This window comes from Solea senegalensis, unplaced genomic scaffold (genome assembly GCF_019176455.1).
Source record: "Solea senegalensis isolate Sse05_10M unplaced genomic scaffold, IFAPA_SoseM_1 scf7180000017240, whole genome shotgun sequence".
NCBI lineage: Eukaryota > Metazoa > Chordata > Actinopteri > Pleuronectiformes > Soleidae > Solea > Solea senegalensis.
This window is the reverse complement of record NW_025322299.1, coordinates 4,332-292,689: the sequence shown is the minus strand read 5'-3', so window position 1 is coordinate 292,689 and position 288,358 is coordinate 4,332. Positions and strand designations below refer to the sequence as shown.

The 288,358-nt window shown below is 41.1% G+C and overlaps 6 protein-coding genes and 2 non-coding genes across 10 annotated transcripts in view; 5 read left to right on the top strand and 3 right to left on the bottom strand.

Annotated features, from left to right (window-relative positions):
• elmo1 (engulfment and cell motility 1 (ced-12 homolog, C. elegans)) overlaps positions 1-22,015 on the bottom strand; it is a gene marked incomplete at its 3' end in the record, with an annotated part of 52,261 nt that extends 30,246 nt beyond the window's left edge. Inside the window, exon 1 of the mRNA XM_044018457.1 lies at positions 21,909-22,015. The remainder of the gene's footprint in view (positions 1-21,908) is intronic.
• A 4,055-nt stretch (positions 22,016-26,070) lies between these two features.
• Positions 26,071-31,959, bottom strand: rp9 (RP9 pre-mRNA splicing factor). The gene is made up of 6 exons (XM_044018456.1): positions 31,637-31,959; positions 31,442-31,472; positions 30,833-30,962; positions 29,331-29,422; positions 28,786-28,847; positions 26,071-26,892 (listed from the first exon to the last, which is right to left on the bottom strand). Exons 1-6 carry the CDS (start codon positions 31,780-31,782, stop codon positions 26,685-26,687), a joined length of 669 nt encoding a protein of 222 aa, XP_043874391.1. The 5' UTR covers positions 31,783-31,959; the 3' UTR covers positions 26,071-26,684.
• Positions 31,960-32,630: 671 nt separating this feature from the next.
• cunh18orf21 (chromosome unknown C18orf21 homolog) lies at positions 32,631-52,153 on the bottom strand. Its single transcript, XM_044018464.1, has 6 exons — positions 52,089-52,153; positions 51,833-51,982; positions 45,621-45,643; positions 44,737-44,951; positions 34,071-34,264; positions 32,631-33,720 (listed from the first exon to the last, which is right to left on the bottom strand). Exons 2-6 carry the CDS (start codon positions 51,925-51,927, stop codon positions 33,558-33,560), a joined length of 690 nt encoding a protein of 229 aa, XP_043874399.1. The 5' UTR covers positions 51,928-51,982; positions 52,089-52,153; the 3' UTR covers positions 32,631-33,557.
• Positions 52,154-75,966: 23,813 nt separating this feature from the next.
• On the top strand, positions 75,967-94,446 carry poc1bl (POC1 centriolar protein homolog B (Chlamydomonas), like). The gene is made up of 11 exons (XM_044018462.1): positions 75,967-76,088; positions 81,228-81,676; positions 83,987-84,156; positions 85,753-85,942; positions 86,695-86,880; positions 86,961-87,078; positions 88,220-88,396; positions 89,578-89,709; positions 90,303-90,413; positions 91,827-91,979; positions 92,918-94,446. Exons 2-11 carry the CDS (start codon positions 81,294-81,296, stop codon positions 93,047-93,049), a joined length of 1,752 nt encoding a protein of 583 aa, XP_043874397.1. The 5' UTR covers positions 75,967-76,088; positions 81,228-81,293; the 3' UTR covers positions 93,050-94,446.
• Positions 94,447-94,818: 372 nt separating this feature from the next.
• On the top strand, positions 94,819-94,890 carry trnag-ucc. Its single transcript has one exon. It is a non-coding gene; the product is annotated as a tRNA-Gly (tRNA).
• A 1,910-nt stretch (positions 94,891-96,800) lies between these two features.
• Positions 96,801-96,872, top strand: trnag-ucc. Its single transcript has one exon. It is a non-coding gene; the product is annotated as a tRNA-Gly (tRNA).
• Positions 96,873-97,698: 826 nt separating this feature from the next.
• Positions 97,699-110,515, top strand: galnt12 (UDP-N-acetyl-alpha-D-galactosamine:polypeptide N-acetylgalactosaminyltransferase 12). Its single transcript, XM_044018463.1, has 10 exons — positions 97,699-98,824; positions 100,145-100,314; positions 100,833-101,022; positions 101,229-101,414; positions 101,789-101,906; positions 102,714-102,890; positions 104,726-104,857; positions 105,049-105,162; positions 105,784-105,939; positions 107,555-110,515. Exons 1-10 carry the CDS (start codon positions 98,436-98,438, stop codon positions 107,693-107,695), a joined length of 1,773 nt encoding a protein of 590 aa, XP_043874398.1. The 5' UTR covers positions 97,699-98,435; the 3' UTR covers positions 107,696-110,515.
• A 16,494-nt stretch (positions 110,516-127,009) lies between these two features.
• gabbr2 (gamma-aminobutyric acid (GABA) B receptor, 2) lies at positions 127,010-285,249 on the top strand. Of its 3 annotated transcripts, none has more exons than XM_044018461.1 (19): positions 127,010-127,130; positions 179,025-179,162; positions 211,741-211,911; positions 218,134-218,235; positions 222,215-222,280; positions 222,717-222,905; positions 223,442-223,684; positions 228,032-228,092; positions 234,263-234,343; positions 235,005-235,155; positions 235,398-235,530; positions 236,950-237,057; positions 239,734-239,856; positions 272,951-273,061; positions 275,608-275,832; positions 276,003-276,185; positions 276,650-276,779; positions 283,115-283,235; positions 284,960-285,249. In XM_044018461.1, the coding sequence occupies exons 2-19, from the start codon at positions 179,088-179,090 to the stop codon at positions 285,123-285,125; spliced, it is 2,439 nt and encodes an 812-aa protein (XP_043874396.1). In that variant the 5' UTR covers positions 127,010-127,130; positions 179,025-179,087; the 3' UTR covers positions 285,126-285,249. The 3 variants fall into 3 exon arrangements, with proteins under 3 accessions (XP_043874396.1, XP_043874395.1, XP_043874394.1); XM_044018460.1 differs by lacking the exon at positions 127,010-127,130 and adding an exon at positions 133,683-134,726 and having other exon boundaries at positions 283,118-283,235; XM_044018459.1 differs by lacking the exon at positions 127,010-127,130 and adding an exon at positions 133,683-134,726.
• The last annotated feature ends 3,109 nt before the right edge of the window (positions 285,250-288,358 follow it).

Here is a 288,358-nt window from a genome sequence, read left to right as displayed (position 1 = left end):
CCGCACCGCAGTTAAAAAGAGCAAAATGTGTCAAGCTGTAGAGAGCAGTAATAAACACGAGAGCACCGAGAGCAACGCCAGTGAAAACAGGACTTGACACTAGTTCAACATATGAGCCTATGTTTTGTGTGGTTTAAATATCTTTGAGAAGGCATGTTGATTCTTCTTTTTATTATACATATTGACTGTAAATGTTACAAACGACTTGTCCACTTCACTGACAGATGCGTCGATCTGCAAAAAACCTACTGGACACAATACATCTGCAGTGTTTCATATGAGAAGGTGACATCATGTGCCGTTTCTTGTGGCTATGATATCTGATATCAATCAGATATCAGGGGAAAAAAAAAAAACATCTGGGTCATCCCTAGTTGAATATATATAATATAATATATAATAAGTGTAATACTCAGAACGTCAAGCCTCTCTTTTAAGTAAACACAATGAAACACAAACTACAACTAACCCGAGGAAAGCACAACAAAGCAGTTAGCCATTTCAAATCCACAGGCCATTAACTAATGATCAGAATTGTGTCTGATGATTTGAATGTTTGCAACACCTGAGACAACCACGGTGACACATTGTTCATCACTGTTCCCCCATGAGATTCAACTCATGATATTTTGGGATATTTAAGTGCTGCCTGTGAAATTAAAATACCCCAGTGTTTATTTATAACCTGTGCACTAACCGTGTATTCAAGAGCATTATGTAAGGCCACTATTACATGTTTTGTTTTTTGCCTCCATCGCCTCGCTCACTGAAAGACAATAGCTGGAGCTTAATGTGCACACACACAATCATTTTTTCTCTCTTTCCATTAAAAATAATAATAAAAAAAAAAATAATAATAATAATCATCATCATCATATCAAGGCCGACAGTAAGGGCTTAAAAGCAGAAAACAGGAGCACAATTAGGTGTTGCACAGTGTGTGTGCACTTGTACTTCCATCTCTGTGGGCTCCAGTTTGAGTTACACTCAAAGTGGGCCTCAAAATGTCCTTAAAGGTTATTTGATTCCAGTAAGAATGGGTGGGTTTGACATTTTTTTTGGTCCTGATTAAGATTTAAGGAGAGTGTTAGGGGGACGCGTCGGGTCCTCACGAACACACTAGTGCAAGTATGAGTGTGCATACGTATGAGAAAAAAGAGCCCACAGGCTCCGTGAGTCACTGACAGTGTGACCTCCTGCTCTCGGGCTCCACAGCTCTGTTACATGCAGCCATTCCAGGTCAGACACCCACTCTTTGTGATGTGTTTATTCTAAACTCACAGATATACAGTGCTTCACAAATGTATTAGACCTCCAGGCAAAGCCACAGCCGCGCTAAATGAACAACACTGGCAATTATCAAAATCAGTTTTGGTGAATACACCAGGATGTAGAAGCTCTTTAACAGAAATGATTATTAAATCACATTATTATTTATTGATTAAGATGTCAAATTCTAGCTATTTACTTGCATTCCTGAACAGAAACATTAGCTTTAGTGGTTGAATGTTATGCTTGATTCATATGCTGTTATTTGCGTTCTCTGCAGTCTACACAGTGGTCTGTCTGGCTGGCAGGCCTGTGGGGTCTTTACTTTTTGGAAACATTTTGGTTTAAATCACTCTCATATCTACATGTTCACTCAATAACATGATGAATCTCATTCATTAAAATCCCCACATTTGAAAAAAAAAAAAGAAATAAGAAACAAGAAAAAAAACAAGAGTTGAGTTGCCAGGCAACCGGTGGAGAGAAGAAAGTAATTGCACCCAAGTCTGAAGTCTGACTCATAACCTTTCATAAAACCAAACCTTGTTGTTTGTACACTTAAGAATAAAAAGTGCTCTAGGGTTGATGAGGGGTAAGACTGCCATTCATAAATCGACAGTTTTGAAATATGCAACTTGTGCTAAAAACAGGGAGGACACTAACTAACTAACTAACTAACTAACTAACTAACATCTGTGTTGTTTCCAAAGATACACCTAAGAAAAAAATCAAAACTGAAACTCTTCAAAAGAGTTCGGGGTTAGCGGTGAATAATGGGTTGCCCAGAGTAACCCCCACACACACACACACACACACACCACTGATCATTTCAAACAATGACTGCAGCTTCTGGGGCAACACATCAAGGCACAAACCATCCTGAAGAACGTCTCCCTCTCTGTCAGTGTCTGCGGGGGTATAAGGCATGGGTACGGACCACACAAAAAACCCTGCCACCATCACGTTAGCGAGGCGGGGATGAATGGTGCTTTTTGGTTAGTTAGAGAGGGAAGTCATGGAAACAGGTCTATGGTCCCATTGTCCAACACGCTGATGCCTGTATGTATGAGTGTGATGGAGGAGGCGGAGGAACCAGCACAGCATTCTTCATTCACAAGCAGAAAAACGCCTCCATCACAATGTGACCTTGACTACTCCAGCAGAGCAGAGAGCACATGTGAGCATCTCTGTCACTCCCCCTCTCTCACAATAGAAGAAGCAAACAACCACACAAACTGCCTAATGTCTATGAAAAAAAACATTTGACGCCATTCAAAAACTGGGCCATCATTTAAAAAAAACAAAAAACAGACATTACATTATAACTCGCTCCCGTTTCCAACATTGTGTAACTAATCAAACCGTTTTACTGCAGGGCAAATCAATAACTCTTCTCCTACACAATGTCATGACAGGCGTGCTTTATCCACCACATGACTGCAATTCTGGCTCATTCCAAAAAAATCCGACTGCTTGTCACTCAGTTGAATAAAGTCCTCCTTTAACAGGTCAGAATCCTGGTTTATTGAGTGTTTTAACTTGATCTAACCACTAAACTATGTTGGGTCACGCTCCAGTGTCGTCCACTATGACACTTTTTTTAAAGGTTTAAAAAAAAAAAAAAAGCACAGCAATCCCACTTCCTCAAAGTGCTAAAATTACACCCCAGACAGCACTTTGGGGGGGGCAGACAAAAGGTTATTATGGAAGAAATGGCACACAACCACAAGCGGATACACAAGCAAAAGACAACAGACATACAAATATAATGGTTCCTTTTATATTCTCCTCTGTGGGGCTTCCCATTCATAAAACACTGACAGTGGTTATCATTTCACAGCTAAATGAATACTGCTCTTGAGGGATCTTTCATCTCTCCACTGGATTATTGCTGCTCATGACGAAGATAGTGCCGGCACGGCCCCAGTGTGCTAATTGAAAAGCAAGCGGCAGGTGCTTTGCAAACACACACACACACACACGCACGCACACGCACACAAACAATGAGAAATGCACTCTGCCAACCAGACACGAGTTGTGTTTAACTCCCAGAACAAAGCAGTGGAGATTATGCAAGGGGGGGAAAAAACTGTAGCTAAAGGCTATGTTTGACTTATTTTGGAGAGAAAAGAGAACTTTTATGCGTGCGAGTGTTGGCACTTTGGCAGAATATGGTAATTACTCGGAGTGTTATGATGCTCAACGCTTGTCTTATTAAACAAGCGTCTCTCCAAAATGAACAGCTGGAGGAAATGTAACAAGGTAGATAATGCCAGTGCAACCTCAATTCCCAATGTCAATGACCTACTTTTTTATGTATTTTTTTTAAATTGAGGCGTTTTTAACCCTCTTATGACCATCATGATAGTCTGGATTTATTGTGATTTTATGGCTGTAGTACTGTCAAAAAATGTTCAGTGAGTGAGTTCTTTCTGAACTGTACTGAACTGAATCTGTACTGAGAAGCTGACATGCTGGTGAATCTCGTCTGTGATTGGACGATTGTTACGCGGAAGTCACGAGGGCTACCGACGGATCACCAGTCCATAGTTTTTGAATTTGATCACAAACTGTCTTTTTTTTTTTTTTACAGTGATGAGAAGTACGCATGCCGAATCCTGTCCTGTTTACTGTGAATGACACTTTAATATGAGGTGTTGACACACAAAGCATGAGTAGGCACTCTTGAATGCAGCATCATCACGCCTCTGTAACCTTATCACAATACTGTGCATGAAAATAAACGACTGACGCACAGTTCAATATACTGTAGGTATTTTAAAAGCTATTACCATCATTCAGTATGAGGTCAAACATTAATGACAGTTATAGTCAGGAACAGACATGATGAAACATTATTTGTATGCTGCATGCTTGCAAGAAGTGTTTTTCTTATCAAACTGCTGAAGGACTAGATTTTTTGAGCAGTACAATTTGTCTCTAAACCTTTTCCTGGGCGATTATTTGTGTTTTCTGTCATACGCCAACCCTACTGCACCAGTCTCACTTTACTAGCACAACGTTTCTGTTGTATAAGATGGTTTTATTACATATGGTCTTCTTACATATCGAGCGACATGAAATCTAGGGATGGCATGATGTGTCCGACATTGATCACAAACTAGAGTACATATTGATACCGATATCAGTATGATATATAGACCTTTCAAACTGTAAAGCTTAACACATTTGTGCTGAAGCCATTTCAAGCTATTTCAAAAACATAATTCTGGCTGGCTGTGTAATAAATATTCTTCTCCAGTAAAGAAGAAATAATGAAGAAAGATATGTAGGACTTTTGAATTGTACCAGATTTTACATTTTTTATCTGTCCCAATATCTGATCCAGTGATTTTGGCCAGTATCGTATCGGCTCATCCCTGATCTTAACACTGCTAAACTGAGAAAGAGTCATGTAGAGCAAGATTAATTGGTGCTATGTGTTCATATTTCAGGATGTCCCGATACAATCCGATTAGATATCAGCACGAATCATACATACTTTAATTACTTATTTTAAAAACTGACCCATTTATTATTAACCAATGGGTTACATAAATTTTAACCTTCAACATAAGAATATTTGATTTTTTGCCATGTTAATTTCATACAGTCTATGGTTAATTTCATCAGGAGGAAAGTACCAAGTGCTAATGGGGGTGTTTTGAGAGCACTCGTGTTTCACAGGTAACAGGGGTTTCAGAGAACACCGTTTTCTATTAGCCCACAGCCCGGGACTGGCCCGCAGACGTACTTTGCTTTGACACATTTAAAACACAGAAAGCTCTTGGCATGGCTGGTTTTTGGGGTATAATTAACAAATGGTGGCTGTTGAAAGTCGACAGGTGGCGCTGGTTTATGAAATAATGCTGTTTTAACAGCTTTCCTCAGGATGGCGTGGTGCTAACGGCTAACTCACTGTGCTCACTGTGCAGCTTCATAGCCTCTGATTTCAGGTTAAAGAAAAATGTTTAACCTCTGAAATAGCAGTGGCACACACACGCTGTTGTTGTGATCATGTGAGCTCTACATGCATCCAACACACACCTGCTCACAACGGGTGCTGAAGTACTGGAGTGGAATAGACTGCTTGTATCGGAGCTCTGATATTGGAGATTTTAGAGCCAGTCCAATATAATCCGATATCAATATCGGATCGGGACATCCCTATTCATATTTACAAGTTACTTTAGGTGAGTAACGAGGACTTGTACTTTAAAATACTTTCAATTTTCTTCCATAATTTGTGTCAAATTCAGTTTCTTCCAGGTAAATGCAAAACTGTATTTTGCAAAAGAGGGTTCTTGGTTTGTTTAGGAAAAACCCCAAATCAAAAAAACATGACGTTAAGTCCCCGATTTGATTGAACCAATATTAGATCAGCAGCAATGTGATTAAACTAATTAGTGTCTAGTAGATGTTAGGGATTCAGTCCACCATGACCTTTTCAAACTCGATACACTTTCATGCAACTGTCCACTACAAAACCATTACAGTTATGAATACAGTCTTTGTGGGGTTTTTAAGCTAAAAGGTTATTGGTACACTGATGACTCAGCTCATCTGCTTTTTCATGCCTGCTTTGTTACATTATAAAAGCTTAACTTGCTGTCCTTACAGCGGTTCACTGAACGTCTATTGCAAATGACTTCTTAGCCACTACGGCCAGGCTTTCAAACACTTAGACAAATGTACACGGCTGAGAATTCTTTCAGACAGTTCAATATCAGGGAGATGTCTGAGGGCAGACTCACAGGGAGAGGAAGTGGACTGTAAATGATGTAAAAACATTAGCATTTTCCCATGAATTTGCATTTCACACTGTGTCTGGGACTTTTGATGCCTTTGGTGACGGTGTGACAGTATAACAGTATTACGAGGATGCTGCTCCATAGCGGTGCATCTGGATTGCCACTTCCAAAACCTACACTGCAACTGGTCTTTTATTCTTAAGTCCAATTTAAGTCGGACTAAGACAATAATGTTATTTTCTTAACGTCATGTAAACACACTAGTCTGACTAAAATCAGGCTAGTCTTAGTCAGTCTAACAGACCTGGATAATGTGATTCATAGTCTGATTACTCAGAAGTAGAAGGAGACGACGTATAAACTGCAGTACTGTTACCAGAAAAGAACAAACAACACGATGGTGTCAGCGAGAGTGAAAGCTACAGAGAAGACCCACTTTTGGACTGATGTACAGCCAGTACGAAACATACAGAACCACAGCGTGATCAATCTCACCGTCATACGTTTTTTCTGTGATGTAGGGTGTCTGATTCAATATGCACTAGCTTATAGAGAGATACAGCGCCACCTACAGAGGTGGACCCATCCTCCACATGTATACTTGGACATGCCAAGTGGTCCGATTGGCTGTCTTAGTCAGACTATGGCCTTAGCTCGATTAAACTGTGCATGTAAACCCTTGATCAAGTTCAGAAAAACCTGGACAAATTTTATTTAATTTCTCTCGCAAACACATTATTTTGACTTTAGTTTCTGACCATTTTGCCTGTGAGATGTTTGTTCTCTGGTGTGACACTGTTTTGCCATTTGCTTTATTAGGGGCACTTGATTTGATGCAACAGAGCTCCCTGCTGGTTTGTAAAGAGCACAAAAACAAGCATGGAACTGCAAAAAAAGGAAAGGAAAAAGGAAAAACAAAAACAAGCCATAACACGAGCAGAATGAGCAGACACTAATGTCTGCTTCTCAGCCAAATGCGGGCAAGACTTTCAGCTCTGTGTGTCGCTGAAGTGAGCTGATGCTGAGATTTGATCCTGCAGGTCATACTGACAAATTAAATAAAATTCAAATTAGAATCCTTGGTATTTGCGAGCATGTTAGCAATTATTAAAAAGTGAGAATAGAATGAGTCAAATTTGTGGACAGTGTTTTATTGTTAAACGTCCAGTGCGTAAAATTAAGCAATATTTATTGATGAAATTAAATGTTTTATCCCTCACCTCACCCTTCCATTCCAAGTGTGTATGTAGCTCATGTTAAAAGCCAAAAGACGTTTCGTTTGTCAATAAAGGCAGCCTCCAGAGAGCTGGCACAAGGGCTCACTCTGGGGTAATAAAAACTACAATTCAGGTAATTGCAAACTTAAGTGATGATAGTGGGATTATTAATTGTACACGCTGGACCTTAAAACCTTTGCACACATTTGAAATTTTGGAGTAAACGTTCCTTAAAACATAATGTGAAGTTGCATGAGCTCTTCACCCTCCCGCTGGTGGAGATACTTTCTTTCTCAGCCCTGCAGGGCTTTGGATTTTGCTGGGTTGCTTAATCGAAAAACAAAAACACATTGTGTGACATTTCCAAGCTATCAACTGTTTGCTCTGCCATAAGCTGCAGCTGTGCTCTACACTTCATATACGTACAGTACATCTCTTAATGGAAACATGGCCCCCACTTAGCTAGATTCAATAGCTCAGAGGATTACCATCTCCGCTGGAGCATGTAATAACCAAAAGGTCATATCATCATCATAACTCAACAACCCATAATCTGCCACTACCTCTTTAATGGCTTTTAAAGTGTGTCAAGGCCCGAATCGCAGCCACCGGTAACATTTTTAATGAACACGTCCTCCTCTACAGTGCCACTCTGCCAGTCATTCTGCCCGGTGTTGAATGCAACGTCACTCTATCCCCTGTTGGGTTGCGCTAGCCTATATCGAGATGTGAAGAGCCTGAGAACATTTGGGATTGATTTGTGGCTATTTTTGTTCGTCCTACTTGAACGAAATGGTTCAGATAGTCAGAGTAAGAAGTCAGACGGAGAAGGCTTATTGAACTCCGAAAAAAATAATTATTGGGAGGCTAAATGGTGGCGGAGGAGTGAATACTTCAGTGTAGAAAAACACCTTGTAGAGAGGGGAAAAGCTACTAAGCACATCCTACACTGACAGGGCTAGGCAGCAACATTTAATCCAATAGTAATTCAGATGTGACCAAAATCTGCCATTGTTTCCTTTTGCCTTGGATGGACTTACAGCTGTGAACCACCCACAGCCGTGTGTTCATACACCTTAGTTAACACTAATATTGATGGAAGTATTAATACCAGCTGATGTTAGGGTTACTATAACCATCTGCCTCTCTGTTAGCTTCTGTTACAATCTGTATTTTATATTTCACCTCTTTTCAACCTCCTTTGTGGCTCTTCCTGACGTTTCCCCTGTACAAGGGTTTTTTGTGGCGTTTTTCCTCACTCGATGTGAGGGTCTAAGGATTGAGGATAACTAGAGAAAGGTTAAGAATAACTCAATGTCCTTACAGCGGGTCTGGGAACATCAGTTGCAACTGACTGCTTCGCCAAGACGACCAGGCTTTCAAACACCACACAGTGGGAATTCTTTCAGACGGTCTAAAGGCGGACTCACAGGAAGAGAATGTGGAAGTGTAGATAATGCAAAATCTTTGGTGTCACTTGCTGCACAGACTGTAAAGCCCTTCGAGGCAAATTGTGTTTGTGAAGTTGGGTTATATAAATAAAATTGACTTGATTTGAATAACTGACAAATCAATTAATATTATTATTGTGATTAGAAAATAAGTTTATGTTATTTATTTACTCAAAAGTATTCAGCAAACGACACTTAAGGAAGTTGTGATTTTGACATTTAAGGAACACTAACCCTTAAACATTGAGCGTATCGCAGACAACACATATGCCCAGGTGCACTTTGCATCACCTTAATTATGCGACGGTTTGTGCTATCGGAAAAACTGTCAGTTTCTGAAAGCTGGCAAGTTGCACGTCAAAGCCAACATGTGTTTATTACTATGTACTGACACCTGTACATATTATCCAATTTTTGTTCATGTACAACTACAGTGTGTTTTTTGTTAAAACTTTTTGTTTTTCTCCATTGTAAATTGTTAATACACTATTTTACCATGCAGTTAACTGTAAATAACTGCCAGATGTTGTAAAAAAGTCCTGATGGTCATTTTGAGGCTTAGGTGTTAAAGAGCTAATCATCATTTTTTACAATTTTCTTCCAATTAATGGAGAGAATGATTGACAATGAAAAAAAATGCTAGTTGCTACACTATATAGTGACAGTTAACATACTGGGAATGATACACGCTCATGTGAACATATGGACAGGTTTAATAAAAGAAAGAGCTAAACGTGGTGTCCAGTGACCTTATATGTTGCTCAACTCTTAACACACTTAAAGCAGCATTTCCTCCAGGGGCCACTCAGCATTGCTGAAGACATATAGTCCAGTGCTGCTCTCCACCAGAGCAAAATTGGCTCCTCTTATTAAACCATAACTCAGGAGAGAACACGGGCCCTCAACAACACTCATTACTGAAGCATATAGTGAAGAGACTACTGTTCAACGTTGCTGGTGCTACAATTATGTTAGCACTGATGACTATCATCACTGGTGTAATAGGTGCTCTACGGGAGCGCTGACATTATGGAAGATGGTTCTGGGCTCTCTCGTGGAAACCTCCTGCTGCCAATGCCAGCTCTCCGTGGTAAAGCGAGAGAGAGGCTGTGGAGAAAGCTAATGTAAAGCTCGACTGTGTATCTGGTCTACGAGCCGTGAAAGGATCTAGTCACTTCACAGATCAGCCGTCCACTCACTACGACTGGCACAAGTGAGTGGGAACAAAGGAGTCACTGTGGCTGTCACACACACTCATCGCTGCACTCACCCTTTGCTCTGCCAGCTGTCTCTCTATCTCCACCCACAGCCTCCCCTCTGCCCCAGCTGTGGCTATACATCAAGTAACCCTTAATACCACACACGCATACTGCAAAGACACCAATCGGCACACATGACTTGGGTGGTTCGATGGCCCAAAGCTTCACCAAAACGCTGTCTTCTTGACTTGAGACACCGTGTTATTCACTAACCACTAAACGGCTCATCAGTGTCACACCGCTACACACAGCCACAACACATGAATCCATGGTTGCTAGGAATTGTAAACTGGGGTTGACTTTCAAAACACTGACCTCTTTTTTTAGCCATAAAGTACTGTCCCACTTGTTATTGTTCTTTTGCTCGTGTGCTCCGAGACGCTTTGCTCAACCTCCACGCTTCATGCACGCCACACCCTTTCACCACAACCTCCTCTCTCTCTCTCTCCTGACAGATGCCCCATGTCCCCCGCTTTCTGCTCTCTGGACTCACCCTTTAATTTGTTAACCTCTCTCCCCGTTGCCCTCCTATTATTTATTTATCCCCGGCGTCTTTTCCTCTCAACCATATGCTACACCCATGCCCTCCCCTCGCCGTTTTTACCCACTGACAGGCCTTAGCCCTGCCTGTCTGGTCAATCATGAGCTAGTGGTGATGCCAGCTCGGCCTCCACACTAGCAATGTGGTGACTGCTGCTGCTGCTTCCACTCTTTCATCCCCAAAAAAAAAAGTGCCCAGCCTGGTCCCTGTGAGGCCATTCATTGGGTTTGTGCTCTTGGCCGCCCTATTACTGTAAAGCTACATTACAACTAAGAGGGAGGGACTTCACTTGTGGATAAAAACAGTGACAATGACAATGAAGTGAGGCTGAAGTTGGGCTATTTATGGACAGGATTGGGCCACAGGAAGGAGTGAAGGAATTTTATTTCTGCCTTTTATGGATTAATTAAATACAACCAGCATTTATGTGAGAGAGAGGAAGAGGGTGGAAGAGGGGAGGGAAGAAAGAAGGAAAGACAAACAACAGTGGAGGGCATTCCTTAGGTCAGGCTTTCATTGCTGTGGGTACGATGTCATTGAAATTATGTAATGGGTGCATAGCAGCCGCCATACATCTGTAAACACTACATGGAAACAGACTTCACACTCGACATGTTTCATGTCAGCCTGCCCTGTAATTGATATTGAAAAACATTCACAACTCACCACATTCATGACATCAAGTCGTGGTGTTGCCCCCGCATTTCTTGCCTTTTCCTGTCACTCGTTCTGTGAACAGGAAACGGATCGATTCACCTGCAGATATTGGCAGTGGCTCAGTTTCCAAGTTCAGCTCAGAAAAAAAAAAAAGCTAAATTTCCCCAGTGAAACCTCTCCTCCTCTGTGTGTGTCACCAACGTGACCACACGTTTACAGACTGTGCTGTATCCAGTAACTTTTCCTTATTGTAAAAATGCCATTGGTATTTCCTGTGCTGTTCTTTTGCAGAACTGTCTGGGCTGAAAAATGTGGTCCAACAAGTCAGGGACACATGCACACATACACAAATACAAACAGTGTTAAGCTTCCCGCCCTCAGACAACAAAAGAATAGACACAGCAACAAGCCCTGAAGGCAACATTAAAACCCAGCTATTCTGCCACTAAATTACCCCTCTTCTCTCAATAGAGTGCAATGCAGAGTCCAACTAAGCTGCACTATCCCACATTTTTCTACAGCTTTTAGGATAGCTGTGGATGAGAGGCTGGGCCGTGCACACTGACAACGTCCAACAGTCACAGGAAATGGAAAAGACTGATGTGTGGCCTGCAGAGACCGACTAGCCAGGGTGACACGAGGTGAGGCAGGTGGTTTACAGATGGGGAATCTGCTCACGCTGCAAAAGGCATCAGAATCAGCAGCTCGACAGAGCGGCTCGACTGGAGTTCGAGAGTTCGAAAAGCACCGGTTGCTCTATATTCGTCCTCAGATGAGAGACACAACTTGGATCTGTAGACACAACAATGTCAGCGACAGGAATGACAGGAAGCATAAGCAGAGATAAGCACAAAACAGGAGGAACAACATTCACACTGGTTGTCCCACGAGCGTCAAGCGCAACCACAGCGCTGCAACTGTTGTTTACAGTGTTATTAATACTGTTTTGACATGAGCAAAGCAATTGGTCGCAATTACCCTATTCGCCGGTTTTGATTATGCGTCGGAATGTGTTCATGTGCATCCATTATGTGCCTCATAAGCCAAACAGCCGGAGAAATGAAGAAAAACTAATTAATGAACTCAAATCTCGTTCCTGCAAACAAACAGCATGCACAGAAAATAGACAATGATTTGACTGAGGGCAAGGGCAAGTTCAAACACCATTCTTTACACACACACTTAATATGCTTAACACGGAGCATTTACGCTGCTTTTTTCCATTACTTAAGAATTACGATAAGAATGTGCAATGATAAGAATGTCTTATATGTGCACCTGAGCAAAAACTACTCAAAATCTTTCAAATCGGATTGAATTAGTGAAATTTGGAAATACGTCACAGCTCAAAAGGTTGCTCGGCTCGTTTTAAGGAACAAAAAGAAAAGAAAAGCTGTCTATTTTGCCACTCTGAGATCCCACTGTTGACTTGTTGTTTTCTGATAGCTAGGCTGAAATATGCCTTCATGATGCAGTGGTTATTTCCCCCGCCGCAGGTCACATTTTCTTGTTGCTATCAGGTGATAAAAGGTGGCATGAGGGTGTGAGGGCAAATATAGTTTGTTTTTACTAGCTGGTTAGAGCCAACAACAACTCACCTCGAGCTGCCACTGAGCATAAAAGTAGCAGCAGGAGACGCGACCACGAGAGCTTTGAGCAAGGCAATCTTTTCCAGATGCCCTGATGAACGCTGTCGCCTCTGCTGCTGCTGCTGCTGCTGCTGGTGCTGGTGGTCGTGTGTGAGCGGCGAGAATCTGGATTACAGATTGGTTGCTCAGGTGAAAATGAAGGATGGAGTAAAGGAAGAAACAGTGATGGAGGACTGAGATGGCAAAAGAAAATGATCGGTAAAGAAAAACGGAAGAATGAAGAAACTAACAGTTGTCACCTAACAGTTGTCCAACCAGAGAGAAGAAGCGAGCTAGTGACCTTGGCAGGTTAAGATAGCCTCGACTATTCTCATGGGAAACTGCAGCATGTCTACGCAGCAGTGCCAGAACACCGTGACAGAACAGCTTTAAATCCTAAATCCTTAATCTCAGCCCATGCGTTCATTTTGCAACATGAGTTCATTTCACCTCTCTCGTCATACGTGCTTTCTTTCTGTGGCCATAAGCAAACCGGCGTGGACACGGCACCAAAGGGAATGACTTCATATCAAGACGTCGACATGTTTTCGCGATGAGGCTTGAGACAACAACACAATTGAAATTTAACAGTCATTTTCTGCCCAACGCATGAATCAAACATAACAAAGACTGTGACACATTCATTGTTGATCAAAACAGACCGTGTGTTAAAAATAAAGTAACAAAGTGAGAATAAGAACGACAGTGACAGTGTCATCCTCCTCCCCTCCCATATACAGCAAAACAAGTGGCTACTTTTATTTCCAGGCCACCTCACTGAACCTCCCGTCACCCATACGTCCTGTCCACTCTCATCATGAGAGGGTGTTGACAAGGACAATGTATTATGCATGTTGCTCTTGAGCTGTTGCTCTGTGTCCTCAACACTATGGCGTTAGTGGTCATTGGAAACAAAGGCCGGAGCATTTGCCGACATTACGCTTAAGTTACACTACACTTTATAACAATTGACCAAACTTGGAACGTTTATTTTTTCATACAGACTTCTATGTATTTGGATTTAGATCAGTTACAAGATAAAAGGTCACATTAATCTGCTGGAGACTGTTATTTCTTTTAGTATGTGACCTTTATCTGTACTCCACTCCACATTGTTACTATATTGTAGGCAAGCAAAGCAGAGCAATAAATCTAATTTCCTAAATCGATTGTTCAGAGCCTCTTTTTGTTTTTACCGGTATATCCTGCAGCAGGCGCGCAGAGGGCCCCAGCTTTTATATTTACCAAAAAAAAAATCATAATTTGTCCTTTCTTTGACATTTATGATTGTTTTTAGAGAGGCAACATCTTAAAGCACAAGTGTTTCAGGACACACGCCGCCTGCCCTTATAAACATATACACCGATCATTACACAACACACAGCACATAAAAAATCCCTCTCCTTTCATGGATCAACATCAAACAGGAAATTCATTACCACATCAGACAAACACTTGAACTAATGCGTCAACGTTCCGGTAAATACAAAGAGTAAAGTGCAGTCTTTAGGGAGACGAGTGCAGGAAACTAGGACACATCGGCAGTAGTGCACTGCTCATCATGTAACACACAGTAAGGGGAATCACACACTGATCCCATCCAATAATTATTGTAATGTAATCCATCATAAGGAGACCACCACTAGATCCTGATTTTTACAGACAAAAGGAAAGAGGTGAATGGATGGATGGAAGATTTGCAATTTGATTTGTGCTGAAACATAAATAAATAAGATGATAAATACTGAACTGAAGCTTGGCATACTTTTTTTAATTTATATTAATTTATTTATGTTAAAAAAAACTAAAGCATTATCACATGAGATTTAATAAAAAAACTTTCAATTTCATTTCATTTATTAAGGGAAAGGGACGATGCATATTGATAAACATTAAAATGTAATTATACCAGGTTGTACCCTGAGGCTAATTTCCGCCTGTAGTGCCTCAGCAGGTTGATGTCACGAGGCATAACCATCAGCAAATGAATCATAAAAAACTTATAGATATGAATTTGTTCAATCACTTGTGAGTTGCTGGGTTTCAGATTGAAATTTGCATTTAAGGTGGATTGTTGATCAGAGGTGGAATGGTGGAAAGACAAAGGGAGATCATGTGAAGACCTACACTATTACATGCCACTAAAAAGGCTGAAAGACACAAACTCAAACAGATATACATGCAAAACTATAGCCTATAGGGATCGTTTTAATTAGGTCAAATCTGGAAGAAGAAAAAAAGCCCAGTGTTTAGCACCTGGGTCATTCTGACGCACCAGTGTGCAGAGACGGTGAAAATGTTGCAGGCGTGCCTTGGAGGAAAATAAAAACTGACGCAGCACCGAAAATCTGCAACTCTCTGCAACACTCGCACATGCTTGCCATAAATCAAACTTTGTGTGATGTTAACGCTCATGACACATTTGCACAATCCTAATACAACAGCTGCACACTGTCAGTGCGCTTACATGACGATTGAGTAAAACTAAATATTGTGTATAACGGACTAAAACAGGGGGTATGAGAGTAATAGTACGGTATGGGTGGAGCTAGACCCATGAAAGTGGCACTTCATGTGACCAGTGTTTCTTCTATGCCCGCAGTTTATTCTCATACAAAGCTCGACAGCCCCAAACCGAGCAGGAAAAACGAGCTGCTGGATGTCCTCCTTTGTTGTCTGTTGTGTCACGTTCAATGTCGCACTGGCACAACTTCACGCTACGTATTTCACTGACACAGAGCACATCCCGTCTACCAAGGTAAAGGTCCTGTTCTCAGTCGAAACGCAAGCCGGACCAGGACTTTACTGCTCCAAACCGTAGCATGCTGCACCATACTGTAACATGAAGGAAACACAGCTATACATTCAGTTTCGGCTCTCATACACTCCTACAGAGCTGGAATTGGGGCTATACTGGGTACATGGAGAGACTAACTGTCACACTGGGTCAGTGAGCTCAGAGGCTCTTAGCGGAGAGATGCAAAATACCACAAACACACAGACTCGCATTAAGCAAGCGAGAAAGCTAACCTGTCAGGACTCAGTGTTTACAGAGCTCTGCAGCAGCACCACAGCTGGAATGCAGCAGGAAGAGTGAGCACACAGAGGGAACCGTATGTTTCTGGGTCATTCAAGGTAGTTTTACTCCACATAACGTCTAGACTTGAACTTGGATGAAAAATATACATGCACATGGATGCTCGCCGCATAAACTGATTTACATTCTGAGAAAGGGTGTGTGTGTGTGTGTGTGTGTGTGTGCGTTTGTCTGAAGAGCTAAACATACACAGTAAGTGCTGGACGAAAGGTCACGATGAATTCATGAGTGTATTCTAGTCATTGTATGCAAGTCTAAGTCAAGTCTCAATTCTCTGTTTGACATAAGAATTGTTTAATTCCATTTGGTCGGTCCCCACCATTGTGTTATTAAAGCAATGCATTCAAAGAATGTGCTGTAGATCCATCATCCATACAGTGCAGGATTAAAATTTAAATTTAACAGTGCGAATGTGCTTCTGTAAACCTGTAGGACATGTTAAGTTAATTTGCTTGTTGCGTATAAAATCCGTAAGATAAAACTAACATTATGTGTATCTTGAATCTCGAGTCCGAGTCAAATCTTTTGAGTTTGAGTCGCAAGTCGAGTTCAAAGTCACAGTTTGTGCGCGTTAAGTGTGACTCTGCAAAGAGATCACAGTTTTGTAATACGACAACTAGTTTTTCTAGAGTATTTATTATTTATTGCATTTTTTCCCACCTTATCAGAGAGCTGCTTGCCTCTCAATTTAGCTTGAGGCAAGAATTTGTAAACTGAAGAGCAGAACTTGACAGCAGTACCTATGAGATCTCTTCCCACTTACCTATGTTTGTCTGGCACCTACCCTTTGCACCTTCAGTACCTACATGCTATTTTAATTAACTTTATACCACAGGGAGCAATTGTGCACGGCAACATTCATCCCATTTGGAACAGCAAATTAATCTAACCTCAAGCTGCAGAGGGACAGACGCTCCAGCGAGGGGTGCAAGCAGGAGTAACAGCGCATTCAAACGGCGAGGTGATACTTCCTATAAGAATTCTCAAGGGTGGAAAAAATGTTAGAGTGATGTTAAACAAAATTTCTGGGATTTTAATGGGGGAAAAAAAAAAAACGGGGAAATTAGTTCATTGAGATGGACAGATATAGCAGGCCGGGCAAACATCAAGGAGAAAACAATTTACATTCCTCCATTTCCCTCAGGGAACAAGAATAGAGAGTGAGAAAATAAATGGGGGTTGTGCACCAATGTGAGAGTGAGCAAATGGGAAGAAAGTCAAATAAATGGTTGAAAAGGGAAAGTAGAAGAGGCAGCGTGACAATGTGTGAAAGCGAGTGTAAGTGAGCAAAGGTAAAAGAAGAGGGGAGGGACTGACAGGCAGGAGGAGAGATGAACACAGTTCAGTATTGGCAAGGTTGCATTTGTGGAGGTGTTGAGTGAATGCCAAACAGTAGGCACCATCTGAGATGTGAAGTAACTCACTCTTGAAAAGGAGGACAGGACCACATCACCTCCCAGCACTGCAGACTTCCTCTCCATCTCTGACTCTTTTTGAAAATATTTACAAAAAAGTTTAACTCCATCAGTTTATTTAGCTCACAGCCTGTGGTGGTAAAATAAGGCTGCCATGCTTTACTTCCTATTTTTTCATTTACTCTTTTGCAGCAATTCTATTTCTTGCTATTGGTTTTTAGGACTCTGCTGGGATATAGAAGCATTCGGTGAAGCCGGTTAACAAGAGAATGAGATTTCCTGTGGCTAATAAAACTTGTTTTTGCATGTGTGCGAGTTCATGTTTGACATATACTGTACAGTGGGTCCCTCAGGTGGCAGTTAAACTCAAATATTATGCTGCTGGCATGCTTCACTTTGAAACTGGACGGCACGTGGCCAGAGCTGAACGCCGAACTCCACATATCAGTTCAATGGCAGAGTGTCTTCAACTTAGTGACTTGTTCCAAAAATACAAAGATGAAAGCTTTTGTTCCCTGACAGTCAAAGCTTTGCCAGACTTCAATCTGAAACCACACATCAATCTCTAACCCACCGTCCACCACAGACTCACAGTGAAGTATTCTGCCGGAGACAGAGGTTTAAGGAGGTTTCCCTGATTGAAACTGGGTTTTAATATTCTACATCCCACAACAAAGAACCACACAATAACAAACATCTTGAGGAGTTTCCATGTTTGAGACATGGCTGAACATATCCCTCTGCTGCTCTATCTAGGTTATGTTCGCCTGTGTTTGTTGTCAAGAAGGCACAACGATTCCGGCATGTGTGCAGCTCCCATCACAACAGTGACATCTCTGGTGGCAAACTGTGCATGTAAATGGGCTCTCAAATGAACAGAAGCTGATGGAGGAAGACAGCGTAAAGCTGGGGACACACTACAAGATTTTTTGCCTGATTTACCCACGATTCACAGTTGGGCAGAGTCTGCACAAGTCAGCACTAGCTGGGGACAGTCGGCATGGCTAGTTGGCACAGAAATCTGAGTGACTGAGGTTGGGTCAGGTCTGTTTCCCTCACACACTCAGTCAATCAAACATTTTTGAATTTCTGGACAAAATCTGTTAGTGTTGACTGATTACTGACCCAACCGCAAACACGCGTTGCCAACAGTCAATGAAAAGGAGTGGGTGGGACACAGGAAATGGTGTCGGAAGACAACAGGAAGTAGCGATAATATCAAAACTATGGTTGGATGATCAGGTTTCAGAATAAAAGTCAAAAGTTGGATGTTTGTTTAAACTGTCGCTCTTGTAGACACGGTCACTCTCGCGAGAGTTTGATGCATTCAGTTGGCTTAAGTTGGTTGGACAAATCATGTAGTCTGTTAATAGGGATGGGAACCGGTATCGGTCTGATACTTGCTAAAATCCCTGGATCGGATATCGGACAGGTAAAAATATTAAATCCGATACAATCCAAAAATCCTACGTGTCGCATTCTTCACTATGCACAGACTGTATAAATGTAAATAACAATCTGCAATACAAAACAATACATGTTACAAAGAGGGAGAACTGCGTCTTTGAAACATGTGTTGTTTACACATTCATAAATACTAGTATCTGTATCGGTAGATACTCGAGTATCAAAAAAAACGGTGTCTTCCCATCCCTATTTGTTAAATATGTGATCCCCAGTCTTACAGTCATCGTAAAAAATCTGCTAAAATAAGTCAGTGTGAAGTGTGAACTCCAAGTATCAAAATGGGTATCGACTGTGAAAGGTGTGTAGTGTGTCCCCAGCTTAACATCCTGGATTGTACCACGACTGACGTGAGGAGAGCTGAGGACAGCAGTGAGACAGAGACGGCTGCCGTGTTGCACCATCGCTGGCCACTGAGTGATCAGTGAGATAATAGAGAGCTGTTAACCAAAGTAGGGTCCACTGACAACCTGAAGCCTTTTAAGTACCACCTTGGGACTGCAGCAACTTTCAGTGTATCATCTACAGCAGACAAACACAAGCTCTTCTGTCCAATGTGCACCCACTGCTGCCGCCCAAATCAGAAAGACTTTCTGAGATTTTCATTCCCAGCTGATAGTTGTAGATAGAAGTCGCGGCTGATAAGAACCAGGAAGTGCGTCATTGGTTCCAAAGGTCTCCATTTTTGCCTGTCCATACTAAAATGCATAAAGAGCATATTTTTTCCCACATCCGTTTGTGCTTGTGGGCTCTAAATGCCAGGGCACAGTGGACGACAGGTGTACCCAGGGCAAGTAGTAGCATGAATGTGGGCTCAAGTTAAGAATAGGAAGGCATCACTGAATTGTTCATCGTTTCATGACAAAGAAAACACAGCACATGACTTACAGTATATAATTTTACATTTCTAAAGCTACCACATGAAATGGCTAAACCGTTGAGCCAAAGTTACTGACTCCGATCGTGTGTTAATGGAAGCACAGACTCAATCTAATATCAGTTTATTTGCCTCAAAAGTATGTAAATATTTCTCTTTTTATTTCATTCAAAGTGTATAGTCATTTAAATTAGCTGCTTTCCATTACTGCAGCAGTAATCCCTTAATGAATATTCTTCTGGCTAGGAATTGCATTATATCATGAATGAATGGACCTCATCTTGTTGCACTGTATCACTGTGTGTGTTGCAATGACAGCAAAGAGCTATTGTATTGCATTGTATTTCTGTCAACAATCTGATAAAAGCTAATGTGTTCAACTCAACCAGGAGGTCAGCACTCAGATAAAGCAGACGGTGAGACCTGTAATGAAAGTTAACTTGCTTGTTTTGAAGGGTCAAACTAATTTAACCCATGATAACTAGATGGTTAGATAAAATACTTTTAAGGGCAGTGGTTTTTCAAATGGCTGTCAGTGGCACACGTTTCCAGATTCAACCCTTAAAGGGATCATATCGGGGTAAAAAAAGATAGTAAATCACTTTAACTAGCAACGCAAATGAATTCAAGTTCATTCACACAAAGAGCTCTTAAGTCTCGTTAACCAAATTCATTCATTTGTGTTACCAGCTGAAGGAGGAGGCTGAAATATTGAACAATTTATTGTCAAATTATTCGAGGGCAATATGTTGGAGCACCACGGATACTCATCCAGTTGCCTCACCCGCAAAAGAAACAAACAAATGAAATGTGTCCTTTAGCTTTATGAGTCTAGTAAAACATTATCGAGTACAGCAGATTATTGGCGAAGATACATGTGACACCGTCTATTAAATACTGTATGTGCTGGTCTACTAAAAAACAGCAGAGGAAAATCAGGGAACACAGGCGGAATCTGCATTACAATACTGCTGATTTGAATGGTAAATCATTCATAATTTATCTACCACATTTCTACATGTATGTTCTTTTGTGCATACTCCAACTATAACTGAAACAGTCGTCTGATGTTGATATTTGGCCTTTCTGTGGCTATTCCATGGGTAAATTCATCAGGGGGCCACCAATAGTTTAAAAGAAAGAAATCTATATTTTTATATACATTTAGATATCTAAATAGCGTTATATGGTTTTATTGTGGAGATTGCTTCATACACATTTGCACATCTGTTCTAATTCATTAAACTGGTTTACTGGTTTAATTCAAGCTCAGTGTCACCGCACTTAAGTGCAAATTAACACTGATTTTACTGCCCTTTAAGGTAAAAAAAAATGGTTTGGTGTAAGTAGCACAAATTTTGTGTTACATTTCTATCAATAATAGTCAAGCACTGGGGGCCCAAAAATCGAATTATGCTTAGGGCGCCATAAAGGTTTGTGCCGGGCCTGCATAACATTACATACATGATATGACTACTTTAGTGTACCAAGTTTTACACCAATGAATGAATTTCATTTCATTCAGGAGCAAAACTATATATATATAAAAAAACTTTGTCGCCATTATTATCTATATCTACTGATATGAAATTAAGATATGAAATGAGCCACACATGACTCTCCTGTCAGAGGAAACATGACTTTCCCATCTTATAAACAAGAGTTAAAGCTGCAACGTGCACGTTTCTCCTAATCACAGGCCCTGAGTGTGAGCAGCAGCTTCAGCGCCGCACACACCAACACAGCAGCAGACCTTTCATCAGCAGCAGGAGCAGCGGGAGCAGCAGGACAGAGGCGCCAGCAGTCAAAGCAACACTTTTTACATCAAACCAACAGCAACATGCAGTGAACAAACAAGCCGGGAAACAACAGCAGCAGCAGCAGTAGCAGAGAACAGCCTCCGCTTCTTCACCGTCAATCTGCTGCATAACTTACAGCTGGAGGACGGCACCAGCTTCACAAACCGACAATGAATTCATGAATGTCCCCAGCAGTTCAAAGTAAACGAGAAGACAGGCAGGGGGACGTGGAGACGTGGAGACAGAGAGACTGACACACGCAGCATTGTGTAGAGCAGAGAGACAACAGGGAAGACAAGAGAGGAGCGAGACAAGCGAGAGAGAGAGAGAGGGAGAGGAGGTTCAGTGAAGCGAAGCACAGCGAGTCCCAAACAACCGTGAATCCACAACATTCCGCGCTAAACGCGGAGGAAGAGACGCCGAAGCTGCGTTCAACAGCCAACATTTCTGTAAGACACACAAAAAAACCACGTTGTGACAAACCTGACGACGAGAGGACACTTCTTCAACCAGAGCGCTGATGTCCGGAGTTTAAGACAGAGTCTCTGTCCCTCTCTGTGTCTGTCCCTCTGCGTGTGTGTGTGTGTGAGAGAGAAAGATAGCGCTGATGTTTCCACTTCCTCTTTTCTTCTGCCGTCTGCTGGCTGCTGCTGTGATGCCACACTGACGGCTGAGCTGCTGCTGCTGCTGCTAGTATGTGGACATCAGGTTTCACAATAAAAGTCAAGAGCTCTCATAAACTCATACGCTAAAAAAAAAATGTTTCATTTCAAATTTCATTGTGGGGGGGGGCAATAAAGAGTAACATTTCCTGCTTACTCTCCGTTTCAATGTTTTATATAATTACATGAATTACTCTTTATTAATCCACATCCTACCTATGGATAGTTTTTGTATGTTCAACCAACACTGGTGGTAATGATACACAATATACAGGGACAGCTCAAACCTTAATGGGGTCCCTAAGCTGAATTGGATTTGGGGGGGCTACTTCAGAGTAGCCAGTGCTTGACACCAATGTAAAAAAAACATAACAAGTAAATAGTAACATAATAAAATAATAAAATGGTAAAACCTAGATAAAAGTGTTGACTATTCTTATCGTGAAGTGAAGGCTAAAGAGAAGAGGTTGGTCTTTAAAAGTGATTTAAAACATTCAATGGCGGGCACAGATTTCATTTAAATGGGTAAATCTTTCCAAAGGTGTGTACTCAATGAGAAATCTTCCACTACAAAATAAACCCCAATATTTAGATATCTTAATATCTGACAATACATGACTTACCATCTGACAATACATGACTTAACAGAATTTCAGAAAATACATCCCAAACTATATCAATCTATTCTTCAAAAAGTAGTAGTCATCTTACAATACTTAGGCTGGAAATGTGCCTTCAGGAACATATTTAAGTCTGTCTGGTTTTCTCAGTGTTACGTCGCGTCAGTAAGCAAAAACAACAACAACAAACAAAAACACAACACTTCACCACAGGGATGGGGCTAATATCACACATTATGATATCAAGCTCTCACAACATGCTGAATGTACTGGATGTCTCTAATGGTGAACGGGGCTAAATGTAGTTAAATGTCACTGGAGTCGCCAACATACACTATAATCCTGCTGATTTATTTTTCCCCACTCATTCCTGAACCTTGTGATCTGTGTTGATCTGATTTAAAAGGTCCAGTGTGTGTTACGAATTAGTGGCGCTTAAAGCTGCGGCGCTCAACTCATGGCGGTAGTCGTCGTCGACGACGTTATTCCGCAACTGTCGTGTGTGTGTATGATCCGTATGTTTCGTCCTTCATCAGAAAACACGACATCTTGTCTACAAATTCTTTGTTTGGACAGTAAACTTCCACCAACTCCGTTTGGGTTGCTATAGGAACATAGCAGTGCAAAATGGCGGCTTCATTAAGCGAAGCCGTTGTCTGAAGTACACACAATAAGAGGCTTAATCAAAGGCTGCTATGAAACTAGATGATTTTATATGATATGTATAACTCAAAGTGTTTAAGTGAGCCATTTTGCCAATTAATGTTCATCAGTGCACATTCACATCCTTAGGTGAGAAGAGAGGCATAATCAAGTAATTATTAAAAGTGAAGCTTTAAATAAGCCCTTTTTATACTGTAACTGTGGTGAATTGTGACATGTAATGTCGATTACTGTATTTTCATATTATTCCATATGAGGAAATGCCTCTCCACTGTCTCAGCAAATATAGATTTGTGAATAAAAAAGGGAATTTGCAATAAATTGAATCTAAAACAAACAGCTTTTCTCTGAAGGCTTTTGCAGGAGGGGAGGGCAAACGGGAACAATGGCTTCAATAATTCATGGTTATTGAGCATGCAAGCGCACACACATTCTCGTAGGGCAGTCGTAATAAGGACTCTCGTTGGAATAATGCATTCCTGAGTCCTTATCCTAACTAATCAACACAGCTAAATGAGAATTAGTCATTTTTGCGCTCACAAGCCGGGCGCAGGAGCAGTGGGGGATTGGGTGCCTTGCTCAGGGGCAAGCAACCATATGAGCCCAATTCCTTTCCTCTTGGCCATGGGCAACCATTGAAAAGCCCTTTGAAGTTGTTAAAGTTAAAGCCAAAATGTCCTCACGTCCTATTACAGTACATGTACACACACATATATAGAATTATGTCTTTCTAATGTTACATGAGCATTTGGGAGCCATTAGGACATACTGTGTGTCCCCCAGCAGTGGTCCAACACAACGTGGTGCTATAACTACACAGGTTTTCATTAATACAGGACAGGACAGACCGAAGGCTTGATCAGCTCTGAGGCTACTTCCCGTCATATTTCTTTTTCCAGCGATCACATACTGTTTCTGATATTAAAGCCAGAGTACGTGCTTTTGAGGAGGAAGACAGCAGACAGTCCCCGCTGTTCATCCATGTCTCTACACAGCAGGAGCAGCAGGAGGAGGATTAACACAGGAGCTCTGCTCGTCCCAATAAAATAATCCGGAGCCACAAAGTCCAAATGGAAATCTTGGTCTGCCTCACTGAGTGTGAAAAGCACAGGATACCAAGCTCTCTAAATTGCTCAATTCATGTATTAATTTGCCTGTCTACGTGGGCTGTGAGGAGACAAAAACAACAAAAAACATTGATTACTTGATCCAGTGTAATAAATAAGTGAAGAAAGACGAGCTCTATGAGGAGGAAACTTTCTGTAAAAGGTTATATTTTGAACATTAATAGACTTGGGTCAAAGTTTTCATTGCTTTCTTTGTGGAAAGGCTTTAACGTACCGGCATGTTTTTACTGTTCTCCTTTTGTTTTTTCGAGAGAATATCTATATTCCTGTTTTAATTCATGTCACTGATTTGTGGTGACTTTCGCGTCACGGGGGTGAGATGACAGGAGACGTAATCCTTTTATCTGAGGCAACAAAGAGAGAGCAGAGTGGTTTTAAGCCAGGCCATATGTAACGATGTGTAGACTCATAATCTAAACAATATATAGCACTGAGTTCAATAATTCAGTCACCTGTGCTTGTTAACTGTTGTACATCATACAAGGTCAACACGTCCTGTTGTTCGCCTTCTTGTGTAACTTGGATTTTTGGCAGATTCTGTTTGTAAAACATCTGGTGCGAAGATGATATCACACAGCCAGGAAAAAAAACAAAAAAACTCTTGCTTACCCTCTCGTCATCATTTACCAAACATGAATTATTTAAAGCTGTGCTCTGGATGGTTTAATTTTTCTGAGAACATGCCGGGCCTCTAATACTATCAGCGACATCAGTCTGGCACTGACTCCGACCTGTCCCTTGTCCAAGAAGACAGAGTGCTTCAATAAAAGACTCTCCACTGAGCAAATTCGCTCTACGTGGCACAGCCTCCCTCTGAGCTCTTGTGTGACTGAACCTCATCTAAGAGATTCATTGTTCTACTCAGGGAGAAGTCGACGTGGAACAGACTGTTTCAATGCAGCTGATTTAGTTTGGGCCAGGATGGACAGAGCTGCCACAGTAAGGAGAGAGAGAGAGAGCGGAGGGGGGAGAATAAATAAAATGATGCTCTAAACTACAGCTATAACACCTCCATAATAATCTCTCACTCTTCGGTGGAACAGAACACATCAACTCCCCACAGCTTTCCGGCGTTGCCGAAAGCCGACGACACAAATCTAAATGAATATCTAGTTTGCTTGTTCCCTGCAGGTCTGCTGTAATTGTCTCTCCATCAGGGTCATTAGGAAGAGGGAATGTTTCGAGTTTCATTTCCGCAGGGACTCCTCAAAATGTGCTGCTACTTCCTCACATGTGACCTTACACTCGCGCACCGAAGTGAAGTGGCGACCACGAGCTGCTAGTCTCTGAGAACTCTGCGGCTATCAGAGCTAAAGATCAAAAGAATCGTGTTATTCTGCAGTTAGAAGGTCACCACAGTCCTGTGCCGTCTACTTTTTTTTTTAAATGACCAAACCTGATTCTCTGTTCTATCCTCCAAAGATCAAAAACACCATCATTTCCATTCAGTCAAGGCCAGAATGATAAACAGCTTTGTTTTTTCGCAGCCTAGATTTGAGTAAACCCTTTAAAAAAAAATGCCTGTGGCTTTTTGAGGGAAAAAAAAGGCAAATCAGCATATTCCAACCTCAGATCATTTCAAATATTTATATCCAGTCACAAGTATTCAAACATTCTTGGTTGAGTGGAAGCAAAATTCTGACTGTCGTCGCTTGGTTTTTCTTTATCCGCACTGCTCTGTGTTTAACATACAGTTGAAAATAATTATTTGATTCCAGTGAAAAAGCAGAAAAATAAAATCTCTTTGCAGACATGCTACTGTATTATATTAAAGCCAACAGAGGTTGTTATTATCATCTTACACAATGGGCTCAATTCACAACAGTTTAGATTCATTACCAACACAGTTGATGCGTTCTGACACACACATATGCACCGAGGTACACGTGCGCGCACACACACGACCGCGCGGTGCAGTCTGATCTAACGTGACACGGAGAGATGTGACTGCGAGTCGTCGCCCTGAAGCGGATGCGACGGCTGGTGAAAGCCATGCGCGGTGGATATGTGCAGCTTTAGAGTTTAAGGCTGCTGAGGAAAGAGTACAGCTCCAAAGGGCAGCTCGCACTCATGCACTCTGCAGAACACACTTCACCCTCTGTGTGTAAAAATGTGCCTCTGCCGCTACTTCACTCACAGTAACATCCCACTTTTGAAGCACGTAATTCACGCGCGCGTTCCACACTCCTAATCTGTATCCGAGCTGCCACTGGCTTTGGACGACTTGTGCTTTCGCTTGCTCTTTCTCTTTTTCTTCTTGGCGTCCTTCTTCTTTTTGTCCTTCCTCCTTTTCTGCTTCTTGCCGCGATGGTGATCGGAGGAGGACGAGGAGGATGAGCTGTCTGTGTCAGAGGAGGAGGTGGTGTCCTGAAGCAGCTGCTGTAGCTGCTTGATCCTAGAGACAAAGAAGAGCACGGAGGAGAGGAGGGTCACATTAGAGAGCGGCGGGGAAACAGAAGTAGTTGGATGCCCCGGTTGGCAAACATATCAAGTGTCCTTGAGGACGCCACTGTCGTCGTCCTAGTACAGATGTTTCCACACTGTGGAGTTCACCACATACTTCAAAAAGTGCCCAAGTACCTGCCACCACTTGAGATAACAAGGTCATCCTGTCACTTAGGAAGCTCAAGTTCAGATGGCTTTGAAAGATTTAGTACAAAGTGTTTGAACAAAGCAGCAGCAGCAACAACAACAACCTAAACAAAGAGGAGACAATTAAAATCATAATTAGAAGTGTGATATTTTTTAAATAACTGAACCTTGAAACTGTTTTTTGTTAAAGTGGTTGATATTTTGTGAATTTGTTTTTTCGAAAATATAAATTTGTCTCAAAAAAAAAATGTTATATTGGTTTGCACTTCCAGGCCACCGCACTCATGACTTCAGTTGATCACCAACTCAATCAAAGAAGCGAATTTACTAAGCTTTGACAGAAAAATAAGGTTTAAGACGAAAGAGTACATCACAAACTGAGTGCTCAAAGACAAAAAGAGATAATGTATGTATAGTATTATAGTGGGAATACTTGCCATCCCACACCAGTGTTGTACCGTTTTTGGAGCTATTAAGCGACCTCTAAGTGTTCAGCCAGCCATGAAAGTACCTCCTCCTGAGGAAAAGCTTGACACACTTCTGTGAAAGCATCAGCCCTTATTACGGTGTTCACACAACCATCATATCAACACTTGGGACAATATGACTCAAAGTGTCCTCAATGTCAACTACATCATGAAAGCCCTCAACTCTCTTTTTTTTTTTAAAAATCTCTTATCAGCTCAAAGACCTTTCCTCAAATGCACTTTTGAAATAAAGGATAAAAACTACATAACAACTACACCGTTGGCATCCATCACACACCAGGCCTCCATCAGGCATCTTCTTACAAAAGCTACAATATTGAATGTAAACACAAGCATCACATCAATAATCATTGGGAAAAAAACTTGGGACACAATTCTAAATATGAGTAATGGAATGAGAATCATAGCTCGTGGTACATCAGTTCAAACATATGTAGTGAAGACCTTGAAGGAATATAATAAATAGTATCAAGTGGATTTAGTCATGTCTCACAAGTAGACTATGGAGTCTTAAGTTAGGGTCAAAAAATGAGTTCACAGTGACTTTGCCTGAGCAGAAAATGACTTGAAGTCACTTTATTATGATATTACTTAAGTAAAAGTCTTAAAGTATATGACATTTACTGTACTTGCTCAGTGGTAGGGCAAGTTGTCTTTCAACTCCTGGCTCTGCTAGTCTATATGTGTCCTTGAGCAAGACACTTAACCCCCATGTTGAAATGTGTGAATGGGTGAAAACTGCGGCGTAAAGCAGTTCATCAAGACAAGAAAAGCTTTATATAAATACAGACCATAATACCAACTCTTCTTCTTCTGATTTTAGTTGGCAGTAACGAGTAAATGTAGTGGGTTCGAAGAAATGTAGTGGTGTGAAAGTGAAAATAACCACATACGAAATAGTGTATGTGCAACTTAAACACAAGCTATGTTTCCCTTACAAAGAAGATGCTAGTATTAATGTAGTGCACACGCACGTACACACAGCTGTAGCCTCAAGGATTGTTATAACCTTTACATGCAAAATAAAACTTAATATGTATGTGAAGCTGCTCTGCATGAACACACACACACACACACAGAGTCAAACATTATATGCAAGACACTGGCACAGAGAACCAGCCATCAGGTGAGAACGTCCATGTACACGACATAAATGGGTTCAAACCCAGGTGCAGTTTATGTGGGTGAAGAAAAACAAACGCACGTACCTGGTTTCTTTTGCATTCCGCTTGTTTTCCCGAATGACGTCATACATTGGGTCTTCATGAGCCTGTAAAAAAAAAAAAAATAACAATCACAACCGGTCAAAAGTGATCTCAAAGGAATAAATGAAATCATTCCGATTGTGAAAAGAGTTAATATTATTTATAATGGATTCAGGATATTACCGTACCACGTGCCAACAACGGCTTTGATTTTAATGTCATGTCAGCACTTTTTAAACTCTCCCTGTGACAACACAAGCGGGGGAAAATATGAAACAGTTGCATTTATGGTAATCACTGCAGAGTTTCTCCGGCAGGAGGAGGTAGGACTGTATATTGTTGCGTTTCAGACACTGTGTGAGGACATCTGCTGCCACTTGTCCCTCAGTGTAAACTAAAGAAGCCCACGCGCTGTCGTTAACCTCCGTCTAGGTCAGGACTTAAGTCTCGGCCACTCGTTGCGATAATTCAGTCTGACCATGATGTGATATGTTCTGTAAATATCTACGGGTGGGCCATTTTCACGAACAGCACACACACACACTTACTACTCGAAACTGTTCCAGTTTCTGGTTGCCTTTGATGAAGAAAGGACACTCCTTGTCTCCTGTCCTGTGGCCGTAACGCTTACATCTCCAGCCTGGAAAAAAAAACCACGTAAACAAACATAAAACACCTCTTTCTGTCTAATGAGGGGTAAAAAGGATGTCAACATGTCAGGTTCACGACTGCAGATTTATGATTGGTTTTTAAATAGACATTGATCCAACTGTGTGCTCTACAGCTTTCAACTGAATCCAAAGCCCTCACTAGCAAAGCTATTAAATCCACGAGTATACAATTATATGACACCTACGACCTACTACTATATACTATACAACCACAGATAATCATAACGCAAGCAACACATAATACTAACTAAAATTCAAGGCTCTGGAAAGCCTCAGTTTTCTGTCCTGTAGTTTCATTGTTTTTAATATCCAAAGAAATATTAATACGAGTAAAGATTAAACTTCTCCCTTCCTCTTAAAAATGTACGTCTTTGAATCCTCTAGTCTACACTTTAACTTAACGGTGGACAAAGTTGAGAACTTGTGAAATGAGACCACACAACTTTGAAGTGTCTCTATTCCTTTAAAATAAATGACAAATCCAAAAACCTTCTATAAAGACTGGGGAGAGCGACTCCAGCTCACATTTTGCAGAATGTGTTGACTCCTCACACAGCATGAAAATGAGTGGGATGGAGGGAAAAAAATGGACACCAAACATAATGACAGTCTTTGACCAAAAGGGACAGAAGGTAATCCTCACAACACCGTTATTAATTTCCAGGCTGAACGAAAATGTTCACAGTATTAAATGTCAAGTTCTGGTGGTTATACACTAATGATAGTGGTTTACTCCCACCTGCAGTAAATCCCACTAGCGTTTGCTGCTGCTTTCACTACAACAACAACAACAACAAATAAGAAACTTAACATACAGCCCAAGACACTTTCAAGATCTTCTCAAAACTGGCTTATGTTCATTTCCAAATGGGCGTGACCTCCCTCACAGTAAGACTAAATTCCATCTATCCTGGCACCATTCAAGCCAATCACTATTAATCTAACAGTGGACAGAGGGGCAACCAATAGGAGCCAGGACAAATCTGCCTCCCTCTTGTTCTATCCCTTGTGTTCCACGAACTGTCCCTCCTTTACAAATCCATGAACCTTCTCTGTGGTCTTCCTCTATTCCTCCTGCTTTTCCAACCTTGCCTCTCTGACTTTATTTCCAAAAGAAAATCAAATATTCATGCCCATCCCTGAAGAAATCTGTAAGAAAAAACACAACAAAAAGGCATTTCCTCACAAATTCCCTCTTCTTTTTTTTCTTTCAAACATGTTTCATTACAAGATAAATTTAAACTGTGGGAATCAGCCCCTTATCTCTACAGCAGTGAGACGTGTCCCCAGGGTTTGTGAGAATCTCTGTGAGCACCTTGGTTCACTCTTTCAGAGCAAAATCCAGATACACTTCTTGAAAAAAGTGTAATTATACTCACACTGCATCACTTTTACTTCTTTCCCCAGAGGCATCCACAACCCCCTAGTGGGGGCATTTGCCAGGAAGGTCCTGGCTTCTTCATTTCCTGGTTCAGCAGGAATGCAGTCCTCTGGTTTTTCGTCACTCTCCTGCAACAGCAAATATCACTTGGTATTGGATGATATAAACATTTTCGGTCACGATTCTCCTGATCTAAAGTAATTGTGTTGTGACCGTGTTGTGCACATTTACTGTCTGTTTATACAGAGGAAAGAGATTCACTAATTTGACTAACATTACAAGTAAAATTCTTAGGTGAAAAACAATTCATGAGGACCTGGAACAGTGGAAAAAGTGGAGAGTTACAGGCTTCCAAAGTAAATAACTAGGACTGTATGTTGACGAGGCTGCATTTTCAAGTCATGACAATTTTCCCTATTCATTATAATCTTAGTAAAAGAAATTCACCACAATTGACTTATTGTGAGAGCTATTTTGGCAATGCACTATAATATTATATATTGTCCCACGAACATCACTGTCACTTATTTGGTTTATGCTGCACCAAAGTCTCGATTCATCATCTCCACATTCACCTGGGGATCTGAAGTGTTTGTGACAGCATTACCTTTATGAGTCCAGGTGGTGGCATTTCATAGCTGCAAGAAGAAAACACGTATATTAAGCCTTCCCCGACAACACTAAAACAAACACATCACGGATACAGCAACTTTTAAAAGAGAGCAAGTATTTGAGGTAGAATTAGCAGGTCATGCACACGTTTACAAGCTTTTACAGATCACCTCTTACTAATCTTACGCACAATGTTTCGACGTGTTTTAGTTTCTGGACTTCTTGGTTGAGTTTAGTCGTTTGTGTTTTGAGTTTCTCCAGATCATGTTTGGATGTCTTGTGTCGCTTGTGGTCTCGTCTGTCCTCCTTCTCACGTCTTCGCTTTTTGTCCGACATTGTCCTGATATCCTTTAACTGTTCCCCTGCAACTACCAACTTATAAATAAAGCAGCATGTATGGTAAAAAAAATATCTATATCTTATTCAATTAGAAATCCAGGGTTACGTGCTAACAGCTGCTAGTTTGCTAATTCTGCTGTGGTGGAGCTGCTGTACTTCCTGTGCGGCAAGGATGGTCCGTTGAAGTCCAGTGCCACCTGCAGGACAAGGCCGGTAATACACACACAGACCCACACTACAGTTAAACTTTGGATTACTAAACAATAAAATTATTGTGTGTATGTATTCATATGTGTGTATATACATATATATATACATACACACATATATATGGTATATACAGGTATATATATTTTAATTATAATTCTATAAAACTTTTGTATATGTTATTTTACATTAATATACATATGTAATATCTTTTTATGTATATATATATATATATATATATTTGATCAGCCCATGGCCAAGTGGAAAGGGAAAGCTTATAACTGGAGGGTTGTCGGTTCAAGTCCCCAGCAGGTCAAAAAGGGGCTGGAGTACCCCTGAGCAAGGTATATATAAATTACAATATATATATATATATATATATATATTTGAAGTTCCTTCTGGATCAAAAATGATCTATCTATATAAAACTTTTGTAAATGTTATTTTACATTGATATGCATATTTAATATCTTTTTGTTGTTTTACAGTATCTTAAACCCAGTTTCTCAATTGCAAAGCTGTCAGGTTGAAGTGAAAGATTCCTTAAAATGTCCCCAATAATTGAAGCTGAATATGTTGGTATGTATATCAGTACAGTTACTGATATATAATATGAGATGTGGAGGACAAGAGAGCAGTTTACCAGACTGAAAATATTTTATTCACAGATTTAAGATGTTGGAATACAAATGTGAGGTATATCAGCATATAAACACACACTGAACAGCCAATGAACAACAGATAAGTAATAAGGCAGTACAAAATTCAGACATTATTTAAATTCTTCCTCTTAAAAAAATGAAGAGTAACCATTCACAAGTACATATTCAAAGAAACAAATAAACAGAATAAAAATTAATCAAAATCAAAAAGTGTATCGTTATTAATTATTTTGTGTTCAGGTTTTAGGCAACTGTGCCTATTAAATGTAAACAACAACTGGTGGATCCCAAATACAAATATCTCCATTGGTGACTTACACAGAATTAACATAATTTGTTAGCGAAATAAATCATATTTAAAAAAAATCTGTCACGTTTAGCCAGTGCTAACAAAATACAAACACACCACTCTTGTGGAGAGTAGAAAAGTAAATACAAGAGGTTTAACATCAAGTCACATGAATACCAAATACAGAGAATAATCATATAAATGACAATTAAAATCTTTAGAAAAAAAGATCCAAAATAAAGAAATATATTGGCATGTGAACCAGCTTGTCATGCCACCAATGCCCTCACAGAGCACAGATTGGTTAACTGTTCTGTTTCAGCCATTACTGGAGGCATGTGCTTAATTAGATCAAAAATGCACTCTCCTCTTACAGGGTCACTGGAGGATGCAGTCCCCTCCATCAGTAGTCAAAATAGCCTTCCCAGTGCTTCCAGTTCCTGCACTGAGGATTCCAGAGGCGCCATTCCAAACAACCCAGCAATAGTTGGTGGACAAACTGTAACTCTTCCCACAACGGCTCAGAAACCAAAGCTATTCTGCTTAGTTCCCTCTCAGCCTTTGGTATAAACAAGTTACAAACTTAGGAGTTCAAAATGAGACACTCAAGACACTCAAAGTGAAGAAAGAAAATCTTTCAAGCCGCCCTTCTTGCTGCCCTTGTTGTCGTCTCGCATGAGAATCTTGCTAAGGCGCTGAACAACCCAGTTTTTAGGTTTAGAGGCAGACTTGGTGGAAGACGATCCTGACCCAGGAGTGTTAGAGGAGCTGGACGACCTGGAGAGAGAGGATAAGAGAGATGAGGAGGGAGGAAAAAAGAGACAGAAAGAGAGCGAGGAAGGACGCACGATGAAGTAACTCAATATTTTGTTGGCTGACTGGAAATAATTAAGTGTACTGTCAACAAGTATATGATCTGGCAAGCATGGATGCCAGCACGTACCACCTGCGCGCCTCGCTGCAGTTCTCTTAATGCTGAATATTTGAAACATAATCATTCAAAGGCGAACATGTCTGACACCTCACATTCTTGGATGATTGGTACACCAACCAAATTTAGTCCTGGAAGGTTATATCTCAGATTTTAGCTGAGGAGACATTAATACAGCTGAACTTAAATAACTTACCTTGGTGTATGAACAGGTGTCTTGTCTTTGCAGGGAGTTTTTGGGGTAGACTTGTTGGATCTGCTGGCCGACCCTGGAGGCTTGTGTTTGACAGCGCTTCCTGGGGTGCTGTGGTTCCTAGCAAGAGTAGTTGTAAAGTCCCTGTTCATTCCCTTGTGTCTGGACGTCTGGTTGCAAGTGTGGCAGGTGGCCATCTGGAATAAAAAAGAGAAAAGGAACTTGTAAAAAGATATTGCATGAGTGGAATCTAAAGTATCTCCCTACTTCATAAGAATATTCATTGTTCTCTAAAAGGTAACTACTTGTAACTGTTGTAAATCAAACAGAGGAAGGTAAATGTTTTGTCACTCACTCATTCATTTCCATCACACACACACACACACACACACACACTTTCTACTACTGCACAGACTCCCAGGCACGTGTAACTCCATCTCACAGTTGAAGAACAGTTCACAATGGAACACAAGACACAGAAGGAACTCATAGTGGAACATGAATCACTTAACAGCTGAGATTCTTCCTAATGGCCTTGCCAAGCATTCCTGAGATTATCTTATCTTCCTGTGTTTGTTAATAACTGGATTGGTTAAAGCAGGAGGGGGAAACTTTGACTTTAGCTTATGAGAGGCCAAGGCAGTGTTGTTGCCATGCAATTTCACCTATTCAGGGTATGGATACTATAAGAGCCACCAGCCAGCATTTGCAGTTCAACTCCCTGAGCCGTTTTTCACAGTTAAGTCATGTTTGGGAGTGTTTACAACACCATCCCAAACAAACAAACAAACAGAAGTTACCGTAACAGTTTGGAAACAGTCACATCATCAAGGTAAGGAGCTGGTTCAGACTATAAAACAAATTCAAAGTTTTGTTCTTGTTTTTTACTCAAGTGAATAATGAAGCTCATGACTTTTTATTCAACTTGTTTTCCATTCGTACCTGAGAGTATTTTGAAAATGACTGTGCAACTGAACCTGTTACAGTGCTGCCGAGAATAATAGTGAATAAAAATGCTCTCCCTGAATAAAAGATTCCTCCCAAGCATCAGCAACATAAGCACCGTCAACAACACAAGCTATAACGAGGTGCACAAGGTTAAAACGGGTCTGAGCAGACCACCACTGCAGGGTTCAGCAGGTCTGAGCCAAGCCGTTGACAGTTGTGAATGCTGATGAGATGGAAGACTCACCGACACGAACGCAGCCATTTCAGATTTTGACAGGTGTATGCTGGAGAGTTGGGTTTCGGTGCAGCAGGAGGACCAAGTTCCTCTTTCTCTCTATGTGAGCATGTGTGAAGTGTTTACTACACGAGCCCCGGCGTCCAGCTATATACTGACGAGCCCAGCAACTGACCCACCCATCTTTGTGGAGGGGCGTGGCTCAACTGAGGACTGACCAATGCACTGACAAAAAGGGTCAAATAATCTATGGGAGAGTCAGCACTCTGCTGTTTCTTAACAGTGACACTCTAACCTACCTACCTACATACTTAATATACTTTCAGGCAGCATGAAAAAACAAACAAAAAGACATTGTGTCCAAATAAACAGAGATGGCTGAGGAGTTATTACACAAAATGTGCTTGATAAATTCAATAAAACACAGAGTTATCATAACAGTGAATAATTGATGAGCTTGGTGCAGCACACATTGAAAACACTGGAGTAAATGTGGTTGGGAGATAATCACTGTTTACTGGTAACAATCTTGACTTGTGTTGTAAGAAGTCATTTCCCCATACTGTAATATAATAATATGATCGGCAGGTCTACAAATTTAATTATCTGGAGCTGAAAGCTACATTCAGTTCAGTTAACCACAAAACTACAATACTGCAATCATTAAACAAAAACACTTTGCACAATAAATGAGATTAAAACACAATAAGGTGTCATCTACTCTGGATTAAGTGTGCAGTTTATCATCATTGTGATAATGCTGTATTATCAAATAATTTACACACAAACATAAATAAACAGGGCTCTGTTTTAGCAGACAAAGTGTCACGCTTAATAGAATATTAAGTGCTAAAAGCCATTTTCTTTTTATTAAATTTGCCATTTCTTAACCTCTTCTAAACACATTACACAATAAGTAATAAGGCAAAAGGCTGGAAAAGCATTAAAATATAAGTTATCTGTAGAATATAAGGTTCTTCACACTAAATATTCAGGAATTAACTCAACTGTCTGCAGGCTTCTCTTTTTGTTATTAGCACTAAAATGCATTAATATAAAGACGCAGTGCACAATACTACACAGGCAATTAATGTTACATACCTTGGTATTAAAGTAAACAAATAACCACAGACTTGTAAAGCAAATCATTGACAAATAATTTCCCTATAGGAACACAAACACACTAAATTGATGCCAGTGATGAACATTTCGAAATTTAACCAATACTCAATACTAAATTGCATTGTTTTTGCTTTATTGTTATTTCGAAGAACTTTTCCATCATTAACTTTGATTATCTCCTACTAAAACTACCCAATTTCCTCCTGCGGATTATTTAAGTCTTACCTTATCAGTTCTTAACAGGATGTGGTTGTCGAACACTCAAACAAAAATATTTGTTCTCAAGTCATTCGTGGTGATATAAACTCAGCTGTAACACGTAATCATATGAACTCAATGACAGAGCAATGATTGCCGAGGTGAAATGACACGGTAGCAAAACAAGAGGTTGGATTGTTGGTGAAGTGGATGAAATACAGACTGACAGACAGCTGGCTGGCTACAGATGGATGTTTACGGAGAGAATAAACTCTTGTCATTACGAGTGTCTCTACTATCAACAGATGGCCTGTGCTTTGGCACCAATGTGACAGACTCTATAAAAAGACAACAAAGTCAACAAAGTGTCACTATCCACTCCTAAACATGTATAGTATGACGGCTATATGGTGTAGAGATCTGATAACCTGAATTGAAATACTATCACGTCTACCTATTTAATTTGCTCTAATCCTCTAACATGTAAGGTATGCACTTGGAGTGAGATTTCATTTTCTCATCTTAAGCTGCTGATCCTTGCACAGCAGTCCGTCAAGCACATGACAAAGGTGACATATCAGAGCTTCAGCATACGAAAAGTATAAACAACCATCGACACGCTCGTGGAATAATAAGGATAAAATTACATTTATGTTTTCGTTCACTTTAAACGGACAGTATATCATTTCTGCCACGAGAGGTCTTTCAGTCAGAACCATAACAGAAGACCTAGTTTGATGATGTCGCCAAGCACGTGGTTCCATGGGAATTGCTGTCCGGGAGAGCTTTGGTGGTGTGAGTAATCATGATCTATTGGTGACAAATAAACACAACAGTTATGTAAAATCTCCAGCGTCATTTCCCAATAGCCGAGATAAAGCGAATGATGTCATTAGAGGGCGACTTAAATTAAACATCATCCATCCATCATCTTGAATACAAGTACAGATTTCCTATGGATCTAAAGAGTGTTAGGAATATTTTAGCTAAAATAAAGGTACCCTAGTGAACAAAATCTTACATATACATATAGGTCAGAGGAGCAAAATGTGACTGCAACGTTACACTGAAATCCACCAAACTGCCTCAAACCTGTGCATATACAGTATTTATCACACTAGCCCATCCTTGACCTTTGATCCTACTCCAGTCCAAACAATTAAGGAAGTTTGTTTTCTGAATTACCACATGCACATGGTCCATATGTACTCTTGGCCATCTTGCACATGCATATGTTGTGTGTCAGGACCTGCTACTTCTCCTTTAAATCATAAAAATAGACACCATGTATTCATTATAAACCCTAGTAACAGCAGCTGTTTATTTTCCCTTTGTGTCATTAAGAAGTTGTAAAAAAAATCTGCTCACAGGGCTCACGTGCACACAGAGAAAATAAACAGTCTGTCATTTGCCACTTTAACATCCAGTGAATCTCACTTTTTAAGAATGTATAGGAACAATAGCACAAGCTTTAATATATAAAAGCACTGTTAGAGACATAGTTCCTGTCGTTTCATGTAAAAATTGTTTTAAGAAATACACAGTTCTACAACCACATTACATGAATTCCTTATATACATTAATGTAACACTGTGTGTAAGAAGTAAAACATGCATTTCATGTCAAAAAAAGGAGTGAAATGACACACAGACACGGAAGCACCAACACAGACAGACCCATGTAAATCAATTTTGCAGATAGACCCTTATGTCTATTATTAGCTGTGGTGCCATAAATACCTCTTCCTGCCTTTCTCTTTCTACTTCCAGAGGTTAGTTTGGGTTGATTAGTCTGACCTTGGCAGTACGATACCACCCAAGAGGAGGAAGATGAGAAGAGAAACGAAGCGACTGACTGCTTTAAGTGCCTGAGAGACACTGTGAAATGAATATACACTTGACAAAGGTGTGTAGGTGCTGAATGTTGACTGAGTTTTCAGTTTGTTTTTGTGTGAGCGTGTTCTCAAAATGATGAAAAATGGCACGTATTTCTTGCCAAAGTCATTTGAGAATATATCGATACAGCACAATAATGCTGAAAGCAGAAGAGCTGTTGGGGGATCAATACAAGCAAACTTTCCTCTAACCATGGCCTTGCACTGTGATGGTGCTGGCAGCCAGTCACCATGTCTGGAGGCAGGTTGTCCAGTAAATACAGAGACACTTACTGATCTGAATGCAAAGCTCAAAGCTGCCCACTGGACACTGTCTTTACAAAAGACGCCCAATCTCTCCTTCTGTCTCTGCTGGTGGTGATACAGACCACATTTTATCTTGCATCACACCAGCAGGTCTGGCACAAACAAATAACAACAACGGCTGTAGGGAAGATAAAGACTCATGTGTGAAGACTTATCAACAAGAATAATGCTTTTTACCCAGATTGAATTTAAGAATAATGTTATCCACTATGGTTTAAAATGTTTGTCATCCGTCCATCCATCCATCTTCTTCCACTTTATCCTCCACATAAGGTTCGCGGAGGGGAGCTGTGCCAATCTCAGCTGACATAGGGCGATAGGCAGTGTACATGCTGGACAGATCGCCAGTCCATCACAGGGACAAATATAGGGACAAACAACCATTAACTCTCACACTCACACCTATGGTCAAATTCACCTAATCCCATGCACAAACGGGGAGAACATGCAAACTCCATGCAGAAACCGGGTCGCAAACCCAGGTTTTCTTGCTGCAAAGGCAAGAGTGCTAACCACTACACCAACTGTGTGGTCCGATATTGCAAACTTGCAACATAAAAAGGTTTGATGAAGTTCTTGCAGAGTCAGTCAGTCATCATCTAACCGCTTTATCCTCCACCAGAGGGTCGCGGGGGGTGCTGTGCCAATCTTAGCTACATCGGGCGATAGGCGGGGTACACCCTGGACAGTTCGCCAGTCCATCGCAGGGCAATTTAGAGTGTCCAATTTACCTATTCCCCACATTGCATGTTTTTGGACTGTGGGAGGAAGCCGGAGTACCCGGAGAGAACCCACGCACACACGGGACATGCAAACTCCATGCAGAAAGGCCCTTGTTCCAACCGGGGCTCGAACCCGGGTCTTCTCGCTGCAAGGCGAGAGTGCTAACCACTATACCACCGTGTGGCCCGTTTTTGCAGAGTATCACAGAAATATGCTGTGATCACAATCACACTATTGCACTGTATTGTTCTTTTTTTGTTCTTTTTTAATCTTATTTTATTATATATTTTTTTATTTTTTTATTCTTATTCTTATTTTTATTCTATTCTCTTTTTTTTCACAACTGAGCTGTGGTGAATGTGTGTTTCCCTCCTGGGGGAGGAATAAAGTCAATTCAATTCAATTCAATTCAATTCAATTCAATTCAATATGTCCACATAATCTTCAATATATCATGTGTGGATGCTTTATCCCAAACACACCATCATGGTTTGGTTTAAAAGTCAACCTTACTTTAATGACATGGAAAATTATAAGAGACCCAAGGGTTAAATCTTTGTCGCTGTTACTATGTCTTTAAGGCAAGCTATAAAAATAAACATACAGATTTGGATTTGAAGATTCTTCTCTGAAGAGGGTAAGTAATGGCACGTGCGTAGCTTTACAGCGGCCTAGTTGTGTTGAGTGACAATAATAAGCACATGTGCTGACAGGATCAGTTAAGGAGTAATGAGCAGTAAATGCCGGAGAACAAGGATACAAGTAGTGCACAGTATTGCTTTTTTAAAGTTTGGCACTCGTGCGGGTTTACAGTTAAATATACAGTAGTGACTGCCATGTTCCAGAATAGAGTTAGAATAGTGCTGAGGAAATAAAATGAAGCAAGGCTAACAACTGGGAGATGACACGCTGTTACATTGCAGCGTGAAGTTCTCTTTATGGGGTTTATTGTGCTTGTGAGTGGGGCTTCAAGCATGACGGCGGGGCGCTGATACCGCATCGGATACTAGCCCAAGGAGTACCGTCTGTGTGTGTGTGTGTGCATAAATGAGGACGACATTTTAGCTTGTCCTCACAATGTTAAAGAGCTGTTTAAGACCTGGTTACGGTTAGAATTAGGTTTATGTTAAGCATTTAGTTGTGATAGTTGAGGTTGAGGGTAAGGGGCTAGGAAATGCATTATGTCTATGAGTGTCCTCACTAAGAATGCTGTAAAAAAATGTGTGTGAATATTCAAGCATTCTGAAAAGGTCTGTTAGATTTCCTCAGTTTTCCTCTGTGCACTGGCTCTTCAAGGTTCCCCGAGGACATTAATGTGCTAATATGTTGGTTAACATGCTCAAAATACTTCAGGACACACTTAGCTCAATCCCTCCACACTACTACACACGTGAGTGTTTCTATATCCGAGTGACTCTACTCTGTTTTGTAGTGTATCGAAAAAGCCCAAGGCCATTGCCACTGTCCCTGAGCCACATTCCACTCTGCCCTCATTCTACCCCCGACACCCTTGAGATGTCAAACCACCTCGTGCAGCTTTTCCTGTTCCCCCAGCGCCAACAGTTAAAGCACCAAACATCACTGTCTCCTCTTTCCTATCATCTCCTCAAGAGGCACATTCCCCAGCAGCATTATTCCAGTACAAACTAAAGTATGACTGAGGGATGTACTGAAGAGAGGCCCATGAAAGGAGGGAGGAGAAAGATGAGGGGAAGAAATAAAGGGGAACAGGGCGGTCGTATAGAGGAGTTAAGGTGGGAAAAAAAAGGCCTTTATTGGAGGAAACAAGTAAAGGATAAGAGGATGAGAAGTGGTAGGTGAGGTCAAGAATAAAAGGTGACATAAATGACAGGCTGGATGCTCTTCTGGGAAAAGGACATTTTTCTTACCACCTATGTTCCATCACTTTACTTTTGTCCTGAAAGCAAATACTATCAGAACAAAAGAACATAAATACACATAACTGTGTACTTCTTTCTTGTAATAAACAAGTCTGCTGGGAAGTAATATTTATCAATTTATTTTTTTTCGAGGAGGGCGAAAGGAAGAATGAAGGAGGAGGAGCAGAGTCTGCTATCCTTCGCTCCATTTAGGGTCACAACCTCTTGCTGGGCTACAATCCAACTTATTTCCATAATGACTGCGAGGGGATCTAACCAGCAAATACCTGATTTATAGCATCTCCACACAGCTTCACAGAAATTAAGGAAAACACATTTCCCTGAGGGCAGTGCAAACATACACCGTAAAAGGAGAGCAACAAGGTGATAATTTGGGATTTACACCCAGGAGTATAAATATTGTACGCCCATGAGTACGAGTGTGTACATCAAAAAGATGCCACATATAAGCAAAGTATTATATGTCACATATAAGCAAATTATATACAGATATGCAATTTGGGCTCAATAAACAGCTTGAAAGTAATCCGGATTGAAAATAAAACAAACCTTGTACAAATAACTGATCTCAGAACAGTTTTACCGCAAGGAAATTCAGCAGAGACACAATCAAACATGGATATCTCAGTTTGCAAATACTCACACGAAAACTGCCACTTCATGTGTTACTGTACTTCACCTGTTAATTATGTGACTAACGGAAGGAAGACGAGCAGATTATTGTGTAAACAGTAATAATAATAAACTGAAACACAGGAAAAACCCTAACTGTGTGAACCACGAACAGAAAACAAGTCAAGGCTGCATGTAACAGGAAGTCAATAGCAACATCTCATTCTGCTAATATCTATTCCAGAACCGTACCATACCAAGAACCACTAAATAGGCCGAGCAGAGTCAGCTACAGACTTTTCACAGGAGGCAGGTCCTGAGCCCAGCTTCCTGGCAGGGCTGCTGTGCTCTGTTCATCAACATGGAGAAATGAAGGAGGCAGCCGAAGGGAAGTGGCTGACATTCCTTCCCTTATCTCTCTACTTCACAACTCTTGCCTTCATTGTCGCCCTGCTGCCTAACACAGGTGCCCTGTCACATACGCGATTTGACTTGTTGCCCCCTTAAATACCGGTATATGACAGATGAGTGACCGAAAACATAGGGTAAATATACCTTCAAGGAAAGGCTCTGTCTTGGTTTACTATGAAGTCACGTGATGAACAAGCAATGACATTCCACATCGGGATCAAAACACAACAGTGTTGACAAGAGAGTGAGTGCAGAGGTGCGCAGTCACAGCCGAACGAGAGGCCTTGCTGTGAGCAACCCACAACATTAGCAATGTGTGAGTCATCACACGAGAAAGACATACATGACTTTAACTGTATGGATTTAAAAAACAGGATTGGGTTGCAGCTGTTATTCAGTCAATTCTTAGTTTCTTAAATCATGAAACTATAGTTCATGATTTACTGAAATCAGTTGAACATGTCAAACTTAAAACTGTACATTTTAACTTTCAAATGTAAATGTCTCTTACATTCAAACCTCAAGCCTACTGGATCCACATGGCTGTCTCTATGTTTCTCAGCATCACATGTTCTGTTTTTGTGTCTGCGGTGATATTCTTGTGGTCAAACAGAATGCCTCATTCTGCAGGCAAGTCAGAAGAAGCACAGAGAGCTAGTAAAGTGAGACAGCTTCACACAGCAGCACCAAGGCTGACAACACAAACAAGGGAAATGTTTCAAAAGATAAAAATAAACTTCACAACAGAGTTCACAATGTTATTTTTTCATCAATGAATGTGAGTACTACTCTTTTACTTCTCTTTGTTGAGTCAGTGGCTACAGAGTGACCGAGGCAATTGTTTCATAAATTCTACCAACATCCGTATGCACTATAAAATGCGTCAAGTTGAGAACTTAATCTCTCAAAACTCTGTGTAGAAATATCTTTTCAGGCTGTTTCTCCAGAGGACTTCTACATAAATGTGTGGGTTTGACCTCCATCATAGTCCACAGAAGGTGAAGAGCAAGGGGCACACTATATATACTATAACTATAGTATATATAGTGTACAAAAAAAATATACAAGATGACAACTTTTTCCTCTTGCAATCCATCACTTAACTTCTCCTGTTCACCTCTCTTATCTACAGGATTTGTTTTCCACTCTCTTGGCTCTTGCTCCATGCTGCTGTGTTACTGTCTATGATCCCTCTCCATCTCTGTCTGTTTCTTCTCCCTCAGAGACGGCTGATGAATTGGACGGTGGCTTCAGAGTGCCTTGTGCTGTGAATACATGCATACTGAACAAACCCAAACTGGTTTTAATGAGCCGGCAGCATTTCCACAAGAGCTGCAGTTCATTAGGCTGATGTCAGATCACCAGAGAGACTCTTATGTGTTTTTTTTCCATCACTGCTCTCTCATGCTACAAGTACCACCAGTGGCCTTATCGTTGATGTGGGCGAGTTCTGTCCAAAATAATAATTTTGTTCTTTGTCCTCAACAGGTGCTCTCCATTAAAAGGACAGTCATAAAGAATTATTATCACAATTTAGGAAGCTAAAGGGAGGAAACGGGGTGAGTGTCTGCAATTGGACCACGGTAAAAGCTGAAATGATGAGTGAAGTACCACAATGAAACCAGACCTTTTCTGTGCAATAAATCCAAATGACTTCATCAATCTTTAGTGCAACAAAGGCAGGAAGCAACACATTAAGAGACAAAAAAGGGCTTGTTAAATTGAAAAAAATGATAATTCAATACATTTTTATTACCACTATTAAACATCTTTGTGTCTGGCCTCCTTTATAGGTTAGAGATCAACACCAGCTACAGGGTATAATTCAAAAGCTTTAACTTCAGGAATATCAAAAATATCACCATTACCAACCAAATGTTAAAGAAAAAAGACACACAACACACTAATTGCTATTGGTAAATTACAAACTATGACATTTTGGCTTTTCAGCAGTTATGTTAATATATTTCTTGTCTGTTTATGTGTCTGTGTTGTGAGCAGCATGCTTAAAAAAGTAAATGATAGATTTGGTTGAAATTATATAAAGATGTAGGTTATGGGACAAGAAATAGAGGATTCATTTTTGGTAGTGACCTGGATACAGATTTAGGATTTATAAAATGGATTCAATCTTGCAAAAGGTATTATACTCTCCAAGTGCTTTCTACATTTCCAAAATAGAAAAGCATAGCATGAGCCCCAAAATAAACCAAAAAACAGCAATGTCCTTCTGTCAATATTTCCCATGTACACCACTAAAAACCACTATGCTGCAGTAAACGTACAGAAAAGTACGATCTGAGCGTTTTGTTTTCTCACCAGTACTGAGGGGGACCTTTTGAAGTTGCGCAGCAGATTCTTCTGCATCAGGGTAAGTCGTTTTCCCTTGGCACTTCTGCGTAGAATCCTCTTCATCTGTGCTGATGGGCGCTGCTTCGGACGCAATCGAATCCGGTGATTGTCAGGCTGCACCCACTGACAGCAGTGTGGACACACCAGGGTGTTCAGTGACAGACGGGAGGATTCCTGCTTCCCTGATATCGAGAGTATGGAGATAATACACATTTATTTTCTGTTCTGATTAAATAGTATCCATGTAATAACAGTGGATAGTATAGATAGAGTATATAAAGAGAACATTTGTTAATTAAAGGTTCTATCCCTTAATAGTATCCCTTAACATAAGCATATTATGCGAAGAGGTGACGAAATATTAATTTGGGACAGTTACATTTAAGGTCAATGTTTGGAACATCATCTTGGCGGCTGTATGCCAATTACTACAACATCCTATCTTCCTTTCTTTCAACAGCCGCAGAGAAAAAGTCATCATTGCAAACATTCTCTTGATTCTCTGAACATCTAGACTTCAGAAGTAAAATTATCATGCTCCTCTGTTAGGAATCTGTTCCTGTGTTATTTGGATGAGAAAAGCCTCAACTGTCAGACTCAAAGGACCCACAATCAACTGATGTGGTCTCAGCTGGCATGTGCCTGAGTTTGTGTGTGTGTGTGTGTATATACTATTTTGATACTAGTTTGATCTCACCAGACCGTCTCCCGCGGACAGCTGGCTGACTCAGTATCTTTGGCTGTGGGCTCAGGGAGGTTTTATCAACCTTCACAAGGTCCTTCCTTCATACTTTTGCTCAATCACACTGTAGGACATCACTGATGAAAACATGCAAGGTATTTTAACTTACCATTTATACTCATGGGCCCTTGCCTATGGAAAGGAAAAAAAGGGACAAGATTAGACACATAAAAACACCACAAGATTATGATAAATTACAACTTTAATAATTATATCACAAATACAGTTTTGGGTTAGTTTGATCTAAAGATTTCAAATAAATTGCCAGCATAGCATTTGTTACATACATTCACACAATACAAAAGCCTAACAGCTCCTCATGACTGTCACTGTGTTTCTCAGTACAGTGGTGTTTAGATCTCACGTTTCCTGACGAAATTTCCGCGCTGCACACAGGAAGTGATTTGTTTTATTTCAAGACAGATGGAGGCGACAGTTACACAGTGCTAATAAGACGGTGGGTGTATGACTGAAAACACAAAGTGCCCATCACATGTTTTTAGAAGTGAATTCTACTGCTCAAACAACCTGATCGTTCTTGGCCCTGCCCACTGCTGCACTGCCTGGGTATATGCACGAAGATGCCCTCAGTCAGAATCTAATCTAATCTAATCTGATAGTATTGCTCAACAGAGCCACGTTCAGATGAAGGCCACAGCAAACAACTAACATCTTATCTATTAACAAAGACTAACAGTGGCAGAATAATGACATCAACAACAACAACAACAACAAAAAACACCAAAAGCTATGCACTCAGCTTTAAAATTATAGGATGAGATAATTATGCGTTTGACAACCATGTAAAAATAAATCTAGCCAAACAAATCCTGAAGACCAATCTGGAAAAAATGCCCCTCCCATTATGCACGCTGGAAAACATGCAACCGGAAAAAAGCCAACGGGTCCCTCACCAAACAATATAGGGCAACTCCAAACTATTTCGGTGGCCTCCCTATGTGCTGCTACAGTGACTGCTAAAATTAGCCACAGGATTAAATCAATGAGGGGAAATGTATTGTCGGCAGCACGTGTGGCAATGTCAGGCAGGGACGGGGCTGGCAGTTTAGGAGGGGGAGGGGTTAATCTGGAGTCGACAAGTTGCTGGCTCCTGCAGTGGATGTTGTCACTTTTCACTTGCACTCTCAACCTCCACATATGCGAGTTATTAATTAGTGAGTGGATTAAACGGTCAGATTATATAGACTCTCTCTCAGATAATGCTGGAAATGAATGGACGCTGTTAGAAGGCTCATGACAAACAGTTGTGTTTATCACTCACAAGTCTTGTTCATTATTCTAAGGTTAGCAGATTGGCAGGTACTGAATAACATTTCCTGAGATGATTGCTGGACCTCTAATGATCATTCCATTCAAAACCAACCACTAAAGCATACAAGTTTATTTGTCTTTGAGATGCAGTACTAAAACAATGTAATCCAGTGACATGAAAAACTATGAACAGACCACTGATGGTTTGAGTGTGGGGAAGTTGAATTCTTGAGGAATGCTGTCACCACGCTTCCCTGATGAGGCCGCTCTCAGAAACCGTACACCGCAAAGACCTCTTCCATTGCATGAATCTTATTAACATACTTGTCATGCATTTCCCTTTAAGTGCACACTTAGTTGTGGTGGTGAATACTAGAGATACTGAGCTCTACAGTGTGGTTACAATCCAAAAAAAAAAACCCAGAGGATGCAAAGGGGTGGAGGGAAGGGAGAGGACATTATGACATTATGTGCTGCCTCCAGTGTGATAATGTCATTTCAGACAGAAGTGCTGGCTGAGGAGAAAAAAGAGAGCACAAAATTCAATCATGGATATTTTGCTGCTACCATCAGGAAAAACAGCAAAACTGCTCCTGATGCTAGAAGCTATAATGGGCATTTAGACACGACAGCCTGGCAATGGCAGTGGTGTGGTGAGTGTCAATCGGCCAACACTTCATACGCTGAATTCCTCTGGAGCATAGAGTGGCAGGGTTCCATTTATCAGCCGAATGTGACAAAGGAAGAGTCCAGCAGGTGCCTCACAGTCTGGGGCGCACTTCTGTGGGCGGAGACACTGGCTACCTCTTGCTGAGAGGAGCCGTAAGATGAGAGATACTGTAGTAGAGGAGATAAAAAAAAAAAGGCGACAAAAACTTGGCAACCAACATAAATCATAAAGGTAAAATTTATGGATGTGTGGTTGTGTATAGAATAGGGCTGAACAATTTAGGGAATATATCCAATTCACATTTTACTGACAGATAATGCAGTTGAAATTTGATTTGCAATATAATATTTGCAGTCAAGGTGCAGTTCAATATTCTGTTAATACGTTTAAAAGTAAAGAAGCACCGCCACATATCCCATTATTTTCCAACGTTTATTTAATTTGCATAGAAGATAGAGTCAAAAATGGAATAATTAATTTGCAACCTCTGAGATTTGCTAATTGCATTGCTTCAAACTGTGTTTTCGATTCGGAAACTATTAATTGTTCAGCTGTAGTACAAGAGGATATCGCATATGTGCATAATTATTATTGTTTATGTGAGTGTTTATCTGCTTCCGGTCCTGCATTGCTCTCTTCAGTGAATCACAGAAAATTATGAATTATGAAACCATTTTGTTTTTGTTTTTTTACTGTTGTCATTAGTGTCAGTATTCTTCTCTTCCCTCTGCTTCATAGGTTTTTCAGTTTCGTATTGTTGCTGTATGTATGTAGGTATATTTCCTTAAATAAAATAAAAAGAATGGCTCAATTAATTGATTATTCATGTCTCATCCAAGAATTGTCATCTTGTCTGAGAGATAATAATTCATTTTATACAAACTAAATAAATGGACAATTATATGATTCACTTCAAGATCATCTCTGCCCTTCATTAAATTCTTAATAAACACATAGACCGTCTCTGATTAAACTGTAATTCTAGTGATTGATTACTGCTGATATCAGAAGAGGAAACAAACCGGACGCAGTATAAAGAAAAAGTCATCATGACAGTGTTTGTCCAGATATCATACTGCATCCTTTTTTTTTTTAAATCAGTTTACTCAGTCAGGCTCTGGTTACTGGACACACAACTATGATTATGAACTTACTGGAAAACAGCTTCACTAGACTGGTAACGTGAGCCACAATAAAGTGACATCATCTTGCAAACAAGGAAGCATGGACAGCTCGTCCACACACACTCACAACCCAAAACTGACCACTGAAATCACTTAAATAAACATTTACGATGATACACACAGACATAGTGCATCAGTGACAGGTCAGAATGTGAAGACAAATATGTGGAGTCGAGTACATGAGTCACGACACGCAACCATGAAACAAAACACTCCGCTGACGCATGAGCCATAACTATGAGAGGACAAGACACCGGAAACCACGAGAAGAACACAGAGGGAGCACCATCCATACTTCAACAGTGCTAAAAACAACATCAACACACACTGACCACGTGTGTTAGGCCATTTGACTGGACACTGACAAGACATTTTCATTTCCACTGCATTATTATTATTCACTGATTGTGGATTCAAGACCTCAATCTGAAAGATTAATTATTAACAGTAATTTCCTTCCAGGCATGCCTGTGTTCCATAATATCACTCTGGCTTCATTAGCTCATCACCCTAAGGGTTAATTTTAGATGTGGCCACTAAATGCGTCTTCTCTGCCTGGCAATTTGGCATGAAACCAATTGGGTCTTACAGCCAGCGGTGAAAACATTCAGATCGGCATGTTGTGTGTTTGACTGAACAGCTAGTCACAGTTCACGCACATGCAACGGGATATATGTTTTGTTGACACAACAATCAACAATTAAAAGGCGGACCTTTCTTTACAATTCCCATCCTATATTTATTAATTATTTTTGTTAATTTTTAACAAAAAAATTAATGCTGATATTTTACCCAAGATTTGTAATTTTTGTAATCCAGTAGGTGGTAATGTTGTATAATAAATGGCTGGGGAAGAAAATACTAAAAATGTATCTAAAGGTGTAGAGGAGCAAAAGACACCCAAAAATAATAAAGCATAAAAAAAACTGTGTTGTCAGTAATCAGTAACATATACCAGGTTGTAATATCCCTCCAAAGTAAATCTCATAATCAGATGGTTTATGGAAGATATTGCATATTTTGTGCTGTGTATGCTAATAATTGTGTAAATGTGTTTGAAAAGCTGCTAAAAAATATATATATATATATTAAATGATCACATTTGAAGATGCTTACAAAAATCTATGAATTGCAAGTGAAAGAATTATAAAATATAATGTTTAATATATGTAATTAATATTTAAAGGTTGCATGAGGATTAAATGTGGTCTGAATCTGTGGAATAGATCTCTATATTAAAAAAGAGAAGGCTGAGCTCAAACAAAATCCATAAAATGACCCTGACATGGGGTTTCATTATTAAAGCCTCTGTTTTTATTTCCATTCATTGCTCTGCCCACAAATTTCCTGGCTCACGTGAAAGAGAAAACATGCGGGAGTGGGAGGACACTCGGACATGGCAGACATCCAACTCAGACATGGTCCACAACAGTCCAAACACATCCATGCATCCATATCATATATTCGCTACACTTTTACACCTACTAGATAATATCCACATTAACATATTTAAAATATGGACAGTTGTCTCTCTAACATACACACACACATACACACACAGACTCCAAGTCTTAAGAGGACTTTTTTCCGGAAATGACTTTCACTTTCCACACAATAAGGCAATCACAACTGTGTGGGACATGCCATATAAGCAAATGGAATAATTGCCCACTTTGGCAGAAGCCACAAAACTGAGGCAGTGAACTGTAAATGACTATGTAAAATTCATTATTATTGTGTTATAATTCGGATAGGAATGAAATGGCTTGACTACAGGAGGCTAATGGGATAAAGACGGTATGTTGGGAAAGCCTTGATACTCTGTACTCCTTTTATCCACCATGCGGAGGATGCAAGCGAGGAGACGAGAAAGACTATCTGGCTCTCCACATAACGTCTTTAACATTTTGTTTTCTTCCTGCTGCTCTCTTTTCAAATCACACCTTATGAGGAGACTCAATGATAGTAATTCATTCACTGTCTGCCACTTGATCCACCACATGAGGGTCATGGGGGACGCTGGAGCCAATCCCAGCTGACATAGGGTGAAAGGTGGGGTACAATCTGGACATGTCACCAGTCCATCTATGCCCTACGGTCAATTTAGAATGTCCATTTAACCTCTGCATGTTTTTGCACACATGGGGAGAACATACAAACTCATGGAGAGAGGACCTTGTTTGGAGTCGTTCGTTCGCAAACCTGGGTTTTTTTGCTGCAAGGCAACAGCGCTAACCACTTATTTACTGTGTAGCCCTGAGTGACTGTCATGTTAGACAGAATTCATCAGTTGCCACAGATGCCACATACCCACACACTCTCGCTCTCTCAACTCAGCACCTAATGCACACGCGACTGGTGTGCCACTGACTTGTGTAGAGCATCAACAGGCCATTCATGCCACAGAAATAACAGCAGTCTATTTCAGCAGATGATACGTGATCGAGTGCACAAATATACAACAAAAATGCAACGATGCAACCACGAGTGAACAACACTAAGGAAACACAATAATAAACCAAGGAGTGGATGTAGACCATTCACTGATGACCAGGGCTGGGTACCAAACTCTGCACTTTTAATGGAATTATTTGGAACCGTTGTGTACCATTTTTCCTTAAGTCGCTCTTTACCAAATTTTGGTATCATAAACTCCAAGTGACAGCGCAGCTGCACCAGATTTAAAGTGTGTGCCACAGTGAATAATAAACGCTTGTCTAATCTTGTTATAATCTCAGATTAGATATCAATTAAAGTTTGTGTTCACTGATATAAATCTGTTGGCATCAAATGATATAATTCAATAGTTAAACAAGATTTTGCTACAGCTTCCAGCCTAAATGAGGCTCACGATTTTATGTGTCTACATAAATGAAATACTATCGTAAATTAATATTTTTAGAAACCCAGCCCAAACTCATTTTCTTTCATTCTTTTTTAATATATTTTTTATAACTGAGTGGTTCTGTCCAAGACACTTGGACCAACATAATAGTACACAATAAAACGTTTTAGTATGAAAACACACACAGTGAGATGTATTTTACTCAGCCAGGAAGTGAACAGTTAACTATGGTCGAGCTCTTCCCTCTAGCGTCCACATGCCGCAATCACAACAACAGAGGACAAACGGTTAAGGGCACACCAGTGTAGTGTAGCGCAATTCATGTAGGCATTTTAAACAAAGTTTCTTACATTAAGAACCGTGACAGCTCCGGACAAGTTTCCTTGTACAGCAGGGACGCGTTGAACAGGAATTCGTCCTTAGTTCCCGAGGGAAGTGGATTCATTTTCAAACCGTTTGCTGCTTCGACGTTTTAACTCTTCTTCCTTCTTTAAAGTGGCCTGTAAGTTTTAAACCAGGGTTAAAATAGCGTGAAAACACACGCCAGTCGAACTACAGCGGTTAAGAAGTGTGTAAAACGTGTTTATTTGAATCTACGTTACTAACCTTTGCAACAGCGACACAGATACCCACGTTTCGTCGCAGGATTGTAACGTTGCTTGTGTCGTGCCGTGATGCATCATGGGAAAATGAGTCATTAAAAATACTGTCGCCGTTTATTTCTCTAATACTTTGACTAGAAATGGTTTAAAACGTTTAAAGAGGGTTGTGTAATATTTGTTTTATGTCACTTTCCAGTGCTGCAGTTTTTTTTAATATAATTGTACTTCTAAAACTGATCTTATAGTATAATAGATAATATATTGACTGACATATTTTTTCTTCTAAATCATTTAATCGTGTTTATGCTCTTTTTAACAACTTGTTATCAATTGTGTTTTTCGACAGATTCGATAGATTTAGTCGTTCCTGGGTCCTTTTTAATGTCACTGTACGACACATTTAATCCACTTCCAGGGTATGAAAAAAAGTGCTTTATAAATAGCACTGCCTTGTCTTTTGGGATCTAGTATCAGGGATTATTACACTGTCAAAGTCAAGGCAAAGTCAAGCTATTAATTTAGTAAAACACTGAATATAGCTGCATAGAGTGTTATTTGATGGTCTCATTCCTTAGATCTGATTAGATAGGTAGGATTAGGTGTAAAATACGGCAGTGGGCATATATTACATCATTATCCTGTGCATATGATAAAAACTATAGGTTTCTGAATGTGATAGCTTTGCCATCCACTGAGTTTGCACCTAATGAGTGTGCAAAAATATCTGCTGGATCGTGTGAAATTATTGCAACTGGAATTGAAATTGGATATTTTGAAGCAGCAGCAGCAGGGGTGGGGAGAGCCTGAGTTCCATTTCCATTTCCTCTCTGGTGTGCTGACAGTCATAAACTGGACACAGTGCGGTGATGGGGTGACGTGAAATGACAAGACAGAAGTAACTAAGAGACTGTGTTCGACACAAGAAGGGGTTTCATTCAGCAGCAGTGACAGACCTCCTTTTCTGCTCCTGTCTGTGTCCGAGCGGATGATCTGACCGGTGTGTTCATCACACATCTTTGTTATCCTGGAGTTCTGCCTTTAACAGTAGGTTTTCATGCATGACTATGCGACTTTCTTTTTTTGATTTTAGACAATTTAGTGATGTACAGCCTGTCATTGTTACTCTTGTTTGCATATGAAGCTAAAACAAATAGGGTATAACCTTTTTGATTAATCACCCACATTATGTCCCTTATGGGACTTTAATTGACATACAAAGCACAGGAGAGTAGAAGGGATAGTTCAGGGAATACCACTATACACTGTAGTGACTGGATTGTCTATAAGTACTAACTCATAGCCAATAATTTTAATCTTTTATGGTTTAGTTATGCATGAATGTAGGGTAAAGTCATCTGGTTTTCTTTATAGGTTATATATTCTCTCTCTTTCCCTCTCTCTCTCTCTCTGTCACATGTTACATGTCTTTAGGAAGCTGTGTGGAACAATTGTGAAGATATTTTGGCAGGCCTACACAACTTTAACTGTCTTTTTCAGGATTAAGACCTGGTTTTAGGTTTAAGGTTAGGCATTTCCATGAGTGTCCACACAAAGAATGCAATACCTCTTAAGAGCATTTCTGACATACACACTGATCTTATCAGGACCAGTATTCCTCATGGAGACCAAAACCTGGTCCTACTGAGTCAGAACCTCATTGCCAGAGGAACTGGTTAAATTTAGGGCTACTTGACTTAGGGTTAGGCATTAAGTGGTTAATCCTAATCTTGGGGGTAATGCTTTATTTCGGCTGTTCAAATGAAAGGGAGTCAATGCAGTGTCCTGAGAAATCTGTGCCAACCTCTGTACATGTTTGTCTATCCTTGTGGGGACCCATACTCTAATGACCTTGTGGCTATGAGCATCTAGTCTGGCCAGTAGGGGGCTGGTTAAGTGAAAAACTTTAAAAGTTTAAAAAAAAAAATAATAAAAAAAAATTCATAGGAGCTTAAATTTATATCACAAAATTCCCCCATGATAACAGACGCAATAACAGATATTTAACAGAATTTCAAAATTAAAGTGTCTGTTGATATGGAACAATATATAGTTCATGATAAAAGTGACACAAAACTAATCGATTATTAAAGAATAAAATAATAAACGTATGGGCTGCAGGGCCGCATGTGGCCCTGGGCCATGAGTTTGAGACCCCTGGTTTACACAGTCACATCACGGAGATTTCCTTATGGGGACAAAAATCAAGTCCCCATGATGTAAATTGTATATTACTACATTTTAGGGTAAGGACAGGGGTCAGGGATAGGATGAGATCAGTAGTAGTTATGGGTAAGGTTAGTGTGTGTGTGTGTGTGTGTGTGTGTGTGTGTGTGTGCGCGCGCCACCAGTCACTGAGGAGGAGATATTAAATCACGGAGCCAGTGCAGAGCTCACCGCAGACACTGATGGAGTGAGTCTAAGTGTGAGGGATCGCTCCTCACTTTGTCCGCGGGTAAATCTTCACTTTATCAGCCGCTGTCAGGAGCTTACACACAGACACACACACAGGATTTACATAGCCAAAGCCGGTGCGTCTCCGCGTAAGTGCAGTCTGCGGATAAATGGATTCCCCCCGCCCCCTCCCCGTTATACTACCAGGACTAAATTGACTCTCGATTCCGAGGGAGAGAGAGAGTCTGACTGCGAGGATGACAGACAGAGTCAACCAGAGAAGAGAGGAGCTCACACCAGGCTCATCCCGTCTTTACTGCGGCTGGAATGGAGAAAAAAAAAGGTAGGATATGATTCATTTTTACTCATTACACAGAGCAACAAGAACGGATGTTGTAACCAATGCGTCTTTAATGATTAATGACTTGAAGAATACTTGTCCCCTCATCTGCACAGACACTTTTATAAATGGACGTCATTTCCTCGCAGGCCACATTAGCAGACGTGTGTGGAGATCAGTCACAAAGGGTGTATTGGATTGTTAGTTGTTCGAGGACATTTATTTTCCCATCTACAGCAACATCTGTAGAAGTTTCACATTTCACAGTATTCGTGCACGTATGTGTTTATGGCTTCAGTGGGAAATGAAAGTTTAAAAGTGTCTGATGATGAGAGCGTTGCTCTGCTGACTCATACATGATGGAACCAGCAGCCCTGAACACAATTAAAGTACCACTCACTCACTCACTGAGCCATATACTGTGTGACCTCACACAGTGAAGACATACACTTCTTTCACCCTTTTTTTTGTGGACCTCACAACAGCAGAGACATACCAGAGTGTCCTGTCCTGTCCTGTCCTGTCAGCATCTGCAGGGAAGAAGCCTAACCCAGCAGCAGCAGTCACTGAGCCAGACTATCACTTCTGAAATGCAACACCAACTCCAATAGTGATGAGGAGGCTCTGGCGAAAAGACACACTGTGCTTGTAGCTGAATGTGTGACGGTGCATCTGCATAACTAGATTCAGGTGTGTGGTTGCACTTATTTGTCCACCTCTGTGATTTACTCCCATTGTTGTGGAGCTGTAAAAACTTTAGGGTCCACACTTGAGTTAGTTTGCTCGTGTTTTATGCGTGAATCTGTCTCGCTGCTTCTTTTTTACCTCCGTCTTTTTCTTCCTTCACCACCCACTTTTCCCCCCCACCCCAACCCTGTGTTTCTTTGCTGATTGGAAGCGTTTTCTCTTTTTGATGCATCATTCAGAGCGTGAGTGCTCTTAAAGCACCCACTGGGCCAGTAATGCATTTATCACAGACATTCTTCAAATCAGAGTGTGAGCGAAGAGACTGATGCAGGAACACAGAGTGAGACAGGACCAAGGTCACGCCAAAGTATCACTTTGTGAAAGAAGAAATAATCATAATAGTCTGTGTGGCAGATTCTTGAAGCACAATCATTAAAATCGGGAGTCTTGCTGTTTCACACAGAAACCTTCATCATCATCATCATCATCATCTCCCTCCTTTGAGATTATTTACAAAGAACTGTCTCTGGAAGCTGCGCATGGACTGGCAATAAGAGACTTTTTCCTCTTGTGCTTTTTGCATTGAAACCTTTGTGCATGCTCTTTACCACATGTGCAAACTTCTTTATTTTCTTTTTTTATATGTGCTGGATTAGAACCTGCTGGCGCGTCATAAATAATCAAATTGAGTAGAACAAAGACGTTTGGTCGACAAACAGGGTTTGTTTGGATCACGACGAACCCGGCATCCAGAGCTGACGAGAACAGTGGCTCATTCACGAGACGCCACACCAGGGTAAAAGGGACCCAGTGGAGGGAATAAGGTCTCTGTAAAAGCCTGTGTATCCCTGGAGAATAACAAGGAGAGGAATTGTGAGCGGAACAGAAAAAAAGCCCACCTCCATTATGTGCTGCTCATAACAAAATGATAGAGCGTTAGTGTTCAAAGGCATGCCCTTAAAGGCAATAAAAGATGTCGTGGCTGTACATTCCTTTAATGGTAAAGTCACTGTTAGTGAGCCTCCCTGCACATTAGGAACAGATGAAGCATTCGGCTCTTGTGTGTTTCATAGACACCACGCAGGTAACCTTGAGTTTATGTTGCCGTGGTTCAGTTAAGGTCATTGGTAGTTGTCAGTTTGCATGACAAGTCTTACAGCCCAGGTATTCTTCCGCATACATGCCGCATGCTCGTCGCATATCGTGGACCCTGGTATACTCGCGCGTCAGGGTCCTGTAGTATCTGACTTCAACATCGGGTGGTGAAGAAGAGAATGAAGAAGAGGACAACGCTATAGCTCCCACGTCTGGTTTGAGCGGCTCATCAGCCGAAAGGTCCGTCGGGCTATCAACTGTTTTGGTCGAGGCTCGGATGACTATCCTTGGCGACTATTTCTTCTGTTGTCAAAATGTTTTTTTTGGGGCTTAATTCTCTTGGGGCGGAAATTCAATTCACAAATCCCGCCATGCGTATGATCCGTGTTGGGTCCACCAAGTATACCAGGGCCTTTAAATGATAAGCATCAGAGGTAGGGTTGGCGATCCTGGAAAAACAGTTTGAGCCGGCTACATTTTGAATTGAAAAAGTCCATGCCCCTTTCTTAAGACTTTCCCGCAAAGCTCCGCCTCCGGAGCACAGGAACGTGAAACGAACACTGTAACTTTCGGTACTTTTTGGGTGATGCTAAGTTTTTTGGACAACGTGATACCGAAAAACAACAAATACAAAAGATCGTAAAGACATAAAGTTAACGTACTCGGCCAGTAGAGCCATCATGTCCTCACTTTGCAGGCCTCTGTGGGCGTTCAGCTGTCGCCACCGTTCAAACACAGCACCAATCTTCACTGTGGTCTTGGATCGCTCTGCGGCAGCCTTTGTCTTGGCAGTAGCTTCCCCAAAAACTCAAAAAGTCTTTTGTTTGCGACCAACCTTTTCTGCCATAACGTTGCTGCAGCCGTCTCGTTGGATTTAGCAAGCTAGCATCAGCTTGATTAGTGCACGAAGAGGAGTTTGTGCATTGGGGGAGGGGAGGGAGGAACAGAATGCAATTTGATCGATGCATCACAATCCGATGAATTTGTTCCATATGACTGGACGGTGTTTTCACGGGCCTGGCCGCTCCACAGCTGACTGACATTTTTCAATTTCAGACTATGCTTTAATTAATTGGTTACAATCGGGGTGTGACGAGGCTTTGAAGTAATACAGTAAAAAAAAGAGCTCCTACCTTAAAGTCAAAGACGATGGTGTGAAATGGTGGCGTATTTAGCTCCCATTTTCCTTGATTAAAATGTGTGGGCACGCAGCCTAACGAACACCCACAGTCAGACAGGACCGCTCTTTTTTCCCCCTGCGTATTGACTGATTTAATGTGTAAACAAACGTTTACTCTTCAATTGCTGTAAGATAATAAATGGAGCTAGTGATGCCTTGTGTCTGATGTGAAGGTAAATATGAGGTTTAATGACACCTGTGTGAGCCTGTAGACGGTCTCATTATGAACTGGTTAATTCAGATGAAGTAGGAGCACAGGCAAACTGTAAATATGAGGATTTTTTTTTTTTTCAACGCAGTCACAGTTGACACAATGCACCGTTGTTAACTGTCTATTGTGTGAATCTTTGAGTATGGGGAGGAACCTTTCTGACGATAAGGTTTTTTAGTGGAGGGATGCACGGCACGTATCCATTATCTAGAGAGTGATCATTGTCCTGATTATGAAGAATAAGTGGGACTTACTACTCAACATCAGCACTTCAATTACAAGACCCATTAATTGCACACCGCCGCTGCGCAAGATTTTCACCTGGCAAAGTCATTTCAGCTGTCAAAACCCATTGTTACCGTGGTAATGAAAGGCAATTCACAAATACAATTAAATGTAGAATCTGGGTGGCCTCCTTCTCGCCACAGCCGTGTTGCCATGGGCTGTTTCCAGTAGTATGCCATCCATTATTAGACTCCTTTTTTTTGTCAAATGTATTAAATGAAGGCTGACGAGCACTGTGACTTAGATTGCAAAAGGTGCTAATGTCTTTTAATACACCAATATAATATTTCCTTGCCTTTAAAGCCTTTAAAGATTTGAATATGAGACCAAAGCAAAACCTGTTTTCAATTTCTTGTTTGTATCACAAGCTTCCTTGAATGAATAGAAATCTGAGCATAGTTAAAAGCCAACATTTTTACAGAGCCGTGATTTGTGCAGTGAAAGGTTATAGAAATAAAGCTAGTAATTATATGTCTCATTTTGTGAAAAATCTACAAATTTCAATAGACAAAGTGCAGTAAAATAAACACCTAAATGTGTATTTCTTCCCACTATAGTCTGAAATATGAAGCAAAAAAAGCCCGAAATCCCTACATATACCAGTGCAGGAATAAACAAAGTTTTTCCATTTTCTGTCTGGCCATTAATTGAATTTGGCCCCTGGCTCTCCACTTCTTTTTCCCCCTGCTTGCTTCATCCTTCAGCTCCTTTCATCTGTCCTCTGAGTTCATATCCCTGCAGTCTCAAACCTTGTTTGGGCCCATTTTTGTCCAAGGAACACAGCAAGAGAAAAACACTCCTGTAATTGCCGGTATCACAAAAGCAGCAAGTCTGGTGTGACCAGAGAGGCTGATGTATGCATCTGAAGATCGAAAGTTTGAACCTGACAGGAATACAACACAGAAACAGAAATTATGAGTAAATGTCACCGGAAAGAAAAAAAAAAGGGGTTGTTGATTATTTTTCTTGTCTCGTCTGATGATGTTCCGTTCGCGGATATGAGAACATGTCTGTGTATAACCGTGACATTTGCAGACCTTTGTTTGTGATACACACGGCTCAGAGTTCACTCAGTTATGACCTTTTAACGCCTGTGACATGGCAAACTGATGTGTGTGTATATATCTATATATATATATATATATTTATATATGTACATACACACATATATATATATATATATATATATATATATATATATATATATATATATATATATATGTTTATATATATATATATACAGCACATCTTTTTCTGTGGACCCGTGACACTATAGTAGTCATTAACCTTTGAGTCAGGCAATTTGGGACAGAGCAGATTTTTCTCTGGATGTGGAACAGAAGGTATGAGATGTGGGAGGGAAAGCCAGCCCCTGCCTCTCACAAGGTGCTAAAGGTTATTTTCATTGGCCAGGTGATAAATGTGATGTCTTTGGAGATACATTGCCCCCGTGGTGCCCTCTCCCTCTCACTCTGATTCACTCTCCATTAGTATTTCCCCTGGTTCTGCGATACCTCGTGTTCATTTTCCCTCTCTGTTCCCGCCACTCGCTATCACGTTCTTCCCTTTTTATTTCCATCCGTCTGCTCCCCTGTGTTTCTCACATAGAATGTATTGTAATTGACTTTATCTCTCTCCCCCTTATTTCCTTCCTCTCTGTCTCCAGTGTCCTCCTCCTCCTCCTCACAGTGGATCAGCTGTTACCGGCCTGAGCTGAAGGTGACCTTTGGGCTGGGCCAAGGGCTGCAACACAGGACATGGGTTCTGCCTCTCATCCCGCTCGTGTCTTGTGTTGCAGCCAGTGGAGCTGCCTGTCTGCGTGCCCTCCACTGATGGACTGAGCTCCCAGAGCAGATGGAACCTGCTGACCCTGCTCCTCACTTTACAACAGGCTTGTATTTTTTTTTTTTTAAGTGTAGTTTTCAAAATGTATCGATGTTCCTCTCGCGTGGGTTATAGGTGATCATTTACGTTTGAGAAAATCTTACTCCTGGAGTGTTTGTAATACTAATATAATAAGGGATTCAAGGATTTTCATAAAAGGATATGCTTAGTTTCCCCTGCTTTATTACCTGCAGAGATCAACACTCTGATGACATTTGCACTCTGACATTTAAAGCGAAGTTCGCGCCGCTGCATTATTATTATGACTGTGTTCAAACATAAGGTGAGCCAAATCGGTTTTTAATGAGCCTTGTCTCGCATTAAATGAAGCAGCACTTGTGACTTTTCCCGGGGAGCAGACGCTATCTCGAGGCAATCGCTTCTGACAAGGTCAGCAGTGATGTACCCCCTGGGTGAGGCGGGCAGGTGCTGGGGGGGAGACATGCACTGGCTGTCTGAAGCCATTTCAATGCTTCATTGTCTCTTGCAAAGAACAGCATAGATGAAGGAGGGAGTCACACGGGGTCGAGCTTCGTCTTTGTTCTCGCATCAGTACCGGGAGGAGAGATGAGGGGATGCAGAGGAGCGGACGGGGATTGAACAGCGCTTCCTGCGACAAGATGCGACTGTGTCACTTTGCGTTGTCCCTCCAGTGACCTGGTCAGAAATCAGTGTGTATGCAGAAGTGCTTGTGGGTCTTTATAATACAGCGACTGTGTGTGTGTGCTGTAGTGAAAAGAAAATGAAGCCATTTTCCTGACAGGGGGCGTCACTTGATTGGAATGTAAATCCATGTGCAGATGTTTGACGATTTCAATCCCCCTCTGCCCAGACTGTTTACTAAAGGGATAGAGAGGAGATAGTGTGCTGAATTTGCTGTGTGTTGATGTTACCTCGTGTTGGTGCAGATGTCTCAGAAACAATATTTAGAATTATGCAGGCCAAATACTTCTGAGACATACTGTGCCTCCGGGAAATGTACCCTGACCCCGACTTGAAGTTAACTAACTCAGAAACAGCATGGATATTATTGGGGAGCATAATTAAATAGTCACATCATTTTCTTCTTCAAACCAAAGACACCGACGTCTACGTAGACGACTATTTCATCAAGACTTTGATAAAAACTAATACAATTCCTTTTCCTGCATATTTTCAATGCATGACACAGTAATAATTAAAAAAAAAAAAATTGAAATAAAACATTCATGAATGTATCTGAATTTGCTGAAACAATTTCTTTTATAACCTTTATGGATGCTTGTGTAATTTCCCCTCCATATCTCGGCAAAAATGTCAAATCCTTCCTTTAATTACTTCCTTGCGATCATCCCTGGATACTGTTTACTCCCCCCGCTCACTCTGTTGTGCATAAAGAAAATAATGCAGACATTAAACGTCCGCGTTAACTAAAATACAACCTTTTAAATCATGTAATTAGCATTTGCATCTTTCTCCCCCCAGAGATGGAAAATGTCAGATCTAACAAATTGTTAGGTCTTAACGAGGATTTGCGGCACTGCGTAATCTTTCCGTGCCACTGCACGTTTGTGTCTGCAATCAGTGGTTACAGACAGACAGACAGACAGACATAGAGATATTCCCTCTTTGCTGCTGTGGATTAAAGTCCCTATAACAACCCAGTAAATATGGAACTGTTTCTGCTACACTATCAAGAATTGATAAAGAGCAGGTGCATTGCAGGGAGGGAGTGAGAGGAGGCCAAGAGCAAAGTCACATGACATGACCTGGGTTTACCGTCACGCCACCGAATTAAAAAAGCCACGTGGTGAAAAACAGTCGGCGCTGTGCTCCGAGTACAAGGAAATAAATTTGGGGGAGAGCGAGTGATGACGTGAGGAAAATATACCACACATGACAGTCCACCGCTGCATTTCCGGGGCAATCAACTGCTGTTTATGTGCAATCGGTCACGCTGAAATACAGCTAGAGACAAAGGAATAAATGATAATCTGGTCGAATGCTCAGCATCAATAGCGGCGCATTAAACCCCGTTGAGAGATGGAGCAGAACACCAAGACCTCATAAAGTCAGGGCTCGCTCACCGTGATAAAGGATTACCAGCAAACATCCAACTCATTTATGAGACGGAGCACGCGTTGGCATCTCAATCAATTCCTCAGCCTATTCCAGTGACTGTGGATCCATTCCCCACTCACAAGGTTATTTGTGATGATGATGCCTATTACATAGTGTGGGATGGCCAAAGGAAGGAGGGTGATGAGGAATGACAGGGTTGGGGGGGGGGCGGGAGAAAGGGGGAGAGGGTTTATGTGAGAGGTCGCCATTAATTATGCCATAATTCTGCCACTTTGCAAAAAAAAAAGTGAGGAAGCCACATGACCAGGATCTTTCCAAGGATTCTGGGCTTTCAGAATTGGCTCAGTACACTACTGCTCCCGGGGGAAATGACTGAGCAACTAAGCAATGATAAAAGGCTCTAAAGAGAGACTAGAGAGTGTGAGGAAGAGAGGGAAGAGGAAGTGGAGTAATAAAATGCGGGAGTTAGAGATGATAGAAGAGGGGTGTGGAGATGCCTCCCAGAGGCAGCTGGGAGAGATAAAGACAGACACGGAGGAAGTAAATGGAAGGCAAAGGAATGACAGAACAGAGATAGTGAGTGGCGAGGAGCGAAAAGCACCAGTCGTAGATAAGTAGTAAAAAGGAATGAAGGTGGAGAGGCAGAGAGGAGAGAGAGAGAGTGGAGAACAGACCGACGGGGGTTGATTTATTAAAACTGATCGAGACAGGTGCCACTTTCCACAAAGTTTCAGACAAGGCACACGGCTTTGACACATGAGGTAATAGAAACAAAAACTTCCCCCTGCACTATTCAGCAAAAAAATACAGCAAAATACCTGCATGGTGGAGGTCAGCGAGGATGTAGATGCCCAGAAAACACCAAGACATCAAAGTATAAATATGCCAGCGGTGGGAAAATAAAAAAGAAAGATGGTATGACTCCCGGTCCCAAAGCACCTTTTCTGTTTTCTTTTTTTTTCCCCTTTTTTTTTTTTACTGATCGTAGAGACAATAGCACAAAAAAAAGAGAAGGAAAACATCCCAGCATATGCAGATACAATCCCAGACAGTCTGAAATGGAATAGTTTGAGTGCAATGCAAACAAAACAACCATTACCAGCATTTCAATGAGCGCCTGCGTCATTTGTGTGGCGCAGACACAAAATAAAAACATGATGGGATTCAACTTGGTGACATTACTGCAATAATACAACAATACAGGTTGTATAAGATTTGACACGCACTGAAGGGAAGAGAAATGATCAATAGTCAATTATTTCTACAAAGAGAAAACATCATAGAAACTATGAACCGAGCATATCGAAAACGACACGTTTCCATTGTTTGGACATTGAGACAAAGACTCAAACAAATGCTATTTTAAATCTGTTTTATACTGCCCAAAGGTCATATTTATCACGCAATGTTATTTCTAAATAAAACATTTAGGTTTTCTTCATTTTCAGTTGTTAATACACAAGTTTAACATGCAGTAAATTCTAAATTAGGGCCCGATATTGAAAGTTATTGTGGAAAAATGGACAAAAGCACTTGCTCGCATGTCATTTTCTGGCCTTTTTATGGTTAAAATAAGCAAAAAAAAAATGATCCCCCCTAATAATTAGTGACATGAGGGATTTACTTGTGTCAAAATGTAAGTCCTTATGCATTGTTTTGTTTTTTCCTATGTGCATGTGTTGTGCTTGTGTTTCAGGGTCAGTTACCACTGCCACATTTACATTTACACCACGTTTATCACATTTTTCCTATTCATGTTATAATCACATACAATGTATGTACATTGTTTGTAATTTTTTGTATTTTATGTATTATTTTATAGAGGGCACATTTTGCTGTGTTTCACATGCTGATGGCAGTTCCTTTTATTTGCCTCATCAGAAATAAACAGCCTCCAAAAGATATTCATCGTATGGCGAATTCTTCACAACACTGTGTGGTTATATGTGCGTGACTCTGTGTGTGTGTGTGTGTGTGTGAATGTGAGTCCTCACACTGGAACATGCCCTTGAAAGGTTCACTGATTTGATGGACGGATCCACATCATAGATTTCCTGTAAAACTCACAGACGCGTGTCGCGGGCAGATGTTTTCCAAACCCCCTTGAAGCACCTACAAGCTGCTTGGACGTGACTTTGATCATGCAAATGTCATCAGACGCTGAGCTTGTCACGATTTCTGTCTCAGTCCAGTTTAACGCCTCACGGCGTCCTCCGCCTGCCCACCAGTGGTCCCTGGACTGTCTTTCTGTTTTCCACTTCCCTGCCTGTGCTTGTACACCTGCTCCTGTTTTCTTGTGGGGTTTTCTATCTCAGCCTCCTTCAACGGTCAAAAACACAGACGTAGACAGAAAAGACCTTTTTTGGGGGGGTTATCTATTTTAAAGCGGCCTCCTAAGGTGTATATTTATAAAAATATAAGAATGTGACAGCAACACGGTTGGTGTAGTGGTTAGCACTTTTGTCTTTGCAGCAAAAAGACACGAAAATATAAGTTTGCATGTTCTCTATGTGTGCGTTGGTTATCTCCAGGTTCTCCGGTTTCCTCCCACAGTCCAAAAACATGGTTCATTGTCTCTTTGTGGATGTGTGATGGACTGGCGACCTGTCAAGGGTAGAAGATGGATGGATGAAAGAAAATGCACACAAAAAGCAAAACACTGAGATGTTACCTTGACTGTAACAATCAGGACCCTGTGACTGCGTCGACTGCCTTTCGCGTTATGGAGATTGGATTACAAAATCAAAGGATTCAAAGTTTCTTTTTGCTTGAATTTATTTCCCCAGGTTGAAGCAATTTATGCAGAGTAAATAAAAATCTAACTTCTTAAGAAAAATGTTTTGGGTTTTTTTTTCTCCTTTGCCTAAATTGGATGGTGTTTCTCTGCTGTGCACCTCTGTGCAAGCTCAAAGGTCGGAGTATTCTTTTTATGTGTGCGTGTATGTGCAGCTACTCAGATAAGGCAGAGAAGGAGACACCAAAGGGAAGGACATTTAATCAGATTAAAATTTAAAAGGGAGCAGAGGGAAAAGAGCTCAACTTACTGAAAGAATTGAGAGTTGCTGTTCAGATGCATGCAGGTAGGTAAAAAAGAAGTAATTAACCCTTAGATGCGCCCTCCAAAAAGTACACAACACACTTAGAACACCAAACTGTGTTCATAAAAAATAAAGCTATAAAAATTGTATAAATGTAAAAAAGAAAGTGGTAAACCAACATCAGTCCTTTTCCCATCAAATTTTAATGGATTTTGAAAGTTTTAAACTATTAAATTGCCAAGTTTTTTTCATGATGCATGATTCATTTTAATTAGGTTATTTAATTATGATTATTTTTGGTTTGATTATTGCAGCCTGGTCTATGTGAAAGATTAGCAGAAACATTTGTTTATATGCATTATTATTTTCATTTTTTGCTATGTCACTTTTCACATTAACAAACTTAGAGCACCAACATGTACTAATTGTATAAATTATTATCATTTTTATTTATTTTTTTACAACAACAACAGTCCTCATCATATATCAAACATTAATGAGTTTAGTATGTTTCTAACCCTTAAATTGCTTAAATTGTTATGACGCATCAGTAGTGATTTGACATTTTTGTCCATAGGTGTGTTAGTGTGAGTATTTTAGTTAACTAAATATAAAAATAAAATAAAAATATATATATATTTTTATATCATACAATATGAATGATCTAGAAATGTGTGCCTAGGTGTGTTAAATAGAAGACATAGATGGAGTGAGGATGTTTCAGCAGGAGAAAATGATGCATAAAAACATGGGCAGTGGGTGAAACTGAAAAGAGGGACACACAGATACAATGTGATGGATTTCCAGTCGACAGCAGATATGGGCCAGCTGTGATACGTGTCTCTCTTTCTATTTCTCAGACGGAATATATTGTAGTGCAGTGCTGAAGCTACTGTATCAGCTGCCAGTCCCAGGCTCAGGTCCGACAGAGACAAGGTGACCTTCCTGTGAGTCAGCCAGTCGGTGTCAGGGAGCTGCAGACCGCTGACAGTGACAGGTGTTCACTTACAGCCCTCAGCTCCCACCGACACACTCTGCATTAAGACTCCTTCATTCTCTCTGAATTAACACCAAACTTTAGAAGGGTAAAGACAACTCCTCCAGGGCATGTCCTGCATAAAAACAGGAATGAAATGTACATTAAATTTGGACAAATCACAGCAGACAGGATGGAAATGTCGACACCCTGTCAGATTCGCTCACAGACGATGTGAGGGTAATTATGAGGGTGTTTCTTTAAAGGGACCAGGCTTTGAAATGACTTAAGAGTGAAGTGATGAACTGCTGCATCCCCTCATTGCCGGAGATAATGTGTTTTCAACTGGGCCTGCTTTTCCTCTGACAGAGATAATGATTGTAATACATCACTGAAATGTGAATTTAATATGGCCAGGTTACAAGAGAGCCGAGGTGAAAGAAACTTTTTTTTCCTCTTTTCACTGTGATTCACGGTGAAGATGCAATTTCCCATTTCATTGCCAAAACACTTTTGATTTGCACCAAGAAAAAAACACAAAACCTCATACTTCCTCTTTTCCAAATTGAGGCGATTGGAACTCATTCACGAGCACAACGTTGGTGCTGAATGCAACTGCTGGTGCTATTTTTTTTTCTTTTCTTTCCAGTGGTGGGAACATTTTTATGAGACCAGCAGCCATGAAAACACCACTTTGCTCTGGACTATTGCTTCGTACCAGGGCTTTTGATTAATGTGAGAGGCAACTGAAGAACAATTCTGATGTTGTTATCGGCAGCAAACAGAGGGAAACAAGGGGCCCCTGAGTGCAACAACAGGAGCCCCATTAACTGAGTTCCCCAGGCCAGCTGAACTGATAATGTCCAGCATCACATATTGTTTCTGTTTACCTGTGTGTGTGTGTGTGTGTACTTGTACTTGTTTCCTCTACAGGACCTTCTCTGGCATAAACACTGCTCTTTTCAGGACCGGTAGTCCTCATGGAGACCAAAACCTCGTTCTAATGAGGCTGAACCTTATTTCTGAGGTGTGTGTGTTCTTGTACGGGAGTCTGTGAGAGGGAAAACGTATAAACCTAAGGGCGTGAGGACATTTTGGGAACATGAGGATATTTTGGCTGGTTCCCATTGTGTCAGCCTTTAAAATGACTTTTTTAAAGGAGCTAAGGCCTAGTTTTTAGGGTTAGGGTTAGAATTGGGTTTAGGTTAGGGTTAGTTTAAGGGTTAGGGTTAGGCACTTAAGCTTAGATGATGTCTATGAGTGTCCTCACTTTGAATGCTGCACAAACATTTGTCGTGCTGTGTAAATGTGTGTTCTTGTATCTTTGTGGGGACACAAAAAACCATATAAACCTTAGAAGAGAAGAAGAATTGGGTTAAGGTAAGGGTTAGGTTAAGGCTGGGGTTATGCACTTTGTTGTGATGGTTAAGGTTAGGATAAGGGGTTAGGAAATGCATGATGTCTATGAGTGTCCTCACTATGAATGCTGCGCAAACATTTGTGTGTGTGTAAATGTGTGTAAATGAGTTTTGTGACTTTTTGTGTGGCGTTTACTCTGTGATTGAAAATCTCTGTTCGGCTGCACTTAACTGCTGATTGCTCTGTCCATTTGTGTTCCCAACAACCCTCATACAAAGAACCTCCATCATGCCACATTTCACAGCCCGTTTTTATTTAAAACACAGTGAACTAATGTAGACAGAGGGCTATTATTTTTATTATTTTTTTGCCAGTGTGGAGTTTGTTTGTGGACTAAGAAATAGCAAATATTTTATGAAGTGTTGAGATGCACTTTTATCTTTGGCACCTCTGTGATGGTTCACTGCCACAAACATTACACTGCGTCCCTACAAATAGGGATACGCCACTATCTCTTGCAGCTGACCATCCTTCAGGTACAGTAAATGGCCCCCAAAAGAAAAAAGGAGCAAGAGGGAAAAAGAGTTTTTCCTCTCTGACCTGAAAGAAACCATCAGCAGCTGTCATTCTCTTTTTTTTTTTTTTTCAAAAAAGGGCAATCTAATTATAGCGTTTTGACAGTTGTGCTCATTTCTTGTTTCAGGAAACCTGCGAGGCTCATGCATCGGCTCATACTCTGAAGTTGACGTTCCTTCCTGGCAAAAGAGGGTTTATTTACATTCAGCAGCCTTCTCTATTGTGTTTTCACTCTCACCATTCTCTCTCTCTCTCTCTCCCTCTCTTGCCACCCTGTTCTCTCCCATTGTGAATTAGATGGGAAACAAACAAGTTGGATGGTCACTGGACTGAATGTGATTCGTTGCCTGGACGACAGAGGGACAGGCTGAGGAGTCTGGATGTGGATGAGAGATTGGAGAAGGCGGCCGTGTGTGTTTTGTGTGTGTGTGTGTGTTTTAGACACTCCCACTGGGCCCCCCTAGCTGGCGAAGGCTGACTATTGAGTGGATTCACTGGCAAATAGACAACACTTGCCGCATCCCGACTACTTCCCCCTCCACTTCACTTGGAGTCTACTTTAATTGCATTAATAAGAGGATTTGTCCCTTTGTTGTGCAACCTTGATATAGCCCAACAAAATACACGACGACAACAACAAGGCACACACACACACACACGCAGACATATTCAGCCTTGGACTGTCACTCAAGAGAACTACATACTTTAATGATTAGATGATATTTTTTTTTCCTCACACACAAAATTATCATGCTACACACACACGCACACACACACAAACACATGCTGAATCACAATAAGGCGTTTCCACCGCAGACATTAACACTGGTTTCATGAACAACACCAGGAGCTTAACTAAATAACAGTGGTGGAAAGAGTACTGGAAGTTAGTTTTTTAAACAAGGTTGTGGTTGTTTCTTGTGTCGTGCAAAAAGGACAAGGGGACACAAATGTCTCACATTTATTGTTGTGAATTAAAGACAAACCATAACAAATTAAAGTGCTGATAAAATAAAATATTTAAACAAAGTCAAAATGGGTCAACGATCACACATGCTTTAACTTCCTCACTCACTCCTTAATTAACACCAATTCACCTGTACTAATCATTCATTCACCTGTTCTCGTCATTCATTCACCTGTCCATATTATTCATTCACCTGTCCTCATCATTCATTCACTTGTCCTTGTCATTGATCTGTCCACATCATTCATTGACCTGTCCTCATCATTCATTAACTTGTCCACATCATTCATTCACCTGCCCTCACCATTCACCTGTCCTCATCATTCACCTGCCCTCATCATTCACCTGTCCACATCATTCATTCCCCTTATCATTTACCTGTCCACATCATTCATTCACCCACCCTCTTCATTCACCTGTCCACATCATTCATTCACCCACCCACATCATTCCCCTGTCCACATCATTCATTCACCTGTTCTCATCATTCACCTGTCCACATCATTTATTCACCTGTCTCATCATTCACCCCTCATCATTCATTCACCCTTCTCATCATTCATCTGTCCACATCATTCATTCCTCTTCATTCACCTGTCCACATCTTTTCACCCACCCACATCATTCACCTGTCATAATTCATTCACCTATTCTCATCATTCACCTGTCCACATCATTCATTCACCTGTTCTCATCATTCACCTGTCCACATCATTCATTCACCTGTTCTCATTCATCCACATCATTCATTCACCTGTCCACATCATACATTCACCTGTTCATCATTCATTCACCTGTCCTCATCATTCACCTGTCCACATCATTCATTCACCTGTCCTCATCATTCATTCACCGCCCTCATCATTCACCTGCCCTCATCATTCACCTGTCCACATCATTCATTCACCACTCATCATTCATCTGTCCACATCATTCATTCACCCTCCCTCTTCATTCACCTGTCCACATCATTCTTTCACCCACCCACATCATTCATTCACCTGTTCTCATCATTCACCTGTCCATCATTCATTCACCTGTTCTCATCATTCACCTGTCCACATCATTCATTCACCTGTTCTCATTCACCTGTCCACATCATTCATTGTCCACATCATACATTCACCTGTTCACATCATTCATTCACCTGTCCTCATCATTCACCTGTCCATCATTCATTCACCTGTCCACATCATTCATTCACCTGTCCTCATCATTCACCTGTCAAGTTTCCGGTGCGTGAATTTATTTATTTATTTTTTAAATTCAGGGCAACTTTTTTTTACTCAGATAAAGTGAAATTACAACTTTAAGAAATTCATTTAAAAAGTGCAAGTACATAAAAAGTAGTAATTCATCACTTTCCACCTCTGCTAAATGGAAGTTATTATAGTGACATATTTCTGTCTGAGCCCCTTGCAGTAGTTTGGGGTGGGCGTGGCTGACATAGTGACATCACTGTTGTGCTGATGTCACATTTGTCTGTCCAATTAGAATTTTGGAACATTAAAATCCTGTGATACAAGCAGAGCTGCTGTCAATCAAATAAACAATACATGGGATGATATTTTAAAAATACATAGAGTGGCTTAAAGTGAACGTTGTTTAATGAACATGTGTCTGTCTCTTGTACGGAATCAAGAGCGGATTACAAATGTCTTATAAGCTGTGAAGAATTCTGCCAAGGCAAGAAAGTGTCCGAAGGTTTCGTTGTCCCTTATCTGTCACGTCTCATGGCCATAAAATTGAATTGTCTTGTTTCCCTCGATTGTTTTTCTTGTCTTTGTCCACGACTTTCTCCGTCTCTGCCCCCCACACGTGTCAGTCCAAACTCACTCACGTATACATCAGTTTCCACGGCAGTCTGCACACACATGCCAACCTCTCAGAGGGACGACATGTGAAATATTAACCAGCACTGTGAGCGTAATGATGCAGCTCTGGCAGATGCACCACCTCCCCACCAGTTGAAGCAGACATATTTCAGTGAGCTGCTTTCACTATGTGTAATAGGCTGCGCACAAGGTTGAAAAGACGGCCTAACCTTCAGTATCAGAATCACTAATTGATGACCGTATTCAGTTTTGATGGCTGAAGGTCATCGTGTCTTCTGCTCTATGGGGAGTTAATATGCTCTGGAAGAGTACGTTCCAGAATCCATCTCCATTAAATTAAAGGAGCCTGGTCCCACAGCGTGACCTCTGTTCACTGATGATTTACTGCACGAACAGATTAAATGAACATGAAACACAACGGACGTCCAGCTAATGAAATCATTAGGCCAAAAGGTAAATCAGTTCCTTTCAAACATAATGTAGGTGTCGTTTTAATAAAGTTGTAGAGACGGAAGAGGTGCAGATAAACAGTCCTCACATAACGAGTGTCTGGAACTTCATTTGCCCACTGACGTCAGTTATTTATTTTTTTAAATCAGAATTGTGAGATTGAAGTGATATTCTGAGAGAAATGTCAGAAATAAGTGAGACTTCTGAGGATTCTGAGATTAAAGTAAGAATTATTTGCAAAGTCATGCAGGAGAGAAACTGTCCTGAAAATGTTGGATTTATGAGGTTTTGTATGGTCGAGTGGCCCCAGTGGAAACCATCACATCACTGCGAGAACAAAAGGTGAGTGCATATAGTGATTTATGTGCTTTTTTTTATTATTTTCTTTCTTGCTTTCAAATGTTTTGTTTTAACCTAATCCTCTTCCACAGTAATGACACCTTTATCTGGGCAGATGAAATGACACTGAGCGATCGTCTACTTAAAAGAAGAGTGAGTGTTTCCCTTACCTTTTTTTTCTTTTTCCTTTTTTAAACTTGTGCACTGGACGAGAGAGGAAGAGCAGAGCGGTGACCTTGGTCAGAGCAGGACACAGGTTTGCAGTTCGACACCAGAGGGATTGAATCATCCAGATATCTAAAGGTTACAGGGGTTTTGGAAACCCCTGTAACCCTGTAAAAGAGCACCACCAATCACTAGGTGGTGCTCTTTACTTAACTGTTTCATCTGATCTTATCGCCTACTACTGCCACATGCAGGTCAAACAATAATCATTAACACTGTATTTCAAATGCACCTGACTAATGTCTCTCAAATCTATAAAGTTAAAGAGCTCTCAGTCATATGTTGTGCAGCTGCTGAGTTGAATCCACATGCAAATCGCAGATCATATATATATATATATATATATATATATATATGTGTGTGTTTGATAAAGTCTTAAATTGGGTTCCCCTTTGGCCGGAACAAAAATAATCATTTTAACTAAACCAGCTACACTTCTTTGTGATAGTGATCCTAATTCTAGATTTTAGAATGACAATGAGTGAGAGCAATCTTTATAGGCCAGGAATCAATGGGCATTCCATTCCTCTGTGCACTTGCACAATAAAAAAAAGTCACTAAACCAAGGACAACACAACCTGAACAAGGAAGTTGAATATTACGTTACGCAATTGTACAGAAAGGGTTAAAAAGGACTCGCGCAGGAGCAGTTGCAAGAGAAAGGTTTGTGATGGTAAATAAATACTGTAGAAATACGAGGTTATATCTATACACACCCCCACATGAGTATTTTTACATTATATAAACACAAATTGTTGGGATATGGTTCCTGGTTGTTTATCAGAGTGTGTGTGTGTGTGTGTGTGTGTGGCCTGTCGGGTAGTTGTTTAAAGGATTATCTATAATCTAAAGGGACAATTCAATTTAAAGATTCATAGAATGCGTAGATGTATTTCAATCTATGGTATGAAATTATGGAACGAGCTAAAGCTGAAAAACATCATCTAGTTTAAAATACAAGGTCACTTTTACAAGGTACAGGAATATGGATAGGTGAAAAATAAATGTGTATTAATGTACATATGTTAATTTACGTACGCGCGTGTATAATAATATAATCTATAATAAGTTATTTATATCAACTGTGAATAGTCCTCTACTATAGACAGCAATGTATCATTATATCAGCTTCTGATTTGTATACAATATAGATTAGGGGTCCAAGAGAGAGTATAATACAAAGTTCAAGTTCTTACTTCTTCCCACCCTCATTTCAAACATGAAATATGTTCGAAAATAAATAAAATAAATAAATAAAGGACCTTGACACAAATTCAGCTGTGAATAATCTGCTGCATGTATATAGAGAAAGTATTTGTAGTTTCAATCAGGGTGAAAGGCTGGATTACAAGACCTACAAGAGCCCTCCTTGTAGCTGTGAAAAGCCCAGACCCTTATCACAGAAATGGGACCTTCTTCAGTTCTGGATGAAAGCACATGAGAGAGAGAGATAGCGAGAGAGAGAGAGAGAGAGAGAGGTGTCAATTGGTTTCAACTGGGGAGAAGAAAAAGAAAGGCACGAAAAGAAAGAAAGGGTGAGATAGAAGACAGTGGCAGGTTGCCAGTTGTTGCAGGTGTTTGTCTGCGTAAAACAGCGTAACTCTACACACTGTGGTCAAGTGAAGTGCAGCCGGATCAGGACCTACAGTTCATAGGAAAGCACACCACGCCTAAGATGGCAAACACACAGAACACACACTCACACTCTCTCATTGTCCATTCATGCAGAAGACGAATAGATCCTTTCATCATCCTCCAGAACATTAAGACACTTTGTGACTTCAGATTTTGTCTGGAATCATTCGTTCCAAATATGTCGTATACTCATATGTTTAAAATCAATTCAAAAAGTGTAAAGTATTTTACCAGAAAAAGTTGATAAGTCACTTTTAATATAATATTACTTAAGTAAAAGTCTTAAAGTATATGACGTTTACTGTACTTAAGTATCATAAGTCCTTTTCTGATATGAAATGTACTTAAGTTTTATGAGTAAAACTATTCAAAAAGTGAGGAGTTAGGATTGAGCCATGGTGGCTCAGTGGTGGAGCGAGTTGTCTTTCAACTGGGAGGGAGGTTGTGGGTTAAATTCTTGGCTCTGCTAGTTTATATGTGTCCTTGAGCAAGACACTTAACCCCATGTTTAAGAATGGCAAAACTGTAGTGTAAAGCAAAACCATTACCAAGTCTTCTTCTAGATTTTATTTGGTAGTGACGAGGAACAAAGATAGTTGCTAGATATAAATATAAATAAATAGTAAAAGTTGCTAGAAATATAAATAACAAAGTACAGATAGGCTACGTGAAAGTATTTGTACTTCATTACATTACAACACTGGGTACAATCATTCAAATTGTATTTAGTTTGTTTACGTATAGAACCAATTTAACATTGCAATTTACTGAACACAGTATTGTTCCAGATACAATGGCGAAACCACACGTCTCCACTGGGCTTGGCAGAGTCACTCATTAAACAGAACAAAGGTCACTTAGTTCACATTGCTCGTACATTTGTTACAGACAAGGAAGTGAGAGTTTAAGGAGCTTTTATATTTTAATTCATTCACATTTTATAGCTTTTCTTCCCCACCACACACACACACACACACACACACACGAGTCACTAAAAGTTTCAATTTAGACTCAGTTCAGGAGTCTGTAGAGAAGTACATATCCTAAATATTTGTTCATTTTAATTAAACTTGACATGAAAGTTCAAAAACACTGTCAATGACGAAACCACTAAAAGCTGCTAAAGTTTTAATCACCGTTTCATACCTAGAGGCGAATTGCAGGAAGACACAGATTACGGCTAATAAACAGGCTAGCGTGGAGTGCTGCGTGAAGTTAACTGGAGCTAGAGTCTCACCGACAAACGGAAGTAAGACAGAATTAAACCTTTCTTTTATTATTTACTTCTTGCATGGAGATGTTTTATTTCACTTGAAGGGCTTTCATCTGCGAAATAAAGGTAAGAATATGATACAGACTTCAAACACGTCCTTTAAATGGTGTATATGAAAGTTTCCAGAAAGTCATTTTTGCAGTCCTGTGACTATAATGTCCATTTTGAAGACAATTTTAAAAGATGAGAAACATTTAGTAAAAGCTGTTGTTTTTGACGGCTTAAATGTCTCAAAATGTTTCATATTTTGTGCATATAATTATTCACCGAGTATTGGAGAAGCTGAAAGAAAAAACATTTATTACATTTTTTATTTAATGATCCTGTCTAAGAAGTTGTGAAGTCTAATGGTGAGATTGCTACAAGGAACTACGGTGGCCTTTGCCTACCAAAAAGGATGGTATTCTTCATTCGTGTATAGGAGCCAGTATTGAGTTAATTTAGTTTAGGTGTAGTTTAAATGATTCAACGCAGGATTACTTGTTACAGCATAACATGTGAACAGTTGAAGCAGCTAACCGTTGGCCTTAAGCCTTTGAGTGAATGTCCATGAAGGAAAAGAACGTGTCTTTGTGGACCTTTGATGTTAGGGTTAGGGTTATGTGTGGATTGAAATGTAATCTGGATGTACAGCGAGTGAAAATAAATGTGTAAACCCTCGTTTGCATGACTCTTTCTCGCCTTCTTTGTCTTTGCCACTTGTTTGCCTGGTTTGCCACGACTGTGTGGTTCTCAAACTTAAATTAAGTACCACCTGAGAATATATTGAGCTAATATTGAGATAATTTGCTCTCTCGTTGTCCTCCTCTTCATCACATATACTTCACACACTGGTATAGTGAGATTAGATTAAGATATTTTGTTAATTGTTTCATTTTCTACACACTCTGGTCAAAATTCCTCAGCTCCACTCTGATCACATACCCTGGCATAGACAGTAGAACAGTATTTCTGTTTTAATATACAAAATACCGTATTGTGTTTTTATTTTGAAAGGTCGTACCGGAAGCTCGTTGGTTCTCACGGCTGCATTAGCGCATATCTGGCGCTTTTTAGTGGTGGAGGAGGAGGAGGAGGAGGATGTGGGTATGCTGACATCTGCAAGTCAAGAGGTTCGAGTGGAGGACAGTCAGTCTGACGAACGACGGCCCCAACAAGCTTTAAAGATAGTCCAAGATATGTAACTCGTGTCTGAAGGTAAATAAATCACCGCATCAATGCTGTCTTTCTCTCTTTTAATCCCGCTTTTTGTAGTGTTGTGTTCGCTGTCGATACGTTCATTTGCATTTTCGACTCTCCTCCTGCATGTTTAAGTGATAGAGTCTTGCAGTGCGACTGATTTGACAGCGAAAAACGACTTTAATCAAGCAAATAAGTTCCAAACTAATTCAGCGACAGTCGTTTTGTCGTAAAAAAAAAAAAAGTTTTTTGTTATTCTTATTAGTTATTGTTTACTAATGTATGCGACGTTCAGACTCTGTTGGACACATTTCGACCCTGACGATGATGTAGTTTGACACATGAGGAGAAACCTGTTGCTCTGTGTGAAGACTCACTCAGTCTCACTTCCTCAGTCTCTTAATCCCCTTTTCCTCTGTAACAAAACCAAACCTGAACATGTCTGTAAGATATAGAGCATCAATGTTAGGGATGTCCACATACCACTTGTGTCCGATACCGATATCTACAACTATCGACCCATACCGATATATTCCGATACAGCCGTTTTAGACCATTTATGAACATATGAAGCTGTTAACAAAAACATTTGTGCTGAGTCATTTCAAAGACTGTGTTACAAATATTGTTCTGCCAAAAAGAAGGAAAAAAACAGTCCAAACATGACTCTGCTAAAATGCTTGTGTTGGTTTTTATTAACATTTTTACCGTCTGTGTTTTATGAAGTAAAGATGTTTGGATTGTATCGGATTCTATATTTTTATCTGTCCGATATTCCTTATCAATATACAGTCACAGCGATGTCACATCGTCATTCTACTGTATCAGTCAGTCATCATCTACCGCGGGGTCAGGCTCAGCTATATCGGGCGATAGGCGGGGTACACCCTGGACAGTTCCATTGCAGGGCCACACACAGCTAGAGACAGACAACCAACACTCTCTCACTCCCTACGGTCAATTTAGAGTGTCCAATTCACCTAATCCCCACATTGCATGTTTTTGGACTGTGGGAGGAAGCCGAAGAACCCGGAGAGAACCCACGCACACACGGGGAGAACATGCAAACTCCATGCAGAAAGGCCCTTGTTCCAACCGGGGCTCGAACCCGGGTCTTCTTGCTGCAAGGCGAGAGTGCTAACCACTACACCACCGTGTGGCCCACTGTATCATGGTGATATACGATATTATCGCACACTGCAAACATCCGTTTGTTGACATATCATTATCCTTCCTCGTGTGATACGATAATGGATGCGAAAATATCAATGTTTTAATCAACAAATTAAGGCACTGCTGTTTTTGCTCGCAGGGCGTCAATTCTTGCGTGTCTCCTTATGGTGGCGCTGCTCAAATGAATGGGGTAAACTTGGGTGGAAGTTACCTGGCTGAAGAAGAGAGAGTTTACAGCGGGATAAGAGTTGCTCCATCCACGGTCAATACATTTATATTTATCCTTATCCTTTATAGACTTTGTTTAAAATATATGTTTGTCTTGCAATATCTTGCAAGACAAACATATATTTTCTTACGCAATATTGAAAGTTATCTTACGCAATATTATTGGTATTGTGGACAATGTATCGCCATGTATCCTGTGATTCCCACCCCTGTTTCTTTTACCCCTTTTTGGTTCCAAAATCTCCCCACTAATTCCAGCACCTCATCATTTATAATTATTTTATATTCCCACTTCAGAATGTTAATTAACAAAGGTAATGTTTTTGTAAGATGTTTTTGGAAATCTACGTCCGTTAGTCACGCCCATTGGAAGTGGGAGGTGATGACACACTTTCCAGACTCAAATGAACTTGACATACACTCTGGTGTTAACCAGGCCACTCTGTCTGTAAACTTTCAGAAAATGCCGCCAAATAAGAGCACATTTCTCAGTTATATAGGACTTTCATGTTCTCAAACTGCTTGATCGGTGAATTATCAGTGTTTTTTTATCAGCGCAGGCCACTTCTGAAAGCTTTAGCGGCGTTTTCCCTCGCCTTCGTCAGTCTTATCAGTCTTGTTGTAAAACCATTAATTTCCTGTGTGCAGTGTGGGAATGTCACTGGCTGACATGAGATTCCAAACACTGTTAAAGTAATAAATCCAGAGATAGTCGCAATGAGCTGATAAAAGTTAAAAGTTGCACAACAGCTTTAAAGCATTTCGCTTTGACAGTTATCTCAATAATATTTTGATTTCATTGATATTGTGTCAGGGAGAAGAGGCGGGTCTTCAAAAGTGATTTTAAAATGTTCAATGGTGGGGGCAGATTTAATTTCAATGGGTAAATCGTTGCAACCTGTTATTAGACCTCAGGGCTCAGGATGGGGTGAGAAGAGGGTGCCAATTAAAATCAATCCTAAAAACGAAGAGGAAGCCAGTTGAGGGAGTGCAACCCAGGTGTGATGTGGTCTCTACGGCTTCACGATTTTGAGTAAATATCCAATCGCAATTATTTCCTCATTTTCATGCAAAAAAAAAACACCTTTAAAATGATTTACTGTGTGATATTTGTGCAGCTCTGCGAGGAGCAAAGATGTTCTCTTCAGTCTGTAGAAAAAGATGTGCCTAGATCAAGACAATAATTCATCTGAAGTGATATTTTGACAAGGGACCACACGGTTGGTGTTGTGAAGACCCCGGTTCATGACCCAGTCGGAACAAGGGCCTTTCTTCTCCGGGTTCTCCAGTTTCCTCCCACAGTTCAAAAACATGCAATATGGGGATTAAGTCAATTGGACACTCTAAATTGACCGTAGGGGTGAGAGTGTGAGTGGATGGTTGTTTGGCACAGCACCCCCCGTGACCCTCATGTGGAGGATAAAGCGGCAGCAAATGGATGGATGGATGTTCAGCCCTAAGCGGTCTGAGTTTTTCTCTTAATTCCCTTTTTGCAAAAGTGAAGCGAGAAAAGAGAACCATCGTTTATCAAGGCTCTCTCGTGTCATTGCACATTTCAAGTCTCTATCTGTCCAGCTTTTATCTGTTGGGCCTAAAACGCCTCCGAGGCTCATTTTACAGCCCTCTCAGAGCTGTTTGTGCTGTGGAGGGGAGCCAGTGATACCTGTTCTACAAGCCTAACAGCAGGATTGCTTTATTTTCTCAGCTGCAGCGTGTGTAACCTCTTCCTCTCGTACTTACTGCATGTTACACATTACAGCTATTTGCTCTTTTCTCTTGACTGGCTGACGAGGAAATGAGCCATGTGTGTAGTACACGCTGTTCATTCCAGGCTAACCATGGAGAGTGGTGGCGTCCTTCCTTCTCCGGGGTCATAGAAATGAACTGTCCTCACCAGTTCCTTCATCGCTATTAAAGAGGTTGGGAAAGGACATGTAATTCTTATCCTTCATTTTTCTTCATTACCTTTTAGTCACGAAGCACGGCTATTGGATTCAGAGACAGAGAGAGAGGGAAGTGTGATGGACAACCAGTAAATGGGGGTTTTGTCTCCAGGCGTCTCCATTTTGTAACCTCAGGACTCCCTAGTCTTCTGGCCCAGGCCCAGACGAGAGTGAAAGGACTGAGCTGCTGCTGCTCTTGCTGCTGCTGCTGCTGCTACAAGAACTCAGTGGAAATTGAGTTCCCCCTGACTTTGTATCACAGCACCCTGATGCAGTTTTTGTTTTCCAGCGCTTTCCCAGCGGCACAATCAAATTGTTACCAGAATTAAGCCCAAAATAAGGAAACAACCATGACTGGGCTCTGATGTGGATAAGAGGAAGGAGTGTGTGTGTGTTTGTTTATCTGGCACTGGCTGGTAGTCCTGTAAACAACACTCTGCACGCTGCTTTAAAATTAATGTAATGTGATTACGTTCAGCTCAGTGTCAATACAGCCAAGTGCTCTTAATTACTGCAATCGTCTTTCATATTCACACACGCTGACTCGATCTGACAGACATGAACGTCTTACTTAAATCTGACACCGATGTCTAGTTTTTTTCCTTTGTGTTTCTGCAAATCCTATTTTTAAGTCCACATAAAAGGGATCTGTCTGTTTGTGCAAATGTTCCACCCAGGTCTCTGGGCAGTCTCAGACAATGGAAGTCCTAAAATTAGGACGCCTTTACAAAAGGCCTGACTTTTAATCTCAACCTGAACAAAAGGCTTGCTGCGGCCCGACTCATTGAGGTTATTTTAAATACGAGTAGGCTTTAATGTAATGTAATGCAGTGTGTTTGCTACATAAACTACTGCAGCACAAAACTGATGAATATGCAAATATGTGTTAGAAAAAGGGGGTGCATTGCTGTAGCTAAAACATTTATGCTGTGTATAAACATCCAGTTTGAGCTTTTGTTGACAAGAACTGGATGAGAGGTAACATATCTCAACACGAGCATGTGCAGTTACCTACAGCTGTTTCCTGAAGGGTTAGGGCAGGGGTGTCAAACTCATTTTTGTTCAGGGGCCACATACAGCACAATATGATCTCAAGGGGGCCGGACCAGCAAAAATAGCAAAATAATAGAATAATAACCTATGAGCAACAAGAACTCCTTTGTTTTTTCTCCTTTGTTTTACATTTAATGAAGGATAATTTTACAAAACATGAAATTTCTTGAGAAATATAAGTGCAATTTCAACAATATCATGCCTAAATTTACTACTTACACAGCACACTGGATCTTTTAACAAATTCATCCTGTGGGCCGGATTGGACCCTCTGGCGGGCCGGTTCTGGCCCCCGGGCCGTATGTTTGACACCCCTGGGTTAGGGTGTCTAACGGTAGATGATGGATGGATGGATACCGGAAAGCAGAGAAATAGATCTTGTGCCCAAATACTTGTCATTATTCACCAGTGCGTCTGTGATGCCAGCTTCTTAGTACCGTAAAACTGCCAGATATTGAAAGTGAAAGTTATCTTAGAGGCAGAAGCACTCACTCATTGACTCAGTTTTTTTGGACAATTCTACAGCATCAATTCTACAAAATCAATATAAATCCAGGTGTCCCGATTATCATGATGGTCACAAGAGGGTTTCATGCCTGACCTTATATTTAAAATGCCAGTGATGATTAGTGGTGCTCTGGTCTATCAGAGTTAAGGCCACTTTTTAAAATGATTTAGTTGATTAAAATGCATTAACACCTGATATGTAAAATAAAATATAATATTTTACAACCATATCGCCTTTCTCTTTTCCCCCCAGAGGTTTGTGTCCTGTCGGGCACCCCGAAGCTCAGCCAGTCACGGTGCCTCCCTGGGGCTGTCCGTCATGAGGGGGCGTTTCTCTCGAAAACTGGGTGTGCTGGCCAAGGCTTGCCTCCTGCTGTGGCTACTGTGGCTGGGCTACCTTCTGCTGGAGCGTGCCTCGTTCCCATCCTCTGTGCAGGAGGAAGATGAGGACCTCAAGCTTCTGGAGAGAGATAAGGTCTTGTCAGAGGAGAGAGGGGCTCAGGGGCTGCTGGCGAAGCCTCTGTACATTAAGCCAGTGCTTGAAGGCAATGCTCCGGGGGAGTGGGGTCGGGCTACGCACCTCACCCTCAGTCCTGAGGAGAAGAAACTGGAGGAGGAAAGCATAGAGAACTATGCCCTCAATATCTATGTCAGTGACAAGATTTCCCTTCATCGGCATATCCAGGACCACAGAATGATTGAGTGAGTAGAATTCAATTCACGGATTCACGGATAATCCGTTGCCTGTTGTTTTCCAGCAAATCACTTTTTTATTTATTTATTTTTATTGCCTGCTGTTTCCTTTGAGGTTCTAGTCAAAACATAAATGCACCTCTGGCCCTGGCCGCTGCATGGAGCAGATAGCTGTGCTGCAGCTGTGTCAGGGAAAAGTGACTCAATAGAGATTAAGTCGAGCTCTTTACTGGAATCAGTTTTCCTGTGACAGTTAGGAACAAAGATGAAGGCTCATGATGCTGCGCTGCAGGGCTTACCAAAGCTGCTATAAGCAGCTCTGTGCCTGAATGGATTTATTCCATCCAGAGTGGTTCTCCACGGCGCAGCCTGTGATGAAACGCAGAGTAACGTGTCTTTTATTAGTAGTTTTTCATCTTGCCCTGGCATACTAATGAAACCCAGATGTGCTGTCTCTCGTTGTGTGTGTCGTATATGCCCTGGAGCACACCAGTGATTCATAGATTCCTTTTAGCACTAGATTTCTTGAATTTTATCTTTGTGTAACATGTATAAATGACTTGTGTTGAACGTGCTGGGATGAAACTGACTTCAAGCTACAGTTGCAAGAAAAAGTACAGTGAGCCCTTTGGAATTATTTAGATTTCTGCACAAATTGTTGGCTTTTGGCCGTTGGCTTTTCTTACTATTTTGTTATTATCAGACCATCGCAAAGAAGCTCTTCCTCCTCTCTTCTTAAGTTCGACGTGGACCGCAATGTTTTTTTTTGAAAGATAAAGACAAGATCAGCATCAATATGAATATTGCGAGTGTCTGAAAATCTCTCTAATTTAGCACATAACTATGGGGGAGACTATGTGGGGGATTTATACAGAAACATCGTTTGTAGATCTAATTGTGATCGGTACTCTGTGCTGCAGATCTCCCGCACAAGCTGGTTGTGTGGGTAATATTGTGGCCAGTTTTACTTAAAAACAAACATTTTGCAGCTGTGATATGAATGGGTGTCATCCAATCTAGGCCGATCAGTCGTTACAGGCCAGTGCAGTGAGATCTGAGGATTACACCCCTCACAGATAACAGTGAATGCTGTTTCTTGTTGTGTGCACTAGCGTTTCTGTTTGGCTTTTTGCGTAGCAACAGTGTGAGCAGTGGTGTGATGTCCTCCCATGCTGATTTATTTTAGGTGGTGTTTGTACACTTTGTTACACTTTTAGTTTCCTTTTTTTGTTGCAGAACAGTCTTTCACAACGCAGCACAGTGAACGCAGTGCTTTTAACTCGTTTCCAAAGACGTAGTTTGGTGATGTCAGTGAGCGGCGTGGGAATTGCTTTGTTGTCTCGTTTGGTTGAACTTCCCGTTTGCGCTGTACAGGGAGAACGTTGGTGGCAGAACTTGCTGCAAACGAAGCAGTTGTGATTCATTAGTGACAAATGCACAATATAAGTTAAAAAAAAAAGACAACACTGCCTAACTTGGAAAAAAAAACAGATTCATTGGTGGTTTCCCCCGGAAGTTACAACTGAGATGGTAAAGCAGATGGTGTTGATCAAAGGGGACCAAAATGAAACGGTCCACTACTTTGAACAGAACAAGATTTCTATGGGTATGCAGAGTGAACCAATTTGGCTAACTCCACCAAATATATACCATCAGTCTTATCATTTTTAGACATTTTAATGTCATACTTCAAACTCAAAGGAAAGGAAAACAGCTGATTTGATTGGTTTTGACTGTTGCGTTATATATTTGTTCCAATCCAAGCAACATTCCAACTTAAGCCTCTGGCTGTAAAATTGGCCTAAAGTCATTCCGCTTGTGTCAGTGGTTACACTTTGTGTTGAACACACGGATGTACAAAGATACAGCTCAAAGAAAGGAAAACAAGAAAAGCCTTTGCTGTTGCTTCATACCTCCGTTTGTACTCAGTCTATCAAATTACTACTTTTTCATTTCTTTGGTTTTATTTTGTTACCAGTTTTTTCCCCCGGCCCATCTGTTCTTCCCTTTATGTCTGTTTGCCCGGGTTTCTGTGGTCTGTCCCAGAGCACTGCCGTGGTATGTTGCTCATTGGTATGATACCCTCTCTACACCCCATCCGTATTTTTTGCAGCTCTTTATTATTTTAATGACTGCCATCTGGATCGAGACCAGACACCTCCTCTGGCTTCAGTAGGTTGCTCTGACCTACGGTATATGCAGGGAATTGTTGTTGAGTCCTGTTAGAGGGCCAATTTGTTCTTTTTTTAATAAATCTGCACCCTAAATGTGTGACCATGTCTCCCCAACACCACCCACACCCACAAAAACACATTTCAGATGCCGAACCAAGACGTTTGACTACCGGCGTTTGCCAACCACCTCTGTGATCATAGCCTTCTACAACGAAGCCTGGTCCACCCTGCTGAGGACTATCCACAGTGTGCTGGAGACCACGCCTGCAATCCTGTTGAGAGAGATCATTCTCATTGATGACTATAGTGACCGAGGTTTGACACTCAACATGAAACAAATGTGTTATTTCCTTCTTTTTTTTTTAACCATTGAGGGCCTGATCAGAAGCCCCCTTTTTATTCATTTGCAGCAATTTTGGACCAGCAACCATACGTGCACATGTAATGTAATGTACTTTATTTTAGAGCTGCAACTAATGATTGTTTTAATAATCGATTATTATTATTTTCTCGATTAATCGTTTAATCGTTCGTCCATAAAATATCAGAAAACCTTAAAAGATGTTGATCTGTGTTCGTCAAACCTGGAAATGATGATGTTCTCAAATGTCTTGTTTTGTCCACAAACCAAAATGATTTCTTTGTTATCCAGAACAAAGAAATGAAGAAAATATTCACATTTAAGAAGATTAAACAATCTGAAATCTTGTTTTAATCATGAAAAAAGCTTCAAACTGATTAATTGATTATCAAAATAGTTGTCGATTCATTTAGTAATCGATTAATGATCAATTAATTGTGTCAGCTCTTCTTTATTTCTATAGCCCTTTACAACTACTCGCAGGGGCTTTACAAAATAAAAGCATGACAGACGCACAGCCTCAAAAACACATGGTATAAAAACAAATCCATGAAACATAAACCAAAGCATGGAAATACAAAAGAATAAAACTGTCACAAGCAATTCAGGACAATGGACAGATGCTATTTGTGGAGCGATAATTAGATAATTGTCTTATATGAACCAACGGAGGAATGAGTCAGGACACATTCTTTTAAAGATGAACTAAAGTGAAATGTGACTGCAATTTCTAGTCATTAAGGATATAAATGATAAGGTCTTAAATGTTGCTGCACAGTGCGTGTTGTATACATTTGAACTTCAGTGCGGACAATTATTCTTGACCTTAAAAGCAAATGTGTGAAAAAAAAAAAGTTCACTCACTTGCTTTTTGTAGTCTTTTTTGATTTGCATCTCATCGTTTCCATTAGTCTGGAGCGACGCTGCTTCGTCTCAGGCTCCAGATATAGCAGAAGCTTGACGTCTGCATTTTCTAATGGAACCAGCTTGTCTAGTCAGTGTGCATTGGGAGACATTTCTCCATAACGATGACTTCAGTGAGCCCTGAACTGCCATGACATCATTTCCTCTCCTCTCACCACCCTGACCAAATGGAATGCCAGAGACGCCACTCCAGAACCAGAATGGTTACTGCAGACAAGACAGGGACGACGGGACTGACAACATACTCTCTCGTGTTTCCGAGCTGGTTGAGTAGGATGTACTGTAGCATCCAGGCCTCAGTTTTCAATCATTTAGCCCCTAAAAGCTCAGTTAACGGTGATAATGGAGTTTAGACAGTTGTGAAATGGACGTCCTTCATCAGCAAAGACACCTCAAATCTTGGCTGGCAGTTATTTCCTCCAAAAAAACTTTGATTTACCACTGCATGCTGCCTGTCTGACCCAAATCAGTGGAAATAGAGTATCTTTGACTCTTAATGTCGCTGCTTTTGCTCTTTGTACTGGATTTAACATCAGAAACTTCTTTTCATATTAATAAGTAAAGCATGTTTTAATGTTTTCTGTCCCCTGGTACACTTAATGCTAATAATGGTTGTTTGTGTATAGTATATCTGAAATCCCAGCTGGCCGAGTACATCAGCAACCTGCAACGCGTGCGGCTCATCAGGACAAACAAAAGAGAGGGTCTGGTCCGTGCTCGTCTCATCGGCGCCACCTTTGCTACGGGCGATGTACTGACGTTTCTCGATTGCCACTGTGAGTGCGTCCCAGGCTGGATTGAGCCTCTGCTGGAAAGGTGAGTTCAATTTGTGCGTAAAGGAATTTGAAACCAAGCCAAACAGCCACCCTGCCCAAGTAAAACAAGAGGGCACTCAAACCGGTTGTAGTATGAATGAGGTTTTTGAAACGCGGCATTCTACTGCTCAATAATCCAGTTGTTCTGCTATTTAACTGGATAAACACTTCGTGCCCGACCCACTCCTGCTCAGTGGCAGTCCTCGCTTGTATGACGCCCTAGTCAGATCACTACCCTGGCAACCTCCCACACACACACACACACAAAACTGTTCATCAAATGTTTGTAACTATTGTACAAAGAACATTTTTTATTATGGATGCATATCAAGACTATGTACAGTCATGAATTTAAAAATCAAAACAAGAATAAGAATAAATCCAACATAGAATATAAATGTGCTTTATTTGTAAGCAATTTGTGTTGTAATTGACTTTTAACCTGAGGACTGAGGCCCAGTGGTGAACTCCCCCCCTTTGTTTGGTTTCTCCCACTTCATGTTAGCAGTGAGGGTGCCGGCGTCCCTGCCTGTAGAGGGCGCCCTTTTGCAACACATAACATTATTAATTAATTACATCATTTGTGTTCACAAAGAGAACAGAGGCCGAATAATAACCTCACCAACAACAGAAATCACCAAACGTCATGCACTGCAGCTTTAGGAAACACCAGTAAGAACACACACATAACACTAAATCATGTGTTGTGTTGTCTTGTCTCCTCCTCCTCTACATTCTGTTTTGGATTTTAAGGATTGGTGAGAATGCCAGCACCATTGTTTGCCCCGTGATCGACACAATTGACTGGAAAACGTTTGAGTTCTATATGCAGACGGATGAGCCAATGATTGGAGGATTCGACTGGAGACTCACCTTTCAGTGGCACTCGGTCCCTGAGGTGGAACGCAAGAGGCGCAAGTCTCGCATTGACCCCATCAGGTGATGGTTGGACACTTTGCAAGATGTACTCGCAGTGAAAAGCACTTTTAGCAAGTTTGTTTTCCTTGATTTTACTCTAGATCCCCTACAATGGCAGGTGGATTGTTTGCCGTGAGCCGGGCTTACTTTGAGTTCCTCGGCACGTATGACATGGGCATGGAGGTGTGGGGAGGAGAAAACCTGGAGCTCTCCTTCAGGGTGAGTTCAGGTTTCCTGCGGTGGAAACCGCAAATCACTTAGACATGTATCAGTTTGCAACCTGTGACTAATCTCACCAAAGGCTTCCCATTATCGCATTTGACCGAGCTTGGGTTTTTCCACTGTGACAAAAAAAGTACACAGAAAGATCAGTGAAATGTTGACATGAATATTTTGTTGATGGTCTTACGCCCCCTGAGAACGCTTGATTCATCCGTTTAACAGCGAACAGTCACTGCTTAACTGACATGACAGAGACACGCGTCAGTGTCAGATCACAGTGGCATCTGAAACTGCTCCCTCTTATTGGCGGCTACCTTGTTGGGACATTGGTGTTGATTTTCACTTGTTTGCGTCAATCAAATTGGCACAGACACAAGGTCACTGTGAGGAAGGTCATGTAAATTGTGTGTGAACTTTGTCCATCTGTGATTGGATTCTGGTTTAAATGGGCTGAGGGGTTGCACTGTATGTGTGGGGATAGGAATGCATCTATGCCAGGGAGCACAAAATGCTTGGTGAATTGAGATGTCGACGCTGTATAGAAACACAGTGGACCCTTTGCACAGCGGCCATTTTGCCATGTTTTAGTAGGAAAACAGGTTTTTCTGATCACATTAATGATGTCTCCGTTCAGTTAATATAAACCAGGCCAGGGTGACAGTGAACTGGCATGCATCCTGAAAGTGAGCAAGCTAAATGGAGCTCAAAATTCATTCACTAATTCAAAACGAGTGAGTGTTGTTTATTCGTTTTTGCTGATTCCACGATAAAGGGGGAAAAAAAAAACCATGTATACAGTGCTAACCAATATTATGAACAAGTTACAGCACACAGCTGTGTTTCTCACGCAGGAAGGATCTGTCACCACAGATACCATTGTTTGTGTGCAAAGACTGGGATGGACTTTAAGCATTTGCAATATATAAAGTATCTACTTGCTCATTTGCAGAGAAGTCAGTCAGTGGCTGAATGAGAGACAACGTCATAAATGTCAGTTCAAACATGTGGCGTATTATTGACAGTGCTGGAGGTTAATGATAAATCCATCTAGAATTGTCATAATGTGTGTATTTTAACATGTTAAAAAAGATAGTACGGAGATATCACAAGGTTGTAATTATCTGATGTGTGCACTCAGGTGTGGCAGTGTGGGGGCAGCCTGGAAATTCACCCGTGCTCTCATGTGGGCCATGTGTTCCCTAAAAAGGCCCCTTATGCACGGCCCAACTTCCTCCAGAACACCGTACGAGCTGCAGAGGTTTGGATGGACTCTTATAAACACCACTTCTACAACAGGAACCCTCCTGCAAAAAAGGTAGGAGCGCTCAGGTCTTTAAACTTTGCTGAACATTTTGCTGTCTGTCAAATTGACCTGTAAATTTAGAGTTGACTTTAAGCTCCTCCTCCTACTTTGGAACACGCTACCCTTTGATATCAGGGAAGCCAGCATAAAACATATCTCTTTACTCTGCACATTTCTGTTTACATATTTTATTTATTCATTCATTCAATAAAATGTATTTGGACTAGAACATGATTAATTAATTACATGTTTACAGTGTTGGCAAACATTGAACAACTGATATATATTTATAATGCATTTTAACATCAAGGATTTAGAGATTTTAAGAGGTATAAAATATATATCAAAAAAATAATTATTTATTTTAATCTTTCTACTTACAGGTCATATTAGCCTATTCACACATCTCTGTCACTCACGCCCGCACAGTTTTCTGGGGGCAGGAAAGGGTTAAGTGTCTTGACCAAGTGCATTCTGACGTTTGGACCCCCAGGATCAAACCACCAACCCTCTAATAGGTGGACAAAGTGTTGATCCACAGTTTTATTTCCATGACTGTGGGTTTTACTGTTTTATAGTTACATGATCTTAGCCGCGGGCAGTGCAAAAAATGCTTCCGACTTGTGGTTTCTTCGTGATGGAGCTCCACCTGTGCAAACACCTATCATGATAACTACAGTACAGTTAGTGCACTAGGTGTGATCAGTCTGAACAGGATCCAGGATGTAAATATTACATTTACTGGTGTGCTTTATTAGGTTTTCCAGAGGATGTAAGCTGAACTAACAGAATGATGATGATAATAATTTATTAAATTGAGACGTTAATTAATTATGATCTGTAATTAATTAATCTCTTTTTTAATCTCACCTAAAAAATGTGTGTGTGAGTGCTCGCGCCCTAATAGAACATCAGGTCCATATAGACCCTTTCATTGTATACAAACATTCCAAGCCTAGTATCCTGTCGACTAGTTCCACTTCTGCTTGTACTAACTTATACTAGTCTAGTACTACTACTTCTACTAGTTCCAGGCCAAGTGTGTTTTCTGACCCCACACATAAAAACGGATTTTATAAAAAAGCAACTTGCATACAGAAACAGTAAAGTCAGAGATTAAAAATTAGATTAACATGATTATAAAACATAACACGCTAAACAAGAGTGTAATTAATTAATTGCTTGTTTTCCAGGAAACCTATGGGGACATCTCAGAACGGCTGCTACTGAGGGACAGGCTGAAGTGCCAGAGTTTTGACTGGTACCTGAAGAACATTTATCCCGAATTGCATGTACCTGAGGACAGGGAGGGCTGGCACGGGGCTGTAAGTGTCTGTTTTTTCCTTTCTTCCCTCTATGATGAGTCCAGACAAGAACACCGCCGTGTTTAAAATCCTGCGGATGGATCGAAGTCTGAACCGAGACCAACAAAGGCTTTAAAACTCATTTGGTCTTAGCTGAAGACAATTTTAGGCCAGACGTCTGGTGGGAGTACTTCACCCACCACAAGATCTTTAACAAAGAAGTTAAATCCCCGCAAGATTTCCTAAGACTTAACCACCCTCTTGCCTTGCTGCCCCTTGTTACACTTTGACAGCTGTGAGGCATTCATTGTCTGAAATGTGTATCATACTGACAACATGGATACACAACGGCACATCTTGAAAATAACGTGTTTTATGTAGAGGTTAAAATGTTGACTTTTGGTGAAAATAAGCACACAAGCACACAAAATGTTTTTGTTTTGAGATGATATTTCAAAAGGCTTTCTGTCATTTAATCCAGCAGCTTCAGGGGTGTTGTTCAGTGCATGGTCTCACAGTCTGACCTGCCGCTACAGGATAAAACCAACCACGTCTTACAGCAATCAATACAGTATTTTAATCATGACTGATATTTATTGCTCTCCTCTTGCCAGGTGCGGAGCTTAGGAATACAGTCAGAGTGTCTGGACTACAACGCGCCAGACCATAATCCTACCGGTGCCCACCTTTCTCTCTTCGGCTGCCATGGCCAGGGAGGCAACCAGGTACATTAAACTTTCTCCCCTCTTGCACGTACGTAGTCTGGGAGGTGTGTTTTAAAATGTCAGCAATTTCTGCCAACACCTAAAACGAGCTGCCGCCATTGATTCATGTCTGAAAAAGAATCTGTGCTAGCCTGACTTGAATGTAATGAAGGGAGACGAATCTGACATCCACATAGACCCCAAACTATCGCACGGTGCCATTTAGTTTTTTTAGGTTTCAGATGAACGCCTGTCAGCTCCAGTGATGGACGGTTGAGCAAGCTGCTGATTATTTCTTTCTGAGGGTGTATATTTAATGTTGGGCAATAGACAGAGCTTTCTTTCTGTTAATCTCCACCCTGCTTGATGTCTCTGATTACCCCACCAGTGCACGCCATTGAGTCATAGAATAGCACAGCGTTAGACTGAAAATCGATGTTTGAATGGCTCTCTGCTGAAACAAAACCTGAGGGCCCTTCACAAACTTCTCCCTGCTCCTTTTTCCCTGGCCCACATAAAAAGCACTTTCCTTTTAAAAGATACATGAGCGTCACTGGCAGAATTAATGGCACAGCCTGGGTAAACACGTTTGAAGCCAGAAACCGGAGCCTCGAGAGAGTCTTTTATTAGAGGCAGCCACCAAGGGCCCCAATGCACCTGAAAGATGTTTGAGAAGTAAAGACAAGGATGGGCAAGTATGAAGATTGATTACCGGACCCTCTGTTTAATGGGTAACTAGGGATTGTTGCATGTTTTGTCCCAGTGGGCCAGGATGTTGAAATGACACCAGTTGGGTTTGTGTTCACGTCTGCTTGACAGGAGCTGCCAAGGCTCCATCTCTCTCTCAGCAGAGGAAGAGAAAAAACATTGTTTTTCATGCCAACCTGCAACATTGTGCTTGTTGAAATCCCTCCTGAACAAATAGAGATGAAGGTAGAGAGAGAGATGTACTGAAAGTAGACGGGGAGGGAAAACAGAATGCTAATCTTATAATCACCAGTGCTTTTTCACTTGGGTTGCGTTTCAAAAACATGTACAATACAACACTATGTGCTGAAGTGCTCCATGGACAGACCTCCATCAGATTGAAGCACTGACCTCAGTGATGGGGACATCAAGTCACCTAGTGTCCTCACAGGTCCGAGGGTTGCTAACATTTACACACCAATATACTTTCTGTCAACCAAGTTCTAACCAGGGATAACTCATTAGCACGTGACATGATAGCAAGCAAATACTGGATGGTAAAAAGACAGTTTAAGCCACTGCTGAGCTTTTGTGTCAATGCAGAGGACAAAACAAAAGTTCAACGCTTTAATCGCTTTTGGGTTGGGTTGCTTTCTAAAACACACTTACAGTAGAATACAATACAATACAGAGATGTGTACAGAGCAGAGAAAACAGCCACACAATCGGGTCTCTCTTCTCCTGCAGTACTTTGAATACACATCGCAGAAAGAGATACGTTTCAACTCGGTGACAGAGCTGTGTGCCGAAGCGCTCGATGGACAGACCTCCATTGTGATGAAGCACTGTCCTCACGACGGGGACATCAAGTCTCCAAGTATCCTCTGGGAATTCAGAGCGGTAAGAGATACTAACATTTACACACCAATACACTGTCTCTCAACCAAGTGCACACCCAAGACAAAAGCCAAACAATTTGTGTGAATATGCAACTGACAGAAGAAAAAATGCATATGTACACAGATCCATCCCAAAACAGAGCTCATTTCACACGTTTAAAGGGACTATATGCAAGAGATGCAACTAGTTTGAACCAATTCTGCACAAACCGAAAGGTGGATCTATAAGGATCTAGCCAGACTTATACCCCTTTTCCATAACATAAACAAAAACAGAAATTTCAATCAGTAAATACAGTTTTAAGCATTTACATGCATAGTTTAGTTCAATCAATGTAAGGCTGTAGTCCGACTAAGACAAGCAATCGGACAACTTTCCAAGCCCAGACTCCAGTCCGACTAAGCGTATACATGCAGGAGTTATCAGACTATGAATCGTATTATCCAGGTATGTTAGCCTGACTAAAACATGCTTGATTTTAGTCGGACTAACATGATTCCATGACATTAAGAAAAGCAAATTATTGTCTTAGTCTGACTTAAATCAGACTTTTAACATGCATGTAAACACACTGAGTGTTTCAATTTGATGCATGCACAGAACATCAAGTCCGACTCCAGTCCGACTTTATACACATTATACAGATATGTTAGTCCGACTAAGACTAGCTCGAATTTACAGTAGTTGGACTAATGTGTTTACATGACATAAAGAGAACCAAATTATTGTCTCAGTCTGACTAAAATCAGGCTTTTAACATGCATGTAGAGTGTTTCGATGTTTTCTTAATCTCTGATGACACATCAAATAATTTTATGACCTAATACTGTAATGTATTGACCCCAAAACCCAACTTAGTATAGCATTCAAGGATTACTAAATTGTACACATTTCTAACCCTACACCTAATCTACATGTCCCCTCTCAAACCCTGTCAGGATGGGACCATCTATCACCCTCAGTCAGGCATGTGTGTGACTGCCTACCGCAAAGCCGACGGACGCACGGACGCGCAGATGAAGCAGTGCACCGCGGGAGACAAAAACCAGCAGTGGAAGTTTGAGAAGTAGAAGGAGAAAGAGTGACCCTCACAGGAAACATCAAGTGACCTTCTTTAACCGTAGTGCAATTACTACAGTGGATGTCCCTGTCCACTTCTCCCAGTCCTCCAGCTCTCCAAGTCTGCACTCTGTCGAATAGGGAAAAGCAAGCAAATGCTGGATAGTATAAAACACACTTTAAGCCACTGCAGAGCTTTTGTGCCCGTGTGAAGTGCAGACTGTGGTGGAGTGGAGGAGGATTCCCAGGTGAGATGTATTGGGTCTTTTTTGAGACTTAAACGTTTGTGTTGCCTTCGTCCAAGTGCCTTTGCAACCAAAATGGAATGCAGTGTCGCGTCAGCAGTAAAAGCTGTTCGACTGTCCAGCTCCCCGAAGAAGTGCCTTTTAGAGTAGTTCGAGACATACATGTGTTCGCCGTCCAGCCTCAATGTGCAATTAATATTGATTTTTATTGTTTAATACTAAATGTTTGTTTCTTACGTCTAAAAAAAATAAAAAATAAAACCAGTGGAAAGATAGGCTGCTCAAAGACATAATGCCAGGAATGTAACATGCTCCGTCATGTGAGAGGAAACCTGGTAGACCGAGGGAGAGATTTGTGGTCACACTAGACTGACACTCAATTCTATACTTTGCATGTGGAGCCAGTTTCATGGTAGAATGCTGGCTGAACAAGACTTGAAGCAGTCCCCCGAGGTTTAGTGTGATGACAGGAGTCTTGTAATCTATTCTTCCCTGTGGTGTAAAAATGAAGGAGACACTCCAAACTCGTCTGTCAGTGTGTGCCTTTGACAGGTTTGTCGTACTCAGAATGTGTTTGTGCCAAAATGAAACGTGCCAGTGGATGTCAAATGTATTGAGAGCCCGAGAAATGCTTAAAACATCTAAAACACTGATTAAATGCACTTGATTTTATGTCACACAAAGGCCTTAGTCTTAGCCTGTTTAACTTAATCTTGGCTGTGCCAGTTTTGACTCCTGTGTGAAAACCTTGTACTTGAAATGGCATCGAAACACTCCTCTGTTTTCTTTTAATTTATAATGAAGATTTTGTCAGAATTTGTACTGTGGGGTGTGAGGACAAAGAGATGCGGTGTAGATGTTGTTGACATTGTAGATGAATAGTGAGTGAGTGTGCTCCGAGTTCACGGATAAAGAGTTACTCAGACATGTCAGTGGATACAGAGTGAAAACATGGGAGGTGGTTCTTGTGTTTGTTTTACCTTTTTATAAATAATGTTTGGAAAAAGGGACCAGAGGGGGGGGCCGCGAAAACTACTGATAATGCAAAAATGATGATTACTTGACATGAAGAACAGGGTGATTGACATGGGATGGATGATTTGAATGAGGTTAAAGCTGTAAGGATGGTGAAAAGAAATAAAAAAAAAAATCTTAACCACAAATGTCCATTTGTCGTATTCTTGCACTCATTTCTTCACACACAGCATCATTTACAATACTGAAAATAGACATTATTTACTTTTACTGTGCTAAGGTTCGAGCCACAAGCTTCATTTCTCACTCCCTGTTCCACTCAAGTGACAATATTTTCAGTTATTTGGCGCCACCTTCTGCTAGGTAAGCGTATAACTGAAGAGTAAGGTGAGAGAAAGGTGGAGGTGATTTCAAAGGATGAGTAACATTTATGCTGTAATGTTATTTAATGTGATTACCTTAATTGCATTGCATGATTTAATTTTATATTCATAAAACAATATAAATAAATATTATTTTAACTTGTGTGTGTGTGTGTGATAAACAGATTCACACACAAGGCGTTGGTGGTATAGTGGTGAGCATAGCTGCCTTCCAAGCAGTTGACCTGGGTTCGATTCCCAGCCAACGCATCCCTTTGGGAAAGTTATTGGGCTTGTAACGTGTCTAACAACAAAATAACATATTGTGAGTATGACTGAAATGGATGGATTCACTGACCAGTATGACCTGTGTGTGTCCCTAACTGTAGAAGATGCATCTCCTAATGTGACCTACTACATTCTGTTCATTCTGTCCATCTCCTCCATTCATTTACTCCTCCTTCCACCAGCACTGCATTGTCTATTGACCCTTTTCACCAGGAATTCTGACTGCGTTGGCCTCGCTGTGTGACATCCACTGTCCTTTAGTGCTGTGCTTGCATCGTTCCTGCTTTACATGCCAATGCCAATGATGGATAGAGTGACTTTCAGCCATGTCGTCCTTTGGTGTGTGCTGTTTTGAGACCAGAAAGGTCCAAGTGAGGCTCACAGTCTTTTTGGCCCCACCATCACACGTGGTAAATAACAAAGGCCATGCAAAGTGACACGAGGCGAGCCACGGAAAGTTAATTTTTTTAAATAAAAAAATTATTTAAATACAGCTACAGATAATTACAGCCCTAAACTGTATTGTGCTTTATCTCCCCATCAACACATTTGCACCAAATAGCTGTTGCATGGAAACTGTTATCCATGAGCCGGTCCTAAATGAAAACGCCCTCATGCATTAACGTTAACATTGTTTCTCTGACAGACACAACATGCCCAGTCAGCCGTGGTATATTACAACACACCCGCTGACTTGTTGTCTTCCCGTGTCTCTTTGTAGTTTTCACAATATGTCGACTCGATCAAACAGCACGACACTCAAATTACCTTCTTGCCTTGAATGGCCGCCTTAATTATTTAGCATTTTAATTTGCTTAAACATACATTTTGCATCCAGTTTCATCTTAGGTGTCAAGAGTTTTGATATCAGTTTCATGTGAGTGACAACGGGCCTCATGTGAAGTAAGCTCACCGAGGTAAATGATCTAAGATTCGGTCCTGGGTTTGTTTTTGTTATTTTTCCCTGAAAAATAATCCCTAATTTCTGTAAACCATTCCTATTATTTTCTGAATAATTTATCAGAAATATCTATCAGAAAATAGGAGTTGTTCAAATGTATCTTATTTATTCATCTTATTATATCTTATGGCTATTATTTTATTATAAATTGCAGTATGTATTAAGGATGCTGTTAGGGTTATTTGTGGTATCTGCTTTAAGATTAACCTGCTGCTTTATTGACATTGAACCTCATCTCCTCAAAGTTAAAAAAAATAGTACATTATATATCTCGTTTAGGTGGCTGTCCTTCAAAATAAAGGCATAAAATCATTGTAAGGTGTTTTAATACCACAGACAGGACACATTTAAATCCAAGCAAAGTTGGCACACCATTTTCTCAGTGTTAGTTTTATTCATATACAATAATATGCCTTTTTTTCCACAGACTATGGAAAAAGATTTGTGTCAAACAACTAACTACTTTACAAACTAACCATTTGGAGTAACAACATTATAGATATAGTACTTAGTTATTGGTAGCCTTAATGTCTTTCAGCCAATAAAGCATCTGTTGAGTGATCAGAGTGTTGACCCAGAGGATGGAGTGGTGGTTTAAGGGATCTGTTGCCCCCTGTCAGACATTAACCCTGCTGTCCTTCAGGGGTTAATAAATCCCATGACATCGACCTTGGATAATCTGCAGCTTTATATTCAGGCACTTGATCTTGTGCAAAGACTATGTTCCTGTAGTTGCAGTCCAGAAATGCATTTTGATTTAATTTTTTGGTATGATGTATGTGTCAATATGTTCAAAAGAAGAGCATGACAACGGAGTGCCAAGTGTTTGGTTGCCCTGGAAGTAATGTTTTTTATCAAACACACATCTTAAACGTTTAGAAATGACATGAACGTGTACACAAAGTAAATTATAAAATCATGCTCATGCAAGGCGTTGGTGGTATAGTGGTGAGCATAGCTGCCTTCCAAGCAGTTGACCTGGGTTCGATTCCCAGCCAATGCATCCTTTTGGGAAGCCCAAGAGGAAAGGTTGTGGGCTTGTAATCCCTGAGCAAGGCACCTAATCCTGGCCACAGATAAAAGCTACCTTGTGTTCAGTAATGGTGAAATGCAGTGGTCAAATTCACAGCTTCTGTGTGCGCAATAATGACAAACTCGTGCATTTTGATTTATTTAATAAGTTCAAAGGAAGAGAGTAACAAAGGAGCGCCATGAACGTGTAAATGTACACAGAAGTGAACTGATTTAGTGTGCAAACAAGGTGTTGGCAAGCCCAAAGGGAAAGGTGTTGGGTATGTAACTGGGAGGAGTCCCTGAGCAAGGCACCCAAGCCTGTCAATATTTTTACAACTTTTCCTTTTATTCCTTACTACATTTCCTCAAACTATCTTTGTTATTACCAAATAAAATCAGAAGAGTATAGTCTGTATTTATATAGAGATTTTCTAGTCTGCTTTACACTACAGTTTTGCCGTTCACCCATTCACATGCTTAAACATGGGGTTATGTGTCTTGCTTTTAAAATGTGTTTTACTTCTAAAATGTAAGTACATTTTATATCAGAAAATTACTTTTAATACTTAAGACAGTAAACGTCATATATACTTTTACTTCAGTAATATCATAAAAAGTGACTTCAACTTACTTGGACTTTTATTCAAGTATCCCTTTTGAGACCACACAGGCAGTTGCCTAGGGCGCCATCTACTGGAGGGGGTTCCACACGACTACAAAGAAAAAAGACAAAACTGCTCTTTTGACGTGTGACGTCACTTACGTCACACTACAGCAGACATGCTCATGATGCTCATTGACTAAAAAGCCCCGAACACATGACACGTTTGTGCCCCAACTGCAAACAACAGAATTCAGGGGAAAAAGAGTTGCTTTATTTTATTTTGTTTGACCCGCACAGATTTTTTACTTTGTTTACTTTATGCACCGGAAACAGAACTGTCCTCCCTCAGTCCAGCTTGACCGTGGACTAAAAAACTTCACCGACTTCTATGTGTCAGGAGGCTGCGCGTGACAGGAAATATTATTACTTAAAAACACACAAACTAAATTTGAAGTCTGTTTCGAGGCCTGTTTTGTGTGTTCTGTGTGCACAGTCTGTATCTTTTGATTTGACCTAGATGTGTTTTGAGTCGAGGGAGGCCACAGGTTTAAACGTAGCAAGCTCATCCGAGGAGATCATTTATAATCCGAGTTTGCTAATCCGTTCACACTTCTCCACGACGTCGCTGAAGAAGAAGAAGAGGAGCAGAAGTAGGAGGAGGAGGAGGAGAAGGAGGAGTGTGCTCCAGTGTTGCTGCTCCAAAGTCTATCGAAATAACATTTTGAAGAACAATTCTCCAACTGACCTGACACTCACCTCAGATCAAAGCCTCGTTAAAAGTGGATTAAAGTGAAAGTAGGCGTGATAACTTTCGAGTCGTTGCCGGCTTCACGAGGACGTGACAAGGCTGTTAAACTGGAAAGGGGACACAAGCAACGGAGGAAGTGAAGCAGTTATTCGTGGCATGAAACCTCGACCCAGCTTTACTCCAAGGCAGGAAGCGACACGATGGCAGCATGCGGAAGGAGGACTCGACCCAGGTTACTTTTCTTCCTCTTTGGTGCCACTTTGCTGGGATATCTGATATTTTTTAGACACAACTCCGAGGACTTGAACGCGGCTAGTCGACGGGGGTCCCCTGAGAGGGAGAGGGAGAGGGAGGTGGACAAGGAGGAGGTGGTGGTGGCGGGGGGGAATGAACTGCTGAAGAAGCCCGTCTACGAGAAGCCCCCCCTGGATTTAAATGCCCTGGGTGAGATGGGGAGAGCGGTCAAACTGCACCTGACGGGCGAGGAGAAAAAGAAAGAGGAGGAAAGCATCGAAAAGCACAAGGTTAACGTGTACGTCAGTGACAAAATCTCGCTTCACCGCAGGGTGCCTGTCATCTGGAACCCACTGTAAGTAACTGGTGGAGTAGGGACGTTGGTAGAAGTTTTGTGGCCCAAAACACACACACACACACACACTAAACTGTATTTATTTGTAGACTTAAAGCTGTGCTGTAGTCTAGGTAGATAAGTATAGCTAGGGCACAAAGGCAACGTTAACTTTCTAAATACTTTCTACTACTATATGCTGCTAAAGAAACTGGAATACTCAGTTGGCAGGCAGTGCATACTTTTGTTAAGTCATCAAACTGAAATAGTTTGAACTGTGAGTTCTGTCTTGTGTGCCCTCTTGGCTTAAGAATACACTTAGTCATTTATGTGTAACTTCTCGTCAGATTTATGGCTGGAGTTAAAACTGCTAATCACACTGACAGATGCTGACACAGATTCAACATGATGAATCAGCTTAACAACTATTGGCAGGGCTCCTGTTGAGGCCAAAAATGTATATGCAACAAGTGCTATGGGTGGCTGTCGACAGGCAGTCAGTCGATGACCGCCAGGACCAAGTGTCTAGAGCTGAAACATTTATTCGATTACTAAATTAATCGACAACTATTTTGATAATCGGTTTGAATATTTTCTTCATTTATTTGCTCTGGTTAACAAAGAAATCATTAAAAGTTATTCATTTTTCATTTGTGGACAAAACAAGACATTTGAGAACATCATCATTTCCAGTTTTGACGAACACCGATCAGCATTTTTTTAAGGTTTTCTGATATTTTTGGACCAATCGATTCATCGAGAAAGTAATTGATGGATTAATCGATTATGAGAATAAGCGTTAGTTGCAGCTCGACAAGTGTCATAGGCTTAATAAACTGAGGAACCGACGGTCTGCCCTTTTCCTCCTCTCCAGCTTTTCTTAAATGATGACATAGCAAATGTATAATTCACTTTATTTCCTTCAAGCACATAACAGCATTAATGTTAGGATTTGATCGCTCTGTGTTTGAAAGCGTACCACTTTACAATCATAATTACGCTCTCTGGAGCCCCGACTCCACCCACACTGCCTTACAACACCCCTGGGTGGAGTGTGTCAACTCTCACACCACAAGTAAATCATCACCCTGAAGTTAAGCTGAGAAGGAATTAACTGTGTGGTCTTATTATCATATTTGTATAACCATTTTTTATGGCAGAACTGAGTTTAAAAATCTCTTCTCCACAAGGATCTTGTCCAAGTCAGGCAGCAGCACAATTAACAGGCTTATAGACACAATAACAAATCATAGTAAAGGTTAGAGCATCTCATTTATCGAATTGAAAAATGCCCCAAAATGTATTTCATTTGTAATTAACAGCTGTAATTATCATCTACAGTTGCAATGACCTGAAGTATGACTACCGCTCTTTACCAACGACCTCCGTTGTCATCGCCTTCTACAACGAGGCATGGTCCACCCTGCTGAGGACTGTGCACAGTGTGCTCGAGACATCGCCTGACATCCTGCTGAAAGAGGTGGTCCTGGTGGACGACTACAGTGATCGAGGTACAGACACGGGGAGACGCATGAGGGAATCCAGCTACAGGAGATCATTTGCATGTTGTAGAATCACAGGGGAATCATCCACAGACTTCACTAGAATGTTTTGTGTCCTCTGTATGTATGCACAGAAATATCCAAACACCATTGTGATAAGGAGTGTCTCCAAAGTATTTTGGTTAAGTGAAGCAACGGCTGCCACTCCCACTGCTATTATATGCTGACACATTTAGGGTGTGCTTGTTGACATGTTATTTTTCTTCATGGTTTTGTGAAACATATTTGCTCAGAGCCTATATGCACTATATACAATAATTATCAATTCACTCCACGGAGTGGGAGTGAAGTATTGTTTTTGGTGGCACTGTCTATCCATCTGACTGACTGTCTGTCTATGCTTCCACCCTTGCACTTGCCAGTATGACCAACAGAGGCTGCCAGAGGCTTGTTGCGTGATTGGGATGAAGTTGGCCATCTCGGATTGCCTTGTTAATTATTTTTTCTACTTGTGTCATTTCCTGAAGAGCACCTAAAGGAGCCATTGGAAAGGTACATCTCAGGTTTGAGGAAGGTGCGCTTGATTCGCACCACCAAGCGGGAGGGGTTGGTGCGGGCCCGGTTGCTTGGGGCATCCATTACCACGGGTGACGTGCTGACTTTCCTGGATTGCCACTGCGAGTGTCATGAGGGTTGGTTAGAGCCGCTGCTCCACAGGTAAGAAAATCCTCAGCAGGAAAGGGAAGAACTGTGTCAAATTGTTGCCTTGTGGTGAGGACAGACTGTCATCGAGTAAATCTGTACAAGCCAGGTGCAGGAGTGACGGAAGACTTGATATACCCTGTACTCAGATAGACACAGACATTTGAGATTTACAAACTGCTTCCACCTTGTCAACAGCTTTTCTCTCCTTCCTTCACCAGGATCAAAGAGGAGCCTTCAGCTGTGGTGTGTCCAGTCATCGATGTGATCGAATGGAACACCCTCCAGTATTTAGGCAACGCGGGTGAACCTCAGATCGGGGGGTTTGATTGGCGGCTGGTCTTCACCTGGCATGTTGTCCCGGAGTATGAGCAGAAACGCCGTCACTCACCCACCGATGTCATCAGGTGTGTAATGTGATTATTTAACTGCATATCAGGTCTCTCTTGAATTGGGATAACCTGCTTTCAAAAAGGTTAAATAATAAAATAAAATCTTTACAATAGATGGATATATAGAGTGAGAGATGGAAACAGACAGACAGACGTTATTTATCCCACTCAAGTTTCTTGCAGGACATGGAAATAGAAAACACAGTAGATGACAAAAGAGATATAAAATGTATAGACATTTTACAGAATATGTCTGATAAAGCAGTAGAAGATGGATGGATGTCTTACCGCTACTAAACCACACACAGATAAATACACCTGTCTTATCCAAATGTGTTCTTTTATGAACGTGAGGGCTAATTACTGTGTGAACATGTTTTTCTCCTCAGGTCTCCTACGATGGCAGGTGGTTTATTTGCTGTAAGCAAGAACTACTTCCATTACCTGGGAACATATGACACCGGGATGGAGGTGTGGGGAGGAGAAAACCTGGAGTTTTCCTTCAGAGTAAGAAATGATGTTCATTTAGTGTATGTAAATGTTCCAACCCTCCAGCTGTGTGACAAAAATACACAAAGCACATACTGCCTCCACATGGACATGAAAGATGTGTGGCTTTAACATGAAGCTACAGTGCACGGCATGGGAAAGGCAGTCGTATCTGGTTTATATTTAATAAATGAGGCTTCCTCATTCGCTGTCAAAAGCTGAACCAGTGAAATAGGCCTTTTGTTGCTGTGAAAAAGTTGAATATAAATTTTCTTTGGGAAGGACTCAAAGGCTAGAGTCTGATTTATGTCTAGTTTTGCCCATTGTATTTGAATCAACAATTACCATCATGGCAAATTTATAAGTGACCAGCCTTGGCAAATGTACTGTATTTGTCAGTTCTGCTTATTGTGATGCCTTAGCATTCTGTAGGTGGTTGCAAAATCTGATTTTTTATATACATCTATATATATATATATATATATATACACACACACACACACATATATACACATTTTGTTACGATTTGCTATTTTCTCATTCATAGGCACTCTCAGTTCACATGGAGTGACTTCTTGTATTAAACTGTATGTGGATAAGACCACATATACCTTCTTCTACCTATAGAATTTATCACGTGTAGGGACGTTGTTGTTTTTGACAGCGCCTTGGTCTTCATAAGTTAAAATGTAATTAGTTGAAAATATTTACACTAGCCCCACCCGACCAACCGTTTTATCGCCACCCCATTCGACTACAAGAGGCCTGCATTGTGTTGCCTGATGAAATGGATGAGTCATAACCAAATCCTCTTGGTGATGTTAGATTTGGCAGTGTGGAGGCAGCCTGGAGGTCCACCCATGCTCCCACGTGGGCCATATTTTCCCCAACAAGGCCCCGTATTCACGGAACAAAGCCCTGGCAAACAGCGTGAGAGCGGCTGAGGTCTGGATGGATGAATACAAAGAGATCTACTACCATAGAAACCCCCACGCACGACTGGTGAGTCTGCAGAGATTCTTTACCAAGTCAATGTTTGAATGACTTGAATGCGTTTTGTATTTATGGAACATCGTGAAACAGTATATTTTCGGTAACTGGCATCATCACATCAGCGATCTGACTGATTGACGGCTTGATTTCACCGGTGACACACATTTGCATTCATGGAGTGAACACAAACTACACAAGCACACGCGGCACTCCCGCTGTGGCGTGAAAGCTCCCCTGATTAGGTGACACTTGGGATACATGAGCGGCAGACACCCGAGGTGGCAGCGCTGTCAGGGCGTTACGGCGTGTGATTACCACCTTTCCATGTCACCTACCTGTCCTGTCCTTGACAAGGTGAGAGTCGTGCCATCCCATAGTTGCCCTGGCTTTGTATGCATGCGTGCCTGCATGTGAGTCAGTGTGTCACATTGTAGTTAAGAGGAGAGGCTCTCTAAACACAGATCAGGTAGCCTTTCCAACATTTCTCTATGTTAAATCTTTTAACTCCAACACAAACTCAGGACACAGAAGCCTCCACAGAGGTGGTGATTAATCTTTAGTCTTTTATAATCTTTGTTTTCAGATACCTAACTTCCATCTAACCTGCGTTGTTGATAGATCATGACATAACTGGTTACACAATAATGTAGTTCTTTTAATCTGGAAATAGCTGTTTATGTGGTTTTACCACTGCCTGGTACTTTACTAATTGAGAATTCTGCCCTTCTATGTACTAGTGATGTTCGATATCACCGATTTCCTTTCCGATCCGTAAAATTCAGGCTGGTATTGGCGATACCGATCCGTTTATTTCTTTTAAACTAGGAAGTAGCCTATATTCAGGTAGCGGCCTATATTGAGGTATCTTTATATCAGTATTGATCCGCACATCACTACATATGTATGCTATATCACATTGGCGTCTAGTTGCTTCCTCAGATTTGTTTTTCAGTGACCGTTACTGGTCACTGAATTAGGCCTGATTAGGCCCCAATTAGAGTTACTGTCATCCACCCTCGACCTGAATCAAAGTGGATCCACTCTCTAGCTCTTTATTTGTTCTGTTGGTGTCTAAAGTGCCCGTGCAAAGGTGTTTTTGCAGTGTACTCACCTTGATCCACAAGTCTTTGAATAGGATTTAGAACTGGTTTACTGTGTGTCAATTGCAATATAATGTCAACAGCACTGTAGGTGGTGCTATTGTATACCATTTCAGCACAATAAGCTCATCATCTGACACTGCAGCGTATGTGTACACATAGCTTTTTATATATATATATATATATATATAGACCCGGGTTTGAGCCCCGGTTGGAACAAGGGCCTTTCTGCATGGAGTTTGCATGTTCTCCCCGTGCGTGGGTTCTCTCCGGGTTCTCCGGCCTCCTCCCACAGTCCAAAAACATGCAATGTGGGGATTAGGTAAATTGGACACTCTAAATTGACCGTAGGAGGAGAGTGTGAGAGTGTATGTATGTATGTATGTGTATATATATATATATATATATATATATATATATATATATATATATATATATATGTATATGTATGTATGTATATGTATATGTATATGTATATGTATATATATATATATATATATATATATATATATATATATATATATATATATATATATGTATATATATATATATATATATTTAGACACTCATTCACTCATTAGTTCCATACATATTACGACCTGGCCAGGGTGTACGCCGACCCTCATGTGGAGGATAAAGCGGTAGAAGATGGATGAATGAATGAATGAATGAATGAATGAATGCGCTCCATATCACATCACTTGCTGCCTTGAAACTATCATTTGTGCTATTTTTGTTTTCTAGGAGGCCTTTGGAGATGTGTCAGAGCGGAGAAAGCTTAGAGAGAAACTAGGCTGTAAGACCTTCAGGTGGTTTCTGGATAATATATACCCTGAAATTAACATTCCATCAGATCGGCCTGGCATGTTCGGAATGGTGAGAATGCCTCACTTTTTTGTCAGATTCAAGTTAAATTATGAATTAATGCTGACTTTGATTTCCTTTCTACCTCACAGTTGTTTGAAAGACTGTGAGCGAGCGCTCGCTCCCTCTCTCTCTCTCTCTCTGTATAAAAAAAACACTCTCTTTTGATATGACTTTGCTTTTTGCTTTGCTCCTTTATATAGCTTAAAAACCGGGGTAAGGTCAACTACTGCTTTGACTACAATCCTGGAGATGAACACATTGTGGTGGGCAAAAAGATCATCCTCTACCCGTGTCACGGCATGGGTCAGAACCAGGTACTGGACTTTGGTCTTTGACATGTAATAGCGGGTGTTTTAAACTGATCACAAAACAGTATACACAACCAGAATAGTGTGCACTTGTATGATGTCTATAGTACATAATAATTAACAATTTCTCATAGCACAATTTTACTTGAACTTTACCTCAAGAATTTAATTCATTAATTAATCAAGTTAAGGATCTTATCTTTGTAGACTAGGCCCACAAAAAAATACTGCATTTTGGCCTTGTTGATTTATCTTTTATCCTTCGTGATTTACAGTAGCTAAGGAAACACTGTGAAAGTTACCACTGTTATTCCTGCAACCGTCTGTGTGAGGTCTCTTGCTGCTTGTCTTATTCCCTCTCAATAACACATACACAAAAGACAAACACTTTTATTTATTATTATGAAAAGATGTGAAGTGGTTTGGATTCGACAGATAAAAGACAAAGGAAAAGTGGTGGATATTGTCTCGATTGTGTCGAACCATTCTAGGAGGAGGAAGAGCACTTACTCACAAATAATACTTCAATAAAAAGGAACATTACATTTTACACGTTACACTAAAAGTCACACAGGTTGCATGAAAAGATGAACACTGAAGCTCAGCCACCGCTGTCTCCTCCCACAGTTCTTTGAATACTCGACCGACGGCGAGATCCGATATAGCACAAGGGAGCCTGGTGGATGTGTTGTGGGGGACAACATCAGCACCTACCTGACTGTCCAGCTGTGCAAGAAACGAAACCAACCCGTACCCGTTGATCAGAAATTTGTCCTCCGAGAGGTAATGCGTCTATTTTCAGTTTAATTTTCTGTGTCCACTCTTAACTAACATAACAGCTAACATAAGACTTTCTGATGCCATCGGGAGGCAGGGGAATCATTTGACCCAATCTAGACCAGGGTGAAATAGTATATACATTATTTCTGAGTGTCTCACTATTAAATAGGCTTGTTGCAGTACATATTATCTATTAATTTGGAAGACACTGTATACACAGGGGAATTATATAATGTAAAATACATACTTTAGGCATGTCTAAAGTCTGGCACGTGGGCTAATCACGTCCCTCGGTGAGATTTTGGACGGCCTGCAGCTTTGGTTTCATAATGTATTATTTATGGCCAAGGAAGTACTTGGACAAAAAAATCGACCTTGGTCACACGGCACCCCCTTTAGCTCAGCTGGTAAGGAGTTTTGAGTCTAGACAGCTATACGCACTCATCTCATAATACTACTATACTTTTTTCATTTTTTCACTCCTGTGTGGCTTAGGTTTGGTTACATTTCCAATTAAAAAATGATAATTGTGACAATGAAAATTAATTTGTTTGTCAATGCTACTGTCTGAAGTGACCATTGGCCCCCGGAAATCTTCACGTTATCAAGTGTGGCCCTTGTGACCCCTAGTTTACTTCAATTCTATAAATATTTGATTGTGAACTGAATCGTGACGTGTCTGCTAGGACCAAAATCTTATTTATACTAACTTGTGAGGCAATATACTGTATGCTCAACATGACTTCATATTACAGAGTCATGTCAGGCACATTTCCTCGCAAGCGCCGAGCTCCAGATGTTGAGGACCAGTGCGGCTAATACTAAACTGTAAATCCCAGAGCAACATCCAGCTGGGTATCCATCACACAGTGCCTGAACTCGCTTAGCATGTGTTCAGCGGAGACACCATCTAAATGTAAATGTAGTCGGTAAAGACTGAATGGACGTAGAAGAGCAGGGGAGCTCAACAATGAAGGGAGGGAGGTGTGGAACTGGAGAGAACTAACGAAAACTGGACGGAATAGAAAATAAAGAGCTACAGTAGCAGCTACTTGTTAACCCTTTAACACCGAGTGTGTCACAGACGACATGCTAGTGCACTTTGCATTACCGTAAGTACATAGCAGTTTGTGCTATGGGGAAAAATTCCAACGCTTTCTGAAAAGCTGAGACGTCAAAGTGGTTATTACGGTAATTTCACTCGCGCTGTTGCAAGAAGCCAGAAAACCAGTGTCTCTGTCACCAGAGTTTCCATTTCATTGGCTGTTTTTGGACATTGAGACAAAAACCTCAAACAAATGTTACTTAAAATATGTTTTATATTGTTCAAATTGAACAATACTACAGTGTTTTGAATAAAACCTTTTGTTTTTCTTCATTTTAAATCGTTAATACAGTATTTTAACATGCAGTAAATCGTAAATAACTGCCAGATATTGAAAGTTATTCTGGAAAAATGGGCAAAAGCACTTACTCACAGGACACTTTCTGTCCCTTTTAATGTTTCAAGTAAGCAAAAAACCATTTTGAGACTTAGGTGTTTAAAGGATTAAGATGTGACTAATATGTTCACATTTTATATTTCTCTGTTCATATTGTCACACCTGGCTGTTTTCAGGACGGGACTCTGTACCATGTGGCGAGCCAGAAGTGTGTTCACGCACTAGACAAGGATAAAGACAGCGGGAGTGGAGCCCCATCGCTCCAGCCGTGCTCTGACAACCTTCGCCAAAAGTGGTTCTTTGAGGAGAAAGCATAAAAGCTTTGACGGCGAATGTATGTACACATGATGTCATTTCAGGACCAACACACTGTGGTGGGATATCAATGAACTGTGTTGTTTTTTTTGCGGAAATGCGTGCCTTGCTCTGAAAAGGAGCCTAAAGGAGGAAAGCGAAAGTGCTCCCTTCCAAACTTCATCTTTTGCACAATCTCCTGCCAGCTGGATTTAACTGATCTATAGGAAAATATAATGTACATGTAGGGAAAAAGAAAATCTTGGTTGCTGTTGCTGGGAGACAGGAACCTGCTGGAATATGAAATGTGTTTCTAATCAAGGGGGTGTTTGAGAATGGGTGATGAGCTACAGAAAGTCCTTTTATTCATCTAATTTACTTTCTTTTCCTTTACTCTCCTGTGCTGGTGAACTCTTGCAGAATGAGACCAACATGGATAAGCTCTGACACATGTGTGCTTTCATTGAAATAACTACTTAATACCTCTCTCATCACATCCAGAGCCTGTTAGGAGTTAGTGGCAGACATGACTGTGATTTCTTCATGACGCCAGTTATTTCCATCTTATCCTGTAGAGGGCGCCAAAGCGCCTTGTTGCATTCTATTTTATTCACCTGTGCTTTTTTTTTGTTTGTCAGGAGAAAAGTAGATCAAAAGGTATTTTGAGAACTTTTTTAGGACATTTGAGTGCATGTTTAGATCACAGGCGTTATGCAAACTATTTGTTATTTAAAAAAAAAAAAAAACATCCAGCATATTGTACTTTGCCATTGCATCTTAGATCTATAGCTACTTTTTTATGGGTTTAATTCATGTTGTGTAAAGTCTCTTTGTTTTAAATTATTTATTTTGCGGACGACACAGAAGGACTGTCATGTCGTAGCGTCGCTCGCCGCCGGTGATGCATCAGTGTGAATGTTCGTTCAACGCTGGCGAGTGCAAATGCATAAACACTGATGTCTGATGTAACACAGATTTGGGTCTTCGCCCTCATCTTCCTCGTCTGCGTGGAACCTATTGGAAGTGCCTAGTGTAAAAAGCCCATGATTCAATCGTATGACATCGCTTCACCGTGACAGAATCACGAGAACTGCTCTTGAAGGGAATATTATTTGTCACAAATGGGGTTTAAGTTGAGATCTACAGTACACACACACACGCATGTGCACCTGCTGAGGAGCGAGGAGGCGTTCCCATGAGTAAACGTATACACTCGGTGGGTTGTACTGATTTGTGCACTCTGACTCTGTTTCCATTCGTCACAATTGGACAAGCATAGATTCCTCTGTCCCCAGCTGTGGTCACTCGTGAGACTGTCCCTCAGGCGATGCGGAGGGACTGTGGGGAAACACGGCGGAGGAAGAGACAGTTGTTGGTGTCTCCAGAGTCCCGGGATGGCAGATGGCTTTCTGATTGATTTTCTGGTTCTCTCCCAATTCTTTATCACCACCTCTGTGATTCTGTCTCGCTCTGTGTTTGAGGTGTGCAGTGGAGGACTTATCTCTTGGACAGTTTCCAGCCAAATCCTCCTCAGAAGAGCACTTTGAGGTTTGAATTATGAACTAAAGTCACCGATTGTACAGTTTTTAACAGTAGAAGGAGATAGTGGAGGCGTGACCTCTGTTTCCATGTTACCATTAACCTTCAGAGGCCATTGACCCACGAGTCTCAAAGGACCGCTGTTGGGAATTGATGTTATGGCGTGGTCGTGCTAAATTAGGTATTACTCACAATACGGCAAATGTGAGATGGAGAAATACCATTGAGAGTGGAATAGGAAGCCCTTACTTTGCCATGTATGATGAATGTACAGTAATGTGAATAACATCAACACCTGATCACTCACAATGAACATGGGTTTACACTTTTATCACAGTGGGAAAGAGCTGCTCTGAGCAGGACGAAGCCATGAAATACATTCCAAGCACGTCGCAGTATGGATTAAATCCTCAGGTCAAAGTTCCACACTGGGCTTTCGCCGGCATTACGTGCAGTTTACGGTTGTGGAGAGAGGAAAGCTTGGTTACAAACAGATGAGAGGGAAGATTATGGTCAGCTTTACATAGGAAGGGGCGTGTGGCATCTGTCTGTAAACCCAAAAAGGGGCCAGGTGGGGACAAAGCTCGATTGTGGCCCTAATAGAAGTAAATAATATGCACTGAGTGTCCGGGAAAGTCCTGATAGTCCCAGGCAATCCTGCAAACTCTTGAACTCTTCATTATCTTTCCATGATTCAGGACTCCGTGTCATCCGTGGAGGCTGAGTTTCAGCAGGAGCAGGTGAAATGGCTGTTTGAATACAGTGCTCATGCTTTATGCATCAAACACTTGTAACTTGAAGTGACAGCTTTTCCATTTTTTTTTTTCTTGCGTCTTAAGCCTGTGAAGGCAGTAAAAATATTCCATCTCATTATACAAAAAGGTTATTTATTGTTCACTGTGACCATCTGTTTTTCCAGACATGTCCTACATACGGGACGGGGGACGGGGGGCATTATATTGTATGCTAATTTGATATTCTACAGGCAGCTGCAATAAAATTCACATTCGCCAGAAGGGGGGTCGTATATCTGGCAGGTTGTAAGGGGCTTTTATGTCTCTCTTTGTCGTAAAGAGCGCTGATATTCTTGGGGTTCTGACAGGACAGAGCGGTGCTGTTTTGTACCTAATTCTGTGTCACAAATCCCAGCGGAAGTTGTTAAAAATGCACAGATATTAATGCTGGAATTCAAGAAAATGTCAGGTGTTGATAACTCTGGTGGTCTGGTATTGTTAGAGGAAAATAAATAATGTAACATAACCTCATTTTTGTATTGGTGGATCCAATAAATGGACTATATCTGATATCGGCATGATCGTTGAAACGCATAAATACTGTTGTAATGTTCAATTGTATGTCCTCACAATGTGCATTTGAATGTGACGGTGATGTGAATCGAGATGCTTTTTGGCGAAATGAGAGTAGAAGAATGGAGAGGTTCCCCGACCATGTCTGATTATTTAGATTCCCAGCTGATGAATGAGGCGGTGGTTAATCTGTGACAATGCTCTGCTCTTTTGTTTTCATAGTAATAGCGCTTCGCTTTCTACCGAAGGCACGGAGATGGCGTACATCGGTTAGGTTGGTACTAAAAAGTTTTTTGTGTACACATGTTCAACTGCATTTTAAAAGCTAATATTTAATTAACCTATTACATATCATATTCTACAAACTGAAGAAAACACCCGTGTTTCCACACAGAACTGCACAAATATCACACATTGGTAATCATTTTAAATACGTTATTCAAATGAATAATAATGAGAATAATTATGATAAAAATGAGCATTCCCTCAGCAATTGCAATTAGATATTTATACAAAATCGTTCGGTGCCGGGTGTTGGTGTCAGAGTTTTTCAGGAAATGCTGATCTATTGAGAGTTTTCACGCACTATAACCTCTAAGGCAGTGTTTCTCAATAGTGGTCCTCGGGGAACCCACTGCCCTGCATGTTGGTTCCCTGCTCCAACACTTAGCAGGTCCAGGGTTTATTGAGATGGTCCAAGGAGTAGAAAAAGCAGTTCTTGGGGCAAAAATCCTTGCTAATGCCAGAGTTAAGAGGCAAACTGGTTCCAAATGATAGAGACACGACAGTCACTTGCCACTACTGTATGAAAAGGATGTTCTCTGACACGTCATCAAACCTTGAAGCAGCAGAAGATGACCACACTGGATTCCATTCATATCCTTTTATGAAGTGTCCTGTGTCCTCCTATTGTTTTTGATACCATTTATATGAACCCTACACGTTTTTTAAAGACCTACAGAAGGTGCAATCCCAGTGTGTGCTTCACTGCCAATAATAACACTGAGGGATATTTTTACCCCGTTGACGTCACTGCATGAGACGAGCTATTCTCCGTCTTGCACAGGATGCTGTGATGGAGACATTTTTGACAGGAATCTGCATAGACGCTGCTCAAAGTGTCTGTACAGATTTTTGGCGAGTAGCAGTGCTGCAGAAGGACTGTGGCGATACTGCTGTCTGCTGCACCCTCAAGCCTTTCACTGCATCCCCCGTGAAAACAGTGCAAAGAAATGTCCCAACGTTCAGCCCATGTGTCCAGTGAAACACAAGAGATGAAACCAGTATTTATGCATCTTTACATGTGGCACACTTCATATGTGTCTGTAATGATGATGCCAAACAAGTCTCTGGAGGTGCTTCGACGTCAGTTGCCAGGGAGTGACGGGAACCATGGGAGCACACGCGTAAGCACCAGCAAAGGGACGCCGTCTCCGCTCTCCGTGTTGGTTTAGTTTGTGTCGTCCCCAATACCCAGCACAGCTTAGGAGACGGAGCTGCTGGCTGCATACATTAGATGACACACTTTCAGGAGGGACTCCAGACGTTGCAGCAAACATGTGAGGCCTAGTTACAGAGGCGGCGCTGCGTTTCCTGTGCGAACCTTTTCCATGCGGTCTCTCTCGGGGTGGCAAATTTGTTTAAACAACCGTAACCAATGATTGCACAGTTCATCAGTCATGTCTGAGCAAATTACTACAGTTTTATTTGTGCGTCATTTCTGTTTGGCAGAGCTCATCAATTTAAAGGTGGGGTGGGTGAGCATTTTGTACTGTATTGCTTAAAATCCTCTTCACAACCCCATTGTAACCAATTCGTTAATGCATTGAAAGGCCTGTAAGAACAACATCCAATCATATTGAACGGCCCGAATGAAATAATTGGATCTCTGTGCACTAATCGCGCATGCTCAGACGATCACACCAGGGCTGATGCTAGCTTGCTAAATCCAACAAAATGGTTGTAGCAATGTTATGACAGAAAAAGGTGCCAACAACAGGTGTCGGTCGGAAAAGAAAGAGTTTTTGGGAAAGCTACTGCCAAGAAAAAGGCTGATGAAGACCACACTCCAAGACCAGAGTGAACAGCGCTGCTGCGTTTGAGCGGTGGTGACAACTGAAAGTCCAGCTGGTGACGTGGTGCACAGGTAAGTTAACTTTATGTCTTTGTGGACTTTTGAGAGTATTTGTTGTTTTTTGGCATCACGTTGTCATTTGAACAATTATCCAAAAAAAAAAGCACCGGAAGTTGCCCGTGAATCTTTTGTTTGTTGCGCGTTCCTGTGATGTGGAGGCGGAGCTTCGGAGGGAAGTCTGAAGCCTGCTCTTCCTGTTTCTCCAGGATCTCCAACCCTACCGCTAATGGAAACCTGTTTTTCCTGGAAACAAAGACAGAAAAAATGTCAGCTGTAAACACAACAGATGTGCAAAATTGTAAACGCAAGCAACTTCTGGTGGGTTTTGTAGCAAAGATGGTCCTAGAAGTATGCTTATTTATTTATCTTTTTAACAGTGGAGCGACACGAATACCACAGAAACACTTGAGAGGAATTATTTGCTTCAAACGATGTCCTCAGAATTCCTCCAAATACTTGAGGGACCGGTTTCCCAGACGAGCCTGGACTTAAACGCTCTTTCAGCTCAAAGCCTTTCGTCAGTGTCGGACCAATCTCGACTAATCCGTGTCTGTGAAAGCAGCCAGTGCCGCATCAAAGGCAGATTGATCGTTGCTGTGTTGCCTTGAGTTGCCCACTGTGTTATGTCAGCCGAGTTGGACCTCGCCACGATCTCATTTGCGGAAACAATGTCGAAATTCTCAAAATATGATTCGGCTTTCAATGATCTGTGTTTTTCTGCGGTGATTTAAATCCAAAATCCTCGCGCAGCAAACACACAACACTCGACGTTCCTCTTATAAAAACCTTAGGATGCCATTTTAAGTGTGAATCATTACTTCAAGTCGATATCTTAAAAGTGGACTGTGGATAATATCTTGCCCTTTGCGATTGCTGCAAATTAGAAGGTCGTAGCTTTGCTAATGACATCGGGGACCATGTCCTTGATAATGAGTCACTTATCACTTTCTGACCATTTGTTGCAGAACGACAAATATGCATGAGGCGACAGGTGGTTTCCGATCCTCCGTCGTGTTTGTGCCGCTTGTGGAATTTGTGAAATTGGAAGACGCAATTACTCCCACAAAAGGCTGTCGCCTCGACGTATTTATTCCCGTAAAAAGTGACTCAAAGGAGATATTTTTAAACAGCAAAGTAGTGGAACTAAATCGCAAGTGGAATAGAATCCGTATATAGTAATAGATTAAATCTATGTATTAAATCCTCTGTTTTTGATTCTTCTATCCTCTGTGCCAATGTCTTTTTTTAAGTTTTGAATTGTGTTAATGTTTGGTAAAACTTTGAATCTATTACACAATGAATATTGACCTAAACCTTGATTTGTGTTTGGCGGGAAAATTGCAATTAGATATTTTCAGCCCCTAAAAGAATAGAATCATTGTGGGCGGAGTGAAAAGCCACTTTGTTGTCCGGTAGTTTCTGCTGTAAAAAGAAAAGATTTCACATCTTAGTCTAGAGAAAGTGTTCTTAATTTAGTGAAACAATTTTGCTCCCATCTTCTCTCATCTCTCGCCGTTGTATCATTTATGGTGACGCCGCCAATTATGGAGTTAATTATGAGGAGCAGAGAAGGAGTCACTGTGCATATCACACTTGTCTGCTAAAAACAGGAGCCTGTCACTCTTTTTTCCTCCCATAGCAAATCGACGTGGCAGAGCCTGGAAATATGTGTCCTCCTGTAATGTGAACGACGTGGACTGGGATATAAATAGGAGTCCAAGGCAACATTTTGTTCCTATGGTGCCTTGTTACGTTGTGGCTCTTCAGATGGATTGATGCACTCTGTGAGGCTGAGTTTTCAGTGTTAAAAAAAAAAAAAGCCTCTCATACAGCAACTCATATTCTGCTTAAGAGAGAACACCAGAGTCACTGTGATTTACACCCTGGCAGGCTGTCATTTTTCACAGGCTCCCCCGGCGTTGCCTGCAGAACAGTCACAGAACACCTCTTTAATGTGTTCCTAAAGAAAATGCTTCCACAGGCAATTAACCACCACCCCACCCCCTCACTCCCGTACATCTCACGTCATCAGATTACATGATTGCTTGCCAAATGGGCTGCCAAACCCCTGGGGAAAACTATAACTGCGTGTGTATATGTATATTTATTTATTTTTTCTTTGGAAAAATTAGATGTGGTTGATTTGTTTTAGACACTTGATCAGCCGTAGTTCCATTCAGTCAAATGTGTACCTCATGCATTCAGTTGGTATTAATTCTTGGTATTTTATTCTCAGGCCTTGATCCGTTTTAGAGTTTCAGGTGGGGAAAATATAAGACTAAATTAAAAAGGAAACCATTCAGGCTTGGCCACAAACTAGATTGTCCACCCCTGCAGAAGATTGCTTAATTTAGGATTCACCTTTCTGAATAAAAGTCACATCTTATACACTTAATATCTATCTACTGCTTTATCCTCCACATGAGGGTCACAGGGAGCTGGAGCCAATCACAGAAGACACGGCGCAAAAGGCGGGGTCACATCCTGGACAGTTCATCACAACATTCACTCTCACATTCATTACTACCATAAAAATGGAGGTCAATCTAGTGTATTCATTGAACTTCTGCGTGTTTTTGGACTTTGGGAAGAAACCGGAGTAACTGGAGAAAACCCATGCACACACAGGGGTAACGCGGGAATGGGAATAACTGATCTTTTACTGGTATAGTGAGATTAGATTAGGATGGAGTGATACCCTGGTATGATTTTCCTCCAAGTACCACCAGAGGAAGCTCACGTACCACTGGTGGGACACCTACCACACATTGAGAATTAACTTCATTACACTTTCTGAGAAGATTCAGTCTCACGTTGGAGAATTTATTTTAGGCTTTAAAGAATGACCGAGTGAGATCTTGCCGTCTGGTGCAGCTTCTTTTTTTTTCTCCATCACTCCCAGGAGATGCACTAAATCCTACACCTTGCATCCTCTGATTTACAGCACTAAGGGCAGCTACACTGCCTCTAATAGTGCACGATTAAATTAAATTCTGCCGTCTCTTGAGGGGCTTTTTCACTTAAGGGGTGTAGCGATTCAGGTCAAACGAACAGATCCCTTTGCTGTCTGGGTGAAGTCATGTGTGCGAATGAAATGCCTCATCACTTTGCGGAGGCAGCGTCTGTCAGCTGTGAAAGTTAATTGTGATGGTCGTCCACGTGAGCACACACACACACGTCTGTCTGTCTGTCTGTCGTGTGTAGCAAATACAACCTGCCGCACGCAGCAGACTCACAAATCTGGGCTTTGTGAGCTTTTTTCCTCAAGTGCTCTTTAAATATTGTTTTTTTTCCTGCCAGGGAATGAATTGCTGCACATTATTAATCTTAGCTAGTGGACGGGAAACAGGGTAGAAGAAGCAGGAAGCAGTCGAGCTCACGCTCATCTGAGAACTGGCCTAATGTTCTTCTTAAAGAGAGGCAGCACTTAGAGTTAGCAGTCACCAAGTCTAGTAAAAGAAAAAGAAAAAAAGGAAAATCCCTGCATTATTCATTACTGATGTGATGATGATGTGCTTGGTCAGACAGACAACCAGCTGCCCTGGCAGTGGAAATTTAACTCAGATTGATGCAGCGTACACATGGTATTAATCATCTAAGTCGTTGAGCTGACGCCTTATTTGGAGTTGATAAAAACATATTCATTAGGGGATGCCTGTCAGTGGTTACCCTCCCCTCCCCTCCCCTCCCTCTTTATTACCTCGAGTAATTTTACTTTCTAAATTAAGTATGTCTCCGAGGTGAATGTGAAGCTACAATCGGCAGCCCATTGGCTTAGCTCAGCGCAAATGCAATGGATTCACGAGAACACTGCTTATTCTCGCACTGACCAAATGTAATGACGAACGTCTCGAAACGATACGCTGCAAGAACTACAGCATGCAAAGTTTAGCTATGGTGCAACGAATCCTTGCAAAATAACAAGCGCTTGGTTGTGAAGTTGCGTCGTATATTTGACAGAGGAAAAACAATACTATTGATTTAACCTCCACCAGGGTTCCTCTGGTCCGATCCTGGTCCCTGAGGACCCACTGGCCTGCATGTTTTAGATGCTTGAAATCATTTTTCATTAGTTTGAGTTTTTATTTAGTTTTGACTTTTTGTGAATGCTTTGAGTGTAATTTTTTATTAGCTTTAGTGTTCGTTTCTTTGTAATATGGAGTATTTGCCAGGTGCAATATTCAAAGGTCAGGTCAAATGAACAACCATTCCTAAGTCAAATATTCTACAAGAAAGTAGACTAACCTGTGAACCAAATCAGCCCAATTAGCTACATAATAAATGTTATGTTTACTTTGCAAAGACTTATGTGTCACATTGTAAACAAAAACAAACAAATAAACGTTTTATTATGAAAGAACTAAGCACATTTTCGCTACAATTTTAGTTTATACAGCCTGATAACGAGCCGTTCATTTGAATCCGGTGTGTTGGAGCAGGGCAACATCTAAAACGAGGCAGTGGCTCCCCAGGACCAGGATTGAGAGTGTGTTGAATCTCAGACAATAGTGATAATAACTTTTGTGCCTCTGTAACATCAGATCTGACTGAAGGAGCAGCACCAGGACGGGTACAGACGACAATGAAACTTTGTGAGTAGTAGAATCCACCTCTGAAACTGTGAGTGAGTGCTTCTTTGTGTTTCCAGTCATAAATCCAACCTGTTGGCAGCTGTCTACTTACTACTACTATTATTACTGCTTTACTAGCACACTGATGTCTTGATATGAGACAAATCATTTCCTGTGTGCAGGCTGCAGCGTGACTACTGATTTAATCAAGTGTGAACTCATTTAACGACACTTAAAGTTATGCACTACTATTTAAAACTAAAGCAGCGTTCAGAAATAAAGGACTACGGTGCCTGGCGATGATTGAAAGGTCCTAGGTTTGTGTTCTTCCTCTTCTGCTGGTGCATGGCGCCGTCCAATTTGGACAATGGATCATTGTGGGTGCAGTGCAACGTGGGGGGTGGGGGGGTGGTTGTGGGTTGGGGATAACCGGCAGCGGGCCAAGTCACTGACCTTTCCAGCATGCCAATCGATAAGGCTCAACGTCGCAGGGCTCCGGAAATCTCTCAGCAGAGAGACAAGAAGCAGAATACTCATGCTGTCAGATGATGTGCTAATTGCTTGTGGTTGCTATAACCTCACCTGCCCCTGCAGGATGAATGTCAGTGGGATGATTTCCTGCTCCCATGTGCTTCTGTCGAGTGTGGACCCTGGAATCACTTGGAGCCATGGGATTAATCACTGTGTGTCTACATTATGTCCATAAAGTCCAATACATCGTACTAAATACTTCTTACATTCTAACCATTGTTAGATGAGTTCACACAATGCTGATTTAAGTCTATCAGCGCCACACGACTCTCTGTGTCTCTCAGTATCGCAGTGTTTATCATTTTTAGAAAAAGACAGCACGAGCAAAGTGAGACGGCTGCAAACAAGTATTACTAAAACCCCAAAGAATCTGCTGTTAAAATGGAGGGAATAAACGCGTCTTGTTCCCACCCAAAGCTGCAGTGCAGGTGCATACACACAAATGCTCCCTCGCTCCAGGTCTTAAGCCTTGTCCAAACAGAAACAGGACTTTCCCTAAATGATCTTTATGCTGATCCTAACGCACATACTAATGAGGTTCAGCATATGCATTTAGCATGAACACTGTGAGCACATTTGTTTTGTTTTTTAAATAAAGCTTTATTTTAATTAATATGCATTACAATGTATACATAACAGAAGGAGGGACATAACGGACCAATCCAGGTCGACTAAGGAAAGAAAATACAAGATATCATAAAGCAAATAGACCGAACAATCTCCAGCAACAGGAGGAAGATATGTGGGACTATGACATCATCGTTTCCCCAAAGTAGTGCACTGTCTATGTTTTGAGATTTCCTCGTTTTTAACAGTTTCACGGACTGTTTCCATGTGGATAAAATGCTGACACAGCATTATTATTGCTAAAAAACACTTTAGCAGATTCACCTACACTAGTTTTTGCGTGGACAGCTCCTTATAGTATTGTTTGACAGAGTAGTTGTTGTTTTTTTTTAAAAAAAGGCACAGCACAAAGACCAAACAGAGGCGACATAGTTTAATCAACAACAACAAAAATCACCAAAAGTTGAGTACTGCAGATTTAAAATATTATACATAATTACTGGGTCAGACAAACCTCATGTAAATCATGTGTCATGTTTGACAAGCTTGATTAAATGTGTGACGTCATGCTATGTTATCAAACAAACCACACCTTCTTTTTGGAGGAGGGGACATCTGCCACTTCCACGATCAAAATGTACATGGCAGCATCTTCCTCACCGCCTCACCAAGCTACGAGAACTACGAGTGTTCACACTGCTACATGTGAAAGAGGCCCCAGTATTTGGAGGGATTGTGCACAAAAAGTGAAAATACTCAGCAGGTAGTGGTATAGAAATAGTACATGCAGGAATACACTCATTGAGCCTGCTTGCTGATAATGAGCCTGCAGACATGTGGAGGAGAGGCAGCGAGCAGGGCCAACTCCTCTTACTGCCTAACTCCGCTTTCATCGGCCTGCTTTCATCAAGCTCAAGTGCCACAGCTATTAGACCTTTGTGCCATGTTGAGGGGGGGAAGCTGAATGTGCCAGCACGGTTGGCTGGGTTACTTCCAAACTGCTTCCCACAGCAGCTCTTTGATTATGCACTCAAACGTATGATTAGCCTTAAGCATTTTGATTTTTAAACATACTGCATGAATACATTTGGTCACTGTTGTTGTTGTTTTGTGGTGTTACTTTGTCTGATAGTAATCCTTCAAATGGGAAGGAAGAGTGACATCCATTTAATAGACTCTTTTCCAGAAATGATGATTTAAATAACATTGGTGTATCTTCTTTCACTCACCACACCTGCAGCCTTAACTACACCTTTGTCTACACTATTGTCCCTTTAACTCCTAAGCCTCAAAATGTCTGTTTGGACCTTTTTTTTTTTTTGTTGCTTATTTTAACCATAAAAGGGCCAGAAAATGTCAGGTAACTAAGTGCTTTTGCCCATTTTTCCAGAATAACTTTCAATATCTGGCAGTTAATTACAATGTACGGCATGTTAAATACTGTTTAATTTGAAGTTTGAGTTTTTGTCTCAATGTCCAAAAACAGGCCAAAAAATGGAAACTATGCACAGGCGTTTTTCCAACTCTCTCCTCTCTAGTGACAAAGACTCTGATTCGCCGGCTTCCTCCAACAGTGCGAGTGAAATTACTGTGATAACCATGTTTTCTTTGACCTGCAACTTCTCAGCTTTCAGAAACCGTTGGAATTTTTCCGATAGCACGAACCGTTGCATAATTACGGTGATGCAAAGTGCACTTGCGCAAACGTGACGTCTGCGAAACACTCAGTGTTAAAGGTTAAAAGCTTTATTTTTTTTGTTGAGAAGTGGAATTCATCATTAGGTAGTAATATATGCACTTTCTTTTTATGAGGAAACATGTTAAAGGTACAGTATGTACAATTGACTTACATCTATTTGTAAATTTGCATATTGCAGCTGAATAAATACCCCTCACCACACAGCAAGTGAAGCTCAGCTTCCTCTAAGACGTTCCTCAAATGTTTTCTGTGTTGTATTTACATTTCAATACTAAACATGCGCTAGAACGCGATTAGAGCGTGTCACTAGTTCATTCAGAATCAGCAGTTTATCACAGATGAGGAATCGTCTTACGTGATTTTCGTATTCCCGTAGCAGCCGCTGCATTGAAACCACTTGAAGAAAAAACTGTCACTTCCACTGAAGCTGGGCTTCCATGAGAGTGGATGGGGGCCGGCCGGGCCTGGACACTGGGCAGAGCCTTTTCTGCCTCAGTTCAGTGTGGATTTTGTGATGGAAGTCTGCAGACACGTATCTGTAAATAAAAACACTAGCATGTCAGTTTGACATCATTATCCCTTGTTCCAGTTGTTCGTTTATGTAAAAATGTACGTAGAAATAACTGGGAAACTGAAATGAGCTTCCCCCTGTTTCAAAAACCAGCAACCGCCACTGCTCTCACCTCACTCTTTGCTTCTAAGCATGAAGGAGAACCTATGGTAGCCTTCAGTTATCATTAAACTGAAAATATGTATAGTTCCCCGTCCATTAAAAATGTCCTAATGCAAATATAAAGCATCCATTATATGCTAATGAAAGCATTACTTTAGATTCCTGCCTGATGGAAATCACTTCACCTCCATCTCACCTTTAACTGTTCATAGAATGTATAGAATGTAAAAGTTAATGTTTTGAATTGCATATTAAAAGGGGATACTTGTTCATATTTCTATTGCATCAGGCTGTATATAGTAGTAATGCTCATAATAGTAATGCATTGAGAACGTGAAAAAGGGTTATTTCATCTTCACCATCCATTAAAAACTGACCGTGTTCTCTCTTTTCATCATGTCTTCCATGGGCCTTCTGACGCTTGAATTTGAACGGCGTGGCTACAGTGCGGTGTTTCTCGCAGGGCCTCAGAGAGCCATCTCTGGAGTCTTGCACATCTTCCACTGCATGTCAGAATATGAGCCTTGGTGGGTGCCAGTGCAGTGGCAGGTACAGTATGTAGTTTTCTCTCTCTGCCCACATACTTTCTTGAAGCAAAACACGCAAGAGATGGAGGAGAAGACACAGAAACACAGTCTATTGAGCGGAGGCCGCCAGAGGCACAGTATGGAACTCCTGCCAGAGAGGAGCCAGTGAGTGAGCGGCAGGTGGCCCGGCCCCAGGGACTCCTAATGAAGAGAGTCTGCCTGCCTGCTTATCGATCCAGCCACATCAGCTGATCTGATGCCTGGCCGACTGGCAGACTAGAGGGAGGCCCCTTAATGGGTACCTGGGCCACACACACACACACACACACACATACACAGGTTTACACTGTTTTGACGTCCATTAAGTTGGACGGCCTGAACAAAACGTTACGCCTAACTTTAACCATAACTGGTTTCAAACTTCACTTAACTTAACCACCCATCCATCCAACTTCTACCACTTTCTCCTCCACATGAGGGACAGTTGACATAGGGCAAAAGGCAGGGTACACACTGGACAGATCGTTAGCCCATCACAGGGCCACATAGAGACTAATAACAATCCACTCTCATGGTCAGTTTAGAGTGTCCAATTCAACTAATCCCCATATTGCATGTTTTTGGACTGTTGGAGGAAACCAGAGAACACCCCGACTGGGTCACGAACTCGGGTCTTCTTGCTGCAAAGGCAAGAGTGCTAACCACTACACCAACTGTGTGGCCCCTGAACTTAACCAGTTCCAGAAGTGAGGTTCATGCCTATTTAGGACCAGGACTACTGGTCCTGACAAGTTCAGTGTTTATGCCAGAAAAGGTCCTACAGATGTAACAAATACAAGTCCACAGTACACACACTAAAGCTTCTTGAGCTGTTGTAGTTCAATGAAAGAATAAGATGAGACAGTGGAACAACAGCTGCCCGTCTGTCACACAGCAATTTTAAGTACAAGTGTGCATAGACGCGTGCACGCACACACACACGCACACACGCACACACACACACACACACTCCTCTGCCAAAATGCTCCTTCAAGCTCCCTCATTATTTCTGGGACTGTCGGCTTATGGCTTGTTGTGTTGCCTGGGTAATGCATCTTAAGCCGAGCTATCAAATATGAATGAAGCGCTGACTTCCTCATCTATCTTTCATGGCTCTCATTTGTTAAGCTGTTTGCCTTAAAAAATATTTTTGGATGTTCCCAGTTACTGTAGTGAATGTGGTGCTAAAGCAGCAGCAGCAGAGGGCCTATTAAAAAAAACAAAAACCCAGAACATTCTGTTCTTGTTTGAGAGAAGCTTATAGTTTTTGAGAAGATAAGTTATAGTTAAAAGCGTTTTATGTGGGTGGAGCCTATAGTCATAAATGCATCTGGAATTTTTCATTTTCATCTTGTGTGTAAATGTATTTATTCATTTTCATTACTATGAATTATTTCATTATTCTTTCCTATCCTTTGAAGTTATGGGCAATATAGAGTCCTCTGTTCTGCATGTTTTTGGATTGTTGGAGAAAACCAGAGGCATGCGGACATTTGGAGGACAGGGAAACTCTACACCACACTGCTCTGCTCTGTTAACCACTATACTGCACTATACTGTGCTGTTGATTCTGTAAACAGTACCTTTATTCTGTTTAAGGTTAGTACAATCTGTATATTTCTACTAACTACAATTATGATTGAGTGTTTCCACGTGCTGGACTGGCAACATATCCAGTCCAGTCTGTGAGCTGAGATTGGCGCCAGCGACCCCCACGACCCTTATAAGGAGAATAAAGCGGTAGAAGATGAGTGAGTGAGTGAGTGATTCCACCTGCATTAAAAGTTTTCCCAAGCACATCACAGAACTATGTTGGCCTTTATACACCAGAAAGAATACCATTCTTCTTCTTTATGTAAAGCTTTCCCCTCCTACCTAAAAATTCTTCTATTTAAATTCTACTAGCTATGTTTTACACATTGGACCTTTAAGAACATATCCCAGGTCTGGCTTCTTGGTGATAACCCAGATTTGAGTGTAGCCCTCTGAGGCCAGACTGTGGGAGAAAGAGATGACTCTTAAGATCAAACACACTGTCCTGGTTTTAAGAGAACACATACACGACCCCTGAGACTGAGCAGGTTTTCTACAAAAGGGCGCATGAACCTGACACCGCTCTCCGCGCTGTCCACATTTCTGAGCCATTAGGATATCAGCATTTCACAAGCAATTACTGATCAATACACACACTGGAGCTCAGAGAGGCTTTACATCTCCTAGTATGTCCATTGGTGCTATCCCAGGTGAAGAGATACAGAGACTTTATCCCCGAGTGCTTTTCATTTGTCCCAAAAGAACCATGGTTATCATGGAGAGCCACAGGAATCAGCTCACACTAACACGTATAAATCATCCAGTGGCTTTTAACCTCTTAAGAATGTGCACCCAGAAAGTGTCTGTGTATAATTAATGCTGTTGCTGGGGTAAGCTGAGGTGGGAGGTTTTGGACGCCGCCGTCCACCCCTTCTATCTCTGAGCTCATGCTCCGTGGCACAGAACACGCACATGCATCAACGTCTGACGTTAATTCGACCCAGAGAAATGCCCGGAGATTCTTTTTCCTGCACTACTCTTTCGTGCGGCTTATTCTTCATGTCTTTATCTAATTCCCCCCCAATTCCCCCAGTGAACCATTTTCTTCCGCTTTTACCCTTTCGCCCCAGCTTGCTTGTACTGTTTTATCACTTTGAGTGAAAGTTTGTGAGGAGGATTTAGTGTGTGTGTGTGTGTGTGTATGTGGAAGAACGGCCGTGCATTGCGACAGAGGGATTTTGGCTGTGTGCATCAGTGCACTTGTGCTTGCTTTTCTGTATATGTATCACCTCATAGCCACTAATTAGAGTGACAGTTTTTATTAATAGTTTGGGGCTGATGTGTGATAGCATGACTCTGGCTTTCCTACTCGCTTATTTATCCTGCACTCTTGCCACCCCCGGCCTTAATTATCGAGCTGAAGATCTGACATCAGAACACTGAAGCAGACATTGACATATTGTCACTTCTGACTTTGGAATGCACCTCTTTCAACCTCAGGTTATACTGTGTTCCATCAACCGGGTCCCTCCTGTTTATCTAAATCTGTGTGGATTGCAGGTTATAAATATACAAATGTTCCACTCTTATTCTGCATTAATCACAGAAAACAACAACAAAGTCATTTTGAAATAAAAAAAATATATTAACACATTAAAAGGATGCTGCTTTCTACCTTTTGAAATTGTCCTTGTGTCTCAAGACACAAATCACTGCATGGATCACACATCCATGTAGCAAATGCATAATATTTTACGCAGTACATAGTAAAAAACATCCATTTCTCTATCTAGGTCTGTGCTACACAGACATTGTTAACATCGACTCTTGTTATATCCCATTATTTTTAACCTACAGGCATGTGGAATTGCTGCTGAAATGATCCGCCCTTGCTGTAGCGCAGTTATGCTCTCGATGACGTTGGAAACCATCATTGTAAGTGTGTGATTATATAAGACACAGTTCTTGCTATTACTAAGACTTGACAGTAATCAAAATAGTGTCCTCCCACAGCTCATCCGCAGCTGAAGCTCTTTTGAAGGCAGTGGCCTACTTTACACCGTCTCTCCTCCATAATCTTGATTCAATTTCAGAATGGAATAAGAAAGAAAAATGCAACAATGTAACGCACTCATTCAAGATTATTTTTCCAGGGTGCAGAGGAGAGGACCCACTTTAAATACAAAAATATGTTGTGTGCTATTTCTGGATATACCGTTTATGCTTATACCTATTTAGCATCTAATGTCTCAAACATTTTAGGAATATAAAGACAACCCCCATACACATGAGTGACAAACGTGACGTCATTACGACAAGTAAAAACAGAACTGCAGATATCTGTGACGTCATTCTGACAAGTCAAACAGAACTGTAGATATCTGTGACGTCATTCTGAGTAGTAAAACAGATTTGTAAATATATGTGACGCCATTCTGACTCGTAAAACAGAATTGTAGAAATCTCTAACTGTAGTTGTGACTTGTAGGGCGTGAGTTTGCGCTTGCCGTATGCGCCTCAACAGCGCACCACCGAAGCAACAAGAGGGACGTCACTTCCGGTGGTTTGTCACGCTGTCGACAGCAACCATGACAGCAACGCGGGGAAAGTTAAACATTCCTGCTGAATGGAGTTGTGGCAGAAGAGCTCGTGGAGTTTCGGGGTTGAAGTTTTAAGCATTAACACACGCATGAACCGAAAAAACAAAATACTATTTTATTTAATCTTCTTAAACAAACAGGTCTGTCTGACCCACAAACACAAGATGGCGGTAATGCACCAAATACGCTGGTTGACAACCGCCGGTAAAGTGGAAAAATGGAAAAAAAACAAGGAGGAGGAGGACTACTACTACTGCTACTACTACCATAAGTAAGTGTTGTTGAATAACGCATATGATTTGTGTATTTGACAGCTTAGAGCTGTTAGGACAGAGTGCTTCATATTATCATGGTAACTAGCATAATCAAGATAACTAGCATCATTTTCCAGGACTAAGCCTCAGTTAAAGTAACTTTAGCACTAGCTAAATTTACCAGGCTGTTAATATGGAATTATGGAACACACACAAACAAAGCTCATTAAAGGTGTGTGAACCACCCAAAACATCACAAGATCAAAATGTCTTGACAATATAGGTTTTCTTTGACAGTTATTTAAGACACAAGCTGTATATAGTCACATTTATTCACTAGCCAATTCATTGTGGAAAGCTGTTCAAATTCTTGCTAAAGACGTAAAGGCATGGTCAAGGACCTGCTGAAGTATAAACCGAGCATCAGAATAGGAGAAATGTGATTTAACCTTTCACTATCTGCTGATCTAGTGAGATTTCCACCTACATCCATCTGTATGGTTTGCAGTGAGCGGTGTGAAAAAGAGAAAATATCCAGTGAACAGCAGTTCTTGTTGATACCAGAAGTTAGAGGAGAATGACCAGCCTGATTTTTGAGAAGTATCAGTCACACTCAATTGTTATGTCTTTGAACCCAAAACTCTGCATGAAGAGTCTTTTTTTTAATTAGGTTTTGTTTTAGAAGATTTTGTAGTTTCGTTATTTTATTGCTTACACGTTTGTAACTCTAAATGGTATAAAATAAAGGTCATCACCAGTTTGTGAAAATGGTTTCTACAAAAGGAGATGGCCCTATTTTTAAATGACATTTCAGGAAAAGCTCAGGTGTGTTCTATAACTTAAATGATGGCTGCAATTGCTCACATTGGTGGTTTTAATTATCTTTGTTAATTAGACCTCCTCTCAGGGCTGAGTATACTTGTATAGACTTGGCTTGATTGACAACCCCTTAACCACATTTTTAGGATGGGACAAGGTAAACACATTTTGACATGTTCCATGAGGCAACAGTACAGCTGTTGTTACCCCACTGCTAAAGCTGCTTCACTTTTAAATGAATATGCATGCTGTCTCACTGTCACAGACTTATTGTAGAGCGTCTCATTAAATGGGGTTTCTGGTGACATCGCTTTCAACCAGAGCCAAATTTAATCATCTAGAATAATAGTAAACACGTGTGGTGGGCCATCAACGTATTATTGAACACCTGAGAAGAGACTGTACACTTTGTCCACTCTCTTTTTTTAAATATATATGGTGAGGTTTGTATTTGGTCTGTATTTGGCCCGGTGACATGCTGCTGACCTGTCCACTGTACCCTGCCTTTCAGCGATTGTCAGCTATGAATGGCTCCAGATCTCCCAGCAACCCTCAAATGATGAGCATTAAAGATGATGGATGGATGGTCCTGCGTTTGCGGACAGCCAGTGGTGATCTGATGGAGACTTTGGTGACTGTGCATCTGTCTTCTTGAACATTTCCAGGTGAATTTCTTGTAGTCAGTTTATTATTGAAGTCCCAGTTTTTTTATGACCTGAATCTAATCTGCTTAGTTAAAAAACAATACGCTCCTAAATATTACCATGATCCCTCATGTACTGCACAGAAATGCCTGAAGTGTTTCTATTTTTACATGTTTTAGAAATGGCAAATGAATCAATTGTCTGCTTACGCAAGTGTGTGTATTTACAGTAGTTCTTCTTTATGCCATAGTGATGATGACCAGCAAAAGCAGTTTTTTTTAGCATATCTCGTTAAAAGACAAAAAAAAAACAACTGAAAAAACTTTGGGTTCCAGTCCACCACCAGAGACCAATGTGAGTAATCCCTCTTCTTTATCTCAAGGGGAAAATTGCCGTCGACATTCTGCAGTGTTTTCAAGTTTTCCAATCTCATAAACATACATTCGCTACCTCCATGCCTGGAACACGCCCTGTTGAAGAATTGCTACCCAACATGTTGGTATGCATGGAATTCACAGGACTGTGACACCAATTATTTAAATAGCCACCACTGTATCTGGCAGGGCAAGTGTGTCGAGAACAAAGGAGAGCGGCATCTCAGAGATTCATAATGAAAATGTTCTCTGCTATGTGGTTGAATTACTTGGCTGCTCCATATCGAGACAACATTGTCCTTGACTGGGAGTTTTCTGATTAGTCATGTGTGGTATGACTCTGAGGTCAGGTGTTTATCTGGCATGAATGGAATTTCTGGCTTTTAACTCTGGTTCAGATGTCTGTGATGTAAGAAAATCGCAGTAAAGCACTTTTTTGTTCAGAGATGTGCGACATGATATCACAACCTAACTCAACATGATGTGACTAAATATTGCATTACAAGGCTGGGTATGTGAGGAAAGTTGAAAATATATCCTCCCCTCCACTCAGATGCTTGAGAAACACGAGTAACAGCAGGGAGTGATATGATAAAATAAACAACAACAACAAAATCTGTGATTTTACATGAACGTGACACGCAGATGAACGAGATGTAAATGGATATTCTCTATATGAGCACAAACATCTGAGCAGTGAAATATGAGAGCATCATAAATATAATTTTTCATTCATCCTTTTCTGAATACCTGGCATTTAAAATTCATAGAGCATGTCGCGGCGCATTGTCAAGAGTTTTAGTGAGTGATGTCCTCAGGCAGCCCCATTAATCTCTTTTAAACAGGGACATGTGACCTATCGGTGTGTGACTCTCTTTGTATGTGTATTGAATGCATCTGTGAGTCTTTTGAGCAATGAATATCAAATGTTGTAATAGTAATATTGCTTATAATGTAGTCTTGAGGTTGTTTTTTTGTTGTTTGATCAGTACCACAAGAGAAAAGAGAAAGAAAGAATTCCCTTTGTTTATTGATCATTTGCTTTAAGGTGGATACATTGGCGATGCAAGTATTTGTAAACGTGTCTAGTGTAGCGGTAAAAACCATTATAAGGACTCAGCCACTTATACAACCTTAACAAATGGTGTGAAGAAGGTGTAAACAAACAGAAAGACCTGATCATCGGGATAAATAATCAGAACGGCTCCTATACTCATTAAAAGAAAGCGGTTGTCCAAGTTGCTACATGAGCATGGTCATCTACAGCCATTTTATATGAAATTTAATCTCTTGATTGCTCAAGTACCAACATCTGCATAATGATTTCCCCGCGTGTGTTTCATACCACACAAGTACGTTCCAATTAGTGGAGATTTATTGGCTCGACATCTAGTTTTGTGAGGAAGGGCAGGTTGCAGAGTCGTGATTGAAAGCATATTGAATGATTCATAATCTGGAATGAAATGAGCATTTTCCTTTGGGTGTCTGGCAACAATCATTAGGACACAGAATATTAAAACAAAAGCGTCAATTTAGAGGTAATTGATTGTACCTGAAAATGTAGGTTGTCTTTTTCAATATTAACCATGTGCTAATTGAGATACACATTTTCAGTGTTTTGCTTGCTCACTTTGCAGTTAAAGATTCCAAAGACACAGTTGCCTACAGCTAAATCCTGAAGAACCTTCACACATATTAAAGGAACAGATCTTAAGATTTAAGATCACCTCACTCGTTGGAGGCTCAATAGAGCTCACCCCGCTTCTGATATAAATACAAAAAAAAAGGCTCCCTCTTGGGTAAAACAACACGTGATTGTACGCCTTTAAGTAGAATTGTACCTATGGTTTTTACACACTGGACCTTTTTGGTTTGCTGTTTGGTACAGTTTTGTACTCCACACTGTTCTAAGCAGGACGGGATATTTGCTTTTGTAAAAGAAACAGATGGGATGACAACTTGACCTACATTTTTTTTATCTGGACCACTCTGAATAGAAAAGAAGGATGGTTATTTTGTGGGGGGGGGGATTGTAGAGCCATGTGATGGTTTATTGTTTGCACGAATACAAAGTGCATAAAAAGAAGTTATTATCTTTCTGATTTGCCTCTCTTTGTATCCATTTTCAGCATTGTGCTGTCCCTGTTACATGTGTCCTGTACATCAGCAAACTGAAAAATGAAAATAAATTAAGACCCAGACGTACACGGGTCAATAAGAAGACCCAACACCACACTATGTTTCTGAAGGAGTCAGGATGTACGATTTGAGAAAAGCTTTCATATAAAGGATGTGCTTGTAAGTGAGAGAGAAGGGAATAGACCTATATTCCAGCAGTCCCCTTTGGCTATGCAGTTCCTTTGTGTGTTGTTATCATGGAGTAATAAATGACCTGTGTTTTAAGAAGTAAGAAGGGTCAGCTCTCCCATATCAACCATGTCATCTTTTATTAAAGCCCTAATGAGAACTGAGGAAATTGGTTGTGTTACTGGAGGAGTTTATGTCATAATAAGGCTGCATTAAGGGCCGTTTTGTGATCTCAAACTTAATTCATTTAGGAAATGTGGCTATTTTATAGTTCATAGTTGTACCTATGTGTACTACTGATATTATCCTTTGTATGTCTTAGTTTTCAGTTTTGCCTCGCATGGCCATATCTTTCCTTGTCTTTAGGGATGCATGATATTGGACTTTTTGCAGATAATGGGAGTGCTAGTAATGTTAACCGATACCAATATACGTCTTTCCTTTTGTCCAACTGCAGAGGTAATTTAGTTTCTTCTTTAATGAAATTGACTAGGGCTGCAACGATTGTTAGATTAGAACTATTGTGATAATCGATTCATTAACACAAATTCTCTGTGGTTTTTTTTATAGGTTGTTTTATGTGAATATTTTCTGGTTTCTTTGCTCCATATTACAAAGAAATCATAACTGAATCATTTTGGTTTGTGGACAAAAACAAGACATTTGAGCAGGTTTGAGCAACATTTTTCACCATTTTCTGACATTTTTACATGACATTTTAAGTATTAAAAGAAAATAATCGTTAGTTGGATATAAAATATCTTTATTGTGAATAAATATAAATATATACGTTTTTAATATATCATTTTTTTAGCAGCTTTTTTTAGCCTACTATTTTAGTCATTAGTCATATGTTTGCAGATGTTGGCAAATGGTGGTATGGTGGACATATGTGTTGTGGTTTTGTCTCATTGTTTTTGTCCCATTGTGACACAGGATGACAGACAAAATATACCCCAACCACAAGCTACTGCCCCACTAGCTCTTTATTAATGCAACATTTTAAAAAGGAAAGAGTAAAGAAAGGGAAAGTTTGAGAGTTGTTACACCCTAATTATCCAGGCACCTTTCATGTAAATGAAGACCTTTAATGTTATTTGTAACAGTGAATGTGATATTCCAGGTCAAACATGCCTTTGTTTTGAAGTGAAGTTGCAGCTGATGGCTTGAAAGGCTTTTATATTTTCCCCCACATGTGGAGAACATTTACCCAGTTGGCAGCATATTCTGTTCACTTCCCACACCTCTTAAACAACGCCATGAATTGTGATGCACACTGTTGAAATAACACTAATCGTCGTACACAGAAACATGAATGAGATGAATATACCCTGCCCTGGGGAAGCACAGGTAATGGACTGATGTACAACAATGTAAATGAATACCCTACCTTCTTAACAAATGCACCTGTAGGTTCTCTGAGATTTAATGATCCAGTGTTGGTGTATCAGTAACCAGAGAAACATTTTTTTTACATGATAAATTACAATGCTATAAAAACCTGAACCCTGAAAAGTTACTAAATAATGTCTGGTGCTGGCATGGGCAATTGATCAGGAGACAACTCTGTTAAACCATCACTTCTTGAATGGGGTAACTGACAAATGTGATACTTAACCAATTGAATTAGTCTGAGACTTAAATGCTGACAGCAATTAAGTCTGAGAATTATTAAGATACAATTCAAGTATTTTGCCTTGTGGGGATATTGGGTTTAAATACGCTCTGTATATAAATAAAATTCTGCTGCGTCTTATGCTGCTGCATCCCAACCAGTTATTAAATACAATATGTTTTTAATACGTTAACCTTTCCATGAAGAGTAAGTGGGTGGATGGGGAAGATGGTTTATTGATGATATGTTCTCTAGACTTTTTAATAACATAACCTTTCAGTTTGGTTAAAGCAGAGGTGTCAAACTGGCGGCCTGTGGTCCACATGTGGCCTCCCAATTGATTACATGCAGCCCACTTCTTAATATCTTGTTATAATGAAAACATGGCCTTTGACCTCCTCTTCATTTAAGCACAGTGAGGTGTTGTTTTTTTAATAGATTCATTTTGCATCATAAATAAATGTTTTTATTGTGAAGTATCAGTTGTTCCATATCAAAACAAGCACTTTTACTTTAAATTACTGAAATTCAGTGAAATATCATGAATATCTTCATTGTGTTATAATTTTAAGGCTACTGAACAGTTGCTTTTTTTTTTTTCCACATTTCACCTTTTTTTTCCTCTCGCCTGACCCATTCTTGACCAGACGAGATGCTCATTGGCCCCCAAGTAGTTTGCATTTAACACCCCTGGGTTAAGGTATTGACTGGGTAACAGGAACATTTAGCTACTCATCAAAATGTGCACCTAATAAAATCCACATCTACTGAAGTCTATGATATCCTCTGGTCTCTCTCTTCTGTCGCGACCTTGCCTCCGTCTTGCTCTTTCTCTCCCCCACCTCTCCTTTGTTCCCCATTTTTCCACCCCAACCGGTCGAGGCAGAATGCCACACATTTTTTAGTCTGGTTCTTCTCTCAGAGATTTTTTCTCTCCACTGATGCCTAGTGTTTGCTCATTGTGTGAACTGTTGGGTTTCTCTTCTTTCCATAATTCCCTTAATATGTACAGTGCCTTTAAGATAATTTACGTTGTGATTTGGTGCTTTACAAATAAATTGAATTGAAATTTATTTGCTGGAAAACTACAGTTTGCAAACCGCCTACTCCCCTCACCAAGGTCCATATTGAAAATCAACTGTTTTTTATCACAACACTCAGGAGTTGATAAGCCAGTGCTGTTTCTGTGTTTCATTTTTTTTTAGATTTACTTGAGTAACACAAACTTTTCCAACAAAGGCAGCAGTAGATCAGCACCTCTTGTGTCACTACAAGACAAAAATGCTGATGTTCTCCCTTTGGTGTGGGAAAGGGGCAGTTTAAAAAGTCTATCTAATAGTGAGATAAAGCAGTAAATACCTAAACAGACATAGATTTTATTTGTTGAGCATTTTGTTAACTCGCTGAAATCATGTTTTTGAATGTGTCCATCTCCCAGGCTGGTTCATGGAAAAACTGACTTATCCCTTTAAGGACACATTGTGTAATGCTTTTAGAGAGTTCAGTTGACAATCCTGTTTCTGAAGTATTTTACAACACTTTGTAAAATACAGTCGACAAAGATAAACCCACGGTGGCTTGTGTTCGTACTCAATCAGTTTCAGACCCGATTTCATTTTTCCCCCCTTCACTCATTTAACAGGGACTTCTGATGATGTCTGAACTGCTGTCTTTTTGGCCCATTTAGTTTAAGTGCTTGCCATATAATACCATTTATTTTAAATAGCCCCAGTCCTTGTGACTGTGTTTATGTCTAATATTGATTTTTTATCTTTATTATTGTTCCTAGTGGGAGTTTCATTCTTTTCATCCTCAGGTTGAGCGTCCAGCTGAGTTCTTTACTGTATTTCTGGTGATACTCCAGGTTAGATGAGGCAGGTGCAACTGTGGGAACAATCTCACTGCTAGCGCATCAGCATTTGTAAGGAGGCCCCTGAATTATAGCTCTAAAAAGTGGGTTTCATTTTTTTTTTTATGTCTAGGTTTTTATGTGAGGTGCAACACATAGTACAGCATGTATGTATACAGCTCTATTTTAACTGGCCCTTTCATGCATGTCTGAAACATGGTCTGCCTCCATCATAAAAGCCCTGTAAATCAGCCCTGGCTGTCAAGCCGCTGATGAGTCTCTGCCCTGTACAAAGCCTGTGCAGCTTTTCCACCAGGCTGTTGTATCCCTCTTCCTCCCTCCCTCCCTCCCTCCCTCCTTGTTTCCTCTCCTCCTCCACATTCAGTGCTCCCTCTTGCGCGCACGGCGAGCATCAGCATCAGCAGCATCAGCAGCAGCAAAGGCTCCAGCGCTTCTCTGATGCATCATCGCGGATGAGCATCCCGGTCCCATAGGCTGTCAGGGTAGACTCTCGACATCTCTCCGTACAGGACCTCTGCGGTCAAGCCTTTCTACCATCAACACACGTGCGTGTTTTTAGTCTTGTTTTTTCGTATCTCTTTTTTTTTTTTTTTGCTGTCTCGAATTCAGTCAGTCTCTGCGTCGCGTTTGGCAGGGATGCCCGCAGTTGACATCTTTTGGCTGGGAATTTACTTCGGAGGTGATTTCGCATCCGCAACATCTGTCAGCGAGTGATTGATTCGTGTCCACTCTGTTGGAGACAATCTCAGTGTTTTTCTGCGCTTTCCCCGGGACATCCTTGTGCTTCTAAGAATAGTGGTTCAAAATAAAGGTGAACAGGAAGAGAGGGCTGGCTGTTTGACTGGACATCGAGTGGATGACGGACACCCAAACCCAGTAGCTCTCCCTCTGCAGCGTCCTTGGAATATTTTCACACAGGAACTGTTAGGGAATAGAAATATTTTCACAGTCTGCAGTCCTCAGCGTAAGAGAAGTTTGCCCATTGCAGGGGGCTGTTGCGGCTGTCGTGTCTGCACTATTTTGCTGTACGATTTCCTCGGCGGACGGGCGTCTGAGAATCCCGGAGGAGCCCGACTTTGCGATGCCAAAACAGTGAGAGTGCGGCGGGCTCTCTTTTGGTCACCCTGCGCGGTAGCATGGCTCCAGCCCGGAGGGACTGCAGTGGCTGGGAGATGCTCCTCCCGACGGGATGCCTGCTCCTCTCTGTTTTGCTGTTTCACCCTGCGCTGGCCAAGGTGTGCAACGACCGCACCAAACACGGACAGGACAACAGCTGGTTCACCAGGGACGGGAAAAACTTGCCCATCATGGTTCTCATGCCCATGAACAAGTCAGCCCCAATGAGCGGCATCAGCCGCGGGATCCAGCCCGCGGTGGAACTGGCCATCCAGCACATAAATGAGTCCGGGAAGTACTCCTTCTCACTCATCACCGAAATCTTCGACACCGAGGTAACAGGCATATTGCAGTAAGCTGGTGCTGACTGGTTCAGGCGTGTTATTAAACAGAGACGGAGTGTGTGCGGCTCGTGTGTGCGTGCGTGCACGTGTCTTTACGCGCGTGCCATTGCCCCGCAGCGCTCCACACTGCGTGTGTGCGTCCAAGGGGAAACGCTGGGGTCCGTGTTCGGCGTCTGCACAGACCGACCGACCGACCAGCTTGTTTCCACTGCAGCAAAAGTAAAGTGCCGTCACCTTTTCCCCCCCTCGAATGACAGCGCGGTCGGTGATAGTGTCTGTTGTTCATGTTTCATCCATTGACGAGCGCTGATCGTTGATGGTGCATTTTAACGCGTCAGAAGTCACTGCATCACTCGGGCAGTTTCCCTTCATTGAAGGCTTTTCAATGGTTACCGCATTCTCAAGATGAAGCGGATTGACCAAGATGTCTGATCATTCAAATGTCACTCATTGTCGTTACCTGGATGGCTTTTCGATTTAAACACTTCACTTAGGTCTTTTTTTTACTTGTCACTTTATAAGGTGTGTGTATGACTGAAGCTGGATTCCTGGTCTGATGATTTTCAGTCACGAATTCAGTGAATCTATTTTTTATTTATTTTTTAAAAAACAGGAGTTGGTTCTCCTGAAGATGGCGGTAATTGGATAGAGGAACTATTGTGACTCCTTACAAGAACTGGATCTCACATCGTTCTTGATTCTCCTGATTTAGATCTGTTGATGTGGTAACAGTTACAATAATTAAAGGCTTTCACTCCTGCTGAAGTTATCCTGAGATCCAGTCATAGTTCAATCTCTGTAAGCTTTGACAATGTGGGGGTGCTCTCCATATTATTACACTTTATTCAGCAGTATGAATTACATGGTGTTGACTTGCACTTACATGGATACATTTAACACTGCAATTATTATCTGTTTAAATGTGTCATGGTAATTCCTGCCCCTTGAGCCTTTAAGTGTAGTCATTATTGTGGTTTGTTCAGTGAAGCAGTCAGAATACTGTACGTGCACAGGTGTGTCGGTGTGAAAGAGCACCCAAATCTCCTATTGACAGAGGTAAGCCCTCACTGGCAGCTTGTGCTCAGACCATGAGATTAATATGGGAACGCATGAGACCAGTGTTGGTAACATTGGTACTTGTTGGTAAAAGGCTAAACACTGTTAAACTCTATTGGCACTGACGATCCCATCGTATTTGATATTTGTTTTGTTTACAGGCCAGCTGATAATTCAAGATGAGATTTTTAAATGTCACAAATGAAATAATTTTGTGGATGCAATAAAGTAAAGCAACAGAATAATACTATGCTATATGTGGAGTATATTACGAAGCAGCCGGAAATGTGATTTCAAGAAATGAGAAACACGCATACACTCACAGCTTCCCTACATGCCAAACGCTTATGTCAGAAAACAATACATGCATCAGTGCGTTCATTGCAGCTAGCAGCAGGCCAAGTGTGTGTCTGTGTGTTGTTTGTATGTGTGTGTATGTGTGGGCACTGGGATTTAGCCTAGCAGATGTAAGTAATCAGTCCCTGAGCAGAGGCTCTTTATCCCTTTATCCCCTGTCGGTGGAGCCATGGGTAGATGGAGCAGGCCCAGTCCAGTCCCTGGTGGTGTCGAGCTCGGTGGTGGTGCTGACGAAGGGGATGGTTAACACTGGAGGGCTGTCCCACTGTAAAAAGGCCCTGGAGCTGACACTGTGCTGCTAAGATGAGGCACTTGGAGGTTAGAGGACTGAAGCAGTGGTTACTGCAAGTAAAACAGTTCTCCTGGTGCGGACTGAGATAATTGCTGAATGCACTTAAGCTCTAAAACCAGAGTATTGCAGGTGGAAAAGAAAAAAAAAAAGGTGGTTTATATCAACTGGAGGGCTTAGTGAAGGAGCCAGAGTTGGTCCTCCATGGCAGCTCTAGATGTGTGAGTGTGGGTTTTAGAGTAGCTGAGCACTGATACTGTAACTCTGCCGGCTTAAAGGATGAAAGCTTTGGAGAGGATGGGAAGCAGTGCAGGAGGATGGACGGGACCGCTTGGGCAGCGAGCACATTTTTGGGCTAAGATATGCAAGAATACAGGTTTACAGGATGTGTGACAGGACTTTGACGGGGGCTACGCCCGAGAACTCAACAGTGGTAGGCTAAGTTTTTGAAATGATTGCCACCTTGTGATAGGGCTAATCAGTAGACATGAATGTAAAGATCATGAATCAATAGTTACCCAACACTGGGACTCTTTCAAAATGTGTTAAATATTGACAGTATAAATGCTGCCATACTGATGGGTGGTTCGTTTAGCATGGCTCACCACCTTTATTTTGCATTAACAAACAGAACAGCACTTTTGTCACACAGTGACAGTGCAGTTTACAGACACCTCTCAGAGAAGGAGGCACAGCCTTTCGCACGTATGTGCTGTGAATTTTGCAATTCGGTAAGAACATCGCGGCTTGAATAATTCATCTCGGCCCGCATTTGAACAGTTGTTTGAACTGTGAATGAAAAGTGACAGCCTGACCACCCATGCATCCTCTGGGATCCAACACCTTTTGTTGTCAGTTGTAGAATGGAGACGTTACTTTTGATGCCATGTGATAACATAAGACATGAGAAAAAAGGAAGGATATGGTGATGTACTGTTTGATGCCCTTTCTCAAGTGTGATCGTTTCAAAATGGGTGAGATTAATAAACACAGGGTATCACCCCACCCCACCCCCTTAAGTGATGGTGTAACTGATAAAATTGTGTTGCTGCATTGGCTCTCGGGGCTTCTTCCTCCTCTCTTTTGTTACTGGCTGGTGAATCTGGGGACCTGTAGGCAAGCACAATCTGGGGTCTGGGTGTATACAAAGGCAGAGGAGCTGCATTTCAAGGTGTTATGGACATTTTGTACTCACACCAAATATTTGTGTATTTTGAGTTATACTGTGTATAGAGTTTGACTGATATGGCTTTTTCTATGGTCGATGCAGCCGATTGACAAAATGTGATTTCAAAATTGATTTTTAGCCGAAATGTTTGGCTGTTTTTTTTCATCTGATAAAATAATAAACAAATAATACACAAAATTGCTTAACTTTAGTAACCATGTGTATTAAATAACACTTAGGGCCTTTCTCTCCAATTCAAGTGGTATGTCTGCACTGTCATGAACTAAATATTAAATGCAGGCAATCAGAGAACTAAACTTTGTAAAATCCAGTTTTGAATGAAAAAAAAGTTTAAGTGACAGCAGCATTTGTAAATTGATTAATTAAGTAATAAATGGCTGATCTAATTAAATGATGATTTAGTTTTTACGAATTTGTGGTTAGAAAGGTGATCATTTTGATACCATATTTCAGCGAATCAATTCGTTATTTGTCATTTTGTTTTGTATTTGTTTGTTTCTTTCGTTTTGGTTGTTCGGTCATAACCTTCGTGGCAGATTTTCTCCTCAGAGGCAACAGGCAATTTGATATCAACTCTTGGAAACTTTCCATCTAAGATCAATTTGACAAGAGAAGTCCTCATTTCTTGGAAGAAACCTCGATTGAATGTATTTTAAGTGACTCTTTGCTATCATGTATCCTGTATTCTTAGCAGTCCGAAGAGCGAACACATGTATTGTAAAGGAAAATCAATACGACCGCAAAGACACAGAGTCTACTGTCCGAGATGTGGATCTTGCCCATGTACAGTGCACCAGATACAGCGTGCAGATGGTATTTATAGTATGTGACTGTGCAACACCATGAACCTCCTGAGACTATGTTAGCAGTGACCTATGTTCAGGTACTGCACATAGAGACATATGTAAAGTGTAAACCGTTTTCCCAGCTGTCTTTAAAGGACTAGATGCAACATGTCACATTTGTGCCATCCTGAAAACCACACATGTTCACCGGGAAAAGAGCTTTCCTCTCTTGAGTGTACGTAAAATATTCTGTCAGTTTGTCAGAAGAAAACGTGAAAATGCATTACTATAATGGAGGTTATGATGCTGTTGAGCATAGGTCCTGAGTTCAGGGGAGCTGGTTCAGCGCTCTTGGCCTTTTTTAGGGTTGATGAGTTGTTTCAGCAATAAATCATATGTCTGCCGTGTAAGTCGTTCACAGATTGGTTCAAATCGAGGGTCATATTACCTGTCGTTTTCTAGGAGACGGTGACTATTCAGGGATAATAGAGAAAAGCAGCCTATGACAGCCTGGGTACTCTAGAGGCATACAGAAAGTGCTGAGTGTGGCCACGTCCACTGACCTGACACAGATAGTGGGGATCAATGTACAGCAGCCCTTCTTGCAGAACGGACAGGATCTCAGGGGAGAATGGGAGAGAGGCAAGTGAGAGAGAGCTAGAGATGTGTAGGGTTATTAGATGGAGATTCCGAAATAGGATTATATCATCCTCTGTGCAGGAAGAGGAAATGGCCAGTCTTTTAATTCTTATTGGATCATAAAGTAATGCCATTTGCGTTGCTTCTCTTTGGCTACAAATTTTAATGGTCATGCGATTACACCATGCACAAAGTATGATCATTAGATCAGTTACAGGCTCCCAAAATGTTAAAAAAAATGTTGTGAAGCTCTGTGTTCATATCATAATCATAATTCTTTTTTTTTTTTGGTCTGATTGACTCCAAATTAAAGGGACATGGGCTATTTAATAAAGCTACTATATGAGCATTAACTGCTGACCTTTTGTCTGAGTCTGGCTTCCAGTGGCCTGGAGGGCTCGAGCACAATAACTAGAAATGTGAACTTTCTTGATAAAAAGACTGTTGTTTGCCCTGAAGCTGACTTTACAACAATAGCCGGACACAAGCACATACACAGTTTAATAGAGCGTCACACGAAACAGAGCATTATCTCCTAACCCTAACCATAACCACTTAATGACTAAGTCTAACTTTAACCTAACCACAAGACAAATCTTCGCCCTGAAGTAAACCAGTTCCTTGGAAATTAGGTTCTGCCTTACAAGGACCAGCATTTGGTCTCTATGAGGACTACTGGTCCTGACAGGTCCAGTAGGTCCTACAGCGGTAACAATTACAAGTACACGCTCACACAAATAGACACAATTAGCGCATGTAGTCATGCACTCCCACATATGGTCAAGGCTTTTTTTCACTTGGATCCCTGCAGCACTGCCTGAGGTCATGACAGTGTTGTCAGCTGAGTACTGAAACACAACGTTGTTCAGCACCAACAAATATAGTCGCTATTTAAAATCTTATCTTTATGAATGACTAAAAAAATGGAGACAGTAGATTTCTCAACATATTCTCACTACTGTCATATTCAAAACTTGTCATTCCTTGTGCCCATGTTTTTCTCACCATGCTCAAAACCCACCGAAGAAAATCTTGACCTGTGTTTTCCGCTGATCCCAGAAGTTTGTCCTGAGAAAACTGAAATAAGTTGGTCTGCTCCACTTGTCTGGTACATTACTGCACGACACAGTAGCATCTCCTTGCTAACATGTTAACCACACAATGCTTTATTTGATCTAATATTGTTATTCCGGGCATAAGGCTCAATAGGCGAGTTCAAGTGTGACAAACACATATTAGCCTATGGCCTCCTCCACACAACAACCTTGCATTTGCCTGCAGTAGATTACAATGTGTTTGACTGAATCTCATTCTTTGTGCAAGTATATTGCTAATTGGACAGAGAGCGAGTGTGTTAGGATTTGTCTCCCGTCTGTGGAGTCGCCCTGCAGGGCCTGATGTACCAGTCAAGTCAAGGACTAATCACATGAGAGAGGCAATGGCTGAATTCACTCTCAAAAGCACCTTTAGCGAGTCCCATTGGTTGCTTGCGAAGCAGTTAAAATATGTGTTTGTCCACAAGTGCTGCTGGAAGTTGAGAAAGGATGAAAAATAGTGTGTACCCTTGATGTGTGAGTGGAGTACTTATGCAAGTATATTAGTCACTGGCTGCTGAATGTGATTCTTCAAGATGGAACCAATCACCCCACAGTGATGTTGTTGAGAATCAGACAATTACTCTGGAGCCTCCTGCTAAAATTCAACTCGGCAGAATAATGACGTTAAGGGTGTCGCTGTCATCACTGTAATTAATCTGTAGCAGTCTAATTAAGCTATTTGTTATTGAACCAAATAACAAACTGTAAGGTGCCCTGTTTCCTAGCCTGCACATATTCCTAATGTGATCCACGGCCTGTACTGTGGTCAACACCATTGTTTAGGTGGTGTTAAATTGTTAAATGAATAACAACCTAGTATGAACACTGTATACTTAAGTGTCAGTAAATGAAAGGGTAGGTAATAGTGATAATAATTGGTTCTTCAAGAATTGAAAGATAAATTGATTTGTAATGAACTATTAAATTCATCAACAGCTATTTTTATAGTTGATTAATCTGTGTTTTTTTGTTTGTTTGAAAAAAAAAAAAAAAATGAAGTAGTTGCATCCCTAATTTTAATGACGGCTTGACGCCATACATTTTAGGAATGACCATCAAGATAATGAGGCTGTCTCGATTTTATGGCCCTTTCTGCTCCTTTTTGCAAAATAACTTTCACTTTTGATATCTGGCAGTTATCCAACTGTTTAGGAATTTTGCCTGTGTTTGGTTGTCGTACCTGGAACGAATAAAGTATAAAATCCTGCATATGTTGCTTAATTACAACCAGACATTGCACTGGTGCATTTAAAGCTGTAATGAATTCAGTTTTGATAATCAAAAAGGGTTCAAATGAATATGTCACTGCATATTTGAATCTTCATTTCTTGGCACTGTCCTATTGTGTTTTCCCAGCAGATACTTAAATGAGAAATCTGTTGGCATGCCACCCCTCCGCACACATCCTTTTCTTTCATTCTTTTCTGTGCTGTTTTTCGAGGACAATGACTCCAGAAGGTGGTGGCCCTGGCATCTGGCCGCTATTAAGATTAAACAAACGGTTACTATCCGATTCACATGACTGTACTGAGGTGCAGAGGAAGGCACAGCCATTGGGAAATCACCCAGGAGATGGAAACAGGGTGGAAGGACGGAAGAAGAGGTGGGGGATGCAGAAAAGTGGTAACTCAAGGCCGACAAGAGATAGCAAAGAGGTGGAAAGATGAGACGTGGAAGGTGAGGCAAAGTAACTGCAGGATGTAAATCACTTAAAATGCAGCTTCAGCTTTTAGGAAATGATAGACAAAATAGGGTTAGCTGGGATGAGGAGGAAAAATCTACCATCTTTATTCACTGCTGCTGAGAATGCTGTCAAGATGGCTGCTACCACATTGAGTGCAAAAATTAAGTCGGTCTGTCTGGCTGCTACTGCTGGTGCTGCTGCTATAAAGCTGCTGCTGATCCACAGCCAAGACATTTGCACAGACAATTAACACAGATAATGTTTATGCACTGCTATAGCTCTGCTTTTCTCATTCTAACTTCAAAATGTGGTTAAAAAGTCTCCCAGGATTGTTGATTTGGCGGGCGAATGGTTTCATAATGATACACAGTATGTGACGTTGTAGTTTGTTTACTGAACTCACCTCTGCAGACACGATACATGAGGATATGTGTTTGTGTGCTTATGGTTACCAACCCCAGGAGAGGTGTCCTGCTGCTGCATGTCTGTAGAATTTCCATCACTGAAAGGCTGCACATACAAAAGCTGTATGAGGGAGAGGCAGGTTGAATGTGTTGCATCTCCTCAAATGTTGTTTGACTTTTAAGACTTAAGCTTAACAGGACCTGACAAGGATGTTAATATTTCACAGGGCTGTTTTAAAGGACGTCTTCTTTGCCTCTCAGTACCTTCTTTGTCAGCCATTATTATTCGTTCAAATTTTCCAATCACTCCATCACTGTCTGCTCCTCTCACTCTACCACACACAAACACCATATTTGCACACACACATTCACAGGCACAGCATTCACCTCTGAGCCTCGCTGTCTCTTTCCCGTGAGTGGACAGGAATGAAAGGATTATTGTGGAGAGGGTGTGGCATTGTCATTAGAGATTGGAAAAATAGTGCATGTTCCTGTCTGGCGCTCTCAAGGGAGCCCAGCACAGAGCAATAAGCAGAGAGAGTCTGTCCTTGTCAGTGCTGTAATTACATTAAAGCTCATGTAATTCTTGGCCAAAAAAAGAGGAGCCAGCCATTGCCTGCTTCTTTAGAAGGTGTGAGTGTGTGTGTGTGTGTGTGTGTCATGGGTTGTGTATAAGTGTGATAACTTATAAAGAGATAATGACTGGTGCTTGCATGGTTCCACACATATTGTACGGTATGTGTTGGACTCGGAGGGTTGGTGACTCAGTGGGTCTGTGTGTGCACTTGTGCATTTGCGTGATAATGGCTGCATGCAATGTGTTTGATGATAGCATGAGTGCACCCAGTGCCCATGGGTGGATGGCAGTTAACATTTGCTCCCAGGGGGCACGTTGGCTGTCATGGCCACAGCTGCATTGTGTGGCGACTCCAGCATGTGCCACGGCTGAATAATGACATTTCCGTCTTTGTCTCCATGACATGTACCTACATGCTCAATCTTGCCACAAAGTGATCAATCTCCAAACTCCAGCCACGTGTAAATTCAATAGCCTGACCCATGTTGCTGTCTGATATTGGATTCTCACAGATTAATTATATATGATTTCTAATATGCTCCAAAATGATTGCTTAGAAAAAAAACCCCCAGAACATAATATGGAAGAAAATTAGAGCTGCCTTTAGAGTCAATGTGCTGTTTACTTAGTGGGTGCTCCTCACTTCTCTCTGTGGCAAAATCATTCTGCTGCTTCAGTCCATCCTCTCCACTCGGTGAAGTTGTGTGTGATGGGTAATTGTAATTTACTAACCGAGCCACTCTCCAGCCAGGTGAAATGTTTTAGCTCGAAACATACCGTAGCAGTAACCAGTCATTAGTGGAGCCACTAATGACTGGTTTTTCCCTCTTCAGAGTAATTAAAGAATACCCTAATTTCTTAGCAATTAGACAAACATTGATCTATCTATAGTTTGGGCCGAGCGACACGGCCGAAAATGTGCATTTCAATTTCAATAATTGTCACAATAAATGTCAGATCATGTCTTTATTGATTAAAAATGTCAGACAACTGGTTAAACAGAAATATTTTATACAAATTTGAGCTAAAACATTCAAGCAAATATGTCTTAATATATATTACATTGCCTACATTGGAATTTATATCTCGATATACCGTATGTTACTGAATTATTTCCAGCCCCATTTATAATGCATTTCAATGATGAAGTGAGAGCCAATTTAATATTTACATGGCAGTTTTGTAATACAGTGATGTGTAAATGATTGACTCACTTTCCTTTTTTTGGGGCTCTACCTTTTGTCTTCCGTGCTTTGATGATTTGCTTTCCTGGCTATCATAGCAGGTCATTGTCGCCGCTGTTCCTCAGGACTGAAGGAGTGCTCACACAGTTTCAGTCGCACTGATAAGGACTTTTATGGAGCACAGCCCCTCTCATTTATTATTTGGTCCAAGTAGGCTGCTGAATTTAATACATTAAAGCTTCTTTGAGCAATAGTCACGCTTTTGTGCTCATCTAGCTGGAGGGAATCAAAGTGTCAGTTCGAGTTTTGCAGGGTGTCTGCCATTCAGAGTTTGTTTTGTCAAACATCTGGTGTGTGTTTTCTACAATTTTCCTGCTTTATCTGACTGCATGTTAAAGGATGATCCGAAAGTGTATCTCCTGCGATTCGTTGCGGGTAGCGTGCCTCGGCTTACATCCATGTGGTATGCTGCAGCTTTTTTGCTACAGCAGTCTCTGGACACATATCAGACCTTTGTCCATTAGTGGCTTCCTCTCCCCCATCAGTGATTGCTGGGGCCTGTTCGCAGAAAGCAGTTGGTGAGCCCATTGTGTGCCAAGAGCGATAAAGGCAGACAGTGGAACCACAGATGTAACCTACACACAAATACACGCGCACACACTCCTTGCTACACTCCCTAAGTGCCCATACACAGTAGTGGTATACACATCTGTCATGCCCATCCAGAGCAGGCAATCATGCCACATGCGAGCACAAAAGCCTGTGCAATGATGATAAGAGATCATTTGCAACCAAGCTCTGTCTGCTGAGGCTGAGTCCTAATCTTTCACGCATGTGTGTGTGTGTGTGTTTTCATAGTTGGATAATGAGATAGCAAAACAGATTAAATTGTGCTTTCTTATGTTGTATCAGGGGAACTATGTTTTGTGAGTGTAAAATAAAACTAAATAGTAACATGCAGGCAAACAGAGCCCATTAAAACACAAAACCTCACAACCTCACACCATTTTTCACAGATGTGGCCGCGTGTGTAAATGTTGCTCTACATGTTGTGATGAAGTCGTTCCTCTTTGGTGAACGTGTCTCTAAACAAGGCTGCAAAGAGTAGTTTGTGTTACAGGAGCATGTGTCAGACTGCTGCTGATAAATGGGGTGGGGTCCTGATTGGACAGACCTGTGGCTGCCTGTCTGACTAATGAACTAGTACTGTAAGGCAGGAGGCTTTTATTGGCTTCTTTATGCGGAAAGGACACTTATGACTTGGCCCAATGTCAAGTCAATTTCTATGTGTATGTACATACTTGGACGTGTATGTAATAAGATACTCACACACAGGGTCTGGGTTTCCTTGAAGAGCTGTTGTGTCTCTTGGTAATTACTCCCAGGTGAACCAGAGGCTGCGTTTTTTCGATGACCAGGCAACAAACTGCTGGATTACACTCAATGGTAAATGGTCTGTTCAAAACGTAGGTAGGTAGGGACAGGATTTGCAGGGGATGGTGTTTGTTGAAGTTTTATTTTCAATTAAATTAACGATCCTGGTTTATCGTGTGTGTGATTGGAAGTTGAGCTGCATTGTCGTTCTCCAAAATCTACAAAATGTTAAGGGAAAAAGTTATGCGTAAGAAAAATGGACAGAAAAGTTGTTGAATTGCTTGAGGTTGGACAGATTTCATATCAGCAAATATAATTTCAACACCAATTCAGGGATCCTGTTTGCGCCAGTTGCAAACCACAGTGATGGTGTGTTCCATTATTTGTACCTTGGCCTTACATTGGCCATCAGTCTGCAGCCATTTCATCGCATTTACATCACATGACATGTGTCGCATCAGGACACGGCCATTAGAAAAATGAACACAGCCCATTAAGATCTGTTTCTGTTGCATTGATTTATAAACAAACCTAACATTTAGAAAACTTTCAATGTAGTTGATATGTTCATCAGTGACTGAGGGGATATATTATAAGTGTAATCTTATAATCCTTATTTCGGTCAACCTTATCTGGTGATAACACTATTTACATGATTAGATGCCCCTTTTTGCATGCTGAGTTCTCGCTTCTGTCCAAATACATGAGTGTTTTCCTGAAAATTGCCCTTCTCGTTATATTACCCCTCTATGTGTGGATTTATTTCATGGATAAAAATGGGCTGAAGAGTTGAATAGTTTATTCTTGCACTTGGGGAACATCCAAGAACAGCTGATGCCACCCCCCCAAAAAATGGAGCTTATTGACAGTATAAATCCAACTGCACCTGTCGGTGATCACTTAGATGTCATGTCAGTTCAAAAATGTAATATTTTGACTGGAATTCATTGACTTTTTACCATAATGTGGCGTTTCATGGGCTCAATGGGAGAATCTGATTACTGGGGGTTTTGACCACTTATGACAAGAGATACTGGTTAACACTTGGTCTGTCAGCTGTCTTTTATTAAACCCTTCCATTATGTTTGAAATTCTATGGTAAAAGATGCTCTAGGGACTGAATGTCACCAGCCCTACTCAGCTGCTTCAACACACCATATGAGACAGATCAAGCAATTAAGTCAACAAGGTAAAGTACACACTATGCTGCGACAAGATGGTGCAGTACAGTTTGTCTTTAAAATGGAAGCCATGTTTATGTGGAAACCCCCATTATACAGTAGGGCACAAATGTCCCATCCGTGTATAATTCCTGATTTGTTTTTTAAACTGTCGTGGTTCTTGAGCTTTTGCAAGCTTTTATTGCCTCAGTTGTCTGTGATTGATGTGCCCAATGAACAGGGAATGCGGGTCGGGCTGATGACACCCCAAGCTGTGAGAAGGAACGATGCCTTTAACGGTAATTCAATAAAAAGCAGTTGGATAGTGAGTGAGATTTCATTATCCCACGTAAAGTAGATAATTCCAAGGGCCATCTGGGTGGATGGAGGACATAACTCCTTAGGCGTGTTCATATCAACCTTTGTATTCACATAGACAGAGCTATCACAACCCTGCACTGATATAATTGTCGACAAGCTGCCTGTTGGCCAGTGTGGTGTTATGGCTAGCTGTTTTTTTCATGGAAAGGACTTTTAAAAGGACTTTTTTTTTTTGATGTTGCTTTGATTGTGAAAACTTTGCAGCCATTAAGCATCTGCCAAACAAAACCAAATGCTAATTTTAAACGTCCTCTCCCTGCCAGGGATTTCAGTTGTATTTGAAAGGCAAAACAAATTCATGTCCACACTGAGCTACAGCCCTTGTTTCACTAATTACTGCCTTTATTATTATTCTAGTGGAACATAAGCAATTAGCATAGTGATTTAAACTATAAGGAATTCCTCTGAGGGAATAACAGGGAAAAACATTAATGAGGCTAAAATGTATGCCATTGTAATATAACTGTTGGTGCAATTGCTTTTACACCTTTCAACCTTGGCTGACAAATGTGTAAAGGGCGCTGTGGAAATAAACTACTGTCTAATGTATGTAAATTGTGGGGAGAGGGGACATAAATTAGAGTTGGCAATGCGCACTCACTGCCTATTTATTCATGAGGTTGGTTAACTTGTTAATTGTTTGCACTGGAGAAATTTGTCACGGATGCTGGTGACTGAATTAACGAAAATGCAACGAATGACAAGGACGCCCATGAATCTGTCCCGCGTAACGTTGTTGGGCGTGCGGGTGCGATCGCACAACCTCTCGCACACGCACACGCACACACACACACACGCAAAGGTATGCGGACATGGATGGATGAGTGTGCTTTCGTGTGTTCATAGGCATCTTGTGATGTTAAAAAAGGCACAACACGCACAGTCGCGGGGTTGAATGCATGAATATTTAAAGGTGGCACACTAAACAATTCTTCGGCACTGACCTGTTGCTGCGTGTAGTCTTATTGAATAAGAGAGTGTGCCTCAGATTTACTAGATCACTGCTTTCAAGATGTATGAATAAGAATTATACATGGTCCCAGGCGGTTGTTGGTAGCCCCCCTCTACATAAATATTATCTGTGTGCTGCTGCTCTCTGCTCTGTTGACTTGCTCTAGCACACAGGGGAGCTTCTATTGATTGCTAGGAAGCCTTCATGTCGGTTTCTTCAACTCTCTGAAATCACATTTTCAGGAATGGGCCTTCCGTCTTTCTCATTGTGTGCAACATCCCATCTTTGCCTGCTCTGAGTGTCTCTTTTAAGAATGGAGCGGTTTGGCTTCCTTGGTGGGTTTTCGTGTTATTGTCTTAAGTCCAGTTAATAATTTATGCATGGAGTGTTATGCAAAGCAGTTAAATTGTGAAAAAAAAAAAACCCCATATAAAATCACTTCGTTATTTAAAATGCCACTGTAATAAATTGTGGCGTGCACTTGCTCCTCTCACCCACTCACACTGTCAGTGGTGTTGCATCAATGGGGGAATCAGCGTTAGCTCAGATTTTCCTCAAGGCAGAAAGTGTGACAACGATGGCAAGGGTACCGCGGGGTTATGACCATTCTCCTCTCTTTGACAGAGGGCAAATATAAATATCAGCAGTGTCTGAAAAAGGAAGGTCTGCTGGTCTGATGTTACACATAATAAGCTGTGGCAGATGGAAAAAAAGGCAGAGCAAGTAACAATTTGTGAAGGCAAAGCGGAGAGGAAGAAAGATGTAATAATACTAGGCGAAAGAGCATGGAAATGACGAATGTGCACAAAGGCTAACAAAATCAGGATTTTAGAATACCAATGTCATGGGTTCAGTAAATATACTCTTGATGAGGTATTTCGACTTGTTACCAGAAAAAGACACAGTGTTCAAGCAGCAGTAAATTCCATGACATTTTGATACAGTACATTTTGCAAACATCTTTTGAGAAAAATCCTGTGGAACTACCCTGATCCCGTGTTGTTGTAACCTTTTGATTTTTAAAAAAAATCTTGATCTGATGCTGATGCTTAATTAGTCACGCTTTGCACCAAATGTCAAATTTCAGATGTAGTGTTGTAAGAAAACGTAAATGAGCGAATCAAGTTCCCAATTTCTCAGAATACTATGGAGCCACTACGCTCCAATCTGGAAAGTATTAGGTAAAGGGTTTTGGCCGCAGAGTCTTGTCAAAGCTTACTCCCGCCATGACAAAAGCAGAACAAGAATGTTGTTAGTTCATATTTAATTCATTTATTCATGATGGTAATTGAAATATTAACGCAGCCGGTTAGACGCTGAAGACCGAGTGTCTTCAGTGATCAAATTGCACTCGGCTCACCAAGGAAATTATGTTTTATTTACACATGGGTTCCATTCGTCACATCATAATCCCCATGTTTAATAGGAGTGTGTCTCGGACAGGTCCCTGGACGGTTTGTTACTTATATGCAAATCATTTGTTTATGATACACATTTGTCCCGTGTGCTAATTACCAACAGACCAAAAGTAAATGGAGTAAGAGGGGGGAGTGGCTCAGGTACAAGTGTAGTAATGAAGTGAGAGTGGTGCAAGGAACAACATTTTTGTACCTGTGATATGTACAGACATAGCTTAGGCCTCCGAGACACGGGACATTATGTTCATGCTCTACACTTGCTGTCTTCATGCCTGTGTCACTATATGAGTCTTAATTGCCCTGATATGCATCTATGTCTGTCGTACGTGTAGGTGTGTGCATGCGTCCCGGATAGTCATTTGGGGTTGCAGACTGGGGAGCGAGAAGGAACATGACAAGTGTGCCGAGCTTGTTGCGGGGAGTCAGTCAGGGGGAGCTAGGAGGCCATGTGCCGCCACTGTCACATGTCACGCTCGGCACGGTAGCAGGGCAAGCGACAGGCGGGCGCGGAAAACACCACCCACCAAGAACCGTGGGGGGTGGAGGGGTGGGGGCAGCAGGATTGCTGCAGTGCTCGCGCTTCTTCCTCGGGCTTTATCAAAGAGAAAAAATGAAACGCAGAGAGATGGATCTGCCACTAACAATCAACACATTCTGTTTGCGCGTGTGCCACGCAGAGAAAGGATACGATAACGTACACGGACAACGGAGTGTTTACTCAAAATGTAATTTAAAAAGTGAATGATTTTATTTTTTGTTGTATTGAATTAGTTATTTAGAGAATCTGATGTATCTGTAGGTATCTCCTCAGATGAAAGTAGTCTGAGGCCATGTGCACTGTTGAACAGGCTTTTGTTGATTACCTCATTGGTATTGGGCCTCATCCATCATTTCCCTCAATCATGACTCACTCGTGAAGAACAGTCACTCACATACCGTGAATGCTGCCTTATCCAGGCTTCATATTTCACTTTAAGGATGGCAAGTTGATATGCAGCATTTGGTTTGTGCCAGATGGATCATTAAGCATTCAAGCCACAGTCCTTTAAGTGCCATTTGGAAAACTGGAGTAGCTTCTCTCCAGCTATTTTACTAAAAAGGTGGGTTAAATGGAGCATGTTTTCTTTCCTCTAGGAGCAGGTTATGCAGAGGAAACCTGGAACTATTACAGTGGTCAATGGATTCTCATGTCCCCTGAGGAATATTTAAGGGACAGCCTGGTGATATTACCATTAGATCCAATGAAAAGATGAAAACAACATTGATTTTACGAACACAATTTGCTTCACATCCCTTTGTTGTTGTCAAAAAACAATTAAAAACACGTCATGAGCCGTGCAGTTGCACTTGGCTTCATGAAATTATAGATTGTTTCATGCCAGTTCCACATACACTGTCTTTCTAATGCAGAGAATTGTCACCAGATGTGTATTAATCTGGCGCTGAATTCAACCTCAGCAAATTGTTTTATTGTTATTGTACTCTTGTTTAAAATTAGAAGAAATACAGTGTTTAACTAAGCTGATCCAAGAGCTACTGAGAAAGATAAATACTTCAGCTCAGTTAAATCTATAATGGACCTTGGTGATAATTCAGCAACCTTTTTCCCCGTTGCAATCATGCAAGGTTGTATTTCAGTATTAAACAATTTGAATTAATATTTTCAAGCACATTTTAATTCTCTACATTGGACTGCAGTTTTATCAGGTTACTCTTTTCACATTATGTATGAAAATAATGTTTTCCTCTTTGGAGAATACTGAAGTGTTGGGGGGCCATTTTGACAGGTGCATGCACTTCTAATTATGTCCAGTCTCATTTAGATCAAGAGACATTTCAAGTATGATCAAAGGAAAACAAATACACAGGCCTCGTGTGTCACAGAAAAGGAGGAATACATTCAGGTTGGAAATGCTTTGCTTTTGCATTTCAGACTCAGTCGGAAATTTTAAGCAACCGAGCATTTGGCAGGGTTGGGGAAAGAACAATTCCGACAGCATAAATCTGTATGTGTCCCAAAAACGTTTGCCTTTTTTTTTTTAAAGACACCGACTTAGCACACAGCTCACATTTCTTTGAAGACCACTGTTAACCCATTAGCCTTCCTGCCTGCTGTTTGATCCTCAAGGCAACCAACTGTCCACACCCCCACACTTGTATTACTGCATCCCTAGTTCCCCCCTTTAAATTTCCCCCCCCTACCCCATCACTTCTTCTCCTCGTCTCCACCATTTGTGATGGATGTCTGCTGTGTGCGGCGTACAGCTGCCTGGAGGAAATATTCTGTCACACATCATCATAATTTGCCCAAGGACGCTGTTGTTTAAGCCCGAGACCCCGGTGCTGTCATGTCCCCAGATTATTGTGTAACAGATTGATTAAACCTCAAGTGGAAGCAACCCTTTATGTCACAGTGGCGGATTTCTACCTTTCTCTGGGGTGTCATTTTGTAAATATTTGTGGCTCCGTCGCTCTGTGTGCATTCAACCTGTTGCGCTATCGATTAACACACCCACAAAATTGATGTCTTAAAAGGTCATGTGTCTTTTATTCACATGTGCCACAGCTAGATGGGGTAACACCATTAGTATGTTTTCTCCAGCTGATGGTTTTATGTGGTGACGAGTGGATTCTGAAGAATCTATGTAAACCGTGCATTACTTATTGAACTATGTATGGAAAACCGTCACAAATCCAAAAGTGATTAATATTTTAAACCATGCACCACATCTTTAGACACACACAATCACACACACACACTGTGAGGGCCTTTGTTGTTGCCTGAAGAAACAACACAACTCCTTTATAAACATAGGTTTAGGTTTATAAAATAACAAAACCTGCCTTCATTGAATTTAACCACGTTTGTGAAAAATATACATACATTTACATGAGTCAAAAATGAGTTAGTCAGTACTGATTATAGATACAATATTTGTTTTAACAGTGAAAAACAATCACATTGCATCTAAAATATTTTAAAATGGGACATTTTAATCATCTTGCAGACACTAAGGATGATTTGTTCCTTGTGTGTTGCGCGCGTGTGTGTGTGGGGGAAAGAGAAACAGATTTCTTGGATTTAATCTGCCTCTGACTTTCTCTGAACACAATATTCAAATGTTTGTCAAAGTCCGAGAGAGAGTCACTCTGTCTAATCTGTTGATTTAGCTTTTGGCAAGATTAAGGGTTATAGTTTAGAGGGAAGGAGGGAGTGAGAGAGAATAGCTGTGGTGAGATGAGAAGACAGAAAGGAGGGAAAGAGATGACAAGGCACAGAGGGGGAGTGGTGGCAAAGCAGAGATGATTAGAAGAGATGGAAAAAGAGAGAATTGAGCAGAAGTGAGAATCTATTCACTGTAAGGAAAATATATTGTTCCGGTTTTGATTGTTTGGTACAATCCCTGAGATCTGTGAGTTTATCTGCAGCTATTTAGGTCAAGGTGTTGGTAGTAGTTTGGAGGTGGTCTTAATATTGTGCCCTCTTACATTGGAGCTGTTGACCTTACACTGTGCTCTCTTTCACACAGCGTAGGTATGACTTCATTCTATAGGCTAAAACTGCTACGTATCATGCCTTAACCAGCAGCTTTGTACATAGAGATGTGCAGAAGTTTGCAGTAAAGGTTAGCAATAGGCGGTGTATATCAATCATGATTTTTTTCTTGTTCTTTCTTTTCTGTTAATTGGACACGTTTTGCCGCAGTCGGGTGGAGGTGGAATCAGAGCCAGTCCCACATGCAAATCTGTTCAAAATTTTGTCGTTCTGAATGATCAGAACAAAAAGAAGGATGAGTCACACTTCCACCCTGTTGTGCCACTCAAGAAGCTAATGTCACGTCCCACTATATGCCGAGGAAAAGCACCTCTGTTTCCATCCTCCTCAGCTACACATTCATCCCCATGTTAGTTATTATGGTGAGCTGTAACTGGTGATGGATTTCACTTTAGTTAGTTATAGTTGTTGATTATAACAATAGGTTTTTCCCCAGTCCATTTCTTATTCTTTTAGTTCAGGAACCTTTTACTGCGTTTACATGTACACAGAGTGATAAACTACTCCATTTTTCATGGCGGTCAGAGGGGCTTTCTTCACACAAACTTGACATTAAAGGATATTCCCAGGGGTTTCTCCCTCTGGGATCTGTAGAGCTATAAGAACCTGCAGTCAAGGGTCCCCCCCCCCACTCCTCACTTACAGGCCTATTTGTCTTGCCTGGTCAAGCCTATTCATTTGGTTCCCAACTGCCACAAGTACAGTAGTGGTACAGTTTATTTATAGCTCCGATTCAAAGCTCAGTCTTCTGCTTGGCCAGCAGTGCTTTTGTGCAGTACAGAGTAAATATAGCATCTCTTCCTTTTCGCCCCCTCGCCTCTTTACATCATTTGCTCTTTCTTTACTGTAATCTTGACTCTGCCTCACAGGTACGCTTGCGCTTGTGTGTTGCATGCACATGTGTACACACTGATATCTAATTGGGCTTTCCTGTTATATTTCCTGTCAAATATAATCGTATAGGCACACAATGTCAGCGGCTCCACGTGCTTTCACTTGACTTCTTTCATCTAAACCTATGTGTGGGTTTAAAGAAACATGCAATGTATGTTCTCTTTGACTGCAGTGTGCTGGATGTGCAAATTGTGTCACACATGAGAACATGAATAATGCAAATCTGTAAGTTTTTCTGCCCTATCTCTCTCTCTCTCCAACATGGCTATTTGAAGTATGGTTAATATGAAGTGTATTAACCTGCAGGGCTGAGACAGAAATGCTCTAATGAGCTTGGATTGCTACTAAAGTGTGTATTTGTGTGTGTCTCTGCAATCAAATCGGTGTGTGTTTGTGTATGGAAGACAGTAGATTTATTTTCTCCCTCAGTGCTTTGGCGTTGCAGTTAGCAGTATGACACAGAAGTGGGTTTCTCCCGTACTTTAGTCCCAAGTTTCATTAACTCAGTCAGTATCCCATAGTTAAGAAGACAAAGAGAGAAACAATGGTGGGGAAAAAAACTAATAGGTTTCCTCAGGAGAATAAAAAGAGTACAAATAAAGATAGAGAGAAAGAGCTTAGAAGCACATGCACCTGAACCCAGCTGGAGGGTCCTTTTTCCTGGCAGCTGAGACTATAGTTAAAGCAAGTATGCACACACACACACACACACACACACACACACACACACAATCACAATCTGCCACAAACACCCTCAAACTCTTAACACCTACACAGTGCCAATGCTACTCAAACCTCTAACAAACCGAGCCCCGTTCCACACCATTGGCTAAAAAGATGGGGAACGCAGCTGACACTTCTGCCGAGGAGATGAAGAGCAAACACAGCCAGCTCCCCCTCCTCCTCCTCTCTGCTTGCAAGTGCTGCTGCTGCTGCTGCTGCTGCAGCTTTTATAGCCCAGGCTCCTTCTGCAAGCCATTTAACATTTCATAGCTGTAATGCTTGGTCCTCTCCTGGGCTGAGAGTCGCAGCACTGGTTTATTCATCAGACCTGACCAACTCGGCTGCAACAGGACAGACAGACAGAGAAAAAGAGATTTTGAGTTTGCAAGGTGTTAGTGATTATCGTAATGACTATTGGAGGCACAAAAGCAGCTTGTTTGTTTTGGTATGAATAGAAAAGAGAGGAAAGCAATCTTGGTTTGTCGTGGTATTAAAAATACTTTTTTTTTTTGTTCTGCAGTCAGACGCTGTGTGGAAGTGCTGCATCTCACGTGCTTTTCCTGCATCACTCATCTGTTTTTAGCTCTTCTTATTTGAATGACAGTGTGTTCCTCTTCCCCATCACCTTCTCAATATGTCTCCCTCTTTTTCACAGCTTTCTTTTTCGGCTCTCTAATTAAGGCTCCCCGGTTCCTCCTCTTCTGCACTAGTTGTTTTTTTTCCCCTCACTGCCTCCTCTGTCTAGAGAAGTATGGGGGACTAGTGTTTTCTCATTAAGTTAGCAGGGGAACTGTAGAGCACAACATTCTAATATCTGCCCAGATGCCCATTAGTCCAGCAGCTTGGCCCAACTGATGGGAACACATATCAGAGGGCAGACAGTACAAGTCCCCACTGGCTCTGCCTGATCAAGCGTCCTGTTGCAGTGTCGTATTGGGGCAGTCAGTTGGTTGTGACGAAGTCACTAAAAGACTGCTCCAGAGGGGGTTACAAAGAGGTGGGAAATGTTTTTCTGTGCAGATTGTTAGCTTTACAGATGGCTGACGGAGCACCCATCTTAAAAAAGTCCTGGCACTCATTAGAGCTGTCTCTAGCATTGAAGACAAAATACATTTAATGGATATCCATTCCTGCAGAACACATTTAGTGTTGTGATTTTCCGTTTTAATTGTTTCAAAAATGTCTTGACATGTATCGAGCGTGCTTTCCTTTCTCCTTCTCGTAATTATGACGTTTATTTTCCGTAGAATTCAATGTGTGCACTTGTGACAGCGGGGAGATGGAGGGCAGGAAGCGAGGGATTGAGAGAGTGGTAGCAAAGATCAGTGGGAGTTGGCAGGGTGAAAGGAAGTCAGCAGGGACCTGCAGAGCTGAGTGATTCACCACCAAAATGAGTAAATCACATTCACATATTCACGTGTCCACACAGACAAGCTACCACACGCACGCAGATGTACCGACCGAGACGGACGCTGGTTACGTTTTGAGTATGTCAGGATGCATCACTGTGAGAAATTTGTCCGTAAGAGTGAGGTCTCATGTTTACTTATAGATGTTGAAAGACGACTGAAAGCAAAAGAGGGGGCAACATCTCCATCTTCAGCCCCTGTGAAATTTCATGCACGTGTGGAGAAAAGCCTTTTTGTTATTAGTCAGTCTGTGTATGTTTCCCATTTTCAAAATCCCAAGGCCATTCTGCCATAATTACAAGACAACATCTGGATTAGAGACCATTCAGTCATTAGTCTGTGCTGTAATCCAGAGTGTTCAGTGTAATGTAAACACTGTTCTCCTACTTCTCATCCACGAGAATGTAGAATTGACATCAGTCACCTGACTTTTAATGACATCTGATGAAAGTAGTCACAACCAAACACACCTGCTACATACTGTAGGTGTAAGGCATGCAGAAGGGGTCACAGAGGCTTCTCCTGTATATATGTATACACGTTTTTTTAAATGGACGTGTTTCTGTGTGTATGCCTGTATGGCCTTGCATAATGAAGCAAGCATCTCGTTGCACTTTCCCCTGACTAAGGTGCAGTCATAACGCCTGACACACAAAACCACACACAGAATGGCTTCTTGCCATTTAGTTAAGCATCCAATACAGTGCTGATGTAATGATTTTCCATCTCAGGTCTGCTCTGCCACCATGATCAGAAGGACAGACGGTAACACTTGTATGCTGCATGTATCCAAATGCACCGTCATCAGTCCCTTTCCAGGCACAATATAGTGTGCGTGTTAGACGGCATCTCCCAGCATTCCCATGTTGTGTGCATGGTGGTGGTTAGGTCAGATATACTGTGCAGAAATGCCTGAGGGTGACTTCACTCTTCATTGAGACCAGTCCTGGTGACACTATTGAACAATGAAGGAGGAAAAAAAAACACAAAGAAAACATCAAAACCTAGTGGACCAGAAATGGAGCTTGTGTGCTGTGTTAGAGGCCCATGTGCATTGTCTGATTGTCTAATAATAATTAAATGAGTCACATTAACATAGAAATTGGAAACACAAATGCACACATAGAGAGAGAGACTCAAAATGTGTGATTACTTAGTTTATACAGTAATACAAAATGGTATCAGGAGAAGCAGTGTCATTCCATTTCTGTATCTTTATGTTTATTTACTATGTAATAGCTAAAGCATTTGTCTGGACTGCATATTGAAACAGTTCACTGTCATTTCTGAAGCAGTCTATTCATGTTTTCTCTACCAGGTCTCAGGTGCCCGATGCTGGACATTGCTGTCCAAGAGCTGCAGCCATTGTTAGGTCATGTGTTGTGTTTATAATCCACCCACTGAGCAGTTCATCTCTGTTGAAAAGTTGTGAGGCAGGTTGGTTGTTGCTATTTTGTCACCACACTGCGGTGCTGCTCAAATGAATGAGGGATACTTGGGCAGAAGTTACCTGGGCGAAGAAGAGGTAGTTTACAGCGGGATAATGGCGGAGAAAGCTACGCTAACAGATGCCTCATCTTTACACTTTTCACTGACATTTTGTTTTCTTCAGTTATATCATGATGTATCGCTACATGATTGTCTTGCAATATATTGATTATCACAGAATCATTGTATCGAGATATTATTGGTATCGTGGACCATGTATCGTGAGGTACCCTTTGATTCCCACCCATACTAGTGACCAAGGTATCGCATGGAAAATTGTGTTCTACTTCTAGCATAATGAGACTGATGATCCCAATGAGGACAAGGGGGTTATAAAGCCAAGTTCTCCGAGTGGCAAATATTACTACTCTGCATTATCAGCATTTTCCAGCACTTATTCCTGCAACAACCACACAGGCGTCAAATGCCAGAATGTATTGTGTTGTGAAGGCATAGTTCTCTGCATTGCTGAAAATGAATCATCGTGTTGTAAGGAAAATTAACTTTGTCAAGTTTGCAAAACGGATTCTTAGGCCTTGGGTCTCCAGTGTGCTTTAAGCATCTTGCTTTTTAATGTGGAGACTCACCATGCAAACAAAGATATGAAGGCCACCGTAGTACCGCGACGCTCTTAGGAAACGAAGGGCTGAGCAGTGAGTTGCCTCTCAACCTTGCTCACTGGACCTTTTGAGATGAGGAATTAGTGTGGACATATTTTATATTGACTTGCATAACACTCCAGCTAAGGTTATGCATATTTCACAGATATCAGGCCTTTGATGATGCCTTTGGAAATGATACCACGATAAACAAAAATACCCATGTAGGCACTGGAGGAGCATCTCTACTGCAGGGTTCAAACGGTTAACTTCACCCTCCTCCTTCTTAGTACATGTGAGTAATTATAGACGTACGCATACAGAGACATGGATTTTCATAAATAAACACTTTAGGATGAAACAAGTCATCGAGTCACCAGCTGTTCCACGTACCGTCGTCTTTGATGCAAATTAGATGTGGATTATGGGTGATTTGTGAGTTATTGTTTTGTTTTTACAGAAGGTAATTTCTAGATTATTGATCCATGTGTCCATCTTTACTGTCTGTGTGTGTGTGTGTGTGTGTGTGTGGCAGGTTTCATAATTACAGTCATGCACCTGATTGCCATTTCTCTGAGCGTTTGGATCCTTCCTGTCTATTTGCAACAAACTCAGTGGGAGACTGTTTGAAGTGCTCAACACAGGCTATGATAAATCGGTCTGTTTAAAAATATATTCACTACCCCTTGTCAGCCTCCTCTTTCTCACACGCACACGAGCAAACATGCGGACAAGAAAAGAAGCGGAAACACGTCAGCACTCGCTGTGTCACTCATACGTAGATGGACACGCTGAAGGCATGCACACAAACATGAACATGTTTTCTGGACTCTGTCCCAATCAAAATCTGCAAATACCCTGACCTGAATACCTATATACCAAACACCAGTGATGCAGTTTACCCCTTCAACAGGTTCTCTGTTGCCATGGCAACGTGCTGCAGGCTGACCGAGCGGGATGAGTGAAGAACTCATTTCCTTGGCGACCAGTGGAGCCATGGGGAGACATCAAATGGTTTGCGTGTGTGTGTGTGTGTGTAGAAAGTGAATGAGCTGATGCGGTGTGTTAATGTAAGGACCTAATAAGATCTCATCTGCCTACTCGCCACCGTGCTCTGTATCTCCTCATTCCCACCAATGATGAAACAGTCTGTAAGTAAGGGGCGGGATTACTTGTAGGTGAATGACATGGCTCTTGAATCACAATTGATTCACACACACACACGTACGCATTCACAAATTCACACAGATACAAGCGTAGTCCTACTTGTTCCCCCTAATGATCGCAGCCATCATTATCTGCTAGCGGTTTGTGGCTGTGTGCAGGAATGTGGAGACATGAAAAGAGAACAGGCTCATACTCGTTCTACATCTCTGTGGATGAGCTGATGTAAGGGAAGAGAGAGAGAGAGAGCGAGTCATGAGCCAGTTCCCTCTGCATTCTTCTCTCCCATGAATGCACCCACGCTCTGCCTTCCACCCACATCATCGCAGCAGTGGTGGAACTTTTCTACCTCCTCCCTGGCTCGTTCTCTCTCTGCTCCTTTTCTCCCTCCTATGCACATGTCCTCTCGGTTATTTTCTATCTGTCATACTCCCTTCTGCAATTTGTGTCTCCCTTTCCTGTGCACTCTTCATTTGTCATTGCCGAACTCTGCCTTCCTCTATCTGCTATTTCTTCTTTATTTATGTCCCCCTGTCTTGTATTTTCTTGAGGGTTTCTCCACTTCTGTATTTATCAGCCAGATGCTGGCACTGCACCAAAACTCTGGAGACCATATGAGGTCTTGGGATTTTCCAATTTCAGAGAGTTGTCCTATCTAGTACAGCACCTGTTAGTAAATTCTTCTTTTTCTTTTTTTCGATCTGAAGAAAAGATGCTTTTTATGGAACTGTATTGTGGTTTCTGGCTGAATTGCACTAAACATAGTATCAGAGTTCAACTGTAGATGGAAAAACTCTCATTTCCAGTAAATCTCTCCCACCGTTTAAGTTTATCATCATGTCCAGGGACAGGTGAATCGGTTTTATCCAATCACAGCCAGCGGAGGTGCCTCATCAAAGGCCTTCTGGCCTGGTTTACTCCCCTGGGGCAATGCTATCCTCCAGGAGACACATGAAACACATGAAAGAGGAACCTCCAGAGGCACACTCCTTTTTTCTCCATCACAGCAGTCCACATTTATCATCATACCTGACCACTTATTCCCTGTGATGCTTTGTGCAAAGGTATACAGAAGCTGCCAATGATTCCTTTGGTATTTATTCATAACATCCCCTTCTCAAACCACGTTTTTGTAGAAAGTAATATTTACAAATGTAGTGTGAGCACTATGTTTTTGAATTTGAACAAATCAAACTGAACTTGAATATTCTTCTTAGCAAGTTTATCAAACATAGGATGTATACCAATATCAAAAAGAATATATTTCACATATTTAGATGTACTAAAACAGATTTGTATATATTTTTCCCAGGCTAACACACCTCTCCATTTTAGTTCTTAGAGCAAATCCTCATGTGCTCCATAACGCATTCTACCATATTCTCACCTGCAGTGTGCTTTCCTATTGTCAGCTGTAGCACACAACACAACTCACAAGGAGGGGGCTGAGATGCAGCCATCTTGGAGTCAGTGGTGCGTGCCAATGTCTGCCTGATGAGTTCACAGAGGAAGGAGTTCATCTTCTTCCATTGTTATTTTATTCATTACTGCCTGTCGGAGAGGAGAACAGATGCACACGCTCACTCTTTCTAATATAGGCACACATACACACAGGCAATTAGGTGGGCTGAAGAATACGTCTTTATGTGGAGCTATGTTCCTTTTTTTTTTTCTTTTAACCTCTTATATTTTGCTCATTATTTTCATTCCATAATGATTACTGTCGTTTAGCTACGTAAATAGTAACTGCTTAAATGGTTTGCCAGCTTTTAATACAGTTGTCCGAGGGTTTTAAACACCTGTCTAAACAGAAGTGCTGAAACCTTCTGAGGATTCATTGGAGATATGAGAGGAACCCTGGCAGCTTGCGTTCATACCCCTCTGCCTTGTATTTGTCTTTGGTTCTTTCAATTTGAGCTGAACTGCTCTGGCCTCCTTGTGTTGGGGGCAGTTAGGAGAGAACCCTTGGGCGTTTGCTATTGAGGATTTCCAGATTCCCTCGCTTGAGTAAACGGCAGTAGATTTCAAATACACACAATGCTCGCACACACTCAAACACAGAGTAAAAGGTAGCATGAAAAAAGGTGCAGCAAAGCACTCGGTTCAGGCCTGGAGGTTGAGTTTTTTTGAATGTTGCTTCTTTGCCTTTGTGTGACACGTTGTGTGTGAAGGGCTGTTGGTTCGCTGGAAAAAAAAGAGAAAAGGGAGCCATTGGGCATGGTAGAGTTAAGAGAGACAGTATGGAGGAGGAGTGTAATGTTCTGTAACTGCCTGGTAGCCTATGCTTACTGCAGTTCAGCAACACTCATTAAGCTCAGCTGCCTGTGCAGTAGAAGTTTTGGAGATTTAAACTGAAAAAGACTCCTATCCCTCCCCCTGCAGGCCAAAACAGCCTCTGAATTACACTACATCTCCCTGGCTTCTTCCTAAGATGGAAATAAGTTCTGATTTGCCTTCAATGTGTTTATGGTTTCTAAGGCACAAGACTAGTCTGAGGCTGTTTTTCAGGAGCATGATCTGCATTGTGCTGAATTGCTGTTGAAGTCAAATGTAAGTAATAACCTGAAACTGAAATACAGTTGAAAAAAGCGTGTTTATACCGATAACTAACTCGTATTTTAAATCTGATCAACTGAAGCATTAGATCATAAATGTCTAAATGTATATCTCAGTTTCGTTTGCTTGATTTCGTTTTTGCTAATAATATTTTTTACTAATATTATATACAGTGACCAAGGATTTCCAAAGTTTCTGTGCATTGTCTCTACAAAATGGAAGCCTATACAGTAGGTGATTATACACACAGCTATTGTTTGCTGAAGACAACATCTGTGAATCCATCACCCTTTTTTTTACCATCAAGAATCTGCACTTGCACTCCCAACTTTGCTTTGATTGACAATGATGCTGGCAGGAAACAAAACAAACAGCTTATATAAACATAAAAGACTGAGTGACTGTACTGTACCATTTTACTCTTTACCCCAATGGAAGGGTGTGGAACGGTCGGGGCTGGTTACTTTGGTACTACTTCTGATGGAAACACCAAAAAATATGTTTGTGGTCTGAGGACAACAACACAATAGAGTTTCTCCCCCAAAATGTTCTCTCTACTTTTATCCTAACTTTTTTCTGCTGAAATTATTGATCTAGTGTACATCAGCCACTCAACTATGCTTTCTTTCAAATATCTTATCAGCTGGCAGAAGCATTTAGGCCTCTACGTGGTCAGACTGAGAAAGAAAGGTGGTTTGAGTGACTTGAACGTGACAGCTTCAGAAACTGCTGATCTGCTGAGATTTCCGTACACGACCGTCTCAAGGGTTTATAGAGGAAACATTCCTGTGAGCTGCAGTTCTCTGGGCAGAAATGCCACGCTGATGCCAGAGATCAGAGGGGAAAGGCCAGACGACAACAACAGCAATAACTCAAATCACCACCTCTTACAACCAAGGTCTGCAAAAGACCTTGGTTGTCAAAGACATATGATACTTAAAGAAGTGGCCACTGAGTGTACACCTGTGTCAAACTGGTTAACCCTGGATAAAGCTTTGATAAACTCAGTTTTGATCAAATAGTTCATAACCATATTCGGTATATATATAAAAAAAGAGATATATTCTTCCAGTTTGCAGGGTGAGTCTAACCAGGAAATAACAATTTATTGATTAGACACCAGGGGGCAATACAGCTGGTTGCAGATAAAACTCAATTTGAATGGAAATCTATGGGAAATAAAGCAAATTCTCCCTTAAATTATTATGTAGGTATGGAGAAAATGCTGATTTTGAAAAAAGATCTAACAATAGATTGGATTCATTGATTTGCACTGAATAATGCTTATTCAGTCCTATGTGGTTAACATGTCATTTAGAATGGGCACTTTGCTCTCTCTTAAATTATTCAGGCATATAACTTCCTACACACACACACACTCACAGGAGCTTTGTGATCGGTGATGCAGTCACACAGCGTCACGGGTAATGACTGTCACTTGTGGTCCCCTGTGTAGCTCAGTGGTCTGAGATTGGGATGTAGCAGAGAAAGACTATTATTGTGATCTGCTCAATTATTTATCAATGGATGAACTCTATACCTCGAGTGGAATAGAATGGCGCGAAGCACAGCTGTCACATGCCCGAAGATGAAAGTCTGTATTTTGACACGGTTCATTCATGAATCCGATTTTTCTTTCGTTAACTGATTCATTCTGTACCATAATGGAGGTATATTATTTGCAATGCATTATATTTTAAAGGTAAAATGTGAACGATGTAGCAGCACTTTGCATGTTGCAGCTGAATATCCCTCATCACCTAACTGTTCCCTTCCAAGAATGTAGAATCTTTGGTAGCCTTCACTTATCAATAAAACACAAAAGGCATCTAGTTTGTCCATTGTGGGCTACAGTTAAAAAATGGTGGTCCAACATGGCAGCCTCCCTCACTGCGATTTAAACATAAAGGACTCATTCTGGCGTAATGAAAGCAACACGTCATACATTCAAGTGATAATATTTATTTAATCTTCCATTCCGTAAATCCTCCACGCTGGACCGTCGTTGGCTGCAACACACCTTTGTAAAGGTCACATTTTCACAGTGTCTTGATTGCTCTTCTGTTGTTAGGAGCAGTGCCAGAGCTTATCAGCTGTGTTCACTTTGTACCTTCTCTGCTGGACTCATTTGACAAAGTGGTGTTTCTTCAGCGATGCAATTGCCAACCGGCCCGAAGCTCTGCTGCTAGGAGCCAAAATGTTCAGTTTGTATTTATTTGACCCAAAATTAGAGGAAATAAGTCATTTGTGTCATATGTACCGCACTCCCCGCTGCCTTATAACTTTAAGAATATTTCTAAATTGAGGAACACTTGCGACTATGACTGCCAGACAGGCCTTTCTATCCCATGTTGTGTTTACGTACTAGCAGAACGACCTTTGATGGGATTAGAATCGCTAAAGATGTGCTTTTTGCCGACATGCGAAGCTGCTTGCTAAGAGAATGTGCAGGGATTTATGCATTTTTGATGCAGCGTGGGGAGGAGTGGAACTCTAAAAAGGCTGCATGACCTACTTAGAGAGCCGTGGAATTCAGATGACTTGTCATGCCGCAAATCTTCCTCTCACTCTCTGTATGTATATGTGTGTGTCAGACGGATGTATGTGAAATGTGCTCCTGTGTATGTTCACACACACACACAAACGGAAGCAAATGAGAGATTTTCAAACATAGGATAAACTACACACACAGGTTTGCACAGCTGATCTTCTTAGAACACTGCATTAACAAAGTGTTATTCCTAACTTTTTATTATAACCAGTCAATGTCTAACAATAACTTTAACCCAACCACAATTCAAATCTTAGCCCTAAACTTAACCAGTTACAGGTTTAACCTCATTAGGACCAGGCTTTGGTCTCCATGAGGACTACTGGTCCTGACAAGGTCAATGTTTATGCCAATTATCAGAGCAGAAAGTTGGACCTGTCTTTTGACTGCAAGCAGACTGGGCCAACTACAGCTAAAGCATTTTACTGTTACATAATGTTTTGTTTAAAACTGATTTAATAAAATTGCTATAATTAAAGTATTATTCAGGAATTTCCCCAACCCTTTACGACACACTGGACTTGTCGGTTCTCCGCCTTGATTTTGGTGTTTGAAAGCCTCTGTTAAGGTTTACCTTAGTGGCACAAACTTACCAATGAGGTAGTTAACTGTACCTATTAATTATGTCAAAACCCAACTCATAAACTAACCTAATTCTGACCTTGAATCTAAATCCAACACCTATGGTACATTTCCATGATACAGTTTGAGCACGACTCGGGTCTACTCTACTCACTTTGGTATCGTTGTTTTCCATTATTATTGTAGTTCCTCAAGGTGGGTGGGGTTTATATATGCGACACAAACTAGTGATGAGCAAAGCAATTGTTTTTGGTGAACTGTATCATTAGAATCAATTAACTAAAAAGATTAGGTTTTCGGTTTGATTCTTTTGTCGGATGTCGCGCTCTTCCAGTGACGACACTCTCTGTCGACGGCACATTTTAGTGTCAGCTCAGCTTGCTTGGAACCTTGCCAGAGCAGGTACTAAAAAAGTACCAGCTACCAAGTACTATTCCTAATGGAAAAGCAAATAAAGAAAAAAGAGTAAAGTCAAGCCTTGTATAGTAGAAAAGTGCCGTATACCTGCAAAAAAGCCTTTAAAGTTGTGGGGACTGACAAAAATCATGCATCTATCTCCATGGGCTTCATTATCATACAGTTTCTGTCTGTTTTCTTTAAAAGAATCTGTGATAAAGAGCTTTCTCACACCCTGCTACACAGCTGGCCACAATCCACTGAGGTGGCATGTGGAAAGCTGTTCACACACACACACACACACACACACACATCCACACAGGCAGTGTGCTAACAACTGCTTCCCCCTCAGTCCCCATCTAAGAGATAAATTCAATTTTCTTTGTGACATGGCCTTGTACACAAATCTTTTAATTTTCCTTTGCAGTCGAGACCCTCCCCTCACACACACACACACACTCCCTCCTCTCTCAATCACCCCCAACAATCTCTCTTTTTATCCGTAACTATGGTAACACAGCGTTGTACATCAGCTTCTCAAAACGAGATGGTATAGTCCTCATTCCTGCTTTGCCATCACTCTGTATGGTGAGAGAAAAAAAGCCGGCGAGGGGGCAGAGAGACTCTTTCTTATTGCTCCGAGGTCTTTCCACTCACCTCAGTGCAGACAGTCAATGAGCGATTCATTAGCAACGACAAGCACCCACAGTCAATGTTCTCAACTGAGGCTGTTGATTTGACCTGGAAATGAGCTATTGTGAGACAAGAGTCGACCACCTGGTTGGATGTTATGTGTATGTGTGTGGTGATTGATGATTGTTTGTGTGGACACTGTTGGCATGGCCCCCAGCCTAGTTAAATATTCACTCATTGATGAATCCCAGGGCGCATAGCGTTAGTGTGCACTTGCACGTGTGACATTGAGAGTGTGTGTGTGTGTGTGTGTGTGTGTGTGCTAGTGGTCTTGGACTTCCCACTCAAATGTGGAGCTGCTCTGTTTAGTCTTTGTGAGCAGAAATGAAGTAATGTTATCTGAATTTTGCATCCTTCATCTAAAAAACAGGCTCTGTCAATACTATACTATCTATCCTGACTGCGTTTGTGTGTATACACTACCAGCGCAGTGGGGACGAGATGTGTTCATCCCGTCAAACTGCAGGTTTTTTGAGCAGTAAAGTTCAACTCTGAAGCTTCTTTGTGTTTTCAGTACAACTCCAACCTGTTTGTTCTGCTTTACTAGCACAATGTTGCTGTTGCCTTGGTCTATAAAAAACAAATCACTTCCTGTGCCCAATGTGGGAATGTCACTAGGTTACACGATATCTAAACACCGCTATACTGAGAAATTCACAACAGTTGCAAACAACCATTCACTTTCACAGCTACAGTCAGTTTACTGTGTCCAATTTATTGTGGGCCATTAATGTGGTTCAAAATAACTAAATTAAATTAAATTAAATTAAATTAAATTAAATTAAATTAAATTAAATTAAATTGAATTGAATTGAATTAATAGTATATTGCTGTACATAGGCATGGGAGGGTAAGATATAAACCGGTAACCAGCTCATGCCCACTTGGGCATCGGGGCTGCTTTTGTTCAGAATAAATCATAGTAACACTCAATCTGCTTTCACGCAGACGTCAACATCCATTTACCTTCAACCGCTAATCTGAATCCTCCTGTGCTGTCCTGTCACTGATTATTTAATCATTTTCCAGCTCATTTTAATAATTGATAAGCACATTTTGCTTGACATGTTATGACAGCCCACTCTTTAAAAGCATTCAAAAATAAAAATAAAAAAATGGTGATGGATGATAAACTAAGAAATTAATTGGATTGAGCCAAAAAAAATCATAACATCCAGAAATGAGTTAATGATGCAACACTTACGCAGTCATGACCCTTTATAACTTTAAACCTCCTGAAGCTGAGAGATCCGAGAAGAGAGAGAGAGTTGAATGAGAGGTTGGAAGTGAAATGTTGGATAGAGGGAGAAAGAGAAAGGTGTGACAGAGAGAAGCAGGAAGTAACTGCGAGACAGAGAGAGCGAGGATGAAAGAATGACAGGGGGAGAAATAACAATGTTCATAATAAAGCGGGGAAAGAAGTAGTTGGCGGGCAGAAAGGTAGAGTGGTTGTGAGAATGAAAGTAGGGTCCTTAATCCAAACAGAGACTGGCCAAGGATTACTGGGAGTGCAGTGTTGTGCTGTAACAAGAGTGATGTGTGTGGACAGAAAAATCTCCAGGCTGCAGAGAGGGACAGCTTGAACTGTGCTCTATCCTTTAAACACACACACACACACACACACACACACACACACACACACACACACACACACACACACACACACATCATGCTGCTTTCTCTGCAGTGGTCTATTTTCCAAGACTCTCTCCTTCACTCGACTACTGCCTTGTCACAAAGTTGTCAATAGACGGTCTCTTAATTTGGAGAAGGATGAGTAATCTGTCAGTGTTTGTCCTCTCAAGACTAAATGTCAATAGCAATATCTGCCTTTTCCCACTCTTTTAAATGACCATATTAGATATCCAATCAGAGGACTTCACCGCATCGCGTAGAAAGGAGACGGCAATGTCACTTGAACACGCACTCGGACGTGACTTGTGTGATGATTGCGGTGGGTAAAGTGCCTTTCCCGATGACAATGTCAAGCTATATCTAAAATAAACCTCCATTATGTGTTACATGGGAGAGATTAATGAAAACAACATGCCAGAGTGACTGACAGGTATGTCGCAGCAAAACAGAATAGGAATTTGGCCGTGACTCTTTCCGTCCTTTAACTTTCAGACAATTCATCTTTACTGTAAAAGTTTGCTTGGCATGTTCTTACTACCTCTGGAAGAGTTTTGTCAAATCTGGGTTGAATACTTTTTGAAAAGTTGGATCTTATATGAAAACACTGTCACCACAAATATCAGAAGACTTATTATCCCTGATTAATATATGTGTTTAATATCAACAATGAGATATGTTTGAGTTTTCACACCTAGTACGATTAGGGACTCAATTGGGGGCTGTAACATTCAGCCAGTCCGAGCTTGCTTTCATACTGCACTAGTGAAACGAACCGAACCTTTTGAATAACGCTAACCCGCCAAAAAACTTGTGATATATTTTCATCTGACCATATTTCTGTCAGAGCTTTTACCTCGTTCTCACTGCGCGTCTGACCACGAGCCATTTCTCCCAGCTATCGTTCCACACACACTTGTGTTTACCCACAATGCCCTGCGTTGTAGTCCGCTTCCTGCATCCGAGGCCTACATTTTTAGGCGGACCAGAGTTCGCCTCTATGATGCACATCAGAGTTTGGTTGCACATTCACCCCTCTACAAACGAACGAAGTAGGGGTCGATTAAGAAGGGAATGCACTCATAGACTGGATACACACACACACACACACACACACACACACACACACCAAGCTCCTGCAAAGTCATCATTCCTATTGGCCAACTGAGGCAGACCATCATGGTCACGGCCATGTCTGTTTACACAATGTAATATAAAATTTGCTCCTAACTTGAATATGATTGATGGGCTCCACTGTTGCAGGCGGCATTATATGAAGTAAACAGCCTGTAAATGGGTTATAAAAAAGTGCAGGCTCTGACTTGTTAATGTGAATTCACAGGAAGCAGTGGTCAGCACTATCCACCAGAACTTGTATACAGTATTTATTTATGCTTGAAAAGTTTTCAAAGGCGAGGGATGGCTGTCAGAGTGGGAAGTGAGGGATCGGGTTGAAACTTTCTCAGTTTTCCATTAATCATTTAATACGCCGATTGACATAAAAATTCACGTGATCCCTTATTATTCCGGTTTTTTTTAGGCGCCTTCAGTCAGAAAAGCTCAAACATAACAAGTATCTTGAAGGGTAACACTTTTTCATTGTGAGTTCATTTGGAGGACATGCTGTCAGTGATGAAACTGAACCAAAAAAATGATATGAAAAGCACCTTGAGTCAAAATGAACTGAGATGCATTTTTTTTGTAGCAGCAGAAGTTATGATTCTACCAATCAAGAAGAATTGCTAACAGACCTGCAGACATGTTTCTGTCTTTCTCTTCTCCGTACAACAACCTTATCTATCTATCACCAAAGTGACTTTCATCCCAAAGCTGGACTCATTTTCTACCCTCCACCTCTTTCTTCCTTTGGAATTTATCTAGTATAAAGGAGAGCTTGGTAGACCTTCAGGGCCAAGAAACAATTAACTTGATAATGGGCTCACTCCCTCTCTTCTCCTACTTTCCACTATCCCCTCTTAGCTGGTCTTTATCATTTACTAGTTAGCAGATACACCAGCTGCAGGCACGTCGATGGCAGCTGAGACCTTTTATTAAAACCTACACAATATTTAATGAACGCGTGTGTTCAGATTCTGTTGCACAGGTATGGAAATTGCTTTCCTCCCGTCATGAGCAATTAATGCCCTTGGCATGACGCCGTAGACGTACGTTGGAATCGAGCAACAGAAGAATACACTGGGCTATTTTTAATGTGGATGAAACTGCCAATTGCTTAACACATTTCGCCCCCACAGAAGCTGCCCACATCTTTTTTTTAAAGTATTTTTTTGGGCTTTTAATGCCTTTAATCGATAGTCAAGTGCAGAGAGACAGGAAATGGGGAGGCAGAGAGAGGGGGAATGACATGCAGGAAAAAACCATCCGGTGCGGGATTTGAACCGGGGTCGCCTGCAGTGAGGACTATAGCATCAACATGGGACGGCAGCTCTACCAAGTGAGCTAATGCCGCCCCAGCTGCCCACATCTTACATTTTGAAATTCAAATAGGTCAAGTTTTCATTTGACTGTTTATTGCAAATTTTCAGCTGAAAATAATTGATGCAGTATTGGTATTGTTGGTCTAGGCAGACTGAATAATGAAGTGAACATACTATTTTTGCTCGACTCAATATAGTATGTTGATTGTTCCTCTCCTCCCTTGTGTGGGACCCATTGGAATGTTTCCGTGGGATTACATTTTGGTTTGTCCCCCTCACTGGTTACCGCAACATGTCCCAGCTGTTGTCAAGCCTTGTCAAAAACACAACAACCTGTAATAGGCTTAACACAGCATCTGCTTCCTGCACAGCACAGATTGCTAATAAACGTGCAACGTGTTTGCTGCAGTATTCATAGCACCCGGCCAATTTGAGCTTATCTCAGATTGGCGAGTGAGCCGATGCATGTTTTTAATGTCCGTGTATTTGTTTATGATCGTGATTTGGCACACACGCCAAATTAAGGATGATCATTTTTCATAGTGTGCATGCATTTGAAAATAAGCATGAGCATGAGAGACTTGACACCACCAAAGAGGCTTCCAGCGTGCCATCATGGTTAGCCTGGTGGCCATCTGAGCCACCAGGCAAGTGTAATAACAGGAGACAGAATGCAGGGGGGTGAAGGGAGACAGGAGGAGATGGAGAGCAAACAGTGGAGAGCTGCCTCGTCAGTCTGTCGCAGTGGATTTTAAATGCTAGTCTCTCCCAAGATAAGTGTTGGGTTCCTCAGCTTTTTTTCTTCCCCTCTGTATTGCGAGCAGAGGGTTTTTGCGAAAGAACAGAGAACAGAATGAGGAAAAACAACTCCATCACTCCTTGCTGCTCTCAATTTTATTTCATCTACTCACACTCAATAAATGTGTACTCTGTTCGGATACTCCCGGGCCCGCTGTCTAAATGTTACGACAGAGAGTCTTGATGCTCGCCGCATACACAAGTCAAGCTTCATCTTCACCTCCTCTTCCTCCCTTTCACTCCGTCTCGTATCTGTTTTCAAAATATCTCACCTAAAACCTCGGCTGTTGCTTTTTGTTCCTTAAGTCTGTAAATTACCTTTCATTCTTGTCTTTGTGGTCATTTTAAAAGAGAAAGAAAAGGCTATTTGGGTGATATGTTACACCCCAGTGGACCTCACAAAAGGCTCGCTGATGGGGAACAAATAGCTCCAGCTTCTGTGTCTCTGTGTATAAGGACAATAGCAAGTGATGTGAGGCTGCCACTGACGTGTGAGAGGTTTAGTTAGCTGTGTGGCGCGCCGACCTTAATTGACAGATGAATGAGCTCAGACAACTCAAGGGTGCCCTCTTAATCAAATTGTTATTGATATACTGTTAGGATAATCAAAGATAATTCTGTTCCATTTCCTCTACACTGAAAAAGTAAAACTTAACAAACTGCCACCAACTGATTCATACACTAAAACCCTGTCTTCTCCTCTTCTGAGAGTAGTTGGTATTGACAGCCATGACAGAGTTGAGAAGATTATTTGGGCTTGCACATGGGGAGGCAGGTAATCTCCCTTAGCTCTGATCTATCGGCCGAACCCTGGCAACTCTGTAGGTAGAGCTGCAACTAACAGTTATTTTCATAATCCATTAATCACGTTTTTGTTTGGTCCATAAAATGTAAAATGTGAAATTTCTTTGTCAAATGGAGCAATGAAACCAGAAAAAAATATTCACATTTAAGAAGCATTTAGTCATCAATTAATAATCAAGTGACTGAATAATCGTTGCAGCTGTATCTGTAGTGTTTCATGTTATGTTTCATCAGCCTGGTGCACATTTTTTAACCTCATTTTGAGGAGTGCATGCAGGAGGCAGATTTTGTTTTAGAAAGTAGCAGCAACTGCACTGCTGCTGCAACATTTGTCACAGAGAAAGTTTGCGGCATCAAACTACAAAACATTTTTTTTTAAGCAAAATGTATATCAATAGCATTCAGATATTTATGCTCAAGCTACTGAAACTGTAGTTTGAAACAGAAGGATGCACTTTACTCTGTGTGTGTCAGCTGAGGGTTAGGTATTGTTATGGTTACAATAAGGGTACGGTGCTAGGGAATGGATTATGTGTCTCCTCACTAATAATTCTGTATAAGTCAGTTTACATGCATTTTAAAAGTCTGATTTAATTGGACTAAGACAATAATTCGAATGTTAGTCCGAATCGAACTAATCTTTGTTAGACTAACATACCCGGATAATGCAATTCATAGTCCCGTTTCTCCTTCATGTCATATGCTTAGTCAGACTGGAGTTGGGCTTGGCGTTCTGTGCATGCACCAAAGTTTCCTCCTCTGCCTTTTACCCGGAAGTAAGGAGACGAACTATAAACTGCAGTACTACAGCAAAAGCTATGGAGAAGACCCCCTTTTGGACTCATGTACAGCAAGTACGAAACACACAGAATCTGCGTATGTTTGCGATCCGTGCTGTGGTTTTCCGTGACATAACGGTCTATAGGAAACTGATTCAATTTCGCACTAGTTTATAAAGATACAGCGCCACCTACGGAGATGGAGTCAAATGTACACAGCCAATAAATAAATAAAAAGTAAATGTACTGTCTGTGTACATGCGGGAGTCTGCATTATCACACTTGGTAAATGTACGTTTTATGTCTATCGTTAGTTACATGGGTAATCAACTGACTAAAGACTGAAAGTAAGACACAAGTGAAGCAAATCCTTTAACTGTTCCTCTATGGAGGTGGAAGGAGGTGAAATCTTTTTCACGACAATGCGTTTCACACCCCTCCTTAACCTGTAAAGACAGATTGTGTGGTGATTCTTGCATTTTTGTCGTCAGTAATCACATGTACTGTTGGCCCCGTCGTGACTAAACACCGATTGCTTATGACATCAGATCGGGCTCTCCTCTCCCTGCTTCTCTGTTATCTCTCACTCTCTCTCTCTCTCTCTCTCTCTCTCTCTCTCCCTCTCTCTCGCTCACTCTCTCATACACACATTGACACGTGTGAGCGTGCGTGTGCAGTGCTGGGCCTCAGGTTGCTGATTTGGGTGCAGTAATTTGCTATTAGACGAGGGACAGGTGCAGCTGCCTCTGTGTGCCGCGCTAACAAGGCATTTCATCATGGTTAGCTACAGCCTGCTGCTCTTATCATCCCTTGTTCTTGTCACAATATCACACCAGACGCACTCACACACACACACACACACACACACACGCACACACTATAGGGTCATTCTGCCTGAAGTGGTGGTGGTGCATGACAAGGCTGTGTTATACTGATCTCGTGTAGAACAGGATCAAATTTATCTTAAAGAATTACTTACAATACACTGTATGTCACCTTGTCCTTGGGTAGTGTGTTGCACTGCATTATGCACAGTGAGGGCTTTTCTGATGAAAAACTTTTACTTAAGCTGTCAAACTTTTAGGAAACTGTCTTAAACTTTTATGAAGACTTGTGAATGTGTACGTTTGTATCATTGTGTGCTTCTTATTTTTCGAAAAACGACAGGCTGCTTGGTGTGTGCTGACCTTTAAAGATAAGCTAGCTGTTTTTAGATATGCCATAGGATGTTGAGTAAAAATATACGGAAGTTATTATATGTGGAACTGTAAAAAAAACAAAAAAAAGAAAAGAAAGAGAGATCCCAGGCAACTGTTGCCTCAGATTTAGTCTAATTGAGTGCGATTCATCTGTAGCAGAATAACAGCAGGCTAATGGCATCAAGTAATGATAAATCAATAAGGATGAATCTCTATTGCTTTGTGTAAAGGTCAGAGAAGGAAATGGAATGCAGGCAATGGATTGAGAAGCATTTGAAATGAACTCCTCCTTGGCCAGCTGTTCCATCAGTAATATCTTCTAAATGGTTAGGATAGTGGTGCAAACTCAGTGTATTTCACCAAATGCAGTGACTTATTCAAAGGAATTCCAGAGTGTTCGGACAGCCAATCATGCTTCGGTAACGTGATGATTTTTTTTTATTTTTTTCCTTTCATGCATACTAATCTTCAGACAGGGTAATATGTCATCTTGGAGTTTGCATCTCCAGGTTCCTCTGCCACCAGCTCCATCAGCCCACACACACACACACACACACACACACACACTTACCCTGGCCGCTTCCCAAGGCGGTCAAACAGATTACCACGGGCGTTAACTCCATCGATCTGCACCAAATGGCCTCCAAATGCCAGGAATTAGATTTCAGACTGCAGAAGAGGGAAATAAAGTGTTGTAGTATTTCTCACTGCTTGAATTGGTAGTTAAGTGCTGCTGCACCTCCCCTCAGAGTAACCGTTTTCTTCAGAACTTGTTTGTTCTAGGCATTATTTCCTCTGAATAAACCTTGTTTAAAACATTTTTTTTTTGTGTCTGGACAAGTGTGAGAGATGTGAGCTCTGTACGCGAACCTCTCAGTGTGACTGCTTGATAATCCTTGAAAAAATACACCAACGTGTCTGTACTGTTGAAAAGGAGTAGGAAAGAAAAAAGAGACAGGTAAACGTGGAGTGGACGAAATACCAACGGCGTGATTGAGAGATCTGAACGATCAAAAATGCACATATTTCATAATTGATGGACTGTAGACAAATCTCGCTGCATGCTGAGCACCATAGAGAGCAGCAGAATCAATCTCATGGTCATGAAGTACTCTATTGTGGGGTGATAATAGAGGGCGGGTTTAGGATACTGGATGACTTGGCTTTATTAGTGTGCAGTTAAGGTCAGCCTAATACCTCTTCACTCTTCATTTCGTCGCTTCCTTCTTTTTAACAGCTTGTTTCTCCCCCCTTTCATCCCACCATCACTTTCACTATCGCCATGTCTTTTTACTCTTTGTGTCCCCGCCTCGCTCTCGCTCGCTCACTCTTCCCCCGCCTATTCTACTTTGTCTATGTAGCATTAAGCTTTTCAGCGTCTCCATTGCTGAATAAGTATTGATTAATGTCTGAGTGGTTGTGCTACCTAATGAGAGGCTAAATATAGCCATTGCTACATTGGTCCTGCTGCGGCCTCCTCCTTCATCTAGCACACGGAGTGTGGATAGTCACACTGTTGGCATGACAACACACCAGTCAAGGCTGTAGGAGAAGACACAACAGATTGTGTGCCTGGTATAAGTAAGAGAGGATAAACCAAGCAAGGGAGGATGAATGTAGAAGCTGAGGAAAATGGCATGTTTGTTTGCATGAATCTGCTTTGCTCTCTTTCTCTTGCTGTGTTCCATCCTCCAGAAAAAAAGTTTGACAGCAACTCCAAGAACTGATAAGCCTGTGAATAGAAGAATATGAAACTATTTTAATTATCATACAATTATTATTTATTAAACATGAATGAAAAGTTTTAAAGTTTATAGAGACCAAACAACCCATAAAATAATTTTTCATAAATCATAATGGAAACATGTCTTAAAGACTGATTTAGCCCGTGTTGCCACAATGAATTCTGACTTGGCTTAAAATAAACGTGTGAACCATCTGTCATCAGCTTTCAAATGTTGCAGCAGCAGTTTTCTTTTCTTAATAACGTAAGGTTGTTGTCATTTTTTTCTTCTTCTTTTTAAAAACACAAACAAACAAACAAAAAAAACAACCTACACTACATTGTTCATAAGTCGACTTAAGCCTGCCATTTTCACAAAGCTCTATTGTACTCGCATTGACAAGTTGACTTGCCCACAGTTTTTCTTTTCTGTTGCATAGTAACCATTTCTAGAGTCACAGTCCTACCAGCCCTCTTATGGCCAGCTGGAGACACATGAATGATAAGAGTATGCAAATTGGATATTTTCTTTAATAGCCTGCTGTTTTATTCAGCTGTGTGGCCAGGATAAGGAATCCCCACTGTGTCTAATCACATCTTCTCACACTCATTTCACCTGAGGCATATCCATAATCTAGTCTCTATTTTTTGACTGGCATTAAAGCATACATTGTTACAGGCATAAATGTATGTGTGTGTTTTAGTTTAATAGTCTGATTGTTTAAATTGTGGCGCGTGATTGAATCGTCCTTGTCAGGATTGAGCATGATGCAGAAGGATGCGGCTAAAGTTCCCTTGTCTCTCAAAAAACGTGAAACAGTAGATGTGAACTTGTTACCCCCCACTCCCGGCATGACACCTTCCATACTCTTTAAGAGAAAAAGAAAAAGAAAAAGAAGAAGTTACCAACCACATTTAATTTTCGTCCTTTCAGTGGGCGCTGTGCAGGGCTGGCTGTTGTTCAGTTGGAAATCTCATCCAGTCGCCAGCTGATGGCTAACAAGGTCAAATAACTCTCCAGATGAGATGGACTGTGTCAGAAGGTGGAAACACACACGCTCACTCACACTCACACACAGGTTTGCTCCGCTAATCTTTTTAGGACACTGCACTGACTTACACACATTTTGGACAAAAAATGTGGTGTGCAACCTGCGGCTCTAGAGCCACATGTGGCTCGTCAGCCCCTCTGCGGTGGGCTCGGCTTGTAGCTCTGCAAAAGTAAACACACATCAAGATGATGAATAAAAGTGAACATTTTGTGCGTCACATCCAACTATGTCATGTCTATGTCAGATACCAACCACAACCCGTTGAAAATTGTGTTTGAAATATGGGAGAAGCCATTTGATGTCCTTGTCCATCTTTGGATCCACATACTTCATCATGAACTACATAAAATATTGCTTTATTTCAAAGTGGGTTACTTTGAATGTCCTTACATTTTCCACAAACAATGGAAGGACTAGGTCTACATTATTCTGAGATTTATTTCAAAGTAGGTTTTTTTTTCTTCACTGGGTATAAACAGCAATGAAATGGTAGCAGTTTTTTTAAGCCCCTTTTCCACCTATGGTCCCAGCTAGCCTCACCTCGCCTCTCCACGGCACCGCTTTGGTTTGTTTTCCACTACAAAGTAGTGGGCGGAGTCATCACTGCACGGCTGCATGAAGCTTCGGTGACATCGTTTTACACGCGACACACACACTCTTTCTTTTACACACATTATATACGATAAACAAACTTTATATGTGCTATTATCTTAATTTTATGGGTCAAATGGGTTTTTGCGGCTCCAGATTAATGTTATCTGGGTGGAGAGGGGACAAAAATGTCTCTTTTCATACTAAAGGTTGCAGACACCTGAACTTAACTAACCCTAACCATACCCAGTTAATGTTTAACCCTTACTTTTTTGTTACCACAATTACAATTTTAGCCCTAAACTTAAGCAGCTCCTCAAAATTAGGTAAGAGATACAAGTTTACGCGCACACACACACCACCTGCCATTCAGTCACTGAGAAATACCCCGTGAAATGAGTGTCAATAACAGGAAACTAATTGGGGAAATTAAAAGTTTTTTTTTTTTTTTTCCTGTTTTCCTGTTTTTGTGTTCCTTTCCCAGAACAAGGTTCTTTCAGGACACAGGATGTTGCTTTATGTCCGTATTGTGAATCCCACTGAGGCAAAATTGTGATTTTGGGCTATGCCGATACAATTGATTTCATTGTGATTTTGAAGTGTTAGTCAGCCAGCACATGTATGTATATAAATCAATGGGCACCTACACCACTCTAAGCTTCCCTCGTCTCTTTTCTCCCTTTCCTTTTCACACACTCTTTTCCTCTGGTTGCTATGGTAACGTGAGATGGCTGCATTCTGCAGCACTGGATTAGAGCGGGGGCCTGCAGCTAGTGAGTTACATAGTTTTACATGATGGTTTTAAACGACATGTATACACACACACACACACAAGGCTGCAATTATATGAGCACGTGCCGCAATGCTTCTAGTATAACAAGTTAAATGTTATTTAAATGTCACATCGTTTTTCATAAATAGTATACATTACTGGAATCTGACACGAGTGAGCATGCGGCTTTTGCTGTGCATCCATCACAGTATGTCAAAGTATAAATGGTCTTGTGAGCACAGTGCCTTTTCTTGTATGGTTGATAATCACTGATTTATTGACTTTTTTGCAGAAAAGCACAAGGTCTCCTTTAACAGGTTCAGGTTCTTCACTTGTGCTACATGTTCGCCTTGAATGCATCCATACTTTCCTATTAGTGTTTTAACAATACTTAAATTATGGCTTTAACACAATACCTACAGTGGCCACAAAAAGGAAATTAAAAGACCAGTAAGTTAATGGAGTATTAAATGCAGCACATATGGCCAAAAATGGGTTCAGATTAGAGCAGATTAAGTTGCTTCTTCTTCTTCTTCTTCGTCATCATAGCAGTTATCACTTCTGTCTTGTAGCCCTTCCCTTTCACTTTTGCTGCTATTTTAACGCTCAAAATGAAACATAATTATTTTGTAAATTGGCCCATTTTGCTTCTTGTGTGCTTTTTTGACAAGCCATGGTCAGAAGGATATTTGTAAACATGCCTTTTATTTAATTTCCACCATAAAAGCTGACAACAGCGAACACTGATGCAACTCAGGCCTCAGCTCTTACTAAAAAAACGTCATTCTTAAAGTACTAACGGCACTTACAGTTCTCATTTCTTGTTTGCTTTTCCATTAGAGATAGTACCTGGTACATGGTGCTTTTTTTAGTACCTGAGCCGATACTTAAATGTGACATCGGTAGATCAGTTAAAAAGACTTAAAAATCCTGAAAACATGCGTTAATCTCCAACATTTAGAGAGGAGCCGAATCACATCCGCCGTATTTTAGTCCAGTGACTGTGTCGGACCGAGTCCGTGCTCCGGTCATGCAGGAAGTACTGAACTAATCTTTGATTCTAATAATTCTATACAGCTCGTCACTGGTTTGTTTGTTTGCGACATGCCTGGTACCAAACCGAGTGGTGCTACGACTGCATAATGGAAAAGTGCCATCATACGTGGTAATGAGCCGTTTAAAAGAGCAGGGTGTACAGTACTGCAGTACTGCTGTCCACCTTTCCTGTTCCCTCCTCTCTGGAGAGCTAATTAAAATGTTGGTTATTTTCTTGTCTTCTTTCTGATGCTTTCTCCTCAGCCGCACTCTGTCCTCCACCTTCACCACCTGTCTTTGTATTTGCAGTGTGACAACGCCAAGGGGCTGAGGGCCTTCTTTGATGCCATATGCTACTATCCCAAACACCTGATGATCTTCGGCGGTGTCTGTCCATCTGTGACCTCCATCATTGCAGAGTCTTTGGAGGGTTGGAATCTGGTGCAGGTAGGAGATGCATTCTGTTACGTGCGCATGTTTGAATGTGGGTGTCGTCTTCAGGGCAGAATGAGATTAAATAGACGTGAATTTTGCATCGTCAAAATTCTGGTTTCCAAGAAACCGGAATTTTCAAAAACACCTTTCTTACAGCTGAAAATATGGTTTCTGTTGGTCTGTTTTTAATTGGTGCGAGATATAATGGTCCTATGCAAGTTAATCAATGTCAATTACCCACTAAATATTTGTAAAATGGATTTTACCATTATTTTTGATAGGCATTTGTTGGTGTTTACTTGGGGAATCTTTGTGATTGCCCACTTTGGGCTCTGGATGCAACTCATCTTTGTGTGACTTATAGTGTAACTCTATGTACTGTCCTTCAGGACCAAAGAGGTGAAATGTCTCCTTCTAAAGAATACATTTCATTTGCTGCAGACGCTAAGGTTATCGGGCACAGATAAGAAAGGAGCAGGCTTGTGCTCGGAAGAGATAACATAAATTCAAGTGGTTGCATTTTGAACTGACTGTCACATCATGTATCATTTTTTTCTTCTTTTCTTTTTTTGCGTCCAATTACTGCAGTTTTTCTCTTTTTTATCCGTGTCCATTTTTGGTTGCATTCTTTTCAGGGTCACTTAAGAGTGAAAAGATCAGCAGGATGAAGGAATGAAAGATGATTATTTTTTTGTATGTCTGTTCTCTTCCTTTTGCTGTTTGCTGAATCTGAAAAAGAAAAAAAGAGGTTCATGTCAGAGTTGAAGTTTAAATTCTCTTAACTAGGTAGTGTGTGTGTGTGTGCGTGTGTGTGGGTGTGCGTGTGTGCGTGTCCCCTCCCCCTTTATTTATTGGCTTGTTTGGCAGTGATTACCTGTGAGAAGTGCAGTACCAATCTTCTGCTGAGCAGAACACACTGCTGGGCACAGTGAGTTCTCCGAAGCACTTAACCAACCAGGCTCTTTTTTCCCTATAAATACAGACCAATACCAACAAATGTATCTGGGCCTGATCCCCAATGTGACGCTGTCTGAATATCAGACGCCAAGCAATCGCTGCTGCCATAAACAATAAAGTACCGTATTTAGATCAGCAATGGTGTAAAAGCTGTTTCTGTTAAGCTGTTGAGCCCACTTTCATTGCGTGTGTGTGTGTATTTATGTCTGAGATGCAGCCCATACAAGTGCTTTTATGATGGACAACTCTCTGCTTTGACAGCACCTGTGATGGGAAGTAGTCAGCGATTGACTGAACCTCCCTGAAACCCAGAGGGAGAGGGAGATGATTGAAAGTGTTGAATCCTGCACCCCACTGTGTTTAGTGAGCCATATCTGCTGGAATCTGGGAATTCTGTCACCCTACACATGTATCACCCAGCCAGAGCATGCCATCTGCAAGAGTTGAGTTGGTAATAAGGAAATAGCGATGGTTATTTTAATTGGCCAGACTCATTTCCACATTAAAACAGCTGGTAGATTCAGTGGAGGTAGAATGGAGAACATCCACTCCTTAAAAATGAATATTCAGTCAGTGCTGGTGCCTAATGAAGTCAGTTTTCTGAAAGACTCAACAAAAATAATCTTCCACTCAAATGTCACTCTCAATGTTTTAGTTGTTTTTGGTACTAGTGCTGTGTTTCTTTATTTGTAGTTGATGCCTCCCACTGGGTTAGACAGCGAGATGTCTCACTCTCGCTCACCGACAATTATCGACAATTATATTTGTTGGCGACCCATCTTAGTATTGATTTTTGTCGACTAATCGCTGCAGCCCTAGTGTACACCTGCTTCAATGACTGCCACTGCACATTAAGATGGGGGCTGCCAGGGCCAGTGGACTGATGACAAGCAGTGGGGTGAGGGTACAATGGAGGAACAGACAGACAGGAGCAGATACAGAGACACGCTATTGACATGAAAATGAAAGTCAGTGAAACCGTGCAAGACCCAGCTGTGTTTGTGAGCTGCCATCACTAACAAATGCCACTGATTGTTGTGCTTTTATTTCCACAAGACAATGGCCCTCATTTGTCAAACTTGTGTAGCAACTGGTGCAGATTCAGGTGTAAATATCACCACATCATGCCAAGTCTCACGTGTGATTCATGAAACAAACCCATCTGCAGCCAAGCCTGATCTGCCTTTGATAAATGCGGCGGCTGAAAAAGATCGTAATTTGAATACCATGCCCCCCAATATATTCATGGTTTTGAGACCTCGTCCCTTAGAGTGTTACGACACAGAGACGCGGAATACGACCCAAGAAGAACAGCCTCTGAAGCTGAAAATAAGCGTCAAAAATAACGAGGTGATTCTGTTTTGTCAGCCTAAAAAGTGGAATCAAAGGAAGTCGGAAAGCAACAGGGTGGAGAGAAATCACTGCTGCGGTCAACCGTAATGGTTTTGACAAGCTGAGCCACCGAAAAGCGTGTTGCTAAGGTACAGCCGGTCACTGACACAGAGTCTGCACCGCCTGAGTCTGAGCCAGGTAATGGCAAATATTGAAATCTGCAGAGTTTGAATATTTTGAATTTGTTATTAACGCAGATCCTACACACACACCATAGACATTTCTTGATTTTTAATCAGACGTGTCGTGTGGTCAGAAACCAGCACAGAGAGCGGTTCATGTCCTTCATCTCCACATCCAAGACCCCTGGATTCTGAGGATTAAAAACAGCCGGGTAATTACCGACATAAGTCGCTCTCTGTTTGCAATAAATGATGCCCTAAAAGGAAAATCTAACAAGAGCATTAAAGAAATAATAGAACATCTATGTAGTGCCGTGAGTTTCTCCTACTGAATTACCTATGTAGCCAAAAATAAATATTTGATACTCCTCCTCTGTGTGGCTCTGAGATGTGGCTCTTTATTTTCTGCTCACGTATTTTACAGAATTTCACAGGCCAAAGTGATGACGTCACATAAAAAATTAAATTAATGCAGATTATTATCATTATTATTATTATTACAGTTATGATATTTTTAACCATAATAATAATAATTCAACATTTTGCATACAGAACATAATTTCACTGTAAATCCACACAGTCACACATTGCACTGCGAGTCCACGGAGATTTCAAACGTGCGTCCACCAGGGCACAGAAGAAGGCGCACGCCAATTTCTACGCAAAGTTTGGGATTTATAAAAAAAATGAAATAAAGATGAAAAAAATATGAATAACCAGAAACTGTTTAAACTGTGTAAAAAAAATACATTAAATTATTACTGTTTACAACAAGATTTTATGTGCACACAGGGGCGAGCCGTATTTTTTAAACCCAAATAAACAAATGTATACAAGATATCCGCTATAACAAAGTACATTTTTAAATAAATTATGTCATTATTAAATACTTTTGTGGTATGAGACGCACCCTCGAGGATAATAAGGTAAATATTATTATTTTTAGGTACTTTATTAATCCCCTTAGGGAAATTATTCTCTGCATTTTAACCCATCCTAGAATTAGGAGCAGTGGGCTGCCACACTGGTGGGGACTTGAACTGGCGACCTTCCGGTTACAAGCCAAGTTCCCTTTCCACTTGGACACAGGCTGCCAGGAGGGCAGATTTGGTTTTTACTGATCTTGGTTCTTCTGACTATATATCATCAAGTATGTGCGTTACCTGAAGCCTGCAGAAGCCGCACCACATTACGAGTTGATTGTGATTTATAAAGAGAAACTCACAAAGGACGTGTCTGGTTTTAAAAATATTTTCTTTGTTGCGTAAGCACATTCTGTGTTGCGTATGTACGGCAACTTTTCAGGCGTATCAACTCACAGTTTTCTAAATGAGGCCCCCTGGTCTGAGCTGGCGTGAGATTTAATCATACACCACGCCACTGTCCGTATTGATAAACCTTGATCTTTGCATGAACAATAATAATACCAGAAAGCATTTTAAAGCATGCACATGTACACTATCTGTACCCAGCCAACATGTTGCTCACTTTACCACGTTCTTGCTTTCAAAAAGTCACTTTCTTTACTGCGGCAGTGGTGTCTGTTGTCTGCAAATGGCTCACTGAGTGCCAGGATATAGACCTCTCCCACCTTTTCATCAGTTGCTGGCCCCTCTCCTCTCCTCTCACCAATTAGTCTTATCAGTGATGGCACTGTTCATTTTCAGCCATGTCGATTGTGTAATGTAAAATGATGCTTCTCGTCATTCAGTCTCTTGTAATTTGGAAAAGAAGAAGACGACAGAAAGAAAGATTATGATTTATATAAGTTGATTTGAATTGTCCCACAAATTTCAGTCTTTAATGACTTTCAAGAAGTTATTGGAGCATTTAGATGCGTCGGAAGTCGACTAGAAAATCAGACACTTGTATTTGTGTCATAGCTTTGATATTTCACTAAAATGTCTCTCGGGCCTTTAGTGTAAAGCTCAATTCATCTTTCAGGGACAATGAATATTGAAGTTATTATTTAGGAGGAGGAAAAAGTGGATGCTGCCCTCAGTATTATTGTCATGACCTGGACATATATTTATCTGTTAACTAAGCCCATTTTTCTTCTTCTTCTTCTTTTCTCGCAGTATTGATTGTCAGTGCTTCGTTACACCGGGCAATTTAGGCACAAGAAATAGCATCTGTGCCACCTTCGAGTGCAGCATTCTCTTCTGCTAAATCCTCCACAATATTTTATGGCCGTCTTTTTTTCTCCCATTTTCTTTTCTCTTACTCTCCCTGAGTGCTACAGTGGCTGCTTCAATAAAACATGCGATGCCGAGCTCTGCAGTATTCGGGCCTCACTTACGTCAAATCCTCCTGTGTTCCGTATCAATATTTCATGACTTCCCAAAGTTTAGGCTAAAATCTCAGAGTGCAAGGGCACGGATGCTTTGAGCATCACAAACAGATCATTATAAATCAACATAATGAGTAAAGTTCAAGTTCACTGTGTCTGTGTGCTGTGAGTGAGTGAGTGAGTGAGTGAGGGCGTGTTGGTTGCGCAACCTGGCAACCGAAAGTTATATAAACTTCTCGAAAGGTTTGAAATCGGAAGCAGTCACGGTACAGCATATTTCTCATGTGTGTTGTTGTGTGAGGCGCAAGGTTCAGTTGTGTGTGTGTGTGTGTGTGTGTGTTTGCTTGTTTCTTTTTCCACGAGTGCAGCACAGCATGGAAGAAAAAACAGGAGGCTTCTAAGATTGGCAATTAGGTCAACATTTCACAGTGTCTCAAAGCTTCTAGACTATTCCTGAAGGAAAGGGGGAAGGGGTTTCCTCATATGTATCTGAACCAGTTCAAAATCTGTTGAAACATTTGGCTTCAGATTTCAAGATCATGCCTCTGGTGGAGTGTATTTTTCTTAACAGGTGTAAGAAAAAAAATTATTATACCAATATTCTTCTTTCTTATGCAGTTTGTCACCATTTATTTCTCTTCTGTTGCAGAAGGGAAAAAAAAGAAGTTGAAAGAGCTGTAGGAAAATATTAATTACACTGAATTATTTAGGCATGAATGTTGCCTGCACTTGTGGAATGCACCAGCATGTACTGTGAAGCTGAGCTCACGCGCACACACACACACACGCACACTGTTGTACCTATTCGAAGTGCCGAATGTACGCCATTTGACAGGAAACACAGTCATTAGCTAATTAGCAACATTTGTTGAATACAACCCGTTAAGTGGTTGCAACTGTTGGTGTCATATATTGAATAAACATGCTGGTTCTGAGGCCCTCGGTTACAACAAGCGCGTCGACGAACCATTTCTGTTTCTGTTCAACAACAAGTGGAAACAGCCTTCTCATTATTTCATTTTTTTTTTTTTTTTACCACTGGCACGTCTTTGACACCAAGGTCTGTGAGACAATTCAGAATGAATACAAGAAGACTATATGCTGAATTCCATCCATGCGTTCAAGCGTTATATCATTCCCGCAGGTTAGTTTTGTGGAGGAGGGTGAAGAGTAAAAAAGAAAAGCAGCGCGTCATCCTCGCTAATGATGACACGGGACCTGCCTGCCACCAGTAGCAAAAAACACATTAGACACGTTGAGCTGGCTTTTGGTGTTTCTTACAGATTTTTATCTTACATGTCTTGTGAAGATATATTTTTTTTTTTCCTGTAGCCCCAAATCCTGGTTTTCTCCTAGTTTGTCTTTTGGGGTTTACAGGCTTTGATATTTCTTATTTAGGTCATGGAGCCCATAACACTTTGAAGAGCTTGCTGGGTGTGTACAATTTTTGATATACAGTTTCAAACAAAGAAACACGCCACTAATAAATGGTATCTAGCTCTACCTAAATGAATTTGCCATCATAAGCACAAGCAACTTACACCCCTTTTAGTTTGCATTTTGGAGGAAGACAAAGTAAAAAAAAAAAATGAAATCATTTTTGACAGAACAAATGTAATCTAAAGCAGGGGTTTCTCAAGTCCTGGCCCTGGGGACCTACTGTTCTACATGTTCTAGACGATTCCCTGCTCCGACATACCGTATTCAAGCGGTCAGCTCAACGACCCATTTATTTGAGTCAGGTGTTTTAGAGCGAGGAAGCCTCTAAAATATGTAGGCCAGTGGGTCCCCAGCACCAGGAATCAGAAACACTGATCCAAGCGACGACAGGAGGCAGCATTTAATAATTGAGAAAGTCAGACAGCACATATCAACTTCGGCCTCTCAGGGATACAATTCATTTGCAAATGCAAATGTGGGGGATTTCTCTCTGATCAGAACTCCACATCACGCTAGATACAGAATAACCGCGCACGAAGCCACGGTACTGGGCGGTTTGGAGCGGCCTGAGAACAGTACCATTACTGGTCATGGTCATGTCATCTGTCTGTGGCTTCTTGTCTCGGGAAGACGTCAAACTTTGCTCGAGAATAGACTGAGAGTAACGCTTTTCTGTCAGCTGACTGTCGTGGTTCTAGCTCAAACCGTACAGTACCATTCCGTTACTCTGGTACCCCAAGAGAAGGGTACTGGAAAAATTGAACGGATTATTATTTTGGTTATATTTCTAATTAAATAAAAAATAATACGTCCCGTACCGAACCCAACCATTCCAAATAGTGTATTTTAGCGTGATTGGATCCACTTGACTACTGTTATGACAACTTTATCTAGAATATTTTTTTTAATAATCAACATTACTTGTAGGAAATTAACAAGAAAATGTGGAAAAGAAGATGTTTTTATGTTTCTGTGATTTTCCAGCCTGATTTGAGACAGTCTTGTATAGTAACTCTGAGTCTCAGTTGTCCATTGATGTAGTTTCACAGTTTGTCTGTGACAAGAAGCTTTTTCCGCTGTATTTAACAAATAAGCTGTGAAGAGCTCCTCAAGTGAGGTTATTCTTCCGTGATTATTTAGATGTTAGTGTTTTGTCACGTCGTGATCCCACCTGAGACAGCGTTGTTTGAGTTTGTTTCAGCTGCTCTATATCACAGCACAGTCTTTCCATCGCCACATTTTAATGTCATCAAAGAGTTGGGTTTCTCGTCAACCTAAAAAAAGAAATTGTGTCGGAACTTGGCTTCTGTGCGGCCAGCCTTAAGAGGATCCTTTGAAAAAACATGGCTGTCAAAAAACAAGGGTGGACTCACTGAGCAGTTGGACCTCAAAGAGGACCCGGCTCCATTACAAGCCATTAAAACCATAACGGCTGTTTGGAAAGACTGAAGCTTAGGATCGATAAAGCGCAGTTTAACTGTCTGACACAGCTCACTAATATCTGAAACATCAACTCCCCTTCATGGAGGGAGAGACAGAGAGAGATCTTGCTAGATGTCTGCCAAGAGGACAGTGGGCGAGAGAGAGGAAATGGAGAGAGAGAGACTCTTGAGTGCTCTCTCTCTCTCTCCTCCTTGTCTTTCTTCTCTCAACACTCCCTGCATAGTGTATATTTACAGTCATGACATATGGTGGTATCGTGAATTAGCCCATAGGTGAATTTAAAGCTAATATATGCACACGTGTAAACACAATGACAGACTCTTTTTCCTATTTTTAAATCTGCTTTTTAGTGGATTTCTTTTTGTTGTTTCACTTTTGAAACAACAAAATGCTTTTAAACAACATTCTGAAGTACCTTCGTTGCCATATTCTTAATGACCTATTTGTGCGCTTCATCTTTTCCCGTGGTTTCTTATGTTTTAGGATTTATTATTTTGCACTTTGAGTTGTATTCCGTGTAGGAAAATTGTGGCATAAATGAAAGTATTATTAGTCTCAAAGTACCAAACGAAAGCTTTGCTCATGACGGCAGTATTTACTTCAACACCACAGACTCGTCTCTCCTCAGTTCACTCAGTGGCTTCCTGTTCAGCGCACTAAATCTTCAAACTGATCAAATTGTTTTGTGTTACAAACAATAAATCCAGGTAGAGAGAGCCCGGGCGACTCCTTCCACCTCCTTACTTGATTAAATTCCGTTTCCTGTGTGTCACTCCATTCTGTCTCTCTTTCCCTCCACACGATCCCCTTTCACTTTATCTGGGAATCAGAATGCGGAAGCGCTAAGCCTCCTTGAGGTTGATACTGAGCTCAATGCTATTTTCACTCCCTGTTGGTGCAGTCATTGAATACCTCTCTTTTCAGTCTGCTGCTGCAAATGGAATCCACTTTGTCTCCAAAGATATAATTGCAGCGTTAAGTTACATAAACACGATAAGAAAATGACAGTTATGTCTCCAACAGGTCTATATATATATAGAGAGAGAGAGATATATATATGCCTGGTGCGTGTGTGTGTGTGTGTATGTATATGTATGTGATTCACTAATTGTCTAATTATTGGTCATAACTTAATTTGACATTAAGTACATTTAAAAAAAAATTTCCAATCAATCTCCACATGTAGAAATTGCATTAAGTCTCACGTACGTAGTATTTCTGAGTTATCACACATTCCTTAGCTCTTTTATCACTTCTTACTGTTTTATCAGAATAAGCCGGCTCTAATGATGCTTTTCCACGATAAAGTTCTAGCACGGCTCTGCACGGCTCGACTCTACCAGGGGTTTTATTTGCTGTTCCATTAGTGATAGTACCTTTTTTTAGTACCTGCTCTGGCGAGGGTCCAAGCGAGCTGAGCCAATGTGACGTCGACAGACTGCGGCCACAGGAATCAGGAACACAGGAACGATGCCGAACTGTAGATCATTTAAAAAAATCCTGAAGGCTTGCGTTGATCTACATTTAGCGAGGAAATCTAAAAAATCTCTGGTGTATTTAGTGACAGCACTGCTGAAAGCCAGCTATCGTGAGCCGAATCACAACCCCGTTCAGCCGTATTTTAGTTCAGTGACTGTGTCAGAACTAATCTTTTTAATTCACCGATTTTAATGAAAACCACTGCTTTGCTCGTCGCCAGTTTGTGTTTGTGTTGAGTATAAAAACTACGTCACGGCAGCTTCCGTGCAGCCTTGCTACGACGACCCTCTAGAACCCTTTTGGTAAGGCATAGTAAGAAAAAGAGAGTGCAATCATATCAATTACTTATTGCGCATGTTATGCGTAATACGTCTAAATGAGATTGTATTTTATTTGGATTTTCATAAAAATAAAAAATTGGACACTTTGATTACAGTGACCCCCAAACATGGAAACAATCAAGTACTATTTAAATTATTTAGCGCAGCTGCTCAATTGACATTATGTGAGTCCTTATCAGTCTAGTTTTACTTTGCCTTTTTTCAAAACTACAGCGATGAAATATGTTAAGTCAAGACTTGTTTTTCTTCTCCAAGATAATTGGAGAACACCTTTTCCTCTGAAATGACAAATCCCACTGCCAGGCGGTGTTCTCTTTGAACAGCTGCACTATTCAGGCTGAGACTCATAGAGACAGTTGTTCATGTTGATAAATGAACACGCCTATACATGCGGCAGATGCAGAGGGCAGGGATGTGTGTGTTTGGTTTGCATGCAGACAGACAGTCATAGCCTTGCACCTGTGCACACGTTTGTCTTCCTCCCTGTCAGGTTTATCTGCCTCTCCTGTATTTTTTTATCTTTACCCATATTTCCTCTTCTCCCAAATCTCACTTCTAATAAAATGGGGATTCCTTCCCAAAGTCCTGTAGAAACCATTGTCGGCACGAACCTGGCGAAGATGTGGTGAAAGGTTGGGCACAAGAAGCTCCCATATTGTAATTGCGCTAACATGGAAACGGTTTCATGAATTGTCGTGCTTTACAGGCTTTGTGCTGCGTTACGATCCGTTTTTACTGCAAAGTTTGTCAGGAGGAGATTTATCGTTTGCTTTGTAGCTGCAGCATCACATTTACATGCAAATCAGTCGCATGATGTGTACTTTGAAAAATGACGGAGCAGTTTCTTTATACGTGGGTGTTTTCAAATGACAGCCCTTTCACTTTTATTTAAGGTTCCTAACTGGTGCCGTCATATTGTTTATACGCCAGACCATTTGTCTAAGGTGCTGTCCTTCACATCGCATGGGGACAGCATACATTAAGTCCTTCATTGCAACGATAAATTTACCAGAGTGTGGCTCATTTACACATGCAGCATGAGTATTGGGGGCATTTGCATCACAGCAGGTGCTCAAAAACACACTTTTGTTTGGTGTGATATTAAAACTGAACATCCAAATAACCGCTACAAACATGTTGGATGACCGTATGGTCCCGGAATATTAAATCTGTTGTGTAGCAGCAGAAACAGGGGTTGGAAAAAATCACTGTCCACACACAGGACTGTATGTCATTCAAACCTCTATCCACTGATGGTGAGGAACTTAAACTTCGTTGTAGACTTAAGATGGTGGCAACTTGAAAGAACAAATGTAAGAACACAGTTTTTCCACCTTAAACAGAGCACAAAACTATATGACTCATGACTAGTTATACGAAGTGTGTTTTCATATATATATATTTACTATATATATATATATATATAAATGTCCTGAGATGCAGGCAGCACTGCTCTGTTTGAAATTTTAATTCAAACCTTTTAGTGGTCTACAAGTAGAAGGGCCTGAGAGACAGCACAGCAGCAGCAGCACAGCTACCTCATTAGTACAGAGTGGATTCAGTCTGTCCTTGGAAAACACACACAGACATACATTGCAGTAGACCAATAAAAATGCACAAGTGAATTTAAGATGCAATCACTTTGTAGAAATTACAAAAAAAGACATGCATTACATGCAAAGTCGATGCTGAGACACAAGTAGATAGGAATCTCTCGTTGGCCGCATCATGGGCAACGCACATCGGCAACACGTGTGAGTAAACAAAAGTGATCCAGTCACGCAAATCACGTGAGTAATGCTTTGTGTGAACGCAGCTTGTAGTCATTTGCACAAAAGACACACAAACAGGTGTAGGTACCACAGTAGAGCAGTAGAGAAATTGGAAAAGTAAGGTTGAATATTTGTCAGCACTGAGCCCAGAGTGTATATATGGTACAACAACATCAGCTCACACAGACACGAGGTAGATGCATTCTCATTATTGAAAGCTAGTGTGTGTTTGACTATCGTCTTCCTTGTGATTCCTTAACTGAGGTTATACATTTTTGAGGAAAACACAGTGTTACAAATGTGTGGACTACTTTAAAATGATTGACAACTCTCTCTCCTTCTACAGTACACTCACCCTCCTACACGGTAAAAGCAAACCAGTTGCCGGGCTGACTTTGTTTCCTGCTGCTTCTGAAACTGGAAAAGCATTAAAACAACGAGAAACAGTAACAGTAAAATGACCGGTAATCTGTAATGACAGCTTGTACAGTTGTAGAATCATACATCATTTATTTATTCAAGTTTTGACATATCCACTAATTACCTGCATTTGTTCTTTTTGAACACTTGCAGCTTTGCATTCAGTGAGTTCACTCTAATATTTAATGCCAACACCTGCAGTTTGAGAGGATGATATTTAAATTGCAGTTCAAAGCCGTCCTGCGGTGCTTTACCTGAACGGCGGCTCTCGTCCTTTTTGCATAAACTGGATGACGGGGCTTTCAAGTCCATTCTGCATGAAAAATTTGATCACAGTGACAACCCGGGATTTATTCATCTTCCTTAAAGCTGTAGTGTGTACATTTTCAAATTCAAATTCAGTTGTACGATGAGTTTGGACGATGTTGATTAAGCCTCTCAGCTCCACACAACTCTCACTCTTTGTCACTGTAGCCGTGGCTTGTTTTTGTGTCCGTGGAGACACCGAGTCATGCATTTTACATCACGACTGATGGAGGGAAGGCGGAAGCAGAGCAGCTATGCTCATGAGACAGCAGTGAACTTTAAGTGAAGGAATTATCTACAGTTCTCTCAAAGATTAGTGAGGTACTGAGATCCTGTAACAAATGTTTGAAAGAGACCGTAAAGAATATGGACCTCGAGTTTTCCTTCAGAAAGCTTGTGGCGTAAGTCTTGGGGGGGGGGGATGCAGGAAGAATATTATTCACACACATCCCCAGCACTTGGCCTTTCAAGCCACTTCTTCATTCTTCATCTCCTTGTTCAAACAGAATCCATCACAGGCGTCGCGTCTTCATTTGCGGTATGACGTACAGCACACACGGAGCTCGAGCTCATACGCGCGCGCACGGGAAATCAATACGGCGCTCCGCGTTCTCACTGGCGCTTAATGGATTTATTTCATTAAATAAAGGCGCTACAGTTGTGTTGGTGCTCGAGGATCACCATAGAAGGTTGTGAAGGAAGAGGAAGCTCATGAGATGTGGAATTTCAATCACCATGTTACCTGATATTTACCGCTCAATAGGTTAACGCCCAGGGGGTCACCGCTTCCTGTGGTGGAACGTTGTGCATTTTTAAAAAGACAGCACAGACTTGGCAGCAGGAAGCCAGCTGCCTCCTGTAGCGTTAGGAAATACACATAAACACACCACCACTAACCTTTAGCTCCAATAAACACCATTAAATATGAATAAGGACATAATTGAAAGTAACCAGTGGTACTTTCTTCTTTCGCACACGAACACACACACACACACACACACACACAGTGCATTTAATCTGGCTTATGACTTGACCAATAATAATCCTGACATTTTCTGCGCCATCATTAGGGCACACTGCAAACACCACACACAGAGTCGAGCCTGCAGTGGGGCCTGGAAATGTAAAAAACTCAGATTCACTCTTAACATGGTTTCTAGCGACCTAAACGCAGCTGATTTGACTCGTCCAGCTTCCTCTCATCCATCCCAGTGTGATATTCACAGCGTGATAAAGAACGTGAGACTTATCACAGACTACTTGAGAGTTTGATAGAGGCTATCAAAAGGCAACAGTGCATCACTGGTGAGTGGGAAATATTTATTTTGTCCATTGATTCATTTCCTGAACAATTCCGCCTCGCCCTCTTCATCCAACCTCCTCCTCTTTTTCAACCTACTTTCATGGATCTGTCAGGCTGAGAAAGGGAAGATGGAGCAGACATGGGCCTAGGTAGATGTTTTATTTGGACTGGATGTTTATCCTGCAGAGGTAAACTTTGCTTTCCTGCTCTGTTGTCGCATTACTTCCTTTCCCCCCACTGGCAGAGAACAGTGGGAGTAATCAGCTTAATTGGTGTAATTATGGGGGTAAGCAGTGAACCTTTGAACACACGCCTCTGCTTGTCTAAACGGATATTTGCAGATTATGGGGCTAAAGTTTTTCCTTATCAGCATTTAGCTGAGTCTCCTTTGTCTGTAAACGGGGTGCTGCAGTCTGCAGAACAAATTCAGCAACGACGATCAAATCCACTGACCAGTTTTTATTAATCGTGATTTTCCAGTCACTGCGGGCAAGAGACCATTGGTGATAGATACACAGGTGTGATTTCTGCCCACTTTCACACATCTCAGAAGTATTTCTAAGATTACACAGGGCAACTAGAAATACTAGTCGCAGGCTGCATCTGGTGGAGGGGACCTGTTGACAGTCAGTCATGGAGTGTGACCGCTCCGTATGAGTCTTGCAAGCTGTGGAGTGTGAATTGCACATCGCTGCCACAACTTTGAAAGTTGTAAATGTGTGCCTGGCTTTAGGTTAACTATTTTTCTTTCTTTTTTTTTACATCATGAAGTGCCTGTGGTCAAGTTGAGGGAAACATCACAGTTTAGGCAAATGTTAATTAACACCCCCTCCATTCCGTGCCTCAAGTCCATTATTTTTCAATATATTGAACCAAAACTCTGCTCTTTTCAGAACCTTAATTAAAGTTGGTGTTAGTGCCTAAACCATTTAAGAAGCCAATCTGGAATACATTACCATGAAACTGTTGCTAATTGTTTTGTTAACCATTATAGTGGCAAATTGATTAACATTTATTTATGTGTCTAGAAAACATAACCAGTTGCTCATATGATTCTTTGCTATGTCGGTGCAATTTTCTAGTTCTTGTTTGATGTATCGCAATTCATTTGTGTTTCAATTCATGTTTTTCATTATTTTAAGAAAATGCTTGAAAATGTACACGGAGCACTCCAATCCAATCCCTCTCTCTTCCTTTCCTAAACCTCTTTAGCACAATGTCATTTTTGCAGAAGTGTAACACTGCCCCGCAGAAAGCAAAAGGTTGGAGTGGTATTCAGTGATTGGTGTTATCATGCTCAGGGGTCCTTCATGTTACTTGATGTCTGAGTGCCAGCCCACCTCAGACCCTGGCCATGTCTCCCTCACGACCCAGGAGATGGAATTTTAAAAATTTACAGTCTTCTTTGAGCCAGCCTTTTGGCCCCTGCAGGTCTCTGAAAATTGAAAAGTCGGAGAGAGTAAAGGAGAGAGCTGGGGAGAGATGGGAGGGAAGGAGGGAGGCCATGAAAAAGACTGAGCGAGGTCTCTCTGTAGCAAACTCTGTATTACTCCACAACAAGATCTCTCTCTCTTTCCCTCTCTCTTTCTCTTGCTCTGATGCCATCACTGAAAAATTCAACCTGTGTTGAGGGCAGTTCATTGGAATGATCTCCACAGCGGCTCCTGTTTTCTCAAACCTCTCTATGGCATATTTCACAGCCGAGGCTGCTTCATTGCCGCCTTTCGAAGAGTAATTGAAAATCCATGGCTGATTGACTCAGACCCTTGGTAATTAATTTTCCTTCAGTTGAAGGCCAGTAAGACCAACACCCACATCTGTGCTCCGTGCTGCACAGAGGTGATATTTCGATTGCTTAACTTGGGAGTCTAATTGAATAAAAGTACTCATGCATAATAGATATTGTATACATGTACATATACATATAATTGTGAGTGAACAGTTGACCAATTTCTTTCTATTGTAAAGTTAGCGAGGAAGGTGGAACATAACCATGTAACGTTCAATTTAATGTTAATAAAATATCAGTCAGTGTAATTTGCCACTGTGCTTGCGCTAATTGTGATTATTTTGACAGGAATTGCAATTGCGGGAATGTTAAAAGAAAGATGTTTTCTCTTGTTAAAGATGTTCTCTTCAGTCTATAGAATAAGATGTGTGTGGATCAAGGCAATAATTCATCTCATACGATATTTTGACACATATTTTGACTTCAACAAATATTGCTCCTCCTGCGATTTGATTTCAATACAATTTCGATTTATTCTTCAGCCATATAAGACAGGCTTTTGTACTCCCTTGACAGTTACTGGATAGATGCTCATAAACAATTTTAGGCAGGTATATTTATTTACTAAGAAAATATGGGTTTAAACCAAGTCTTGATATTTACTCCTCATTACTTGTCTCATTTTAAGTGTCTACACGGCCACCACAGTGACTAATAGCTCATTGCTCAAGGTGGCTCTGCTTCACTGCCTGTGTTTATGACAACTGAATTGTTGATCAAGACAGCACCTGCTTAGAGGTACGCAACAAGCTTGGCTGAAGGACATTTAGGTGAATACAGCGGCGTGTTTAAGCATTGTTTAATGTTTAATTATGTTTTCATTGTGTTAAACCACCGCTTTTCTTCGGTTTTGAGTCATTTGCACAGCTAAGCAGCAGGATATCGCTATTTTTAAGCAACAGAGGGCATCCCGATGTTAGACTACATTGTCTTATCTGACATTGATGCAGCGTGTTGGCTACAGTTATCACCACCATACTCTCCTTGAAACAATACCAAAGGAAGTGACATCTGCACATGAAACCAAAGAGGAGTGACATCCGAGTATTCAAGCATAGAAAGGGAGAGGGAGGGAGGGAGAGCGACAGAGACGTAATGGCACGTCTCACATTGAGGGACCTTGGAGACTGTGTCTCGGAGATGAGTCGCTGATATATGTACCCAGCACACCAAGTGTGGGAACGGGCTGCGTTGCTATCCAAGTCACGTTTGTGGTGGGGCGTCCTATGGCACTATAATCATAGTCACACTATAGAAGAGAGACAGAAAGGCAGAGCATGAGACAGAGACCTACTGAAAGTCGTCTTTCGGAACAACAATTCTGTGAGGAGAAATAAAAAGCATTTTTGTTGATTAGCTGCATGTCATGGTTGACATTTGATGGCATGTAGATGTGATATTGTGGGTGTATCTTCTGCTGCTTTGCACACCCTTCATTGTGATTTTGTCCATCTGTCACTGCACCACAATGTTTTCCCTACTACTGTCCAAACCCTAGCAACTATACGCTTGCTATGGCTTCTAGTATAGTAATGATATCCTGGCCAAAACACTGTATCCAAGTGTTTACCTCTTATACGATCTTCTGCTTCTGCTATTGGCTTCTCCCTTTAGGGGTCACCACAGTGGATCATCTGCCTCCATCTTGTCCTATCCCTTGTCCTCCTTCACAACATTCAAATCATAAGCTTACTAAATGACTGATTTTTTCTAGTTCATCATATCAATTACTAATTGGCATATTAAACCTAACATGAACTACATTTCTATCTTTTGTTTATTGGTTTCAGATGAGATTTTACTGTCCACTGTTTTAGAGCCTGTTGATTGACTCTACAGTCGAGAATACCTCTGTCTCTTTGTGGCCCCATCGTTGCAGAATATTACTGATGCCAACTCCACCTCAGGGTTCCTCCTGGGTTAAATACAGGCAAGTGTAAAAACCTCTGCGTTTGCACTTAAGCTTGTAAATGTGTGTGAGGCAGACAGGAGAGGTGCTCACCAGCCTCCAGCCTCACTCCAGGGAGGTGGATCCTAGTCCCACTCTCCTCACACGACCACATTGACTCACTCAGTGTGGTGGTGAAGGAGTGAAATAAAGTAGTACGGGCAGATACATTTGAGTTTTGCAAATAGGCCCTACATACGTACCTTTTATTTATGTGTGGATGTGGTTTGTAGATGGACAGATGGAAGCGTGGTGGGGCAAAATGATACAAATTTACCAAATAAATATCAATATGAGGTCATTTATTTGAAATTCTAAATATTAGTTTGAACCTGGGTGGGAAACTCAAACCATAACAACGAAATATACAGCCTACAAGCGCTTCAGACTGTATGAGGTAATTACCAAGTTGCCGAACAGAGGGCGTTTTGAGTGTAGCTGTATCTATGCCCCCTTTACTCGTCAGAAGAAGACGGTTATGTTGTTTTGCTGTGCCAATGGAGGACAAAACGAGCTAAACTGTCCTCTTGAGTGGACCCTCATGACACCAATGTTCACTGTTTCTGGATTTTGCACTGTAGGTTGCAAAGTAACAACCAAATGTGGACTCAGCTGTTAATCTGTGTGTGGCTATAAAGCTCTGGTGGAGCTAACTGCTAAAAACACAAGCATCTGTTGTCACATGTCCAAATATCCCAGTTTATTTCTACTTGAGTGGGTCAAGTAACTTTTTCAAAGTTTGACAATCAACTGTGGAAGTAGACTAATATTCTTCTAAAGCAGTGTTTCTCAATCCTTGAGGACCCACTGCCCTGCATGTTTTAGATGTTTCCCTGCTCCAACACACCTGATTCAAATGAACGGGTGGTTATCACGCTTCTGCAGTGCTTGCTGATGAGCTGACCATTTGAATCAGGCATGTTGGTGCATGGAAACTAGTAAAACATGCAGGACAGTGGATCCACAGGACCAGGATTGAGAAACACTATTGTAAACGACCAACAATGTTCTGGTGACAGGACAAGGAATATCTCTCTCACACACCTGCCTATTTTCATGAACACATATCAATCAATAACCTTGTAAAGCACTCGTGATCGAAACCAACCTCTACCGCCAATTTTGTTCCCAGCTATAATCAGTCACTCACTCCTTCCAGTTAAAAAGAGGCCACCCCACTACCACAAAAAGCCCCCCATTGGAACCCATTGACCCTGTGGTCATAAATCCACCATGACGTAGCATTTCCGCTGTCAGCATGGGCTCAAACTGTTTCAAAGGCTGAATTTTGAAATGGGAAGAAAAGTCTTTTTTTTCCTTCCCTTTCTCCCCTCGTCCACACTGCCTTTCGCTCGAGGGGGTTGCTTGGGAAGAACAAGAGCATAGGAAAACAAAGCAATTTGCATGGCAAAGAGGTGTTCTGACAAGCAGGGAGGCGCTGGAGTTGTTGCCCAGAGGACTGGACGGCTGTTGAGCAGTAGAGGGAATTCTGCTCTTCTCTTTTCTCTCTGGAGAAAGTGACAAGTGTTGACTTCCCTGAGGGTGAGGAAGGTAGCATGGCGCAGAATTGCATTTTGTGAATATCAAATAAAGGTACTAATACAGTCAGGCAGCAGAGAAAAGGCTGAAATGAGAAAAGAATTTGAGACGCGCGAACACAGAGGTGATACCGTTCAAAAATTGAGTGAATACAGTTTTCCATTACCAGATTTAAGTGGCATGCATTCCCTGTGTTCATAAGGATTTGAATATGTCGGCAAGACTTTTGATACGCGACCGTAAACAGTGTCTCATTAAAAAAAAAAAGGACAAACTTTATCTCTTATCTTCTCAGTGTTGCAACGTGTGGTGCTTTTTAAATCCATAGTGTGAAGAGGAGGCATTTAATAAAATATACTATGTCATGTGAATGGATGTGTAGGTGTCACGTAGGGAGATCAGTTGACCACCAGATAACAATGAGTGATCTAGGATAGAGTGGAGAAGAGCAGGGGGTGGATGCTTCAACCAACGCAGTTTTGTGATCTCCAGTCACGCTTTAAACACAAGCAGAAGAGTGTTTGGAACATACTGCACACAATTGTAGAAAGCAGAGAAGTACTTAAAAAAAAAACCCTGACTGAGCAATCTGCAAATGATCAAGTGGGAAGTCTTAGTTATTTTGTTAATGCCTGAGAATGATGCTATCAGCAGTTCAGCTGCAAATTCTTCATTACCCCCAAGATATATATCTTTATTCAACTACAATGTGAAAGAAACTGTTTTTTTTTTTTTTTTTAAGAGAGACAATTCTTATCTATCAGGATGAGAGGATTGGACATGGACTGGGGAGGATGTGAAGGAAAGTGAGGCTGGGTAGGCAGGAAGAAACGCAGGAGGCTCTCGCTGTGAGTGTCCGTGATAGGCCAGGAGTTTAACACAAAGTCAATACTACTGCAAAGTGCAATCACAATGTGTTGGCTGAAGTGAATGGCTGCGATCAATGGTACAGCAAGACCGGTCTCAGTGGCCGAGTGGCCTTGGAAGAGATGTTTTATGTGGGGAGAGATTCTTCAGGCTGTCTGCTCTCTTTCTTTGTCCCCGTCCAAATCTGTCCATGTCCGTCTCTCTGTCCTTTCACTGTTTCTTAATTCACTCTTATAACCATCTTTATTTGCTCTATAATGTGAGTAGACATACGCTGTATGTCAGTATACTGCAGGGGGGTCGCAGAGTCTTTGGTTGATTAATCTAAATGTCTTTAAATACAGATTAACATGAATCATCCACAGATGGCTTGAGGGAATCACTGTCCCTACTACATGTTTCTCGTTTGTCTGTATTTTAACCCTTCAACACCTAAGCCTCAACATTTTCTGATTATTGTTCCCATAAAAGGGAACTTTTGCCCATTTTACCAGAATAACTTTCAGTATCTGGCAGTTATTTACTGCATGTTAAAATAGTGTATTAATAGTTTAAAATGAAGAAAAAAACAAAAGTTTTATTGAGGAAAAAAAACCCAACACTGTAGTTGTACATGAACACCAGATTTTTCATGTTAAATTTGAAATTCAAACAGTATAAAACATTTAAAATAACCATATACTGAGACCCTCCGCAGTTCTGTTCGACACAACAAAGCATGTTATGTAATATCTGAGTGCAATAAACATAGTGCATTCCAAGTTATGAAATATTGTGTCACTGTTAAACCTAAAAAAATAAATAAAAATTAAATCTACTTACACCCAGTGTTCTGTCTGTCTCACTTTCCCCACTGCACACTTAATATTCTCCATTTCATTTCCTCTCCTTCCAAGTGCGACATGATTAGGTTTATGTTGAAGTGACATAAGAAAGAATATTAGAATTGAGCTTCGACGCAGGACACACTCCTTCAAGGGTCTTTTTGTTGGAGTCACTAAAACGATATGGATGTATTTTACAGTCCTGGCACGCGCGGCACGTGTAATGTGCATCCTTGCTTTCACGGTGAAGATGACCACTAGATTTTTGGTTGTTTGTATCCCTGAAAACTGGGCAGGTATGTGGGCTCTTTCTCATTTTCATCACAGGAGGGAGTGCAGCCTCGGGCTACAGGAAGCCGTAGGCCACGGTCCCCCCTTCCACTGCTGAAAGAATAATCAGTTTGCAATAATCCAGCAAGCCCACGGCGGGTCACATGTTGGGAAACGAGGGGCTGAGTGAAGAGCCACAGTTGATTATTCAATTCTGTTCTCCTATGGTTTATTCAACTTACAGCATAATATTATTATTTTTTTCTGAGATCTTGCCTCACACATTGTGCTGCATTGTAAGCAGATTAAAGAGCATGTTGAGTCTGTCTGGAAAGCACTTTGCTTTTTTTTAAGGGGCGATTTTCACTAATCAGACACAAGTGTATTACTGTGTGTGTGATGTAGTGTGAACCTTTTGTGTTGCGACAACATTGCGGAATCACTCACACCTCACAAGAATACATTTTCAGATGTTAAGAATAGAGTGTGCTGTGACATTTTTTTTTTTAACTCAAAACCTAACTGTATTAGGGCCAAAATGAAGAGGAAAAGAAGATTTGTACTTTCGAGAATAAAGTTGTAATATTATGAAAGTCATCATCTTATGAGAATAAAGTCGTAATCTACGAGAAAAAAGTCGTAATATTAAAAAAGTCACAATATTACGAGATAAAAGTCATAATTTTACAAGAATAAAGTCAGAATAATCCAAGAATTATAAGAATAAAATCGTAATATGAGATTTTTTTTTATCATGAACACTGACATAAACAATCAAATATTAATTACGACTTCATTCTCGAAAGATTTGAAACAGAATGTCTTTTTTTTTGTTTGTTTTTTTAAACTACGGTTTTCCCTCTGTGAAAATATTTTACCTAATTATACTGATTGCATACAGCATATGGGGCCTCGTGGGTGTGCAAATGAGCATGGAGCTGACTGATATACATGTGTCTAATCATGGCTGTATGTGGTGAAATCTAAAAAAATACTTCTCATTTCTGTGCACTACTGGTTGCAGGGGATATTTCCAGCAGTGCCTGAGATTACCTGTTAGTATGCACACTGATTTACTTGATGTGCACTGCTATAAAATGCACCCTGCTTCCACTAAAGCAACACAACAGTGACTTTTGAATTACACAAGATTTATTGGCTGTTGCAATTACGAAATCCCATGTATAAATAATGCGCGTCATAAAGGAACACTGGTACTTTATGTGTAAGTGTTCTATGCCTCTTCATCTTTTTACTGATACCTCCTGGCTATCTCATACAAGGAGGGGAGAGGATAGCCTGCAAATCAAATTAGCTGTCTAATGGAGAGAGATGAAGAATGAAGGAACAATGAGAGGAGGGAAGAGAGGGTGAAAGCAGTCACAATAAATCTGCAGGATTACATTATTGTCTTTTTTGAGAATGGAGCACGAAACAGAAAGAGTGAGTGAATGAGGGAAATGGTGGTCTGAGTAATATTGATTTCACGGGAACTTTTTCAAGGATGTATAACCAATTACGGTGGCCCTCCCACCACAAGCGTCTTTTCAGTTGCAGGACAAGTCAGTTGAACTTCAGTGCCGCTGCTGCTGCAGTGCTGTATTAGATTCCATTTTGCCTAACATTGGGAATCTAATGCTTTGCTTGAGCATCCAAGGAATTCTGCTAGTGACGCACTCAGGCGTGCAGCTCACGCACAGGTGCACACAGAGGCACCACAGCCGCACAGATAACGGAACACGGAGCTAAAAAGGAAAAGTAAACATTTTACTCTTATTTGATGTATGCCTTCCTTATACCAAGGTTATAATAGTTTTGGATTTTTCATTACTATACGTTTTTATTTGGTTTGGACTTTTTGTTAGTTTTAATTTGCAGCTTTGCTAGTTTTTAGTTGTTTTAGTTTTTTGCCAGGTGTTTCATAAAACCTGAAAAGTGACCTGAAGTGCAAAATGTGCATAATACTGCTGAGCTTGGATGCAGTTAGTGTAAAGGGTAGAAATCAAATAGTGAACGGACTAAAGACACAAATTAACATAAATAAGTCGTTTTCATTAATTATAATAACCTTGCAAATTCAGAATCAGCCAATGCAGGTTTAAGGTGCTGGAACATGAATGCTACAGATGAATAAACTTATGTGCACTCTGGTTTACAAAATAAACGATTGCCCAAACCTTTCAAATGCAATTTGTTTTAATGACCAACATTCACAGTCAATATAGACCTATATATATAATATAGGCCCAGAAACGAGTCTAGTAATAGAAAGAAAGGACAAAACACACATAGCCTTATCTCATTGTTCAACACAATAATCAAAGCGTCCAATTTTATTGCCGCTGAGATTTAACTATTCATGCAATCCACATGCATCCTGTTTTTTTTTTTTACCCCTTTCTTTCTCATTTTCCTGTCCTAGTTTGCATGAAAACAAGATGGTGTCACCCTTGCAGAGTGACAGAATGTACAGGAGAACAAAAAGTGACAGAAGGAGACAATGTTGCTCATGAAACCATCTGGGTGTTCCCAGCATCGTCCTCTCGCTTTGGCACAGAGGCGGGTTTGTTGTTTTTTTCCCCCCTCTTCTTCCTCTTCCCCTCTCTCTCTCTCTCTCGGTCTCTGTCTCTCCAGCATGCCAAGTCTGTTCTGTGTACCCATGCTTTATTTATCACTACCTTCATTAACAATTTAATTGAAAAGCAATGGGAAGAGTCACATCCGAATATTATTGGACCAAACGGAGACCAATAGAGTCCCATAAGTATGGACTGTAAATGCTTTTCTCCTGCAAATGGGAGAGAAAGAGACAGAGCGAGCACAAGAGAGAGAGAGATCTCTCACTCGATGTCTGCCAACTTAAAAGATAGTAATTTGCAAATGCTGTCTCCACTGAAACGTTTGCCCACTCACAACATGAATTGCCTGTGTGTGGGCTTTCCCTGCACTGCCCATACATAACCTATTATAGAATGAATATTGCACTGTGCGACTTATCAGCTGTTCTGACAAACATTAGAATACTTTATTGGGCATCAGTAAACACGCACATTCCTCCCAGGGGAGAGATGGGCGACTGGTCTTTTCTTTTCTTTTTTTTTTGCAGCACGCGGTTTTCCGGAAGCTTCACATATTTAATTTTCTCAGACGTGGCGATGAAACGACGTGTTAGAGCAAAGACACACAGCAAGCGTTTGGACGTGGCAACTTGAAATGTGCCATTTTCCTGAACACTGAAAGACGTTGTTAAAAGGACAGAAGAACAGGCGTCAACAAAGTGTTAGTGGATCTGAAAAATAGAAAAATAGAAGACGGAAAGAAAAGCTGCTTTTTATGAGAAAGTAAAACTAAAATGTGTCAAGTGAGCAGTTTCTTGATTTAGTAGGTGACATTAGCTTTGGTGCTCGGCTGAGTGATTTGTCTCCTTGAGAAAACATTGTTTCTCGTTTCTTGTAAATTCATCGAGGTAAAAGCAGCCAGTTGGATCCCTTTTCCCAAAACGCTTAATTATGATCATGTTTGCCCTTGGGAAACACGGGTCGTGACAAATTGAGCATCTTTGTTGTTATGCTGTAGAGGAGCCACAGGGAGGAGGGTAGAATCTATGGCTTTGTGTCCACATACAGCATCTCATCAGGCAGCCTAAGTGTTCTCAGGTTTAGAGGAATGCAACACTTGTGATTTCTTTCCATTATTGTTTTTGTTTTTGACTGTTTACTGTGAGAGGACATTCTACTCGTCAGCCAACTTTAAGTTTAATTACCCACATATTCTTATAACCAGACCTGGTGTTTACAAATCGGGTAAAAGACAGAAAGATCATTCTGTCATTTTCCCTTTTCAATGATTGTCGGTTTTCATTTTTCATTTCCCTGTTTGTAAATGGTAATCGGGGAAATTGCCCTTTATTATCTTAAAATGAAACTCGGTTGGCCGTCAAGTACCCATAACGTAGGATAAGACACAAACTAGGCATCACAAGTGTTACATTCACACACTATCTCAAGTCTTACATTGTGTATCAGACCTGGCACACTGCTTGCCAGAATCTGCGATGATGCCTCTCTGTTCAGATGTCAGGCATTGTCTCAGTTCTCCTCTGATCTTTCAAATGAACTCATCACTGACTCCAGAGGAGCTTTGAAAGTGGAAAGGGTTTTTGCTGTTGTAGGTTATTTGTATTCTTCTGTGATTGCATGGATTAATCTGACGGACATTAACCAAACTGAATTCATCCTGATTGATGCACAGAAATGTCCAATGTCTAAATAAGGCCTACCTGTTTTTTTAAAGCAATGACAAGAGCACAGAGGTGAAATTAAAGTCTGTTCACACGGGATGCCATCACTTCTTGTGAGAAGCTGCAGTGAGAGGCACCGTTGGTGTAAGAAATGAGTGAGGAAGGAGGAGTCTTATTTAAATTGACCACCTTGGTAAGAGAGTGGCTGTGATTGGACCGTAAGTGATGGATCGTGGTCATCTGGCTGTCAGCTGATGAGGCTTCTTTTTTTTTTTAGAGCCTTTGAGTTGACCACAGTCCTTAGGAAGCAACTGAACTTTTACAAATACCCTTATATCCTAAAGTTGACATTTAAGGCTACAGCAACACTTTGGTTGGAATTTCTGTGAGTGAGCCAAGAGAAATACTAGTTCATGAAGTGTAAATCCCTGCTTCTCTGACAGAATCAGTGTGTAGAGTGATGGAAAGAGAGAAGAGGGAGGGCGGGAGGAGGTGGGGAAAAAAAAGAACAATAATGGTCTCTACTGTTCAGCATCTTCTCATAAATCATTCATAGGCAGCCAAGTGGCAGCAGGGTGCACCGTGAGATTTCAGGTTATGGTATCAAATCTCAATTTATAAATAGAATCGTTATGGAGTGAGGAGGCAGAATACCATCATTCAAAGTCCCCTCCTCCTCCGACCTCCCCGTGAGCATTCAACGGATCCTTGGAATCAAATGTTTTTCCAGCATTCAGTGATACTATCATGTACCATATGGTTGTAAGTACAAAGGAAAACTGGTTTGGAAATAGAGAGCAGTCAAATGATACCAGTTAAGCTTTTCCATTGATGAATACAAACTGTGTAGTTTTGTCTCATTTTCCTAATCGTAATCTTCTTAACCCTCTCCTCATTTCCGTTTCTCGTTTTGTGTATATTGTACTTTTTAATATGGGGTTTTTCTACTAAGGGTTGTTTTTAATAAAATGATTAGGCGGAGCACAGGCATGTTTGGATGCGATGTCTGCGCATGCTAGGTTTTATTTATGTAAGGTGACAAAAAGGAAAGCCTCTGTCTCACTTGGCCGTGATTCATTGACAGCGTGTGTATGATTGAAGGCTTGTACAGGTCATTACCAGCACTGAACACATTGCTTAGACGGAGCTTCATATTCTATGATTTCCTTCGTCGGGGAAGTTAGGCTTGGATACGAGGAAGGACGGACGTAACGGCCGAAATAAATGACAGTCTTAACAGGAGACAAGCGATGAAAAGCAGGTCTGAGCAAATGACCTGAGATAAGAGTGATGTGGTTGGGTGTTGTGCGAGGTCAGCAAAACACAAACGGAACATCACTCAGGCATGTGTGTGGGTGGGTTTATACATGTTGGCATGAGCTATAGCATGATTGGCATCTTACAGCTGGGGCTGCCGCAGACCAAAAGCTATTAGAGACGAGTCTACTGCCACATCACTCACCTGTCTAGCAGTCAGTACACTATAACTCAATGCAGTGGAGTGGTTGTCAGAGACCAGTATTTGCACAAAGGACAATTGCTTTGTTTAAGTGAGGATGATGTGTTTGAATGTAAGGTTTACTGTTCCCCACGCCATATTTGAATTCATCTAAGCTGACAGTTGTCTGAAATCCCGTGTACCTTTATGGCCTTGGAACTGAGGCTCTTATAGAACAAGAGCGCTCACTCTTGTGCAGCTCTGGTCTTCGTTTGATAGTGTGGTTGCATATTTCTGATTAGTAAGTAGTGTAGTTAGCACGGAGAGCTAACCTAGTGGAAAAATTTGGTTTCTGACAGGGAAAAATACTCACAGGATGTGCAGGATTTCATTTCACATGCAACTCAACATTATAAAATGTAAGTTATTTTTTAAAATATTAAGTTAACCTTTTATTTTTTCCACCCGTTCCAAAACTGTTATCAGTATCAGGGCTCCCTGAGGTTTTATTTCTTTTAATGTTATTTCATCTGATGAATGTATGTCAATAATCATCACCATAATGTGCTTAAATGGTCTCTGTTATTACGGTGGATTTTTCTCAAGTCTACTCATATCTGTTTACCACCACCACCTGACACACACACACACACACACACACACATATGCATGGCTAATGTGCCTCATCTCAAATCACTCCCAGTAATTTGCTAAAATGAAAAACCAATACCTTGTAATAAATTGATTGTGCTGCTCATCTTGTGGTGTGTTTGTATGTGCTTGAGCGGCGTGTAAATGTTCAATAAAAGGCGGATCTTTTTCTCACATGTAGCTCTCCAAGGTTTTGTGTTTTTGTGTAGGACAATAGCGTTCTGATAGGATGATACTGTAATTAGGATTATACTCAACTAAACAAACTTTGAAAAAAAAAAAAAAGAACAAGATTCAGAATGCCAATTCCACAGAACATAAACACTGTAGATACACTGCTGAATGTTTGTTCAGGTCTGTCTATAGAGCTGCAATGTCTCAGTCCAAAGTTGTGCAAAGTGCGCTATGAGTACATCTCATCTCTTCTCTCATTGACAATCCATATGGCAATATGTTCTCCGTCACTCTCACATCACTGGGCTAAACTACAGTGAAGTTATGTCATTTCAGTGCTCTCCGTTTAACCCCAATTTAAAATGAGGTGACTTCGCGGCGCCGCTACTGGTTTGCTGTTTTCCAGCAACACATGCTTGACTGAGCCATGTGACGATCTTGAACAGTACATATGCATAATGGTGCATGTGTGCATTGTCTGCAAAAGCCCGTGCAACCCACACACCAACGTCCCTGTATAGAATCAATAATGACCGGCACATTGTTCACCATGTCTCTTCTTCTTTCCAGTCATCTGTTCATTTGCATCATTCCGTCCACGGTTTCTGACTGTCTTATCATTGCCAGACATCTCACTTAAGTCCTCCACCATCTACCTGTGGTATTTTTTCCTTCTCCATCCCCAATTCCGGTGCTAATGAGTCCTGGATGTGGTCAACATGGGGTCCAAAGCTTCTCCCTTACTGACGCCTCTCCAGCTGGGTTCTCCCACGGTGCACCAAATGCCTCTCTTGCATATTGAATAAACCCCAGGACCACCTCTGTGCTTCCTGATCAGTAGCACCACTATTACTGAGCTATTACTCTGCAAGGGGTCCCACGGTTCTGGCAGTATTGATGGGCTTTGAAACTGTTGTGAGGTGGGCGAAGGTAGAGATAATAGGCATGGGTGGGCTGAGCATTTGAAGTTGTTTGATACTATCCCTTGTGATTATTAGAAGCGCTGTGTTCAATTTATCATGTGTTGGAGTCAACTCAAAGCACCTCTTGAAAATGTTTTATTCTGGGATGCATCCAATCAAGGGCTGACACTCTGGTAACCTGACTACATGTGTGTGTAAAATTCACTGTAACCTCCTATTACCCTTTGAAAGTATGCCCCCCATTGTCAGTAACATCGAACGAAATTTATTGAAACCAGTACTTTCTCTTTGTAGGTCATCAGTAATGATGAAAAAAACATATTTAAGGGTGTTTTCATACCTAGCATGTTCCAAAACTGGGGTTTTTTTCTTCTCTAGATTTGTTGTAATAGGTTTGTGTGAACAGAGCGGTTCGTTTGCAGTGTGTACACGATTTAGTAGTATACTCAGTAGTATACAGCTGCATTTACCCACAAACCGGTACGATCAACTGTTCCGGGGTTCAAGCTATAAGTTGAAAAGAGTCTAGGCTTATAAATGGATTATATAACCAATCAGCTTACCTGATGCGTCTTTGGAATACAAATTGTCCGGTGAATTGGTCATTATATGCCCCCAGAACACTTCGGAGGTGTCTGGATGCAGCAACAGTAAACAGTGTGTCTTCTTATCGTCATCAGACGTATGGCATTGTTTCCTTGGCATAGCCTAGTTGCTCACTCAAATTGGAAATCTCAAAACTTTTTTATAAGCACGTAGCCTTGAGGGCATGGTAATTGATCACTTAATGCATGCCCTTATTATAATATATCTATATGTGTTTGCTGCAGTGCACTAGTATTGCATCTATGTTCATTAATCAAACTCTGTAAGATACAGCCTGAAGAGTTTGGTAGGTAGGCAGTATGAAATGTTGCAAATCAGGCATTCACAAAACTAGAGTCATCAATATATCAATATCTGTAACCAGTTTTACTGAGAAGAATTATTGTACGATGTTATCTGTTCACTTCTTGCACATTTCTGTGTTTTCTAATGCACTCTTGTCTCGAATCAATTTTTTGATTAACCTGTGATCCCTTAACTTTTTTAACTTTATTGTCTATAATAGTCACTTCATTATTCAAAGGCCAACCATACAATTAGCACCAGCAGATCCTATTGCGAGTTGTTCCTACAAGGACCAATCAATGCTATTACATTAATCAATGTGATTAGACCCACTCTTGCATCTTCTTTATTTGTGTCTAAGCCGCTTGTGCTTGGACGGTGGTAAGGCTTGTTGCCTTTAATTTATGCTCCATTGATTCTCCATTCCTCGCCAAATCAGGCAGGTATATTGCAGAAGGTATTAACAAAGGGACATTTTGCTGTGGATGCTTGTAATAAGGGCTTTAACAACTATGTCTAGGTCTTTAGCTGTGGCAATCTTCTGTGGCTGTGTTAGAACGTGATCAGAAAGACAAACTACCTTTATCAAACCCACTAACTCACAACACCCAACTCCTACAAAGAGCACTAATGGCTAATGGCTAGCAAGAAGCAGTTATAGCTTTTCTCAAATGGAATCTCAGATCTCATTATTACTAATAATGGCATGGCTCAGTGGATTGCAGTGTTCTTCTGCATGTTAGTTATTCAGCCCAGACTAAAATTTCAATCACTGTATAGATTACCATCGTTTTATGTAGGCATTCATGGTTCCCAGATGACGGCTGATGAGGATAACTGAAGCTAACGTGCTAAACTATGATGGGTACCATGGAAAACATATCAGAACAGACATTTAGTTTATTTCCAGATACAAAAACACAGCATAGCTGCTGTCAGAATGGGCAGGAAAACCTGTCTGAACAGTTGACAGCAACTGGGATCTGTGAGCTTGGCAGCCAAGGCAAACTATTGCTCACTACAACGACAATTCCACTCAACGGATGTCTTAAAATCCTGAAGCCCCAGCAAAATAAATAAATGAACAAGTTGTGATTAACATAAGAAGTTTGAATGTCATCCATTCATTGAGTTTCACGCATGCTGTATCTGGTTAATTGGTTTGAAAAATGTCACCTTTCCAAGTCCCCTTTTTTCGCTTTTTGGCAAAAGGATGGCGAGGGAGCCGAGCCTTCATACTCACTTCAAATGGACTATGATAAACGACTATGTGTACAAAATGCTTTAATACTGTCATCTCCACTGTGATGGTGTCAGGGAATCACCCATTCTTCTTCACCGAACAGATCCTCAGTCATGCTACCAAGGGCCTTAGTGACCTTGTGGTGATACGAGAGGGAGAAGCTGCCCCAGAGCCAAGTGCCACAGATTTAATTACTACTGGCAAAAGAAGACTGCTTGCTCTAGTTTGTGTGTACCAGTGAGATCAGTGGTTTGAGTTGAGTGTGTGTGAATGCATGCGCTCTTACCTGTGCGTGTTTTGTGTGTTTGTGCGTACCAGTGTGACTCTGGTGTAGAGCTCTCCACTAAAGACCATCCTATTTGGCCTGGCCCTCTTTAAACCGCTCTTACATAAGCCACTGCTCTCAGATGTGTGATATCATGATGCTATTTTTGGCCTGTCCTCAAAAAAGGCTGCTAAGAGTTAGATAAAAACCAGCCTATTCTTTAAATAATACATCAGGGCTTCCTCTCATCTTGTATGACTTAATACCGTCTTCCCAAAACTGGCCTATTGTTGCCTTTGATTGATATTTAATACTTAAATATTACCTTGTGGTTTTCACTGTCTGCTATGATTCACAGCAAACGGCTACATTGATCTTGAGCAGTTAATGGGGGGTCTTTGGACCATGACGTCTTCTCCCAGTACAGTTGTGAAAGAACTGGTGCAATCAATTTGGTTTGAGAAAATCACAAGTTCTTATTCGAGATCAATTTGAGCATCTTGTAAGTGCGGCTGAAGCTAACAGTCTAAGAACTAAAGGGAGATTAAGGCAATTCTGGAAAAGACCCCCTGACGCCCTCAAAGACTGGTGGGTGATTTTCGTTTTAGGAGTGTTACCAAGATAAAGGCCTTTCTTCATGCTTAATTGATGACTTAAATCCATGTGTTGTTTTAAAGGCCCGTCTCGCTCATGTGTGAACACAAACCCCTGTGGGTCTGTGCACAAAGTGGTGATTTAGTGAGCCAAAGTGAGGGTTTCCCACTGGTTGGGTGAATACTTTTAGCTCTGGGATCTCATGAATAGCTTGGCTGATAGCATTAAGGTTGATGAGGTTTTTTTAAAGGCAGGCACATCATTTGGGGTGGTTTTTCCTGCTATTATGGACACAATGTACACAGAACAGTACTTCTTTCATCACCTTAAATGTGACCCATTGATGCTTTGACAGTATTTCCACTCAAAATGGTCCTGTTTTGTTAAACTGCTCTTTATTATTTGACATTCTATCTGTGTTCTGAGTGTCAGACTTCCTATATAAAATGATTGCTACAGCATTATAGAGGTAATAGTAGCAGCAGTAATATGATTAATAAGAAGTAAATGTGTCTATAAGTGGACAGAGATTTAATGAGACCTTCACAGTAATCTCTTAAGTTAGGAGGTGCTTGAACTCCTCACGGCTTTGGCGCTCTCTGAGCAGATCTCCTGGTGTACTTCTTGGTCTCAGTCAGAGTTATAATATCCTTATGTTGATCACTATCATCATGAATCACAGATTCTGCTTAATCTCTACAAAGTATGTAATTAACCCTGCACTGATTCCTATCGCTCATTAAATTAACACAGATAGGACACTGAAAAATAATATATAATAGTGCCTCATTATCTTAGCTCGGCTGCGAGTGCCAAAATATTCTGTACCTTTCAGACCTCAAGTTATTTATGCATATTTACAAGCGTCTCTCTTTGATGTGTTTCAAGATATAGTAAGCTGTGCCGCTTGTGTGTGTGTGTGTGTGTGTGTGTGTGTGTGTGTGTGTGTGTGTGAGAGAGAGAGTGGCTACGTGTGTCTGCATGAACCTTCAATTAACTAAACCAAAGATTAATCACATTTCCAAACACACGCAACAACACTTAAACAGCATCTTGCACACCTCATCTATACATTCTCCAACACACACACACACACACACACACACAGCCTGCCCAAGGCCTTATCCCTATCCATAACCAGTTAATGCCTAACCCTAACCTTAACCAACCACAATTCAATTTAGTTAGCCCTAAACCCAACCAGTTCAGACAAGGCCAGTGTTTATGCCATAAAAACGTCCTAAAGAGACACAGACACACACACGCACATACTTAAAAGGTCATTCGGACAGGGGTCATCCGTTCCATGCAATAATTGCAGATCTATTTACAGCTACAGTTAAAGGTGCTGTTTCACTGACATTTAAGGTCATTTGTAAGGGTTTATTTGTTCACACCATTAGACTATGAATGAGTGTGTGTGTGTGTGTGTGTGTGTGTGTGTACATGGGTGTGTGTCACTGATACACTGCCATGGTTTGACAGGCCACCGACCAAAACAAACACTGACCTGAGATCTGTCATCCACTGACAGTTAATACTCAACTGTGTGACTGTACCTACTAACAATGGCTGACAGGTCGTTGGTTGGATTATTTATCGTGAAAATTGTGCAGGACCGAGTTGGAATCGGTGCTCAATGTGTCTCTCTCTTTTTTTCTCGTTACAGTTGTCCTTTGCAGCCACAACACCAGTTCTGGCAGACAAGAAAAAGTACCCCAACTTCTTCCGCACTGTGCCCTCGGACAACGCTGTGAACCCTGCTGTGGTCAAGTTCCTCAGCTACTACAACTGGAGCCGCGTGGGGACGCTAACACAGGACGTTCAGAGATTCTCAGAGGTCAGTCTGTTTTCTCTTTAAATAAACTGCGTTTTAAAGTTGACTTTGTGAAAGTTGACAAACATGCACGTAATAGAGATAGACCGTTAAGTCCAAGATCCCCAACGTTGCTTCGTGTACTGTAGATGAATCACTATTGTGAAACCAAGCCCATAAATACAAAACTGCCTCAAAGCAAGAAAAACCCACCATGGCCAGCGGTTATGGTATTTTGAGGTTTAACCTGACATTCAGGACAGACATGGATGAATATTTACAGCACAAGAAATATATTCATTGCTGTCTGACCACTCTAAACCTTTTTATCTTTATGGAAAAATAACTTTCAACTTCTCAAGGTGAAGGTAAACTCATCTCATTTTTAAACTACATTAAACATAATTCTGAGTCAAGGATATTTTATTGTGTCATGCAAAAATGCGGAGACTGAAAGGAGGAACAGCATTGGAATTTGTTTATTATTGTTCAGATGATGGCAAATTGATTTGAGTATGTGGTAATCAATTTTTATTTTAATTATTGCAGTATCACTGAAAAGGAGTAAAAATGAGTTCAGCGTCTCCCCTTCATTCAGTCGTAGAGAACAGCTTACTGTGCATTGTTAGGTGAAGCCATTTGTGGATGAACATTATCTTTGTTGACTTAGCACTTGCAGCTCATGCTCACATACATTGTTTGCTCAGAATTATTATCAGAGCTACAGATGATTTACTTTGCTGATAAGTTCAACGGACGCTCAGAAACGAAAACGTCTGTGCATTAGCCTTTTCCTGCAAAGGGAAATGTGAGACATGCTATTGTAAAATTGTAAAATGGTATAAAATTGATTATCCATGAGCATAAAATAAATTTAAAAAAAAAACAACGAAAGTTGCCCTAAAATGGATGCTCACTACGAATCAAATATATTTCTTTTTCCAGAAGGGTTGAACAAAAACAAAATATTAAATATAGTTTCATGCCTGTGAATAACAAATTTAACTCACGTCATAAACATTACATCACACCAGCAACTCAAGAACATTAATAAAAATAATGGCCACGTCAGAGGTATTGAAAGCATAAATTTGAGAATTATATTGCGAGCTCTTGCCTCGGGCCCTGGGTGAAAACAATCTGCTCAGCAGCTCAGGTTGGGTGGTGGTGGTGTATAAGAAGTCTCACTTCAAATCTCCGAGAGACTAAATCCTTTTATCGCTCCCCTCCTGAAAGCACCAAGGGGCTTAGGACGGGAGGGAAACGGAAGGCCCGATTCAATCAACCTGTCACCAGATTGGCCTCTAATCCTGATTTACAAATATGCAAGCATCGCTTCTGTACGCCACGATTTGCACAATCCTCTGTCAGGTTATGAGAACGCTGGTTTTGGGTGTATCGTCAAGTCCCAGCAACGCACAACGAGACAAATGCAGCTGTTAATGTAGCCTCACTTTGAAGCGTGTGCCGCCGAAGTTATTTACGAAGAGCGGTAGGACTGTGTTTATGTCATTAAACAAACTAGCAGAGAGATTTTAGTTAGCCAAAAGTCATTTTCTTTAGAACCGTTAAAACTGAAAACGCATGCTGTATTTTGTGCAATGAGAGCATTATTAATGTACACAGCTGTACTATACATGCAGGTATTTACACACATACATATATGTACATAATGAGTGAATTCAATTGACACTGTTGTCATCTCCACCACGTTTCTTTTTCTCTTTACCTCTCACACACTCTCTCTCTTTCTCTCTCCTCCTCATCTGGGATGCTGTTTCCCAGGGAGACTGCTCGCAAGGTTAATGTTATATAACGCTTGTTAGGGATTCACTCAGTGGCATGCACGCCTCACACGCATGCAGTGCGGCGTCCCTTGGGACTGTAACCTGTAAGAGAAAGCCTGCTTGTCACGTCTATTTATAGACACAATTGAAACACATGCCACGAACCAAAAAAAAACCCCAGAAAACGCAGCCTCATCAATGGGGTTTGTGGTTCATTTTAATGACAGAGGAGAATGGCTGGAGTAGTTGCTAGTGTGAAGATGTCACACACACACACACACACACACACACACACACACACACACACACAGCAATCAACATTATTGAGATTTCCAGACTTGCACAGGAACAAAGCAGCTGTCATCAGACAGTGACAGGCATGACTGAAAACAGGATTAGGCCTCTTTCCTCTAACCTTCTAAGCTCAGGTGTTTTTATTACATTATGACCGCAGATAAACAGAACAGCTTTTTCTTATACTGGATTCCTGCTTACACGTCTGAAGGATTGAAGGCTGTTATCTATGCTTACAGTTTCTGCTTGTTCATTACCAATAACCATGCCGTGATGTACAGAATCCTCTTCAGGATGACACTGACATACCATTGTACAGGGCATGTAAGGTTATGGGGGGAAGCCATTGGAGGGCTTGTTATCAAGCTGTGGCACAACCATTTGTCACGCTAGTTTTTCTGCTCTCTGGGATTTGCCTGGAGATTGATATGGCTACTGTTTGTAGTGTAGAGTAAGAGACGCTGATTTGTGTAGTGTAGATATGCTGCACGTGCTCAAAGCACAGAAGGACAGATGGAATGACAAAAAGCACCTGCTGACACTCACTGGCTCTGCTTGTGTGACACTCTTAACCTTTTAACACCGAGTGAGAAGTTGTGAAGTTGCATGTCAAAAGTGGTTATTACGGTAATTCCACTCGCACTCTTTCAGGAAGCTGGAAAATCAGCGTAGAGAGTAGGAAGAACACCTGAACATAGTTACCATACTTTGGCCTGCTTTTGCACATTGAGACAAAGACTCAGTAGATGTGTTTTATACTGTTCAAATGTCAGATTTAAAACGCAATATCTCGTGTCCATGTACAACTGCAGTGTTTTTCTAAATTAAAATGTCTTCGATTGTTAAAACAGTACGTTAACATACAGTAAAATTGTAAATAACTGCCAGATATTGGAGGTTATTCTGGGAAAAATGGACAAAAGCATTTAGTTACAGGACATTCTCTGGTCCGTTTATGGTTAAAATAAAAATGAAAAAGTCCAAACAGACATTTTGAGGGTTAGGTATCACACACACACACACACACACACACACACACAGACAGACAGATAGATAGCTGTTATATAGAGGTTATACAAGCAGCGGAATAGGTGTTTATCTTAATCATCTTAATTGGATGAGTTTTTTTGTTGTGTGTCTCACATGAACAAACAAACTCTTTTTTGTGTGTGTGATCATTTTCTGTCTGAGCTCTGTAGCTTCTTCAGTGCAGCTCTGACACTATAATTTTATCCATCGTGTGTGGGTGTGTATACTCGTGCGTGTGCACATGCTCAGATGTTGAGCTGGATTATACTTCTCCTCTGTATTTGCTGCCGGGGATTCCCAGGCCGTCCCAGACAATGGAGGATGTTTTTGTTGCAATAAAACTGCTCACTTTTCCCTTCCTCCTTTCACTCAATCCATCAGTCCCCCCATGCCCCCTGCTTTATCTGACACACCCTGTCCTCTTTTCCATCTTAGAGGAGGAATCACAAAATCAAACCATTAAAAATCCCCCTTGTGACAAAAGCTATTCTTTTTCCATGAGAGGCGATTGTGCATGGACTGTCGTGTCCTGTCTCTCTGTGTATGTCTTGTCCCAGCTTGTTTGCCGTTGTCTCAGCCAGGCTTTTTAGATCAACGCTCAACACAACAGGACAGTGCAGCTTGTCCAGACCACCAAGCCAATTGTTTCTCAAGAGCAAAACCTGGTTATATTGATCTGCTGTGGCCTCCCTGTTGTTTCACCTCAGCAAGCAGTATATTAGAGGGCCTGTTTGTACAGGAGTGAGTGATGTACAGTGATTTCGAGTTTCCTCCAGGGTACCAGAGGAGGACGAGGAGATTATGACAGCAGACATTTGGAGACATGAAGCAAATAAAGCTCAGATTCCTACAATTTTTTAAGATGCCTATAAATATGTAAAATAGGGATCAGCAAGTAAATGTGGCTGAGAGACATTTTTCACAAGCAATTGAATGTTTTGCTGCCTTAAACTAACAATAATGTGGATGTTGTCTTTAATCAGGAGTCAAATGTTTGTGACATACATGTATGTACTCGTACTGTTAATATTTTGTGTGCATCATTTCAATTTTAAGAATTACTGCTTCTTCTTTGAGCCTAACACATGCCCCATACTCCCCAAACCTGGCTGGCTAACTCTGAACTCAATAAGAAATTTTAATTTTTTTTGTGAGGATAAACAAATAATTGAAATCATCTGCCGGACCAGATACTGATGCTTGTGCGCCAGTTTTGACCCACGGGCCACCATTTGCTGACTTGAAATAAAGTTTTACCATTTTTGATGCCGTGCCAGTAGAAACAGTACTGACTCTGGTTAGCCAAGTTACTTGCTCTAAATATTCTCCCACCACTTTGATATGCTGTAGGTATTTGTGAAGTTATACATGAAATCCATCTTTTCAGTATAAAACACTCAAAGTGTGGAACCATGAATGGTGGAAGTGTGCACCTTCTGAGTTAGTTCAACTTGAATCTAAAGTTTTCCCCAAGAGTCATCTAATAAATTATGTAGTTTAAAAAAAATCATTATGAAAATGTTCACAGAATGAAAACACTTTTCATTTAAGTGGCTCAACACATGGTTTGTCAGGCTCAAGGTTGCCTTCCACTACTGCAGTGTCAATCACTTATTATAAATAATGTGAATTCATGCTCATCCAACTCTCCAACCTGTCAATGAGGGAAGTTCAAAACTTACGGACACATTGCAAGAAATAAGTTTGGGTGATAGAGGAGCAGTAAGACTGAGAAACAATGTATTTATTCATTTTTTCAAACAATGTGTATTTGAAGTTGTATATTTTGGAATAACACTATGGCACACTCACAGTTTATTGCATGAGAGCTCATATTGAAGTGAGCCAACTCCTTTACTCTGATGTCTAAATGTTTCACAGCCGTGGGGACATTTGGCTTCACATAGATGAGGAGATGTCATCAGTGAAACTTTTGGTGTAACTGATGAGATTGATGATGGCTGCATTCCCTTTAGATTCCTCTGTGCTAGGAACCCAGTATTTGCCATGTTGTCTGTCAGGAACAACCCAATCTGAGGCTTTTCATGTGCTTTTTTTTTTTTCTCCAAATCTCTCCGATTACATGCAGGTTAGGTTAATTGGAGGCCCTAAAGGTGTGAATGTGGGCTTTTGTTGTTGCAAACATGTTGGTGTAGTTAGACCTGAAGGAATCGATGTTGTTTATTGATCAACATCACTTTCAGAGTTTTATTTTTGACTGGAATAGCCCCTCAAACCTTCCTGCTGGTATATGGTAAATGGTCCGTATTTAGATATATTCTAGTTTGGATGAACACTCAAAGCTGTTTTACACTCTATTGTCTGTGAAGGTTCTCGCAAACGTTTAGAGAACGTTTTCTAGAGGTTGTGACAAAGTAACCAAATGTGCAACGAAAAACTAACGTTAGGGGAACATTAGGAAAACTTTCCCTGGCAACCACAGGAGAACCTAAGGAGGAACCTTCTGGGAATGTTCCTGCAACGCTCCCAGAGCAAATTTTTAGCTGGGTCTGATATTCAGGTCAAAGTCTTCTTCTGTACTTAGCTGAAGGCGACTGGACCTGCTAAAGTCAAGTTGAAGACCTTTCACCTCTCATCCAAGAGGCTCTTCATTTTCTATCACATATCCATTTATAACACATTCACACACTGCCGGCACAACCAACAGCAACATGGTGTTAAGTGCCTTGCCCAAGACATCAGAATGTAGACTAGCGGAGCCAGGAACTGAACCCACAACCTTCACAACCCTCAACGACCCGCTCTACCACTGAGCTACAGTCGTGTATGGTCAAACGTCCTCTCCCATACACACACAAACACACTTCCTAACCGATTAATTTTAGTGAAAGTACCAATAAAGAAGGAAGATATCGTTGTAGCACTGAATTGAATCCCCCTCCCCCTCTGATAATCACATGCTGATATCTCAGTTACTGAATACTAAAAGATCAGTTAGCGAAGGCATCAGGTTTATGCACTGAAGTGTGTTTAAGGTGTATTAGAAAAAGAACAGTGTGAAGACCTGCCACAAATTATGAAAGGGCTGGATGATAAATAAAAAGAAGACATTGACACAATGACTATAAACCATGCTCATATGCTGTCCCTTTCTGTCTCTCTGCTGTTTTCTCAGGTGAGGAACGACCTGACGAGTGAGCTGGAGAAAGCCGACATTCAGATAGCAGATACAGAGAGTTTCTCCAATGACCCCTGTGTCAATGTCAAAAAACTCAAGGTAAGTAATTCAGCTTGGGCACTTCATAGTAATTTTGCTCTTACCAAATAAGAAACCCAAATCATTCAAAGTCTCAGTCAGTTTATTGTCAGATGCACAAAAGAGCTCAGAGCAGAAACTGTTTATGCTGTCTCTGTATCTGTGTAATGCCGCACAATGAATAATTTATCCGAGCATTGTCTCTCACTTTGACTAAGCGGCGCGGGGAAAATTGTCAATGAGATGAGTGGAATCTAAATGACGACACTGTAATGGCTGGCGGGGTCTGCACAGTGACCTCTAATGACCCGCTCTGACTAATGGATGTTTGATGGGCATTTATACATATAAACACACATAGAGTATACTCATGCACGCTGGATTTCATCATTTCCCCACAGTCTTCTTTTCCTCTCCTCTCAAATGAGATGAGTCAGAATGAAACCATAATATTTTCACGCCAATATTGAGATATTTGACATGTCTTCACATCATTTACTCTTGGATTTCATGTCTAACTCAATGCTTAAACAGATAAAGAAAAAAAAAAGAAGCATTAAATGCAAGTGTAAATGCAGTCAAGTGTGATGGATGGAAATATCCAAGTCAAAGCCTTAAAAGGGAACATTGTCAGAAAGTGACACACATGACAGTGAGAGAGGGTGTTGCAAATTAAGAGAATGGTGTGAGATTAATAAAAAAAAAAAAAAAGTAACTAACCCTTGATCTGTGATCTGACGTGTGCAACAGAAAGATGACGAGACAAAAGAGCATAGGGAAAGGGAACGGGAAGATAAGCCGTGCTTCTTAAAATATACACATAACTCAGCATGTTGTGGGTTGACGTTTTGATTTTAAGCTGACACCATCCTGCCTTGATCAACTCTAAATATGCAAATCACAGTGTCAACTCAAAAGATGTGACACCCCGTAGTGGTAGCACTCTACACTGCTCTTGGATCTGTTTCCTGTTTGTTACTGGGCAGCCTGACAAAAATGTTGTCAGCAACCAAAGACCACCAATGACTGCAATCATTAGTATCCGTCAAATGCAGTCTTTTTCGGTTTTATTAAGAGAAAAAAAAAAAATGTCAGAAGACAGATCGTTAAGGGAACTCAATTCCGTCAAAACACCCCATGATAGAAAATAAATAAATTAAACATCAACATCAAGACCAGAACACTTTATTATTTATCATTAGTCAAATATTTATAACATATTCATAACTTCTGCCTTTTACTAAAGACAGAGCACAATTTGAACCATTTCTTAGCTTTCATTTTTATTCCATCTTATCCCATGAGTTGTGTGTTTGTAGTGGAGTAAGCTTTAAACTTTGACTGTCCATTGAACACATGAATTAATGTTTGAATGAAAAGGCATTGGTGTAGTGGTTAGCACTCTTGCCTTTGCAGCAAGAAGAACCAGGTTCGCGACCGTGTTTGAATGAGGGCCTTTCTGCGTGGAGTTTGCATGTTTTCCATGTGTGCGCGTGGGTTTTGTCCCACAGTCCACAAACATGCAGATTCGGGGATTAGGTAAATTGGACACTCTAAATTGAACGTTAGTGTGAATGTGAGAGGGAATGGTTGTGTGTCTATGTGGCCCAGTGATGGACTGGTGACCTTTTTCAGGGTGTGATCCAGCCTATCGCCCTATGTCGGCTGAGATTGGCACAGCAACCCTCGTGTGGGGGATAAAATGGTAGACGGTAAACACCTTTACACATTAATGCATCATTTCATTGGGAGCACACAGCACCACAGCCTAATTTATTAAACCTCTACAATAGGTTCTTCAGATCAACCAGGACAATAACATTCTGTTTACCTAATAAAAAAAAATCCCTCAACTCTTTCTTTAATTGTGTGTTAACTGTGTGTGCGCTACTCTCTTGTGGTGCAACTTAAGACAAATGGTTTGCATTTTTATTTTCATTATGAGTTTGTTTACTACTTTCAATCCATTATTGATAATATCACCGGGGCAGAGTGGTCTGCTGTGATTTCCTGGCTTGCTCTTCAATCTGGTCCAAATCCCCAAATAGCCCCACGTTATAGCAACACTCACATTTGGAAAGCAGAGCCTTAACCCGACTTGCACACTTAATGTATCGGTGCGTTCTGATATTACCTCGTTGACTTTTATTTTGAAAGCGGCAGCCTGGTAATTCCATCCGCACTATCGATACCAGATTTGAGATCATAAAAGCGTGTATGACATTTATTACTCACCTGGGATCAATTAGCGATCAAATGCTCACAAACGCGCATCATCTCAAACAGGCGGGGGGACTGTTTTAGTGGGTAGAAGTAGTAATACATCGCCCAGTCTACAAATCACATCTCCACCAAGCTCATAAAAGACCATCATTAGTACAGTATTTGTATGTGTGTGCTTAATAAGCCTGAACAGCGCCTGATTGGACTGATGAGGTACACTATTGCTAAAGCCATTACCAATCACCATGGTAGAGTTACAAACAATCCTGTCAGAGATAAACCAGTAATTATATAAGAGCTCGAGCAACAAAGGTAGTTTGGGGGGCCTGTGTTGCCCTCGCCTGTCCTTAATGTATAAACAGTGTACGACACAGTCATGCATGCCCTTGCCCAGAAGTACACAGTTGTTTTTATGTTATTGCCAGACAGGCCAGAATTTATACTTAGACTTTGGTCCTTGGTTTAACTGGAGTCATTTGGGTTAAGTGCCTTTCCTCCAGGGAAGCGCAGGGTTATTGAATAGCCACTGTAACACACACACACACACACACACTGAGGTATATGCGACTACTCTTCTAAGAACATTGCATGTATTTGTGCAGGCTAAACAAAGGTTAACTTAAACTACAATTCAAATCTGAAGCTGGGGACACACCAACTTTCTAAAGACTTGGAGTTCACAATAACTAAATGTTTTTCTTTTTAATGACGACTGAAAGACAGGGGATCACACATTTCCTGACCAAAGATCACAGACTACGTGATCTTTCAAACCAACCGAATGCATCGAACCCTGGCACAAACTCTCACGAGAGTGTCCAGAGTTGAAATTCAAGCATGTTTGATTGACTGAGGTCAGGACGCGTCTGTTACCCTCACACACTTGCCGATTTCTGTGCCGACGAGCCATGCCGACTGTCCTCAACCAGTGCCAAATTAGAAATTAGACCCCTTGAATGTCCCAGCATGCTCTCTGGCTCCCTTGATTGAGCTCAAATGTTTTCAGTTTATTGAATCCGTATACTGCCTGGGATTTCCAAATCAATTTTGATCATTTTTGAGGCCTTAATAGTATCCCATAGAATTTAATTTAACGCAAACTGCTCTGCCATGACAGTTTCTGTTTCATGTAATATGAAGAGGCTGTGCTTCGCTTGCTGCCCTGGAAAACATTGCTGTGGGCACACACATAGAAGGAACGGGGGGGTGGGGGTTACATGTGCTATGGACACTTAGGTGGCCATTTTTAACTCAGCCTTTGCAAAAGATAACTATGTCTTTCATTAACAGAATGTGAATTCCAATGCCAATTTCAAATATTTCAAGGGCATTTAGCTATGCTCAACTGTTTGTATGCATTCTTTGTATTTGTGTGAGAGTAGGATTGTGCTTGTACTTGTACCCTACATCTTCATCTACATCTGCACAGTAAATAACCCACTGTTGGCACCAGAGCTTTGTTTTCTTTTTTCTTTCCTCTTTCCCGTGAAACATGCTGCTGTTCTACTCAAGCAATCTGAATTATTTACCGAGTCAACACCACGTGGTCTGAATACCCATGTCAATGTGTGCTCTCCAGCCCGACTGGCAAGGAACGCAATTCAGCCTGCTGACACTAATGTCTGCGTTGTTATGTATGGACACGTCACTCAGCCACAGTTTTGCACTGTACTTTTTAGTTGCTGATGAGGGATGAACATACTTTCTTAAGATAAGTGTGTAACGCTTCACTATGAGTATAGGATTATGATATTTTATTATGTTTTTTTCTTTTCAGGACAATGATGTCCGGATCATCATTGGTCAGTTCGATGAGCACCTGGCCTCCAAAGTCTTCTGCTGTGTAAGTGCTCATGGATCTGTTTTCCCAATGCTTTGTCCCCACACTGCTTTTGTTTTGGTGCAGTGCTGCTGATTGGGATGTGGTATGATTTGGTTGACAGGGTGATGATGTGAATATGTACAGTAATAGTAGTCTGAAAATGTGTGGCATTATTGGGTGACATTTATGTTCAAAGCTGAACTTAATCTTGCTCAGACGACATTATCCAACAAAAATTTCACACTTAACTATTCCACTAAACAAAATCCAGACTTAAGATGGGTTTTAGTCTCATTTCAAGATTTCCCCCTTGATGCTCAGTTCAAGATTTAACATTTTAACATGTCATTTTCAATGGTTATTTGGCACTGGATCCACACTTTTAGGAAACTCAGCAATTCACAACACTTCAAATTGGCTACACATCTTCAACCTTTCATTTCTTCTTTACCCCCAGGCGTATAACTTGAACATGTTTGGCAGTAAATATCAGTGGATTATTCCCGGCTGGTATCAGGGCAACTGGTGGGAGCAGGCCAACACCACCAACTGCACCACCAAGAAACTGCTCACAGCCATGGAGGGGTACATCAGTGTGGACTTTGAGCCACTCAGTGCTCGGCAGATCAAGGGCATCTCTGGCAGGGTGAGTAGCACACACTGTTGAACATACTCGGGGTTAACAGGGGGAGATGGGAACTCGGCATAGAGAAACAATCGTGCCGTTAAAGTGAGGTAAACAATTAATCTGTGCAGTATGATAACCTGAAGTAAATAATGTAAGTGACCTATTTAGATTCTGTTTTTCTCATTTCGTAATTCTCTTTTTTTGGACTTCTTTGCAATCCAAGTCTGGCCATGAAGAGCACCTGTTATTGTTTCAAAGACCAGTTTTCTTGTTTCTGTTTTTAGAAGTATCTCGGGAGACAGTAGACATCTTAGTTGCATCCGTTTGAGTCGGAGAACTCAATCAAAATCAATCATAGGTTTTGTTTTCACACCATCAATGCTGCATTTATCCCCAGGCGGACATATTTCCTGTAATTCTGTGTCTAAAAGTGTGTGGGAAATGATGGCAATGACAATTTGAAAATAATGAATTTCTCAAAAAAAAACGACAGACTCTTTATTTCAAAGATGCACACATTTCTCAACTTGATTTCTTCTCTGCCCCCCATTCAGACCCCTAAAGAATATGAAAGGGAATACAGCCGAAAGCTTCAGCAGAAAGGTGCAGAGTCCAGTAAATTTCACGGCTTTGCCTACGATGGGATCTGGGTCATTGCTAAAACCTTGACTCGAGTGAGGGAAGTGCTGCGGATAAAACAGAGGCAAAGCGGCTACCACAACTTCACCGTCGACGACCGCGAAGTGGGAAAGATGGTGCTGGACGTCATGAACGAGACCAACTTCTTTGGTGTTACAGTAAGAAATAGATTTCTTCCCGGTTTTCCTGTTTCATAAATATCAGTAATATGACACAGAGAGGTTACCACCTAACACTAAGTTCGCTTTCATACGGTACATTTCATTGAGTTTCATACTGAGTTATAAGGGCCCCATACACACACTTATATATATATATATATATATATATATATATATATATATATATATACGTTGAACATTTGCATGCAGGTAAAATATTTTCAATAATTATTAAATACACAGTGACAAGTAGGGGGAAAAACATTTGTTTATTACAGCACATGAACAAGAACATGTTCTAAAACAAAACAATCAAAACAATGTGGAGTAACTTCACTTATTTTAATTTGATATAGCATAACGGACTCATATTATACCATATACAGTACGTGTGTGTACAAATGAATCACCTAAATAATGCCAATGAGGTGAAAAAATAAATCAATAGGCAAAATCATTGCGGAGATTATGACCATAATGTAAAAAACTTGCAAGTAGTTTTGAATTAAAAGTTGTAGTTAATGTTTTTATTTCAGAGTGTAAAAGGGCCTGCTGATTTTTCACTGAAAATGATGACTGACCAAATGTTGTCTTAGGTTTTGCTGGTTTGCCGAATAAAGTCATGGCAGGACACAGAGAGAGAGAGAGACAATAACACAGAGCTACAGATTCCTCTACAGTGTAGATGTCAGCAGAATGAGAAAACAAAAGAGGGAGAGAAAATAGCCTTGGAGAAAGTCAGCACAGGCTCCTGACTTGTATTATTGTGAGACCCTCTTGGGGGGGGGGTTATTACTCCTGGGGATGTGCTGTACAGTATGTGTGTTGCAGTGCTGTAGTAAATTCTTTAAGTCATCATTCCTCCTCTCTTGCCTCTCTGTGCACAAACCCACTCAGGGCTGCTGGATCATGCTGACATTGAGACTCTCCTTTGAATGTCAGGGAAAAACAGCAGTGAATACCGGTGGCCATGTAACTACTACTAGTCATTAAATGTTTAATCAAGGCACACAAAAGATGGACAAGTACTTCTAGGCTGTTTGGAAGTTGCTTGAATTTTTCTCCTCCTTTAGATTTCTATAGACTCACATTGGTCCTACACTTGTAGCCATCATGAGCGAGGCAACATCTATTAAGTGAGGAAATGTTATATCCCTCTAAAATCACAAGAAGAGTAGCAGACTTTCCAGTAAAAACTAAGATTTGCTGTAGTCATCGGATAAAAAAAAAAAAGGTTTGAAATGCTTAAATTGAAAGTAACAGTGTTCTTAGGTTTAATACTTAAACAGAATGAGCTATCCCTGAAGAGTACAGGTAATGTGGAAATATTCAGAATAGCAGCTCTAAATCTGCCTGATTCAAGCAAGGGAAAGGCAGCAGTTACATAAAGATTAGTTTAACCAACGCCAAAGTTTTTCCTTTAAATTTTGACAGTCAATATCCTTAGAAAAACAAATTAAATCTGAGCAAAAATATTGCACATGTGGTAAACAGACACTGCTGCAGATTATGATGATTTGTGTTGTTTTTTTCTCTTTTGTAGCTGTTCTTTTAAGGGATTACATGAAATGGGATCAGAAGCATTTTCTTATGCGGCACACGTGCACACGGAAACTTCCACCCACACACGTTAAACAAAGACATAGGAAGGCAATTTTGCTTCGGCGCTGTTCCGCGCTGCACACATTTTTCATGCTATTTTTGAAGTCAGATTTCAAAAGCAGCTATTATGCAGTTTGCTTCTGAACTGCACTTCAAACTTGCACTGGGTTTCCAATAAAAATTAATCCCCGTACATGCGCCAGGGAAGTGGCAAATTCTGGCTGTTAATCTTTAGTGTGTGTGTGTTTGTTTGGTCCTGTGTGAACATACCTCGTCTTGAGCCTCGTGTCTTTCCTGTTGTCACGTTTTTCCCTGCTTTGCGTTTGCTGTGTGCGCACACACACACACATTTGTGCGCTTGTGCTGATTTCAGTCCTGCTGCTGAATCAGTGGTGGAGGCAGCTGGAGCAGCAGGAGAGCGATCATCAAGGGTCCACAGTATTGATCTGGCTGCTGCCAGGGCTACTGAGAAGGCTGACATTAGCTGGGAGGGATTTAAAGAGCGAAGATAGCCGCTAAAACCACAGGATGATGTACACTCAGATTCACCAGGGAGGGTCGGATGGGAAGACACACACTGGGGAGTGACTGGGGGATGACTGGAGCGTAGGACTTGGTGTGCGTGTCACTGTTTTTGTTGTCTGTGGTCTGTATGTGTGTGTGCGTGCATGTTACATTTACATCCACCTTGTCCTTATGTCAAACCTTGAAAACACAGAGGATGTCACACCTGCAGCCCACAGTCTGACAACTCATTTGACCCAAACACCCTTGTCACTGACAGTATCCTCACCTCCACGGTGAAAGCTGCCCTTCCCTCCAGTCTCAACTCAGAAGGATACAGTCGCATCAACACGGTGACTCACCTCTGCAAATACTTTGAATATAGAAAGAAAGAAAAAAGATTCATGTCCTGTCTGTGTCAGTAGACTCAGGTTAGGTTGACCACACACATTCATTACAGTTACTTGTTTGACTTTTTGGTCAGCATTTAATCTCAGTGGCGCGGACATTTAGTTCCAATTACAGCTGTCAAATTCAGTGCGTCTGAGTGTGTTTGATCAACCTGGCATATTCTACACACTGTTTACACCCGAGAGAACAATTGGGAGGCTGTTAAAATAACTACACACCATTTCACCAAAGCTCTAAAAGGGAAATGATGTTGACAATCGGGCCGCTTGATTATGTGAAAAAATAATAATCCAATGATTATTTGGCTCAAACTTGAAATCACAATTCAAACGACTTGAACTTGAAACTATTGGAATGTATTGTATATTGCATAGTATACATCTATAATTTATAAAATATATGTGTGTATATATATATGTATATATATATGTATAATATATATAAAATATAACTTTACTCACGCTGGGTGTATAACCTGGGGATTCCAGTAAATAACCTGTGTTCTATTTTTGCCGCCTGGATGACGACATGGACAGGAAGTCAGTCACCATTACAACATTAAAAGTGATATTTTCAGAATAAAAGAACCCGTTTTGTAATAATCGCTTTAGCCGTAATTGAAATACAAGTTTTCGATGAATTGCACAGAGAGCATGAAAGTGAAGGCTACTATACAGTAGAAACCTGGATACATTACACTCCTGGTAGCTGCACTACATTGTTCCTATGCACAGATAAAGGGCGTAACTGCAACAGCAGTGTGTGACGAGAGGCACATGTTAGCAACACATCACATGGGTAACAACAACATCATGTGGGGATAATATGAAAACATATTAGGTGACAAACATCAAAGATGCCACACAAAGACTGGGATTCAAACAGAGGGGAGGGATCCTGCTCTGCTACTTCAAAGCTCACCATCTCTATATTGGCTTGTCGCGCCCCCCCCCAGCTCTCTTTTAATCAAGCAATGCAAATGACCTATGATCTATCTATCTATCTATCTATCTATCTATCTATCTATCTATCTATCTATCTACCTACCTATCTATCTATCTATCTATCTATCTATCTATTTATCCATCTATCTATCCATCCATCCATGAAAGAGCTGAATGAATTGAACAATCTTGGTAGATGAAAAGACAGAGGGAAAGAGAACACAGAGCTAGAGAGAGAAACAATAGATGGATAAAGATAAAGTGACAGAAGCCAAATTGATTTCAATAAGACTTACAATATTGCCACTTAGTGGAATTGTTTTTGTTTTGCCAGACTCTCCCTGGCTGGAATTTGCTTAGTTGAAATCTTTGTTACTTTTTTCCATCACTTCCGGAGTCTCTTTGACTGATAAACATACCCCGGAGAGAAATTAAACATCGGGGACAAAAATGTGGAGTGTACCGGGCACTGACCTCTGCGGTGTGGTTCTGGCCAAATGTGAGTCTCACTGAAAGAATTGCCGATTAAAAACTGTCTGAGCACAGTTTGAACACAGCTTTCGTTGATGTTGTTCCAAGGATATTAGCAAATGAATTGACTGGAACACAGTTTTCTTTGCCAGGTGGCAAAATGTATCTATAAATGGAAACATTTTATCCACATCTACTCAAATGAGTCGCAATGTTTACAAGGGGATATTCTGCACTTTGTCTGCCAATGCTCTGGTATCCAAAAATCAATCATCTGATTAGTGGACTTAGCAATTTTTGTTAAATTTTATTGTTGACGTTAAAGCTTATTTAAGAAATAAGAATGATTTATGTATTAAAATATCGGTAGTATGCATTTCCAGTGTTATATTTTTGTGTCTTCTTTTTTCAGGGTCAAGTCATGTTTCGGAACGGAGAGAGGATGGGCACAATAAAATTCAACCAGTTTCAAGGTATGTGAGACATGACTCCTACTACACCCCATAACCAAAGTTGAACAGTTTTTAGACTTCTGTAAAGAATCAGTAAGGTATGAGACTTTACTGATTCTTACTTTGTATACATTTGATAGCTCTGTAGCTTTAGGTGACCTTACGTAACCACTGCAGTTTGTTTGCATCCACACAATGTTGAATGAAGAGCTTTGTTTTTCCGTATTCATATATCTTTGTGCTCGCTTCACTCGGGCTGTCACAGTCACCCTCCTGCCATCCAATTTTTATTTTTCTTGCTCTGACTGCTGAGCTGGATTTATGATTATGGTCAAATTTAGTTGGATTCCAACCAAACGCCTGGTTCAAAGAAATGGTGCAGGATTACCACAGTGTTTTGGAAAGCTCATTTTCAAATTTTCCCAAATCATAAGGCTGTCATGGTTGATGTGGTACCTGGTGCCTGTAATGGATTCTAACCAAGTGAGCTTAAGAAAAGCTTTTAGTAGATTAATTTCCACAGGAAAAAGGATGCGGGAAGATTTCAGGCTTTTGAAGTCAAATGCTTTGTACATACGTTTTTTTTTTTTTGTCTTGCTTATTTGTTTGACAAAATAAACATAATTCTTTTTAGAATATTTGAATTTTTTTTCTTTGGTGCGGTAGGTCTATTAGCCTTATTGCATATTCAGTCTTTGTCTGTGTGGGTGCAGGTGAGGTCTGCGGTGCTTTACTGTGAGTGCTGCTGATGAGATGTCTGCATAAATGTAAAAACATGACTCAGCACTCTCTGTCCTCATGTCCTCGTAGCATCGTCTTAAATTTGTCTCTCTGTGTCAGCTGGGTCTACTGAATGGCAGCATAACCCAGAGATTGCATCTTCATGCAGGGGATTCCCATCTCCTATGCTCCCCAGACTGTATGTAGCACGCTGCATGGTGCTGCATGGTGCTGTTCAGGCCTAACCTTCTTATCTTCCCAACCGCAGAGGGGCTCGATCCCTCTGGCAGCTTACATCACACTCCCTGCATGTGTCTGTCTGCGTGTGCATGAGAGCGTTAGAGGGACAGAGTAGTATGTGGTTGCTGATGTGTCCGTTTACCACCGCTGGTGAATCCACAATCCTTTTAATGTTTGCAAAAAGAGAACGACACTAATCATCGCAATGGAATTGCTCTTTTAAGTCTAATTGTCATTGTTTATGCGCTAACATCGAATAATAAAAAAACTACAGTTTTCATGGCCACAATCAGCATGTGACAAATAAATGAGCTGAATTTGAATACATCTCTGTTCTAAATGAATGGTTTATCTTTTAAAAAGTGTGAAAAGTTAAGTATTACCAAATTTCTTTTCTGGATCACTAATGGACACAGTTCTTTTTGCTAAGGTGTGTTTATATAGTTGGCGAAAATGGAAACAAAAATCATGTCATCAGACTGCCTATAGGTTGTGCTGAAAAAAACTGCACATTCTGCACATTACCCGCTGTTTCCGTCACTGTCTTTCCTCAACCAAGCCCGGTCGCAGCTGTCTCTCGGTCTCTCTCTCCTTTGAGCCACATAATATTTGGTCAGTGTCTTTAACCCTCACTCTTTCCTACCTTGTCAGAAGTCTTGAATTCGTCACCCCTTTCACACACCAATAGTGTCAGCTGAGCGCAAAGGAGCGGAGGGACACCCCTAGCTTGAATGTTTCAAGAGGCAGTGATACTCAACATGACCCTATCATCTGTTCTCAGCAACTGATCCGTCATTTCACCCTGTCAGATGATCACGGTCGAAGTCCTCGATGGCTCTTTTTCCCCCACCGTCTCTCATGGGGATAAGAAATAGCTACCAGGGGTCTTGATCACGGGAGCATTTGCTTTAACTGCCGACTTTAAATCACTGCACGTCCAGACATGGTAAGGAACATGCACAAGGATCATACAGTAATGTACAAAAGTCTTGGGCCATCCTGGAAAATATGGGAAACAAGTGTGCTGTTTAAAGAAAAAACCTGAACAATAGCACGAGCCTGGCTCTGGAGTGGAATCCTGATTAATGTAACTGGTACAAAATTGTGTTTGTTGAGAAATATCTGCTGTTAGAAAGAGCATATTATGCCAGATTTAGACTCAAGACACATTTGTAGCATTACGTACACGTGTTGTATGAGTTAAATTCATTGACAGCTCGCTGATACCAGCACTCTGCATATATCAGATATATAATTAAAAAATAGTCTGTACACATAGTGTCTGTATTGAGCAAGAGGAATTTATCAGACACACACAGTCGCCCTGTATTACTACTCCCTCACTGGAGTTCTTGACCACTAGCAGTGTTACTAAGCAACATTTCTGCAAGTGATTTTTTGCGAGTGAGTCTTGGGTGATGCAATGGGTGAGACATTTCCACCAGTTGTTTCACACTATTTCACTTAATTACAGGTGGCAGCAGATCCCAGGAAATGGAGCTTTGAAGAAGGGGATTGTTAGTTTCTTGACCACTATTCAGTCGTCTTACTATCTACTATTTTTACAAGTTCAAAATATCTAATTCTTTAAGCTCACAGCATCTATCCCCTGTTGTCTTCTTCTGTGTACCAGCTACTCCCTTTATTTTTGGATATTCGCTGGGGCTGGAACTGCAGAACATCTGTATGGGTGCAGCTTGAGTCCAACTCTGGTCCAAGTGACGGTATCCATGCAGTCGTAGCCTCATTCTTTTCTATTTAGTCCAATTCCAGTCCGACAAACGTTTTTTCATTGTAATCTGTTTTGTAGTCGGACTAATACGGTATTTATTTATTTTTATTCTACTGAACTGATTAAATACTGATTGGGACGCAGCTTCCACACTTTTGACATAAAATATGTCCACAGCTTAAGGAAGACAGCTACCGGTATTTTTATGGACAATACACACACCCTGGTCACTCCCTGTTTGAACGCCTGCCACCTGGCAAGCGGTCCAGATCCATTAAATCCAGTACCAGCAGACTAAGGAACAGCTTTTATCCAAGAGCTTTGGCCTCCATGTCCAAACACAATAGACTCTGAACCATATCACACAAACATACCATATTGAATTTATACTAATTCTGCTGTTTATTGAATATTGCTGCTGGTTATATTTAATTAAGTATAATGACAATGAAGGTATTTCTGATTCTAATCAGTATTTGTTTAAATTGACTAATGAAACAAAAAGGCATGAGATGCATTTCCACGGGTTAAACGACAGGGTGAGTTATAGCAGCCCGCTGCAGCCATCAATATTCCCTGTGGGGGTGGAGTGCTGCGATAGTATTTTAGCACCTCAAAGAAGGGAGTGCTGTTATACAATCCCCTCTGCTGTTTAGATCCTAACAAAGGATGTGGTCAAGGGAAACACAGTCATTGATTGTCCAGCACTTGGAAGGTTGAAAAATACAAATTCAAATTGTGTATGCACACACGATTTACTTTAATGGTCAGATACAGTTTGAGCTTTAGCTGATGCTTTGATGTCAGAATGAAGGATCAAATGGTGTTATTCGGAGGAAAAATGCACTGCCCTGTGATGTTGGAAAAGCTGATGTTATCTGTCATTTTCCCATAGTCAAGAACAATGCTACAGAGGCGTTCAATGGGCCTATCAAAGTGATAACAGGTGGAAGCAGAGAGCGATTTGTGTGTGCACACCCAAAGAAATTGCAGGTTGTTTGTAGTGGTTATGAATACATCGGAATAATCTGTCCTCTCCTCCCATCCCCTGCTTCTCTCCGCCCTGGTATATGCTCTGTGAGTGAGTAATCTCTCTGAGTGAGAAAGAGTGAAGGCCCAGGTTTGTTTGACAAGGTCATGCTTACTCCAGCATCAGACCTTTGGGACTCACCGCTGTTACTCGAAGAGAAAGCACACAATCCAAATGGCAGTTGTTTGAGCAGAACTCCAGAGAGATTGGTCTTTGCAGGATGAAGTGTACAGCAGTTTGCATTCCCTCAAATGAATTTAGAAAGTGCATAAAGTATAATGCAACATGAATACCAAAGTAAGTTTGCAAATGTTTGTCATTCTGCCCTTCATTGGTATTTTAGTTGCCATTAAGGCAAATTAAACGCATAATTGAGGCTTTTTAAAAAGACTGTTTCCTGACAATATTCCTGACAAATACAACCTTGCCTTTATTCCTTTACTTTCCTTGCCTTGTTTTGTCGGGCGACGTAAGATGACAGAACCCCTATACACAGCATGCACAAGTGAGTATTTTGAGCTCATTGTCATTTCTCTGCATACTTACCAACTCCAAGCTATGTTACTTGAATGCTATTTGGATTAAAACATGATCAGGACATGTGAGGGTGTGACCTAAAGTGGTCAACACTTTATATCAAGGTGTGCATAATGTTTAGAATTATTCTCGGAAAACAAGACATTTAACAGACTCTGAAAAGTCAAAAACACGCAGCACTGTTGAAGTGACTAAGCTATTGAGGCGTGATCACCACACAGCCAAAGAAACGCGTGGAGAAGGGAAGATGCAAATGAACTACTTGAGAAGAATTAAACGTAAAGCTACCAGGAACCCATTAACCTCCAGTGCCGTCGTATTCCAGCAATGCAACCTACCTGAAGTGTCCACAAGTACGAGGTGTTCACTGCTCAGAGACATGGAAACACGACCACCACTGAACAAGACTCACAAGTTGAAATGTCAAGGGCCAAGAAACAGCCAAAGACAGATTTTTCAAAGGTTTTATGGGCAGATGACTCTTGACGGGCTAGAAGGATGAGCCTGTGGCACAGCGCTCCATTTAGATTCAGGCGTCAGCACGGTGGAGGTGGTATACTGGTATGGGCTGTTAAGGAAGAACTAGTTGGACCTTTTGGGGTTGACGATGGACTTAAACCGACTCCCAAACCTACTGCCAGTTTTTTAGAAGATACTTTCTTCAAACAATGGTACAGAGAAAAAAAAGTCTACATCATTTCGTTTTTTATGCAGGACAATGCTCCATCACATGCATCCAAGTACTCCATTGTGTGTCTCGCCAGCAAAAGCCTTAAAGACTACAGATTAATGACATGTCTCCTTCCTCACCTGATCTAAACCCTATTGAGAACAGACAATACAGCATCTGGGAGGCTGTGGCTGCTGCTGCACGAAAATCTGATCGTCAACAGATCAAGAAACTAATAGACTCCATGGATGGAAGGCTCATGACAGTTATTGAAGCGTTGATTTGTACATTTTAGTTGGACATTTGTTATTCTTTTGTAAATGAAAATAAACAAGTAAGATGGGAACATTATGGTTTTTTCATTAAGTTCCATAATAATTCTGCACACTAATAGTTGCCTAACAATTGTGGTTTATTAACATTTTGGATTGACTGAGAGAACTGTTTTTGTTCAACAATAAAATGACTCCCCAGGAACACAACTAACCCAGTAAAACAATCCTACTTGGTGCCCTCAAATTCAGTGTTTTGAATATTTTGTTATATTACTTATTGTGATTTAAAGCTTCTCTGTGAGGTTGTAACACGGTGCCAGACAGTGCAGCTTAAAGCTGCGCCATTCTTCACTGTGTCCAATTACTGTTTGAACTAGATTTGCACGTTCACTCTAAGTAGCATCTGTTACGGGGGTTTTTTGTTTTGTTTTGTTTTTTTCAAACAAAGGATCACTTAAAGCTACACTTTATAAACCCGGCAAGCTGCTTTGTGTCTGCGCTCCATTATTTTTACACTCCACTGCTGAAATAAGTCTGCTACCTCGAATATTTCAAGAAAACCGGAACAAACGTTGTGAGCTTTGAGCCTCAAGTGACGGCAGGGGATTATTAAGCATCATCACCCTAATTACCTACTCTGCACTCATGACGTTTGCGCTACAGCTTCTGGATGGAATACCACGGTGTTTTGAAAGACTCAAGGAACGTCCTTACTTTTCATTCAGTGCCATCGTCAGGTCAAGTATGTTGTTTGAGTGATAGTTGGCAGGACGGAAAATGAGAAAAACAACATTTGTTTGTGTCTTATTTGTCATTTTTTTAAGTGCTGTTCAAAAACACATGGTGTTGGTGGGCTGACAAGCGTCGTGATCTGTAAATGTAAAAGCAGTCCAGGTAGTAAAAGGAAAGAGTGTTTGATTCTGTTTAGTTTAGATGTGTTGTCCATGTGTTTTAATATCTCTACATGTGTGTTTTTTCATTGAACAGAGGGCCAGGAAGTGAAGGTGGGAGAGTACAACGCCATTGCTGATGTGCTGGACCTCATCAACAACTCCATAAGGTTCCAAGGTATGAAGTTAATAGATATGAGTGTGTGTGACTGAGATACATATAACTCAATGAAGACGAATGAAGAAGGGTTTATTTTATAAGGGTTTTACTCACAACCTCAGCACCCTCTCCACTCTCTCACTTGCTCACTTGAACCCTCCACCACACATACACATACTATCCTCATACACCACCACCACTTAGTGTTGGGACTCACTACTCTCTTTTACCACTCTAAACGGTCCTCTCTCTGTTAAATTATTAACCAGTCCATTTTTCACCCCCCTCCCGTGTTTGCTTGTGTTGACACACTTTGTAATTTGTTCAATTCCCCCGGCCATTCTCCTCTTCACCACCCGTACCCCACATACAGAGAAAGTCTTGGGCAGTACCATCTGAAATGCTTGTTTCCACGTCCCTGACCGCAGTAAGTGGATATAGTGTAAGGCGATGCCATTGCGATCGATTGGCACACCGACGGGTGAAAAATGGAGCAAAAGATAAGAAAGTGAAGGGTCTGACCACAATAACTTACACGTGGTGCTTTAAGACGTGCGCGTTCAACTGGTGTCGATTTCTGCAGCAGAGTTTTCTTCATTCTTTCAGTGTGACATGTTTGAGGCTCACTCATACTGAGGGGTTGACTTAACACATTTAACGCACTTCCTCTCCTCCTTAGGTGTGGAGCCTCCCAAGGATCGTACATTCGTGCGTCTGCAGCGCCGCCACATCAACGTGCCCCTTTACAGCATCCTGTCCACCATCACTATACTGGGCATGCTCATGGCCGGAGCCTTCTTGTTCTTTAACATAAAAAACCGCAACCACAGGTCAGCAAACAGCACTGGTGAAGCAGAGGTTTGATGGGGGTGGGGGGAGGGAGGAGTTAGGAGCAAGCGGGGTAAAGTGAAGGATGGTAGGAATAATGGAAGAACAAATAAAGGAAAAACAACGACCATCTGCAGATACATTATCGTTTCACATTTTACTCTCTGTACACCAGATTATCATACTTGTAATTTTGATTGATGGATTATCTTCTATTCCTCCCTAATCTTCTGATCTCCTCCAGACTAATCAAGATGTCCAGTCCTTACATGAACAACCTGATCATCCTGGGCGGCATGCTCTCCTACGCTTCTATCTTCCTGTTCGGTCTGGATGGAGGCTTCGTCTCTGACAAGGAGTTTGAGACCCTCTGCACTGTGAGTTCCCTCCGTTACTTTTACCGTAACATAGAAACGTTGGTGTTGGATGTGCAGTTTATTCATTTTGTTTAATAGACTGGTTAGGATTTTGCTTTTCAGATCCCAAAATAGATGTGAACAAATTCAGTTAAGGTTATACATAACAATTATTTTCATTAATATTTATTCTGCTGTAAATTAATCAACTCATTTTGTCTGTAAAATGGAAATTTCTCTTTTCTCAAAGCCTGTCTTTAGTTTGCATGATTTCTTTTCAACCAACATTTAAAACCCCAGAATATGTTTAACTAGATGCTGGAGACAGGATGACATACAACCTAAAACAATGAATTGATCATTTTTAGTTTGAACTTTGCCCCTGCTGAGAGTTAAATCCCCCTCGCATTTAACCTTCCTCCAAATAATTAGGATTAGGGTTAGAGATACACTTTATTCAGTACTGTTGTTTTAGCATTAATCTGACTCCATAAACTGTATAGACAATGAGCCAAAATATGATGAGAAATCACATGATCGAAGTGACAAATTCTCACTGAAAACGGAATGAATCTCTCTCTCTCTCCCTCTCTGGGTCTCTCGCTAGCACAGAGCACATTAAGAGTCTCCCCCCAGGTAGTATGACTGCGTGACAGTGTACATGCTGGATTAATTAAAGAGTTTTGATTACAGTGATAGCGTGTTTCCACTGAGATACCACCCCTCCAGACACAGACACCCACAGCAAGGTAATGCCAGGGTAGGTCTCGAGCTGCCACCACCTGGCTGAGGCTCTGCCAAAAAAAATAAAAGGAGCTTGTCACTTCAGATGCGTCTCTACGGCACAGACACACAGAGGTTGATCCATTCTCCATCAATCAACATGCGCCGGTCACCTTGAGAATAGATGCTGCGATTGTTTTTATGCCATCTTTTTTTTTTTACCCGCATTGTGCCCCGACCTGACTTTTTACCACACAGTAGAGAATAGTCACAAGAAGAGGTATTGAGGACACGCGGAGCTCAAAGGAGTTCACGCCGATTACCAAACTTGTGTACCACGTGCGGCAGTCCAACACAAAGAACACCAAAGCACACACACACTCACACCTTCAGACCCTGAAGCTATATTAGGATTTTGTCATTTAAATTTAAATCTTTTAAAACACTTCAGCAGTGTCCTTTGTGCCGGAGCAGAGAGAGGTCTACATTTCGTCTCTCATTATGATGAAATGTGACAGCTTCAATGGTCCAGGATGTTCTTTCAGTCTCAATACTTGGAGATGAAAGAATAATTCTGACAGCATCTTTATTTTTAGAAGGCTTCACAGTGCTATTTTGAAGGAAAATACAAATATACCTCTGAGATCAGATGTTGTTTTAGGCCTTGATCACCACTGTAACACTTGACGCAGTTGTGTGTTTGTGTTGTTCTGATAGGTTCGGACGTGGATTCTCATTGTTGGATACACCACAGCTTTTGGAGCCATGTTTGCCAAGACCTGGAGGGTGCACGCCATCTTTAAGAATGTCAAGATGAAGAAGAAGGTATGGGAGCGTTTTACATTTCACAGAGACCTTTTTAACAAATGAGACGCAGCGAGCTCAGTGAACTGCTGTTATTTTGGTTCTTTAGATCGAAGGCTTCAGGTTCTTATCACGTTGTATGTATCTCTTAAATACAAAAACCTGTTGGCTTCATCAAGGATGTTTTACATGTCTTTTAAAAGCCCTACGCTGATGTGTGGGAGCTTGTATTCAGACCCACGCTTTATAACATTCTGAAAAGACTGACAGCGGCAGGCAACTGTTTTCAGAATGTTGTAATAAAAAAAGAAATCAGAAATACAGATGGCTTTTTCCAAAACATCTGACAAATCGGTTTCACTGGCCCAGTTATATAAAGCAGTGCCAAGTTCACCCAGTGTTGTAACTCTGCTTGCCCTTTTTTGTATTTATAGACTTTGCGTCCCCCTCTTTTTGTCTATCACCGTCTCCTTCTCTTGCATATTATACTGGAGTAAGCGTGGGTAGTTTGCCAGAGAGAGAAAGAGGAAAGATGGATGGACCAAACAGTGGAAGTTTGGAGCGATGAAGAGAAATAGTGGCAAAAAAAAAAAGCAGGGCAGATGAAAGGACAAGACAAACAATGTGGCAAAGCTGGCAGTGAAAGTAGGTTGGACACTGAAAAGAAACAGGGGAACCCTTGGGAAAACGAGGGCGACAGAGATGAAGATAAAAAAAATCCTCACTACAGGTTAAATGATCACCAAGTCTGTGACCTAGTTCTACAGTATATTCACAGTTCACTGTAATTGTGTGGTCTGGTCAGACACAATTCTGTTTCTTCAGCTGTGTCCAAATAAATGACACTGACCATGGCCTTTCTTATCTTATTTTATTCATTTTTTTTGCTTTTTATCACTTGACGAAAACAGTTTTACTTCTCCGAGAACAGTGAGCTCGGCTGACCCTTCGCAGCCAATTATCTGTGCTCAGTTCGCCCTTCCTCACCCTCTCTTCCTCGCTAACAGAGACAAAACAGATGTTTTCTCAGCTGTATTCATACCTACCACTGCTGAATGTGGACACACACACACACATTACACTTCTTCCACACTGATTGAGTGCAGGTGTTTTGGGTTCAGTGGAGGAATAACTGCTGTTGGTTGCATGAAATCTCTGCCAGCGCTGTCAGAGGAGGGACACACTCAAGTGTTTGCCATATTTTCTTCAGTTAGGGTGGCAGTACATCCCTCACCCCTTTCTGCAGACCATTCCTCCATTTCCGCCCCCCCCCCACACTGAGAGTGAGCAGATTGTAAATCCTGGGTGTGTTCGATAAGGGTTCCACTCAGTGGGTCTGCAGCCGGCACTCCTTCACTTCCTAAAGAGCTCAGTGCCAGAGACAGCTTTGGGGGAAGGACTGTCAATCAATGTCCTCCTCCTCCAAGTACACACCACACACACAAATAAACATACACACTCACCATAAAATGAACCCTCAGCCCCCCAGGCCCCTGTGCCAGCTACTGGTGATTATATGCTGAATATACGGTGTATACACACCCACGCATGTGCACACACACGTTATAAATTTTATATAAGCCTGGAAGTTTGTTTTTGTTCATTTTGGCTCAGTTATGAATGAAGAATGGAGGAGACATTTGGATCCATAGTTTCATTCTTATTCACGACAGGCCCAGTATTATTTGTTTTTTTTTCCCAGTTTGAAAAGATGTCAAAATAAATGAGAACTATGTCATCGTACTAACATTAGTGGGGACAATAAAATATTTATAAAGGAGACCTCGCCAAAAAAGCTCACCAGTTACTGTTCAGTTAAATAATACACAAAACATTTACAATAAAAAAACATCAGCCGGAGAAAAGAACCAGATAAATTCAATCAGATGGAATTTCCGTTCACAACACCTTTTTAACTTGGCTGACAACAGAGCTTTTTGTGTGTGTTTTGTCATTTTCACCAAAATATCACACATCTTATACTATATTTAATTATTATTCTATTTTTTTTTTAACTGAATTTGAAGCCGCGGTCCGATATTTGACCTGTTTTGCTTCTCTTCACCGGCCTGTCTTAAAGTAGAGCGATATTCCAACACGAACACCACACCTCGCCCATTGTGGTTCGGTGCCAACATGATGAAACAATGGCACATCAAAAAAAAAAAACAATCCCGGCCGTCATGCATCTCATCCTGAGCCCACCGGAGGATGAAAAGTACAAGAGCTCTGGGCAGCATCAGGACTACGTGATCGTTTCCAAACACTGCCCTGCTTGTGTTCCCTGACCTTTCCTTTGATCCACGGTTACAAACGGTCAAACACTATTATAAATAAAGATCACAAACAGGTCATGGCTTTCATCACTCTAAAGTTCATGCTACAAAAGAGGTGCTTTACTAGTTGACAGCATTGACTCTTCGTGGGTAGATCTTTTCCATGTTATTTCAAATCCTTATTTGTTGGTGGCATTTCACTGACAGATTTGAATATTGTTTTAAATCTATTCATGTACCACCATGTAAAAATATCCATACTGAGTTCGTAACCTAGTTTTGGTTTTGGACTCAACTTTATTATGATGATGCTTAATTACAGTTACAATCATTGTAATCAGTCACTGATTACATGTTATATTGGGCCTCAGGTGTTGTTTTTGGATTAATACAAGCACTGCTTCTTCTTTTTCCCCTCCAGATCATCAAGGACCAGAAGTTGTTGATTATTGTAGGTGGGATGCTGCTCATCGACTTGTGCATCCTCATTTGCTGGCAGATTGTGGACCCACTTAGGAGGACTGTCGAAGAATACAGCTTGGAGGTCAGTGTGCTGATTTTTTTTTTACATTTTCCTTAAACTCGTGCTTGATTGTTGTTGATTTTCTGCCTTCACTGGAAGGATTTCAGTCTTAACACATTCTTGATAAAATGCCTGTATTTTGAGTTTTGGGCAAACAAAATGTCTGCCTTGGGCTGTGGCACAAGCATCTTTGTTGTACTTGTTATTTTTGGGTCAGGATGTGAGCCAGTGCTGCCTCCTGTGCTCGTCTCATGGTTGGACATTTGCCATCTGGGATGTGACACTTTGGCAATGCCTGATGGAAAAGAGGCACTTGGCACCACTTTCTCTTCGCTGGGAAGGTGGTGTGGTGAAGAGTAGAAACACACTCTACTTTGCTGCCATTGTTTTGAGAACACTCAGGTTCTATAAGATTGGTACAGGATTAGTCTAGCTGTGTGCCCAGTTGGATAAAACGAGCATACTGGATCTTTGGATTCAGAAGTTGATTGCGTGTGAAGAGTGTTTTCTGTTAGGTGTGACATATTAGCACATAACTCAGCGGGTTTAAGGAAATGTGGACTGAATTAGCAAGGAACTCACACTTTTAGAGGATTTGATCACTGTTGCCAAAATGGCAGATTGACTTGTCATTTCCCCCCACATTTGTGTTTTATAAAATATTTTTTCTTTACAGCTTGGCACCCGTGTGTTCAGCAAACTGCTTAAGGTGGAGGGTTTAATGCTTGGGTCAGGAAGATTTCAAGCTACATATATTAAAATAGCTTTGAATCAAGTCTTTTTCTCTGTTTTATTTTTGAATAAATTAGCTCATGCTGTTAAATAGCTGGTTCGCTGTTGCACCGGTGAAGCATAAGAAGCTGCAGAAGCTCATTCGTTCCTTAATCTATTAAGTTGTTGAACCAAAATACCGGCTCACATTAAGCCAAGGGCAACTAAAGTACTATAATGGTAAAATGGGTTATGGAGCAGGTGCAGTGAGGAATACTGTACGAATAAGATGAATAATCACATTCAGTTATGTAGCACACTTAAGATATGGATTGTTAAATGCGATTATATGAATGTGTGTCACTCTGCTCTATATAAAAACAAAAAGTGCGAATGAAGAGAATCCTACCACCGTATATGTAACATTTACTGGGTTTTGCTGAACAAAATCATTACTCAAAATATGATTCACATTGCTCTAAATAGCGTTCTCTTCATCTGCTGACATGTAATTCAGGAAAGATAATATACTTTACTGTTGCTACTAACAACGGGCAAACAGGACTAATTATTCCTCTGAAGCTGAGATTAAATCATCTGTCTTTGAGGATCACAGACACACATAGAGATTTTCCCTATTGAGTTGTCTTTCAAGTCCCACAGAGCCTTTTGCACGTAGACCACGAGACTGTTCGCTGTCTCCCTGAAGAGCCTGAAGTCCTTAGAAACCGAGGGCATTGGTCGGATCGCCATTGACCAAAGGTCACTTAAAGGCAAGGGTCGAATTGTGGATTTTAATGGAGACTATTCCCTTGATTGTATTGAACAGATGCTGTTTGCTTGCTCGTTGCTGCCAGGGTTCTGTTGGGATTGGAAAGATGATTTGATATTGTCTTGCACCCAGTTTTGACTTTTTGTCTTCACTTAAATTAAAACCTTGTGAAATGATAAATAGAACTTATGTAAGAGAAGTGGAAGCAGTTCAGCTACTGAGTTTTTTTATTTTGAAAAAAAACCAAAATCCCTGTGGGAGATCTCTGGAGAAATGTGTGCATGGTATCTTGCTACACCTCTTTATATTCTTGCGCTGTATAATTGGCACATTTATACAACTCTAAACAAAGTCCAACATTCCTTTGTGATGATAGTCACTTAAAGCATATATTTAAGCCTGCCTTAAGGGTGTAGCAAAGCCTTCCCTAACATATTCATTTGTGAATGTTGTCAGTGTGTGCAGTCAGGTCCTCATGGAGTATTCTCAGACTCTAAGCCCGTGGCCAGGGAAGTGTTGTGAATATATTAACTACTCAGTAGGAGTCTGCAACCCCCATGGGGTCATGGATCTGCATGCCTGGGCTGAGGCAGAGGCGCCTCGTGCCTTGTCCAGTCTGCCAAATTTCCAGTACCTGCAGTATTGGACCCTTGAGGCCCAGCAAGGGGAGAGGCAGCCTCGTGCTCCTCTGCGCCCTGGGCCTCCAGGATTGTCAGGTGGGAGAGGAAACCAGAAGGCAACTCAAACACCCAGACAGGGGGTATAAAGGTACAAGAGAGAAACATACTATAGACAAACACTGTATTTACTGCAATAAATAATGTAAAGACATTTAAGGAAAATGAATAAACGTCTTGTAAGACCAGAGACAAAGGAGAGTTATTCTGAATCTGCAAAAAACTGCAACAAATATCATTACCCCCTTGTTGATCTTAATGAGGCTGCTGTTCTGGCAGAGCTCTTGACAGATCCAACCACAAAAAACACAGAATCGTCCTCACAAAAATGTTAAACCCGGTGCCTCAAGGCAATGCAACAGATAAGACAAACCAGCTTGGGTAATATCTAATTTTTTCCCTATCTGTAGTAACACCACCAACACAGCCCCCTTGTGTTTTTAACATGTTGCTATTTTTGGTCCAAACACCCACTTAGGTGCAATGGGGGGGTTGTGTGCGAGGTAATAGTGAATGGGAACACAGTAGATGGTCATAAAGCTCAGGAGCAAGAGAGACCAGCTCCGTCTAACAGTACTAACAGTAATTGGCACAAGGAGAAGGACCATTAGGCATCCAGTTTCCTGTGAGCTGTCAGACCACGTTGATGCTCCTCCCCTTTGCTGCATCTCTATAGCATTACATTTCCCACCCTCCCCAACAAAATACTAAGCCATGAGAATATCCTTTCAAGTGGTCTGTTTTAATGTTAATAATGTCCATGCACTGGTTTGTGATTTTCTTTGAAGGTTAGTTATTGGATGCACAGAATTCTATATCAAAAAAATGTTTCTGTCCATGATTGAGATTGGTGAATCACAGGAGCTTGCATCATTTTTCAAAATGAGTTTTCACAGTAGCGCCAATTTGTAGTGCCACTTTAGCTGTTAATGTTCCATGTCTCCCACGTCTGATTTTGATCAATGGACTCCTCACCGTTGTTTTTGTCTCAGGTCTGTGTTTAGATTGGTGATGTTTTTGGTTCGAGTGCATTTATATTGATTGTTTCTGTAATTTACAGGGCTCGGTTTATTACTGTCACGTGTGCAGATGGGCTTGTTATGCATTTATCAAGCGGTAATGTCATGTGGGGTTGTTGTCTGACGAGTGAGGAATTCAGGTCTGTGGTGTAGCTGACTGTGCTACTGTCAAGAACTTAACCATATATGACTCTCCCTCATTCTGCCAATAAACATCAACAGACTAGGGATGCACAATTCATTGCAAAATTATCAAGATTACAATACATTGACAAATAATGATGTCATTCTGCAGTTCTTGTTTCTGTCATCTTCAATTTGGATTTTCTTTTGTGAAAATGTCAATAAAAATGCAAGAACATTAGCCCTTGTTCATGACAAATGTCCAAGAAAGTTTTCATCAGAACAGGTCGACTCAAGAATCAGTGTAGGTTGCACATCCAGTAGTTTATTATCATATAAGAAACATCTGCAGCTGAGGCTGCAACTACCTGCTGCATCCCCTTCAACGTAGTGTTTGTTGGACAGTCACAGTGTTTACTTTTCTCGTTGGAAATATCATGATTCGCAAGACTGGCTTCTCCTATGTCGCCCAGTATGATCAAAGAGAGGACTACATTTTAAAGTAGCGATAACGTTATTATCCTGCACGTGCTTTTACTCGGCGGAAGCATCGACAAATTCAATCCTCTGCTTCACCGGGTATGAACCTTCTGCTCTGAATCCAGAAAAGCTAGGCTTAATGAGCCACTATTAACAAAACTAGGGCATCCCCCTTGAATCCTTTATTAGCATTAGCAAGAAGATGAAACTGTGAAGAGGCTGACAATAGATCCTTGCGGAATGCTTCATAAAACCTGACTGATTTTATACCCTCAAATGAATGTAAAGAAGGGCCGTAGACCATGTACGGGGGTTCAGTCTGTGTCTCTAAAGGAGAGTGACCCTCGAGTCTTATTTCTGCACCAAGCCCACAGTAGTTTTAATTACAGTATGTAAGTGTTGTGCCTTCACCAGAAATTACTTGTGACCTTGACATTGCCCACCCTCTTTACCGCACTGCACATCGGCTCCCTTTGCAGAATTCAATAAAAATGTTCAGATTAAAGGCAACATTGCCAAGACGGTAATTGCAGCTCCCCCTCCCCCTCCATTCTTTTCTGCGGTCTGACCCCTGGATCCCAACAAGGCAGGGAATATTGTGAATATCAGTGTCCTTTCCTTCTACAGGGAGCTTAGTCAGGGCAGGAATAACTTCTGCTGCTCCAGGAACGTTGTGAGAATACTGATGGAGACGTTGGGCTGCCATGAGCAATTAGATCCATTTTGTGGCTCTTTAATAATTGAGCATCTGTTAATGGTGTAAATGTTTCACCAGCAAGACAGACAGCTGCTTGCCATCGGATTAAGTCACACATTACTGACGCATGTTGCAGTGTCAGGGCACGTGTGTGTGTGTGTGTGTGTGTGTGTGTGTGTATGTGTATTGAAGCATTTAGGTGTAGAGTGTGTAGTTTGTTCATCATTGTATTTGCTGCTTAGTGTTTGTGCACTGACCTTGTATGTGCTGTGTGTTTCAGCCTGTATGAGTACATGTGGAATGTATGTGCTCACCCATGCATAGAAATGTTTTTTTTTTTTCTATAAATTTGCCTGTGTTTATGTACACATTAACATCCTCCCTTGTGGTCCTGGGCATTGTCTCCTGCATAATGAAGGACAAACCGTCGAGAAAGGATGATTAGCATTCTGGTGCTTCCTACTGCAGACCCCTCTCTACTCGAAACCTCTCCTCTTGTCTCCTTTTCCTTCCCCTCCCTCCCTCCCTCCGTCATTTCTTTTTTTCCCAGCTTGGAAGTGCTGCAAGCATCAGCAGGCGAACGAGCTGCAAAAGAATATTGCAGTGTGGCATCGCCATGGCAACAGCCATGGTTTCTGACATCCATAACACAGAGAGCGGCACTGTTGATCCATGAGACAAAAATAGCAGATTTTAGGGCACCCACTTGAGTATGGCAAAACATGTAGAGGGGATGTTAAACATTCATGTAGAAGTACAAGCTACCTGGCTGATATGAAGACAGTGACTGACAGAAACAGAGAAGGTGTTCAGTACGTACTCATGTACACTAGCATGCATATTTTAAGGCAGAAGTTCAGGAATGTTCATAGAGATTTTCCTCTTCATCCCTGCCTCCATCTGTATGCACTGAGGCAAGGAGACCTAGAGAAAACATTGTTTTTTTTATTCCAGTGCTATGACATTGTACTCATTTGTTTCCACTATCATTTCACTGTAATAGGAAACCATCATATGACTCACTGCTAGCATGTACTATGGAAATGAAGCTCACCGTAACTTCAGTCATGAAGTTAACCTTTATGACTCATTCATTCATAATTCTCACTTGCCCCCCACCCCCTTTTTCTAATCAGGCTCTCACTGTGGGTGTTTGGTTATATTTTGCCAGTTATGTTTTAGTCACCCGGTGTCTGACTATGATCTTATCCCAGATGTTTTGGATCCCAGACCAGTGTCCATGTGCTGTAGCAGATCACATTTAAGTTCTTGGATGGAGCACTTGCCTGGCTCTGTGCAGCATATCTCCTACAGATAAGCCCGATTTCCTACTGTTTCAACTCCAGGATTGTGCCAGTACTCCAGCACTAGTTCTTCCCCTTTCCTAGTACTGCAAGTTGGCAGTCTAAGTCTGGTTCTGACTGTGCTTGGAGCTGGTTCCTCTCTGTCAAGAATGTGGAGTTGCTTTAAGCACAGAAAACAACTTTCTCCTGCTCTTCTACATACACATACGCTTGTGTCACTTCACTAAACACCCATGAAGCCAGCCTTAACACACCCACCAATCACTCGATGCAAGACACCTGTTATGGTTTGCTGTTGACTGTCCCAGCCCTTCTGCTCAGAAGGCCATACATTCATCAAGCAGCAAACAAAACTCCCCAACTGAAGATCGAAAATCCTTTAAGGCAAATACATTAATTAAGTGATCCTCATCCTGCTGTCCCCCGAGTGCAATAAAGTTATTGCCACCAGGGAAAATATCACCACCTTGTCTGCAGATCCCCAGTTAAACAGAGATTTATGTCATGGTCAGTTGCTTAATACCCTTGGTGTAGACTGTGATGTAATCTGATCCATCGACTATGAAGGATGATAAGAATTTGAGTCATATTCAGCCGTGATTGGTCCAAAAGTTTCCTGAAATTGTCATTTTTTATCGTTAAATTACTGGTGATGTTTGCTCTGGGAAAAGGGGTAGTTGATGGAAGTTGTGCTTTCATTTGCTACTGTTTTAACTTTACATAATTTGGTTTGTTAGCTTGCAATCAACATACAAATAGATAGATAGATACTTTATTCATCTCACAGAGAAATTCACATTTATTTATTTTTTAGATAGAAAAAGTAAGATGTCATGACCTTCCTTCCTGTTCAGTTTAATCAGTAAAAGCATTTGCAAGTCTAAAAGGATATTGTAAATCTCCCTTTGTCCCTGACCATCTCAGTCTCTTTCTCTTCCATATATTATATTTTCTGTACTCACAGATGATACCTTCTCTTGTTCCATTTTATGGCATTTTTGGTTTAATGCAGTCCTTAGAGGTTGGGATTCATTACTTCCTCTACTCCCTTTTTGTCCTTGTGAATCGCTGATGAAAGTACTCTCAAATTGGACCTCATTATTAGCAATTCCCCTATCCAGTGCTAACCTTAAATTGTGTTCTGACTTTCACTTACACATGTAGAATTGCTGCTGCTATTTGCTTGTCACACAACTGTATTTCATAGCATATATAACATATTTAATATATTCTATTCATCCATAATATAATATCATATTTCATATTTTTCATCTTTTTTATAAAAAAAAAATTGGTATACACTATAGCAGACACAGCCCATGTGGGCTAATCAGTCTCATATACCACATTTATCTCCTCTTTGAACACATACCATAGCATTAAAAATGTTCCTTAGAAATTTCTGACTTGAATATTAGACTTGTGTGTGAGCCTTCATGATCACATTGAGACAGTGACTTCACCAACAGCCTCAGGCACATGAGGGCCGAGCTGCAGCAATGATCAGACCAGAGACTAAAGTGCAGTGTTAAAGTTTCCATTAGCTGGCTTTAACGTAAAGCTCATGCTCAGATATCGGGTATCCGTTTTTACTTGTGCCATTAAAACACATTTAAAGTGGCCGTGCTTGGATTACACTGGTGTTTCTGCTGCTCATACGCTATAAGACACCATCTGTTTTCATAATGCTTGCATACATTCGTTTAGTAATATGGGAAAATGCGATTAGGATCTACTGTATTTATAGGCCTACACTTACACCAGTGGAGGTGTAAAATGCCTCACTTCACTTAAGCTGTATACACATTTTATTCTAAAGCATTAATACACTTAACAAATGTTTTTAGTATCCAATATATTCAATTTCTGCCAATAAACCCTCCTAAATGTTACACGCTGGACATGATAATGCAATAGAAAGTTCATCACATAACCTCAGCAAACATTCAGTCATCATACTTGTGTATTTATGCAGTTCGATTTCCCAATAGCTCAGACCAGTGGCGGTTGTTGGTCTTTTAAACAGGGGAAAGCTCATTTCAGTTTCCTAGTTGTTTATTCATAAGTTCTGCAAACAAACAACTTGAACAAGGAAACGCTATAATAGTGTTTTTATTTACAGTGTATATGTACAAACAAAAATGGGCTATATCGGCGTGCAAATAACACACAACGACAGCTTCCCTGGAAGCAACGTTTTTGCCGCATTTGTCCCACCATCACCATCGAGCTCACTGCAGGGAATTGTTAATGTGGAGGCTGCTACAGGAATACGAAAATCACATAAGATGGTCCGTCCCTGATGAACAGCTGATTTTTAAGATACATTCTAATCGCATCCTGGCGCATCCTGGTTTTGTATTGAAATGTAAATACAACACAGTACATTTGGCCACATTTTAGAGGAAGCCGAGCTTCCCTTGCTGTCTTAGAGCAATCACCACTGTCTCAAACAAATGGGTACAGTATTAGCAATATTTTTTTCACCCATGTTTTCTGTTTTTCCTCCTTGAATCCTTAGACATCTGCTGATACACTATCCTGTGTTCCCATGAATATAAACCTCCCTCTTTAATTGAAATGGTTTTCTTCAACATTTCTATTTGCTTCCTTTGGAACTTTCCTTATCATCCATCGTTCTTTTCATCCTTCTGCTAGATGTTTCTCTATTAGAATTGTGTTACCAGTCCTCTTTTTCCTCTTTGCACACCCTTTTCATTTCAGACCTCATGCTCCCATCTTACACTATCCATCTTTTTCTTCTCCTAAAATTGGCCAGCACCTGCTTATGGCCTTAATGTTGCTCTCTTATTTTTTTTTGTGGTTCCCATTTTCCCTCACATTGCTGTTTTTTCTTTCTTCTGATTCACCAACATCATCATCGTCATCTCCGTTTTCCAACTCCAACACCTCTTCCAAGGGAGTGATAGGGATCCAGCCATGTCCAGCCAGGATTTGGTGTCTGGAGAGAGAAAAGTAGAAAGTGTAGCCAGAGGGAGTCTAATGTGTGCCAGCAAAGTTATTCTGGACACACAGATGACCAGTGTGGAATTGTGTGAGTCGATGTCAGGCAGACATGAGACTGACTGTTTGTGATTGTAAACCAAAAACTTCCATAACAGCATGTCAGGGTTTTGCTGAAAAAATACAGGTTGTTTAATGCCAGAATACCATATGATCATTCCTTATGTTGTTAGTATATTTAGGTTTTACTTCACACTCATCGTTCCATATTGATATCTGAAACTGATGAGATGGCATTAGTGACTGCACATTGTATATACCTTTTTTATTAATGCTTTATTGCTGCTTTTGTACGTTCATTGCAGACATCTTACATGCATACTCATCTTCCAGTGTTGTAGTTGCTCCCCTTCCTCCTGCACTCTCACTCAGGATGTCTGCTGCAGTTCCAGTCAACTGTTGATTGTGTGAATGTCATCTGAAGGACACGTTGCTCTTGTTTCATTATCAGTCTGCGCAGTGAAAAGGATAGTCCCTTTTCCCATTTCATTTCATCATATTGGCTCTTCACTCTCAACGTGGTATTCTTTGGAAATTAAGCACACTGTAGATGCTTTTCTTTGGAAATTAAGCACAAAGAAATGTAATTCTTCCGAGTCACTTTTTTGTGTTTTCACAGACTGGAAAGATAAACAAGGTCTGAATTGAATTATGCCGAGATTTACCCTGGCATAATCACAATCTTGGGGAGAGAGACATAGATGTTAAATGACTAAAAAGAGCTGAGAATCATAAAGTATTTTATTCTATAGACTGAAGAACAATTCCATTGACAGCATTATCTAAGGTGGACTCATTTGTTAACACTGGGTTTAGCACTGGCTGACATCTGGGTCATTAACGGATAACCACCAACCACGTAGCCCTTTTATTATCAACAACAAAAAGGAACGCGACTCACTTACTCCAAAGGGATGGTTATGCATTGCTGTGGACACTTATCGTAAGGCGTTGTTGACTATATGTGTTGCAACAGTCATTGTGGTGAATGATGGCTGCATTCTTAACAAGCTATTACATCGACTTGCTTGCAAAGATTGTCTTGCTGATAAGAAACCGCTGACATTAGGCGTCTTGGTAAACTTATTTTTTTCGTGTAGCTATGTCTGAAGGCATTGTGGAGGTTTCAATGACTCAAACATACCTCTGTTATTACCTCTGACACTGGCTTGTTTTGAATTCATCCATGGTGTATATCCTAAGTAAGTGTGTCACAGGCTTTACCTTGGGGATACCTGCTTCTGCTCATAGTTGTGCACATTTTACACATTGCAGCCAGAATCACAGAGTCACAGCAAAAACCTCAGCCTGCATAAAGAGTGCTGAATCTTAACAGATGATGAATATGTTTATGTTGTGATCAAATTAAGAAAAGAACATATACCTGTATATATAAGTGGCACAAAGTGGGTAGCATTGTCCAGTAAAGTCATTTATAGTTCTGACACAGAATCAGTTGATTACCAAATGTTAATTGCATGCAATTCATGCGGTAGAGTTGGAAGGCAGAACTCCGAGTCAGATGGGGACAAAGAGTAGAAATACTCAAAATCATTTTCAACAGCTGAAACCATTTAAGAGCTAATTGATTCTGAAAAAGTGCAGCTGGACAGTTTCCTCATTTTATGTTAAAGCAGCAGACGGGCGAAAAGGCGAAAATTGTGTATGAAATGGGTTCAAGACAAACAGATGCATTTTACATTGTGGTTTGTGGCAGTTTTAGTGCTAGATTAAACAACTACAGATTCATAGGTCAGTGCTGCCCTCCCTAAGTCAGATTTAGTTTCACTTTTTTTTTCTCCCCCTCTCCCCGTAGTGTAGCATATTAAATCAGTAAAGTTGTTCAAAAGTTTGAAAGCATTTTCATATTGGCTGTGTTTTTGTTTTGTCTCCATCTCTGCCTCGATCTCTTTTCTGAGCGAAAGATAAGGAGGGAACTGGATATCTTGCCAAGTCAACAGAGGTTTCAGTTTGCACAGGATTTCATCATTTTTTTTGTGGAGAATATTTACCCAGCATGTTTTGTAATTCTTTGGCAATACACTTGTATTTGTCTTGTGAGGGACAGCAGTGTGCAGGATGTGTAAGGTGATAGCCTCATCTGTGAATCATGCAGCAGAGCACTCCCAGGAAAGGTTCCGTGCTTGTTGACACTCTACATGGTAAATTGGACATGAGTTTGGAGTGAGTCTGTTGAAAATGGAATTGTCTTTGGCAATATTTACCCCATTTATTGTACTTTCCCTCTACCTCTTTGTGCTTAGTGTTCTCTCTCTCTCTCCCTTCATTCTTTCACCCCGCTGCACGTCTTTCTCTCACTCTTTCTGTCAAGCATCACTAAATTACCCCCCAAATTCCACCATCACCTGCACCACTCTTTTTGCTCTCCTCTCAATTTTTGCCCAACCTTTCATACCCTCCACCTTTTCTACATCTGCCCTGGACTACAGTTGCTAGGCAACAGCAGATTGAGCTTGAGGGGTATGCAGTTGTCCAATTAGAAGTCTTATACAGCTATGACTTTATCTGTTGTAAGATATTACAATATTTACGTGTATGTGTGTGTGTGTGTGTTCATCTGGGGGAGGGGGCACGTGTTAAGGCTAAGTTTTGATAAATTGCTGACGTTCAATGTTTAACTGGTTCTGAGCGCATCTTAAAATAGTGAACATGTTGGTAGTGGTACGTCACATCTGGTGTAACAAAGGAACCTGATGGCCTAAATTAAATTTCTCACTTTGCTTTGTGCACACCGCTGTCAGTTCTCATCAGAGAACTCATCTAATACTACTGTACAACCACAGATGACCTGAATGTGTATGCACCTTTAACAAATAGAGTGAGACGTCTTAGCGTTTTGCATCATGTCCCTGTTTGTGATGGTACTTTTCTAAACACACTGTCATTCACAACTTATCAATAAGGTATGATTACAGACTTCATATTTCAGAACCACTACTGCTGTGGTTTATTTCCGTGCTGTGTCTGTCAGTCTTTCATGTCCTTTTCGTTTTATACCCTCTCACACGTCTCTCTTCTTCTTTTTTTCGCATCTCCCTCCGTCTGCTGTTCTCTTTCTTTCACTCTTTTGTACCAGAGACACCCTCTACCAGTGACCAGACACATCCATCACTGTTTCTTCTGCTCTGCTCATCCACAGCCCTGAGGATTCTATTATGGCTTAGCAGCTGACACAAACACACACACACACACAGTCTGGTTCCCATGACTTCAAATGACATGACATTGACTTACATTCATTTCCAGGAGTCGTACGCTAACATTAACCATAACTACTACTGGCCTAACCCTAACCTCATTCAACTTCACCTTAAACTTACTTTGTTGTCCCTATAAGGAAGACAAATCACCATAATGTGACTGTGTAAACAGATTTATGTTCCCACAACATGAGTAATTCCTGGAATACACACCCCCCACACACACACATACACATACAGATTATAGGGATAGACAGCTCTATCTTGTCTTGCTGCAGGCAGAGATATGATTAGTTAGATAGCAATGCAGCTTTTGATGATAGTGGTGACTCTGATTGTGATGATGATGATGATGATGATGATGGTCGTGGGCCCCAGAGGCAGTGAGGTGACAATGCACTTAGACGCTAATGTTTCTCGCTGTTGTTCGAACCCTTCATCGTTCACAGAGCTGCTTGTCTTGAAGAGAAAGCGTGAACGTGAATGTATTGAACGTGAATGAATCCAAAACAACATCCAAACAGTGCATTCTGCTTATTCTCAGCCAGTGCTTTTCCAGGGACAGCCTCAAAGCTTGTTAGGTAATTAATTCTTTGTCTTTATTATTGGTCAGGAGGGAAACATTTGCCTGATGTGTTGTCAAGCCAAGTTTTGTACTTTCATTTAGTAATATTATTATATTACGTTCCAGTTATATTAGTCCCATGCAGAACAAAGGTTACATACTAAAGCATGGAGAGAAATGTTATTTTAAAGGTGTGCATGTTGTTTAGGCCTTTCTATATTTAAAAACAGGTCCCTTACAATACTCTAATTACGGTTAACTAGGAAATGCACCGGCCAGGAACTGAACCGGTGTTTTTTTTTTCTGGTGAGTGTACATTGACCTGGTGTGCGCCTTTAATCACAAGTAACAACTTTAAAAATTCAGTTTGATAACTAAGCATTGAATGCAGACTTTGTGTTGTGGCTCTGCATCTCATGTTTTGTGAATGTGCTTGTTCCCCAGTTAAACATTATACCTACTTTAGAACAACAATATAAGGTGATATAGTGACTACGCCACTTTATACTAACTGCTGTAACTTGTGAAATGTTCTAGAAACTGCGCACCACAGATATATGAATATATTAGCAGCTGTGTGACAAGAGAACTATATTATTAAGATCTGCTGGCAATTATTTTTCCACTCACATTCTTAATTACTTTTTATGTGAAACCGTAAGCTATTGCACACACACCCACACTGCTCTGACACTGCAGAGCCGTGTTCACCTCAAGGACAGCGAGCACCTCTGGAGACTTTAGTGTCTCGCTGAGAGAGCGCTTAATCATCAACACGCGCACACACAGATATAAAGACATCAAACACAAGAACACAACTGCTGCCTTGGAGTCAGGTATAGGAGACCACCAAGGTCGGACAGTGATGGGGAGATGAGAACACTCTGCCACTGCTTGAACAAAGGACTGGTGCTGCCTCAGCAGTCTGAGCCCACAAATACAAATCCATTGAGCTAAATGAAAGAGTTCTCTTACCCAAGACCTTGAGCCCTCTTCAAACTGCAAATTTTACACTAGCAGTGTAGAGGGTTGATGATAGGAGGACAGGGACAGATTGATAGGGGACTCGAGGGTAACTCGAGGCAGACTGAGAGGAGAGAGCAAGAAGAAAAGGTGGGTAAAAGGAGGTTATAACCGGGGAAGAAGAGTTGAGGCAAATGAGCTAGTGAGAGCCAAACGATTCAGAAGGAGCCTAGAAGCCAAGAAACCAGAAAGGAAACGGCTGTCACCATGCCAGCCATAACAATGAGGTAGAGACATTCAGAGAGATTAAGTTAAAGATATGTGATGAAAGGCAGATTGAAAAGAGAGAGAAGGGAAGAATAAGTGGTGTCATTGCCACTTATCATCACACTGCCAAGGGTCACATTGATTAGCACTTGCCATCAGCAGGAAGCCTGTGAACCAGTTGAAGGGAAGGTCAGATAATTGAACCCAACGGCACTGCAACAAGCTGGCACCGTGCCTGCCTCACCACCGCACATGACTCACTGGAGTTGGATGAGACAAACTCCCAGTGTGTATGTGGTGATGTAGTGTGCTGCATATGGGGGGGGGGAGGGGGGGTATCTTTGAGATAGAGTCCGTATGTATAAAATATAGCCCCAGAAAGAAGTCTCCAGGTTGATTTAGCTGACAAATGCAGACATTGAAGTGTTTAATTGCATGATTGATAGCAACAAGAGCATTAAGAAACACCTGCTGTGTGAACAGTTTATCTAAGCAGCTGCTGATTTTAATTGAAGCAGTTACACTGGCAGTGAAAATACTTCCACTTTTTCTTTTGTCAGACTTTTGGGAGATGCCTCCCTAATGAACCATAGAAATCATTCATTCGTTCATTCATTGTCTACCACTTTATCGTCCACATGAGGACCTTGGAGCCAATCCCTGCTGACTTTGAGCAAAAGGCGGGGTACACCCCTAGACAGGTCGCCAGTCAGGTCACATGTTTTTGGACTTGTGGGAGGAAACCAGAGTGAACCTTAGAACTCTGAAGAGATCACTTTCCTGCAGGTCTACAGTTTCAGTCAGTCAGTTGTCAAATATGTGCAGTCTAAATCTGCCTTCCTCTCATCTGTCTCTTTTGGTGTGATGTTGTGATATATGTGCTCTGGCCTATCTGAGTGAGATGTTTGTGGGCATGTGAAGTTCTACCTCTAGGTTAAACGCTGTGCTCCTCCCCCTTCTAACCCGTGCTATTGTTCCTGTCATCACCAGAGTCGACTCTTCAAAGAGTTCAGACAAGCTTTTTTGGCATGTGAGTGGAGCGTGGTGAGATTGGATTTGACCCCTGTGAATTCTCAACTTATTTTGATCCCAGCATGCATCCTTTTTTAGACCTGAGCCCACACACCTTTTTGCTGTCAGTTTGGCAGTCATAGCATTCATTTTCCTGCAGGCATTATTAATAATGCTCTTTAAATAAAAAAGAAGGGGCTGGTGTTGGGGAACAAAACACTCAAGAGGAGTAAAATTAAGTGGTCCCATTAAGTGGTAATCAGATGTATTATATGTGGATAAAAGCTATCAGTAGCTTTGTTTACATGTGCAAAATGTCTTTATTCGGAAAGGATTTACATGGACGCGAAATTCAATCATCTGATTGTATACACATGCATCAAGCTTTAAGTCGGAATGCACTATTTTGACATGCACAGTAATGTCTAATTCTCCAGAAGTAGAAGCAGAAAAAACTTCTTTTCCGCTTCCGTAGTAACAGCTACAGAAGACAGCTATCTCTCTCATTTTCCTCCTCTTCCACGTCTGTGACTTTTGTGTCCGTTCGTTATTCTTTTTTTGGAATGAAAACACAGCAGTAACAAAATGGAAATATGTCACGTTTGCGTGGATCCGACACGTGATGGCACCAAACCAGGAAGTCAGGACTGGATTGACAGTTTATATGAACACCGACCCGAATGGCGATCGGCATACATATACCAGCCCCCTCGTTCAAATGTGCTGTGTAAGATCAGAGGCATGTTTACGTGACATATTTTATTATTCTTATCAGGCTTTTATTCCAATTACTTGTGTCCATGTAAACATGTCTTAATTTAAAAAAAAAATCTGTCAGATTTATAGTCTGTTTAGAGGATATTTCATAGCCGTTATTGCCTACTTTAATATGACTTTGCTGCCAAGAACTGTGCACACAACATTATGCATAGCAGTTGATGGTTATTACTTTCCAATGTACCATTATTTACAATTGTAGCAATTTGCATGGAAGCATCCATTGCTTTCCTCATTATGTCAACAGCAGTCCACCATCATTGCTTCATTTGATATTGCACCATGCAATGCTCCTGTTCATTTTTTTAAACCTTGAATGTCTCTATAAGTAACAGTAGCATGATGACATGTAAACAACAAGGGCCCGGGACTAGTAACGGCTTCTGAAAATGACAGTCATTAATGATGAATTACCTGCCATGTGCAAAGTGCCTGTTTATTTCTGCGTTACATCGTCTGATTGCTTCTCTGTGGCGCATTACACATTATCAGCTGTAGAGAGGCAGGCGCTCTCTGCGTGAGATTTGAGCGGCGAGAAGTGTCACTGAGGATTATTGAGAGAGCAGCGTTGCAGAGGAGGTGTGAAGGTTGCAGAAAAGGAGAGGAGGTGAGGAGAGGAGGTGATTGAACAGAGAGAGGGATGATTAGATGGCGATGAGGAGACACTTGCTCACACAGCCGGCTTCATGTACGTTGGCCTATATGCGTGCACCCCTGTTTATCACCTGCCCATGTAAATGCGTTGTTCATGTGTGTTCACATACGAGGTGTCATTATCTGTCAGGTATGTCATTCCCAGCATTTTCTCATCATCCACACCCTCTCAACCTCACTGATAGCCATCTGTCCAATAATTAACCTCACTGACAAAATGCAGCACCGAGTGTGCGCTGTGACCACTGCATGTACATTTATGTGTCTGTATGTGTTTGTTTATGCACTTTACTGACGTTAAGTATTGAATTCAGGTGTTTCAAACAGACTTTGGGCTTTAGGCCCCTTATCTCCAGTGAAGGGCAATGCTGTGCTTCCAACTTTGTGGCAACAGTTTGAGGAAGACCCTTTTCTATTCCAACATGACTGTGTCATACTGCTCAAAGCAAGGACTATAAAGACATGGTTTGACAAGTGTTGTGTGGAGGGACTTGACTGGCCTACACGGAGCTCGAGCACCTTTGGAATGAACGGGAACAGAGACTGTGAGCCAGGCTCAGCATCAGTGCCAAATTCACATAGAAACACTGCAAAAAAAACTGGGGAAAAAGTGTATATGTATTTAAATACATCAGTACAGTCCCAAATACTTTTGTCCATATAGTGTATGTCTACCTCTTAGCCTCAGAGCCTAAACAAATGTGTGTCTTCTCCAGGCCTGGCACCTTGTGTCTGTGTTCAGTGCTGCGCTATAATCTGATGTAACGGTGAAAAGTGTGCACTGCAACTTTACACAGCTCATTTATTTATATTCAGTGGTCATTAAGAGCAGACAGGGACAGCCTGAAGGGTGGAGAGAGGAGGGAGGGTCAGGCTGAGAATGATGAGAGGGCGAGGAAGATAGTGATGTTCGATTGCGAGCACAGAAGGTGTGAAGCAGCAATATTGACTTTTACCTGACATCACCACTTTGATATTTCATAGTGAACGGAGGTAGAAACGCAGACTTGCCTTTCCTTACATTTTATAAGCCCTTGCCGTTTGTGTGTGTGTTCTAAGTATTACTTATGTTGTGGGAACCTAAATCTGTTAACACAGTCACATTATGGGGAGTCCCCATAGCATAAATCACTACATTTTAAGGCGAATACATGTTGTATAGTAGTAGTCGCCAGTAGTAATCCAAGTAATGTAATGTTCTTGATGTGAAATGAATCTAAGTCAATGTAACTGAAGTCTGTGTGTGTGTGTGTGTGTGTGTGTGTGTGTGTAGACGATGGAAGTTTTAAATTAGCCGGAACAGCAGTGCACCAGTCCTTGTATATAGAGTGTTGTACTGTAAGTGCAGTGAAATGTCAGGTTACGCAGTATCCTTCCATATCTTTAAATAGCATGTCTGCTTTTTACATTTGTCATTCTCCGTGTGTTACCAGGACAAACCTCTAACTACGTCAGCACTAACATGTTTGCAGATCTGTTAATAGAAAGTGCTGGTGAAAGCTTTGGTTTACAAACTCAACACCCAATCTCTGCTTATACTTAACACCTAATTGATGTAATTTTCAGACATGCCTATCAAACATCTTTAATATGTAAATACGTATACAATTTGCATTCCTCCAAAAGACATCCTGATATTGATTTGTGCACAGATTAAATGTGCTGCCATGTCCTCAGAATGAGATTCACGTAGCCACAAGAGCCTGATTGGACCAGGGGATCGATACGGTGGCACAGAAATGGAAAGACAAGATATGAGAGGGAGCAAGGAAGAGGGAGGCAGAGAGATGTACTTGCTGTTCTTCATTACACCTATAAAAGGGGAAAAATGAAAAGTGGCAGCCAGGGAGTAGTAACATTATGTTGCAGTGGAGTCCCAAGTTTCTCCGAAGTACTTACATGCTTTTTTTTTACATTAGTACAGTAAAAGATGTAAGAAATGTCAAATCTCACATAGTACAGATGCCTGTAACGTTCATAGTGTGAGAATAAAATATAGCGAGAATGCAAAAGTACAGGAATTACAGTGACGGAAACCAAAGGAGGGCTAAAGATTTTATCTGCAAGGTGACGTTTCTTTAGATCATGTACGTTTATATGTACTGGAGACACTGGAGAGAAGTTGGACTGAAAGTGGGACAGTGCCAGAGGAGCTTAGGTGAGCGTCACAGTGAGGGACAGAATGCATCAGTGGGCTCATCTGTCTGGGATAGCTGGGTATAATTAAAAAGGCATTGGTTTTTAATTAATTTGCCTCAATCACAGTGTAAATTCTATTCTTACATTTTGGGCTACATTTTCTCAAGGAAACATGCTCAAACAGTTCAGACTATGTTCTACACTTCTTCTTGCTTTCTTTCCTATGTTGCTTTTTATTTGGTTTTGTTTTAATACCTTTTCGCTCTGCTTACCTTCCTCCTTTACGTCCTTGTTTTTTCATTCAGAAACAATCCTGATGTGATTCAAATCTGGCACCATCCTCTACGTGCAAAAAGAAAAATATGGTGTCCTGTGTTTTCAGCCATTATTCTAGTCACAGCATTTGGCAGCTAGAGAATGCACCAACACTGCAGTGCCCTCCAATGGTGGGTCTGTGCCCAGGGACGACATGGCGGCACCTGGTGATGATCCTGATGGCCAAACTTAACCAGCTGAGCCTCGAAAACAACCACCATCTGACAATAATGATAATCCCTCTGTCACACTGCCAGCTCCATGTGGTCGGGACATCAGAGAGAAGCTATTACTCTGCCTTGCTGGAGGTTCACATTCTCGCTAATCGTCTTCCTCCTGTTCGATTGCTTGATCTTATACACTGTAGATAGTGATCCCTCCGTTTCTGGACACATCATGCCCCACCCCCCCCCACCCTCTGTGTTTGTCTATGTCTGTTTCTTAATGGGACTACAAAAGGGGACATTTGGACTTGAAAGATGAACAGAAGGCATGTTTGAAGGGAGACCGCATAAAGTTTTACATTCATTTGAGTGTATTGATCATGAGCTTGGCTCATATTAGGAACTCGTAGTCTGGATTTCACAGCCTCTGCTGCTTCACTTTCAAAATGCATCTCTTCTAACTATCACAACTGCAAGGGTGTGCAATACTAATACTAAATGTTCTTCCTTAATCTTTTTCATTGTGATTGGCCATTGGATAAGTTGTTTAATCATGGTTTAGTTGTCTGTCAAAAAGTTGGACAAATGTGGCTCCTAAGGATTTAAGTGCATCCCAAAATCTTTTAGCTGTGAAATGATTTATAATTTTTAAAAAAAGACACACAAATATATCAAGTTTCTTTAAACGCTATCAGCTGCTCTTTTTGTCATGCACTGCCTCGCCTCTTTTTATATTCCTGAATTTTTGCATGTGGCTCACACTCTGCTGGTTCTCGATGGCACATGGCACAATTCAAAGAGATGTTGATATGCATTACTGTGAGTGCCAGTGAAATTTCTATTGCTTGGATTTAGCTTTGAAAAGTGTGGGGCCTCAGGAAATTTACTGTGACATGAGATGCATTGTTATTTTTTATTTTTACATCAGTTATATCTGTTCCTTGGTCACCTCTTTATAAGTTTATAACAGATTGGACAGGTATGTGGACACACTGTACCAGGTTGCCACACTAAAACTTGTGTGTTCTGGTTAAAATGTGAACACAAAAAAAAGTGTCTGTCTTGTGCTTTGACCTCCTTTCTAAGTGGAGACTCTCTTGGCATTGTTTTAACTGAACAGGAGGGACGGTTTGCCACGACTGAAAAAGACCCAATGGGTTTATTTACTGATTGGATTGGTGAGGAAAAGGGCTTAAATTTGACGAAATTTAGGTGTGTGGGTGGAGCGGGGTTGTTGATGTTATTAATCTGCTTCTGTTTGTTCTTTATCGGCAGCATTATTTGTATGGGTTGCTTGTGGAAGAACATATATCTTATAACTATGTAAACACCAGTTTCTGTCTGTGCCTCAGCTAAGTTGGGACAGAGTGTGTTTATTGATATTTTTGATCTTGTAGTTTAGTTGTGTACGTTGATTGATTGCTTACTGGCAGGTGGGATCCTCCTCTGTGGTCACTGGTAGTGCCACGTCCTTCTTGGTCACAACTGGTTGCTGTCCTTGGGGGAGGCAGGCAGGCAGGCAATGACAGTTCAAGTAATTGTCTGTTAGGATCCTATGGATTTACTGCCTGCTGCTGGTGTAGCAGAGGGCTGATCAGCCTGTACTGTATACACACACACTGCTGTTTATACACCAGCTCTTTCTTACACACATTTAGCCAAGCGATCAACACGAGCAATAGAAGGTGTGAATCTGTTACTGGCTTTCGATAAAGTCTACCACAAGTTCTGGGCATTGTGCTGTATACCGAGTGCATTAAGATGTTGTCGCCGCGTTTGTACTGTTCAAGATAACACAGGGATAGGATCGGGATAGTGTCTGTATTGCTGTTTCACCTCGGGCACCAGTGGCGGACCATAAGGTGTTGTGTTTGTCAAAGCCAAGCTTAACCTAGGTGGAGAGATGCCCCTGGGAGCGTCTGACTCACCCATGCTTGTGTGGGTATGCGCATGTATGCGTGCATTTTCCATGGAGAGGGTGTGAGGTGTTGGCAGGGCTGTCATATTAAGCCAATGGCATTGAACTCATTTTGTCAGCCCATGCAGGCTGTTATTGATGCTCCTATCATACAACGCTCTCTTCCCTGTCGTCAGTGTGGCGTCGCTAGACGTGTTCCTGTCACTACTCGGTCCTGGCACATTCACGCTCGCATGTGGGAGTTCTTTTTCAATTGTGCCTTTGCAGCTGTGTGTGACGGTGCATGTGCATATGTTTTATGTTTTTATTTGAATGTTTGCTTCCCTCCTGCTCTGTCAGTACATCACAGGGCTCCTGCAGAGCGCTGCTGCGTTTCTGCTTCATTAGGTGTCTCCCTAAGTTTGAGTGAAAGGCCAAATGCCACAGGCGATGGATTTGGACCAGAGAACAGGGGGAATAGAGAGGGGATTTGAATAGACTACAGGCAGCAAAACAATACAGAGTATTATGGATCAAAAAAATGTAAAACCTAGGGACAGAATGAAACATGTGGCTAAGCGAGAGGAATAAAATTAGAGTTGAGAGTAGGAAGATTTGGGGAGACAACAAAAATGAATTGCTTGTATCAGTCATAGGGAAAGATGGAAAGAGTTATAAGAACAAGAACTGTAAGCTATACTGCACTTTAAGTGTTGACTAGTATCTAAATTTTAAGCTTTAGTTTGCTTTTGGTTTAATGTCCTTCCACCTCAGCTAGTGAGCATACAAGGTTAAAAATAAGGTTGTCCACTTTATTTGTGTCAACAAAACATAATTACAGAAAAGCTTTTAAAGCTTGTACTGCAGAAAACATCCGTCCTTACAAGCCGTTTAAGTAGCCTGTCACAAATTACAAAGAATTGCAGTTTGAGATTGAGATGTTTGCTTCAAAAATCAAATGAAAATGTTGTTGATGGTTTTAATTTACCTCATGCAAGTCAATGAGGGTTCATTAGAGACCAGGCAGAATTTCACTTTCTGGCAGATTTTTACTGTAAGAAGGATTTGGTGCAGTTACAAATATTTAATGACAAAATAAATCAGTGGGAGAGTTTAAATGGTGGTCAGTAGGGGGAAAAAAATGAAGAAAAGTAGAAACAGATGAAGACAGGGGCGCACAAGGAAAGAAATAGATGATGCAACTTTCAAAATGATAATGGAATAGAAATAACAAGAGTTATAACAACATATAAAAGGAAAGGTTTATGAGCTGAAGATGATACTGTCTCCATTAAAGAAACAAATTCATAGTATATGCATAGGTTAAGATGCTAAATTGCAGTCTTTATAAATATTAGCCATCTACTCCCTTGGAAAAATAGACAAGCGGCACTCGCAGGTCTCTAGCACTAACACAGTACAGTACACAGTGGTTTACGCTTGTGAATAACACAGCCAATTAAGCAGCCACAACACAGGGCTCATGGCAACTGTTGGCCTCAAAGGACTCAATTATTGCTCTCAGTTTGCAGGGACACAGGGAGAAGTAGAGAGAAAGAGACATGGAGAGACACATTCCTTAAAAGAAGATGGTGTGGTTTCCCTCTACTGGAAGTACAGGGATTCCAATTACTGTCCATATGCAAATGGTTAATCAAATACCATGATGACACCGTGTTCAGAGAATAATGGTGTTGCATTTCTGTTGGGTATATCCCCAGCTGATTGTCTCTTTCTAAACAAAGGATAAGGAAACCATTTCCATGGTTGAAATAGGTCATTTATAGTCTTCATTCTTATTGTGTTGAATCAGTCTTGCATTTGATGTTATTAGGTACTGAAGCGGGAACCATGTGCAAGCAAATTCACACATTCATTCTGTGCACATATCGCGCTCACTCTCGGCGGGTTAAAATGCAGTACGTCCACTTGTTCAGTCAATGTTTAACATGGCAGATAATTTCCGGTAATTTCCTGAGGAAGATTATGTGACATAATGGGAAGGTCTCGTATCAGATGTGTAAACAGGCGGGGGTGTGAATGGAGAACAATGGGAATTATTTCCTGGCGGCACACAGCCTTTTTCTGGCACACATTTGTTTGACAAAGGATGATGGGAAATGTAGTAAAGCAGGTGGAGTAAAAAAAGGCAATTGCTGCCATAATGATGCTTGGCTTTTATTTCACTGTATTGTGGTCCATAATTACTACCACTAATTCACACACAAAGGAAGGGAGCGGAGGCACCAAAGGCTGTTTCTGTGTGGAGCCATACCAAAAATAATAGACAGGGGGCGATTAAGAATGAGATGAGAAAGAGTGGAGTGGAAATAAAAAGCAGGAAAAGGTCATCAGTGAAAGTCATTTTTAGCCTTTCAATCAGCATCTGGAGCAGAATGATGTATACAACATTTGCCAGTGAAATGAGATGTATGATAAGCATCACGGGTGGACGCTTACTGTTAATGGCTCAGAGGTGTGTGTTGTTTCTGGAAGGAAATATAGATTGAAATATGTTGTGCTTGTGTCAATCTGTCATGGAGTGGACTGCCTGTCCTCCTACAGATGATTGGAGTCATCATCAACTGACCTTCTGACAAACAGGCCAGAATGAGGACAGGGATGCCAGGCAAAAAAAAAAGAAAGAAAAAGATGCTACTAAATGAGAAATAGCTGGGAGGGACATGAGAGTGTGAGAGATGGAGGATGATGATGGGGAATAAGAGTGAGGTGATATGTGAGAGTAACTTGTCATATCTGATGGTTTTGTCCCCAACCAGGATTTATGAACTTCTCCAGAACTACAAATCCTGATTATGGCTCTTCAGATAAAGATTGCTACCCAGGAGGTAAAGGGAGAGTGTTTGCTTGGGCTGGACAGTTTCATTTTTTTGGGGTAATAGGGAGGGGCAAATTTAGGCTTATTTTCCACAAATCCTGGGTGGTCTAATATAGTGTCATCACAGTGTTAAAGCAGGGGATTAGCAGAGCAGAATCTGCTTTTGTCCTGTCCTTGCTTCTGACAGGCCTTTTAAATATGGAAACCAGGAAAACATCCTCAGCAGTCAAATCATTTGAGAGATATTTGCACGTAACAGCGACAGCTTGATAACACCTAAGCTTTTGTTATATTTCTTTAGATAAATCAGATAAAACCGTATGTATGTAAACATAGATAATACCTTAAGTGTCAACACAACTAAGGTCTTGTTCCATTAAAAAGCTAAACTGGAAGTGTTTCTAACAGAGGGTGAACAGAAATGCTGCAGTAAATCAGACAGGTCACCCATGTGTTAAACATTGCCGCAGGTAAACATGTCCTATAAGACCTTCAAATTAAAAGTACGAACCTGTAAGTGACCAATTATGAGCTCTTTCAGACTGATGGGGAATAAGCTTTTCCACTCAATAGTTCTAGCACAACTTGGCACAGCTCGATTACATGGTTTCGGTACTGGGCAGTGTCACACAAAACTGTTGTTACTACATTTTATACGCGACACATACCAGAGGATTTTTAAGTATTTTTTACCTGATCTTCTGTTCCACATTGTTTGGTTTGATTCCTGTGTCGGTCGTCGCGCTCATGACTCTTCCAGTGACGACACTCTCTGACCAATCAGTGGTTGGCAGTCCGTCCACGTCATGTTAGTATCGACTCAGCTCTCTTGGAACCTCACGAGAGCAGGTACTAAAAAAAAAGTACCAGGTACTATCACTAATCGAAAAGCCATAATTGATACATACATTGAATGGCATCCTCCGCTCAAACCGTTAAAGAAATGCACCCTCCACCCGGCAGTAAACATATCCCATAAACAGTATTCTCTGCCGTGATATCACCTCTCTCTATAAACCTAATCCCTCAGCACTGCTCAAACTTCCGTAACGATGTACCTACCTTCTCTGCAACTTTGCTAACAGTGACATAAGGCCGTTGCAGTTACATGCAACGTGCAGCCCTAAGCTATAGGCAGCGTGCAGATGGCCACTTTGATGAAAGTGAACGCTATGACGGGGAGTTATGTTAAAGAATAGCAGCTATAAAAACACTTGGAGCCTGTGATGTAAAAAAGGCCTCCGCTCAGCTCAGAGGGAGCTGCTGAGCTATACCACAGTATTTGCATATTCTAATGAGCCCAATGTTCAGGGTTAGCTGCTTACACTAATGACGCATTTAGTCCTTCATAAATCAGTTAAGGCAGCTCCCTACTGGAACCCAGGGAGTTGCAAAGTGTGTGTGTGAGCCAGGTCAGAAAAACCATTATGCTATAATTTTGTAAAAATACACAAATGGGTGACTACGTCTGTTTCTATATCTAAAGTCCCTGTGCGGCATATGAATGTCTGTGCTCTTGTCTTCAGTCTGCGTGTGTGCATGTGTGTGTTGAAGAGGTTGAAGCTTCTGTATGGAATTAGATTTGTGTCAATATTTTTAAACAGCACTTTTCACGTCTGAAACTTTTAAGTTCTAACGTTTGTCAGATTATAAAGATTTGTCAGATTTTGTCGGGTGTCGACGGGGAAAACTTGGGGAACGTGTTCCAGTCGAACAGCCACTCCAAGCCTGTGACTACTTCCGGTCCATTTAGCTGTCGTTCCAAAACTCAGTAGCCAATCATCAGGCAGTTTCCTAAGGCCCGCCCATGGTCAGAATCGTAAACAAAAAAACACGACACAAAGATCAAATCAGGGAGAGCACAGAACAAATGTATTTTCAAAGAATAAAATACAATATTTTTGAATAATTAAATCTATATATTACAGAAATATTGACACAAATCTAATTCCAATACTTCTGTCCCTTTCCTTGAAGTTTCTTTTGAAGTGTTGGTACAATATTTAGATTTTTTTTTTCACCACTGGCACCTCTCTCTCTCTTTAAAAACTTGACCTGACGACATTTCTTAAAGAAAGAAGAGGTAACGAAAAAAAATATATATATACTTTTACAATTTCATCATGCCACTGCCAATGCTGGCTGGCTGGTGGTCAGAACATTATTATTTTTCAAATAGCATTGCAGCTAGTATGAAAAAAGAAGAGAAGGGGATGCTTGAACAAGCAGAAGTATTAAAATGCAGACAGACATACAAAGACAGGTGAGATAAGAATTCTGTAGTTTAATAAATATTACAGTTGAAAGACTGAAGTGCTAATTGAACAGAGAAAAATAATGTTTGGTTGTATTTTTTTATGATTTATTATTATTGGTTTTCTATGCATTCTCTTTCTTTCCTGACTCTACCTCATTGTTTGCTCTTTAATGAGCCGGAATAACATTTGTGAGGATTCACTGGAGTGGAATAACCTGGTCCACTACATCCGGTGTGACGAGGACACGACAGTAAAACGCACTCATACACACACATGCATATACACAGAGAAGTGGGATGGCTGAGACCCACATGGCTTGGATTGCCAGCGGGGTCTTGTTGCTCTGCCACCACGGCCCTTCTGCATGTAGGTCAGCTTCAGCTGGGAGCAGCCGCCTCCCTCACACCCTCCTTCACTTTCTGCAAACACTGGTTTCTTCTTGTCTTTCTTCCGCTCTCTTCTCGTGACTCTTCATACGCAGTAGTTAACCGATAAAATTGAGCACATACAAAGCTGCATTTTTTGAAGCAGTTTCCAACCAAACTGTGCTGTGACAAAAAACTAATTGGCCGCACTTAAATCAGGACATGAATTAAACAACATGAATTAAAAGGGGGAATTTGGTGCATCTCTGTGAAGAAAAAAAAGAGGAAGACAACAATTGGTTGTTTCACGCAACCAAATGCATTATTCATGTGAGAAACAGGTTACAAAGATTAGGATCATAGGTTGTTGTTTTTCAGGAGCTGTGGTCTGTAAATTCAGAATTAGGTTTAGGATTGAAATCTAGCTGTACAAACTCTTTCTTTTTGGCATGAGGTTCCCAATCCAACTGGCGGAGCTCATCAGCCATTATGCACTTCTCCTGTCTGCTTGTCTGGAGGCCATTATTGCAGCTCAGGATTTGATAGAAACAGAGCTCACAGCTTTTCAAATTATTTCCTTTAATTCACTCTGGCACCGGGAAGCCTTTCATCCTCTCTTGTCTGTGAAGGTTCTGTCCGTAGGCAACTGGACTTGCTTGAGTTAAGTTTGAAGACGTGTCACCTCTCATCCAAGAGGCTTCCTCCGTTTTGACAAACTGGTGGAAAAATCCAAAGGGATTTAGACTCTGAAAGCTGGAAACCTGTGTAGGGAGACGTCAGATTAAACAATGCAGATCGTTCACTCCTCTGACACAATTTCAGGTTGTTGGATTCACCTGAGTCGAGGTGTGACAGAGGATCATTAGATCACGTGCCTTTACATGGATGTTAAATGTGTGATTTTAGTCAGACTAAGACAATAATTTGTTTTTTTTAATGTCATGTAAACATGTTAGTCCAACTAAAATTGAGCTAGTCTTAGTCGGACTAACATATCTGGATGTGATTCATAGTCCTATTACTCCTGCATGTATACACTTAGTTAGACTGGAGTTTGACTTAGTGTTTTACACATGCATTGACATTTCCTCCCCGGGATTTGACCCAGACATAGAAGGAGATGACATATAAACTGTGCTGTTAACGGAAATCATATGGCGTCATTGGCGTCTTTCTTCTGACAACACAGAGCCATGCTCCATCTAATTCGTTTCACGATTAACATGTACAGCAGGTACGAAACATACAGAACCACAGCACCATCCATTTTACCGTCCATCTCGCTGTTCACCGTTTGTTTTTCTGAGACGTAAAGGTCAACAGGAAACTGATTCAATACTTTATAGAGATATACAGCACCATCTATGGAGACGGTCAGACAAACACATCCAATAAATCAATTGTTTCCTCTGCATGTATAGTCAGACTTGGCAAGTTGTCCCGTGTCATAGTCAGACTATGGCCTTAGCTTGATTAAAGTGTTAAGAGTTCACCTTTGTTGTTCTGTTGTGTTCTGCTGTTTTTTTGTTCCGAGGTCAGGACAGCATTGTAGATGGTGTTTTAGTCCACCTGCTCTGTTGAGTGATTTTCTCCCGGTTGACATTAATGGCTTTGTCTTCCTTCAGTCCTCTTTTAAACCATCCATCTTCCCTGGCCAGAATGTGAACATTCTCATCATCACAAAGAGTCCCTTGTTCCTCAGGTGTAGGTGGACACCTGTGTGAGCAGAGCTCTTCTGACTCAGGTGAAACCAACAACCTGAAACTGGGTCAGAGGGGTGAAAGGTCTGCATTATTTAACTTAACGACTCTCTAGACACGGTTTCCAGCCTTCAGAATCTAAATACCTGGATTTTTTCACCAGTTATTCAGAACTAAAGAAGACTCTTGGATGAGACATGAAATCCTTTCATCTCTTTGCACTCTGTGCTCCTGACTTGTTGTTTTGTTTTTCTCACTCTGCCACTCTACTTATCTCTTGTCCTGCTTTTTCTACATTCCCTTATTTATTCTTTTTAAATAAATCTGTCCTTTTGACATTTTTCTCTGCAAACTACAGTTTCTTCATTTTTTTTACACAGTCACAGAGATTAGGAAACTTTTTTGGGGGTCTCTTCGAAAAGCACTTTCAACAAGGAAAAGTACTTGTATTCCCAATTGTATCCTGTTTGTTGGACAGTAATTGCATTGAAAGAGCAGAGTCGTTTGAAAATGTTGACTGTCCACTAACTGCCAGGCTTTTAAGTCTTATACTGTTTCATCTGTCTAACCTATAAAATCTAATTATTCTTTTTTCCTGTAATGTGGCAGGATGATGGGGTTGGTAGGGCATTTCAAAGGGCATTTCCTCCACCCATGCCTGAAGTCCTGCATGTGACACATTCTAAAAATGTCTTCATTTACACATATGAAAACAGTTGGTGCTACAGAGGATAATGTGTTTGTGTTTGTGTGACATCTCTCGACAACACTGTATTAGTGTGCATCTCCCTGTCTCTGTGCCCAGGCAAACAGTTGGTGGGGCTGGTACTCTGTGCATCTAACCCCGCTGACATTAAACAGATTACCAATCACAAATCAGAAAATCTAAACATTTGTTATTCCTATTCTAGACACAACATATGACATTGCATACTGTTTCTGGGAGATCTTTCAAAAAGCCTCAGTGTGCATAAATGTAAATGATTAAATCCCTGGAGTAATTACAACACAATTATTCTGTGCAGTCTTTTCATGATAAAACTTTTACAATCTTCCCCGAGGACAAAAAAAAAAATCTATTGCAGAGAATGGTAAAGAAAGAGAGTCATCCTCTATTCTCCATGGCTTTCCCTTCATCATTCTCTTCACTTAAACACAGTACAAAGTGACATAAAGTGCATGAAGTCTAAATCTCCACACAGTATTCAACTCCTCCTTTGTTGCAGTTTTAAGTTTGAGGGCCAGAGTTAGATAATAGCTCATATGCCTGTATGTACAGTGCTTAACAAATGTATTAGACCGCCTCCCAATGTAAGGTTTATGCCACAGCTACCCCAAATTAGGTTTTTGTAATGGTTCATACACCAGTATAGTTTGTAGAAGCTCCTTAACCAAACTGATATTTTGTCCATGAATTTTCAAATGTACTGTTTTCCAAAAAAAAAAAACAGAAAAAATTGTAAAGCACATTAATATTTCTTGATTAAGATGTCAAACAGATGTCCTGAACAGAAAAAGTAGTTTTAGTGATTTAGTGAATGTTTTGCTTGATTAATTTCTGACTTCTCAGAGAAGAAGCCCAGTGAGGACTCAAATTTGGGTATCAAAAGGTCAATTCAGTTTGTTATTTGCCAAATAAATAACACTTACATTTTTAATTTATAACAAGTTTTGGAAAGATTTCTAAAATCTTTATGTTTTCTGGTTTTTATGACCAGTTGTCCAATAAATGTGTTAGGCACTGTATGTAGGAGCACACACACTGTCCATTTCATCCTTACTTGCTGTTTTCTGTGTTCTTGCTCTCCACAAGACCACATAGCCTCATGTTGTAAAGAGAACATGAGAAATGAAGCCCCAGTGTTGATAAAACATGGGTCTATATGGATATTTTTTGTTGTTGTTTTGCTTGTTTTGTGTTTTTGTTCTTACATGCATTTCCCATCCTTTGCATGGTGTCTTAATAATTCAAAACTAGTAAACAAAATCAACTTTCAGTAAGTCAAAGCCATAATTCATCACAAAGAGACAAAGGTTTTTTTTACATTTATACAGAAATTTGTACATATTTGCATTGACTTTCTATACTGCCATAGAATCAAACCCAGGAGAGAAAAAAATGTTTTTTTGTTTGTTTTTTAATGAGCCCTCAACTCCCAGCTTTTTAGAAGTAAGATACAATGAAAACAGGTGCAGAGGAGGAGTATCCACATTGAGTAGCTTTGTCTAAAAACTTTTACCCCCTCCTTTCAATCTCTTTGTATTTTTTTTTAAACTTTTCCATCTGCTCTCTTGTTATTTCTTCATTTCTTTCTTCCTTAATCTTCTCATATCTCTTTGAGGTGGTATTGACAGTATCTATTTGTCTTACCTCACCATGTCCCCTTCCTGCCATCAATCCTGCTATCTCTTTATTATTCCCTTCATTTCACCTTCCATCTTCCATCCATATTTCTCACTCCTATCCCTCCATTCCACCCTTCATCTTTTCTCCCTCTTCCTTCCGTCACCCCCTTTATCGCCTCATCGAGCTGCATCTCTCCATGGACAATCTGCCAGTACTGTGCCCGCTCCAGCCCTCCCAGAGTGATCCCGTTAGAGGGCTAATGCTGTGAAAAATGACAGTGAACCGGCACTTTTACTGCCATCGCCACCGCTTTGGGGCCACCCGCTGCCTACAGCTTCAGTTGCCTGGCAACTCCCCAGACAGCTTCCCCCCAAAAAAGGGAGAGCTCCTGTCTGCTGTGTTGTGATAGAGACCCAAGCCTAATAAGCATTATATCTCATTTGGTCTTATCTTTTTGTTGTTAGTGACACAAGTTTGCTTGGAGCTGAAACTATGCAAAGAGCACTGGTGCAGAATGTGTCCCTCTCTCCCTCTCTCTCTCTCTCTCTCTCTCTCTCCCTCCCCTCTCTCCCTCTCTCTCTCTCTCCCTCTCTCTCTCTCTCTCTCTCTCTCTCATAGTGAGTGAACCAAAGAAAGTGTAACTTCCTAGAGCATGTTGTTAAAAGAAGGTCGCTCAGGCAGAAATTGTAAATATGCCTCAGTGATAAAGATACAGATGATGCAGTGCTTTTCAGTAGAAAAGGGGGCGGGGAACTTCATTATGTGTTTCTGGATACAAACATTGTAGTACCCTTTCATATGGTTTTGCTAAAGGTATTCGAGTAAGTGTATATAGAGTTTTCATATAGGCTGCATCACTGATAGATAACTAAACTTAAAATGTGACTTAACGTCCAACATAAGGAGAAACTCCTCAGCAAACTAATATAATATGCTTATCAATTGGTAGACTTTTTTGTGAAAAACTGACTAGGAATGTAATTAAGTGAAGAATATATCAAATTAGTTGAACACAGTATGCATTTAATGTCTCTCGGAGCATATGTTTAATCTTGTGATTCTACAGCTTTGTGTGATTTTCTGACGACGTGTGGCTGCTCTCTTCACAAAAATTCAAAATCGTACCACTTCTCCAGCGCAGAGAGGATTTCTTCTATTGGCTTCTTCCAACAGCGTTGGCCAAACAAGCACATCTCATGCATAAATCATGTCTGTGTCATGCTCGTTTCCGACGCATTCAAGGACTTAAAAATAGGTTGAAAGACGTGTTTCATGAAGAAAGCTGTCTGAGAAAAAAAAAAAGTCGTGTTTGAGTTTCTTCCTTCTCTGCACTGTGCCAACTAATTATGGTTCCTTGTAAAAAAAAAAATAATAATAATAAATGAATAAATAAATAGCCCGTCCTTGCATCATCTCCTGTCCTACTTTCTTTCTACCGTCACGCCTTATAGAGTGGAAACAGAAAGCAGCTATTTACCAAAACTTAACAAGAATCCTCTGCTCACGCCGCTAAAATACTTGTGAGTGACATGAGCCATGCGGTTGCCATGGGAACTCTCAGACAGGGTTACCAGAGCGCTTTGACAAAGTGTGTAAAATCGCTGCTGAAGCAGTACTTCTGGCTGTTTAATCTGTTCCTGTTTTGAAACATCTGAGGTTTCGAAGCCCTTTTTGGAAGATGCTGGAAAATTTTACTCTGCATCTGAGTTTTCCGCTACGTTGTCGCTGTGTCTTTTCCCAAATGCTGTGTGATGTGTTGCTGCATATGTAATCCATCAATGTTGAAAGGAAAACAAGTCGAGTGCGAGCTGGAATAAGGAAATCTGTGTGAAGGGTGTATTTCCAGGGAAGATGCATGGAGATTTAATGCTAGAATACACTGTACTATAACACAACAATTCAAGGATGTACAGAAATAATATTGTTGACATCTGTTTGTGTTCAGCACATTAGCTCTCTCAGCACCAATTTTCCATTATAAGCGATCACTCTGTGGAGACCCACTAATGTGAAACCATCAAGGTCATACATAAAAAATCATGCTATTGTAATTTCCATTATTGCGAGATAAATGGGAGAATGCGGTGACACAATAACGACATATTGTGAGTGAATAGTGTATTTATAATTCATCCGATCAAAAGCTGTGCCGTGGACGCCCGTACACCCATAAACACACCATCTGCTTAGTCGTTTTTACTCAAACTACACACACGCACTCGTGTGTACCTCAGATAGATCCAAATGTTCTTATTAAAAGCTATTTAAAGCTCCAACTAACAAGGAGTTAGAGGTGTTTAGCATCGTTCGCCCTGTGAGTTACCTGTGTCACCAGCTGCAGCTAAAACACTCTAACAACAAGTGTTGGAGATAACGTGACGGGGAATGAGTGAGAAGCGAAGGTGAAAATGCCATTAATAAATAAGCTTGATTAGTTGTTTCCATTAGCATCGTAAGCGCGGATTAATTTAACTTCAGTCGACGAGCCTGGTGGCCACGATGAAAGACTGTTTCATTACACACCTGGATGTTTGATCACTGACACCCTGCCTTCTGACCGGCAGGCTGACAACAAATATATATATAGCTGTTGTCTGTAAGTGTGACATTGAAACATCTGCGCAGAGAAAACTGTTACAGAGATAAACACAACATGGAGTTTATAATCACGTCCTCTTTTTTGAGCTCTTGTACTGGCTTTTGCTGTTGGTTTTGTCCTTCCTTGGGTTAAATGGATGTGTTTATCTGTCTAACATGTATAGAAAAGTACATTTTCGGATGCTTTATTCAAATCTTTGTGCACTTGTGTGTTTGTGTTGTCTCTAGGCGGACCCCCAAGGCCGGGACATCTCCATCCGTCCCTTCTTGGAGCATTGTGAGAACACCCATATGACCATCTGGCTGGGCATTGTCTACGCCTACAAGGGATTGCTAATGGTGAGAGGAAATAACTCACACCACTTAATGTCTGTGTTAGACTCTTATGTGATGAATGCGCTGGTATCAGGTGATTTGACTCTAAATGGCCGCATGAATGCGAAATATGAGGCTTGACATTTTTGTCTTCATTTTGCTGTTGGTATATGATTTAAAAATGTGTCCTATTGTGTACCTTGAGAGATGTGGCTTTCTACTTGCTACCAACAGAAGTTGCCAAAGTTATTGATTTTCAAAGTTGGAAGTCTGATTTTTGGCGGAGATGTAGATAAGTTTGGAATTCTGAGTCAGCATTTCCATGTCCTGTTTTCCCTGTCATCCAAATGGTGACTTTATTTCAACGTTTTACTTTCATAGGCCAAAATTGCAATCTGCACATTCTCTATATTCAGACCATGTAAGGCTGCAGAAGCAGGGAGCCTACATTCATGTTGCTGTGTACATAATAGAGTCTGGGTGACAGTATTAACCCTTCTGTTACAAATCCTGTCGTCGCCAACAGGATTTGTCATGCGTACTTCTCATTACCGTAACTCCTAGACTGTTAGTAACATCTCGAATATTCAAAAATTATGGATTGGCGATCTGTGACCCTGCCTTTCGCAGAAAGAAGAGAAGAGAAATAGAGCTTTGCACCCATACGCTTACCTATGCATTTGTGACTTCAGCCTCTCAGTACTGTAAATTCCTTAAAGGTTGAATAACAGAACAGCCAGATATCGAAAATAAAAGTTATCTTGGAAAAAGGGGCAGAAGCGCTCAGTCATTGAACATTTTTCTACAGCCATAAAATCGAAATAAATCCAGATTATCATGGTGGTCATAAAAGGATTAAGATCAAGACTGTTCAGCATTGCTCATTGCTCCAGTATAGTACAGATGATCCTGCAGGATCTGAATATTTACTTGCTCTGTATGTTTATTTCATTTCTAGTGTTAATATTTGAAACTTTCACGAGGACACTCGATGGGATAAAAATGGACAGACCCAGGCCTATAAGCTTTACTGGTGCATGTACCTGTCACAGTGTGTGAGACCACTGTCTTCCAATCAAACCAACACACCTCGGAAAAATTTCCATTTCCCCACCACATAGTGTTGTGGTTTTTCAAATCTGTGTGAAGCAGGAGCAGCTGTAAATTATGCAGACCTCACTACATTTATTTTGAGGTGACGAAGAAGGAACGAGACGCAGCAATAAATCATCTTAAAGCAGACTGAGAGAATGCAGAGGATGCTGAGTAAAATATACAACTGGAAAGAAAACGCTAAAGTGGAAATTTAAGGAAGTGAGTAAATGGTCGGGTAACTTTGAAGGACTTTGATATATAAGTCAAAAAAAAAAGTGGAGCAGGTAGAAAAAAGTTAGAGTGGAGTGATTGACAGGAGTCCTCATTTGTATGAAGCATGGAGAAGGACAGCACAGCAAAAATATGCATTAAAGCCAGTCACCCCTGCACACACACACACACACACACAAAGGTTTACACAGCTATTCTTTTTAGGACTTCCATTCATTTGGATAGCCCAAACAAAGCATTATCCTCAACTTTAACCAAACCACAATTCAAAATCCTAGCCACAAACGTAACCTGTTCCTCAGAAATGAGGTTCTGCTTCAAAAGGAGCAGGTTTTGGTCGACACGAGGGACTACTGGTCCTGACAAGGTCAGTGTTTATGCCAGATAAGATCCCAAAATAACTAAGACAAGCACACACACAATCACGTGTGAATACCTACACTAACACCATATCTCTCCTCCGAATAATGCACACACACTCAAGGATCACTCACTAATCCTTGATGACTGCTCCTCTAATTCTGCCCCTCGTCGTTCCACCAGTTCTCATGTAGACTTTAGAACCAGCAGACATGTCTCCTTACACAGCGCACTGTGAATTATGCAGCCTACTGCAATTCTAATGAGCCGCCAGACAATGAGTTCACTTTCATTACATACAAATACTGACAGAACAAACTTAAACTGGTCTCTTCACATAATTTGAGGCTAATGCAATCTTATTTCAAATGGCAATTCCATCTTGGTTAGAACAGTGTAAAATTGACATTATATTACAGTTATTTCCAGTAGAGCATTACTATTACAATTATAATTGTAAAAAAAACTAATTAATTATAAAAACTGGCTATGAATTGTATACGTCCCTCAAACATTTTCATTGTTATTATTAAACTATTACTTAGTAATTACTATAAAAATAAAATGCATTATCACATTACTTTCCCTAATTATTATACTATTGTTACTGTACTGTAATATAACGTCTTACCACTTTTGTTTAATTGTTTGTCAAAACTGTGTGAGTAGTTGAACACTGAAAAGAAGACTCAATTAAAACATGAAGATATAATATAATTTGCCTTATTCAGAAGAAATCTGTGCTTTTAATGTCGTGATGTTAACCAGTACTACTGATAAAATGATAAAATGACTCAGCGAAAGAACTTTAAGCCAAATCTGTTTATTTTGATGCTTTCTCAAAAAACTACTTCATCTCTTTCTTTTTTTTCTCCCTCTGATAGTTGTTTGGCTGTTTCCTGGCATGGGAGACCAGGAACGTGAGCATCCCTGCCCTCAATGACAGCAAATACATCGGAATGAGTGTGTACAACGTGGGCATCATGTGCATCATCGGCGCCGCTGTGTCTTTCCTGACCAGAGATCAGCCCAATGTGCAGTTCTGCATCGTAGCGCTGGTGATCATCTTTTGCAGCACGATCACACTCTGCCTCGTCTTTGTTCCCAAGGTCAGTGTGTGTGAAAGAGGAGCTGAAATAATACGGCAAAATGATGTTTAATTATCAATTCATTCTTTCCTAAGCCCCAGACCCTAAACTAAATACTGCTCAAACAGTTATGTGTTGCTTTTTTATTCTACTGTGCAGCTGTGACTAATACTTCTAAAAACATATTTTAGCTTATCACGATGAGAACCAACCCTGATGCAGCGACCCAGAACAGGAGGTTAAAGTTCACCCAGAACCAGAAAAAGGAAGATTCCAAGACCTCAACCTCGGTCACCAGTGTCAACCAGGCTAACACTTCTCGGCTGGACGGGCTACAGACCGACAACCACCGCCTCCGTATGAGGATAACAGAGGTCAGAGAGAAGAAAACAAACATGTGCTTTTATATTTTACAGGACAGAAGAGTGTTGCAAGGATGCAAAAAAGAGAGTTTTATGATAGTAATTAGAGCCTTGGTTCTAGAAGAGGAGAAATAAAGCACTAATCATTTAACTCTATGGAACTTGATAAAAACAAAACACTAATTCAACTGTAGCAGATCATTCTATTAACTTTTAATAGATCATGGTTAGTTCCAGTCACTGCCAAGAGACCTTATTGTCATTATGTCTTAAAAAAAAACTCCTTGGCACTCACATCAGCTTTGTATCAGCAAAATCTTTACATTACAGCAGACTCAACTATGGAGCCACATTTGTCAGTTTCTGTGAAAATGCAAAATGCCAAGCATCAATTTATAGTCGATACAGTTTGCAAAATAGCGTAATCTATTTTCTGTGTGATTTCTTGAAATAACTGTTTTTCCCTTTTAAAAAAGTTGGACAAGGAGCTGGAGGAAGTGACCATGCAGCTGCAGGACACTCCAGAGAAAACTCCCTACATCAAACAGAACCATTACCCCGACGCAAATAACATCCTCAGCATACGCAACTTCACAGATGGCAAAGGTGAGAAACTGGCTGCATGTGTTCATCTGTGCTATAGCTGGTCACTCGTTATTCTTTCTGATTGAATGTGTGACCCTGCCCACAAGAGACGCTACTTATTTTTCTTCGTCTGTTAGAGAAATGATGTGCTTGCTGATGTAAAACAGCAGCGGAGCAAAACAAGAATCAATTTATTTTATCCTCAAAAGCCATGTAAAAAGCCAAGATGGTTAAATATTCATTAGTCTGTGCTGGTCAGTGCTGCTGCCGGTGGTTAGAAATCATATTGCAGCAGTAGGTAAAGGCCTTAATCAGGTTTTCAGTCCTGCCTCAATGCACTAAAGTGTAATTCAATCTGATGCAATTCTTTATAATGTGCACCACCTATACGAGATCAACTTCCACAATGTTTAACTACATCTGCATAGTGAGTGGCCTAAAGGATTTCATTGCTGCAGCTTTAAGGACTGACTGGAAATGATCTCAACCGCTGGACCTCCTGTCAGCTGCCGGCGAAGACAAGACATAAACAAAGCTAAACAAGTCAAGAATCTCTTAAGATAAGTGAGACCCAGTGCCAGAGTCGTCAGACAGGGATATGGTTTTTGTGGGGGAACCTAATTACAACATCACTTTTTAAACTGAGTTGCGAGTTGAGTATGAAATCAAAGACTCAGTCAGCTACCACATACTGCACATCAGTGTGCATCATTTACACCATGGCGGGTGCAGCATTAGTAAATAAATAATAAAACGTGTACTGGAGTTAGTAAAGGTTTTTCGCAGGGGTTTAGCTCACAGCTGTTGATGTGCCTGGTGTCGCTGCATTTTTCATTGTGGTAAACAAACTGCACATTGCTTACAGGCACTGCTGAACGTAGCTTGTTCAGATGGAACTGTCAGCCCTCTGTAGGCAGATTCAGCAGTTTAGTCCTGAGTCCTTATCCGCAGTAGAGGCTTGGTTTCCACTCCATCCATGCAGTTCTCTCTGTCAGCCTCTGGGTCCAAAGCAGCTACACAAATCAGATGGCTGTTGCGCTACATCCTCAACAATCTCCATCTTTGCACTAACTCCTGCTGAAAGTAGTATTTGTTTTCAGACTTTACGGCGTCACGAGTCACTTGCTTTGGTTTATCAGCACAGTCACACAGAATAATTCTACAGGCCTGCTTAGTCCTACCGTCACATCATAAACAGAACTTGGCAAGCACACAACACGCAGAAGGAGCATTATTTAGTGCAGGGTCGGGGCTGGCAGAGGCGATTGCCCTAAGAAGCTCTGCTTCCTCTCAAATGTCATGAAATAAATGTACTGTTGTATTTACATTTTATGACCAAATGTGCAATAAAGCGCGATCAACTGTGTGACTAGTTCGTTCAGATTTGGCCGTTTATCACAGATCATCTGGCGCCGTTAAAACCAGTGAAAGCTGAGCTTCAATTGATCTCAATTGAGCATAAAATAGCTTTTTTCCCTTTGGTGAGCTGGACTGTGTTTAGATAATTGCAGCAAAATCGTCACTTCCAGAGAAGCTCAGCATCTCTGGGAATCGATGGAGCAGTGAGCGGGCGTAGGCGCATGATGATTGGAGGAACTGTCTGAAGCCACATGCAGATTTTGCCAGTGAAGTGTAGAAACACAGAGCAGCCATTGTGCTCGAGGATATAGCCTATTTCTGTTTGTATATATGTAAATAAAAACACTATTATAGCATTTCCTTATGTCAGTTTTGCGAAATTATTGTTAATTATTATTTGCTTGTTCCAGTTGTTGTCCGTTCGTTCATTTTCATGTGTGGGGTGCTGACAGACATTGTTAATAGCATGAAAAACCTTTGTATGTCCATGATTTAGACTACACAAAACGATCAGGAAGCCCACAAACAGGTGTTCCATCTTACTTTGCTGCCAATCACAAGGCCCTCTGATGATTGACAGGCCTCTAGCATCCCTGACCGTCAAGACACATTCACTGACCTCCAGGAAATCTCATTAACAATACAAACTTCATTCTTACAGCTCATTAAACATGATACAGATTCAATTAGATCTTGTGCCCCTCAGTGTTTAGTGAAACATGTCATATCTGTCTTTCCCATGTGTCAGTTTAGTCTCCCAACTTCTGCCTGACTCCTGCTTCGGCTGTAACTTATTCTATGAAGTTGGGTTCCTCAAATTGTATCAGCAGCATCACTGCTTTGCATCAGGCCCCATTTTGCAGCACGTACAGCAGCACTCTCAGGAGTGTCTTTCTAATGGATCCATCTGAGTTAGAGGAGGTAAAAAAAAGAGGGTGAAACTGCCCTTTTGTTTCTGAGGATTTGGAGCCAAGTATGTTGGATTTGCCTCTCATTAGTGGAAGTTAATAGTTATGCAATGAGTACACTCGCAGGCAAATGTGTCTGAGTGTGTTCTCGGATTCCTTCTGTTACCCTTTTGTCGCTGCATCTCTTCTTTTTTAAGGTTTGCACACATGCTCTCTTTTCAAGAACTCATATTATCTTCCATTCATTTAGGCAGCCTTACCCTAACTTACCCCCAACTATAACCGGTTAATGCTAAACCATTAATTGGCAATTCAGATCTTAGCCCTAAACTTAAGCAGGTCCTCAGAAATGAGTTTCTGCCTTATTTGGGTCACGATTTGGTCTCCATGAGGATGACTGGCTCTGACAAGGTGTTTATGTCAGAAAATGTCCTAAAGAGGTAACAGATTCAAGAACACTCTCCTATTTTAGTCCAAACACTGTCTTGCTTTTTAAATGATATGAGGTTGTAAGTGACGTCTGTGTTGTGAGCACAGTGTTGAGATGTCAGTGCCAAGAGTTTTTTTTAATGAGTAAATAATGAGTTACCATCTGTGAGATTTCTAACACTTCTATATTTATCCTTTAAAGAGCTGAATCCACAGAGCTGCGTCGAGTTTATTATTAGTCATAAGATTTTTCAGTGGTTTCAAAGATAATGAAAAAGGATGAATGTCCACTGTTGGAGCTACACAGTCACAGTTCCAGTCGAGTGATTGAAAGGTTTTGTTTTAAAAGCTCAGAGCTCAAACAGAATGAATGTTGAGGTCTTTGGAGCTTAGTGTCTCTGGAAATCTGCCGTAGACTTTATCATCTGTTCTTTAAAGTGCTAACGTTTTGGAAATCACACCTCTGTTCTGACGTCCTCTCATCTGATGAGCATGAACAGAAAGACGCAACATCTCCATCTCTTAAAGGCTTTAGTGTCCGACTTCCTCACAGGCAGTTGTTGCCAGAGCTGAGATCTTTCCACTGAGGGAACCTGTATGCAGAGAAGTTGTAGTAGAACATCCAGTAGGAGGAGCCCTCTCTGTCTCTGAACAGAACCAGAGCAGGTGCAGAACAGTCCTTTTCTCTCAGATCACTTGATTTACATTATGCTGAAGGGTTTGTTTTTTTGTAGAAATATTAATTGTTAACACCAAACATCCTGCCTACTAGACTTTAACTAGAACTTTTACTAGAAGTGTCGTTGTGTAGGATGTACAGTATGTTGTAGCCGACTGAAGAACCTGACCTTACTACTGTTTATCCTATGGTGGCCTTCAGATGTCATAAAACATAACAAGCCAGTGTTTGTTTTGTTTTTTCTACAATATTGAAACATGGTGGTGGATACCATGAAAAAGGACTAATTACAAAATATGAGAATATTAGTTTTGCTGCTCAAGCCCTGATCACATGTCACTTTTGCTCATGCTACACATGTTTCAGTTCCACACAGACTCACTTTACTCTTAGAGAGAGAACCTTTTTTTTTTTTCCATTATGATAACTTGGAAGAGAGAAGGCGAGAGTTCTGAGAAACAAGAGTTCAGACAAAGAGAGACATTAGCACAGGCGGTGGTACTCGCAGACATCAGTGTGATGCACGTCGTGGAAATAAAATCACCGGTCATTAAGCCTCCTTTAAGATAAAAGGCATATAAAAAAAAAAAAATCTCCCTGCTTGAATCTGATTGTGCTTGACTGTCATCACCATCATCGCTGGCCCTCCTCACTGTAGTAATCAGAATTCATCAGAGAGAGAGAGCTGGTCTTGTGGGCTGTTAAAAGAGAAGAACGCCATGTCATCAGTGATTACACTCACTCTCAAAAGGTGAGACACAACACTCCACCTCTCTCTCTCGTCTCTCTCTCTCTTTGAATATACACCAGTAGACAATACTTGAGGTGTGTTTTTCTGACAGATGAGTCCTGGTTTCAAACTGAGAAGGCAAAGGTCATCGTGTTATTTATTCTACTGTGGTGCATTTAATGTAAAACCCTTTTATACTTACAGTATTATTTATTGATCTTTTGATTGTGCAAAAGATCAATAAAGGTAATAAACCTAAGGACATCGTTTGGGTTCCACAGTTCATTTTTCAGGCTTCATTTCTTAAATCTTTATTGGTTATTTAAGAAATAACAATAATTATTGTTCAATTTTCTGATGATACTCTCTTTGGGTCTGAGTCTGATCACGGTCTTTCCTTGGATGACTTTGTTGGATGGTGTGACAGAAATTGTCTTGACATCGACACTGAGGAGCACTAAGGACATGATTATTGATTTTGGACACAGTGGTGGACACAGAGTGAGTGCTTTAAGAGATCCAGGTTGTTACCGTATTTGACTGCAAGCTAAAATTAGGTTTTACTACTGAGTCCTTTTATTTGCTGGTCCAGCCCGTGTTACATTGTAAAGACCTGCTCCAAGATCATTGGAGTCAGGTAAAAAGATTTGATTTTCCTCTGTGAGAGACAAGCAAGCAAGAAAGAAGGCCACTTCCATTGTTGAGTTTTGCCGGTACTATGCACACATTTTAAGTTTTATATTCCTTCAGTTATCAGGCTGCTGAACTCAGATAGCACTTAATCTAGCATTTTAAACCTTATCATTTTATTGATTGTCCAACTGTAAATGTCTCATGAGACTTCTGTCATTTTCTGTCATTGTTTAATATGTAAGAATTCATAAATCCTCAGTTTGCAATGTTAAAATCACATATTTTCGACCGACAATAATGTAAAACAGCAAAGAAAAAACATCTTTGTATGTGATAAATAACTGAATGGAGGTCATGGCTCGGGTGCTAATAGTTGAACAACCTAGCGGGCGACTAAGAAAGTTACTGTGGTGAAAACAGTGGAGTCAACATTATCCACAGACTAACACAACTCTGAAGAAACACTCTGTGTGGGTAGAATTACAATGCATCAACTTCTAAAACAATCAAATAATAACTTTTAAGCGTTCAGAAAATGCAGAGGAACGAGGTTGTGATCAATACATAATATTATTTCTATTATTTAGGCAGTAGTCTCGTTTCAAGGGAGAACAAACTTGTTGTGTTTGTGTTGGTTCTTTGGTCTGAATCCATAATGCGGTAAATTAATACCTGTCTCTGTGCTTTTAACATGACCCCAAGAGCTACGCGGTTTCAATTTCAAAATTAAACGAGGACGAGTCTGCTGGAAAACAGACCGGCAAGCTCAGATGTCCAATTGGGGGCACGGAGCGCTGTGATCAGTAAATCAGGTCAAAATGTGCAGAGAAATCTGGGACAACGAGAGAGAAGACGGTTGTGAAGAAGAAGAAAAAAAGGTCACTCACCTCGCCAGAGACAATCTTGAAAAAGTGATGTTTGTTCACATCAATTCTTATTGTTTTTTAACCTCATCGACCGCGGCATCTCCCGCGACAATCGCGTTAGGAATGATTTGTTTTGTCCACCTAACTTCTCCGCTTGTTCATGTGTTTCGTATTTTTCACTTTTACTTATCCTCTGAATTGGTTTCTCACAGGTGCTACTTCTGTTGTGTCCCCTTTTGCAAAAGTAAGCTTTTTATCTCCAATCCACTCCAACAACAACGGCTGAAACATCAGAGATAAACAAAAACAAATAAAATATAAAAACCCAAGACCTAATAGACCTTGGAATAAACAGTAAAACATACAATAAATCAATAAAATAAAATCTTCCTGTTTCAATTTCTTTACCCCTGCTGTATATTTTGGGTTTTTAATTATTGTCCATCACTTTGAAAGGTGCAATATAAATAAGGCTTGTATTATTATAATTTAGAGCCGATAATACGTGGTCACAGGAGACGCATCCGGGTGTGAACAGTCGCTCTCAGCGCTCCTCACACTTGATTGGGTCGCTGAGGACGAAGTGTTAATAACCAGGACCTAAACGGTCCCTAAAGACATTTCTCAGGTGCCGCTCGTGTGCAACTTACCACAGCTGTGCCCAGCACCTCTGTGTCAAGTTGCTTGTCACTTTTGACAGCCCACTTGACTCAGTCTATCCTATCTAATGGTTCCTACACGTGTTTTCACAGCAGACGGAGAGAAGTCGATACTGAAGAACCACCTGGAGCAGAAGCCTCAGGCCCAGTGGGGCTCCATGGATCCTTCCAGAATAAACAGAGGTCCCCTGGAGGATATCAACTCACCTGAACAGTGAGATCTCCCTTTTCCTCAGCACTTCACCTCCCCCCTCCCCCCTCCTCCCCTCAGTCTTGTCAGCTTTCTCATCAGACTACATGTCACATGTATTGCAACCACCAGCAGCTCTCAGGCGGTTGCTCTGGCAACAGAGATCTGTGAAAGCATGGACTGGCCCTGTACTTTTCCTCTCCCACGCACGCCAACATACAAATAACCACATAGAGTGTATGTGCGCTCTGTTGGCTAAACTCACATGCAAACACCGGCACGTTTACATGCACAGTGTACACACGTTTACATGCCGCTCATTTGTTTGTTGCTCCACGTTGTAAAAGAAGATCCACTTGGACTCTGTGCAAACACTCGCGCAACAAATGCCTTATTATTCATAAGGTGGCAAAGCTGAGGGATGTTGACTTCATCAATGTGGGGGGGGGGGAGACACTTCATGCATCACCGAGAGCTCCCACGCCCTCCCACAATCATTTAAGCAGAACCAGGAGAAGAATGCACCATGTAGTGGCACAGATGAGAGAAAAAGAGACGGCAGACAGGGTGGATAAAACACAGAGGGGAGGGCAGTTAACGAAAAGGAGATGGATAAAGAGAGAAGGATGTTTATGGAGAGAAAGAAAGACAGTTGAGGAGACGGAGAGAGAGAGAGAGGAAGAGGGAGAGACTCGGAGGCTTATGTAACCAGTGATTTACAGCTTGCATTGAAAACAGCTCTGAAAATAGACAGGGAGGAGAACAGAAGTAAAGGAACACTCAGAGCTATTCCCATGCTGCATGAATGTTTGATCACATGGAGGGAAGAGAGATGAAGAGGCAGCGTGCGAGAGAGAGAGAGAGAAAGAGAGAGTGACAAATATAAAGAAGTTAAAGGTAGAGGAGGACAAACAGTGTCACGGTGCATGTAACTGCCGAGTCTGGCGTCTGTTATTTCAAAATAAATAAATAAATAAATAAATAAGCAAGATCAGAGTTAGAAACAGGTCAGAATAATTGACGGAGCCGGGGGAATATTCCTCAGGCCAAGTCAGGAGAATATTAATATTTCAAAGTTCCTCCTAATTAAGGCATTTTTCTTGGTCTGTCCCTGACTGAGCCTGAATTTCAGTCGCCTTTTAATTTTTTTTTTATTTTTTTTTTTTTACATAAATGGCTACATGGTTGCATAATTTTATTGCAAATGGCTGGCAGTGGCTCTGGCAAGGCAGGGTGTGAACTGTCACACCATGTGGAAGCATTTCTCTGTGAGATGATCCCAGAAGCTGCGAGGCACAGTGGATTAAGGACTTAGTAAAGAACAGTGAAGACGGGGGAGCTGAAGAATACAAGGAAACAATTAGAAGAATTGCTGAATTGTACTCGCCTGTCTGCCTGTAATCATCATTTCTGTGCGTCTGCCCTTTGAAGTTGTGAGGATGTGTGTTGTCCCCCTCGTGTTATCCTTGTATCTCCATCAGTTCTTTGAAACGACATTAAGTCATTACAGTTAATAGCTACGTGTATTATTTTATCATGCACACGCACACACCCAGTTATGTCAAGGAAAGGCAAGAGTGCTAACCACTGCACCAACCGCGTTGGCCCTTGGTAACGATCGTATTTTGCAAAATGGCTAAAAAAACGAGTTAAAATGTCACTAAGAGAGTAAATGTATTAAAGTAAGTGTACTTGGTTACTTAGTGATTCTGCCTCTTACGTCGTGCTTCACCTTTCTCCGTCTGCAGCATACAACGTCGACTGTCCTTGCAACTTCCCATCCTGCACCATGCCTACTTACCTTCCATAGGAGGGATCGATGCCAGCTGCACCAGCCCCAGCGGCAGCCCTGGTTCCAGCCCGCGCCACAGACACATGCCCCCCTCCTACCGGGTAATGGTCTCTGGCCTGTGAGCTTCACGCACTCCTCCGCCTGGCTCTTTGCAGAGGAGACTAACATGGTTCCTTTTTTTGTACAACGAATAGACTGATATCATCAGCATAATGTGCGTATTTTCGTCTTGAAACAAAGAGGACGGGGAGGAGAGAGGGGGGGTGGGCTAGGTTTCACTCTTTGCACCTCTTCACCCCGGCCTCTCTTGAAAACTGAAACCCTCAGTCAGGAAGGGGTGGGAGGAGACAGAGTGGGCACTGGATGACACGATCAGGTCACAGCAGCGCCCCCTTGTTCATCTGCTCCCCTCGCCTATAGGCATATACACACATGCACCGCACACACACACACACACACACACACACACACACACACATGCATAAATACACCTACACCCCAACAGCAGTGCAGCAGTGGACCGACCCTGACCTGACGTGTAGCCTTATCTGCTTCAGAGGGGATTGTCTGTTCCTGTTCCTTATCTGTTGTACGTACTGTATGTGCTCGCCCAAAATGTCTAACTTGAGTATTTCACTGCTTCAGTGACTGGACACCAGTGTGGAAAAACGTGGAATTTACAAAAAAAAAAACAGACAAAGAAAAATCATCCAACATACCCTAACCCCCCCCCCCGGTTCCATTTCCAAACCTCATAGAGACGTGTAAATATCATGGATTCTGACTTTGACGTACTGTAAGCTTTGTATATGGTGTGAATGGACAATTAAATGGGTTCTCAGTGTGGAGTTTGTTACAGAGGCCAGGTTGTCATGACAATTTCAAACGAAAGCTTTTAACCATGACACTCTTAAAAATAATTGGACGCTTATGAATGAGCTACAAATTAGTTTTTGTAACTGTTTTTTTGAGGGGGGGGCAAAGTAAGAGAACGTCAAAGCCTTTGAGTCAGAGAACATTGAAAAGGCTCCAGTGGCCTAAACTTCCACTGTGGAGTAACTTGCCCACGGCTCTTCTTCTTTTCCCACCTTGCTGAATTTGCACCACCAGTTTCCGTGAAAAGATTTCACCTCCGATTTTTGCAAAGCTCGTCTCTATTTTGCAACTCACGTGATATGTCCTCAGAAAGCATGTTCAACTGAATATTGATGCTATGCCTTCAAACAGGTGCGTATATTAGAAATGTAGAGCTCAGGCACCACAAGAGTGTTCCACAGTTGTATTTAACGTGTGTGTTAACATGCCAGGAAACGATGCACACATCCACATGTACACGTCAAAGTCTAAAGAGAGAGCACCTTATGAGGGCGGTTTTCAAACACGTGAGGGGTCTGGTCATATTGAACCACGCAGAGTGATCCATACAGACTGCCGCGTTCATGTCCGTGGAAAGGACGTAGATCTACCACTTCCACGGGCAGCTGGGATTAAATGGCGGATCTGAATTTTCCAAAAAAAAAAAAAAAAATCATCAGGAGAAACACACCGGAGCCTCGTGTCACAAAAAAAAAAACCCTGTCCAGCTGTAGCTTTCAGTTCCAAGGATGGTGATGACACCGCTGCCGGTCACAGTGACCGAGCATCAAGCACAGGCACAGGGCTTTTCTTTCACAGGTGATATTGAGTGTCAAGAAAAATCACTTCACACTTAGCAACGGTGAACATACCTCAGTTGCTATGGAAATGTCATTCGATGCCATTAAGAAGGCTGCTCTGAGCGAAACAGTCATGGACGCTATTGTCTTCTTCTTTTTTCCCTGTAAAACTGTCCTCATGCAGGAGACGAGCAAACAAGGACTCCGGACAAAAAAAAAGAAAGAAAAAAAAAACAAAACAAAAAGGACTTTTTATTGTGTGCGTGTGTGAGACGGTTTGTTCTCAGCATATGTTTCACCATCGGTGTCTTGGTTTTTAGTTTTTAAGACGTTTGTTAAGCGCTGTGCCTGTTGTCTTATATTGTAGCCTGCAGGACCCACGATACACACAAGACGGGGTGATAACGGCGTCAACCCAGCAAACAACAGCATTGGCCACACATCTGTAAATTGTATGTGTCATAGATTTATTGAAATTGAATGCCTCAATGCATGGGACAGTGCGGGAGGTTGGTGTCTGATCAGAAACACCGCGTCTTCTGTCATTTGAGGACACAGAGTCGGAGAGCCACCTGAGCTGGCTGGACATATGAGCATGACTCGCCGTGAGAGCTCCTCCCCCTTACTGTCCCCCGCCGAGCACAGGAGCGAGGAAATCCCGAGCACAGATCTCCGAGGGGTCGCGACCTTTCCTGCACCTTTGTCCAGCGAGTCACTGTCACTGGACGAAGCAAGTGAGAGACATTGTCAAAAAGGGTTGGGTCTTCTTTTAGGGGAGAAGAAAGCCCAACCGCACATTTTATATATTACATTATATGTGATTGTGTACAATTTGCTGATACCCTGACGATGGTGTCCATGTATGGAATATTTGGTATTTGGCTTTCTCAAGATGGCATGAAATAAAATGTATAATTCACAGAGTTACCTCTGTTTTTGCAACCGACGTGACAAATCCACTCTGTTCTGTCCTTTCGCCTGCAGTTGTTTTGGTTTTTTTATGTTTATTTCCAGACAAAACATTGGTTTAAAGTTAGTTTTTTTTTTTTTTGGATCAGCTCACACGTGTCGATGCCAAGATTCTCAGCGACAAACTCATCGTCGTCGTCATCTGCTAATGGTTCAGTCGCCATTCACTGAGGGCAATAAAGTCAAGGTGGTAGCACATGATGGATCTTAATAAGACTCTTCTGGCATTTTCCAAAATTACAAGGTTACATTTTCACGAGTCCACATCATCAGGTGTTTGTCCTAGTTTTTTAAAAATGTGCCCTGACATTTTTTTTTTTCTTTTCTCTTGTGGATCCATTCCAGTCTTTTTACAACTTGTTCTAATGCAACTGTGGTTGGTCAAGGGCTCGTAAATATCCTGTAATAAAATAACATCACGCTGATGGTCTGTATTTGCCACAGGTCTTCTTGTGTGAAGATCAACGTGACATATACATATAATATAATATAATATAATTATAACTTTGTATGTGTCGTCATCACGGTCTCCGGAGAAAACTCGAAGCAGTACATGTCCAGAAATATAACAATATGACGTATATTAAGTGGAAAATCACACACACACACACACACACACACACACGGGTCCTGTTACTGTTTTGTCAGTTAGACATGTGCTATCACGCGGCGTTCAGTTACGATTTTAAAAAGGACAAAATGTTTAATGCAACATGTTCACGAGGGGCAAT

Bases quoted from the DNA above. Each gene is read 5' to 3' on its own strand.
- rp9 (XM_044018456.1), bottom strand. From the start codon at position 31,782: ATGTCGGACAAAAAGCGAAGACGTGAGAAGGAGGACAGACGAGACCAC. The intron at 30,963-31,441 runs GTAATGCTGTCA...TTGCTGTTGCAG, and splicing joins CACCACCTGGACTCATAAAG to GAGAGTGACGAAAAACCAGA. The intron at 29,423-30,832 runs GTGAGTATAATT...TTTTTTTTCCAG, and splicing joins AGAAGTAAAAGTGATGCAGT to GCTGGAGATGTAAGCGTTAC.
- cunh18orf21 (XM_044018464.1), bottom strand. From the start codon at position 51,927: ATGAATCCACTTCCCTCGGGAACTAAGGACGAATTCCTGTTCAACGCG. The intron at 45,644-51,832 runs GTAAGAAACTTT...TCCTTTCCATAG, and splicing joins GAGCTGTCACGGTTCTTAAT to GCAAGGGCCCATGAGTATAA. The intron at 34,265-44,736 runs GTGAGAAAACAA...TTTTTATTCCAG, and splicing joins AAAGGTCCCCCTCAGTACTG to ATGGCCACCTGCCACACTTG.
- poc1bl (XM_044018462.1), top strand. From the start codon at position 81,294: ATGAGGGGGCGTTTCTCTCGAAAACTGGGTGTGCTGGCCAAGGCTTGC. The intron at 87,079-88,219 runs GTGAGTTCAGGT...GTGTGCACTCAG, and splicing joins ACCTGGAGCTCTCCTTCAGG to GTGTGGCAGTGTGGGGGCAG. The intron at 91,980-92,917 runs GTAAGAGATACT...AAACCCTGTCAG, and splicing joins TCCTCTGGGAATTCAGAGCG to GATGGGACCATCTATCACCC.
- galnt12 (XM_044018463.1), top strand. From the start codon at position 98,436: ATGGCAGCATGCGGAAGGAGGACTCGACCCAGGTTACTTTTCTTCCTC. The intron at 102,891-104,725 runs GTGAGTCTGCAG...TTTGTTTTCTAG, and splicing joins GAAACCCCCACGCACGACTG to GAGGCCTTTGGAGATGTGTC. The intron at 105,940-107,554 runs GTAATGCGTCTA...GGCTGTTTTCAG, and splicing joins AGAAATTTGTCCTCCGAGAG to GACGGGACTCTGTACCATGT.
- gabbr2 (XM_044018459.1), top strand. From the start codon at position 134,412: ATGGCTCCAGCCCGGAGGGACTGCAGTGGCTGGGAGATGCTCCTCCCG. The intron at 179,163-211,740 runs GTAGGAGATGCA...TTCTCGTTACAG, and splicing joins AGGGTTGGAATCTGGTGCAG to TTGTCCTTTGCAGCCACAAC. The intron at 239,857-272,950 runs GTCAGTGTGCTG...TGTTGTCTCTAG, and splicing joins TCGAAGAATACAGCTTGGAG to GCGGACCCCCAAGGCCGGGA.